Source organism: Saccopteryx leptura, chromosome 2 (genome assembly GCF_036850995.1).
Source record: "Saccopteryx leptura isolate mSacLep1 chromosome 2, mSacLep1_pri_phased_curated, whole genome shotgun sequence".
Taxonomy (NCBI): Eukaryota; Metazoa; Chordata; class Mammalia; order Chiroptera; family Emballonuridae; genus Saccopteryx; species Saccopteryx leptura.
In genome coordinates, this window is record NC_089504.1 from 296456347 (window position 1) to 296731319 (window position 274973).

Below are 274973 nucleotides of genomic sequence, written 5' to 3' on the forward strand. Positions count from 1 at the left end.
TGATAGAGTAGGAAAAGGAAAAAGAAGGTTGAAAATGGGTGTCATGTTAGGCGGCCAACAAAGATTGCCATTGCCACAGATCCATGCTATCCTTATGATTACCCTGCCAAATTGGTATCGTTTATCACCGTTTTACAAATGAGGACCTAAGACATAGAGAAGTTATGGAACTTGGCCAAGTTCAAATAACTAAGGGATGACAAAACCAGGAGTCAACTTAGGTGGTCTGCCTCCAGAGTCCCCTCTTAGCCGCTCCACGACATTATGAAAGTGAAACCTTAGATTTAACCTTGTGTCTTCTTGTGTGAGTGGTCTTTCATAAAACTTCATAACATTCTCATGAATGACAAACTGCTTGTTGTAATAAGCAAAGTATTATCTAAAAATCAAATAAATGTTTGCTGTTGCTGTTATATTTTATTATTTAGCCAATAATAATAAACAATAGTTAAGTCAAATGTGATATAAACCACTCAAGCAATCCTAAGTATTTTTATACCTGTAATTTCTTCATAAATCCTGTGAGAAATAGAGATAGGTATGATGTTTTGCATTTGATAATTGGGATTACTAGGTCAAGATTGTATCAAAGAGATCTGAGACCTAAACTCAGATTTACATAGAGACAGGCCATTTTTACTTCATAGACAACTTGCAAAAGTTGGTAGTTTTTGCTTTTTAAAAAAAATTTTTTTCTTTTTACTTCAGGATAATTTTTAATTAAATTTACAGAAGAATCTAAACAAGTGTTATTGTACAATTTTTCCCACATAGCAAAGGCTTAAAACTTAAAAATTGAGAATTTATCTTAACAAAAATTTTTTTTCTTAATCATGGTCTCTGAGGTACTATATTTATGAAAGCTAGTTCCATTGGTTACTTAAAATTTTGACACATTTTATGGCTCTATTTATTATAATATATTACACAAGTAATTGTAAATTCTGTACAGGAAATGAATTGTATACTATGTTGTCATTGCTTGAAAGAAATTAAAGCCCACTGATACAATTTATGTCAAGTATTTTTTCTGTTGGAATTAACTTTTTATTTTGTTTCCTATAATCAAATTGATCTTCTTCCTTATTAATTTTTTCTAGTCTAATAAAGCAACACTGATTTTTAAAAATTTTACAATGTTTTGTAAATACAAATGGTCCTTGGGTTATATGATACAGTACCCTTCCTACCACAGTGATGTAACCCGAATTTTAATGTAAGTTGAAACACACCCTAGCTTAAGTCATTACCTATCCTAACACAGTTGAAAAATCATAAGCTAGAATATAAAAACACAACTGAGCCACAGAAAAAGGAAAAGGACATAAATGTACTATACTAGTGGTCCCCAACCCCCCAGGCCATGGACTGGTACCGGTCCGTGGGCCATTTGGTACCGGTCCGCAAAGAAAGAATAAATAACTTACATTATTTCCGATTTATTTATATTTAAGTCTGAATGATGTTTTATTTTTTAAAAATGACCAGATTCCCTCTGTTACATCCATCTAAGACTCACTCACGCATAATTTTATTTTGTGCATTTATCCGTCCCACTCTAAAGGCCAGTCCATGAAAGTATTTTCTGACATTAAACCGGTCCGTGGCCCAAAAAAGGTTGGGGACCACTGTACTATACTGTACACTGTACTGCATATTCTTCTGCCGTGCACAACCAAACTAGTTCACTCACATAGGCCATAAGTACAACACTAATGGTATAAACCAAAACACTCACATCTCAATGTTTTTTAAGTTTTTATGGGAGTGAACATCTTAAAACATTGTATGTCGAGATGATCATAACCCAAGGATCCCCTGTAAACAAAACTGAGATGATTATTTCCCTTTAGAAGGCTTCCTGTGAGCACACTACCATGTCAAAAAGTTGCCTTTTCAACATTGCAAGGATATGGGAGATGTTATTTAACTCTAGAGAGTGAATTTATACAGTCATTGCTGCCATAGGATGATCATTAAAGAGTTATTATGAACTTGTAGAATATGATCTATTACATATGTTTTTATTTTTAAAATCTTTATATTTATTTATCTATAATAGTAATTTAAGCTACCTATAACCTGCATGTGTGTATTTGGCTTAAAGCTGTATTTGAAATTATGACATTGAAATAGACCAGTGGTAGGGGTGGAATGTTTTGGCCTCCAAGAAAAATGTCAGAAATGTATCTCTCATAATTTGTTATTTGGAGAGTAAACAGTTCTTCAAATGGGGATTATCTGAATGGTAGTTCTTATGTTTTGGGAGAGAAGCAGCTGTCTCCTTGCTGACCTGGCTTTATGGCCATTGCTTTTCTTATGTTCTTATGGTATGCAGGTTGAACAGACCTATGTGAGTCAGTAATGAGCAGTCAGCTAAAGAACAGACTTTCTGAAGCTTTAGAGGTTTAGGCTGAGTGCTATGAGCAGATAAATTGAAAGCAACAACAGAGCAAAAAAGGCATATTTAAGATGGAGATGAAATTACCATTGAGCACCTACAACATGTGGGGTCTTTTTCATGCTGTTTTATTTAAATTGGAATATCACCCTGAGAATTATGTGTCAGTCCAATTTTGTTTAAGAAAACTCAGGCTCAGAAAATTGACTTACCCTGACCAGAATCACTGAGTGTAAGCTTGGATTCAAGCCCAGTTTTCTTTTGTTACAGCTGTCCAAATATTGCCTGACACCATGATATGTTTTAAGAAACACAAAGAAGGAATATTTACTATTATGTTGTAAATATATTTATTATACTTTAAAATATCGCTGGTTGAAATATAGTCATTTTAGCAAATTCTCTAATTTTAGAAAATGAAGGTGAGCTATTTGCTGCTTGACGTATACAGAAAAGCCCGTATAACTCATTGATGATGAGAGTAGACTCCAAAGTCGGACTGCAGGATTCACTCAGGGGCATGGTGAAGAACGCAGTAGAGGAAAGTGTTGGATCAGGGGAGCATGGGGGTGGTGAGAGAATGGGCAGGTAAAAGGGTAAGGAGAGAAATGCCCTAGGTGTAGGAAAATCCCAAGAATGGCACTAACTTGAGTAAAAGCACCAGGGTATGGGAGGGAGGGTGGTGAGTTTAAGCCAGTTTAATCCAAAACAGAACAAATGGTAAGAAATGATACTTAAGGACTAAATAACGGAATGTGGTTGGTGGTTTCTTCTAACCTGGCAGGTATGTCCCCACAAAAGACAGGGTCAGCATAACCCTGCAATGTCCCCTTCTACTTTTCACTCCTACTGCAAAGGTCACTTCTTGTCACCCTTCTGACCCCATTCCAGACTGCCCTCCCCTTGCTCATTTCTCTCCTTTTTTTCCCCTAAGCACGCCAGATTTTCTGACTATGTCCTTTGCTATAGCTGTTGTTTCTGTCTGAAAAGCTCTCCCCAAGATAACCACTAAATAAATCCTTTCACCTCCTTCATGTGTTTGCTTAAATTTTAACCTCTGTCTAAGGCCTATCATGATTTCCCTGTGTTTTTTAATATTTGGGTATAATTGACATATAACATTGTATTAGTTTTATATGTATAACAATAATTTATATATTAAGAAGTGTTACCACCATAAGTTTAGTTAGAATCCATCACTGCACATAGCTGCAAATTTTTTCTTGTCATAAGAATTTTTAAGCATGACCAGGCAGTGACACAATGGATAGAGTATTGGACTGGGATGTGGAGGACCCAGGTTCCAGGCCCCGAGGTCGCCAGCTTGAGCACAGGCTCATCTGGTTTGAACAAGGCTCACCAGCTTGAGCCCAAGGTCACTGGCTTGATCAAAGGGTCACTCTCTCTGCTGTAGCCCCCCAGTCAAAGCTCATATGAGAAAGCAATCAATGAACAACTAAGGTGCTGCAACAAAAAATTGATGCTTCTCATCTTTCTCCCTTCCTGTCTGTCTGTCCCTATCTGTCCCTCACTGTCTCTCTCTGTCATAAAAAAAAAAAGAATTTTTAAGATTTCCTGTCTTAGCAACTTTCAAATATACAATAAAGTGGTACCTTGACACATGAGTTTAACTTGTTTCATGTCTGAGCTCGTGACTCAATTTGCTTGTGTGTCAAATTGCATTCCTCATTTAAGTTAATGGGAATGCAATTAATCCATTCTGCCCTCCAAAAACCACACGAATTTTTTGTTTTATATGCTTTTAAATAAGAAAATGTACTTTACAAATAACAAATACACACACACACACACACACACACACACATATATACACACACATAATAAGAGAGACTGTAAAGAAATAAACTGGTTTATGAAGTGTATTTACCTTCAAGGTCAGGTGAAGATGCTGGTGTAGGGAGAGGAGACATTAGCATAAAAGTGGCCCTTCCCAAGCAGGAAAGTAATGAGCAATTTCACAAACAGCTGCACAGCACCATTTTTAACAATAAAAGTGAGCAAACTCAGAAAATACAAATTTTACAAACTCATTTGCACAACAATCATCATTTTCTTCACTGACTTTTGGCTTTTTCTGCACACTTTCCTGGCTTTCACTTAGAGACTGTTTTAACAAAACCCTTTCCTTGGAAGTTTGTTTCTTCCCACTTTTAGAACATTTGGCAGGCTATCTAGTGGAAGGTGGCAGAAGTTCGTGATTCAAATATCCCCTCGTGACTTAAAGCAAAAAATTCCACGAGTGACTCAAATTGCTCATCTCTCAAATTGCTCATGATTTAAAGTGCTCATGTGTCAAGGTACCACTGTATAGTACTATTGACTACAGTCATCATGCTGTGTATTACATGACCACCCTATTCCTTTCACCCTCTGACATGCCTTACCCTATACCAGGGGTCCCCAAACTTTTTACACAGGGGGCCAGTTCACTGTCCCTCAGACCGTTGGAGGGCTGGACTATAAAAAAAAAAAGCTATGAAAAAATCCGTGTGCACACCGCACATATCTTATTTTAAAGTAAAAAAACAAAACGGGAACAAAAACAATATTTAAAATAAAGAACAAGTAAATTTAAATCAACAAACTGACCAGTATTTCAATGGGAACTATGGGCCTGCTTTAGGCTAATGAGATGGTCAATGTGCTCCTCTCACTGACCACCAGTGAAAGAGGTGCCCCTTCCGGAAGTGTGGCGGGGGCGGATAAATGGCCTCAGGGGGCTGCATGCGGCCTGCAGGCCGTAGTTTGGAGACCCCTGCCCTACACTATGGTCTTTTTATTTATTCCACAGCAGTTACCACCTTTTAATAAGTGGTAACTTGCTGTTTCTATCTCCTACTGAAGTTTAAGTTCCTATAGCAGCCATCTGTTTTATTTCCTGATTATCTCAGGACCTTAGAATAATGCTCCAGGCAAGCTGACTGAAGTTGATGCCAATTGCCCCTGAACCTGTGCTTGTAAGCTAGTGAATCATTCCCAACATCAGTAAAAAGGAGAGAGCAGTCATCCCTAGGAGTCTATTGCTATTTTTTAGCTGGCTCTTCTCTGCCTGGCCACCACCATAGACCTTCAGTCTCAGGCTGGACGTGACCCTCCCCACCCTTCCCCAGTGTCTCACTTGTCCTCATAAATAAGTTTGGTCAGATATGGCATGGGTTCAACCATTTTCTCTTTGCTTCCCAGTTTAGTTTCCTTTTGCTGGATGTTGCGAGTTCTGCTGGTTATTCTCTACTTTATGGGCAAAGTTGGTCATGAGAATCGCAGCACTCACCACCCTGCTTCAGTATTTTCACTAGTGCTACCACTGAATCTCTGGAGACTTGGTGATTACACAGACATCCATAAAAACAGGCAAGGATACCTTTATTGTACAATGCTCTGCTGAAATGGGACCCCCCAAAACATGTCCTTACTTGTAGAGCTTTGCCAAGCACCATGTCCTAATGAAACAAACCATATTGTTATTTCAAATACTTCTTTCTTCTAGCTACTTAACATTTTTAAAACATTTACTTATTGAGCACTTACCAGTCCAAGTGGTGTATAGCATTTGCTAAATTCTGAGAGCAGTCTTGAGAGATAAGTGTTAGTCTCCCCAATGTTATAGGTAAGGAACCCAAGCATTGTATAGCTAATAGCTAGTGATGGAAGTCAAAGTCCAATCACTCGGACCCTGTAGTAGAAGCGGATGTTGGGGAAAGGAAAAGGATCCACTGGTCATCCCGTCTGGCTGATAAAACCATGGGCTAGCTCAGTGAACTACTGTCTTCTAGGAGATAATGATTCCTCCTACCCCTACTGGTAGATCTTGACAAATGACTGAATTGGAGAGGTTAGAAAAAGTGGGCCACTTGTTCCAAGTTCAGGTTAATTCTGTAGTACAATTTGTTCTTCAGAGCTTTTTCGGGAGCAAAATGAAAATAGTCTCCACTGAGCCAAATTCTTGCTTCCCTGACTTACCCCATTCCCCTCACTTTTGGAAGAACACCCCAATAAAACTCATCTCAGGCTCTTCTAGGGACTCTAACCCGAAGCAGTTCCCTAAAACCCAGCACAATACACTGCCTATTATTATTATTATTGGACCAAGAAAGAGTACTCAGTTCTCTTCCCTTAGTGTAAATTTTCTCCCAGAAGGGTTTTCCCCCACCTATAAATACTTCCTAATACATTTTTTTTCATTGTGCCATTAACCCTTTTATGGGCCAACAAACTATGTGAAAAGTACCAAACTTTTTGTAAAATGTAACATGAGAGTACTTTTGACATAGCTCACTGGTTTACCATATGGACCTGTACATATTGCGCAACTGGCAAGGGTAGAGTCCATGAACCAAGCTGCAATGATTTCAAGCTAAATAAGGCAGAAATATTTGTAGAAACAAAAGAAGGAAGTCTTTCCTATACAATGTATAGTCTTCAGACTAATGCACTCTTTCTATCAAGCCTTCTAAACTATTAAATAAAGTTTTTCAAACAAGCATTTAAACTTCATTATACGAAGAGCAACAAGAATGGTATCCCACAAGACAAAAGGCAGGAAGAGAGTGTGTGTGTGTGTGTGTGTGTGTGTGTGTGTGTGTGTGTATATATATGTGTGTGTGTGTATGCATGTATTTGTATGCATATATGTATGTATATGTGTATGTTAATATATACATATGTGTGTATATATATGTATGAGTTTGTGTGTGTGTATATATACTGAGTTCAGTGGGGAAGCCTGAATGTAGCACAGTTCTTCACAACCAGTGGGGGGATAATTCCACATGGTATCTGACAAGGTTTGTGCTTCATCTCAACTGGTTACTCATAAGCAAGGTGTAAATGTTTGGCCCTGATTGGGCTTCAGAAATGGTACTTTTTTCAGGACGAACATGCCTGTCCAGCTATCAGTCATGTTTGTTTGCACATGTTGCTCCTGTAAATGGAAAAGACAGTAAACTGAATCCCCATGATGAATGCATGTGTGATCAGGCTCAGTTGCTCTTATACTATGTTATTTACACTGAAAGTATTTTAAAGCTGAACATAAAAATGTTTTTGTAATAGGCTATGTGAACTGCTAGCCCAGTGGAAACTTAACAATGTATCCTTTTGGGTAGAATTAAGATGAATATTTTGCATTTCTTTCTGTTAATGAAAATTACATCACTAAATACAAAATTGGAATAGTTTGTGATAACAGAGAACTGTTACCCTGAAATAGTATGTATTTTCTCTATTCCAGAGTATTACTGCGTTTTTACCTCTAGCTTCTCAGGTGCCTGTTAAGAACTGGAAACAACATATAGTTTTTGCAAAGCAAACTGTATGTACATTCAGGATTTTAAAATGTATATGTAGTCATTAGGATCAATGTTCTGACTAGGAACTGAAGCTACTAAAAAAGAGTAAGCAACAAAATAGTTTGGCTAGGTGTTGCTCATGAAGGACTTCATTTTCCCAGGCACACATGAATTAATGTATTACTAAAATGTATATCTTATCATTACAAATAACTGCAGTATAATCGATCCACAGAAAGCATTCCCAGGGAGGTCCTTTTTGATTACAGGTTGCTTGCTTTTACTTCAAGGTTGGGGAAGCTGGTAAAATTTGTAATGAATAATGTAATTGTTGAACATTTAAGCAAACAGTCTATTTGGGGATGAACAGTACAATTTACGTAATGGGAAATCAGATCAGTCCATCAAGGTGAGTTCAATGGAATGATAAATAGCTATTTCAGAAAAAAAAGAAACAAGTATATGTAACTTATTAACATTAGAAAAATACCTTTGATAACATTTTTCTTTCCCAACTGTGCCTCACCATTCCCCAAACATATACCAACACTTCCTTGCCCCCTCCCTACATGAAACTATTTCTTAGCCAGACTATAGAGTTGAAGAAAAAGCTTTGTTTTAGGAACTGACTTGGAAGCCAATAACGAAGGGTAGGGACAGTTACTTATTTAAAAAAAAAGTTTGGTAGTTGGCTCCCTCAGTAAAAAGTGCTGACGTTAATTTAAAATATTTATAAATCAGGCACTTAAATTTCTGAGTTCATAATCATATAAACAGTGCTTTACAGACATGTGCAAAACCCAAGACTCGGTTTTCCATTCTTAGATATTCCCAAGAGAGCTGCAAAATCCTAATGTTCATCCAGAATAGAATGGATAAATTTATCAAAAATATGCATTCAATAGGATACTATATAGCAATAAAAATGAGTGGACTATTTTTACATGTTGCACTATGGATAAATCTCAAACAAAAGTTAAGTGAAAGAAGCTAGATTCTAAAGAGAACATATGGTAGAGCTCCACTTATGTGAAACTCAAAAAACAGGCAAAACAATCAGCGGTGATAGAAGTCAGAATTGTGTCTTTGGGGGGAAGGTAAGGTTAAGAGGTGGCAAAAGGGATGGAGGCTGTTTTGCTGGTATGCCTATTTCTTGAGCTGGTGATAATTTCTCGGTGTACTCACTTTGTAAAAAGTCACCAAGCTGTATACATATTGTACACTTATCTGTATGGGTATTAAATTTAAAAAATGTTAACTTTAAAATATTACCATAAATGGATCTAAAAATTCCAGGTACCTAAAATGCATGGTTGACATATTGTGATTAATAAGCCTGAATTTTCATAATAAGTACAATAAGAAAGGTATTGACACATTGCACATAACAAATTAAGTTTTGTATTGGCAAAGATAAAAAATATTGAGACTGTCATTTCCCAATCCTCTTCTCTTTGAAAAAGAATTTTAGCTCATCCTCTATTGATAGCAGGAGCTGGACAATAGATAAGCTAATCACAAACCCAATTTCGCATTATTCTGGATTTTCATAATAGTATATGTGAAAAGCTCAGCATGGATGTACTACACAGTAAACACTCAATGAAGAGTTTGTTAACTTTTGCTTTCATACTTGCATTACACTATAGACTTATTTTGAGTTTGCTAATAACTAAGTAAAACATTCAAGGCCATTTTACAACAGATACTACTGCGAACCACCTACTTATGCAACTTTTAGACCAACATTGTAATTCCTGTTGTATTTTACCCCGGTGCACTTATTCAGTGTCTGTTGAGATAATCATGGATTGGGGCTCACTACTCTTCATTCTCAGCACTGATGGGCACGTTACTCAGGGAGGACTAGGGACGGAAGCCCTGTGTGCCATCCTCATTAACCTCCACTCTGGCTCACAGTGATCCAGTAATGAGACCCTCTTGGACAAGCTCATTCAATCAATTATGAATATTGCTAATGAAACTGTCATCCAACCCTGTTTAATTTGCCAGTAAAAATGTAAGTCTAGTATCTCTCATTTTTACATTTTCAGATATTTAAATTCCTATTTTAACATGATTATTTACATAAACTATGTTAAAGTGAAGTACTTCCAAGTTTCAAAGGTTATTTTTTTTACTCCAATATTAACTCACATATGAGTGGGGGAATAATATGATGGCAAATTCATGTGGCCTTGTGAAAAATTGTATAACACTATACATTTCTTGTTTAAAAATGTGCTTTCTCAGGATGTTGTGTGTGAAGCTTCCTTACTTCTCATTTTTCTCTTTTCTGCCAACAGAGGGCAGGTGAGAAAAAAGAAGAGGCTGCCTACTCTTGATTGAAACTATTTAAAAACTTCTCTGAAATGTCTACAAGCATATTATTTTGTTTTCTCTTTAATTATTCTACTTTGAAAATAGTTTCTCTAAGTATAAATATTAATTTTTATGAATATATGCTTTAATTAATGAATTTCAAGTGAAAGTACTACTTTGAATTTTTAGTTAGGTTTATAAATCAGTGATACATTAACAATATGAATATAATTTATATTTTGAAGTCATCTGTCTAAAATGTCCCTTCTTATTTTGATTAATGTTGATTAGATAGACTCCTGTTGTGTAGGTTTTTATATTGAATTATAAATATGTTTATGCATATATTTTCCATGTATATCTTAATACAGCTATTTGGTAATTACTTCAATATGCATAGCAGTTAAACACGATTTGCAGTTTTATTAATTAAGTAATAGATCTTTTAAAACATAATTGAAGGAAACTGAAACGCAGTGAAATGGAAAAACAATTTTTTTCTTTTTGCAGTAGTGTACCCCAAAGGAATGTCTAAATGCAGTTTTGGTAGTTGTATTAAGATTTTTTCTCTCCCAACTTTAAATTTGTTTAATAAATAATAAACCATCTTTCAAAACATCAAATGGTATGGTAAACTATGTAATTCAACAGCTCACGACAGCTTGCATGTAACCTTTGCTAAATGAAAAGTCAAGCAGCAGCTTGGATTTCTGCCCTCTCCTCTTGAATAATGCCATTGTCCTGTACGTGCAGAAGCAGGGAGAAACTCAATCAGTTTTATTACTGGGAAGATAACTCTCCACACTGCTTATTCCAAGTGCTGGGAATTCCTTCTTTCCTCTTCTTATTCTGAACTTTATCTAAAGAATTCTTTTCTTTCAAACTGTCAAGCAAAGTTATACATAGGTGCTAAGAACACTACTGGCCCACAGTGAAAGTTTCATAATATAGAGTTAGCGATTATTACGAAGTCATATACTTATCTTAAATTTAATCCATTTAATAAACTAGCCTGGGGAATCATGTACAGTTGAAAAAAAATTGATTCCTTAATAAAAGGAAAAATTAGAAAAATAATCTCATTCCCAGAAGTGCTAATTCTATTCTTCATTTATTCAATGGAAAAAAACCTTGACTTGATTGACTCTTAACACTAACTTTATTGAGCAACTGGGAGCACTAATGTTTGTCATTTAGATGTCTTAGACTAAATGCTTCCTGGTATTGTGGATTGGTGTTGGATTTCCTGGCTATGTGTGTGTGATAGGATAAGATCTCATTCCTTTAAAGGTCCAAGCTAAGCTGGATGAGGAAGGAAAGTTTTACCTTTGATGAGGAATCCCCCTGGTCTTAATAAGGAGTATTTCAAAACACTGAACAAAAGAATTTCTAATCACTCCCTAAGGGAAGGTAAGCTGATAGTTTGGGAAGCAGAGGGAGAGAGAATACAAGGAAGGGGGCTTCAGGAACGAGGAAAAGGGACTCTGGTTAGGCACTTATTTCTTATACCATTTCTTTCTACTTCTCTAGACCACTGTGCATATTTATTCCAGTTTTATCTTCCTAAAATGCACTGTGGTGATGCTACTGCCTTGTTCAAAACCCTATACTCATTTTGTTTTGCCAACAATAGTAGGAGAGGGATTCCTTACTTTGCCGTTTGTGACTCTGAACTACATGACCCCAGTCTGACTTTGCACGTTCACTTCCACTACTTTTCACATGACAACCAAATGGTGCGTTTTCTAAATACCATATATCCTCATGTATAAGATGTACCTTTTCTTGAAATATTTGGGGTCTAGAACTGTGCATCTTATCCAGTTGTTGTAGATTCTTTTACTTGCATTTCCTGCTTTTTCATACTTGCTTTTGTGCTCATTGTTGAAGACAGTGATTGGTCATCAGACACAGATGAGGACAAGCTAATGGTTGGAAGTTTTGACAGTGATGAGGAGTTGTATGAATTTTATGATGAATAAAACTTGAGTTCAATAACTTTATATAATATATTCTTTTGGGCTCCAAAGTTAAGGTGAGTCTTATACATGGAGTGTCTTATATTCTACATGGGGAAATACAGTATGCCTCTCTGTGCTTGTGTCTTTTCCACTCATCTTTGATTGTCAATGGCTCCTTGTCTTTCAAGATATATCTTCAATAACACTTCCTTTTGCAAATATTCTAATTCTTAAATGGAAATGATTTTTGGTGCCATTGAATGTCATGGTTCTTTGCATTTCCAGAATGGCCCTCATCTCATTGTATCATCTATAATAGGTAATTTTTTATTTCTTTCCACTGACAATGAGCTCATTGAGGTAAGGGATGAGTCTTGTTGACCAGAGGGTATGTGGTGCCTTGCACCTGGTAGAGCCTGCCAGGCATTCAGAGGGGCCAAGGTCATTTACATTTTTTGAGGTCCTTAGTATATTAAATACTGAAGAATTGCCAGGGTTACAAAATTGTGATATTTTCTAAATGTTACTTTAGACCAGGGGTCTCAAACTCGCGGCCTGCTGAACAATTTTGTGTGGCCCGCAGACTAATCCACGAAGTTCAAAATATTTTGGATAAAATTAAGTAAGCCTAGGGGCCTACTTGTATTTTTCATTTCTCTAGCATCCTAGCTAGATATTAGCTTAGTTAACAGCAGTTGTGATGCGAACTACAGTTTCTGGTCGTTTTGTGACACTGAGTAAACTGCATGTACGATTGTGCTTGTTGTACTGATTTTTTTTTGTTTTCAACTGCAGTGAGAAAAGTGTTGCGTAACAGTTGCCTTTTGTAGACCTAGTGTGGCCCGCCGAAGGGCTGTGATCTTGCTCTGCGGCCCACATGCTGAGTTGAGTTTGAGACCCCTGCTTTAGACAAATGAATGTGACTAAAATACACACATGTACACAATAATTACTGAAGTAATGGTGGTATTTGAAAGATAATCAAAGGATTTCTATAACATTTAACTCACAGTGTACTTGAGCTGGGGTGGCTAGTAATGGTCCTGGAAATGTTGTCTAGTGGCTATCTTCTTGTAGCTCTGGGCCTGCACATCATCTGAGGCCTGGGCCACAGGACCCTCTGACTTTCTGCGAACGGCCCTGACACATGGAGGACACCTGAGGTATATTTACTGAAGAGAGTTAAATTGAGTTATATGCCAAAAAGTGCTATATATAAACATAATGTGTTAACTCCTTTTGTATTTGGTCAGAATATTATTCAGAAATAAGACTGAAAGTTAATGTTAACTTCTAATTTAATGCCTATAATTTAACTTTTTCTTGTTTTACACTTGTCAGATCAATGACCTAGAAGTGCTCATTCTAACTGACTGATGACCAGTGCCATGTGAACTCTGGGACACACAGAAGAGGATCCTGTTCTCTGTGAATCCTGATTTAGCAATGAGGATGCATGTTTGAGGAGAATTAGCAAGATTTATTTCTTGAAACTAGGCCAGAAACAAAAAACTAATGAAGATTCCAAACTATTTGGAATTCATTGCCATGTGGGTTAAAGTTGAAATCAATACTAAATCATTTTCTGCTATTAGATATTATAACTTAAACTTGCCCAGTTAGAGATATCACCACTCTGAGGGGCATAACAAACTGTTTGTCTACATATGTGATTCTCTTTCTAATATAGCACATAGAAATCAGGCACACTTAGAAGCATGAACTCATTATTAGAATTACCATTGTGTATTTTTTGAAATGTGTGTACTCAGGTATTCTCTTCTGATAAAAATCTCATTCTCTTAGACTAATTAGTAGAATGATGTGTTTCAAGTCTTACTTTGCTAAGTTAATATGATATAAACCAACCTTTTCTATAAAATTATTTTATATTGAAAAGGAGAAGTGAAGAGGCCCCAGTCACTTATGATAATTCAGTAATAAGAAATAAAATTTCATTATTTAAACATTAGATATCAACTTTTTCTCCTAATTCCATACATCTGAAGGATTTGACATAGTCCCATAAATATCAATAGTTCAAGTAGTGGGGGTGGAGATGGATCGAAAACCACAGGAGTGGTGAAATTAGAAGTCATCGATTTATACTAAATGCAGGTGATTCTGAAATGTCTTCCAAAAGAGTCATTCCTAAAAGACAGATAATTAAATATATTAAAACTTAAAAAATAAGATCTTCAAATTTATTTATTTATTTTAAAGTTAATAATTTATTTACACTTATTTAAACTTTATTATGCATTAAAAACATCTAAAAATCTGTAATAGCACTAAAAGGTTTTAAGACTGGAAGTAAATTGTAATATAAGTAACCCATACACATATATCTTATAATTCTCATTTTTTATCAATAAATTTTAAAATTTATCAAAAGTTAAAAGCATTTTGTGAACCTTCAATTTGTTTTTAAGTGAACCACATGAAAGCATTTAAATAAATTCCAATATAACTTAAATTTAGGAAAACTAAGTATTAATATGGAAATATGAATGCAATGCTTCTGGGAAAAAGTGAAGATTGTTTTATAAAACCTAAGGACAAATGTAAAGAAGACAGTAGGCACATACAAAAATATGCAAAAGGATAGTTCTCATGAAGACCTAAAGAACAGCACTTTCCAGTAGAGTAGGCAATATGTATGGTCAACAGGCATCTGAATACATATTTATTTGTGTGCAAAATTCTGTTAACTATGTAGTTGTAAAACATGCACTGTAATCCCAAACGATTCAAAGGTCCCAACAAGAATTAAAATTTGTCTTACTCTTTAAAAACTGTAAGTTTACATATTTCTGTATCATGCTACAAAACAAAACCCAGTATGTGCCTTTATTTACAGATAACTACGTGGAATTCCCTGTTCAGTGCAAGAAATTTTCCATCACTCTCCAAACCCATAATTTTACCTTTGCCCTTTCTGCCAGTAGACATTGGTTTGAACTCTGGCCTGCATTTTTGGATAGGACATGCCCCAACCACTGGGCTTTTTCTGAGTATGGGAAGGGTAAAAAGAGGGTATTTCTCCTGAATTTTCTCTCTTCTCACTCATTGCTCTGTAGCACTGACCTCTGGGGACTCAAAGGAACAACACTGAGTCTCCTTTGATCAATGCCAAAAATCGGTGTGATGTTAAGAAACTAGTTGAATTTTCCATTTCAAATCATTTCACTGTATTAACAGTAAAAGCTCAAATTTCTTTTTCTCAGTTTAAGGTCTCTTGTTAAAAATATAAAGAAAATTAATTCTACAATTTTCTATTCTCAGTGATTATAGTTCACTGAATAACACTTTACCCCACACCACTGTAGTGAAAGGGAGTAGTTTTGGGATCAGTTAGATCTAATCCAGGATCGCCTGTACTAGATGAAAGGCTTTAGGTAAGTATGCTAAAGATTCTTTTGAATCCTATTTTCCTCAAGAGTAAAATGGCATACTAATTATCTCATAAGGATACTGAGAAAATTAAATGAGGGAAAACACATAAAAGGCTCAGCACATTAAGGACTCAGTCCTAATTAATTTCCTGCATTTTATTCATCCTGGATATACAGTGGGTGTGACTCAGACTGAAAAACAAAACAGGAACAATCAAGTGAGGAAATAAAAGCATGTTTTATGCTTTAATACCTTGAAGTATTAGTTGTCCCACAAAAAAAAAAATTTTCTTTTCAAGACATGTCTTAACTATACAATTTCCAACATAGATGTAAAAACCTGTGGCTGGGTAACTTTAAACTATTTCCGAAATACTTTATTTTTTTTTAGTGAAATGTGACAGTTCTTTTTTAGTTCATAGCTATCTTACATAAAATTTGAAGCTGAAAATCAGTGATGTCAAATATAGAAGATTGAGAGAGCAGAGTAAGTAGAAAGGTAAAAAAGAAATCACACAGATAAAACAATTATTTAAGTAAAATATTTTCCTAGAGAAAATAATAGAACTTTAAATTAAATCTGTTCTAATGCAATATTTTTCTAGAATCCAATGTTTTTTACATAATTCAATGGGAATAAAAATATGTCACTACTCTGTGGCCAAATTCATTTTCATTTTTAGGTCATGCAACTCTCATAGTGAGTAGTTAATATTACTTTGAAACTTGGGCATGGTTGCTGAGTTCCTTCTATTAATAACAGCTACAATAATGACTAGCTGCAGCCCAGTTTGATGGTCCTGAGTTGACAAGGGAACATGAGGATTTTATTTTTCTTGTGAGCTTTCTTGGGATCAAGATATTAAGTTATTTTGTTTTTGTTTTAATTTATTTAAAGAAATATTCATTGACCATTGCTTTGTACATGATTTATTTCCCACTGGGGGTAGAAGGATTTTTAAGGTCATAAAGTAATAGAAGTTTAAAGACAGTTTTCCAGACTTCTGTAGTTCATGCCCTAAGTCCTAGATCCTATGCTCACCCTTGCACGAGAAATCATTAATTGAGAAAAATAAATAGTAAGGTGAATAGTTTTCAAAATGCTTGCTAAACGTGAGCTCTGACTGGAAATGAGGTATTATTATTAAATATTAAAGATTATTAAAGTTTCAAATTGTTAGTAATTTGTCATCGCATGAAAAATGTGTCAGGTGAGTAAAAATTTTTTCTTATTTTTAAAATAAAAGTTTTATTTTAAAATAGGTTTAGATTTACAGAAAAATTTAGAAGCTGCTACAGAGATATCCTGCCAGGGGTCCCCAAACTTTTTACACAGGGGGCCAGTTCACTGTCCCACAGACCGTTGGAGGGCCACCACATACAGTGCTCCTCTCACTGACTACCAATGAAAGAGGTGCCCCTTCCAGAAGTGCAGCAGGGGGCCGGATAAATGGCCTCAGGGGGCCGCATGTGGCCCGCGGGCCCGTAGTTTGGGGACACCTGCTACACCATATCCTCAATTTCCCCTATTATTAACAGCCTAAATGTATGGAACATTTGTCACAATTAATGAATCAACAGTGATACATTATTATTAATTAAAGTCAGTACTTTATTCAGATCTAATGATCTTTTTCCATTCCAAGATTTCTTCTAAGATAGCACATTATATACAATATTTAGTCCATCTGCCTAGGCTCCTGTTGGTTGTGATAGGTTGTAAGACTTTCCTTATTTTTGATGACTTTGACAGTTTTGATGAGTATTATTCAGATTTTTTGTAGAATGCCTGTTAACTAAGATTTGTCTGCATTTTGGGGAAAGGGGGAGGTCAAACAGGGGTTATACGTTTTAGGGACAAGGATAGCAGAGACAAAGTGTCATTTTCATCACTTAATATCAAAGGTACATACTCACAAATGACCTATTACTGTTGATTTTGACCCTGATTATCTGGCTGAGATAGTGTCAGGTTTTTCCTCTATGAAGGTACTCTTTTCTCCCCTCAATACTGTACCCTGGAAGAAAGTCATTGTGCACACTCCACACTCAGAAAGCGGAGTTGAGATCTACCTCTTTGATAGTGAAATATTTACATAAATTATTTGTAATTCTTCTGCACAGGAAATTTATCTGTTCTCCCATTAATTTATGTCAGTAATGACTCATATTTATTTTATACTTGGGTTATAATTTAATTGGGTTGTATTATATGCTGAAATTGTTCCAATTTTGGCCATTGGGGGGCTCTTTCACCTTACTTTTGTGTCCCTTTTAAATACCCCCTTATTGTGGTGTGTATGTATGTATGAATGTATGTATGTATATTAGCACTTCTTTACTTTCTGACACTACAAGATACTCCAGGCTCATCTTATATATTTTGTATATTTCCTGCCGCAGTGTTAAAAGGAGCTGTTGCTTGGAGAAAGCTGTTAAAAACTAAGATCTAGGTGCTAGGGTGTGTTGGTTGCTGTTGAGATGTCATTGCTTTTAGGCCCCTTCAGCTGACAGATCAAGAAAATATTATGCATGAATAATAACTTATGTAAACACATGTCTATAAATACTTCTCTATGAAACCATCCGTATCTTTATTAAGCTAAACATGAGTTTATAGGTGTCTCTAATTCTATTGCATGACTACATGGATCATTTAAACCTCTTCTCCTTGCTTATCTGTAACTTCCCAATCCAACAGTGAGAAACCTGACTTCTACCATCCACAATCTATAAGTTTTCATTTCTAGGCATGCCTATATAGTGGTTTCAGAATATTAACTTGTACCCCTTGTCAGCTAGAGGAGTACTTATACCTTTAGTATTATCTTTAGTTTTACAAACTCCACTCATTTCTAAAGGTACTTTGTCCAGAATCTTCCCCCTACCCTCACCCATTTCTTTCAGTGAGGTTGTTTCACACGTCAGAATATAGTTAGATTCTCATGTCACATTCTGGTTTCCATCTTGGAGTCCCCTCTGCCAACCCTGATCTTTTGTAAAAAAAAAAAAAAAATCACATATATTAAGGTTCATTCTTTGTGCTGTAAAATTATATGGGTTTTGACAAATGCATAGTGTTATGTATCATACTGAACAGTTTCATTGACCTAAAAATATTCCTTGTGTTTCACCTATATAACCCTTCTCCTAACAACTAGCAACCATTGACCTGTTTACCATCCCAATATAGTTGCATATAATTAAAATCATAGAGTATGTATATTTTTCATACCGGCATCTTTCACTAACAATATGTATTTAAGATTTATCCATGTCTTTTTTAGCTGGATAGTTCATTCCCTTTTATTACTGAGTAGTATTTCATCATGTAGAGGTACCAAGTTTTCTTACTCATTCACTGACTGAAGTGTATCTTGTTCACTTGCAGGTTTTGGCAATTATGAGTAAAAATACTATAAATCTTTGCATGCATATTTTTGTGTGGACATGTTTTCAAGTCAGTTGGTTAAAACTTGGAAGTATGATTGTTAGATTATATAGTAAGAGTACATTTAGCTTAGTAAGCAACTGCCACTGTATTCCAAAATGGCGGTACCATTTTAATTTCTAACCAGCCATTCTCACCAGTGATTGATTGGTATTGTCAGAGTTTTAGATATTAGCCATTCCAAAGGGTATGTCATTGTTTTCATTTGCAATTCTCTAATGACTAACCATGATGGGCAGCTTTTCATATGCTTATTTGCCATCTGTATATCTTCTGTGGTGCAGTCTCTGTTCACATATTTGGCTTTTTAAAAAATTGGGTTGTTTGCTTTCTTATTGTTGAGTTTCATTTTTCCTCACTTTTAGGAAGTAAACAAAAGTAAAACTGGTTGAGAAGACCTGCACTATATTTTAAAAGTAATGAGATTCTCCCATACATATTTTATTCTTTTTTTTTTTTTTTTTTTTGTATTTTTCTGAAACGGGGAAAGTTGGAAACGGGGAGGCAGTCAGACAGATTCCCGCATGCGCTCCACCAGGATCCACCGGCATGCCCACCAGGGGGCGATGCTCTGCCCATCTGGGGCGTTGCTCTGTTGCAACCAGAGCCACTCTAGCGCCTGAGGCAGAGGCCACAGAGCCATCCTCAGCGCCTGGGCCAACTTTGCTCCAATGGAGCCTTGGCTCCGGGAAGGGAAGAGAGAGATAGAGAGGAAGGAGAGGGGGAGGGGTGGAGAAGCAGATGGGTGCCTCTCCTGTGTGCCCTGGCCGGGAATTGAACCCGGGACTCCTGCACGCCAGGCCGACGCTCTACCACTGAGCCAACCGTCCAGGGCCCATATTTTATTCTTTATTGTAAAGAGCGGCAGAACCAGTTCAGCATTCAGTGAACCACTAACAGGAAGCTGTGAAACGGGAAGCGTGCACACACAGACACACGCACTCCATCTATGGAGCATTTATTCTCTATTAGATAATTTGTTAATTTTTTTACACATATCAACTAATTTAATTCTCACAGTCACCCTTTATAATAAAAAACTCCTCCATTTTACAAAAGAGGAGCTCTCCTCTCCCCCAGCGGATGAGCTCGAACTCTATGCCATGCTGTCCGAGAGACAGTAAATTTTAAAATGAGATGCTGTGAAGTCTGTTTTCTTATACAGCCAAATGAAAGCATATTTTAAATTTAATTATAAGGGAACTTAGAAACAGATTCTAGAATAGAGTCCTTTTTGTTTGTGAAATTATTCAGATTATTTATAAGCCTCACATTTGGATAGGTTAATGTGACAACACATTTGGGTGATTGAATAGGGGTCTCCCCCCCGCCCCCTGACATCGACATTTTAATCTAAATTTATCTTGCACCATAAAAAAATCCTTCATTTTCTTAAAAGCAAGCAAGATATAAGAATCAAATAGGCTGTTTTTTCCTACTCTGTTTTGGACCAAATGATTCTCAGTAGTCATCTGCTTTATTATTTGATTGTTATGAACAAAAAGAATTCCTAAGACAATTAGAATCACAACCAAACTGAGACTTGAAAAACAGCAGCGCAGTCGCAGCTGGTGGCTGGCTCTGAACTTGGCGGATGAGCCTGGAGTATGGGACTGGGTGTTCCACCCGGCCTGGCTCTCCTCCAGGGAACTGTCAGTTGCCGGGTTCCCACCAGTGCCAAGCATCAGGCAGGTGCAGAAAGGCTCAAGGTTTCTGCTGAGGGCATGTAGGTCATCGGACAGGAAACAAGACCAGTACCCGGAGTACCTGGTGGGCCCCGAGGGGCGAGAGGGGCAGAGCTCGTGCTTTGCTTTGGGGAAGGGCCGAGACTGGGGCAGGGGCGATGAGAACCTGCTGCTGCTCCCCACGTAGCCTGGCCTCCAGGATGAACTGGGAGTTGGCAGCATCCTGTGCAGATAAAGAAGACTACACACTTCCATTTGGGCGGCTTCTAGTATTTTGTTTTTAAGAAAAAAACTGCCAAAAAGAATTCTAAAACTTGCATCTTATTTTACATTTTAAGAATTAATGCTACCTGACCTGTGGTGGCGCAGTGGATAAAGCGTCGACCTGGAAATGCTGAGGTCGCCGGTTCGAAACCCTGGGCTTGCCTGGTCAAGGCACATATGGGAGTTGATGCTTCCAGCTCCTCCCTGCCTTCTCTCTCTCTGTCTCTCCTCTCTGTCTCTCCCTCTCCTCTCTAAAATGAATAATAAAAAAAAGAACTAATGCTTATTACACACCCAAAATAAAATGCAGTGTAACTGTGGCACTTACATAAGACACACGGGGTTCATGGGAACAGTAACTTCTAAAGAACTAGTGTAGAGGAGCTGCTTATGGTCAACTGTTTCAAGTTAACTGATGGCGGCATTTTTCTTCTACTCCCAACAGGGCATATTTGTGACTATTTATAATGATCCCCTGAGAAGATTTTGTTTTTGGTCTTAAGCCCAGGATGCAGGTCTGAGGTTGGTTTTAGGAGCAATGTAGATAGAAGAAGCCCCTTAAACTTGTAGCAGAATTCTGCCTTGCTGACTCTTTCTCTTTCCTGGAAACTCTCTCTTTTCCTGTTTAGGCTTCCCCAAAACATTCGTGGAATAGAGTCAAAGTCACTTTACTTCACAAGATGCATTTTTTTTGTTTGTTTTGAAAAAGCATTTAAAAAGCTTAGAAATATATGGCATGATTATGACATAGCATATTTCCCCATGTATAGGATGTACCATTTTTCAAAAAATTGGGGGTCTAAAAACTAGGTGAGTCTTATACAGTGGTTGTAGGTTTTTTACTTGCATTTCCCGCTTTTTTGCGCTTATTTTTGCGCTCGTTGTTGAAGACAGTGATTCGTCATCAGACACAGATGAGGACAAGCTAATGTATGAGAGTTTTGACAGTGATGAAGAGTGTATGAATTTTATGATGAATAAAACTTGAATTCAATAACTTTGTGTAATACATTTTTTTTTCAAATTTCAGGCCCCAAAATTAAGGTGTGTCTTATACATGGGAGCATCTTATACATGAGAAAATACAGCATGTCCTTCCAGGCTTTTTTTCCCCCCCAATGTTTATGCAAACATATATGTGTTTGCAACTTGTATATCTCCTTTAACCTATTTCATAGGATTCATATAAGGTAACATCTTTTTTTAACTGTTAAATGTTGAAGTTAGCAAGAAGCCCAGAAACTCTTTCTTACGTTCATCCTTCACCCTAAACTAGCCAATAACCCCAGGGTTTTCATCATCTCAAGGGATCTTGGACACACCAGAGAGATGGAGTAAATGGAGGATTTGGTCTGTCTGCTTCTCACATGTCTCAGCTAATTTTCTGCTGCAAGAGCCTGTTACCACAACATTGTGTCACTACTGAGAATAGGTCCTCCTGCAGAGTCTAATAATGCATCCTGGTCCACTGCTGTGATTATTGCTTTTGGGGAAAAAATTTTTGTACAGATCATAGTAGTTCCCAGAGGAAGAGAAAACTCATTCCCTCAGTCTTAGACTCAGCCAGTAATAATTATATTTGAGCTTTCAAAGTTTCTCCACTAGTCTCCAAAGCCTGCCCAGCACCCCATGATGGGGAGGTAAAGGCAAGCTTCCAGGTTTTAGCTGCAGGGTGGCCCATCTCCCACCAAGAAGGAAGCACTGGCATTAACTTTTCCTCTTATGTTGTGTCACATTCTGCTGGAACATTTTAGTTTGGGTCACTTTAATTAACATCAGATGGATTCTAACTATGTTGAATCTCAGAAGAAGAAGGAGGAGGAGGAGGCGGAGGAGGAGGAGGAGGGGAAGGAGGAGGAAGAGAAGGTGGAAGAGAAGGAGAAGAAGAAAAGGTCTTGTCCTCCACCTCCCCCACCCAATGGATGGCAATAATGAAGAGTTCATCCAATGCATTCTGAAAACATGAATAAAAAGAAGCGGGAAAATCACTTTTGTGATAAATCTATTTTTACCGAAAGAGAAAAGCAAGTGTACAAATTGTAGAAGCTCAGTTAAATGAACAAAACAGTTCTTTATGGATCAGATATGGTTCGAGGAACACTGTGATTAAGTGCTCAGCTTTGGAGCCAAACCACTGGGTTCATTCAAATTCTGGCTCTATTTCTTGAATTTGGGCATGGCATTTAAACTTCTGCACCTCAGTTTCTTCATTTATAAAATGGAATAATGATGATAATAAAATATACCAACTTGACAAGATTTTTCCAAGATATGTAACATAATTTATGCAGTAAAAACGTGTACCATACTGTACATGTAAGTCACAGGATACAAAAATAAATGTATAAAAATCTAATGCATTCCTATATACTAACAATAAAACTTTAAAAAAAATAAAAAATTTTCATTTGCAATTACAACAAAAGAATAAAATACGTAAAAATAAACTTAACAAAGAATGTGAGGATACTATATACTGAAAATTACAAAGCATTATTAAAAGAGACTGAAAAAGACACAAGAGATGAAAAGATATTCTATGTTCATGGATTAGAAGAATCAACATAGTTAAAATGGCCATATTACCCAAAGTAGTAAAAAAAGAAAAAACAAACAAACAAACAAAAAACAAAGTAGTATGAAGATTTATTGCAACCCCCATCAAAATCTCAGTGATATTTTTTAAATAAATAGAACAAAAAAATCACCAGATTTGTATAGAATCACAAAGGACCCCAAATAGCCAAAGCAACCTTGAGGGAAAAGAACAGAGTCAGAGGTGTCACACTACCTGACTTCAAATTACATTCCTGAGCAGTGATAATCAAAACAGCATGGTATTGGCAGAAAAATAGACACACGCTCTATTGGAAGAGAATTGAGAGCCTAGAAATTAAACCACATATTTATGGGCAACTGATGTTTGACAACAGAACCAAAAACACACAATGAAGAAAAGAAAACCTCTTCAATAAATGGTGCTGGGAAAATTAGAAAACCACATGCAAAAGAATGAAACTAGATTCTGTTTGTCCTCATATACTAAAATTAATTCAAATTAAATTAGAGACCTAAACAGAAGATCTGAAACAATAGATTACAAGGAAGAAAACATAAATATTAAACCTATGGACCTTGGTCTTAGAGAACATTTTATGAATTTGACCCCAAAGGCAAAGGACATAAAGGCAACAATAAATGAACGGGACTATATCAAAATGAAAAGATTCTTCACAGCAGAAGAAACTGCTAACAAAACTAAAAGGCAACCAGCCAAACGGAAGATAATATTCACAAACAACTCCAACAAGGGATTAATATCCAAAATACATAAAGAACTCAGACAACTCAACACCAAACAAAAAACCCAATTAAAAAATAGGCAGAGAACCTGAAAAAACACTTCTCCCAAGAAGACAGACAAATGTCCAACAGATGTATGAAATGACGGTCAACTTTACTTGCTATTATGGAAATGCAAATAAAAATTACAATGAGATACTACCTTATACCTGTTAGGTTAGCTATTATCCACAAGACAGGTAATAAATATTAGGACAGGTTGTGAAGAAAAAGGAACCTTCATTCACTGCTGGTGGGAATGTGAACTGGAATAGCTATTATGGAAAACAGTATGGCAGTTCCTTAAAAAACTAAGAATAGAGTTAACATATGACCCAATAATCCTCTTCTGGGTATCTACCCCAAAAAGTTGAAAACATTTATTTGCAGAGTGTATGCACCCCATGTTCATGGTAGTGTTTTTCATGGTGGCCAAGACATAGAGACAACCAAAGTGTCTTTTGATAGATGACTGAATAAAGATGATGTGGTACATATATACTATGGAATACTACTTAACTATAAGAGAAGATGAAATACCACCATTTGTGACAACATGGATAGACCCTGAGAATGTTATGCTAAGTGAAATAAGTCAGTCAGAAAAACCTAAGAACCCATAATGATTTTACTCATATGTTGGATATAAAACTGAAACTCAGACACAGACAACAGGATGGTGGTACCAGAAGGAAGAAGTTGGGGGTAGTAAAGGGTAAAGGTGACCAAATACATGGTGACAGAAGATGATTTGATTTTGGGTGGTGGGCACACCATGCAGTATACTGATCAGGTATCATAGAAATCTACAGTTGAAACTTATGATCTTATTAACCAGTGTCAACCCAATAAATTTAATTTAAAAATAAATAAATAAACTCATGCTATGGATATAATATTTTTAAAATAGTTGTTTAAAATATTTCCATTTCTTTGTGGTTTTATTATTAGAAAATGTCAATATGTCATCACAATATTTATATCTACATATTTAAACAGAATGTAGCAAACTGTTTACACTTCAAAAACTTAAACTCATTTTTGATAAATTTAAATATACAACACTTTCTACTTATTTTATAAGAATAACTATTCATGTCAATAAAAATAGAAATACACTAGCCAAATTTCAAAAAAATTACTATTATAAAAAATTATAATTTTTAGGTAAAACTTTGTAACAGTCAAGTTTTTAAAAATGAAAACCAGTTCTTGTCAATTTGATTTTCTTTAAATTACATGATATGCTTTCTTACAGAAAAGATTTAGACAATTTTCATACATATCTTTAAACGTAATTTCTGCATTTGTAAATAAAAGTTCCAAAGTGTTTTGCCATTTATTTCATCAAGCTGCCTTTCAACAGTCATTAGAGTAGGTTATTGTCATTCTCTGATACACCAGGATGCAGGCTATGGAGGCCAGTGAGCCACAGTCATTGAACCAGGAATTGGTTGTCCTTTTGACCATATGGATTAGTCACCATAGTTCCACCAATCACAGTGAACTGAAAAATCAATAAATGGCTAGCCTAGTGTCCTCAAACAACAAGACTGATAGACTCTGTCTATACAGGGTAAGTTAAAGCAAATCAGAAAGAAGCCTCTGACCCTGGGAATTCTCAGATTCTAGTTTCCCAGCCTTAATAACCATCCCTGAGCAAACTGATTCTATATTGTGTCTTTGGCTTTAATCATAGGTTAGTATCAGAAATGAGCATAAAATAATGTTTGTGAAAAAATCGTAGCTGAAAATACTGTTCATGATGTCATTCAATGATAATTCTATAAGCTTTTAAATGGCAAACTCTTTCAAAATTGGGATAGAGGAAATATTTTTTTTCCAGGTGAAATTGTACATAGACTTCCATCAGATATCAGACTATAAAAATAATACAACCCATTGGACTTTGATGGCTGAGACATTCAGAATTACTTTATTTCTCAGGTGCAATAACAGTTTCCCATGCAGTCTCTCTTTTATTCTTTGTTTTAAATGTCCTCCTGATTTACATGTGTGTGTTTTACAAATGATCTATTTTGGGGGGAATATTTATAAATAAGGGGATAACCTACTGTTTTGTTTACTGTCCTCTACTGTCTTTCTAAATGTAATTCTTGTTTATAACATATAAGTTAATATAGAATTCATCTGAAGAAAAAATCACCGCTCTTCTTGTTAGAGTTCAAATATATAAAACCACAATTTTAACTTTATAGATAGCATCTGGCTTTCAGCATGATACCATCAATGAAAATTTAATCTGGTGTTATGAATTCTCTTGTTTCTAAAAATGCTTCAGTAGGAAAATGAAAAAAGAACCAATATAAATAATGAAACATTTCATGAACAACAGTTTTAGAAAGTCCCAGATTTATTAGCTTTTATATTCATGATAAAGTTGTTTTCTGAATACTGTTTATAATTTTTCCAGCTTATTAGCAGCATTAATAAGCATCCATTTTGAACAAGTTGAGGATCTTTAATATTTTTTATGAGGAAATACCTTTAAGTAACAGAAGACCCAGTAGGGCGCCAAATTCCATCTGGACACAGCTGTTAAGAATGTATCACTGGGTGACGAGCTGACAATTAAAGGAACTGAAAAACAGAGCTTTCAAATGTCATTTCAACACAAAAGGAGTTAGGATGCTTCCACTATATAAAAATCTAGACCTGCCCTTAAATCAAAATTATCTTATAACTGGAAGGGTACCTGAATTTTCTTCTTTTCATCTTGTCCAAATACAAACTAACTGCAGAGGAAATGAGCCAGTTCAATGTTCCTGAGAATTCTGACAGCCTTTAAGGAGTTCAGTTTTCTACAGCATTCCGTTTTGCTATGTTATATTGATTTATGCTTTATTAGCAGTAATACATTGTAATGCTTTCTAAAATGTATTGTGTACTTATTAAGTGCATAAGCCCTTTATGTCTCACATATGTATCACATTTAATTAATTTCATATAGTGACTCTCACCTGGGGGCAACTTTGCCACACAGAAGGTGTTTGGAAATCTCTGGATTCCCAGTTTTGGTTGCCATGACTGGGGGGGAGGGAGTGTTAGTTTTACTGGCATCCATAGGTAGAAGCTAGAGATGCTGCTAAACATCCTACAATGCACAGGACAGGTCCCCACAAAAAAAATTGTCCAGCTTCAAATGTCAAAACCACGGAGGTAGAAAGAATCTCATTTAATGCATTCAACAACCTTACGAGTTGGGTATTATTATTATTGAAACATATTTTATATATACCTCTGTTAATTTAAGGCATACAACATGTTAACTTGATACATTTTATATTTTAATCTGATTGCCATTATAGTAATAATTAGCATTGCTATCACCTTACATAATCAAACTTTCTTTCCAGGAATTGGAATAATTAGATTCTACTCTCTTGTCAAGTTTGATGATTTTTAATACAATGTTGTTGTCTATATTCACTGTATTGTGCATGAAATGGTTATTATGGACCTTATTTTCAGAAAAGGGGACTGGTACCAGCATTGAAAACCGAGCTTTTTATTGCCTTAAAGCCCAAGTTCTTCCCACTGGGCTCTGGTAGCATCTTTAGAGAATTTTGACAACCTTTGGTAGATTCTGAGTCTTGGAAGGTGGAGATACTTCCTTATTTTGTATACTGGCCATAGCACCGAGTTCTTGCTTGCTGAAAAATTAATGGAACAATTCATCTCTGAACATCTTCAGATTTCCCCTTTAGGGTGACATTTCAACTATTAGTTCAGTGATCTCAAGGGACAACTGTTTGATTGTATATACTGTATTATTAAATAAGGAAAAAGTTAAAAGGAAAACGGAAGACATATTTTCTGTCTCCAAGGGGGTTATGAGGATGAAGGGTTATGTATGTATATAAACAGAGGTATGTGTGCATGTGTGTTTATAAACAGAATTGTTAGCCCAAATATAATGTTGGGAGAAGTAAATGTAAATAGTAATCTGGCCTAGTCATGTATCAGGACACCTCCCTCTGGGTCTGAAACATCTCTGTATGACTATAATGTATATTTGCATTTCTGGCTATCACTGCGTAAGGGCTTTGGCTACTTTTTACCTTCTAGCTTAGGTAAATTTACAAGCAGTGTGAAGCTGACAAAGACTTTGCACTTCTCTTTTCTGATGATCTTTTCTTCCCTAAAAGGTTGACTTTTACTGAACTGTACACCTAAAAATGGTTTAAGGTGGTAAAATTTACGTTATGTATATTTTATCACAATAAAAAGATGCCATATAAGTATCCACCTATTAAGTCTATATTTAAGGAAATTCTATAGGGAAAGTATGTGTAGTCGTTAAATGGTTGGGCTCATGCAATCAATGGCTTAGGTTCAAATCTCAGTTTTCTCTGTTATTATTTACCCTGCAACTTGCTTGAGAAAATTACTAAACTTTTGCACCTTTGTTTTTTTTTTTTTTTACCTGTAATATATGGATAATGAAGAAGATATGTGTCCCATGAAGGTGTTATTAAGACTAAAAAGACAAAGCATGCTGTGTATTTGGCATGGCACCAGGCATAAGTGCTCAACAAATATAAGCTATTAATATTATAATAAAATGTTATGAGCTGATATTTGAGCAGCCAGCAGAGAAGAGCTTCACTGTTTCTATTACTATCTTCTACTCTCACACAGCCCAGGGATCTCTTTCCTGTTCCTGACATCTCAAAGCCACATTTAAGATTTTAGTAATGACCTTCAGCCATATTTGGACACTTTCCTGGTACATAAGTCTACAATTCCCACATCAGGTATTTACTTAGATGCAAATCTTGAATATCATGTCTCAATTAGTTCATTTGTTCATGTCTGCTTACAATGTTAACATTCTGAATAATGGTGAAGTCTTACTGATGAAGAACAAACTTGGGGTGTGATCTTTTATGATGAATATCTAGGGACTGACTTCCTATGTACATGTGTGTATACACACACTTGAAATGAAATATTATAATTAAATGTTCTTTATTAAAAATAATCCCAGTATCTACTTTGTAGGTTTCTGCTTCCTTGTCTCATTTTAGAACAGGTCTAGCAGTTATGATTTCATGAAACTAATGCAAGGAGAAAGGTTGAGTTGGTATATAAATGATAGTATATAAATACACAGGAATGATTTGCTCAAAACCAATATTACACATTGAGAGAAGTGATGGTTTGGAATTAGACCTGAGTTTGAATCTTAGCTGCACCATTACAGGCATTTAGTTAACTTTTCTTATCTGTTTCCTCAACAGAAAATCCTGAACAAAAAATTGGGGAGAAGAATACCTAGTTACATAGCTGTTGTTAGGTCTACATGAGATGATGCTTAGCAAAAAGTAAGGACTCAAGAAATAGTCACCATTTCATTTATTCTTTCCAGAGGAAGGAGTTGATTGACAGATATCAGGGGTCTCTTTGAATCATTATCATTTGGTCAGCTTCTATGATCTTTTGTTTGGAACTAATTCTCAACCCCTTTATTGTTACTTGCTTTGCGGTAACAAGGAACCAATTACCAATTTATTTCAAAATGAATCATATTTAATGGATCGCACTTGCAGTTATAAAGTAGACAATGGAGTAGGGTGGTGAAGTTCAATCACATACCTGGGAAAAGTCAATAATGGAGACAGGGCCCCATTTGTATGTCACACTGGAGAGGAAACAAGGGTGCAGGATTTAAAGGAGGAATCCTGAACTAGAAATGCTTGAGTTCTTTCCTAGTATCTGACTTTATGCAATTTGGTTTATCTCTTTGGTCTTTTGCCTCTACTGTTAAAATTTAAGATAATACAATTTAAATGTTTATAAAACCCCCTTTGAGATAGAAAAAAGGGTGCTACTGACTTGCAAAGTGGAGCTATAAAAACCTGCTGAACGCGTTAATTTAAATACATGTGTTTGTATTTCTATAATTATGAAATACACGTTTTATTTAGACTGTATTTGGGTGACCACAAGTCAACAATAAAGTAATTCACAGGCAAATACTCTTGCCTTAGGTGTAGAGGCAATAAAGTAATCAGTCCAAACTTTTAACTTTCATTTGGGTTTCTCAATTTAAACTCGGTGTGCCCTTGCTTTTACACAATAGGGTTCAGGAATTAAAGGCTTGGCTCTTGTAAAAACCATCAGCCAGACACACAATCTACGCACCAAAGTCTGGAGGAAGCTAAGGCGACCACACGTGGGGGGAGAAAGCATAGATGCCCTCGGAGAGTTGAAGACCGCCTTTCTCTGACTCAGATGCGAGGTAACAAGCTACCTTTGCTTCAAAGCCTGTTTACATTCCTTTCAGCGTATTAGTCAAAATGCTTTGCTGACCGAGACTAGGAAATCTATAGCAGGGCGGGTTAGTTTACATGTCATCGTAGTCGCTAACAACACAATAGCTTTTCTTAAAAACGCAAGCCGGGCTGAAAATCCGAGGACAGACAATGAACAAGTCCTGGGCGAGGAATGGACAAAGGGACAACTCCTCTCAGCTCCTCGCAGGAACTCGCCGCCCCTCCTGAAGGAGTCCCGTCAGGGGTCTCACTGAGCCACACGTTGCGCTTACCTAAGCCTGAAACTAACAAACCTCCAAGCGCTCTGGGAACAACGGCTGCCGCGGGACTTTCCGGCCCAGGCTGCTTTTTTGATATAGAAGAGACATATTTTTGTTCCCCTTCCAAAATGCACCTTGCAAACGTCAGAGGAACCCCGCAAGGGTCCCGGAAAAAAGGGAGAAGGGAGCACGCACGGGGAAGTTGGCGGCGGCGGACAGGGCTCCGGCGGAACCTGGTGAGGAGGAGGGTCCAGGAGGTTGGGGAGGGTGGGGGGGTGGGGGTCGGTTGTGCTCCTGTCCCCGAGCGTCGGTGGCTGGCCCGGCGGAGCGGCTGCGCCGGTCCTCACCTGCGGGCTGCGCGGGGGCTGGACGCGGCCCGGGGAAGAGCGCGCGGGAGCGGTCGGGGTGCGGGCGGGGTGGGGAGGGGGTGGAGAAAGCTGCTGGAGCAAAAGTGCGGCTTTTAACCTGGGCAGTGGAGGCGGGGAAAGGAGCAGAAGGAAATGGGAGGTGTGTGGGGTAGGGTGGTGGGGGGAGTTGGAAGCAAATGACATCACAGCAGGTCAAAGAAAAAGGGGCGAGCGGCAGGCAGCAGGAAGAGTGGGGCCTTTGGCTTGAGGAGCTCATTCCAGCTTGCCCGGGAGGGACCTCGGCGTCCCCAGAGACCATGCAGAGGTCGCCTTTGGAAAAGGCCGGCGTCATCTCCAAACTTTTTTTCAGGTGAGAGGGTATCCAGCCGAGCTTTGGAAAGACACGTGCCCACGAAAGGGGAGAGTCAGTGTACAGGCTGGTTTGGGGGAAAGAGAAATAGTTTTTTTTTTTTTTTTTTTTTTTTTTTAAAGATGCGCTATCATTCATTGTTAGGGAAGAGAACCTGGATTTTGTGGAATAAAATCTATTCAAGAAGAGATGAGAGAGTAAACTGAAGCCAGTTGTTTGGATAGAGAGCCTCAGATTAACTCTGAAGTCTTAACAACTGAAAGTCATGCTCTCAAGACCCTAATGTGCTACTGTGCAATTATTTCTTACATTTTTCTAAGAAGTTTATGAATTATAAACTTGTTAATAAAATTACTTACGTTTAGTCCTTGGTTTTCTCCCCTCATACCTTGGAAGCTTAGATGATATCTTGGTGCACATACTACCAGGGCCATGCCTGCGAGCGGTAGGTGCCCAGAAAACCTTCGCTGACTGTATTTTGCGCTTTTTAGGGGAGAGGGGCGAAGTGGGTAGTAGGTGCTTAAATTGAGTTTTTGTTGTTATGATACTGGGCAAGTCAAACAAGTAGTTGCTGCAAATCCATTATTCTGCAAAGAATGAAAGAAGATCCCTTGAAATACCTATTTTTAAAAAATCCAGTTCCACGAGCTATAAATTTTACATGGGTGGGTCAGAGTTATCATGGAAATGGGAATCCATGGGAATAGATACTGAAGTTATATTCAACTGAAAGTTAATAAAATGTATTTAACCGACTATGCATGTGATGATCCATCAAAGCTTGCATACTCCATCTAATGGGATTAAAAAAGTAGGGTCTAAATTTCAAGACTTAGATAAAGTGTAATTAAATGTAGCATTTCATTTTTGAAGTGTTCTTTGGATATTGTATCTTCTTTTCCTATTATACTTGTATGAATGAATGAGTAGGTACAGCTGGACTCATAATTATCCAATTAATCAGCATATTTATGTATCAGAAAAGTCAAATATATTATAAATATATCCATATGTATATTTGGTGTGAAAGGGACACATCTTTCACATCTTTCTTCTCTGCATGTGCAGTAAGCCTGGAATTTAGGGCTAAGGAGAGTTCATTAGCCATTGAAGGAGAGCTCCTCCCAGTGGATGGGAGAGAAGGACTTTACTCTTTGATATTACCTTTTATGTATTGATGTTTTCAGCAGATTTTCTTACACCATCTATAAAAATTCGATTATCTGTTCTGTTGATCTATTTTCCTGTTACTTACAAAATCAAAATGCTCATTGGCGTGCACTGTAGACTTTTTACTAGAGCGCTTTAAGGAACCTAAATGTCAATCAATTTAAAACTAAAGTTTTCAGAAGAATGAATACCTCTTAGTTACTTCTAAGTACTAAGGGACTTTAAATTAGCTTATTATTGATTTAAATGAGATTATTGTTGATTTATCAAAGTTTTCTTTTCCTTAACAAATTACCTTTCAAATTTTTGTATAGTTTTTAAGTGGTCTCCGGTTGATTTGTGAAAAATATAATATAATGGCTACTAAGTTTGTTAAGCCCATGCTCATTTCTGTTTCTAAACTCTTTCATAATAAATTGTTCAAAGAATAGGTGTATTTTATTTTTACTTTTTTTTGCTTTATTTATATAAGTATACATTGTGAAAAGCATTTCCATCTTCTTAATTAACATATCTATCACTTTTTTTGTGAGAACATTTAAGTTCCCCTCTCTTAGCAAATTTTAATTATACAGTACAGCACTGTCAACTGTAGTTACCACGATTTACATTTGATTTTCAGACCTTATCCACTTTACAGCTGAGTTTGTGCCCTTTACCAACCCATTCCTATTTAACCCACACCCCAGCCCCTGGGAACGACTTTTCTTCTCCCTGTTTCTGTAAGTTGGACTTTTCATTTATTTATTTAGATTCCACATATCAGTGAAACCATGCAGTATTTACCTTTCTCTGTCTGGATTGTTTACTTAGTAAAATGCCTTCAAAGTCCCTCCATGTTCTTGTAACATGGATTTCTTTCTTTTTTATGGCCAAGTAATGTTTCAGTGCGTATATACACACCACGTTTTCTTTATGCACTCCCCGCCAACAGGCCCTGTGGTTGTTTCCACAACTTGGCTTTGTGGATGGTGCTGTAGTGCACCGGGAGTGCAGCAGAGATTCTCAGCACAGACCCCTCTGTGGGACAGCCAGTGCCGACGGACAGTTTTGCACTGAATTCCTTGCATCCTCAACGGCCTGGCCACTGCCCAACACCAGCCTACCCCTTGGCAAGCCCCTGTCTTGCCTCTGGTGTCTCTCTTCAGTGGCTGAGGGCATGGATGGGTTACAAGCTGCAATATGAAAGAAATATCAAGAAATAGATGTATTTTAAAAAGTTAAGTTCCTACTGTTTATAGAAGCTGACAATCAATACCTGTAGTTATAAACTTTCTTCTGGGCGGTAATTCTGAAATGGTAAAAACTTATTTTCTGCAAGGTATTAGACAGTGTTGCTTAGTGGTCAGGGGTGCGACCTGAGGCAAGTCACTTAACATCTCTGTGATTGTGTCATTTGACATTTCAAACTTGGAGACTTGTGGAACTGATGGAATAGGGGTTACTTTGTTGAGAACTGCATGGAAGGGGTTTCACCCATACATGTTGACTGCTTTATTACATCATCATCAATTACCGTATATGTATTTACAGTCTTTACAATACTATAGACCTTATGTAATACACTTAATTTGTCTTTGTTGAATAAAATTTTGTAACTGTCATTCTCTACAAGCAATAAATGGGCCTGGATGAGAATTTAAGTAAGATAAAATCTCCTCTGACATGGCCTTACCAGGTACACAAGAAGAAGTTCATATGCTTTTATCATATGTTGTTAAATGACTTAGAACTTAACTTTCTGAATATGGTTCCTCCTTCAGTTTCAGTGTCATAAAAGTGTAAAGCTATTATGGTCTGGGTTATAGATTATATTAAATATCTCTTTCATTGTTTAGGTTTTGTTATTGGAAAAGCTAATAAAGTTTGGGAAAAATTTAACTACACTGCTCACAAAAGTTAGGGGATCAAGAAATGTGCAGATACTCCAATACTTTCAGCCTTTCAGCCTTTTGTGTAGTGCATTTTCACCAATGCAATAAAGGTTGATTTTGCATCTCATTTGCATAATTGAACAACTTTCTTTGACTTGTCATTTGCTTTTCTGATGTTCTTGTTTAATAAAAAAAAATCAAATGCTTCTCTTTTTATTTATCACTTCATATTTATTTTGTAATATCCCCTAATTTTTGTGAGCAGTATACTTAATTTTGCATGTATTTCATATCAAGTACAAATTTGAAGGACATTGGAAGTGTCATAATGCTAATATATATATGTATACATATATATATAAGCAATCCAAAAGAATTTCATAAAAAAACTCAAATAGTTTATGGAAAACAAGTACATTAACTTAAAGCTTTTATAAAGTAAGAAGATGTTTTTAAAGTAGAGGTGATATATTTGCATGGAATTTATGATTCATAGACCAGTGTAATTGATATACAAATGTTTACCAACAACAGTTTTTCAAATCTACATTTTCTGATAACTTTTAAGGTAAGTTATTCAGCTTGTTCTTTATTTTTTTCTCTCATGCACTGAACTTCTCACATTCTGCTTAGTTGTAAGATTGTACGTCAAACCGTGTATCAGATGACATCTCGAATTTTGGTCATGGTATTCATACTAGAAGTCAAACAGTATACTTGAGGAATTGTTAGAGCCCCACAGAATTCAAGTGTACAATGCCACAGATCTCTTATAAGACTGGATATAGGGAACCCCAATAAACTCCACAGATAAGTCTCAACTAAGACCAAAGAGTTAATAAGTTTGGACCTAAGATGGAAACTCAGCAAAGAAATGCATATTGTAAGTGTCCGGTTAATATAATTTAAGATACTTTTGTAATTATTAAATACATTTTAAGAGATTTTTAAGCAAATATGCTAGAATTTATACACCAGCATGTTTGTGGTGGGTCAGAATAGTTACCAATGGAAACCAAACTCTTATCTAAACATTCTGCCTTTGATTAAAGTGTTTTAGATTCCTGTTATGGAATTACCTTTTATTTATTTATTTATTTATTTTTTTACAGAGACAGAGAGTGAGTCAGAGAGAGGGATACACAGGGACAGACAGACTGGAACGGAGAGAGATGAGAAGCATCAATCATTAGTTTTTCATTGCACGTTGCAACACCTTAGTTGTTCATTGATTGCTCTCTCACATGTGCCTTGACCGCGGGCCTTCAGCAGAGCGAGTAACCCCTTGCTGGAGCCAGCGACCCTGGGTTCAAGCTGGTGGGTTTTTTCCTCAAACCAGATGAGCCCGCACTCAAGCTGGCGACCTCGGGGTTCCGAACCCGGGTCCTCTGCATTGCAGTCTGATGCTCTATCCACTGCGCCACCGCCTGGTCAAGCTGGAATTACCTTTTAAAACAGTATGTACATTTCTTCTCACAATTATATAGTAGTTCATTACTTTTTAGCCATTATTTTATAGTAGCTTGCTTTAGATTAAAAGTCATATTACCTAAAACACTTGGACTTGCTTCTGAAATGACGTCTGAGGCCCTGGATGGTTAGCTCAGTTGGTTAAGAGTGTCGTCCTGAAATGACAAAGTTGTGGGTTTGATCCCCCAGTCAGGGCACACAGCAGAAGCACCCAATGAATGCATCACTAAGTGAAACAACAAATGAATGCTTCTCTTCCCCCCTCCCCTTTCTTTTCCTTCCTCTTGCTGTCTCAATCAATCAATTAAAAAAAAATTAAGTCCTGGCCAGTTGGTTGGAGTGATGTGCCAGAGCATGGAGGTTGCCAGTTTGATTCCCTGGTCAGGGCACATATATGGGCAGCTCCATGTTCCTGCCTCTCTTTCTCTCTCTCTCTCTCTCAAAAAAAAAAAAGTCTTATGACCCTCTCTCAAAATTAAATGCACCATGAAAGTATAAAGGTTTTCGTCATAATTTGCTTTAACAGCCAAGTGCTACTTAAGTTTAGGTATTATCATTCAAAAAAATGCATTGCAAATTTTATTTTATTTAAAAATTTTATTTCTCAATTAGAGTTAACATTCAATATTATTTTTATTGCAGACCTTAAGGACATTTCTTAATGAAGAGAGACATAAGGGCTTTGAGCAACGGAAGCATAATTATATTAAGTGTATAATGGAATACTCAAAAAGATGACAATTTTGAAGAGTACCACACTAATGTAGTCATATAAATTATAATTTAGTTATATAAATTATAGTGTAAAAGAATTTATCACAATGATTTTATATTTACATTTTATTTACATGTTTGCAAAGCATGAGGAAATCTAAATTTATGGCAGTCATAAATATTTTACAGTTTGTTGGGGGTATTCATAGATATGTTGCCAAGGGAACCCAGTTGGTCAATCAAATAAAGGTCTAGTCTTGTCTCAGTCAATACCCAAGTTTGTCTCTTAGACAAGGCTAGACTATCCAAATTAAAAGACAAAGATGCATAAAACAAAAGGTCAACATGAGATAGACAATTCATAGTGAGATGTACAGCTTTAAGGGCACCGAATACCATGAATCCATTGAATCAGTCAATGAGAAAATGCCATGACAACCAGGGTTTTTATGTACTTTCAGTTCAGCCTTGTCCTCTGCAGGAATTGGAAGAGGCCACTTTTGGAACAAGGGTCCCTCTGTCTTGGACAGTGTTGCCTGCACACTGACAACTGTTGCCCCCCCTTCTAGTCCCTAAATATTTCTCTTTATCCATTTCTGCCTTTTGCTGGTCATGATTTGTTATGTATAGTTCATAGTTTTAGTTTTGAATATGTGTCAATGTTGATTGGTTTAACAATCAGAGTTCTGAAAGTATTTCTTTGCATGACATGACTAATATTGTAAAGATATATTTTAAAATATAAAATATATGTACAAATAATTAAGTTTCTTTTACTTTTTTTGCTAGTTTAAAAAATTCCTTTGTTTTGAAGTGTATTCAATAGCTTTTATATACTAGTTCAATTTATTGACTCTCTAGGAGAGAGAGTCAATACGCTTATACAAATAGCATATGGTATATAGTTTTAAAATTCATTCTTTGCTAGGAAAAGAAGTGGAATCTATTTTTCTTAACTGCTTCATCAATATTTTGTGTGATGTGACAATCAAAATATCCCTCTGAGCCAACCAACTAATTACACTAGGGAAATCATGGATTTTCAATTTTCTGTTTATGTTTAAGGAAGGAAATAAGACTTAATGTGGTAATGTTGAATGCATAAATGTTGAAACTTGTTTAAAAGGCCCTTAAATGGCACTGCCCTAAAATGTATTATTATTGTTAGTGTTATTTCACTGGAACCTGTAATTTCAGTGTGATAGAGCTACAGTATAAGTATAGGATTGCAAAACCACTGTGGAAGGGTGTTAACCATTTAACATGCAGCTATATGTTGTTTGTCAAAATTTAAAAACACCTCTGACTCAGCAGCAATTTTGGTAATTCTGATTGCATTGAGTCCCGATGCATTTGTGTGGGTCACTTCCCTAGCACTAATCCTTGCAATGCGATTAGGTCAAAAGGGGAAAAGGCATTATGACTGAGGTCTGATTGTTTTGGGACCCTGACCAATAGTTGAATTTATAAATATAGTAAATCTATTATCACAGAGCAAGACATCATTCTTTCAGATACTTCTCCTCAGCTCCTAAGAATTTACCTGTGGCTGTTTGTGAGTAAAGTTAGCATTACAAAGCGGCCTTCCGGTGAAGCTTTGTGTCAACAAAGAGTTTAGGCTTCTTTTAGCAAGAAACTTGTAGGACCTGGCCAGATGGCTCAGTTGATTAGAGCATCTTCCCAATATGCCAAGGTTATGGATTTGATCCAGTGGTGGGACTTAAATAATTTAACAACCAGTTCTCTGCCCTAAGGACCATTTTAAATATAAAAAAAGGTATACCGAAAGGTCATTTATTATTTCATGCATTTAATACTTAAATAAGAATAACAAAAGAGGTACACAAAACTAGATTGTTATAAGAAAGTTTTAAAATAGTAATGAAAAAAATATTAAATAATATCTGACAAAAACCAATAAAACTGTTAAGATCTTCACTTTGCTTCTTTTTCTTTAATTTTTTTTATTTTTTGACAGAGACAGAGAGTCAGAGAAAGGGATAGACAGGGACAGACAGGAAGAGAGATGAGAAGCATCAATTCTTTGTTGCAGCACCTTAGTTGTTCATTGATTGCTTTCTCATATGTGCCTTGACTGGGGGCTACAGCAGATGGAGTAACCCTTTGCTCAAGCCAGCGACCTTGAGTCCAACTGGTGAGCTTTGTTCAAACCAGATGAGCCCGCCTTCAAGCTGGGGACCTCAGTGTCTTGAACCTGGGTCCTTGGCATCCTAGTCTGACGCTGTATCCACTGTGCCACCGCCTGGTCAAGCCACATTGTTTCTTGATTGGCGTCCTCACTTGCAATTTTTATCACTTATGGACAGAACGAACATGACTATGGGCACTTAGAATATGCTGTTGTGCAGATGAATGTTAAAAAAGAGTAAGGAATGTAAATTTGTGATTTCCACATTGGGCGGCTGCCCAGGTGCCCACCTTAGAAAGAACCCTGATTACAAGTGCCATTTTAACAACTGGTTCACCAAACTCAACAAAACATTAGGTATCAGTTCTGCCGAACCGGTGCGAACCGGCTGAATCCCACCACTAGTTTGATCCCTGGTTAGGGCACGTACAAGAATCAACCAATGAATGCATAAATAAGTGGAACAACAAATTGATGTTTCTCTTTCTCTCTCTCCTTTCCTTTCTCTATGAAAGAGAGAAAGAAACAAAGACACCTGTAAAAATCCAATTAGCTTGCCTGATGCAGAGAGTGAGTATAGTCTTACTCTGAAAGATCTGTTTCCACAATTGTATCCCGGTTGCGAGGCTTGTCAAGTTAGCTATTCTCTGTGCGGCTCTATTAACTTCTCACTGTCTTTTAACATCGGTGACTGTTTCACATTGTAAAGCCCTGGATGTCAGGGCCTTCTGTGACTTGTTTAGTAAAGCATTCAGACCATTTCAAGACTCCTGCATGGTATTGGTTCAATACACATTTCTTTGTCATGATGATGGTTCCATGGTGATCAACCCTAGAGGCTTATAGATATTTTAGATATTTCAACAATCTTGCAGCACAGCATTCTGATGAAAAAGGGTCAAAGCAAGAGGACCCTGGGCAGATTTTATTCCATCAGGCTTTTCTTGGGTTCCTTTATGGCCAGGCCTTAGCTTTAGTGGGAAAGCCTTCCTGCTAATTCCTTGCTCATGAGGTAAAGACAGGGTTTGAAGATTCCTGCTAAGTCCTTATTAGTAGGATTTTCAACCCTGAAACCAGGCCTCCCTCTGACATTATGAGGGACTTCTCTCATAGACTGATTCAAGGAGCTGAGTCAGAGCCGTACTTCCTTTTTGGTCATGATTCAGGGCAGCTTAGAGGATGCCCTAATTTATTTATTCACCACCTTCTATATTCCATGTGAGGCATTAAGAAGGTTAAGGTGCACAAGGAAAAACTGGTGCTGCCTTCTTGGAACACATTCTCTGAATCCCAGAGTCTCAAGGGCTTATAGAAACATTCCACAGGACATCTCATCCAGGCTATGGTGGTTGAGCAAGGCTTGCTGGAAGAGTGACTCTGGAGATGACACGGAAAGCAGATTATCCAGACAAAGAGTGGGGATGGGCAGGAAAGTTTTAAATACAGAAGCAGCAGACTGTGTGTAGGATTGGCAGTAAAGAGATCATGCCACCTTTAAAGATTTCAGAGACGTTCCCTGTGACGGGAGCATAAGAGGTGTGTCTGAGGTTTGGGGAAAATGGTCTGAAACTCTAGCGATGGCACCATCGAAAGGGGCTTTCTGAGCTCTGTTTGGGCTTTATCATTTATTTGGGAAGAGGAAAGACCAGGATTTCCAGCAAGGGCGTGGCCAGTGCAGAGCTGATGCAGTTTTGCAAAAGAAATGAGCTGAATGAGTGGTAGTGGGAGTAGCAAGAGAAAGATGGAGTTGAAAGACATTTAGGAGGTAAATCAACAGGCTGGTAATTGCTTGGGTATGTATGGCAAAAGAGGGAGAAGAATCAAGGACAACGTGCAGATTGGCTGGCTTGGGCAGCAGGGTGGATGGTGGAAAAGCTGCTGAGGGTGGAGATTCAGTTGGAAAAGAAGGCTTGGTGGTGGTGGTGGTGGGGCTAGGCAGACCCTATGCTTCTCTTTAAAATAAAAAAGGAAATGATGCTGATGACTCAAAGGCAGGTAATATGGTTATTTGAAAATATATCAAAGTGATCTAGAACTTAGTCTAGGCAAGAGATGTTACGATATATGAGATGACAGAATACGTCCCTCACACTGTTCAGTAAAGTCAGGTGGCATCTAGGGAAGAATTTAAAGTGCCCACTTGTTTGGCTTTCTTGTGGTACAGAATCATTTGAGAGTGTGTTCTGGAGCAAGCAGCTATATTCTACGAACAGCACTGGTTAAATTCTACTCCCCTCCCCTCCAAACCCACCAACTGCTGTGTGAAATGCCCCACCCCACTATAACGTCACTCCTTTAAACTGATTTCTATGAGCACGGACATTCAAGAACTAGGTCTGAGAGTCTGCTGGGCTTCAGGTTTTGTTGCAGTGACTGAGTAAACAAGAGCACACCTACTACCACAAAGTGTTTGGTGTGTGTTGAAAAGATTCTTAATATGCTAGAGGAGATTAGGTATCATTGTTTTATGTTAAAACTTTGAGTCTGTTCAAACACGCAGAGCTGGCTTTCTTAGCATTGCCCACGGAGTATACCTCCCCCTTCTACCCAACCTCACACCCACCCCCAAATGCCTAGTAAAGTTCTCTCTCTCTCTCTCTCTTTTTTTTTTTTTTTTTTTTTTTTTTTTTTACAGAGACAGAGAGAGAGAGAGGGATAGATAGGGACAGACAGACAGGAATGGAGAAAGATGAGAAGCATCAATCATCAGTTTTTTGTTATGACACCTTAGTTGTTCATTGATTGCTTTCTCATATGTATCTTGACCGGGGGGCTACAGCAGACCAAGTAACCCCTTGCTCAAGCCAGCAACCTTCGGTCCAAGCTGGTGAACTTTGCTCAAACCAGATGAGCCCTCCCTCAAGCTGGCGACCTCCGGTCTCGAACCTGGGTCTTCCGCATCCCAGCCCGACGCTCTATCCACTGCGCCACCTCCTGGTCAGGTGTAAAGTTCTTAATTCAAAAAGGGACCCAAGAATTTCATCTGGTACCAGTACAACCAGTAGGTGAAAATTAAGCTTGCTAGGCAAATTGTAGGGGTGCTGACAGCTGTGTTTAGAGGAGATTGAAGGCCAGACCTTGGAGCCTGGTACCGAGTATGGGAGCAACAAGAACATGCAGCCCTGCTCCCTGGGATTAGCTACTCTGTTCGGGAGGCACCAGCTGATTAGGAAGCTCATTTTGCTGATTTTAAAACCTCTGTGAATTCTGAGAAATGAAGTAACACAATAAAGCTATACTCAACCCAAATTGCTTGTTTTTGATCAGGGATTGGTAAATTTTTTCTATAAAGGGCTAGAAAAAAATCTTTTCCAATGTTACAGAGCATGTGGTCTCTGCCCTTGTGGGAAAGCAGCCATAAACAATATGCAGACAAATGGGCATGGCTCTGTTCCAATAAAACTTTATTTATGGGCACTGAAATATGAATTTCGTGTAATTTTCACGTTACAAAAATGTTCATTTTATATAGTATTGCAATAACTTTAAAATATATACAGCTTTAAAATTACTTAGTTTAAAATATAGAAAAACTTTTCAAGCTTATATATAATTAACTTTATTGTATTCAGTAACAATAATTTTTGAAGGAAGTAAACACTGACATATTTGACAAAAAGTTTTCAGAAGAAAATACTGCTATAGCTTAACAGCTGTTAGATAATTTCTCAGAATTGTTTTTTGTCAGGGACCGAAAAATCAACAAGGTTTTTAGAGTTTGGATTTCTGGGGGACAGAGGTATGAGGAACTGGCTTAAGCTGACAGTCTGCCCAACCCCCCACCTCTGCCTGACTGGATTGTCAAAGGCTAGGCCTTCCACACACCTTCATGTATTTGCTCATTCTAACCCCCATGTTCCCCGGAAAGACTGGCTTCTTTGTGTTTGTTAATGTATGGTGGGGGTTTTCTGCACTTGGTGGAATTCTTAGGTTGCCTTGGAAACTGTAATCAGAAAAGTCATTGATTTGCTAATGTCCCACTTTGCCCTCTAAATAAAGGGAGATGTGGTTTTTGGGAGCGGCCATGTTTTCTGCTAGGGTGGTCTGTTTCTGCCAGCAGTAATTGCAGAGCCCTCCTGACCTCATCTTTTATTCTTTAATTCTTTAAGTGTATTTTTCTTAATTTCACACCGTTCTTGCTTGGGACCTGAAAATACTAGTCGCGCAGGTTCGTGACACTTTTTGACTGATAGGAATCTTTGACCATTTCTTCTTTTTTATATATGTATCTTCTTTATTTTTATATTTTTCCAAAGTTAGAAACAGGGAGGCAGTCAGACAGACTCCCGCATGCGCCCGACAGGGATCCACCCGGCATGCCCACCAGGAGATGATGCTCTGCCCATCTGGGGTGTTGCTCCTTTGCCGCAGGAGAAATTCTAGTGCCTGAGGTGGATGCCATGGAGCCATCCTCAGCACCCTGGCCAGCTTTGCTCCAATGGAGCCTTGGCTACAGGAGGGAAGAGAGAGATAGCAAGGAAGCAGAGGGGAAGGATGGAGAAGCAGATGGGTGCTTCTCCTGTGAGCCCTGGCTGGGAATCGAACCTGGGACTTCCACATGCCGTGCTGATGCTCTACCACTGAGCCAACTGGCCGGGCCCTACATATGCATCTTCTGATGCACCCATTCTTTGAAGCACAGGCTCTGTCTTATCCATCTTTTGGTAACCAGTTTCTGGTAAGTAGTGTGCCTTTAAAATATATTTATTGAATTAAATAAAACTTGACTAATTCAGCTTTTGGCTACACTTCTAAAATTTAGTATTTGAAGGAAATGTGAAAATTTATTTATAAATATTGAAGTCCAAAAATTTTGTTCCTTGGCAGTTTGGCTCAGTCAATAGAACCACCCAGTATGCAGACATCCTGGGTTCGATCCCCAGTCAGGGCACACAGGAGAAGCGACCATCTGCTTCTCTTTCCCTCCCTCTCCCCCTTCTCCCTCTCTTCTCCGGCTGCTGCCGGTAGCTCAATTGACTGAGCACCAGCCCCAGCAGGGGGATCCAGATGGCTCTTGGTAGGATGCATGCAGGAGTCTGTCTCACTAGCTCCCCTCCTCTCACTTAAAACAAACAAACAAACAAATAAGCAAACAAACAAAAAACATTGACATTCTGAAGATAAAATGCCTAATTTTGAATTAAAATGTTACTTGTTTTATCCTGTGTTCTAAAGTATAACATAAAACAGGAAAAACTGTTCCATTTGCTTTCTTGTGTAGTTCACAGAACTTTCTAGGAAAATTCTGGCTTAAGATAGTTCAGAAGATCAATGATAGCTAAATTTGCCATGGATAGGCTTTTCCCTTGCAATAGTTTTCTTTTTAAAATATGTTAATTCAGGTTGCCTAATGAGTTTAATTTTAAGCCAAATTATTGAAGTGATTATTTCCAAAATTTCTTCCTAAATGTATGTGTCATAATTTAGTGTTAAAAAACTGTTTTAAAATTTATTTTAAGCCCTGGCCGGTTGGTTCAGTGGTAGAGCGTCGGCCTGGCGTGTGGAAGTCCTGGGTTCAATTCCCGGCCAGGCCACACAGGAGAAGTGCCCATCTGCTTCTCCACCCCTCCCCCTTTCCTTCCTCTCTCTCTCTCTCTCTCTTTTCCCCTCCTGCAGCGGAGGTTCCATTGGAGCAAAGATAGCCGGGGTGCTGGGGATGGCTCCATGGCCTCTGCCTCAGGCGCTAGAGTGGTTCTGGTCGCAACAGAGCGACGCCCCGGATAGGCAGAGCATCACCCCCTGGTGGGCGTGCCGGGTGGATCCCGGTCGGGCGCATGTGGGAGTCTGTCTGCCTGCCTCCCCGTTTCCAGCTTCAGAAAATACAAAAAAAAAAATTATTTTAGTTTGACGATCCTGAATGCATTCTAAAAAATAAAGCAATAAGTAGGCTGACCAAAATCTTCTTACCAAAAGAACTTCTACTTTCAACTCAAAGATAGGGTTGGCTTCCAAAAACTCACATTAACCTCTTTTCTACCCACTTTCAGCTGGTACCTAATAGGATTAGTCTCTTCTATCTATAAACATCAGTGTATAGCATATATATACTGATGCTATATATATTTGATTATGGAGCTTACTTGGACCAAATCATTAATACAGTTATACAGTAGGTATTGACATAAAACAGTTAATTCAGACAATACAACATCTAACTACAATGAGATCCAAAATTGTATTTACTGGATTAAGAGTTTATAAAAGTGATTAAAGCTAAGAAGTAGCCATCCCAGTAACATCAGAACTAAGTTTTTATGCAATAAAATTTTATTATTTAGAAAGACAACTACTATAAAATGAGCTCATTAATGTAAATGTAATAACTTTGAAACACAAATGTGATTTTTATTCATTTATTTAACATCATTATTGAGTCCCTGATATCTAGTACTGTAGTTATATAGCTTAGAACATATATCAAGACTTAGTATACATTCTAATTATTTTTCTTTACTGGGATTTTCACATTAATATATTTAATGATGCCATTTTTTTCTTTAGAGTGCAAAAGTGCTCTAAAATCTATAGTTTTTTTCCTCTTACTTTATTAATAAAAGAGACCAAATTTTTTATTGATTTTTGTGAGGGTGGAAAAATACTTTTCCTCCCACCATTAGAAATTTTTATTAGTATCTTAATTTAGTAGTAGTTATAATTATATATAGCACATTAATATGCAACTTCCTAGATCCCACTGCATACCTCCTAAACCAGAATCTCTGGGAGAGGGCAACCATTATCTTATCTTTTTGTTTTTTGTTTTTCACACTTCAGATGAGTCCTTTCACCTATTAAAATCTGAGACCCATTAGGTCAGTCTTAAGAAAATAGGTTTAAATGATCCAACTACTGCTTTTCAACCTTAAAAATATGGTATGACAGATTAACAGGAGAAAGAACCCAAATTTGATACATAAGGACATGTGGAGGTTCTATGGGAATGTCAGAGCCTAGGACACGTTGGGCAGGTAAAGCCTATGTGCCATCCTTTTCCTCAGGAAAAGGAGGCAGTGTGGTTTAGGACTGCAAAGGGCTGGAATGCAAGTCACATGGAGGTGGGAAAATGTTTAGTAAACAAATGTTTTCTGGGTCATCTTTCAAAGGGGGACACAGAGCTTTGACCAAATAGGCCCTGCTAGGTTCCTCCCTAGGATAAATAGTATACTATAGTTCTCTGTGATGGTAGCTCCCTTCCTACAGCAGGTCCTCTAATTCTTATAGGCAGGAAGGTGAAGGTCAGAAGTTTTTCTGAGTCTAGTCTTTTAAAATTAACCAGCTTAAAATAATCAATATACCAAAAAGGTATATTTTAGGGTGGAAAATTTTGCTTCTCGATTTACAAAATTGAGTGAATACATCACATCACATAATAAAATCAGCTTTTATAAAGTCAACAATGTAATTGCCTTGATTGCAAACGTTGTTTAGTGTATTTTTTAATTAAAAAATATGTCCCGTGAAGTGTTAACTATTAGATGATTACATTTAGAAATGAAAATTGGATTCAATCCTTGAGCACAGTCTTTGGATCCATTGAGATACCAACTTGGGAACTTGGCAGCCTTTTTGAACTCATACAAGGTTTGCTGATTCAGGCGTTTCTGCTGCTGCCATGGGTAGCGACAAACAGCTCTTGTGTTTCCCGAGTCACACACTTCATCACTCCAACCACCATCAATGCCGAGCAGAGTCAGATTCTGGGATTAGTAGACACCAATAAGTCATTATTCAAAAACAACGAGCCACCAAATCTGCTGTTAGTGAAAATTTGATCAAAGGTTAGGTATTCTGTTGAAAGGGAAATTTAGCTGGAAACAGGATAAAGAAATTTTTTATAAATATGCTTTTAAAATTGGGAGCTCTTCATAATAAACAGTATTCTAAGTTTTAGAGATGTGCATCACAAATTGTGGTCTGCCAACCATCGGCTCCAAAAATATATTAGAATATATGTATCTTAATTATTAAATTAGTATCTTAATTTAGTAGTAGTTATAATTATATATAGCACATTAATATGCAGCTTCCTAGATCCCACTGCATACCTCCTAAACCAGAATCTCTGGGAGAGGGCAACCATTATCTTATCTTTTTGTTTTTTGTTTTTCACACTTCAGATGATTCCTTTCACCTATTAAAATCTGAGACCCATTAGGTCAGTCTTAAGAAAATAGGTTTAAATGATCCAACTACTGCTTTTCAACCTTAATGAAAGACTAGAAATCTACTGATTTGGGGACAAAAACAGGACTGTACCACAAAATCATAAAATGTGGGCAAAGGTTCTTTTATCATCCCTCTTTAAACCTTTGGGTCCAAGGAAGAGAATTTTGAAAATTTATTATTTTTCAGTAAATTAACAACAGAAACAGATATAGTTCAACTTGCCACAAAATTCAAAATTTCTTCTTAAATTGATCTTGAAATCTGCAGCTTTGCCTCCCACTGTCTTATAATTTACTCAGCTCTTTCCATGGACCAGAGGTTATACATATTGTATCAGTGACTTTTCCAAACAATTCTAGATATCATCTAAATATAAAGGTATACAAGATTTAGAAAGATTAAAGGTTTATACAAGGTCACCTAACAAATTACCGTGAAGTCAGGATGTGAACTTAGATTAGTCTAAATTCAGAACTCTATTCTTAAGTAGTACAACACAATATCCAAAAATCTAGAATGGATTTGGTGAATTATAATTCAGTTTATTTTGTACATAAATTTTTAAAATTTTCTTCTCTCCAATATTTATTATTATAAACATCATAAATAATATTATTTAAACAGGCATAAGACTCAGGTTTTGAAAGTGTCAGAAACATGCCGTCCCATTATTGATTTGCTTATGTCCCTGTGACAAGGCTCAGGGTAAGGTAGGAGGAAGCATTGTCTTATGTTAATGAGGTCTTTTAAACTCTAAATGTCTAGCTGAAGAGTGAAAGATGTGGCCAGAGAAAAGCATGCCAGTAGCTAGACATTGTCAATTGCCCAAAACTTGACCCACAGTGCCCTTCTTATCTTGATTGGTTCTATCGGGTATTAGCCATCATTCTTCATTGTTGTCTCAAACTTATGAAGCCAGGCTTCCTGTTGAGTTCTTGCATCTATTTTCTTCTTTTTCCCCTTCTTTTCCAAGTGAGAAGAGGGGAGATAGAGTGACAGACTCCCCGACGGGAATCCACCTGGCAACCCTTGTCTGGAACCAATGCTCTACCCATCTGGGGCCATGCTTGCAACCGAGCTATTTTTAGCACCAGAGGTGGAGGTTCCAAGGAGTCATTTTCAGCACCCAGGCCAATGTGCTCACACCAACCGAGCTATGGTTGCAGAAGAGGAAGAGAGAGAAAGAGAGATAGAAAAAGAGGAAGGGTGGAAAAGCAGATGGTTACTTTTCCTTGTGCCCTGACCAGGAATCAAACCAGGACATCTACATGCTAGGCTGATGCTCTATTATTGAGCCAACCTGCCAGGGCCTGCATCTGTCTTCTTACACCACTAACTTCATGCCTGTTGCTGCACCTCAGGTTCAGTCAGTTGAGTGTTCCTTTCACCACCGCGCATACCCTCCTTGGTGTCTGCCCCTGATCCGCAATCCCTAGCTCATGACTTGTGTCATCTGTTTCTCTGTATTTACTCATATTCTCTTTCTTGGGGCTGAAGGAAGAGGCAGAATCACCTGGCGGATGGTTCTTCTTGTTAGACACTTTCTGTATATAATTCTTGGACATCCCTAATACAGTGGTCTTCATAATTAAAAAGAAACAAACAACTTTTATCAGTGAATCCTAATTTCCAAATGAAATCTTCCATTAAACTGCGATATATACAAGTAAAAGTGACAATCTAAGACAATAGCCCTTCCATAAATACTAAGCTGTAGTAAGCCTTCTGCTCCAAAATATGGGCTTAAATGATTATATAACATGCATGTGCTCTGTTTTCTTGTTCCTACATGCTTGTGTTTTTCAATGTTATGGTTCTATCAAATTAGGATGGCTCTTATAATTGATGTTAAGAGAAACTTGTCAGGGAGCAAGTTTTAGTTGATGAATGAGATGTTGTCCAATTCATGAATTGCTTAATTAAAGCCAATTAGAGTTTCAAACAAAGAAACTTGTCAGCCATCAGACCCAGGAATAAACTATAATATGGAATTTAGCTATACATAGAAGGCCTATATTCCTGTGACCTCAACTGAATTTTTCTTTTTTTTTTTTGTATTTTTCTGAAGCTATTGTAGAAACGGGGAGAGACAGTCAGACAGACTCCCGCATGCGCCTAACCGGGATCCACCCGGCACGCCCACCAGGGGCAATGCTCTGCCCACCAGGGGACGATGCTCTGCCCCTCCGGGGCTCGCTCTGTTGCGACCAGAGCCACTCTAGCGCCTGGGTCAGAGGCCAAGGAGCCATCCCCAGTGCCCGGGCCATCTTTGCTCCAATGCAGCCTCGGCTGCGGGAGGGGTAGAGAGAGACAGAGAGGAAGGAGAGGGGGAGGGGTGGAGAAGCAGATGGGCGCTTCTCCTGTGTGCCCTGGCCGGGAATCGAACCCGGGACTTCTGCACGCCAGGCTGACGCTCTACCACTGAGCCAACCGGCCAGGGCTACTGAATTATTTGCATTGGCTGCACCCCACAAGGTTGACTTTTAACTTTAGTTTCTTGCTTGAAATTTCTTGAGAAAGATTACTCTGTGATCTAGTTTTGAAAGAAATGGTCAGTATTTACTCTGAAGTTTGTCTGACATACCAAGTACTATAATTGAAGTAGAAGTTTCCAACGTCAGCACGTCCCTGTGCTTTGAAATTATATTGCCTGTCTTTGGGTGAAGGTGTTAAGACTGTAGCTCGTCACTGTCACCCTGCTAATAGCAGTGCATAGCCAAAAGTGATTCAAAAGAATATTTTTGACCTGAATGTGAAGAAGGCTTAAAAGAAAACTTTATGATACTGAAGATGAAAGTGGTAGATAATTATATGAAAAGGTATATAATAGTGAATTTTCCTTAGAAAATGTATATTTAATGTAACATTGTTTTTTGGAAAGGCTATTATTAAATAATAGTGAGTCTTGTAATGTGTCACCTTATTGTTGAGCAAGCATGGCAGAGTATTGTAAAACCATGATAATATCACATATGGCTTGTTTTCTGGGGATTGCACAACAGTCTGTTATGCTGGGATGAAACCTTGTATGAGCAGGCATGCCAGAGATGTTAACTGAGCTTGGCCCACGTGTGTCTATAGAGACACGCTTACTTATGCATTGCAGACCTAATAAATTACATTGTAATATGTTTAAATACGTGCAAAGAGAGGTCAAGAAGAACTTTTTTTTAAATAGGAGACACTAAATGGATTAGCCTGGAGGTCCAGGTTAATGTTTGAATGAAGCCATTGTGCTAAAATTTTCATATAACACATTTGAGAATGGATGATGGTTTTCATTCCTAGTTTTTTAAATAGTAAAGCATACTTTAAAAATATTTATATTTCAAATTAATATTTTTAAACTCTTTGAAGAATTTCTGGGGGATACTAGGTTTTGGAGCCCCAGTTTGGAAACCACGGAATTAGTTTCCCCCATATTGGTTGTTCTTGATCTTCCCTTGAGTTCTTCATTTCACCCATTCTATACCCTTAGAAAGTAATCTCATGTTCTACTTTATTTCTATCTTCAATGTGAACTCTTAGGTAGCAACATATAGTACAAGAGACACATATTTTGGGATCAGACAGACCTGGCTAGAACTCTAGGATTTACTAAGAATGTTGTCTTAGGCAATTCACTTAACCTTTTGATATGCTCATCAGTATAATGAGTTATCCTTAACACAGCTCAGCCTTATTATGATATATAACATTCACTGACTGACTATTTTACATGTGTATTTGTCAGGGTTCTGCAGAACAGCAAAACCAAAGGGAGATGTCTATGTCTTTATCTATATCTGTATTTATATTTATCAATCTATAGATATAGATATTGCTATTTACTGTAAGGAATTGTCTCATGTGATTAGGAAGGATAGCAAGTTCACAATCTGTAGGGTGAGCTGAAATGCTGGAGAACTGGCAGAGCTGATGTTCTAGGATGATTCTGAGGGCAGTCTACAAGAGAATTCTCTCTTGCTTGGGGAATTTAGCCTTTTTGTTCACTTCAGGCCTTCAACTGATTGCATGAGGCCCACCCACATTATGGAGGGCAATCTGTTTTACCCATATTTTACTGATTTAAATGTAAATCTCATCCCAAAACACTAAATTGACATATAAAATTAACCATCATACTCTGTAAGCACTTTCTATGCAATAAGTAATGGCTAATAATGCTGAACATAGAGTTGTTCTTTAATAAATGGTAAACACTACTATCAACATAATTATTATAATTAATACCTTTTTATCATTACCTCGGTCTCCAGGAAAGTAATTCTCGTCTCTAAATTTAAGCCTCTTCTTCTGTGAACTGGACCCAGTGCCTTCTCTGAATTATGCCCCTGCCCAATTCCCCATCTGCAGTCTTTGCTTTGTTGGTGGCTTTCATCAAAAAAGCATCACCTTGGTTCATTGACTCCACTGTGTGCATTGTAACAAAGAACAAAAACCTCGGTGACTTAAACAACAGACATTTATTGTTTCACAGTTCTGAAGGCTGGAAGTCTAAGAACACGACCAAGATATCAACATGTTTGGTCTCTTTGGAGGCTGTGAGACAGAATCTGTCCCTGCCTCTTCCTGCCTTCTGGCATTCTTTGGTATTCTTTTTTTTTTGTTTTTTTTACCAAATTTTTTTTAAAATATTTTATTTATTGATTTTTAGAGAGAGGGGAGAGAGAGAGAGAGAGAGAGAGAGAGAGAGAGAGAGAGAGAGAGAAAGGGGAGGAGCAGGAAGCATCAACTCCCATATGTGCCTTGACCAGGCAAGCCCAGGGTTTCGAACCGGCAACCTCAGTGTTCCAGGTCGATGCTTTATCCCACTGCGCCACCACAGGTCAGGCGGTATTCTTTGTTTGAAGAGGCCTATTTTGACCCTTGCCTTATCTTCACATGGCATTATCCCTGTGTGCCTGTCTCTGTGTCCAAATTTTCTTTTATTTTGCTTTAAATAAGGACTCTAGTCATACTGGGTTAGAGTCCACTCTAATGTACTCATTTTAAGTTGATCACCTCTGTAAAGATCCTACTACCAAATAAGGTGACATTCTGAAGTACTGTGAGTTAGGATTCATATGTATCTCTTTTGAGGGGAGCACTGTTGAACCCATAATAATAAAGAGTCTTCAGGAGCAGAATGAGACATGGAAGCAGTCTGAAACTATGAAGTATAAGACATGTAACGGTTACTCTCATTTAGAAAACCTTCTAAAAGCTATGTGTACCTCATCTATGAAGGCCCATAAATAACATGGAGACAAGGCAGAGCATATTAAATGGCACAATAGGGGAACTGTCAGGGAGGATCAAACAGAGGGAGCATTTGCTCTTGAGTAGACTGAAGAGTGAGTTTTCATTTATGAAATGTAGGTAATTTCCACTAGGAATAAATAGAATGAAGGCCAGACTTTAGGAAGAATGTTGGTAGCAAAGAGTGTTAAAAATAAAAATATTTTATTGAGAAGAATGAAACAATCTTGACTGGAAGTTTTAGGTCTATCAGCTTTAAGTTATGATTCAGAAAAGGGACATAAGTGTTATTGAAAAATGGTCCAAGAACAAGAATACATACCTTCATATTTGCCTTGTATTTACTGTAGACTTGAAAAACATTTTGTCTTATTTTGGCCTCTAATACATTTGAGCAGTAGTGGCTGAGCAAAACTTATTTGCAATTATATCAGTGGCCTCCCACGGTCTATAAACATATCACATTTGAGTAGTTAACATATTAATTTGTAACAGATTAATGTGTTCCAGGCACTACACAGGACAAGGGAGATATAAAGATCTATATTATGCTTACACCATCCTCAACAAGTTAGTCTCATGAAGGGAATAAACTAGCAAACAAAGTGTTAATGAGGTAACATTAACAGTTTAAAAAATAATTGAGCAACGATTATGTGTTGTGCTCTGTGGTAGGCACAGGGGTTACAGCAGTAAAATAAACTCTGCAGTGTTTGCCCTTAGGGAACTTCCAGTCCTGTGGGTTTGGAGACAGGAGGGACTGGAAGACAAGTCCTAGTGACAGCTGAGGTGGAAGAATAGGAGAGAATGGGGCTCACAGAGGAAAATTAAACCGAGATTCTAGAGCAGGGGTCCCCAAACTTTTTACACAAGGGGCCAGTTCACTGTCCCTCAGACCATTGGAGGGATGGACTATAAAAAAAAAAACTATGAACAAATACCTATGCACACTGCACATACCTTATTTTAAAGTAAAAAAACAAAATGGGAACAAATACAATATTTAAAATAAAGAACAAGTAAATTTAAATCAACAAACTGACCAGTATTTCAATGGGAACTAAAAATAAGACAGCCCCTGTCTTTTGGGGGTAAAATTAATATAAGACAGGGTCTTATAATAGGGGAAACCTGGTGTGTAGTAATGTGGGGGGAGACTTTTGGGCAAAAGGAGGTTATAGGGGCCATTATGTTGTTGTACACTTGGGGGAGAATGGGGGCCATTGTACTGTGTAGTAATGGTTATAGTGCTTTGCCTTTCTTCCTACTTCTGCTGTTATTTCACACTGCTTCTGGTGATGTGGAGCGCCGCAGCCGCAGACCGGATGTGTGTCATATGATGCACTTCAGGAGCTGTGAGGTGTGCATCCCCCGTCACCGGAAGTAGTACTGTACATGAGCGACACCGCGCTTTGCGCCCGGCCACATACTGTGCTCCTCTCACTGACCACCAATGAAAGAGGTGCCCCTTCTGGAAGTGCGGCGGGGCCGGATAAATGGCCTCAGGGGGCCGTAGTTTGGGGACCCCTGTTCTAGAGACTCACATATGCAATTTATGTGAAACTATATATTATAATCCACCCAGCATTTGAGGTTACTTGGAAATGGAGTTCAGGTTTTATTTCACAGAAGTTACTAATTTTCTTCATTGTGACCTGGCACCTGGTTGGTAATGGTGCAAAACCAAAAAATTCATGACCAAATCATGACGACAGGAGGATTCTTTTAAAAGTGGAGAGCTGCTGGATTATGATGGTTTCATCCAGTGTGAGCTCCTGCAGGGTTCAAATGGGAGAGAATCTGGCTCAGTGTGTCCTTTGTGGTTTATGTTCCTAAAGTGTGTGTGGAAGCAAGAGATCATGACACTTTGAGGTCACAGTAATTCTTACATGCTTATAAAAATGATTTTCACTAAATTATAATGATTTGTATTATAATTTCTGCTTTTAATGACATCATTGCAAAGGTGACCATTTGGAACTCATAAAGTGCTTAGTAGGATCAGGTAAAGACTCAATCATTAATTATTGTGTGTTTTGCTGCAGGGATGAGGTAGGCCTGGGGGGAGTGAGCAATTGGAATATTTTGTGGACCTTTATTTACCTATATCTTGTTTATGTGAAAAACAAAAATATATAGATGAAGTAAAGGGCATTTAAGGTAAGGCTGTTGCAGTAGAGTCTTATTTCCTTGGAAATCCTGGAGCCGGTAGCTGTCTCCATCCGCTGCCCATGTCAGCTCCGTTCTCTTGGGGTTCACAGTGGGGATGAGTGCTGGCTAAGCTGCTGCTCTCCTCCTGTGCCTCTTAGGGGTTTCACTGTCAGTCATGTCAAGGCTCCAAGATAGCGTTAAAGTTTTTTTTTCTTCTTTTTTTCCAAGTGAGAGGAGGGGTGATAGAAAGACAGAGTCCTGCATGTGCCCCTACTGGGATCCACCCAGCAAGCCCCATCTGGGGATGATGCTTTGTCCATCTAGAGCAGCGGTTCTCAACCTGTGGGTCGCGACCCTGGTGGGGGTCGAACGACCAAAACACAGGGGTTGCCTAAAGCCATCGGAAAATACATATTTAAAAAATTTTAAATGTATTGTATAATAAATATGTATTTTCCGATGGCTTTAGGCAACCCCTGTGTTTTGGTCGTTCGACCCCCGCCGGGGTCGCGATCCACAGGTTGAGAACCGCTGATCTAGAGTCATGCTCGCAACCAAGCTATTTTTAGTGCCTGAGGCAAGGCTCCATGGAGCCATCCTCAGCAATGCTCTGGAACCAATGGAGCCATGGCTGTGGGAAGGGAAGAGAAAGGCAGAGAAGTGGGGGGAGGGGTAGAGAAGCAGATAGTCGCTTCTCCTGTGTGCCTGGGATATCCACAAACCAGGCCAATGCTCTACCACAGAGCCAATGGGCCAGGGCCTGGAAACTTAAATCTTGACTTATACAATGTGTCTATATACATACACTTCCCCTCACCAATGGGGGAAGAAATAAAGATGTAAATTTACCGTTTAATGCAATAATTTGTGATTTGTAGAGGCTGAAATAATAACAACAGAAGATAAAAAAGGTTAAAATGTCACCAACTGACCAAATTCCATATAAAGATTGAAGGTGGGAAATTGTTTGCAGGTGGGAGGTCTGAACCTAGTATACTTCTGCTCTCTGACTCCTCTGAGGGATAATCCCGTGAGTCGGTAGTGTGGCAGTATAACAGGGAGCAGAGACAAATTGGACTGAAGAGAAGGCTGAGATAGTGAAAAGGAGTGTGGATCTCACTGACCATTCGGGTAGGCACTTGCAAGCAGAACGCTAGAACCAACATCATCACGACTTACTTTAAAAATCATCAGTCTTGTCTTCCTGACACAGCGTGTCTCAGTGTTACCCTGGGAGTATTTAATTGTCCTCATCTGAAAACATTTCCAATGTTGCTGCCAACTTCCTTTATTCTATCTGTGAATCTGTGATAGCAAAATAAGCAAATGAATAAACATCCTCAAATAAACAATGTTGGACGTGAGATTATACTGCATTTTTTAACTTTGGGGAACATTGCCTCAAGGCAGTGACTGGAAAGCAGGTGTCAGAGAGGACTTTTTTTTTTGGTATTTTTCTGAAGTGAGAAGCAGGGAAGCAGACAGGCAAGACTCCCACATGCGCCTGACTGGGATCCACCCAGCATGCCCACCAGGGAGCGATCCGCGACCCCTCTGGAACGTTGCTCCGCGGCAACCTGAGCCATCCTCAGCCCCTGAGGCAGAGGCCACAGAGCCATCCTCAGTGCAGGGGCCAACTTTGCTCCAATGGAGCCTCGGCTGCGGGAGGGGAAGAGAGAGACAGAGAGGAAGGAGAGGGGGAGGGTGGAGATGCTACTGGGCACTTCTCCTATGTGCCCAGACCGGGAATTAAACCCAGGACTTCCATTCGCCTGGCCAACACTCTACCGCTGAGCTGACCAGCCAGGCTGTCAGAGAGGATTTAATAAGCAGTGAGATTTGTACTCTTAGTGAGGAAAATATAAGCCATTTGGATGTTGAACAAAGGCAGATTAAGGTCGGTTGAGGCCCCAGGCGCAGAAGAAAATATTGGGCCCCTTTAAAAAAAGAGACAGAAAAAGTAAAAATACATGTTAACCATATTTTTAAATAAATAAAAAATATTATGTACAATTAATGTTAAAATTGCACATATGAAACCAAACTTGGTGTCATTAGAAAAAAAAGTATAAAGTTGGGATTTTGTGGGGCCCTTCAGAAGCCGGGGCCCAGGGCACATGTCTGGTGCACCCGCTGTTAAATCCGCTTCTGATGTTGAAGGTCCTAAGAGTCTGGCTTGTGCTTGCCCTATGGTGGCTCATACCAGACAGATCCCTGATTCCGCAAGCAGAGCTTTTCCGAGGATGTCTGTCCCAGTAAGAGCAGTGTCATCCCCACACTGTGAGAAACACTGTTCAGAAAAACCACATAGCTTTGATTCTAGATGTTGAGTTGATTCCAGATGTTGAGTTAATTCCAGAATGAAAACTATGGCTCGGGCCCTGGCCTGGTAGCTCAGTTGGCTAGAGTGTCGCCCTGATGCTCCAAGGTTGCAGGCTCAATCCCCAGTCAGGGCACATATAAGAGTAGACCATTGAATGCATAAATATGTGAAACAAACTGATGTCTCTCTGTCTGACAGTCAATCAATCAAAACAAATTTAAAAGAAAAAGAAAACCATGGCTCAGAAAGGATGTGGCTATTTTGTGGCCAAAGGATGGAGACACCTGTTAGAGCAGGTGTAGTCAGCCTTTTTATACCTACCGCCCGCTTTGTATCTCTGTTAGGAGTAACATTTCCTAACCGCCCACTGGCTCCACAGTAATGGTGATTTATAAAGTAGGGAAGTAACTTTACTTTATAAAATTTACAAAGCAGAGTTACAGCAAGTTAAAGCATATAATAATAATTACTTACCAAGTACTTTATGTCGGATTTTCGCTAAGTTTGGCAGAATAAATCTTAATAACACAACTTACCATAGTTAAATCTATCTTTTTATTTATACTTTGGTTGCTCCGCTACCGCCCACCATGAAAGCTGGAATGCCCACTAGTGGGTGGGAAGGACCAGGTTGATTACCACTGGGTTAGAGAGTGTGTACTTTAAGTCCTATTGGTGGTGTTCGAACAAACCAGGTGAACAAAGAGCTTCAATAAGAGATTCAGAGTTCTGGAAAAAGAAAGGGAGTACCAAATAGATGGGATAATTATAAAACAAATATCAGCAAAGTTAAGTCAAATATGTGGGAGCTATCCTTGTATCACTCATGTTTAGCATGTTTTGTTCCTATCTTACAGAGAAGAGGCAGAACTTGTTTTCCTTCTTTCTCTCTCAGCTACCACAGGGCGTACTTCAGACTGCTTCCCTGCTCTGTTCTAGTGTGTGACTGTCTCCAGTCACAGTAATAGTGGTGAGGTCTAACAGCCACACACGTTTCTTTCTGTAAGACTTTACAAATGCCAGCCAGTGACCCAGTGGCATATCACTGTAAAGTCTTAAGGCCAGTCCATTTCCCCTCTTCCTTATTTTTTTGGTTTCAAATACATTTCTTATTGCCAATGGAAATAAAAATAAGAAATTTAAGAGCAATGGTGTCACTTGTCTTTCAGATTCATAAAGAGTTCCTAAAAGTTAACTAATAGGGATACAACAATTTTATAGGGAAGGTAATCATCCTATCTTTCTAGTCAGGTATTTCAGCTATAATCTATTTTGTGCCTTTTATTAGTGAATTCATGCATAGATAGAATAAAAATCAATTTAATAGCATGAAACTGAACACTGTGAGGCTGCTTTTCTTTTTTTCTTACAGGGACAGAGAGAGAGTCAGAGAGGAGGGATAGATAGGGACAGACAGACAGGAATGGAGAGAGATGAGAAGCATCAATCATTAGTTCCTCGTTACGACACCTTAGTTCATTGATTGCCCTCTCATATGTGCCTTGACTGTGGGCCTTCAGCAGACCGAGTAACTCCTTGCTCGAGCCAGCAACCTTGGGTCCAAGCTGGTGAGCCTTTGGCTCAACCCAGATGAGCTCGCGCTCAAGCTGGCGACCTTAGGATCTCGAACCTGGGTCCTCCACATCCCAGTCTGACGCTCTATCCACTGCACCACCGCCTGGTCAGGCTGTGAGGCTGCTTTTCTAAAGCACATTGGCATGGGCTGTATCACCATGCTTTGTTTCTTCTCTGCTAGCTGTCAGGATGGGTGGGATATTTTGTAGCATTGCTTGTTGTAGCATTGTAGCATCTTTCACTTAGCTGAGTTTCTGAAATACAAGTCATGTGAGTGAATTAGGTATATCTGTTAAGTGGCCTTTCTGTGCCAATGGTACCCATTTTTTAGTTTATTTACAATACTATCACCATTACTACTTTTCCTGTATTCATAGTAGTTCCAGAAATTGGGTTGTTTCTGGGGGATAAGAAAAAGGAATTTATTTATTCGCTTTTTTTGTGGGTGTGCACACACACACACATATAAGAGAGAGTTAGAGAGACAGAGGCAGACAGGGAGGGAGAGAGATGAGAAGCATCAACTCATAGTTGTGGCACCTTAGTTGTTCATTAATTACTTTCTCATATGTGCCTTGACCGGGGCCTCCAGTTGAGCCAATGACCCCTTGCTCAAGTCAGCAATCTTTGGGCTGAAGCCAGTGACCATGGGGTAATGTTCTATCATCTCACGCTAGAGCCAGTGATGACCCCACGCTCAAGTCAGCGACCTAGGGGTTTCAAACCTGGGTCCTCAGCATCACAGGCCAATGCTCTATCTACTGTGCCACCACCTGGTCAAGCAGCAAAATACAATTTACATAACTTCTGCATGTCATCAGTGTGCAGGCTATGCAGCCTTAACCACTTGCAGTAGCCATGCAGGCATTAGCATGTTTGAAAGGGCTTAGAGTGTCAGTCAACCTGATAAGAATTTACATTTCATTATGGTTCTAAGAGTGAAAAATCAACATTTGGGAATACTTTCTTAATTGATGTTGACAGTTAATTTCTCTATATTGTCTTTCTTTTTTCCCCTTCCTTCCTTCCTTCCTTCCTTCCTTCCTTCCTTCCTTCCTTCCTTCCTCCTTTCCTCCCTCCCTCCCTCCCTCCCTCCCTCCCTCCCTCCCTCCCTCCCTCCCTCCTTCTTCCTTCCCTTCCTTCTGTCCTTGTTTCCATCTCTCTCTCTCTCTCTCTCTCTCTCTCTTTCTTTCTTAAAGGGCAACAAGTGTTTGTTTGGGATCAAGGTATAGAATTTGTAGACACAGATTCAGGCAGAAACCCAAAGAGTGTCCCAATTATTAGGTGAAAGCAAGGGGTGTTTATGAGAAAAGGAAATGAATGATTACATAAGGAGAACATATTTCTGTTGGTGCTAACAAGCTGAGCTGCTCTTGGTGCTATAAAGATGAGTTACTGATTCTATCTTCCGATAGAGCCCACAGTCAATCCTTTGGTTAAGATGTCTGTTTTCCTGCTGGATTTACAAACAATTATTTGTAAAACAGTGTAGGTTTTTAGCCCAATCCAAGGGTCTGGCTCAGTCAAAACATTAAGGAACAAGATGTTCAAGGTGTTTATGTCATTTGTCATAAGTATGACTAAAAGGCATTTTTTACAAAACATAGGTACATTTATTTTAACTCACAATTCCGCCCTGCACACTTTCCACATCTTCACTCCCTCTGTTGGTTTTCATGCAGCTTGAATAGGGTCATCTCTGGAATTGGCAAACTAGCTACCTCTGTCCGAGTATGAGCTCCATCTTCTCCTTCTCTAAAATGGTGGCAATAATATTCTCTTCTAGTAGGAGTAGCGTAAAGATTAAAAAGAAGAAAAATCTGACTAAAGCACTGTAGAAACATGGTAGGTTATCTAGATATCCATCAGTGTGCTGTCATTGAAAATGGCAGTAGAACTAGGGAAACTTTTTAAATGTGTGATAACTTATGTGTTTATTGCCATTTTATTATTCATATTTTGATTTTTTTCTTTTTCTTTTAGTTAAAGAAGACCCTTTAACATTTCTTTTAACTTTTTTTTTTTTTTTTTTTGTATTTTTCTGAAGCTGGAAACGGGGAGAGACAGTCAGACAGACTCCCGCATGCGCCCGACCGGGATCCACCCGGCACGCCCACCAGGGGTGATGCTCTGCCCACCAGGGGGCGATGCTCTGCCCCTCTGGGGTGTTGCTCTGCCGAGACCAGAGCCACTCTAGCGCCTGGGGCAGAGGCCAAGGAGCCATCCCCAGCACCCGGGCCATCTTTGCTCCAATGGAGCCTTGGCTGTGGGATGGGAAGAGAGAGACAGAGAGGAAGGAGGGGGGGGGTGGAGAAGCAGATGGGCGCTTCTCCTATGTGCCCTGGCCGGGAATCGAACCCGGGTCCCCCGCACGCCAGGCTGACGCTCTACCGCTGAGCCAACCGGCCAGGGCCTAACACTGGTTTGTTAGTGATGAACTCCTTTAGTTTTTCTCATCTGGGAAGCTGACAATCTTATGGGAGCTTTCTTGTGGTAACTAGCTGATTTTCTCTTTGTCTTTAATCTTTGGCATTTTAATTATGATGTGCCTTGTGTGGGTCTCTTTGGGTTGATCTTGTTTGAAAGTCTCTATGCTCTCTGAACTTATATGTCTATTTCCTTCACTAGGTTAAGGAAGTTGTCATTATTTTTAAAAATAAGTTGTTAGTTCCTTGTTCTTTCTCTTCTCCTTTCAGCATCCCCATGATGCAAATGTTGGTGCGCTTGAAGTTGTCCAAGAGATTCCTTATGTTATCCTCATTTCTTTTGGATTCTTTTTCCTTTTTTTCTGTTCTGATTGGATGTTCTTGCTTCCTTATATTCCAAATCACTGGTTTGATTTTTAGCTTCATCTACTCTACCATTGATTCCCTGTAATATATTCTTCATTTCAGTTAATGTGTTCTTTATTTCTGATTGGTTCTTTTTTATGATGATGAAACTCTCACTAAGTTCAATGAGCACCCTTATAACCGGTGTTTTGAACTCTGCATGTAGTAGATTGCTTGTCTCCATTTTGTTTCGTTCTTTTTTTTCTGGAGTTTTGTTCTGTTCTTTCATTTGGGACCTGTTTCTTTGTCTCCTCGTGTTAACTGCGTCCCTGCATTTGTTTCCGTATATTAGGTAGAGTTGCTGTGTCTCCCAGTCTTGGTAGAGTGACCTTATGTGTAAGTATCCTGAGGAGCCCAGTGACACAGCTTCCTCAGCCATCCAAGCCTGGCACTCCAGGTGCGCCCCCATGGATGGACTGTGTGTACCCTGCTATTGTAGTTGAGCCTTGATTGTTATTGGGACCTCAATGGGGGGATTTACCTCCAGGCCAAGTAGCTGCGAGGACCGGCAGTGACCACGACTGAGAATCTGCTCTGCAGGGCCAGCCCCACAGAGCAGGACTTGTTTCACTGAGGCTCTGATGCCCGCTGAACCCACCCCTTAAATGTGTGAGTTGTGGAGGTGGTTGTGTGGCGTTTGGCATGGTGCGAAGCTGTCCACTCGGTGAGGTAGCTCCAGGGTCTCCCAGGAGATGTAAGCCAAGGTCAGCTGCTGCCTGTCTCCTACTCAGGCTCCACCTGACATGAGCTATAAGGTGATCTGCAGATGGCTGCTACTTGTTCTGAACTTGGAGGTGCCTGGGAGAGGCCAGGCTGTGAACCAGAGCTGGCTCTAATGCTGGACCTGGGGCCACTTAGCAAGGGATATGGGGCATGCTGAGGCCAGATACTGCTTGTTCCAGGTTTTAAAAAAGTAAGCAGCATAAGGCAAGACAGGCCATTTGTATGTAAAATCTGCTGGAGCATGCTGGGTGGGCCTGCATATTGTTTGGGGTGGGGCCTCAGGATCACCAGCACAGGGTGAACAGTGACAGGTTACTGGAGACTCCTTCAGTCTATTTCCTTCACTAGGTTAAGGAAGTTGTCATTATTATATATGGTGCCCACCTATAGGCTCTTTGGAGTGATGTCTCAGCAAAGGAACAAGGGCCCCTGCCAGCACTTTTGTCTAGGAGGAAACTGCCTTTCTAGCCCTTGCTCTGAAGCCCGACAATTCAGTGCCTTCCCATATGGCCCTGGCATCTTTCAAGCTGCTACCCCTGCTCTAAAGCTCAGAGCAGTTGAGTCCAAGTAAGTTCACATGTGTGGGCCCTTTAAGGGGAACTTGTCTCCCTCAGCCTCAATCCCCACTGGCTTTTATGGCCAGAAGTTATAGGGACTTCTCTTCTCAGCACTGGAACCCTAGTCTGGAGGTCCTGGTGTGGAGCTAGGATCTTGCTCTTCAGGGGGACCTCCAAAGCTGAGATATTTCTCCAGACTTCTAACCACCACATGTGGGTGTGGGATCAGCCCATTCTGGATCTCCAATCCTTTTACCAGTCTCAATGCGGCTTAGTCTTTATACCCTTGGTTGTAGGACTTCTATCTGGCTGGATTCTAGGTGGTTCTGAATGATGGTTGTTCTGTAGATTAGTTGTAAGATTGATATGAATGTGGGAGGATGTGAGTACTGCATTACCTATGGCGCCATCTTGGCCAGAAGCCTTTGTGTCGTTTGTCTTAGTAACAGCTTTATTAAGATATAAGTTATATACCAAGCAATTCACCCATTTAAAGTATACAATTGAATGATTTTTAATACATTCACAGAGATGTGTAACTATCACTATAATCAATTTTAGAACACTTTTATCACCCCCCAAAGAAACTCCGTACTTTTAGGCAATTATTCTCTATTCCTACTCCCCTGTACTAGGCAAATACTAATCTACTTTCCATCTCTATAGATTTGACTATTCTGAATATTTTATGTAAATGGAACAATGTGGTTTTTGAGAGACTGGCTTCTTTCATGGAGTGTAGTTTTCATGATTCATCCATGTTATAGCATGGATCTGTACATAATTTCTTTTCATTGTTTGTAGGAATATACATTTATCATTGAGCAGTTGATAGATACTTGAGTTGTCTCCACTTTTTTTCTATTATAAAAACGCTGCTATGAACATTTATGTACAATTTTTTGGTAGACATACATTTTCAATTCTTTTGGGCATATGCCAAGGAGTAGAATTGCAGCATCTTATGCTAACTTTATGTTTAATATTTTGAAGAACTTTCAGACTGTTTTCCGAAGTGGCTGCATCATTTTACATTTCTACCAGCAGGGTATGAGTTTCCAATTGTTCTACATGTTATCATCTGTCTTTTGATTATAGCCATCCTCTTGGTTGTGAAGTGGTATTTCATTGTGGTTTGATTTGCATTTCCTGATAGCTAATGGTGTTGAGTGTCCTTTCATTGTTATTTGTTTATTTTCTTCTTCAGAGAAATGTGTATTCCAATGCTTTACCCAATTTTAAATGGGGTTGTTTTTTTATTACTGAGTTATAAGAGTCCTTCTATATTCTAGATAAAAGTTATCAGATGTATTTTTTTTCCAAAAATTCTCCCATTCTTTGGGTTATTTTTTTTTCTTTTTGTCCTTTGAAGCATAAACATTTTAAATTTTTATGATGGCCAATTTATCTTTTTTTTTTTTTTTATTGTCGCTTGTGCTTTTGGAGTTATATCTCAATGTATACTAGTTTTAAAAAGTTAGTCCTAATATGACAAATATGATACAAAGATAGGCTTTGGCATCACAGTCCTGTTTTCTTTTCTTTTCTTTTCTTTTTTTTTGTATTTTTCTGAAGCTGGAAACGGGGAGAGACAGTCAGACAGACTCCCGCATGCGCCCGACCGGGATCCACCCGTCATGCCCACCAGGGGCGACGCTCTGCCCACCAGGGGGCGATGCTCTGCCCCTCCGGGGCGTCACTCTGTTGCGACCAGAGCCACTCTAGCGCCTGGGGCAGAGGCCAAGGAGCCATCCCCAGCGCCTGGGCCAACTTTGCTCCAATGGAGCCTTGGCTGTGGGAGGGGAAGAGAGAGACAGAGAGGAAGGAGAGGGGGAGGGGTGGAGAAGCAGATGGGCACTTCTCCTGTGTGCCCTGGCCAGGAATCGAACCCTGGACTTCTGCACGCCAGGCCAACGTTCTACCACTGAGCCAACCGGCCAGGGCCCTGTTTTCTTTTTAATACTGACTCTTCCCTGGATACATTATCGAATGTCCTGAGCCTCAGTCACTCATCTGTAAGATAGAGATAATAATAGGACTTAATTCATGAATTTTTGTGGAAATCAGATGAAATAATGTATGTGAAATACTTAAGAAATTTGCAAGGCTGTGGTAATACTCTGTTATTAGCTATTACTGTTGTTATAATCCCAATAATAATAAGCTCTAGTGCTCTGAAAGTTAAACTAAAGCCAAGAAGTTTATAGGAAGATGTTTGTAGTAACATACAGTTATAATGTTTTATAGACAACATTGAATTTGGCCCCCATGAAAACCAGGTACAGTAGTCGTGGTAGTTATTTCCAGGAAGAGCTGCAGCTGAAAGACCTTAGAAGAGTATTTTTCAAGGTCACTTGGCTGGGAAATGATAGAGACAGGGTTAAAAGCTGGGTTTGTCTTTTTTTCTTAAAATTATTAGTTTTTTCATTAACAGATTTGTAGTAAGACTAAGGTGACTGGGACTCTGGTCTCTAAGTTGAAGTATTACCTAGACAACCATATCAAAAGGGGAAGAAGGGGATATTATGGGAAATTATTGTTGATAGTAAACATTATATGAGAATCATGGAGTTAGAATATATTTGACCAGAAAGTTTAGGTTCTTAGATAACCTTAGCAAATAATGAATTTAGTTATATGTAGCTTGTACTTTAAACAAAACAAACTTTTCTATTTCTGAAGTTACACATACTCATTGTTAAATATTGGAAAACATAGATAAGCTTAAAAGAAAATATCTTTCCAGATGTGTGCTTAAAACTTTTCTATTTCTGAAGTTACACATACTCATTGTTAAATATTGGAAAACATAGATAAGCTTAAAAGAAAATATCTTTCCAGATGTGTGCTTACATTCCTAATACAGAAGTGTCTTGTAAAGGGGGCAGGTAGATTTTCTATTTAATGTTTGGATTCATTAAACATGAAGTTAAATTCATTCCCATTAGGATACCTGTGAGGTTCTAAACTCTGGACTTCCAGAAGAGGTTTCAGAATTGGTTTGTGATCTGTTGGTGAGCAGCAAATAATTCTTTCCATATCTTCTGAAATTTATGGACTACATTTACTTTACTGTTTACTAATCTAGAGAAAAAAAGTAAACTATGATTCTTTTGGTATGTTAGAGCCTCAGGAGTAATTAACTCTAAATAGAAACATGGCTGATCTTTTCATTTCTTAAAATAATTTATTGACTTTAGAGGAGAGGGGAAAAAATAAAAAGAGAGAGAGAGAAGCAGGGAGAAAGAGTGAGAGAAAAACATTGATCTGTTTGTCTACCCACTTCTGCCTTCATGGTTTGATTCTTGTATGTGTCCCCAATGGGTATTGAACCTGCTGCACCCTTAGCATATTGAGGATGATCTGATCAACTAAGTTACCGGGCCAGGGTGAAAAAATAGCTGCTCTTTAACAAGCATGTATTTCCTAAAAGTTACTGAAGTGGTTATTGCTTATAAATTTACCATTTTGTGGATAAGCAGCTAACACTTCAAATACCTTGTGGAAACAGAGGACTGGGACTCATCAGCCTGCCCCTGACTCCACTGCTGTGCTTTGGGTGCATTCGTGAAGCCTGCAAGTTTTACCCTGGATGTTTGAGAGCTAGATACCACTCTTAGTTTTATTTTCACTGAACTTCATTAGAAAAAATACATCTGACTATAAGATAACATCGAATCTACCGTATTTTCCCATGTATAAGACACACCTTTTTCCAAATAATTTGGGATCTAAAAACTGGGTGCGTCTTATACAGTGGTTGTCAAGTCATTTAAGAAGTGTGGCATTTCAAATGCCATAGATGGAACTGAGGATGAGGCAATACATGAAGATGTGATTCATCATCAGACACAGATGAGGATAAGCTAATGGATGGGAGTTTTGACAGTGATGAGGAGTTGTATGAATTTTATGGTGAATAAAACTTGAGTTCAATAACTTTATTTAATACATTTTTTTTTTCATATTTTGGGCCCCCAAATTAAGGTGCGTCTTATACATGGGAGCACCTTATACATGGGGAAATACGGTAAGTTGATAAAACAACTGTGATATTTGAAGTATTATTTATGAGGTTTTTAAAAATCCATATTAGAGATGAGATGATTTCTAGTCAAGAAAATTTTTCTCATCATAGCCATTTGTCTAAATAACTAAAACAAAGTGGTAAAGCTATGCTGCAAGAATTTGAGGTTTATTGCCACCTTTTGTTCTAATGAGTCTCCCTCTTTTCTCTGAACAGCAACATTTTCTTTAGTTAGGACTCTCCAGATTATTTTGGCTATTTAAATCTCACAGTAATTATGTTGAATGATGAGAAAACCTCTAGTGTTCTAAATCTGTCTACATAAATTAGAGTAATTTCTACTTAGTTCCTTAAGTATTAATTATTTCACAAAAAAAAGGAAGATGGCTATTAATCTTTGAATGTATGAATTTGTTAATATTTGGGAGAAGGGTCATGCAACCAGGAATTTGAAGTTGCTACTTTATTTCATTTGGCTAGTTAAATAACAAGTAATGTTAACTACGGTGGAAGCCTGATTGTTGTATATACAAAACCATTTTGAACTAACAGATCTGATACCTGACCTTCATCTGAAATTCTAGTAGATGGAAATGTCAGATACCTCTGTTGGATTAATAAAACCCAAATGTCAGATGGAGAAATGATATAAAGCTTTAATTATGTGCTTTTAAGAGGATAGATTCCATGAAAATCAAGGCCTTAATAGTGACTATAATTGAAAAAAATTTTTATTATAAGGAATCACAAGTCACTCTGCACTAAAATTGAAAATTTGTCCTAAGAAATGAAACTAATTAAATACAGTTACATCTTTGTGTGCGTGTGTATTTTAAAAATAAAGTGATAATATTTTTTCCTCAATAAAACCCGAAGCCTCTCATTGTTAAGTGCGCAGAATAGTGTATCCAGGGTATTAAACTTTTGTTTTTCAGAGTCAGCTTAAAACTGATAAATTATAAAACACTGTATACCCTTAGGTATCCCTGTCTTCCCATAATTACTGATTAGCTAGTTTCTGTTAGAAATAACCAGAACTTTGGAAACCAACGGTTTAAAGTAGACCAATATATAAATTTATTATGAATTATAGTGATTGCTTATGCATGAAGGAAAATGACAAGATCAATTAGAAGCAAGAGGAAGAGATGGTAGAAGCAAATTTGAAGAAGAGGAGGAAGAAGCTTTATTGTTTTTGGTTATTCAAGGTGGACCCGCTTTGCTTCATGAAACACCTGGACACGCATTCATTTCTAATGGAAGAAACACTAACATAGAAATCCTGACTGGGCATTCCTAAACTCTATCCAAGTATGCTTAATCTCAGGATTATTCAAATGGAGTGCTAGCTGGAGTTGTACAGTAGCTAATATTTCATTAAGTGTCTAATTGTGGATACCTGGGAATTTTGGTGTCTTGGTTTTGCTTTTGTATTTCTAAGACTAGCTTAAGTTATGCATGGACACTTCTCGATATGGCAGAAATTTCATTCAACTTTACTGCTTTAACCTCACAGAATAAACTCTTTTGCTAAGATAACTCTGATAATTGCCAAAGTTAATTGATTTTAGTTCTCATGATTTACCTTAAATCAAATTTCTATTTCAGAATACAAATCTAAGCTTTGCTGTGGTGAAACTGTCAGGAAATACTAAACTATATTAATAATTGTAAAGGGCTTTTTATGGCCATTATTTAAATGCACCAGAGTTTATTATTCACTCATTTACTGATGGACACTTGGACTACTCTGAAATTTTGCCTATTGTAAACAACGCTACAATGAACATAGGGGTGCATATCTTCTTTCGAATTAGTGTTTAGAAATTCATAGGATATATTACTAGGAGTAGGATCGCTAAGACAAAAGGCTGTTCTATTTTTAATTTTTTGAGGTAACTCATTTTCCTTAGTGGCTGCACCAATCTGCATTTACACCAACAATGCATTAGGGCAGGAGTCCCCAAACTTTTTACACAGGGGGCCAGTTCACTGTCCCTCAGACCGTTGGAGGGCCGGACTATAAAAAAAACTATGAACAAATCTCTATGCACACTGAACATATTTTATTTTAAAGTAAAAAAAAACAAAACGGGAACAAATACAATATTTAAAATAAAGAACAAGTAAATTTAAATCAAGAAACTGACCAGTATTTTAATGGGAACTATGGGCCTGCTTTTGGCTAATGAGATGGTCAATGTGCTCCTCTCACTGACCACCGATGAAAGAGGTGCTCCTTCCGTAAGTGCAGCGGGGGCCAGATAAAAAGCCTCAGGGGGCCACATGCGGCCCGCGGGCCGTAGTTTGGGGACCCCTGCATTAGGGTTTCCTTTTCTCCACATCCTCACCAACAATTGTTTGTTAATTTATTGATGACAGCCATTCTGAAGGTATGAGGTGATATCTCATTGTGGTTTTAATTTGCATTTCTCTGATGATTAATGAAGTTGAACATCTTTTCATATTTCCATTGTCCATCTCTGTATGTTGTCTTTGAGAAGTAAGATATCTATTCAGGTCCTTTGCCCATTTCTTAATTGGATTGTTTGTTCTTTTGGTGTTAAGTTTTATAAGTTCTTTATAAATTTTAGCTATTCATCGCTTATCAGATGTATCATTGGCGAATATATTCTCCCACTCAGTGGTTTGTCTTTCCATTTTGTTAAGGGTTTTCTTTGCTGTGTAAAAGTTTTTAACTTTGATGTAGTCCCATTTGTTTATTCTTTCTTTTGTTCTCCTTGCCTGAGGATATATATCAGAGAAAACATTATTATAAGAAATGGCTAAGATTTTACTGCTTATGTTTCATCATTCTTGACCCATTTTGACAAAACAACAGCCACATGAATTCAAAAGTACTGGTGTTTTATACAGATGTGTCCCCTAAGATTTGAAATTCTGGTATTTATTATAAATAAGTTGACTTATGTTATTCATCTTCATTTCTCCACCCTCTTCCACATGCCAGAAGATTTGAAATAATTACTGATTCCAAATTTCTGTTAAAGACCAAATCATGTAAATATTCCTTTCTGTCCTCTTCACTTTAGCTGGACTACAACAATTTTGAGGAAAGGATACAGACAGCGCTTGGAGTTGTCAGACATATACCAAATCCCTTCAGCTGATTCTGCTGACAATCTCTCCGAATCCTTAGAAAGGTATGTTCACATACACTGTTTATTAGTTGGAGAGTGAAGTTAACATTAATTACTCAGATAACAGGCCTATCAGAGGGCTTAATTTGTAAAACAGCATATTCAAAATAAGAGCATCTTATTTTCTTGCTGAAGTCTTGATCAATTAGGAATTAAAGTGAAAGGATAAAAGTAAAATAACACTTTCTTGAGAATTCACTATTTTTCTGAAAAATACATATTTGAATTCTGAGAAGTTATCTGTCTTTTAAGAACATTATATTGATTTTGTAAAGACTGAAATAACATCTACGTGAAGCATATTATATATATTCACCTCAAAAATCCTAATATTTGACTATAAATGAAACCTTAAGGTAATTAATAGCTATTGGATAGCCAAGAAATGTAAAATTTCATAATTTTGAGTATGTATTGAATGCCAGGTATAGTGTCTCTTCTCAGCCACCATGGAAGAAAAGCATTATTATCTCCATCTTACAGAAGAACACACTGTAGCTCAGGGAGCTGATGTAATTTGCCAGCTAATGAGTGATAGAACCGTGATTCTACCCCTAGGTCTGCATTCCTGGCCTCCCCAGGATCTGTGTCCCCATTGCCAGAGGACCCTTTTCTAAAAAAGTATTGGCTAGAATCCTTTGATTGCCAGAGAAAGAAATCTACTTAGCTAGCTAAGTAAAAAAACAAAACAAAAAGAAGTAATATGTTGGCTCATGTAGTCTAACTGAATGAAGGTCTAGGTAGAGACTAACTTTCTGGACTCAATGGAACCAGAGACTCAAATGCCACCTGGTGGCATATGCCTTGTACTTGCTTTATTTTCTCAGATGAGCCTCCTCCATGCAGTGGGTCCTCAAAACTCCTCCATAATATCCTTACGGACCACAGCGAACAGAGCCCTTTCTCCTAGGGCAGATATGAAAAATTCCAGAGACTCTTGAGTCACATGCTCACTCCTTGGACCAACCACAGTCTATAAATGAGCTAGGTAGGGCCTTATGCCAGTAGCACAGGGTCTGATACTGAACAAAAGGGACACAGGAGAGGGAGTTGCCAAAATAAAAATAAAAAGTAAGTAATGTCACACTGTGATGTTTAATTTTCTAAATTAAAAAAAATTATTGCACCAAAATAAAGTTCAGTAAACTTGAAATTTGTTTATTTTCATTGAAGTCATTTTTTTCTTTGGTATTTTTAAGGTAAAGTAAGATATTCAACTGTTTTTTTTTCTTGATTTTAATAAAGAATTAAGCTAGTAAGAGTAGTAAATTTAGCCCTGGCTGGTAGCTCAGTGGATAGAGTGTCAGCCCAGAGTATGGAAGTCCTGGGTTCGATTTCTGGTCAGGGCACACAGGAGAAGCAACCATCTGCTTCTCTCCTCTCCCTTCTTCCCCTTCTCTCCCTTTTCCTTTCCTGTGACCAGTGGCTTGATTGGTTTGAGCATGGCCCTGGTCTCTGAGGATGGCTCAGTTGGTCCAAGCACATTGGCCTCAAGCACTAAAAATAGCTTGGTAGGCAAACATCAACCCAAGATGGGAGTTACTGGTGGATCCCGTTGGGGCGCACGCAGGAGTCTGTCTCATTATCTTCGCTTCTCCCACTTGAAAAGAAAACAAAAAGAGCAACAAATTCACATTTCCAAGATCATGAACCAATGCTAACTTCTCCTCTTTGACTACAAATTGTTAAGTCCCACCAGTTAAAAAAATTTCCCAACCTTGCCATCCCCTTAGATCATTACCCCATTTTTTTTCCTTTCATAACTAGTATTTCTCTGTTTTCCTGGTCTCTTCACTTCTTTACCTTTTATTTACATCTCAGCTCCCTAAAATATGGTTTCCATGTCTGTCAAGTTCCCAAAACCATACTGATCAGGTCACCAGAGGCCTCTTAATTGTCAAATGTAATGACATCTTCCTACATGATTTCAGTTTTGAATATGTCTTCCCATCTTGCAACCCTTTCTTTGGCTTTTTCATCTGACCCTTCCTTTGAAGGAGAAGCTGGGTCTGCCTCCATATTCACCTTATTAGTTGCTGAGTGATGTGGATGGAAGGCAAGGTCCCCGAGTGTGAGAGAAAGAGTGGGAAGAGGGTAGGGAGGGAAACAGATAGGATTGGGTAATGCGGCATTGTAGATAGTAGACTTCTGGGGGAAGCCATTGTTCATGCACAGATACCACCAAGCTTGACCTCAAATCTCAGTTATGTGCTCTTTCCCTGAAGTAACTTAGAACTACCACCTGTAATAACAATAGATTGATAGTTATGAGAATAGCTCTTAATCAAATGCAAAACCTTTATCTAGTTATTTATCTAATTCTTGTCTTTAGTTCATGAAACTCCTTGTCTCTTTAGAGTTTAAAAATAAAAATGGGCCCGGCCAGTTGGCTCAGTGGTAGAACGTCAGCCTAGCATGTGTATATCGCAGGTTTGATTCCCAGGACAGGAGAAGCAACCATCTGCTTCTACCCCCTTTTCCTCCCACTCTCTCTCTCTTTTTACCTCCCACATCCATGGCTTGATTGATTCGAGTGCATTGGCCTCAGGCACTGAGGATGGCTCTGTCCAGCCTCCACCTCAGTTGCTAAAAATAGCTTGATTGCCAGTGGTCCCAGATGGGCAGAGCATTGGCTCCAGATGGGGGTTGCTGGGTAGATCACGGTGGGAACACATGAGGGAGCCTGTCTCTGTTATCTCCCCAATAGTAACATTTAGAGCTATATTTTATCCTCTTGGGAAAAGAAAGAGAGCTTTAATTAATAGAAAGTAGTGGCAATAACTTAAATGTAGTCAGCTGATAAACCTATAGCATTTAAAAGAAAATAAAACATTTATTTGAATATCAACCATTTTCAGACTATTTAATTTATATTCCTACTAGAAAATATAGAATTTGATTCTGTTCTAATTTTTCAAAGGCTTAATTTGGAATGACTTTAGTAGCTGAATATAAAGTCTGATGATATTTGTCTCATACTCCTACATTTAAAAACAAAGCCTAACAAGTTTTTTTAATGTTAAACCACAGAAAAATCCATCTGACTCTTTATCTGGTTTTTGATTTGATGGTTAAATTATGTAAAATTTACTGTGCTTCTAAACAGGTGAACATCAAGAGGTTAAGAGGGGAAAATTAAATATTTGTTTATTTTTCACCCTGTTCAAAACATAGCAATGTGTATTTATAAGTCACACTTTATATGTCTGAATTTTGTGTTGCTTTTAAGAAACTCAGGACCTTTCTCTAACAAATATTATATGATACTTTTATGAGGTCAATGCTCTGAAATTTGGTGGAGCATTGAATTCTGCCAAATATCTGAGTGAGTGTTAGTGTTGGAAGGTCTCCATAAATTTTCATCTCTTTAAGTAACTTGGTTAATCTGCTTGGATGTACTTGTGTGAGTAAAACTATGTTAAGGGAACAATCAAAAATTTTTCACAGTTACCTTATTAGTCCTATTTTTTATTCCTTTGCAGAGAATGGGACAGAGAGCTGGCATCAAAGAAAAATCCCAAACTCATTAATGCCCTTCGGCGATGCTTTTTCTGGAGATTTATGTTCTATGGAATCTTATTATATTTAGGGGTAAGGATCTCATTTGTAAGTTTATTATGGATTATTGTTTGTAAGTTTATAATTACTAAGTTAAATTCAGCCAATTACATATTTGGGTGTGTGTAATATTTTGAAATCACATCTGCATGCTGAGTTGTTTCAAGGGAAAAGAACAGAATTAAAATATTTGGCAGTGAGGTACTCTCATTTACTTAATCTTGTACACCTTATGATGTAAAGCGAGCACCAAGCCTGAAAATCCAGGCTTCCCAGTGCTTATGTGCCATCCTGGACGCTCCTGAGTAGGTGTCAAATATGACCCTGAGCTATTAATTTTTTACATCACCAGAACCTCGCTTTGGATCCTTGATTGTAACCTATAAAAGGCAATGACAAATTGTAAACTTAATTTGGTCTTCAAGGAAAAGTAGTGCACAAATTTGCTTTGGATTGTGAAGTATCGTCTGGGTGTACTTGTATCTGTATTGATCTTCACGCTCTGCAGAGTTAGTGGTGCCCTAATGTCTACAAAAGGGATGCCATACAAGTTGCATTGTTTTAAGAATCTGTAGTTCAAACACAACAGGAAAAATACATTTAAAATTTTATCTTGACAAAGATGACCGCTTCTATGTCCAGAACGTTTTGTGCTACTCTAAATAATCTCTTGGAAAGGTGCCTCTGGCTTTGAAATTATCTATCTATCTATCTATCTATCTATCTATCTATCTATTTCTATAAAAACTTGTAACAGTTTGGGGGTGAAAATATTTTGTTCATAAATATGAATAAGCTAGCTGAAGACTTAATTATCTTTAAGATATCTTTGAGGCAGTATTTCTCATGAGAATACTCAGATCTTTGGAAAAGAATTTGATACATACCTTCTGGCTCTATTGACTTAATTTTTAAAAATATGTTTTGTTAGTTGTTTAATGACTATATTCTATAGATTTTAATTATTGTATAAGGGTACAATTCACTCTGGTTGTATCATATAAAAATGTAACATTCTCAATAAATCATTGTTGGATTGAAGTAAATGATACTTCAAACAAATGTTTTTACCACTAAGACTGTGGTGAAAATAACTATAGTCCCTAGTCATATTCTCCATCACACGCTGCTCCTGGTGACAACTGAATAGAAGAAGCTGGAAGAGAGGCCTAATTATCAAGCCCCTTTATTCTCTGTTTGGCTTGTGTAATAATTTATCCACCAGCCTAGAAAGATCATGTAAACAACAGCACACACCTAAACATGAATGTTTAGATGATACACAAACATTTGTAGAAGTTTTTTTTTTTTTGCCCTGGTGTACACAGAACCAAAAATAAACATGATATAGTTTAATATTTATTGTACATAATCCATCCCAGGTTCAACATTAAGCCCTTTATGCAGATTATTTTACTTGATTCTCCTAATAAATCCACAGAGCAGACATTACAGAAGAGGACATGGAGAACCAGGGAAAGTATATAACTTTCCCAAAGTCATGCATACTGTAAATTTGAGTGATGGCCAGGTCTCTCGCCCCAAAGTCTATGACCCTTCAACTACACCAGATTATACTTGCTACATAACTATTTTTATAATGGTTGTATTTAGGTTCTCAAAAGAATGCTGACTCTACCAGTCTTAGGTCTGCTGAGTTTCTTTACACCTTCTCAGGAGACACAGGTTAAATAGAAGCTTAAAGGTTGAGAGCTCTTCCTCACCTCAGGGGCAAATCTGAAGAAAATTCACTGCAGAAAGCAAGATAGGGGGAACCAACTGGAATCTTCTCACTTACTTATACTTAGGGAAGGAACTGTGTAAAATCCACCCAAGACCCAGTAGTGTTGAGGGTGAAATGTATAAACAAAATAAACACCTAGGAGAACGGAGCGGGTGTAGAGGACTTCGTTTTAAACTTCTCAAGTTTAAAAATATCTCAGCCAAAGGAATCTTAAGTCCCTTGGTGGGTGGAGTAAGGGGAGAGGAGCTGTTGAGCTAACCTGAGCCCTGGGCTACAGGTGTGCGAGTGGTGTGTTAGAAGGGCAACGTTTGTTTGCACCAGCTCAGCGTCTGCAGATAACCAACAGAATACTGGGGAGGGAAAGAATGGATGGCCTAGCGTCTGAAGTGTAAGGCGAGAAGGCACGGAGAGGAACCCTAACAGGTGCGGTGGGGCAGTGTGGCGAGGCTGCAGGTTTCCCACACTTGTCACAGAGCAGAGACCTCGCCGACCGGGATCCACCCGGCACGCCCACCAGGGGGCGACGCTCTCCCCACCAGGGGGCGACGCTCTGCTCACCAGGGGGCGATGCTCTGCCCCTCCGGGGCGTCCCTCTGCCACGACCACAGCCACTTTAGCGCCTGGGGCAGAGGCCAAGGAGCCATCCCCAGAGCCCGGGCCATCTTTGCTCCAATGGAGCCTCGGCTGCGGGAGGGGAAGAGAGAAACAGAGAGGAAGGAGAGGGGGAGGGGTGGAGAAGCAGATGGGCACTTCTCCTGTGTGCCCTGGCCGGGAATCAAACCCGGGACTTCTGCACACCAGGCCAACGCTCTACCACTGAGCCAGCCGGCCAGGGCCAACACTACTCTTGGTAAAAGATAGACATACTTTCAAAATATCCTGTACATTCTTAGTTCCTCTAAATAGGTTAATTGTGCTATAATGTTTGATTGGTTTCAGGACTGATAGAAACAGCACTATAAAATTTGCTGTTGACCACGGGAGGCTGAGAAAAAAGGAAATGTCAGCATGAAGGAGTTTGTCTTTCTGCAATATTGATGTAATTTTAAATCATATGAGCTACAGCCTCTCATTGCTAACTATGTACTTGTTTTTTCTTCATTTGACTCAGTGGCCAGATTTCAACATTGCCTTTAACATCTAAGACTCCCAGAAGAGAAACTGGCTGTTGAAAAACTGAGTGTGAGAGTCAGTTAAGGATAGGTAGAGAGAAGCCAAGTGGATGGAATTGTGTAAGCAGATTACTGAGAGAAAATGATTATCACAATACATTTATTATGATAAGAAATTCAAAAGTGTTCACTCAGAAATACTCTTAATTCCTAGGCAGCTCTGGGCATATTTCCATCATCAAATTGCAAGACATGTCAGTACAACTCGGGTCAAATTGCTTGTATTCACTAAACCCTAAGAAGTTTAAAGGCATAAAGGAGAAGTCCTAACACTCGTGTTGTTAGAGTGCCCAAGTCCCACAGTCTGTATTGCAAAGGGAAATCTTTGCCCCTTATGATTTGACAAAGACATTGGGTAGGTGTTTGAGTCCCAGCACATTGCTCAAGAAGGAAGAGTGTTTGGGGCATTCTGCACATAAGAAATCCCCGGCTTAGATGCTTGGGCTTATGTATGTCTCTTTTACCTGAATATAGCTAGCTCTGGTAATTCTTCTAGATACCGGTTTTGTAGGATTTATTTTTCAGATTCCTCTCCCATCCCCATAATCCCCAATATCTAGCTCCCTCTTTAACCCCAGCAGTGACTTTTACATGGTCCATTCCCTACATTCACCCCAAGCCCTGAAAATATCCCCTGCCATCACCGCCACCTCTAACACACGGGCTGCCCTTGCTAGTGCTACCCATGGCATTCTATACTTTCCCCCAGTTCCTGTGACAAGAAGAACTGGAAATTCCTGGTTGTCCAGCTTTCTTGGAAACATAAGGAAATTTTACTTCAGTTTGTACAACACCAGTAGCCCCACCCCAGATAATGTGACTCGGTGGGTCTGGGATGGGCCGTGGGATAATAAATAGTATTCTCTGAGCAGGCTCCCAGGTGACTCTGATTCAGGTGGACGAGCATCGTGGTTATCACTGAATGCATTTGACTTTGGCTAGACTCTAAGGTGAGAGGGCATTGGGGGTGGTACATATAGGGAGGGCTTTTTAGCTTGATTTTTTTCTTAATGATGATACTTAACAATATTTAGTAATATCTTAATATTAAAAAATTTAAAACATAGAAATGAATATTAACTATTTTAATGACCAAGGGCCAACTTTTATTTGCATATCAGATCCTCCTCCCCCCATCTAGCAAACTTACAGAACTGATTATGGAGGTGTCAGGTGGGACCCTGAAATCTGCATTTCTCAAAGGGTCCTGTATGAAGATGCTGCTTGTGCTGCCACCACATCATGAGCAGCAAGCCTGACAGGGTCATGGAAGAAGAGAAAGCCTCGTTAGAAGAAATAGTTGTGAAAACAGAAGTAGGCAGATCATGACCAAGGCACCCCGAAGAAAAGTGATAGGAACCCCACTGTGACTACAAGTTGGCTCAGAGCTTGTGGAAAGAGCCAGCGCTAACCTCTGTGTCTTCCTCCAGCGCTAACCTCCGTGCCTTCCTCCAGCGCTAACATCCGTGCCTTCCTCCAGCGCTAACATCCGTGTCTTCCTCCAGCGCTAACATCCGTGCCTTCCTCCAGCGCTAACCTCCGTGCCTTCCTCCAGCGCTAACCTCCGTGCCTTCCTCCAGCGCTAACCTCCGTGTCTTCCTCCAGCGCTAACCTCCGTGCCTTCCTCCAGCGCTAACCTCCGTGTCTTCCTCCAGCGCTAACCTCCGTGCCTTCCTCCAGCGCTAACCTCTGTGTCTTCCTCCAGCGCTAACCTCTGTGTCTTCCTCCAGGGCTCCCTCGCAGCCAGTACAGAGTGATAGTGAATATCACCTGTAATTTTAAAACAAATGAAAAAGGAGGAAATGATTAGGAATAAGATTCAAGTAGTAAAAACAAAACAACAATAACAGATGCATCAATAAAAAAGAAAAAAGAAAAAAGAAAAAAGAAAAGAAAAAGGAAGTAAGAAACTAAAAGGAAAAAAAAAAGCCCTTTGGAGGGAAGCAGATAGATAAGATAGATAGATAGCAGGTGCATGGAAAGGACAAAGATATACTAAGAAGGACTCTTTGTTTTTCAAGACTGCAGCATGTTCATCTCTTCCGGTAGAAATATTTGGTTTCAAAAGTACTTTTTGAACAGAAAGTTGTTCAGAGAGCATTTTGCGTTAAAGATGTTTTTGAAGTCTAATTTAGAGACCCAACACCTCCAAAGGTAGAAAATTATATCTGAGCCAAAATGTGTCTCCTGTTCTTCCATGTGACATTTAGAACACAATAGATTTGTAAATTAGGAAGTGTCTGTGCCCATGTACTTGCAACTTAAACTGGATATGACAGGGCCCAGTTCTCTCATTCCTGGTAGGAACATGGTGCATCTTTAGTTCTTGTAGCTAACCAGTAACCCATCATGACTCATGAACGCGATGTAGTGAAATCAAGTAAAATATGTGTGATGCCCTAAAGCACGTGTTTTTTCTAAAAGTGGAGCATTTTTTTCCTCAGCTTTCCTAGGGTATGATCATGCTTTGATTCCTCAGCCTGTTACAGTATCTTTGGACAAATAGAACTTGTCTGGACCTCAGTTTCCTTAACTGTACAGGTCAAGGGGTGACGGCAAAGAATACAGTCTCTATAATCACTTCCACTTTTTAAATTGTGTCTATGATATGGGGCCTAGAGAAATGGTATCTATCTTAAATTACAGTGATAGTTAACTTATAACTTGACTTGGCGGGTTGATGTTGAGCTAATCACAATGCTTGCATTGATGATCAACAACTGAGAGAGAACCAGGTCACTTTGTAACATTTTCATTTTGATTTATGGTCAGAAATAAGAAAGGGACCATGGAGTCAAGCCATTTGGTTCAAATCCCACTTTTACCACTTATTAGCTGTGTGACACTGGGCAACTTATTTAAATTCTCCTTCTCTGTTTCTTTAATTATACAGTGGAGATAATAGCATATACCGGTATTTCATAGTATTATTGTGAGAATTAAATAAATTAGGCAGGTAGAATGGATCTGGGTACACAGCAAGTGCTACAAAAAGTTAACTCTTACTCGATCTCTAAGTGGAATCTCTCCCTACCTGCACAAATACTAATATTATTTGTATTTACTTTACTTGTATGTCTACATATGCTGTAAAGCAAGGTGTAAAGTACAAATTTGATATTTATAAGAAACAAGAAAATATGTTGCTAATATTTAAAAATAATACCTAGATTCTTAGCGTTACCTCAGAAATTAAAAACAGTATTTTAACATCTCTTCCACACTACTGCTGCTGTATTAGCAAACCTAGGAACATTGCGTTATAAAACATGAAGAATGTAGCTTAGATGTCTAGTGAAGATGTTGCCAGTAATAGTTAGTGAATCAATAAAAATTAAAAGAAAAATACCAAAAGTAATATATTTTACATTAGACCTTGAATCTAAAAACATGCTTCAAAGATGGACAGGTACTGTGATACCATTTTTGAGATTCTGTTCTTGTTGTGGCATGCATTTATACTTGGTTTTTATTTTCACCTTTATTTTTTTTTGAATTTATTGGTTTTTAGAAAGGAAGGGAGAGAGAAAGAGAAACATCAATTTGTCGTTCCACTTATTTATGCATTCATCGGTTGATTCTTGTATGTGCCTGACCGTGCATTGAACTCACAACCTTGGCGTATTAGGAGAGACCTCTAACAAACCGAGCTACCTGGTCAGAGCACATACATACATATTTGTAAAAACTACAAACAATTGTGAGAATGAATAGGGTTTTTTTTTCTATGCTGACTATGCATTTTTATCAAGTAGTATAAAACCAAAAAATTACCATCAGACTCTAGTGTATCAAGGTAAACAAAAATTGACACGTGTTTACATAGTCAAAGCAGACTCTGAAGCCCTTCCTTTAGTGTATAAGCCAGTACTTTTGTATTTTCTGGTAAGTTCTGGGGGTATAATTATGTGTGCTTACTTTCTTCCATTTTTTGGTATGTGTGTTTTCTTTTTATCATTTATGAATGATTGTAAGTTATAAAATTTTCTACTCAAAATTTTTTTTTATTCTTTTAAGTATTTTTATGATTTTGAAAGCAATCTGATGATTCCTGATAAATTTGATGTTAATCTCTCCCCCCATAGGAATATGTACTTAATAGAGGGGCTGGGTCCTTCTGTAGTTCATAAGTTTGATGATTGGGTGTTCACACTCTTGTGTGACATATGTCTCTCTTAAATCTTATTATGACATCAGCACACTGCCTGTCCGATGTGAAAAAAATAAAGGGGGTAGACTATTACTTTATATAAAGTGTTATAAATCTGCTTCTCCTCTAAATGTATGTTTTTAAATTTCTATGAATTTATTTGAGCCAAACTAACCACATATGCTAGGAGCAAGATCTCAAATGTTCCAGAGAATAATATTTTTGCAGCTTCTTTTATGCATGTAAAACTAAGGAGGAAACAAAAAGAAGATTACAAGGAGGTGAAAAAAGCAAGGTGGGGATTGGATTGAAGGATAGTTAACAAGACCATGTACTTTCTTGAGGCTGGCTTATTTCAAGGGTATGTTAACCTAGATGCACAGAAACAATGGACAGGGCTTGCTTAAGGCAAAGATAAGCCTTTTACTAAAAGATTCTATGTCTGGGGTATGACTACCCACCATTACCTTCCTATTTAGGAATTTATGATCAGATCACCCTGTGAAGTTACTTTCCATAGAAACCTTTTCCCTTCTTTTTTCATTCACAGTTTCCCCCTTTTAGTCATAAGTTTATCAGAAGGAGGCACTGATGACTAACCTTTTTGTTCGAATAGTGTGGTCTCACAGTGCTGGAAAAGCTCATTCCTAAGAAGTCTCAATATCAGCATCATCTTGTTGACCTTTAGAATAGGGCAATACAACAACCATAGGATTTGAGGTGAGGCCAGATTTTCTCAAAATAGGAAAGGCAAGAAAGGAAGGTAGTCAGGTCTTATGGCTTTCATTTTTGAACAAACACTTTGGATCATTTCTATCCTTCAACAGTCATGATTATTTTGCCTTCTCCCTCATTTTTCAATGTTTGGCATCTAGTATAACATTTACATAACCCTTATAAAGCATATTAAAAGTTATCTTATACATATTCAGTAATCATAAATGGTTGGACTATAGAGAAAAACCCAAAGAACAATTATAACTATTAGGACTAATATCATTGGCAGACAGGTCAAGACAATCAGACTAAATGGATTCAGAATTTAATATCAATCCATAGGTATACAAGTCTTGTTGACATCTTCGGATAGCTCTCTGCCTCTGGTGTTAATGGCTTCTTCTAGTCAAGGAGTCTTTGACATTCATAGACAAGGGTAGATGTCTGTTCATGGTTAGACTCCTGATAAGGTAAGAGAGTGTCTTTTATTTGATATTCTTTCCAATAAACAAAATCTTCATGTGGCAGTAAGTGATCTTTAAAGTCCTTTTCTCTTGGAGGCCAAATAGCTTGATTGGTTAGAGCATTGTCCTGAAACACAGAGGTTGCAGATTTGATCCCTGGTCAGGGCACGTACAGGAACAGATCAATGTTCTTTACTCTCTCACTTTCTTCCTCTCTCTAAAATAAGTGAAATAAACATTAAAAAAATAAAAATAAAGTCTTTTTCTCTTGGGATCTCACTGTGAAAGAAAGCAGATACCAATTTGGCATTTTCTTGAAATGACTCTATCAAACCTTGGCAATAGTGTAAGATGTTTTCTTTTAATAAGGTTAGCTCAGAAGTTACTTCATCAATGTTCAGCTTAAATGCACTGTGATGCATTAAGGGATACAAAAACTGAAAAACTTCCCAGAGCCTGGGAAAACCTAGTGGCCATTTTGGGTTTCCCATTGCCTTGACTATTTGTTTAATTTACAATCATTGCTCAGCCATACAATGTACCCTAGATAGTTTTAAAATTTTTAAATTTAATTTTATTATTATTATTTATTATTTATTTATTTTTTTTTGAGAGAGAGAGAGTCAGGGAGAGAGAGAGAGAGAGATAGGAATATCGAGCTGCTGCTATATGTGCCCTGACCTGGGAATCAAACTGGCAACAGCAGTTCAGACGATGCTCCAACCAACCAAACTATCTGGCCAGGACTTAATTGTTATTGAATTTTAGAAAGACAGAGAAAGGAAGGAAGAGAGAAGGGTGGGGGAAGGGAAGCATTTGTTGTTCCACTCAGTCATGCAATATTTGGTTGTTTCCCATGTGTGCCCTGACCAGGGATCGAACCCACAACCTAGTTTTGGAACGACACTCAAGCTGCTGAGCTAACTGGCCAGGGCTAATTTTTATTTTTAATTTATTGTGTTGACATAGTTTCAAGTGTCCCATTCTATGTAACACCTCACACTCTGCATTGTACCGCTCCATGCCCCATGCAAAGTCTCTTCATAAATGATTGAAAACTTCTGAATTTATAATGATTCCCATGCAATTTAACATTAAAAAACGAATTATTTTAGATATTCTACAAGGCTTTTCTATATATATTGAGGTTTTAGCTTTAAAAACCTCAATTTTTGATGAACACTAAGAAGCAATTAGTATTCATTAGGTTGGCAGATTTATGAAAAGATTTTATAACTGCTAGAAACATGTTTTATAGGCATTAAAGTCAGTTATTAACATGAACTTATTTTTGTGAAATCCAGGCAAACTGAAGACATGTCTGTTTTACTTAAACCAATAAACTTAAGCTAGCTTTTATTTACTAAGGATTAATCTTAGATCACATAAACTTGAAAAACATTTGAGTTAGTTTCTCTATTTCTGAGAAGTTTAAAATACCCAATCCTTACAAGTAGTTGACTTTAAGTTAATTTTAACAATGTCATCTGGAGGTAGAAAACTATCTGACATTTATAACATACATATACAGATATACACAGACAGATACAAACACATAACAGTTGGATCCAAATTTTGTTTTGGAGAGATTTAAAATTTAAATCTGTCCTTGACAAGTCAAGTTGCAAATAACCTTCCCTTTTTAAAAATAAGGACAGCCATTGTAATACCTCAAAGAATAGGATTGACATCTAAACATCATCAAAGTTGATCTGTTTCTCTAAACCCTCTTTTTGAAGCTTCCAGAGACCAAGTAAACATGTTTTTCATTTATTCTGCATCATTTTATAGTTGGTTTTTTAAGATTGTTCATGAAAAATTAATTTAGAAGTGTCAAATAATACACATCTTGGCCATGCAGGCATTAATGGGAGGCTGACTATGGTGAGCTTGTCATCCTGTGAGGCATGAATTTTTATGTTAATTTTGAGATCTGCAGAGTCTGAACAAAATTCTGTGGAAAACTAGCCCTTATGTGCACATCTCTAGATGAACCAGATGTTGTGAATCTCCGTATAGGACTGCTTTAAGTACTAGAGGTAAATTCTCCTCAGGCAACTCCACAAAGATTCTTAGCCACCTAAGAATCCCCTAGCAAGGCCAACAAGATCTTACCTGGCACTTGGAAGCTTTCCAAGGCATGGGCCCCTCTTGGGGGAACCCATTCCAGGGCACCCTGTCCTTCTCCCTGGGGCTCCCGCTGGCTTCTCCAGGATCAGCAGTGTTACTGCGCTGGACGTTCCTGGTACCCACCTTCACCCCTGCAGAACGGGGGTCTGAGACAACTGCCGAAACCCCATTGGCTTCTCAGGCTGATGAAGCAAGTGTCCTTTCTCTTTCAGAGCTAAAAGGGTTCAGTGTCTCATTTAACCAGCAAAGATTTTGTTCAGGCTCACAGTGAGCAATCCAATTAAAAAGCCAAAATTAAAAGCAACAACCCGTTTCCCCCCTTTTCCTGGGTTATCACTACCCTTATTGACCTTGAAGATTTTCTACGGACAGCTCAAATGAAGTCATGGGCTGCTGCTTAAAGCAAGGAGGCCCGAAATTCTGAGAGAAACTCACCCCAGTTCATCTGAGTGAAGCAGGGAGCTGGTGGGCACGACGGGCAGTTGCTTGTACCTAGCGGCAAGTCTAGGCTTGCTGGGGGTGCTGGTGGGCTCTGCCAAGTAGATGTTGATGTAAGAAATGTCTAACCCTATACAGAATTTTTATAAGAATTTATTTCAGCCAAACTGACATACCTGGGGAGCAAGATCTCAAATGCTCCCTCCACTTAGTGAGAGCCTTTCATGTCATTAGATGTTTTCATATCTAATCATTTTAATATTTAATGAATTATGTGTCTGTATCATAACTGATTTTTATCAATTCTTCATTGTTGACTATTTAGATTGCCTCCAATTTTTCAATATTATAGTATTTTAATTCACATCCATTGAAAGCTAAATTTTAGCAGGGTTTCCAATTGCCTTCCAGAAAAGATGTATAATTAATTTACTCTTTTGATATTCCTGATAAAGAATGAAAATTCAGTCCTCACCAACAAAAGGCATTGTCACTTTAAAAATATTTCCAAATTGCTATGTGAAAAAGAGTGTATTATTTTTACTTTCAGTTCTTAGTGAGTTTAAACAGTTTATATGTGTGTGTATGTGTGTGTATATGTATGTGTGTGTGTGTGTGTGTGTGTGTGTGTGTGTATATATATTATGTATTTGGGTTTTTTTTGTGCCTGTGTGTGAGTTGCCTTTTTCATGTTCTTTGTTTATTTTTATTTTGGTGTGTTTGTCTTTTTCTCATTGATATATAATAGACTATGTTCTCGTTTATTTCTAATGAACTTTTGTTTAATTTTTTTTAACAATCAGTAATTTTGATTTTATAAAAATGTTCTCAAATCTATGTACCTTTTATTGTTTTGTTTTCTACTTTTGGCATCTTACATTTTTTGTTTTATTCTTTTTTTGGCGAGATACATTTTTATTTTATTTTATTTTTTATTTTTTACAGAAACAGAGAGAGAGTCAGAGAGAAGGATAGATAGGGACAGACAGGAATGGAGAGAGATGAGAAGCATCAATCATGAGTTTTTTGTTGTGACACCTTAGTTGTTCATTGATTGCTTTCACATATGTGCCTTGACCATGAGGCTATAGCAGACTGAGTAGCCCCTTGCTCAAGCCAGTGACCTTGGGTCCAAGCTGGTGAGCTTTGCTCAAACTAGACGAGCCGTGCTCAAGCTGGCGCCCTCAGGACCTCGAACCTGAGTCCTCTGCATCCCAGTCCGACGCTCTGTCCACTGCGCCACCGCCTGGTCAGGTGCGAGATACATTTTTAAAAACTTGCCATACCCAAGTATTACATAAGCACGTAACTCAGTTTTTATTCTACTGTAAATATTGTACCCATTTGGAATTTATTTGGTGTATATATGAGATAGAAATCTGATTTAATTTGGCCATGATGGCAGCGTAGGGAAATGTGGTACTTGCATCCTTTCACAACCGCATCAAAATTGCAGGTAAACCACAGCACAACCATCATTTGTCACCACCTGAAACCTAGCTGAACAGAAGTCCTATACCTAAGGACATAGAGAGGAGGCCGTGTTGAGACTGGCAGGAGGGGCAGAGATACAAGATGGGCTGGTCCCACATTCATGTTTGGCTGCTGAGTTCCCCCCAAGAAGCAAGGCCCATACCAGGCTTTCCAGTCCAGGGCTTCAATATTTCTCAAATAATGTCCTAGTATTCCTAATATTAAGACATTTAAAATACATTTAAAATGAGTTGAGATGATGATGATTTTACTGACTACACACAATAGAAAATAATGTAAATTTAGAAGTTCTTCAATTAATCATTCTACTTGTATTAGAAACAAATATGCCTTGGGTTTGGCATTGTAATTTTTAAGGTAATGTTACCTCAGGATTATTTCACTTAATATAATTGCAAACCTGAACTAAGTGTTTGATTCTATCTGAACTTTACTTCAGGGTCCGAATATCCAGTGACTTCCTGATCTCTAGAAACACCTGTCCCTGTCCCAGGTATGAAAGTAGAGCAGAAATAGTTAAAGGATTTGGATTAATCCACAATGACTTTAAACTCTGGTCTGGAGGATGCCATAAGAGACCAGATATACAGTATCTTCCAGGAGTTATTTTCAAGATTCTTTATTTATTTTAAGTGAGAGGAGGAGAGCTAGACAGACTCTCACATGTGTCCTGACTGGGATTCACCTGACAATACACACCTGGGACTGATTATCAGGCCAACCAAGCTATTCTCAGCACCTGAGGCTGACACGCAGACCAATTGAGCCACTGGCTGCAAGAGGGAAAGAGAGAAAGAGAGAAAGAAGGGGGTGATGCAAAGGGGAGAGAAGCAGATGGTCATTTCTCCTGTGTGCCCTGACTGGGGATGGAACCTGGGACGTCCCCATGCCAGGCAATGCTCTATTCACTGAGCAAACTGTCCAAGACCTATTTTCAGGATTCTTAATTTTTCTCTGGGAGGCTCATGAAAACTGAGACTCAGGAGTGTCCCCTACCAAGCATGCAATCACTCTCTCTGTTCTCTAGCATTGGTTTTCTAACTCACATTGTTCAGATCTGCATCCCTCTGGCTAGAACACAATTACAGTGGTGGCAGGACGTAGGCCAGGCCAGCTTCCTGAGGAACCCTCTGCTCTGGGCCTCCCAGGCTCAGAATATCAGCACCGGAGGGAACCTTCAAGATCGGCTTGCGCCACTGCTCAGTTTATCAGTGAGGAAATTGTCCAGAACAGGGAAATGACTGAGGTGACAAACAGAGTAGGTAATATGCTGGGTAGGAATGTGGGTTTCGTGACTGAATTCAGTGTTCATTCACTGTTATGCTGGCTTAAACATTTGGATCTGTCTTCTGTTATCTAAGTGAACCACTAAGTGAATTCCATCTTGATTTGTGTCTGATAAAAAGTAATAAAATATTTTATCAAATTTTCAAATAAATGTATATTCCTTCTCATTGCATTCCAGCCTCAGTCTGCTTGCACTATGTGACATGTTGCGTTAGTGGGAAATTTCTTACATCTCTGAAAGTAACCTGAGCAATGGTGCACACACAGCTCCTCCGTGCCAGGAATGTAGGCCTGTGTTTCTCCTGCTCACCACAGGGATGATTTTGTACAGACTGCACTTCAAAGACTAAGCTGGGTATCAGTTACCGTTGTTTTCCCTTACAAATAAAAAAATCAGGTGATACCTGTTAATGGTTCCATTGTAAATATTAGAGAACACGCCGATTAAAACAGAGCAGGGGAAACCAGAAGGGCGGGGGAGGGTGGAGTGCTGGTTTTGTCCTTGAATATTAAGAGTTCCATGTCATGGTGAGTTTTGTGTTAGTTTGATGTCAGCAGATCGTCGTATTCTTAGAATTTTCTCTACCAAAAATAAATTGCGTTTTTTTTCTATGAACATGAACTCTCCCAGAGTAATACTAACAGTGTTTTTGTGGAGTCGCCATTGTTGTTCAAGGGATGAGAGTGTCCTCCTTTGGTTGAGGCAGGATGACAACTCCCTAATTCAGTAATAACAATATATAGATGTCCAAATCAGATTAATAGACATTTCATTAATTTTGTTATAAATCTCAACAAGTGGGTCTATTATGATAGAGGTGACAGGTTATGGAAGAGATAATGGTGACGCAATGACAAGGAGTTTAAGTATATATAAAGATACTAAAAACAATGTTAAGACTTTCATGTATGGCGTGGCTCTTTGTGTAGTCATTTTAAGTTCTCTAAAGATAAAACTTGCGTTGAAATTGCAGGAGTATTTTATGAGAGGGGAACAAAATTTCATGTCTCTGCTTGTCCTCTTCTGTAGGAAGTCACCAAAGCTGTCCAGCCTCTCTTGCTGGGAAGGATAATAGCTTCCTATGATCCAGATAACAAAGTGGAACGCTCCATCGCGATTTACCTAGGCATAGGACTATGCCTCCTTTTTATCCTGAGGACACTGCTCCTGCACCCAGCCATTTTTGGCCTTCATCACATTGGAATGCAAATAAGGATAGCTATGTTTAGTTTGATTTATAAGAAGGTAATACTTCTTTGCACAGTCTATGCTACATAGAGTGGCATCATGTTTTAAATGTCTTGTGGGTACAAATTAGGGATAAATGCTGAAATCAATTTCAAAAGTCTGTGAAGTAAATGGAAGCAATAATTAATGTTTATTTATTTTCTTCCTTCTTTCTTTCCTTCCTTCCCCTCCCCCTCCCCCTCCCCCTCCCCATCTCCCTCTCTTTCTCTCTCTCTCTTTTTTTCTTTCTTTCTTTCTTTCTTTCTTTCTTTCTTTCTTTCTTTCTTTCTTTCTTTCTTTCTTTCTTTCTTTCTTTCTTCCTCTTTCTTTCTTTCTTCCTCTTTCTTTCTTTCTTTCTTTCTTTCTTTCTTTCTTTCTTCCTCTTTCTTTCTTTCTTCCTCTTTCTTTCTTTCTTTCTTTCTTTCTTTCTTTCTTTCTTTCTTTCTTTCTTTCTTTCTTTCTTTCTTTCTTTCTTTCTTTCTTTTTCTTTTCTTCCTAAGTGACAGGCAGGGAGGCAGACACAGATTCCTACATATACCCCACCCAGGATCCACTGGCAAGCCCCTTATTTAAGTACTTGAGGCAAGACCACAGAGCCATCCTCAGCACCTAGGACCAACTTATTTGAGCCATGGCTGCAGGAGGGGAAGAGAGAAGGGTGCAGAGGGGGTGGAGAAGCAGATGATTGCTTCTCTCTCCTGCATGCCCTAACCAGGAATTGAACCTAGGACTTCCACATGCTGGGCTGACACTCTACTGCTGAGCCAACTGGCCAGGTTCAATAATTGTTTCTAATTTTCTTTGATAATTAAGTTCACTTTAGTATTTGCTGAACACCTTCTATAAACTGCCTGTAATACAGTTTCATTTTTGTTTTTCTCACTAGTCATGTCATCTTTTATTGGAATCTGTGGTTCCCCATTAAAATGATTCTTACCATCTGTGTAATGTCTATGGTAAAATGCCATGTATCCTTATGTTCAACAGTAAGAGTATATATATAATTGTTAGTGATAATCCGATCAATGAGTTTTCACCTTAACTAGTTGTGACACAGTAGTGTATTCAATTATCCGCTGCCTTGCTTTGAGTTAGAAAGTAGAATTTAGTTAAAAAATATTTACAAAAATACTTATTATAATATAAGTAAAAACTAATGGTGTGCCTGAAAAGGTTCTAAGTGATTTAGGTATACTATCTCATTTCAGCCTCTCCCAAAGTCTCTTACGGTCAGAGCTATTATCCCATCCAATAGATAAAAAATTTTAAGAAACTAAGACTTAAAAAGTATAGAAAATCATTCAAAAAATTGTTTAAATTTTCTACAATGGGTAGAGTGAACAGTTTTCCAAGTATTAGGAAAAATTAAATGGCACTGAAATAATGTAGCAAGAAAAACTTGTTATATAGGAAGAGAGAGGCATGAAATGTTTTAAGGAGGAGATTTCAAAGAAGGAGTAAGTTAGTTTGTAAATTAGTTCATATATAACATTTTGGACAAATAGAGCAATAGATTGCTTTCAGATCCAGCACGCATTCATGCCAAGTTAGAAACTGTTGTCTCCATCCTTCTTTCTCATTGTTGAGTATCTGTTCTTACCTAGTTTGCTTTACCTCTCTAGCCACACTTCTTTGCCATCATTGACATCACCAACGAATGCAGCTGCACTCCAAGGGCTGTGGTTTGGTCTCTAAAGTAAACCCAACATAAAATGGTACCTTAGCTGACCAGTTTCATCCATGTGGCAGGCAACCGCTAATTCTTTCTATAATATTCCAAATTTTGTAATCGGGCATCATTTTGCTTTGTTCCCGAATCTGCAACTAGGACACATTTAAATTATATTTTAAATAATGAATCTAAGTACAAACTAAATTTAGTTTTGCCTTTGAATTTCAAGAAGGTAGAGATAACTAAAATGAATAAATATTCACTGAATGTTCACTGTGCTGAGCATGGAGCCCTGTGGAGAACTCAAAGGCCCCGGGGATGGCGTTTGTTTCTAAGCCATGTGTGATCCAGCTCAGCAAAGTTCCTCTCATGTTGCTCTAACAGTGTTTTGGAATTAATTGCCTTGATTCCTTCTCCATCTGTGCTTATACAAACACTATTCATTATTCCGTACCCATCTTAAATTCTACTTCTTCAATAAAATCTTCCAGATTTTGTAACCAGGTATGGGAACTTTCTCTTAACCACCCTGTTATATTCCACTCCTTTTATCTCATTTATCATATATTTAATTATGTCTATACTATGTTGCCTTGAGGCAAGAATTCTGTTTTTTAAAATCTGAGTAAAAATCATTAAAGACTTAAATATAGTGATTTGCATCTGTTATGTGCTCAATACACATGCGAGGGACTCAGTTAAAACAAATATTAGATGGGTACTCTTAGATGAAGCTATCTAATGGTAAAAATTCTTATTAAATTTTACAGGCAAAGTATGACTATAATCTTTTATAATCATCATTTACCTACTACACAATTCTCATTTGTATATATGGATGTATATTTCTTTGAAAATTTTAAGTATTTCATATCAGCAATATAAAATTATTAATGATTCAATCATTTATAATATACTTCAATCGACTTTAATAGTAATTATATTCAATAGAGTTTCTATAGGACTGCATGAAAAACTTAAGGCCAACGTTTTAATTTCAAATTCCACCGCCTTTGGTTCCATGTTTATAAAAACAAAACAAACCCTCTACAGTATATAAATAAATATTTAACTACAATATCATTTCCGTTTTGGAGTAGCAAATGATACTTATTACAATCTAGATACTGGAAAATATAATAAGGAGTGGCATGCCATTGTAATGTTTATTGTGAAGAACAATATTTATGAATCTGGGAAGATACAAAGCCAAATGAACATAAATAATTTTCATTATTATTACTTAAAAATGCATGCATAATAAACTAATTGCTCGGCTGCATTATTATTTTACTTATGGATATATTTGTCTTCTATTTGTCAACATCATCTAATTTCCCCCCCATTTTTTTTTTTTTTTTAGACTTTGAAGCTGTCAAGCCGTGTTCTAGATAAAATCAGTATTGGACAACTTGTCAGTCTTCTTTCTAACAACCTGAACAAATTTGATGAAGTATGTACCTCCTGATTTAATTTTTTATGCATTATTGTTATAGATCATACAACCCTGCAGGATTTCCTGGGTCAAATAACAGTAATAAGTGGTTAAGTGAAACACATCTTTACCCTATTTTTTGAAAACTAAGAAAGGTAAGTTGTATAGTCAAGTTTCATTCTGAGGTCCCATGAAACCACCCAACTCAAAAGATTGCAGCTTGTTGGGTATTTGATGAGGTTTTTCAAAATTCAACTTTTAAATATTTCAAATCACTTATTTACTTTGGTTGAATATGATACTCTGAGCAATTTTTGACCAGTACCATCTTATGTCACAAATAATGGTAAGGTCCTAGGGACAAATAATGTTTTTTATTTACCTTTGCATTTCTAGTATTTACCACAGTATTGAGCCCTAGACAGGGGCTAAGAGAGTCAGAATTGAATTGAGCACGCATTTATTCTGAATACATTGCCAGATAAAGTTGTGCCTTTGTGGAGACTGACAGTCCTTTGTTCTCTCATGGCTCTTGCTTTATCCGAAAGGAAGTAAGTTATTTAAAATAAATTGTTGACGTGACACATAAGAGATCCAATCTCAGTTCCACTGGGGGGGAAAAATACATAAAAATGCAGTAGCTGGAGCTTGATATTTGTTCCTTGGGAAATTCTAATCTATGTGTGGAAGGTTTAAGCACATTGCTCTTTGTTTTCGGTAATGAGTACCAAGACTTTGGTGTGCTCAGAATCATAGAGTGTCTGTCTAAGCTTGCTATGCTCTATCATTCATCTGTGCTTACCATTTTGTTTGTTTTATTGGGGGGGGGGGATAAATTATCCCTAGTTCTCACTGTGACTTTATTTTGCAGGGACTCGCATTGGCGCACTTCGTATGGATCGCTCCTTTACAAGTGGCCCTCTTGATGGGCTTCCTCTGGGAGCTGCTGCAGGCCGCCGCCTTTGGGGGACTTGCTTTCCTTGTCATCCTCGCCCTCGTACAGTCGGGGTTGGGGAGAATGATGATGAAGTACAGGTAGCGCTGTCTTTACAAAGCTCGAGAGGGTTTGAAATGAGGTTTTTAAAAAGCCCGCTCTAACAAAACCAGGACTGCTCGGCGCACTGATCCGCGACCTTCTTCCTGGGTGTCACTAAAAAGGAATTATTTTATTTTTATTTACCATATGATTTCACTTATATGTGGAATCTAATGAAAAAAACAAACAAAATAGGAATAGACTCATAGATACAACGAACAGACTGACATCACTCATAGGGGGTTGGGGGCTGGGTGAAAAAGGTGAGGAATTAAGAAAAAACCCTCACAGATACAGACAACAGTTTTGTGATTAAACAGAGGGAAACGGAGGTGGGGGGAGTAGAAAGGGGTAAAGGGGGTAAATGTTGACAGCAGGAGACTTGACGTTGGTGATGAACACACAATCAAGGAATTATTTTATTTTATTTTATTTTATTTTTTCATTTTTCTGAAGCTAGAAACAGGGAGAGACAGTCAGACAGACTCCCGCATGCGCCCGACCGGGATCCACCCGGCACGCCCACCAGGGGCGACGCTCTGCCCACCAGGGGGCGATGCTCTGCCCATCCTGGGCGTCGCCATATTGCGACCAGAGCCACTCTAGCGCCTGAGGCAGAGGCCACAGAGCCATCCCCAGCGCCCGGGCCATCTTTGCTCCAATGGAGCCTTGGCTGCGGGAGGGGAAGAGAGAGACAGAGAGGAAAGCGCGGCGGAGGGGTGGAGAAGCAAATGGGCGCTTCTCCTGTGTGCCCTGGCCGGGAATCGAACCCGGGTCCTCCGCACGCTAGGCCGACGCTCTACCGCTGAGCCAACCGGCCAGGGCTCAAGGAATTATTTTAATGGTGCAAACAAAACTTCCTATAGCTATGGGATATTTTTTTACTTGTCCATTTGTAGAATTTCTTTATAAATATGTTACCATCCAGTTCATTTTTGTAGATCATAAGATTTAAGTACAATGAATATAGCATTACTGTGGGTGGGAGGAAATGCATAAATTTGGGGTAGAACTTAGAAGCTCTTACTCTGGTTCATGGATCTTCACAACAGAGCTTAGTAACGTTTTTTGTTTTCTTCTGTTTTGTTTTTTAAGTGGGGGTGGGGGAGATAGAGAGACAGACTCCTGCATGCTCACTGACTGGGATCCGCCCCCATCTGGGGCCGATGCTCAAATCAACTGAACTATCTTCAGTGCCTAGGAGTGACAATTGAACCAGTCAAGCCACCACCAGTTGTGAGAGGGGGGAAAAAGAGAGAGAGGGAAGGGAAGAGAAGCAGACAGTCACTTTTCATGTGTGCCCTGACTGGGGACCAAACCTGGGACATCTGCACACTGGGATGATGCTCTATCCACTAAGCCTACTGGCCAGGGCCGTTAGCTACTTTATATTAGAGAATGACTCAATGGTATCAGTCATTGCTTAGATAGAAGACTTCTAGAGTTGGTTAGCTAGAGCATGATAGAAAGTGTACAAGTTTTGGAGTCAGATAGTTCTTGGCTTGAACCCTAGAGGGTATGCTTACTAGTTTTGTGACCTAGGTAAGCCACTTGATCCGAATGCGTCTCTAGTTTTTCATTTTTAAAGTAGAGATAACCACCATTCCTATACTGTTGTGAGGATAAGGGGTAGTGTATGGAATGCATCTAGTACAATGTCTGGCACATAGGAAACATTTACTAAGAGGTAGCTATTATTTTTATTACCATCTATTTGATAATAAAATATTCATCTGTTTAAGAAAAGAAATGTGGCTTCTTAAAAGCTTGAGCAGTTCTCAGTGGATAATTTGTCTTGTTTTTTCTAAGTATTAAATTGATTGTGTGACTGATTGACTGGTTGATTTACAGAGACCAGAGAGCTGGGAAGATCAATGAAAGACTCGTGATCACCTCAGAAATGATTGAAAATATCCAATCTGTTAAGGCATACTGCTGGGAGGAAGCAATGGAAAAAATTATTGCAAGCCTAAGGCAGTAAGTCATTTAGATAGTTTTAGTAGTATTAGTCAGTTAATGTTTAATATTTCAAAAATGAGTCACAGTAGACTTCTAGCTCATATTTGAAGTTTCCGACAATCAAACAATATTATCTCAGTATTCGTACGTTAGTGGCGTAAAGTCATTTCCATGGGCTTTACATAGTTTATCAAGTTCATTAAGTTCATTATTTTCACTAGAAATGTAGTTACACCTTATGAAAGACTCTCCTCTATGTGTTTAAAGCTACTGAATATACTTATTTGACTAAAATGATAATCATGATGCTGGAGGCTGGTTGAAAACTTGAATGGAACTGCTAGAGTAATAACTATGCAATTCTGAACCAAATACATGATTGCTGATTGTTATATTTCCTTAACCTTTGCATTATGGCTCAAGAGAAATAAAAAAAAATCTCTTCATTGTTCTTCCTTAACTTAAGAATAATAACACAGAGTGGTAGCTATAAATTGTGTTTCTGTAAACTTTTCCCTTGGAAAGTCAGTTCAGGTCATGCAGACCACCTCCTGAGGTAGAATCAGGACTCGGCATCTCTCTCTCTCTAGTCTTGTTTCACTTAGATTACCTTTCTTTCACTAATTAGTAAAGATTATATCCAGCAAGAACTACAGCAAAGACTAAGATAAGATTACTGAGATAATTTGGGGCAAAATATAAACTAGGGTAGCCATGAGACCGTTTTTCTTTAGTCAAGTTCCATGTTCTACAAACTGCATTTAAAAAAAAGGCTCTAGGAGACTCAGCAGGGACAGAGATACTGTTAGAGGACAAATAACTTCAGGAGACAACACATGAGAGTTTCACAGAGAAAAATATACAGAAAAGAAGAGCACACACTTTAGGCTGGTGTGGCTGTGTGTTACCAGGAATTCAGGCCGCTGGTTCCAGGAGACAGTGGTGGTAACAGCTGCAGGTGTGTGATTGGAACAACAAAAGAAATGCTGAAATGTTAAGTTCTTTGCCATGTAAATAGAAAGAGTAAAAGGATATTTATTTCCCAAACATTATTGCTCACCTGTTTTTATTATGCCTTTCAAAACGTATCCGGGAAAGGACTTATATTTTATTTTCAGAATATCCTTAAAGATCTTGTGGAATTGTTTTGTTCAAGTTGTGTTTCTCATTAGCAAGTGTTTTCTATCACACTTGTTTCCTTGGTCACTCAAATGCCCATCAGCAGAGGCACAGCAAGAGTGATGAGGAGTTTTCTCAGGCCTTGAGGTGAACTCTTGGTCAGGTCATTGCTCTTGCTGACTTTTCTTGACTTTTTCCCCCTCTCTTCATCAAAAGATGAAATCCATCCTTCCTCTCTGTATTTCTGTTTGACCAATTTTAATAGCGAATGTTGAGTTGTAACTGGCACAATCCAGTTCCGACCAATTCTAATAGTAAATGTTGGGTTGTAACTGGTACAACCCAGTTTCGTGATCTGGTGTAAAATCTTCACCCGAAAAGGCTGGAACGTGCTGACCTAACTGGGAGAGCAAGAACTGCCTCTACTCCAAAGAGCGAGTGCAATGTTCTGGGAGAGGGTGGCGGCGTGCACTTCAAGGGCGGTTACCGCGCTTGGCCACCGCTGTCCTGGGCAAAAGGCTGCACAGCTCCCTGGTAATCTATTCCTTTATTGCTCTTTGGTAATAAAGGCACTTTCAATTTTTATAAGGAACTGAAAAAATATTTTTATGACTCAATAAAATGTTAGTGATTTTATTATGGAGAGTACTGCTTTCTTGGTGATTCTTATAAATATTCTTGAGTCTATTATTCTTTTCCTATAAGACCCCTTCTTTCATTTTCCTCAACTGATTCTAGTATATTTCAACAACCATTCTGACAGACTTATTAACAGTTTGGTAAATAGTGGGGATTTTTTTTTTAGCATTTTATTAATATCAACCTAGCCAATGCTATTCGTTCTCTGATTAAGATTAAGGACATGCCAGGCCCTCTGCCATAATGTTATTTATCTTGGCAACAACCCCACAAGGAAGGCCTTTCCCCTTTATGGATGCAGATTCTATAGGATCACAGGGAAGAACAAGTTACTTAAGAGAGCATAGCTATTACTGCCACAGCCAGGAGTCAAACCCCAGGGACGTTCCAAAATCATAATCTGCCTTCCATGCCAAATCATTGGTATAAGTCAGCAATAGACTATAAATCACAACTGAGGTTGGGCACATTATCAGAGCGCTCAAGGTTACACATTTTTAAACTTAAAGAGAAAGATTTCCTCTGAGTTATCCCACTTAAGAATGAGAACCCTTCTGAGTTGATCAGTAGGCAGGGCGGCACCGGGATGCCCCTCCCACCAGGACCCTCTCCTGATTTGTGTCGTCATGGCTCCTTCCTGTACAAGAGCTGAGCGGGCACGTGATAGTGGTCTTGAAGAATGAGACACATTTGACGGCAGCATTATCCCATCTTCTCACCAGCCTCTGCATCCCTGTCTGCTGCCTGGTGGAGCGCTTAGGCTCTTCTGCGTGGAAAAAATAGAGTTCATATTTGCAGTTTAGACAAGAAGAACAAAAGTATAATATGATTGGCAAATGATTATACTAAAATGAGAGAGACAAGGAGAATGTGGCATCTTACACGCATAAGTTTTTAACAGCCTCCTGCAACAGAATCATTTGGTACTTTTTTTTTTTTTTTTTTGAAGGCAACTGCAAACTCACTGAGTATTTCTGAGAGCTACATTTAAAAAAATTTCTCAGGTTTACTTATGCTGACATTTTAGAACCATTTCTTTGTGTCTTATATGCTATTTTCAGGGTTCCCCTAAGGCAAGCTAGAGTTTCTGAAGTGCTAAGAAGCTATCAGGGAATCACAAAATTGTCTTTTCCTTTGTAAATCTTCACAATGTTGTGTCCTCATTTCCACACTTACCACTTAAGACTCCAACCAATCAATAAAAATGATCAAAGTCTTCCTAATCTTACTAATTAATAATGAGGTGATAAAGATACAAAAAGAATGTAATAATAATTGAGTTTATTAGTTATAGCTTAGAAATAATGTTTACAGGTGTTATGGGCAAGGCACAGGTACATTCATTTCTATTCCTCTTTCAGATAAGGTCACTGGGGCTCAGAGAGGTTCAGTAACGTGTCCAAAGTCAGAGAGCCTGTGTTCAGATTTGACATTCCAAGATGCCTCGTATTTGAAAAGTAAACAAGCATCCCCAGCTGTATTATTTTGTTTTGTAGAACGGAGCTGAAACTGACCCGGAAGGCTGCCTATGTGAGGTACTTCAATAGCTCAGCCTTCTTCTTCTCGGGGTTCTTCGTGGTGTTTTTATCTGTGCTTCCCTATGCATTGATGAAAGGAATCATCCTTCGGAAAATATTCACGACCATCTCGTTCTGCATTGTCCTGCGCATGGCAGTCACTCGGCAGTTCCCCTGGGCTGTACAAACGTGGTATGACTCTCTGGGAGCAATAAACAAAATACAGGTAATGTGCCTTAAGGAAGCATCATGTACAATGGTTTTAGGGCAGTTTTCTTAGTCTTGGGTCTGTTTGCTACTCAGGATTTCCTCTCTTGGCATCTACACATGGTCTGACGAGCTCAAGTAATGAAAGCCTACTGGGGTAAAAGGAAAGCCTATGCTATTCTCTTAAGTCAAAGAAATTGCATGAAATATTGTTTCTGCATTCTGGAGAATTTTATGCAAGTGATCAGTCAAGTTCATTAGAACTGATTCAAGTAGTCAGTTCTAATGTACTTGGCAAATGTGCATATGATGGTGGCAGATTCCGAGTTTTTACCTGGATAGTATGATAGATGAGAATGGCATTTCATGTCATATTAATTACCTTAGAATACCACCCGTGCTGATGTAGCTGGTAGCTCTGAGAAGTGCTCAAGTCCTCAAGTGATGAGACTCAATTTACACAAAGCTAATTGAATCCCTGCAATGCAAGTGTATGTGGTTATAATTTTTATAATTAATATGGAGCTCAAAATGTTTTATTATACTTTAAAAATACTATTTAAATATTTATCCCAGAGAATAAGTTGCTGTGACATAAAATCAAACGGTGAAAGGTGAGTCACTTTTAAGTGGTTCTGCCATTATTTAATCTAGGATTTGCATATGATAGCCCATGGACCTAATTTTGGTTCCTAGACCTGTTTTAGTTGATCATCACATTATAAAAATAAAGAAAAACATTTGAATTAGTTGTCAGCATTTAAAAATTGGGAGATCTCACATATGCAGTCAATTCTATCTTCAGCTTCTTCTGAAGGGTTGTATGGCAAGCAAGGTCATCTACTCCTACAGCTGTGGCAGCTCCCCCACCAGGGAGGACCTGTCCTCTCCACTTCTTCACAGTCTCTAGTCCGCTGCCTTCCTTAATTTTATCAGTTTACAAATATTTGTGTTTGACATCTACAATTAGATAAGATGAGTGTAGCTCAAAACCATAGCAAGTCTTGGACTAATCTTATTTCTTCTCTTAACCCATCACAGGTGTGTGTGTGTGTGTGTGTGTGTGTGTGTGTGTGTGTGTGTGTGTCTGAGAGAGAGAGACAGAGAGAGAGAGAGAGAGAGAGAGAGAGAGAGAGAGAGAGAAGGAGAGAGACAGAGAACAGACATATGGACCAGAAATGAAAAAAACGAGAGTGTCACCTAGACAGAGAAAGCCACTGAGCAGGAACACTGAGATAAAGAAACAGATCTTGAAAACAAATTGGAGAAAAAGAGAGAAACCGAATAGAAGCAGCAAGAGAGAGAAGAGTGAAGAAAGGGGGGAAGTGAGGCAAGGACAAGGGTATCTCATTACCTCCCATGGTGAAGACTGCAGGATGCCTGGGCTTAACTATTCCTGTGCCCCTGCCTCCCCTCTGGGACCTGGAGTTTCTAGTAGGGCCCTTTGAGAATCAAGGTTAAAGCCTAAAATCAGTTGTATCAGATCCTCATACCTTCACTGAACCCAGAGAAGTGATGTTAATGATGCATCTAATAAGGGGGGTTCTATAAAGATAGAGGTATTCGTTTTCTCTCTGTCTTAATTGAGGCAGATTGGTGGTTAATCAAAGGAACTTGACAAATTCTTCACCAAGGTTAACATGTATAGCACAAGGAAGAATCAGTGGTAAGTTAAAATCTAATGTATAAAAACAATTTTTGTTTACTATCACATGTTTAAAGGGTGCATGTCTAATGAAGAATCCTAGTGCTTGGCAAATTAACATTAGAAATTAGTATAAAATTATTTTTATTAAGAAATAATTTCTAACATAATTCATAAAATCTAACTACAAGTTACAGCACTATTAGAGTGTGACAGAAATGTGATAGAGCATTAATGCCATTCTGGTTCTACAACATGTTTTTGCTCTCTTTTGATAAACAGGATTTCTTACAAAAGGAAGAGTATAAGTCATTGGAATATAACCTAACAACTACAGAAGTAGTGATGAAGAATGTAACAGCCTTCTGGGAGGAGGTCAGAATTTTTTTTTAAATTGTTTGTTCTAAATACTTAAGCATTTTCTTTGTGAATCTGGTTTTCATACTAATGGACAATGAGAATGGAGTTAGGACTAGAAGGTGAACCACTCCGCTTTTTTTTATATTAAATACAGTGTAAAGCCTCTTCACTTTTTTCTAAGCCATATAACTTGTTTCCCATAATGTAGCCATACACTATGTAGCACATAATGAAACAATACAAAACTCATTGGTTTTGAATCCTGGTGGAGCTGGGTTGGAATTCTAGTTCTACTGCTTCCTCTCTGTGTAAATCGGATTGAGTGTTTGAACTTTGTTTAGACTCTCATTCTCCATCTGTAAAATGGGAATATTAATGTTTACCTTACAGATTTGTGTAAAGTGTTCAGCAGAGTACCATATGCACATAATAGTTCCTCAATAAAGGCTACCTCATCGGATCTCAAGTTTCAGCCCAAGTGATTTATATACACCAGTCAACATAAAGATGTATGAGAGATCTACCAATGTATGGTTTTCTATGGTTTATAGTTTTTTTTTATAATGAAAATGTCCATGTTTATTTATTTTTTATTTATTTATTTTTTTGTATTTTTCTGAAGCTGGAAACGGGGAGGCAGTCAGATAGACTCCCGCATGCACCCGACCGGGATCCACCCGGCACGCCCACCAGGGGGCGATGCTCTGCCCATCCGGGGCGTCGCTCTGTCGCGACCAGAGCCACTCTAGCACCTGGGGCAGAGGCCATGGAGCCATCCCCAGTGCCCGGGCCATCTTTTTGCTCCAATGGAGCCTGGGCTGTGGGAGGGGAAGAGAGAGACAGAGAGGAAGGAGGGGGGGTGGAGAAGCAGATGGGCGCCTCTCCTGTGTGCCCTGGCCGGGAATTGAACCCGGGACTTCCGCACGCCAGGCCGACACTCTACCACTGAGCCAACCGGCCAGGGCCAAGGTTTATAGTTATTTTTATTCACTATTTAAAAATCCTCATATTTCTCAAACTCAGAAAATATGTTATCAATGATTTTCAGCCTCTAAAGAAGCAATGATTATTGAGAAATCAATCCTTTTGTGCTCCTATTTCCTTATCACTGATATCCGCTGAGTGGAGGTAGGAGTTATGAAACCACTGTCCTATTTCTACATATTATGCAATATCTTAAGTTTGTTTGATTTACATAAGAAACTTGATCTCCAGGGCTTCACTTTACTTAGTGTTTTAAGATAGTAAGGGAATAATTCTTTATCTGACTAGCAAAATTATTTGTGGAAAAGTGTGTGGACCAGGTTGATTGTACTTCTTTGTTTTCAGGAATTTCAAATGCTCTTTTAGGTATGAAGGAAAATTGATCTGACATTTCCACATTAATTTTCAGACAGTTGTTTCCTGACTCTGGTGCAAAACCCTCCATTTCATTCTCCTTCCCTCTAATAAAATAGCAGTGTGCTTGAGTTCTTACATGCCAGGCACTAAAATAACTGCTTTTTATATGTTGTGTAAAGCCAGTAACCGTTGCCCACCATCACAGCCGCCTAGTTTTTGCAGGTTTGCATTTAATTCAGAGAGATGGTAATGAAACAATCAAGCCAAGAACTGGTGGGCCATTACCTTTAATCCTAGCTCACACTTGGCAAGCGAGTAAACACAAACACACTGGGCTCCAAAACCCACTCATTCAGCGCTCACAAAGCTACTGACACATCTGAGTTTTCCTAGAATCAGAGGCCCCCACCAGTCTTTTCCCCTCTGGTTCCCCAACTCCTTTCTCCTCACTGCACAAATTGGCTTCTCCTTCAGCACCCAGCCATCTTGACTGCCTCCTCTCCTCCATGTGGCCTCCTTGCTCTGCTACAACATGGTCTCTCTCCCAAAATGGCCTCCTAGCTCCTCCTTTTAAAACTTTTTGGCGCAAAAGTCCTCCCCAGCACACAGTAGCATAACCAAGCCCCTTCCCAAGCATGAAAGTCAATTAGCTGTATCACGTGAGAGCATCATCACTTGAGCAGTGGCCATCTTTAACAAACTGAGCAAAACCAGAAAATACAGATCACAAACTTATTTGCCCAACATGTTGTCTTATTTAATTCTCATAGCATTCCTATGACTTAAGTAATATTATATTTTCATTTCACTGATAGGAGGCTTAAAAAAGGTTAAGGAACCTGGCTCAGCTCACATAACTTGACATGAGCTGAAGTTAGATTCTGGACCCAAATGTAACAATCTACAACCTTTCCACTGAGCCACTGACTCCTGTCTGTGTCGTCATCCTCTACTTTTTGACTGTCATCTGTCAAACCCCAGACACTCCCAAAGGAAATGGTGCTTATTAAACCTCTGCCATCATATGTGAGCCTTCAACATCCACATGAGCAATCCTTCCAATTCTCCTCTTCGAGCTTATATTTCAGGGTGACTTCTTCAGAAGCTTCCTCTCATAGTCATATCCTGAGCTTTGGGAACACCCAGACATACTATGCTTTGGCAATTGTGAAGTCTCCTTTTCAGTCCAGAATTTCCTAACCCATCTGCTCTGTCTCTTAATCCCATGTTTACTGCCATTCATGTGCATCGAGCTCTCTAGTCTCTAATGCTCCCTTTTGGACCCTCCTGCTTTAACTTCCGCTCATTCCATGACCAGTCATTGCAGTTCTTCACCCAGCAGTACTCTTCAATTCCGTCTTCCTTGGGTTGAATCTTTTTTTTTATTTTAGAAAAACATTCACATTATCAGCGTTGGTGAAGAAGGTTCTATCTGAGAAAATCATATATTTTAGTCAATGTTTTGTTTATAAAATTAATGTCTCAACCTTAGCTGGGCCTGTAAACCTTCTTGGGAAATCTTTTCATTTGTCTGTAGTTAATTTCCTTTATCATTTCCTAAAAGCTGTTCCCAATTTTTACCTCTGTCCGGAACACCCCCACTTCCCAGGATCTGTTCACCCCTGTCGCACAGCCTTGCCTTCTACTACACATGGAGGAAATGGAAGCCATCATGTATGAATGCTTCCAACTTCTCTCTCCACCCTTGGACTCATTCTTTTGTGCTTTCTTCTTGTTTAAGAGAGGGATATATGCTTCCTCCTGCCCTTGATTGAATGATCACTGTCTTCTTTCATCTGCTCAGAACAGGGACCAGCAGCTATTTTTTCTAGAAGCTTCAACATCCCTTTTCAACTGACACCTCCTCACATTTAAATATTTTTAGGTTAAAAAAATTTCTTTCTGACTTTTGTCCACCTAGCCTCGTCCTCTGAGACTTATCACCTTTGTTTCCTGTGCTGTCAACTCGTTTTCACTTTCTCATCTTTCAGTGACGTCTCCCCACAGTGTTCTGGATTTGCCCTCACAGATTACTCTTCTTGAATTTATCACTTAACTTTAGTGAGCCACTCTTTCCACATCATTTCATACTAAGACCATGACTTCTAGTCTTCCCTGCCTGCCATTCAGTAGTGATTAGGCCACTGGGTCCCCACCTAAGTCTCCTTCTATCCTGTCTATCTCTGTGGGTGACCTCACCCACGCTCAATTGATGTCAAGGTGCTAATGACTCTCAAATGCAAATTTATAGCCCCACTTTCCTCCTTAAACTTCATGTATGGATTTCCAAATTTCCTACATGCTCCTCATGCACTTCATAGTCATCATTCCCCGAGCTTCCAGTATATTCTCCGTCTCCTTTGGTGGTGTCACCAACTAATCAGTTAGCCAGGAGGCAAGTCCCTGAAGAGTTATGTATGACTCCTCCCTCACTCCAAACCTGTGAGCAGCTGAGACTTAGAGAGTTTCAGCTGCTAGAAAAAGGTTGCACAACTAGGCAGGGTAGAGCTAAAAGGCCAGCCTAGGTTTCTCTGATTGCAGAACCTTTTCTACTCCCTGTGCTGCCTCTCACTTATTTTAAGAGTGACTTTTGTTTTACTACATACAAAATAAATTTTATATATATTCCACCTCATCTAATACCCTCAACAACTGAGGAGAGTGGAGCTTGGAATGTTATAATGACGTGTCAGCCATGACCGAGCTAGTTGAGAATTTGTGACAAAAACTTAGATACAAAGACTATCCTAAGTATTCCATCCACAGCTATAGCAAAGTCATAAAACACAGGACATGTTCAGACTTACTAGGGAACAAATACTGTAATAAGGCTAAGATCAATAGTGATATTCTATTTTCACTTATAAAACTATAAAGAAAGACAAAACAAAAAAACAACAGTATTGATAAAGGCCCTTGAAAAACTAGCACTGTCATATATTGATGAAGGAAAATTTTGAACTACTTTTCAAAAGACTTGGAATTTTATAACCCTTCCTCTTTGGAAATTGCACATGTCAAAATTTATACTAAAAAAAGTATGTACTTCACATTTATAGCAAAGCACATGTATATACTTTATCCATACTCTTGGATACTATCCTGGAAGTAAAACATATTTAAAAGAATGGCCTGACCTGTGGTGGCACAGTGGATAGAGCATCGACCTGAAATGTTGATATCGCTGGTTTGAAAACCCCGGCTTGCATAGTCAAAGCATGTACAAATGCTTCTTGGTCTTTATCTCTCTCTCCAACCCCTCTATAAAATTATTAAATAAAATCTTGAGAAGAATGTGTAATGGTATATGAAAATATTTATCATTATTGTAAGTCAGAAAAGCAGATCACATACTTTATATATATATATAATTAAAATTTTTTTCATTGACTTGAGGGGGGGGGAGAGAAGAGAGAGAGAGAGAGAGAGAGAGAAAGAAAGTCATCCACTCATTTTACTTACCAGTAGTTGTTCTCTTTAGTTGTGCGTTCATCGATTGCGTCTTGTATGTGGCCTGACGGGAGGTAGAGGTGGAAGGGGTTGAACCCGCAACCTCCGATGCACTGGGTTGTTGCTTTATGTTATGTTATGCTATATATGGTGTGTGTGTGTATATATATATATATATATATATGATTTATTAACATACAAATTATATATAATTTTGCATATTATATATATCTATGTTATATGTAAGAGTGGGGAGATATAAGTTGAAATCTTAAACATGGTTTTTCCCTACTGCTATAGATAATTTCTCTTTTCTTCTTTCTGCTTTTCTATGTTTTCCCAATTTCTTGAAATTAATATCTTATTTTGTAATCAGAAATCAAAGTTATTATTAACAATAATCTGCCACTGGTCCAAGTCTATCTTATTGGGTAAAAGTCCTAAGCGTGGCACACAGTCTCCTTAGCAGCCTGCACTGCTCACCTGACACAGCACAACCTTTGTCATCTTGCCAAATATATCTGCCTCAGTCACTCATCATTCCCAAGGCATAGTTTGTTCTTTTCAGCCTAAATCATTGTGCATGCAGGTCCATCTTCCTAGAATACGTATACTGTTTCTTGATCTTGTGAAGTCTGACTGATATCCTTTCTAGCCGAGTGTGTAGATCATTTACTTGGTCAAGCTCCAAGCTGATGTACTCTAAGTCGCTCTCTCTAATGTACTCGCATGATACTTGGTATAGGTACTACACTATAGTATTAATATAGTACCACTGTAGTATTAATATATATTCATATGTTATTCTCCCATTGGATTTCTTAAAGTGATCTTTAATAAAAAGGTGATGCTCAGTAAGTTTTATCTATTTGATAAATAAATCAATAAGGGAATAACAAATGTCTTTGTCTCATTTTTAAAAACACTTTGAATTGCCTACTTCTTAAAAGCTTTGCTTTTAGCTGTCTGAGCACTGGGGGGGGGGCATTAGCCATCTATAGCATAAGAACTCAAGCAGAGTTCTTCAAATTTAAAAGGTTTTTGAAAAAACTGTGTATCTGCCAGATTTTTAAGTTGACTTATAAATTTTCAACATAAGTTTAAGTGGTATCAAAATACATAATTCTTGTAAAGATGTAAAACTTGAGAGCTACACTTTCAGTGCTTCAGTTTATTGAAGATAATGAATTCGTGAAGTTAGTTTTTATTGTCCAGCCAATCAGCTTGCTTTATCTCAAAAACAGTGTAGCTTTACTTTTAAAAAAGCCCAGGGTTTTGAACCGGTGACCCCAGTGTTCCAGATGGATACTTTATCCACTGCGCTACCACATACTACCAGCATGATAGAGTAGAAGTCAGATTTGAATTGTAATTCCACTCTGGCCTATAAATTATGTGCCTTTGGTCACTTAATCTCTCTGAATCGGCCCTGGCTGGTTCGCTCAGTGATAGAGCATTGCCCGGCATGTGAAAGTCCCAGGTTTGATTCCTGGTTAGGGCACACAGGAGAAGTGAGTGACAGCCTGCTTCTCCACCCCTCCCCCTCTCCCTTCTCTCTATCTCTTTCTTCTCTTCTTGCAGCAATGGCTTAGATGTAGCAAGTTGGCCCTGGGCACTTAGGATGGCTCCATGACCTTGCCTCAGGGTCTAAAAATAGCTTGGTTGCCAAGCAATGTAGCAACAGCCCCAGATGGGCAGAACATCCCCTGGTAGGGGGCTTGCCCAGTGGATCCCAGTAGGGCTGCTTATGGGAGTCTGTCTCTCTGCCTCCCTACTTCTCACTTAAGGGGAAAAAATATCTCTGAATCACTATCTACAGCTTTGAAAGAAAGGAATGATCAAATCTTACATCATATATTATTATTAATCTGAGAATTAAATAATAGGGCTTATGTACCCAGCCTATAGAAGGTATATATAAATACTTATATTTGTATAGGTAAATGTATTTAATTTACCTGTAAGTAAATGTATTTAATTTGATGGCAGCAACAATCAAAGAAATTAAAATTATTTAGCATGGGCTAAAAATTAAAAGCATAGGCTATATAATTATGTGTTATAAAGAATGGATTGTGGGCTGTGAGCTTTTCAAACTCATCATACATAAAATATAAATAGCTATTGAAAATATCTGGAAAGCCTACTTTTAATTGTCTATGGTTTTTTTTTTTTTAAACAGGGATTTGGAGAATTATTTGAGAAGGCAAAACAAAACAATAATAATAGAAACTCTTCCAATGGTGACAACTGTCTCTCCTTCAGTAACTTCTCATTTCTTGGTACTCCTGTCCTGAAAAATATCAATTTCAAGATAGAAAGAGGACAATTGTTGGCAGTTGCTGGGTCGACTGGAGCAGGCAAGGTAGTCTCTTTTATTCCTCATCACTAAGATCTTAATTTGGTATGCATTTCTTCTTTCTTTGACTAGTTTGTCTGTAATGAAAAAGGTACTTTGGAGAAATTCTTACATTGGTATTAAGAGAATGCTTAGATATTGTGTTTCTTATTATGTAAATTATCCCATTGATAACATGCTCTAACCTTTATGTCTTTATATTATTTCCAGTGACGCTTTCTTCTACATCTTTAAATTTTGTACAGCACTCAGCATAGTGTTTTGTACATGGTGAGCATTCAGTAACTTTATTGAACAAATGAGCCATCCATTTTTTATCAGTTTATGGCACATACATTTTTTCAGAACTGGTCAGGAAGATCATGGCTATTACCTTTGTAACCACATAAGAAAAAGGTTTCCATTTTGTTGATATTAAGATTTTGGAGAGCGGACTGAGCTTTGCTTGAGATTTATTATAAGGAAAAATTGAATGGGATAGTTTTTTGAAAGAAATACAGAAGAATGTTAATTTATTCAGTGCTAGTCAACCTCCTTGCCTCCCTACACCCCCACTCCACATTACTTTTATTGTAAGTTAGAAAGCAAAACAGCTAAAGGGTTACACCTCATTGTGATTGATGTTCACAAAAATGAGCTATTGTTCAGATAGTGATAAAACACTTGTTCTCCTTAGGAAATAAGTTTAAAAGGTGTGAAGGAATCAAATCAGAGATGCAAATCAGAGCTACATATGTATCATATTTAATTAAACATCTTTGAGAAAGTACTTGTGCATGAAAAACAAAAAGAAAAAATGTCACACTGAAGTAAATATGTGCAGTTTATATCACACAAAGGGATATTCCCCCTCTAAGTTAAGTAATCCTAAAATCAAAAGGGAACATGCAAACAACCCATTATAAAAATTCACACAGTATGTGAACAGATACTGTACTAAAAATGAAAATAGAAGTGGCCTTTAATATATGAAGAGCTATTGTACTTTACTCATCATAATAAGACAAATGAAAATAGATTTTGACAGGGCCACTTTGAGAATAGATTCTAAAGAAACAAAGGCAGAAGCAAATGGTGAGTTATCGATAAAAGGACATTGTATTAATCCAAACAAGAGGCAATTTGGCTTAATCCTGGTAGTACATCAAAATAGTGTCAAGACATGCTTCCAAGGAAGATAAAACAGAATTAGACTGGCATATGAGAAAAATGGAAGATTCAAGAATGAATCTAAGGTTTTTGGACTGAGTAACTGGAAGGAGGAAAGTTCCAGTTATTGAGAATATTGAGGGAGAGACAGGTTTGGGTGCAGATTGACTTTGGAATGTTAAGTTTAAAATAGCTGTTTGATATTAAAATTGAGATGTTATTTGGACATACCAGTCTTGGTGTCCAGGAAATGGGGGCTGGCAGTTTGAAGACATGGCGCTAGATGAGATTCCGAAGGAAAGAATGTTGATAAGAAGACAAAGGGGCCAAGTTGTGAGCCCAAGGGCATCTTAATTTTTAGAAGCTGGGAAGGTGTTTATTTTTCTAGTGGTTATATTTATCATAATAACTTTATATTACATCTTTAGTGTTATATTTTTTTATTTCACTAACAGTCTACCTAAAACAGGAAGTACTTGATAAAATTTGAATCGAATGAATTAATATAGAATCTTTAAAATCAGAATAGTTACTTCTACTTAGGATGACAGTTGGAGGCAAGAACATCCTGAGAGGGATTTGACCAAATGAGTTAGTAACGATGGTTTTATTTCTAGACCTCACTTCTGATGATGATTATGGGAGAATTGGAGCCTTCTGAGGGTAAAATTAAGCACAGTGGAAGAATTTCGTTCTGCTCTCAGTTTTCGTGGATCATGCCTGGCACCATTAAAGAAAACATTATCTTTGGTGTTTCCTATGATGAGTATAGATACAGGAGTGTCATCAAAGCATGCCAACTAGAAGAGGTAAGTAACTATGTGACAGTTTTCTTATTATGCATATGAGATCTTCAAACTATGTAAATTACATATTTAGCTTCCTATTTAATCAGTCAATCTGTGTATATTAATCAAGTTTTCAATATAGATAAACTACTTTGAGTAAATAAGTTAAGAAAAAGATGAGCCCTGGCTGGTTGGCTCAGCAGTAGAGCGTCGGCCTGGAGTGCGGGGGACCTGGGTTTGATTCCCGGTCAGGGCACATAGGAGAAGCGCCCATATGCTTCTCCACCCCCACCCCCCCTCTTTCCTCTCTGTCTCTCTCTTTCCCTCCCGCAGCCAAGGCTCCATTGGAGCAAAGATGGCCCGGGCGCTGGGGATGGCTCCTTGGCCTCTGCCCCAGGCGCTGGAGTGGCTCTGGTCGCAGCAGAGCGACGCCCCGGAGGGGCAGAGCATCGCCCCCTGGTGGGCAGAGCATCACCCCTGGTGGGCGTGCTGGGTGGATCCCAGTCGGGCGCATGTGGGAGTCTGTCTGACTGTCTCTCCCCGTTTCCAGCTTCAGAAAAATACAAAAAAAAAAAAAAGAAAAAGATGAACCTTGCTTTAAGCAACTTACAAAAACATAAAGACAGCATGATTTATTTTTTAAGTGATAGGCTTGTTTGGTTTAAAAAAAACAACAACTCTATGAGGAAGATCCAAGATGATGGCAGAGGAGGTGGAAGTAATACTCACCTCGTCCAGGACCAAATTGGAATTACAACTAAATTTAAGAACAATCATCCTGAATAATCAACTGAAGAATAGCTGAAGAGAAGTCTTATAATGAAAGATTCACAGAACAATCTACCATATTGAGACTGTTAGAAGGACAGAGATGCAAAAAAAAAAAGGCTGGCTCTACTCAGATACGGGCAGATAAGGTTCTAGAGCAGGGGTCTCAAAGTCAACTCAGCATGTGGGCCGCAGAGCAAGATCACAGCCGTTCGGCAGGCCGCACTAGGTCTACAAAAGGCAACTGTTACGCAACATTTTTCTCACTGCAGTTGAAAACAAAAAAAAATCAGTACAACAAGCACAATTGTACATGCAGTTTACTCAGTGTCACAAAATGACCAGAAACTATAGTTCGCATCACAACTGCTGTTAACTAAGCTAATATCTACCTAGGATGCTAGAGAAATGAAAAATACAAGTAGGCCCCTAGGCTTACTTAATTTTATCCAAAATATTTTGAACTTCGTGGATTAGTCTGCGGGCCACACAAAATTGTTCAGCGGGCCGCATGCGGCCCGAGGGCCGCGAGTTTGAGACCCCTGTTCTAGAGGGATATCATAGCTGTGGGTGGCTTCCCTTGAAAAGTGTGGGGTCTCAACCCCAAGCTGGGTTCCCCAGCTCAAAGCACCAGAGCCAGGAAGAGGCTCCTACATGATAGCTTGCTCCCACATGACATCTGACTGTAAAAAACAGTAAGGTTTCTGTCTGCATGGGAGGGACCAGAGTATGTGAGAGACACTGGCATTCTCTTAAAGGGCCAAACACAAAGTTTTGTATGTAACCACTCCCCCTGGGCTCTGGCAGAAAGAAGACGAAGTAGACTAGTGTCATACAAGAAGAGCATGGAGTTTGTGGCTCTGAGGAGCAAGATGAAGGGACAGCCACTAAGATCCCTGTGCTGAGTCCCTCTCCCATATTGTGGACACCATTTTTCTTGGATGAAGCACTCCTCTCCGTGTGGCATCAGCCTGCGGGAAAGCAAAAACCTCACTCTGGACTCCCTCTTACCTCACTTTGTGGAGCTCACATTCTGTTGAGGAGTCAGCAGCTTTGGCCAGGGTGTAGAGGTCTGAGAAGACTCGGGGAAGCTAGTGACTGAGTTATGTGGTCTCAAGGCTGAGACTCACAGTCAACCAGCCTGAGGGCCAATCCCATACACAAATGGGCCAATAGAAATTAAGACTCAGGGCCCTGGCCGGTTGGCTCAGCGGTAGAGCGTTGGCCTAGCGTGCGGAGGACCCGGGTTTGATTCCCGGCCAGGGCACACAGGAGAAGCGCCCATTTGCTTCTCCACCCCTCCGCTGCGCTTTCCTCTCTGTCTCTCTCTTCCCCTCCCGCAGCCAAGGCTCCATTGGAGCAAAGATGGCCCGGGCGCTGGGGATGGCTCTGTGGCCTCTGCCTCAGGCGCTAGAGTGGCTCTGGTCGCAACATGGCGACACCCAGGATGGGCAGAGCATCGCCCCCTGGTGGGCAGAGCTTCGCCCCTGGTGGGCGTGCCGGGTGGATCCCGGTCGGGCGCATGCGGGAGTCTGTCTGACTGTCTCTCCCTGTTTCCAGCTTCAGAAAAATGAAAAAAAAAAAAAGACTCAGTACAACAGGAGGGTCCACTTAACACACACAAGGGACATTCCTGGGTCACCAAGCTCAGATGATCAAAAAGACTGCACCACTGGACCTCATAGGACGCTCCTACAAAAGGCCACCCCACAAAAACTGGGAGTCATATCAGATATATCTAATACATTGAAACAAACACAAAGAGGCAGCCAACATGGGGGAAAAGAAAAACAGGCCCCAAATGAAAGAAATGGTAGTAATCTCTAGAAAAAGAGCTAAAATGAAATGAAGATAAGCAGTTTATCAGTACAGAGTTCAAAGTGATTGTTGTAAGAATGCTCAACAGCATGAAAAAAAAGATACAGAAACCAGAAAAAAGAGATCAGTCAGAAATGAAGAATATAAGAACTTATTTTGGATGAAGCAGAGAATCAAATCAGTAATTTGCAAAACAATGTAGGAAAAAAGCCGCAACACCCAATCAGAGCAGCAAAAAGAAAAAAGAATTCAAATAAATGAGGGTAGTGTAAGGGACCTATAGGACAATATGAAGGGGTACCAGAAAGAGGAGAGGGAGAGCAAGGATAGGAAACCTATTTAAAGAAATAATGACCAAAAACTTCCCTAACCCTGGTGGAGGAAAAAGACATGCAAGTCCAGGAAGCACAGAGAGTCCCAAACAAGATGATCTCAAAGAGGCCACACCAAGATACATCATAATTAAAATAACAAAGGCTAAAGACAACCAGAGAATTTTAAAAGTTGCAAGGGAAAGACAGTTAGCTATAAGGCAGCTCCCATAAGTACTTGGTTCTTTTGTTAGTCGATGCATAAAATTGTATCATGGGAACTTCAGTAATTACTAAAATAAATAATTAAATCATGAAGTTTTTGGAAGGGTTACCTGAATAGTGATCTTGATTCAAAAATCACTTCTTTGATAGATAGCATTTGACACTCGTGGAGTCTTTATGTCACCTTTAATGAAAAAAATTTCAGTGGGAATAAAATAAAACAAAAAACACTACATAGAAAATAGAACATGGCTAATTGTAGACTAGATGGAAACTGCAACTTTTACAAAAGAGGGCTACATACTTGTACAGTTGACCCTCTATGTATATATTGACCCATTCAATAGTTTTTAAAAGTTCCATTCTCTTATTTTCCCCACACAACCTGAAAGCATGATGGAAATAAGTGCTAACCTGAAAAAGTATAGGGTTTACTCTGAAGAAGATACTCTTCATTCCTCAAAAGCCCTTTTTTCCAGGGATAGGATTTCATAACCAGGAGATAGGAACACTGGGTAGATTTGTTATAAAATATCTGAGTGTTTCTAGAGAACACAGATACTTGCCGAGGAGGGAAGTGGGTGCAGGAGTGGGAGTGCCTTGCAGATAAATAAATCATGGCAGTTAGTTATTTATTAGTGGGAAGATGTTGGCATATTTATGATAGGCCTGTACTTTACTTTGAATATTCCTTTTCTAATAGAAATAACATTATCATGGTAGTTTGATTCCCCAAGTAAACCTACAAAAGTATATATATATATATTTTAGCATTTTTAAAAATGTTTATTAGAAAATTAGATTTAATGGGGTGACATTGGTCAATAAGAAGACATAAGTTTCAGGTAAATATTTCTATAGCATTTGAACTGTTGATTGTGTTGTGTGCCCGTCACCCAAAGTCAAATCACTTTCCGTCACCCTATATTTGTCCCTCTTTGCTTCTCTCCTCCATCCTCCCCCCACAACTTTCTTCCCACAACCCTCTCTCCCTGGTAACCACTTCACTTTTACCTATAAAAATATATTTAACCCAAATACGGCATGGTTATATTACTGGTAGTAAACTCAGAGCCCAAGGCCCCACATTCAGGAAATGAGCATATACTAATTCTGAGTACTATGTTAGGTCTTAGGAGTTGAATAAGGCGTGGGTCATTTTCTAAAGGCTCATGATATAGCGACCTGTGTTTTAATGAATAATTGTATGGGGTGTAAATTATAATGCCATAAAACTGTTAAAATAATGAAAGAAAGACAATAAGAGGTAGAACCTATTACTGATGTTTATTTTCTGATTCCATGTCCAGCCTTAAAATTATTTTTAAAGTGTGTAATTCATTGTTTTTTTAGTATATTCACAGCATTGTAAAACCATCATCACATCTTTAACTCTTTTATTTTTTATTTTTATTTTGTTATTGATTTTAATTTATTGTGTTTACATAGATTCTAGTGTTGCCCCGAATGTATCCCTCCTCCCCCATAGCACCTCCTCAACATCTCCCTTGCTCCCCTCCCCATAGCGCCCTCCCCCATTCCCTTCAGCTTTATCCCATCCTATCATCCCCTTTCCCTCTGTTCTCTTTAAAAAGAAACTGTGCTAGCAGTCAATTTTTATTCCTTCATACCTCCTTCACCCAGCCTTAAGCAAACTTCATTCTCTAAAATTTTCCTAATCTGGACATTATAGAATTGTACGATATATGGTCTTTGGTAACTAAATAACCTTTAAACTAGAAGAAAACAATACCTTTACTTTGAAAGCATTTATTAAGACTTGCTATATTTTATGAAAATATAAGTGGAATAAAATCCATGTACATCAGAGGTTCATAGACCAGTAGAAAGAAGAAACATATCAATAGAAAATGTTATCTAATAGAAAAGGAGGCCATTCTACAGGAGTGAGAGGGGAGAGCCTGGATCTGAGTCAGCCTGATGGAAAAGACAACCCCCAGAGGAAGCACCCCAGGCTCCTGCCCTCCAGGGGACTAATTCACCCGGAATTCCAATAGTGACAAGGGTGAAAATTATGGCTTCTTAGGAAAGTTTTGATTAAAAACATTAGAGTTGCCAATAGAGAGAAGATCAAGTGAATGTGAAAAAGTAAGAGATGGGTGAGTAAATGGTCACTGGATTATTGAGAAAGGGAAATGAAATAAATATAAGGTGCCTAACACAGCCTCTGGTGCAGATTAGCCATTCAGTAGCTACTAGCTTGTTTCTACTACCGTTTTTAAAAACTAGTATTATAATTTAATTTTTACAATTTCAATTATAGTTTACATGCAATATTACTTTATAGTACTTTGAGGTGTACAGCATAGTGATTAGACAATCATACTTTATAGCAGTGGTCCCCAACCCCTGGGCTGCAGACCGGTACCAGTCCGTGGACCATTTGGTACCCGTCCGCAGAGAAAGAATAAATAACTTACATTATTTCCGTTTTATTTATATTTAAGTCTGAACAATGTTTTATTTTTTAAAAAAGACCAAATTCCCTCTGTTACATCTGTCTAAGACTCACTCTTTTTTTTTTTTTTTTTCTGTATTTTTCTGAAGCCGGAAACGGGGAGAGACAGTCAGACAGACTCCCGCATGTGCCTGACCGGGATCCACCCGGCACGCCCACCAGGGGGCGATGCTCTGCCCCTCCGGGGCGTCGCTCTGTTGCAACCAGAGCCACTCTAGCGCCTGGGGCATAGTCCGAGGAGCCATCCCCAGCGCCTGGGCCATCTTTGCTCCAGTGGAGCCTCGGCTGCGGGAGGGGAAGAGAGAGACAGAGAGGAAGGAGGGGGTGGGGGTGGAGAAGCAGATGGGCGCTTCTCCTGTGTGCCCTGGCCGGGAATCGAACCTGGGACTTCTGCACGTCAAGCTGACGCTCTACCACTGAGCCAACCGGCCAGAGCCTAAGACTCACTCTTGGCGCTTGTCTCGGTCACGTGATGCATTTATCCGTCCCACCCTAAAGGCCGGTTGGTGAAAATATTTTCTGACATTAAACCAGTCCGTGGCCCAAAAAATGTTGGGGACTACTGCTTTACAGTGTTCCTCTGATATTTCCAGCACACATCTGGCACCACACAAATATTACGGTATTATTTACTATGTTCCCTATGCTGTACTTTACATCCCCATGACTGTTTTGTAACTACCAATTTGTATTTCTTAATCCCTTCACCTTTTTCACCTACCTCCCCAATTTCTCTACCCTCTGGCAACCATCAATCTGTTGTACTATTTTTTGAGGCGGAGAACCCTGCTAGAGAGCATGACATGGATAAAGGTGTCTGAGAGTTAGTTCTTGTCAGTGAGTGTCTCCTGTGGAAACGAGATGGAGGTCAGTGTAATTAAGAAGAAGAACCATGAAGCCAAGAAGTTGTGAAAAGTCATCCATATGAATTTTGATGTTGACAAAAGCAGTATACGAGAAAGTGACAAAAGTGATCATCCATAAATATCATAGTTTGTCTTTGTGACCTAGCCAATAAAAGTTAGAGTGTTCTCTGGAAGAAAGCAGATGGCGTAAGATCCCAAAGGTTAGAAATGTAAGCACATTGGTTCCATGCTCTAGAAATGGCAATGGGGTTGGAGGTGGTTCCAGCTTCTCTATCCCTTCCAGAACCAAAACAGTGCTTATGTGATGACCTTATGCCAGACACTGTTGGCTGTGGTGGGAACAAAGTGGGTACAAAATGAAAACTTTATTATCCCGTTCCTTAAAAAACTTACAGGCTGGTTTGGGGAAGACATACACAGACCATTTCAATACCATATAGCAAGTGTGGAGATAGAGGTCTTCTCAGGCAGTGTGAGAGCCCAGGTGAGGGCTTTCTAGCCTGCATGGACCGTTCAGGGGAGCTTTCTGTAAAAATGGACACCTGGCAGGAAGAGAAAAAATGAGAGAGATATTCTGGATAGAGGAAAATGTGTGAACAGAAAATGAGACCTAAAACCACTGGTTTAGTGCAGGGAATCATAAGCCTCTTGGTAGAACAGAGTGTAACTGGGGACAGTGAGTAGGGAAGGAGGAAGCTGGGGCTACGTTTTGGGAGCCTTGCATACCAGTCTCAGCAACCTGGCCTTGGAGAGCTTTAATTAGGGGCGTGATGCAATCAGCTTTGCATTTTGGATATATCACTTTCGTCATGATATGAGCAGAATGAAGGTTTACATTATTCAAAGCTTTGTGGGATAGCAGAAAGAACATAGATGTCAGACCCTGGCAGAGCTGGGTTACTAAGGAAAATTACCCTTGCTGCATACTGAGTTTTATCCTTTACAGTATGGAGGTAATATTACAGTGTATGGTTTTCTGCTTCTGGCACATGGAAAGTATTATTATTAGTAGTAGTACTATTTGCTGTTCCGAATAGAAGGATGAGCACTAATAGAAAGCTGTTTCAGTGACCCAAAGAATGGTCCCGATGGGCAAGAAGTGACAAAAATTAAGCAGGGGAATTGTGAGAATATAAGAAAATTCATATTTATGTTGTTAATGTTTACACTTATAGGAAAGGGCATCAGGAAAAATGGCTCTTCAGGGAAAAGTGAGATTTTTTTCCCCTCAAGATATTAGAAAAGGAGAGAAATGGGTTTCAGATTAAGGATTCTTCGCACGGTAGGCATTGGAGGGAGGGCCAGAGGCGCTGTGGGTTTAGAAAGGGAGGAGCAGAGCTGACCACGGAGAGCTGAGATACCCCATCAAGGCGGAGGGGCACAGGTCTCACTGATGAGTGGGCTTTAACAAAAATTATTAATAATGAGATGACCTCTGTGGTTTTTTTTTTTTTTTTTTGCATTTTTCCAAAGCTAGAAACGGAGAGGCAGTCAGACAGACTCCCGCATGCGTCCGACCGGGACCCACCCGGCATGCCCACCAGGGGGCGATGCTCTGCCCCTCTGGGGCATCACTCTATTGCATCCAGAGCCATTCTAGCACCTGGGGCAGAGGCCACAGAGCCATCCCCAGCGCCCGGGCCATCTTTGCTCCCATGGAGCCTCGGCTGCGGGAGGGGAAGAGAGAGACAGAGAGGAAGGAGAGGGGGAGGGGTGGAGAAGCAGATGGGCGCTTCTCCTGTGTGCTCTGGCCGAGAATCGAACCTGGGACTCCTGCACGCCAGGCCGATGCTCTACCACTGAGCCAACCGGCCAGGGCTACCTCTGTGTTTTGTTTTTTTTTTTAATGTCAAATAAAACATTTAGCTTTTCATTTCTAACAATCCCTGTTATCTGTTCTGCTGACTTCTGCAACTGATTTATACCTTTTTAGTCATCTTATGGTAGGCAAACACATTCAGCATTTCCTAAAATTCCTTGTACTTTAAACTGGCAAATTCAGTGACTACAATGGGGACATTAGTATATGCTGTTCTCTTCTCCTTCCTGAACATTTCTGCTATGTTGTTATCTAACAAACCACATGGTAAATTCCTTGAGAACAGAATTCTAAAAACTTATTTTGGTGTACTTCACCCAGCACATTGATATGCAGAAGTATAAATTCTTATTCGATGACTGTTTCAGAGATATTTTGAAGTAGGTATGTCAGTTGCAAGAATTTTGCTCAGGAAATAAGTCTCATAGTCTAAGAGATGGAGGAGACAGTTACCTGACAGCACATTATTGCTGGGAGCGACAAATTTAAGTCTTCAAAAGTGCCTATGTTTACAGTCAAAATCCTGTTTCCTTTCTTTTCAGTAACTTTAGAGTTTCTAATTTTTGTATTTTTGTTGTTATTTTTAAACAAGTGTTCACCTTTGCAAAAGGCCGGTGAGAACCTTCCAATATGAAAGTTTTATTTATTTTTTTTTAAGTGTGGAGGAGTTCTGAGCACAGGAACATGACATACCGACCGCAGTTGCCAGCAAAAGCATCCCTTACATTCTCTGTGCGGCCCCATCTCCAAAAACAAACATTCATGACTCTGTGTTTTCATTTTGACTGCCAGAGTTGATCTCTTTCTTCGTGTGCCCCATCTAGCCTTGGAACTAGAGATGAGCATAGAATATTTTCTTCCTCATTGTTTTGTTTTTGCTCGGCTCTAATACCTACAGAGCACTTGCGTATGTAATGCTGCTTGGTGTCATAGGAGTAGGCAGGTAGGTGTAAATGTGCTTGGCGAGGGAAAAGCACGCACCACATATTTCACATAGTTTTCTGATTTCCGTTTGTTGAAAACCATTTACTCTGTGGGATAGCTCAAAGGCTTATCACAGGGAAGGGCTGGCGAGAGGTCAGTGCTGTCAGGATGACTTATGACTTGCGGACACAAGTGAGCAGGTTGCATTCAGGTGCTTCACCTTCGGCCCTCTCCTGGGTGCATTTCCACGTCTTGCTTATATGTGTCCTACTTTGGATCTCAATTTTAGTAGACTAGATTCATAGGAAAACTGATCATTATGTTCTAAATACCATTTTGTATCCCTGTGCCCATTAACTTACTCTCTCTCTCTCCTTTTCTTTCCACATAACCCAAACTATCTTTAGAGTCCTCCTAAATATTTGTAATTCTTGAGACTAGCATGGAGACTCTGCCGGCTTGACAAGAGGTATCAATATAATTGGGCCCTCGTTAACTTGCCAATCTCTTAGGCTGATTTTAATCATATTTCCTTATTGAAAGAGTGACAGACATCACTGTTCCCTTGCCCTTTTTATTCCCAGAATTCCGCCTCTTCTGCACTTTGCCAATTCCTCATTCTACCTCACAGCCCCACAGCTGATAGCAGGAAAATTCTAGGCAGGCTAGTGTTTGGATAGTGAATAATTGGACTGTCTTTTTTTGTGTGTGTGGTATTTTTCTGAAGTGAGAAGTGGAGAAGCAAAGAGACAGATTCCCGCATGTGCCCAACTGGGATCCACCCAGCATTCCCACCATGGGGCGATGCTCTGCCCATCTGGGCCATTGCTCTGTTGTATCCAGAGCCATTCTAGCACCTGAGACAGAGGCCATGGAGCCATTCTAGTGCCTGAGGTGGAGGCCATGGAGCTGTCCTCAGTGTCTGGGCCAACTTCTTTTTTTTTTTTTTTTTTTTTTTTTCTCTAGTGAAGCCTTGGCTGTGGGAGGGGAAGAGAAAGATACATAGGAAAGAGAGGGGAAAGGGTGGAGAAGCAGATGGGCACTTCTCCTGTGTGCCCTGGCTGGGAATTGAACCTGGGACTTCCACACGCCAGCCGATGCTCTATCATTGAGCCAACTGGCCAGGGCTAGACTGTCTTTATTCAGCGAGTCACTGTTTTGTAAAAGTTACCTGGGTTTGGAGAAATAGTTGGCTTTTGTAACAGTGCATGCTGAGAGGTAGGTTGAGGGCCGTGAAGAGAGGGTGGGGTTTAGGGTATGTAATTCGCTTCCACGATGTTGTTGAGATCCTTTTGTAACTGAAAAATGGTTACATTAAATATTTGTCATGACAGTCATTACACATGCATTGTAATAAAAATATTTACGGTGTAAGTCAAAGAAGTAAAATCTGTTTGTGTTGTCTATTTTACCACTGCTTGGCAGTTTTCATATTTAAGACACTAGAAGAAAAAATTGGGAGGGAAGTTGGCAAGAAGTTACTAAAAGGGAAGAAAAAAACTTGGGAGGGATATTGGCAAGAAGTATGAAAAACTTGCGAGGGAAGTAAGCACAGAAATGAGTTGACGACTGTTCTGGAAAATAAATTCCATCATACCGATACCACAACACTAATTAAATTAAAATTTGACCTCTGGAGTTCCAGATCTGGCCAAACCCAACCTGCACTGAACAGAAGTTGAACCTTTAGATGGTCAAACTACCATTGTAGGAGAGTTCAGAAATATTCAATTGGGAGATCTATAACTATAAAAGTGCATAGGAATTAACATTTGTATTCAACAGTAGCCAAGACATAATGGGCATCTAAGACATATTTGAAACACGTTGAACTATGTCCCTTAAACCAGAATGAACCACACTAAGTAGCTGTACTTTGAACCACTTGTAATATGCTACTGATAGGTAATTATGTAAGTTTGAAATCACTGACATTTATTTACTATAAAATGAAGCAAGTGCATTTATTTTATAAGACTATTGAACTGGAATCAAACAGGAATAGCATGGCGTTTCTTGAATGAACCTTATTTCACTTCATTTGAACCTTGGAACATAAAAATAAATGGTAGCTGGCGGCTATTGAGAGAGCACGTGTCAGCACTGCTGTGTAAGCACTTTGCACTCATAGGGACATTGTTCTCACTTTCTAGTCATCTAGTGACAACTTTGCTTAGAATCTGCAGTCAGAATGGAAATATGCTAAATTTTAAACATATGAACTAGGTTTTAGGAATTAAAATTACAATTCTGTAATGAATTATTAGCTTAACAAATGAGAGTTCTTATATCTCTAAAACCAAAATTGCCCTAAGACTATCTTTTATAGTAAGATTTGAGCAAGTCAACAGATCAGTAGTATAAAAATTTAATTATAACTGGGCCCAGCCATTTCATGAATAGATAATGAACTTACGATATTTGTCTCACCTTTATATCAAAATATAATAATAATAATTGTTTTCCAAAGGTAAAAGTCATGCTGTATCATTACACATATGCCTGATGTTTCCTATCTGGAAAAATGGGGATTCCTGACTCTGCACTCTTGTAGTTTTCTATTTTGTAGTGGTTGCTAACTATACAAGGTCAAAAGAAGATTTTACACTTATATTTTAATAGAAGTTTAGACCTTCAACAGAAATTTAGAACTTAGTAGTGTTCATAAAAACCTTCCCAGGAAGGGAAACTTGTTTTTCTCTAGAAATTCTGAGTATAAGTGTTCTAGACAAAATAGCCCTTGAAATGGCAATTGTATTATCATTAGTATGATGCAAAACCAAGTCTACAATCCCTAATTTTTATTTATAAGGTTTAGTGACCTAATTAAAATTTAATAAATTAAAAAATTGATTTCAACAAATACTTGTTGAGTTCCTGCTATAGACAGAGTGTATGTGAGGCACTATATATCTCCTGTCTGCAAGTATCACAAGGGTCCCTGTCTGCAATGAACTTGTGACTTACAGACATTTTTGGGTAAAGATGTTTAAATATATTTATTTAGTAAATACTTGTGAGTGCCAGCATTGAACAAGGGACTATACCAAGCTCTGGAAATTACTATTAAACAAGAAGATAATCCCTGACTTCAGAGAGTTTCCATTCTAGTGAAGATGAACAAGGAAAAACCAGTACTGTTGGCTAAGTTCTCTGATATCAGTCAATATAGGATCCTTGTATGGGCACAGAGAGGCGGTACCTAATCTGGTTTTAGAGGGCCAGGCAAGGTATTCTTGGCAGAAGTGACATCTAAGGTGAGAGACAATAAATGTGTAAGAGTCATTTGAGTGAAGAACAGGGAAGACATTCCAGAAAGAGGACAGAATGTACAAGGTCTGGAGCCAAGTGAGAACATCATATATTTGACGAGCTCTAATTGGTTCAATGTGGCTGGGATGGAGAAGAAAATGAGCCAAGAGCCAAGAGACAGCATTGCACTTTTTGGGAAGCTTGCGGTGTGCAGCAAAGCTGATGTCTGGAAAGGAAAGGGTGTATAGTGACAGCCAAACCAGGAGAGGACAGTCAGACCATGGTTTCTGTCTCCCTACTTGCCAGCAATGAAAATGTAGCCAAAAGATGCAAAAAGACAAAAGCGCTCCTGTTCACTTGTGTGTTCCATGTAGCTGGTGAAGTACAGCCTCTTGTAGCACTGGGCTGCAGCGGAGGCAGGGGAACAGGTGCTAAGAGGGAGCACAGGAAAGTACCCTGGAAAGAAAGCGGATGGGTCCATGTAGCTCTCTTTACTGGAGAAGAGCCATAAGCCAAGCTGTATCTAAATTCACCTGTAATGTAATACACCAACTGGAGGGGGATAATGAAATTCTTCACATCTTGTAGAATAAGAGGTGAAAGTTTAAGAGATTTTTTAAAGATCACCTGTATTAAATAATAGATGGGATCAGCAATAGAATCCAAATCTTTTGAGCCCTTGTCTTTTTTGCTATAGTATAATATAAGAGGTGCTGCTGCCTATTAGAAAAGAAACTGTCACAGACTCTAATGACTTATCTGTTGAACACTGCTGGCTTTAAGTTAAAACTTCAGGTTAGCTCATCTTACTATTATTGTATCAGTTTTATTAAGCCATCAAGGTTATAAATCTGCTCTTTGTAGCAGAGAAATAACAAGAACCAAGACTTGTGAACTAATGGCATTGAGAGCTCCATGACAAGTTTGAAAAGATTTTCAGGATATTTGTTTTCATGTATATGATACATGAAGCTACTAAAGTCCTAAATAAGTCATCTTAGAGAAGCCATCTACGCTAATACACTTAAAATTTTAAAAAGTCAGGAAATTTCTTCTCAAATCTCCCAAATTATTTTTTACTTTTCTTCTATCCTTGGGGCAGAACTTCTTCTTCATGCTTATGCATAACCTCAAATTTAAAATATGAAGTCTGAGTGGGTGGGCAGTCAGCACAGGGACCAAGCCTGCTCAGGGCAAGTTGAACAGTTGGTGTTGAGAAAATAAGGATCATATAGTAGGATTACTTCAGAGATAATGGGTGAGTGAGTACTGAAGCCTATCTCCTAAGGAACTGAATTACAAGGCAGAAGACTAGTTACTAAGGACCTGAGAGATATGTTAGGAACTCCAGAGCAGGGTGCCAACAGGGTACCGAGAACAGAGTGCTTTATCTGGATTGCATTTCTCCCAACATCTGGGTGGGTAGAGCTAGAAGAGATAGTTGAGGAATTAGTAGCTTCCTCAATGCCAATTCTTTGACCAACTGGCTCAAAATCATCTAACGAGTTTTTAAGACTAGATTCTAAGGATTATTTCAGATAATTTGAAATCTGGAGTCCAGAAATTTGTAGTTGAATGAGTCTAATGTAGAGCCAGAAAAAGATAAATAAGATTCTTGGTTTGTTTCAAGTTTCTTTTTTGACTTTACTTCCCTGGAAACATTTACCCAAAGATACCTTAAATTACTGAATTTTTCAGTTTGTATAAAAATGCCCAAGTTATTAGTTTTCAAATACAAATACAGAGCTATACACATACAGAAACAAACACTAAAGAGGCATAGGGATATTGACAGAACTACACATATTCTCACAAGTTCTTACATAATTCTGTGTGTGTGTGTGTGTGTGTGTATGGATATCTATCTATCTGAATTTTAAATAATAGTTTACTATTGGTACCCAAAACTGTAAAATTCATTAGGACAGTGTTTTTTGTACTTTTGTTGGGTCGAATAAAATTATATTGGAATTAGGTTTTCTGATATAAATTTGGCCAGTATCAAAGTCAATGAAGGAAGAGCTTTTATTTTCCACGTTGACAATAAATTCTTACTGCTTATGCTTTCTAGCAAAGATTAATCTTTAGCCAATATTTCTACATACAGCTATTTGTAATCAAGTTTGAATCAGATCAACAAATTATCTTTCCTAATAAAACAGAACTTCAGTTTTCAAAATATGCATTCAGGCATGTATCTTTCCTGCTTTACAAGTTAACTTCTGTTGGTATATATCACACAGAGGTACACAGAACCTTTAAGATAACAGAGCCACATTTACAATGGCTAGGTGCAAAACTGGTTCATTCCTTCTCTCTCTCTCCAGTTCCCTTCTGGCTTTCTCACATTCTCCCTTTTCCTTCTTGTCCTCTCCTCACCCTTCCTTCTGTTTCCCCTAACACTTTTCTCCTCCTTCTTTCTTGCCCATTTCCTTGTGCATAAAGCACAATGCAAGTGTTCAGTGATTATTAAACATTGATAACAATGCCACTACCTATCCTGTGATTCACTGTGAAAGACAGGCTTTATTGAAAGGCATCACCTCTAAAGTTCACATTGCTTCAACCCAAGCTTTTGATCCTCCTCTCTTACCACAAGCAGCTTCATTGTCAAGGTTGTTCTAAGGTGTGATAAGGAGCCATAAAACAAAGTTTATGATATTTTCCTATCTACAAAGTCACAGGAAGCTCAAATGTACTCAGCAAATATTGCAAGATCACAAAGGACCATTAAATGTAACACTGCACCCTTTCTTTAAAGTTATCTTTTTCTCTCTCTCTCAATGATACCCTATATCATTCTTCTGTTGTATGCTCAAGTCTGAGTTAATGAGCTTTATATTAGCAATTCTTCTTTAACAACTACTGGTTTGTTTGGTTCAGTTGAATAATATTAGGGTGATAAAGTTAGGTGCATTTATAAGTGTAAAGTGCTTAAACATTTGTGTAAAAAGCGCATATATCACTTGGGTATGTTATAACCATAATATACTTCTTACTAATAAAATAAGTTAGTCTTTATTGCATACTGATTATAACATTACTTTTGCCCTCTCTGGTGCTCTTTGCTTTTAAGTATTTTCAAGTAATGTATTGAATTACTTGTATTGAAAAAGCTAATGTATTTCATGCACAGAATTATTTGAAGTTAACATTTGCCTTTATAACCAGCATAATGTAAAGGAAATTAGCCAAAGAACGAGTCTGTATCTGTGTAGACATAATAACCACAGGTGAAAATGTAGATTCCTGGTCTCTGCCCCTAATTCTGAGTAAGAAGAGGTACAGTATTTTTTAAACAATTCTCCAGGTGATTGTAAAATAATTGGTCCAGAAACTACTACTTTGAGAACCAATGAGCCAAATACTTGATTTGTCTGTAAACAGAGTGCTGAGAAAGTTATTAAAAATTGAAATGGCAGTGTTGGATGGTTTCAGAGAAAGTTTTTCAAGGTCTCCTTCAATGAGAAAATTAATTGATCATGATTTTTGTAAGTTTATATTTGATTTATTTTAAGAAATATTATTATTATTATTATTATTGAGCTATGATTGACATAACATTATAATTTCGGGTGCACAACACAATGATTTGATATCTGTATACACTGCAAAATGGCCGCCACAAGAAGACTTAGGTGTTGTTTTTTTAACCTCATTAGTTAATTTTTATATAAGAAATCAATTCACACCCAGAACCTCAGTTCCATGTCACGATTTCCTCCAACGATGTTGATGAATGGTTCCAGGGGGACTCAAGAGAAGTGGCAGTGTGAGGGACAGCGGGGGTTGGTCTCTCTGTGCAGGGCTTCTCCCAGCAGGTGGCTTTTAAAACTCACGATAGCCTCACGTGGTATGATTTTGTTTTAGATTAAATTTTCACAGAAGGGAAAATCTGCTGTGAGAGCTGAAAACCAACACCCTTAAGATAAATATATTACCAGATTTGAGTGCTCTTAGTAATCAGCAAAGATAAATGTTTAACAGTGTATACAAAACAAAGTGTTTTATACTAAGTCAAATAGAAAAAGCCATGCACTAATAAATAAATCTCCACATGTACAATAAACTGGGTGATCAGAACAAGTACTCACATTAGCAACAGGATATTAGTATTACTAATGCATTTGATCTTTAAATAATGGATTTACAGTTCTCTTCAATCTCCCTCCACTATTTTGTTTTGTTTCAATCTCAATAACTTCCTATTAATTATAATCTCTGAAATACTTGTTAAATGATCAAACTTTGCATATTCTTTTTGTAAATGGGTTTAGTCCAGAAAGGAGGCCAAAAAACATTGGCTTAGAACAGGGGTTCCCAAACTTTTTACACAGGGGCCCAGTTCACTGTCCCTCAGACCGTTGGAGGGCCGCCACATACAGTGCTCCTCTCACTGACCACCAATGAAAGAGGTGCCCCTTTCGGAAGTGTGGCGGGGGGCTGGATAAATGGCCTCAGGGGGCTGCACGTGGCCCATGGCCGTAGTTTCGGGATGCCTGGCTTAGAATATAAATCTTTCAGATGCAGGAATCTTTTATTTTCATGCTTTTAAAAGGTAATCTGTCTCACTAGTGTCTATTTTATTTTATTAATTTAATTTATTGGGGGTGACACTGGTTAACATAATTATATAGGCTTCAGGTGACAATTCTATAACACATCTTTGTACACTGTACTGTGTGTTCACCCCCACCCTAAGTTAAGTCTGTCCATCACCATTTAACCCTGAACCCTCCTCCATTTCCACCTTCCAACGATCATCACCCTGTTGTCCATATCCATGAGTTTTAAGTTTTAGGATTGTTTATTTTATCCCTCCACTCCCTTCACCCAAAGCCCTCCTCCTGACAAGTATCAGCCTGCTCTCTGTGTGTGAGTCTGTCTCTATTCTGCCTGTCAGTACATTTTGTTAATTAGATTCAGATATGAATGAAATCATATGGTACTTGACTTTCTTTGACTGGCTTATTTCACTTAGCATAATGCTGTCCAGGTTCATCCATGCTGTTGCAGAAGGTAAGATTTCCTTCTTTTTTATGGTCACTTAGTATTCCATTGCACCACAGCTTTTTAATCCACTCATCTACTGATCGGCACGTGGGCTGTTTCCAGGTTGTGGCTATTACAAATAGTGCTGCAATGAACACAGGGGTGCATATATTCTTTCAAAGTAGTGTTTTGAGATTCTTAGTATATAGCTCTGGAAGTGTCTATTTTAGATAGAAACATTCATATGACAATATCCCTGTTTTTTTAACTGCATTGTTTGGGGCATAGAGAGATCTTTCTCACCGTCATTCTTCCACAAAACCCCAAGTTTCGTGCAATCATTACTATGAGTGCAATATGTACTTTTCCAATCCATTTGAAATAACTTGTACTATACACATACATAGATAAATATTTACCTATAAACAATATTTAATTGTTTTATTGCATGGCTTTAAAATGTCTATAAATGTTATCCTTTATACATCTTATTCTTCAACTTGCTTTCTTTTGTAGTTATATGTAGAAATTTACTTTGTTTTTAAACTGCTGAATTGTACCATGTCACATTTATTTACTCATTCTGTTACTAATAAACATTAAGATTGTCCTAAGATTTTACTCAGTACAGCAATAACAGTCTTTGGCTATTTCTCCTTGCATATATACAAGAGTTTCTCTAGTGTAGGTATTTAGTTGTTGAACTGTGGTATCTTAGAATATATGCATGGCATTATCAGTTTCACTAGATACTGCCAAATTACACCTTAAAGTAGTTACACCAATTTATACTGTCACCAGGCATTTATGACAGTCCCCATTGACTCACATTCTTGCTAACTCTTATTATTGACATAACTTTATTTTTTTCCATTCTAATTTATAAAAAGCCATATCTGTTTTTCTACTTTGCATTTTTCTGAGTGCTGGTGAGAGTAGACATATTTTTGTGTTTATGAGCCATCTGACTTCATATCCCATGCTGATGTGGGGGTAAGGTGTTGTGGGGGCTGTGAGATGTGCCTTGCAGACCACTGCTGTAGGGAGCATCACTGCACAAGGGCCCCAGTTGCTATATGCTGAAATTTTTCACTCTTTTTCTGGAGATTGTTCCTTCCAAAGACTCCTGCTCAGGAATGAATGTGTCAAGGATACAAATTTGTGTTTGAAAGACGTGAGACTTATTTATGAACTAATTTTGCTTCCCAGACTACCAGACAGCTTTCCAAAACTAGCTTAGATTTAGATGCACAGTGGTTTCATGTTGTCCCATATTACTGTCCTTTGTGCCTTCACTCAAGGCTTTGACTTGCATTGAGGTTCGACAACCCTCCCTGCCTCCTTCCCTATTTCCTTTTACACAAGTATTGCCTCTACTAAAACCATTTCACACTTACTACCGTCTTACCATAGGAGGAAAGGTCTTCAAAATTACTTGACAAAGATATAAACTGATAGGAAATTGAAGATGTTTTAAGTGTTAAAAAGGACTTTATCTTTAAGCAGTGCTTTCTTTAATTATATTTTAATGGTGTATAAAATACCATTTTCTTTTGTAGACTTAGTATATCTAACTATAAATGATAACAACTGTTATCAAACTTAAAAACCTGAAACAATATAAACCTAGAGAACTGGATAATTTACTAGCAAAATACAAATGATCAAAAATGAGAAAGGAAACTTGAAAAAGGTTAAATAGACACATTACCATTGTGAAGGTGATTCAACGTCCACTAAAAGGCACTGTCACTAGATGATTTTTTTAGCTGAACCTAACCTGTAAATAACCTTGAAATAAGCTTCACCAATTCATATAATCAGATGAAAAACTATTCAATTCATTTTCTAAAGCCATAGTAGCAGAATTAGTACCAAATTCTGAAAAAAATATTATAAAAAAGAAAACTGTAGTTAATCATACCTATGAAATTGATACTCAAATAAGATGTTATAAATAAAATATTAATAATTAAACTCTAAAATGGTATTAAAGTAATAAAATATGACAAAGGAAGATTTATGATAGGAGAAATATATAAATAAAATATAATTTTTGTATCAACAAAGTAGGAAATCCAAATAAAGGACTAGTATGTGCCAAAAGAGTCTTACATAAAATCTAGCAGTCTTTTCTAATAAAAATTCAAAGTGCAAAGAGACAAAAACTTCATAAATATAGTAATTTTTAAACCAAACACCCAAAGTAAACATTATTGTAAATGGTAAAAAGTTAATACCATTGTCTTAAAATAGGAACAATATTAAAAATTCATGAAAAGATTGTTCACCTAAAAAATCCCCAACAACACCCCTGTGGTTAAAAAAAAAAAAAAATCCCCAGAAGATTCTAGCGAAAAGCAAGCAAACAAAAAGAAAACAGAAGTCTGCTTTAATTAATAAGGGAATGTACGATGGATGGGTAGTAGATAAGCATCAAAATAATTAGCGCTTTTTTGTGTTTGACAGAGACAGACAGAGAGAGGGACAAATAGGGACAGACAGACAGGAAGGGAGAGAGATGAGAAGCATCAATTCTTTGTTGTGGCTTTTTAGTTGTTCATTGATTACTTTCTCATATGTGCCTTGACTGGGGGGCTACAGCAGAGTGAGGGACCTTTGCTCAAGCCAACGACCTTGGGTGCAAGCCAGCGACTTTGGGGTCATGTCTATGAGCCCACACTGAAGCCAACAACCCCATGCTCAAGCTGGTGAGCCCAGGCTCAAGCCAGATGAGCTTGCACTCAAGCCAGCAATCTTGGGGTTTCAAACCTGGGTCCTCTGCATCCCAGTCTGACACTCTGTCTCCACAGTGCCACTGCCTGGTAAGGTTTAAAATAATTACCTTTACTCTATATTAGCAGCAACCATCTCAAAATGGAAACAGAAAGCTATTGAATTCACAATAATAAGAAATCATAAAATACTTAAAGATATTAGTGGGAATGTAAATTGGTGCAGCCACTGTGGCAAATAGGACAGAGGTTCCTCAAAAATTTAAAAATAGCCCAGGTCAGGTAACGGTTGGAGCATCATCCTAATGAGCCAAGTTTGCGGGTTCAATCCCCAGACAAGGCATATACAAGAATCAACCAATGAATGCATAAATAAGGGGAATAACAAATCAATGTCTCTCTCTCTTTGCCTATCTATTTTTCCCTTCCTCTATCTACACTAACTAACTAAATAAATAATTAAATTTAAAAAAACAGAACTACCATATGACCCAGCAATTTCACTTCCGAATAAAATGAAATTACTATCTCAAAAAGATATCTGCATTCCCAAGATCATTGCAGTATTATTTATAATAGCCAAAACATGGAAACAACCTAGTGTCCATCAAAAGATGAATGGATAAAGATAATGTGGTATATATACATATATTCAAATAATATTCAGCCATAAAAAAGAGGGAAATCCTGCTATTTGCAACAACATGGATGGACCTTATAGGCATTACGGTAAGTGAAATAAGTCAAAGATTCATGCTATATGATCTCAATTATGTATGGAATCTAAAAATACCTGAACTCATAGATACAGAGAGAGGATTGATGGTTACAGGAGGAGGGAGTGGGGGTTATCCTACTGCATCTTTTCCAATGTGTCAGTAGTTTTAATGCCAGGTCACCTTTGCAGGAGTATCGACAGTAACAGCTCCCTGAGCTCAGGCCGTGGTTAGAATGGTTTCAACTGACAGGAGCTGTGAAATAATTTTTAATAGATGTGATCAATTGTCAATTTGCCTTCTCTCTGTGTGTTGAGTTTTGTATTTGAAGTTCTACTGAACATTTATGGTAGGTAACAGAAACAAATGAGTTAAAAAAGTAGCCATTTGACAATTGACATAAATAATATTGGCAACTCAAGGAGAGATGATGGATTGCTTTTGGATAGTCAAAGAAAAAGGAGGGATGGTATGGACATGTATTTTTAATAAAGGGAGAGAGAAGAAGGTGGTAACAAAAGAAAAGAACTGATGTTCGGTGCTGGGAAGACAAAAGGGAGAGAACTGTTTTTGAACCAAAGAAAGAGTACTACCTGTCTGATTCTTCTCTTTCTTCCAATCTCAGGCCAAATGCCATCTCTTTCAGAAATTCTGGCATTTTCTATTGTGCAGACACTTCTTTATCTGTACAATTAATTTGTGAGTTAACTGTGTACTATTTTATGATCTATATTAAAATGGTAAATGAAATCTTTTGGATGTTATTTAGTATTCTTCAGGATTATGGCTTATTTTCCAAGTTAGATTTAGAACGATTGGGAGTCAGGATTATGTCTGATGAATTCTAAACTATTTTATGTTATTGTTGCCACAGTTTATTAACTGGAAGAAAGGATGACACAACTCCTGGGGAGGGAGGTGGCAAGAGAGACAGACTAGATAGGGAAAGGACACAGGAATAAGGTGTTGGGTGCAAGGGTGGGTGAGAGGAGTGTGGAAAGGAGGTGCCTGTCCTCATGGCCACCTATAAAAATATGTTTACATACTGCAGTATGGGATGTAACATTCTTTTAGTTTATCTTATTGGGAGGTTTATTCAGTTTTGGAGATTTTCTTTTAAAATTGGATTTAGATAGGAAGGAAGTAGACTTGGACACATTAATAACACTTGCGTTTGAATAATGGCCTACGGATTGATACACATATATTTACATACCCATAAATATACGTAGGCTTTCTTTGTTATGTTTTCCAATTATTGTTTAATGACCCTTATTGGTAATTTAAAACTTAAACAGAAATTTATTTATCTATTTCAGCAATGTTTTAACCAATTGAAGTGGATTTGAATAGTTGAGATAGTGTTCAAAATTCAGCTGTGGTTATACACCAGGGTGTAATGTAGGATTACATTTGAAGGACAAAGTACTTTTCAAATTCAGATCTGACATCCTAACAATTCCTTTCTTACTTTCTAATTTTGGTAATAGGACATCTCCAAGTTTGCAGAGAGAGACAATATAGTCCTTGGAGAAGGTGGAATCACACTGAGTGGAGGACAGCGAGCAAGAATTTCTTTAGCAAGGTGAGGATCTCATTATTGGTTCAGTGAGCATCTGTCAAAAATATAATGCATGTAAAAATTATAGGTATTTCTCTATATTCTGTTTTGTAATTGAAAATTGCTTGGGCCCTTATGACTAGCTGGTTAAGAATCATCTTTAGTGGCCTTGGTCAGTTTGCTCAGTGGTAGAGTGTTGACCCGGCATGTGGATGTCCTGGGTTGGATTCCTTGTCAGGGCCCCCAGGAGAAGTGACCATCTGCTTTCTCATCCCATGCCTTCTCTCTCTCTCTCTCTCTCTCTTCCTCTCTCTCTTTCTCTAACTCAGCCATGGCTTGATTGGTTCAAGTGCATCAGCCCGTGCACTGAGGATGGCTCCAGGGAGCCTCTGCCTTAGGCACTAAAAATACCTCGGTTGCAAGCATGGTCCAAGATGGGCAGAGTACCAGCCCCAGATGGGGGTTGTTGGGTGGATCCTGGTCAGGGTGCATGAGGAAGCCTGTCTCTCTATCTCCCCTCCTCTCACTTGGAAAAAGAAGAAAACAAAAAGAATCATCTTTAGGAACTATATCGATCATGATATAGTATTCATAGCTGATAAAAATGATGGTGTTTTCAGAATGTGTGCCCTTATTTTGGTGTGTGTATATTTGATAACCTTATGGTATGTTTTACTACAAAGGAAAACTCTAGGATTCTGCATAGCACAAAAAAAGATATGTAAATGTTTAAATTCTTTCCTCACCCCCACTTTACAATGAACACACCTGCTGTAGGCTTCTGATTACACTTTTTAGCTTAGATAAATGTATTTTCAAATTTTTCAACATAATTAATAATTCTCATAACAAGAAAAGCAAGGAAAATAATATCACTTGGCTTAAGGTCTGTGATCTTTAGAGACAAATAAATAAGACAAGCACATCAAACACTGTGATGAGTGGTTCCCTTGGTCTAAGCATTTTGAGATGGCAAAGAAAAGTACATATAGTTAATTTCTGTCAAGAGGAATATTTTTTTGGGTTAAACTGTCACATGGCAGTTTTATTTTATTTATTTATTTATTATTATTATTATTATTATTATTATTATTATTATTTTGTATTTTTCTGAAGTTGGAAACTGGGAGGCAGTCAGACAGACTCCTGCATGCGCCCAACTGGGATCCACCTGGCATGCCCACCAGGGGGCGATGCTATGCCCATCTGGGGCGTCGCTCTGTTGCAACCAGAACCATTCTAGCACCTGAGGCAGAAGCCACAGAGCCATCCTCAGCGCCTGGGCCAACTTTGCTCCAATGGAGCCTTGGCTGCAGGAGGGGAAGAGAGAGACAGGGAGGAAGGAGAGGGGGAGGGGTGGATAAGCAGATGGGCGCCTCTCCAGTGCCCTGGCCGGGAATCAAATCCCGGGACTACTGTACGCCAGGCTGACGCTCTACCACTGAGCCAATTGACCAGGGCTGGCAGTTTTAAAAATTGTTGGTGATATAGGGTGTCAATATTCCTCCAGTTATATTTGAACAAAATTCTTCTTACTCTGTTGCCATTGTTGTGAATAAGAAATCCCACTGACTTATATTTTGGCTTCTTTCCCTTACTTTTTACCCCCAGCTTTTAAAAGTTGGGACAGAAAACTAACTCATGAGCACCTGCAGTTGCCCAGTAATATTCTAGGTGGGGTATATGCGTGTGTGCGTGTGTGTGTATGTGTGTGTAATTTGACTTAATCCCCATATCACCCTGAGAAGATGGGATTGTTCTCCCACTTTATGGAAGAATGATAAGATAATTGAAGTTGTTAGATATTAACTTGTTAACAGCCATATTGGGAAATACTAGAGTTAAAATTTGAACAAGATCCTCTCAATTCTACACTAAATTGTGCCTTAATCTTGGGATTCCAATTTGAAGAAATAAATCAATAGATAAGGATAATTCACAGAAAAGTTAATGCTTCTAAATAAATGGAAAGTGACTAATTAACCTGTGAACCAAAGTAAGACTTATTTTAAACATTCCATTTTATACCTAGTTGAGGTAAGCTATATATCTTCTAGGCATTCAACATACAGTTGATTTTGTATTTACTAGTTTAAGATTTGGTTTTATTGTAAGGTACAAACAGTTTGAAGTACAAATATATATATATATATATATATATATTTATTTATTTTTAATCTGATTGAAATGGTCCTGTGTTGGTCCATTTTAGATGAATATATTATTTCTAATCTCTTGAGAAACTGTGGTCATGGATTTGAGGAAGAGAGAGTAGTATGGAGAGGGGAGAGGAAGACCTTCAGGATGTATTTTGATGAAGTACTTTGATCTAGCTCTCGCATGTTGTCTTCAAAAATAGTTTGATTTGCAAAGGTTATTTTAGATTTACTATGACTTTTTGCCATTTCTCTATTTTCTCTTAGAAACCTGTTGATTGAACACATTTTTTTTTTACAGAATGTACCAAGAGTTATATATACATAATCACTGAATTCTATGTAGTCGGGGGAGGGGGAGGGTTATTCACAAACATCTAAAATTTAACTGTTTGAACAAATTAACTCATTACCATTAATATGAAACTATACCTCCAACTCATTACTGTTCTAAGGTCCATTTAAAGAAAATTTACTTGCTCATGAAATTTTATTTTTTAACTTAAAAATTCAAATAATATGGGTTTAGGTTTTTATTGTGAATTACTCATTCTCTTCCTGTTTAGCGTTGTCATGAATATGGTACAGAGACTGAGACTGTGAGGAGCAAAAAGTATATCAATTATGCAGCCACAATAGCACTGCTAGAAATTTGTTGGTATCAGTCAACTGAAAAACATTAAAAAGAAATCATTTCACATCAGCATTGCAATTCAGTTGCTGTTTCTGAAGTTTTACAGGATTGAAACAGCCTATTTTATTCTTTTTTTTCTCACCAAATGCAAAAGCTTCGAGGGCAGGGACTGTGTAATTTTTACCATTGTGTTCCCAGCATATATCACTGTGCTTTTCTCTAATTAGATACTATTGTCAGAAGGTGTTCTTTTGCTTGTTTGCTTGCTTGTTTTCTTTTTCTTTTTCTATTTAAGGTAATGTTTTAAATTGTGCGGTATGGTGTGATTCAGTTTGTAACTTTTGCTAGTTTATGTCACATTTAGCAAATTATGTCTACGAGTGTTGTGAAAAGTTATAAAAACCATATGTAATTTGTTATTCTTCATTTAAAATCATCTACATGAAATGACATGGAAATACTGAGGGAATCTAATTTAGTTTTAATTTTCTTTTTAGAGCAGTATACAAAGATGCTGATTTGTACCTATTAGACTCTCCTTTTGGGTACCTAGATGTTTTAACAGAAAAAGAAATATTTGAAAGGTATGTTCTTTGAATAACATAATATTCATGCTAAAAAACAAAGAAAGAATGACAACATGTCATAGATGCATATTATTCCTTGAGAAATTTGTCCACCATTGTGACTCAGTATTAAAGAATGTTACATAGCACTTACTAAAATCTGATTTTTTCCTTCACAGTCAAGATTCAATATCACTTTCATGAAAACTTTGTACCGCTTCATGCTAAACCAATTTCTTTCATTGCTATTGCTTTAATAATCACTAAGTAGCCTTTACAGTATTATTGCCTTGTGACATAGTATTTTAATTAATTATTATGCTTGAAGTTTTTACTTGCTTTTTTGTGTTAGTGTTTTATCCTATCTTGTCCTTAGGTAGTAAACTTCTTATGTTATTACATAGGCTGAGTGTTCAATGTTGAATGTAAGTGAATGTCTACCTCAATGCCTCCTTTAGAACCTGTTCTCAGTCACACAGAGCTTGGGCTTCACATTTCACTGGAGCTCCCAAATGGGGCTCAAAGTATGTGAAATTTCAAGGAGAAACAGTGATATGACTTGGCTTCAAAGTTGCCAAGTGATTACATAAGACTATAAAGTAGTTTGTTATGAGAATTGTCATGATATTCTTCTAGAAATAAAGATTTTAAACAAAAAAGGATATGGATATATGTGTGTATAAAATGGCAGCATTATTCCTGGAAGGAGCACCTTTCCTAGAATTTGGTTAAATTAATATATAAAATACTATTTTTACAAACAGTGACTGTGATAAGTAATTTTTACCAATACAAACTTTGCTAGCTATGTTAGTATATTAGAGTATGCTCTAGAATTATGCCTCCTTCTATACAATATATAATGTTTTAAATGCCTAAAAGAAATTGGTCTCCCGTAGATGGTTCTATTTGGGATTTAATTCTAGACTGGTGAGAAATTTTATTAGAGGAGGGTCAATTTATTACTTAATTCTTAGGTTTGTTGTTGATTTAACAAATCAGATTAGTCTTAATATAAATGATTGAGAACTAAATTGGTGGTCAATTTAAAATGTAAAAGGAAGTTAATAGAATATTTAAAGAACAAGAATGCTCTGACATTTTAGAAGATATATAGAAATAGAGACCACTCACCCAGGAATTTTAAAGGTCATCTAACAGTTCTCTCACTTTCTAGATGAATGAACCAAGACCTGAGGACAACCAATTTGCTCAAACTCAAACATTTATTTAATATAGATATTTAATTTCATTCTAGGTCTGTTAACACTCAGCTTTCCACTGTCACATACTATAATAATTCAGTAATACAGTATTTCACACTCTAATAACTCAAGAAGCACAAAATTAATTAGTACCGGGTATTTACTTTTAGAATTACTTTAAGTATACTAGCACTGTATTATGGAGATTTTATATGAGTAGATTAATAACATGTTAAAATGAAATTCATATAGTAGAATAATAAAGTGTTTATACAATTGATATCTTACTTGTATCTTTTTATATTCTTAAAGCTGTGTCTGTAAATTGATGGCTAATAAAACTAGGATTTTGGTCACATCTAAAATGGAACATTTAAAGAAAGCTGACAAAATATTAATTTTACACGAAGGCAGCAGCTATTTTTATGGGACATTTTCTGAATTACAAAATCTTCGGCCCGACTTCAACTCAAAGCTCATGGGATATGAATCCTTTGACCAGTTCAGTGCAGAAAGAAGAAATTCAATCCTCACTGAGACTTTACGGCGTTTCTCATTAGAAGGAGATGCTGCCATCCCCCGGAATGAAACAAAAAAACAGTCTTTTAAACAGACTGGGGAATTTGGTGAAAAAAGAAAGAACTCTATCCTCAATCCAATCAACTCTGTAAGGAAATTTTCAATTGTACAAAAGACTCCATTACAAATGAATGGCATCGAAGAAAATTCTACAGAGCCTCCAGAGAGAAGGCTGTCCTTGGTCCCGGACTCTGAGCAGGGTGAGGCTATCCTGCCTCGGAGCAACGTCATTAACACGGGCCCCACGTTTCAGAGGCGAAGGAGGCAGTCCGTGCTGAACCTGATGAGACATTCCTCGGTGAACCAAGGTCAAATCATTCACTGCAAGACAGCAGCATCCACACGAAAAATGTCCCTGGCCCCTCAGGGAGACTTAGCTGAAATGGATATATATTCAAGACGTTTATCACAAGGTAGTGGCTTGGAAATAAGTGAAGAAATTAATGAAGATGATTTAAAGGTATGTATAAATTATTAGTTATTTTATTTAATTTTATTTATTTTTTTATTCCGTGAGAGGAGGGGAGGCAGAGACAGACTCCCACATGTGCCCCTACCAGAATTCACCCATCAAGCCCACTAGGGTGCAATGCTCTCTGCCCATCTGGGGCATTGCTCCATTGCTCAGCAAGTGAGCTCTTCTTAGTGCCTGAGGCGGCAGCCATGGAGCCACCCTCAGTGTCTAGGGCCAACTTGCTCCAATCAAACCAAGGCTGCAGGAGGGGAAGAGAGAGAGAGGGAGAGAGAGAGAGAGAGAGAGAAAGTGAAAAACAAGAGTGGGAGGCATAGAGAAGCAGATGGGCACTTCTCCTGTGTGCCCTGACTGGGAATCAAACCTGGGACTTTCATATGCCAAGCTGATGCTCTAGGACTAAGCCAACCAGCCAGGACCTGTATTTTTTTTTTTTATTGATTTTAGAGAGCGATGAAGGAGGAGAGAAAGAGAGAGAAAGGTAAACATCAATTTGTTGTTTCACTTAGTTATGCATTCATTGGTTGATTCTTGTATGTGCCCTGAAGAAGGATAAAACCCTCAACCTTGGCTAATGGGATGATGCTACAACCAACTGTGCTAACCTGCCAGGGCTAGTGAGTTTTTCTGTTTGTTTTGTTTTTGCTTTTATTTAATTAATTTATTTATTTTGTCACAGTGTACAACTGAGTAAAATGCAATATATAGTATTTTACAAAATACAATATATAGTATGTTACAAAACTTACTCAAGTTATGGGTTTAGCATAAGGTTGATCTAAAGACTTTGAAAGTAACAAAGTTCATAATTACGTAAGCAACTTCAAAATGTAAAGGAATCAATTATTTCCTTTTGCAATGGACTTATCTTTTTATATAAAATGTATGTCAAAGCCATGGCTGGCGTTGGGTTTACTAAGCCAGTAACAATCATTATAAATTAGTAAAATTTAAAAATAATTAAAAATTATTATAAAACTGCTTTATTACCACCTTAAAACCTCTGTGGGAAAAGGTGAAGTATAAATAAATATGTAAACAGACAATAGCCGTTAATTAGAAGTATTTCTGTATGTAAGGTATATATGCATCCAGTCTCTCAGTAGGACTAACATTTTGGTTTTACATTCTGGATTATATATCAATCTTACCTGAATTTAATTAGTGTGAGCTTTTTTATCTTTTAAATTTGCTTCATACTTTGAACTTCTAGACAGGTTCCTCTTAAAGAAGGTGTGTAAAACTCAACATGTATAATTATACTAACACCAATCTTCAGATAGAAAGTTTTTTACATTAAGTTTTTAAAATTTATTTTAATTTATTGTGTTAACATGAATTCAAGCGTCCCACTGAATACAACACCCTCTTCCTCCTCTCTCATGTCCCTATCTATAACTCCTTTTCCCCCCTCCTCGAAACTCCCGCCCCACTTCCTTCTGGGACTTGCCATCCTGCTATCGGTATCTGTGTGTTATGTATATATAATTGCTCTAATCCCTTAACCTTCTCTGATCCCATCTCCTCATCCTCCTTCCCTCTGACAGCTGTCCCTCTGGTCCCTGTGACTCTGCCTCTCCCTCTATTTTGTTCCTCAGTTCATTTTGTTCCCTAAATTCCACATATAAGTGAGATCATATTATATTTGTCTTTCTCTGCCTGGCTTATTTCACTTAGCATAATAATCTCCAGGTCCATCCATGCCATTGCAAAGGGTAAGATTCCCTTCTTATCACAACCGCATTGTATTCCATTGTGTATATGTACCACAGCTTTTTAATCCACTCATCCACTGATGGACACTGGGCTGTTTTCAGATCTTGGCTATTTAAACAATGCTGCAATAAACATGGGGGTGCATATCTTCTTTTGAATCAGTGATTTGGTATTCTTAGGATATATTTCTAATAGTGGGATAGCTGGGTCAAAAGGCAGTTCCATTTTTAATTTTTTGAGGAAAGGCCATACTGTTTTCCACAATGGCTGCACCAGTCTGCATTTCCACCAGCAGTGCAGGAGGGTTCCCTTTTCTCCACATCCTTGCCAGCACTTAACTGTGTTGATTTGTTAATGAGCGCCATTCTGACAGGTGTGAGGTGGTATCTCATTGTGGTTTTAATTAGCATTTCTCTGCTGATTAGTGATGTTGAACATTTTTTCACAAGCCTACTGGCCATCTGTATGTCCTTTTTGGAGAAGTGTCTGTTCAGTTCTTTTGCACATTTTAAAATTGGTTTGTTTATCTTTCTAGTGTTGAGTTTTAGAAGTTCTTTATAAATTTTGGTTATTAACCTCTTATTAGATGTATTGGCAAATATATTCTCCCATTGTATGGGTTGTCTTTTTATTTTGTTAACAGTGTCTTTTGCTGTGCAAAAGCTTTTTAGTTTCATATAGTTTCATTTGTTCATCCTGTCCTTTATTTCACTTGCCCATGGAGATAAATCAGCAAAAAGAATGCTACAAGAGATGTCGGAGAGTTTACTGCCTATGTGTTTTTCCAAGACATTTATGGTTTTATGACTTACATTTAAGTCTTTATCCATTTTGAGTTTATTTTTGTGAATGGTGTAAATTGGTGGTCTAGTTTCATTTTCTTGCATGTAACTATACAATTTTCCCAACACCATTTATTAAAGAGACTGTCTTTACTCCATTGTATGCTCTTGCCTTCTTTGTCAAATATGAATTGACCATAAAGGCGTGGGTTTATTTCTGAGTTCTCTGTTCTGTTCCATTTATCTATATGCCTGTTCTTATGCCAGTGCCAAGCTGTTTTGAATACAGTGGCCTTGTAGTATAACTTGATATCAGGACGTTTGATACGTTCCACTTTATTCTTCATTTTCAAGATTTTTGAGGCTATTTGTGTTCTATATTGATTCCATATAAGTTTTTGGAATATTTGTTCTATGTCTTTGAAGTATGCCATTGGTATTTTAATAGGAATTGTGTTGAATTTATAGATTGCTTTGGGCAATATAGACATTTTAATGATGCTTATTCTTACTATCCATGAACACGGTATATACTTCCATTTGTTTGTATCTTCCTTGATTTCTTTGATCAATGTTTTATAATTTTCCAAGTACAAGTCTTTTACCTCCTTGGTTAAATTTACTCCTAGGTACTTAATTTTTTTCTTGCAATAATGAAGGGGTTATTTCCTTAATTTCTCTTTCAGACAGTTTATTATTGGTGTATAAAAATGCCACTGATTTCTGAATACTAATTTTATATCCTGCCACCTAACCAAATTCATTTATCAGGTCTAGTAGTTTTTTGACTGAGACTTTAGGGTTTTCTAAGCACATTATGACATCAACAAATAATGATAGTTTTACTTCTTCTTATCCAATTTTTATGCCTTTTATTTCTTCTTCTTGTCTGATTGCTATGGCTAGGACTTCCAGAAATATGTTGAATAAGAGTGGTGAAAGGGGGGGAACACCTGAGTTGTTTCCGATCTTAAGGGGATTGCTTTTAATTTTTGCCCATTGATTATAATGTTGGCTGTGGGTTTGTCATAGATGGCCTTTATCATGTTGAGGTATGTTCCCTGTATTCCCACTTGCTGAGAGTTTTAATCATAAATGGGTTCTGGATTTTATCAAATGCTTTTTTCTGCATCTAGTGATATTATCATGTGGTTTTTATCTTTCCTTTTGTTTATATGATGAATCACATTGATTGATTTGTGAAGATTATAACAGCCTTGCATTTCCAGAATAAATGCCACTTGATAATGATGTATGATTTTTTCATGTACTTCTGGATCTGATTTATTAATATTTTGTTGAGAATTTTAGCATCTATGTTCATCAGGGATATTGGCCTATAATTTTTTTCTTTGTAGTATCTTTACCTGGTTTTGAAATGAGGATTATGCTTGCCTCATAAAAGGAGCTTGGAAGTCTTCCTTCCTCTTGAATTTTTTGAAATAGCTTGAGAAGAATAGGAGTTAGTTCTTCTTTGAGTATTTGGTAAAATTCGCCTGTGAAGCCATCCAGTCCAGAACTTTTGTTTGCTGGGTTGTAATTCGTCTGTTTAGGTTTTCTGATTCTTCCAGATTGAGTTTTGGAAGATTATATGTTTCTAGAAATTTATCCATTTCACCTAGATTGTCCAATTTTTTGGCATACAGATCTTCATAATGTTTTCTTAGACTCCTTTGTATTTCTGCAGTGTCAGTTGTTACTTCTCCACTTTCATTTCTAATTTTATTTATTTGAGTCCTCTCTCTTTTTTTCTTGATGTGTCTGGTTAAAGATTCATCAATCTTGTTTACCTTTTTAGAGAACCAGCTCTTGGTTTCACTGATCTTCTGTATTTTTTTTTTTTTTTTTGGCCTCTATGTCATTTAGTTCCACTCTGATTTTTATAATTTCCTTCCTTCTTCTTCCTCTGGGCTTTATTAGTTGTTCTTTTTCTAATTCTTTTAGATGCAGGGTTAAGTTATTTATTTAAGCTTTTTCTAGTTTCTTAAGGTATGCCTATAATGCTATGAACGTCCCTCTCAGGACTGCTTTTTCTATGTCTGATAAATTTTGAGTTCTATGTTCATTTTCATTTGTTTCTAGGAAATTTTTTATTTCTTCCTTGATCTCATTGTTAACCCATTTGTTACTTAACAACATGCTATTTAGCCTCCAAGTGTTTGAATATTTTTTAGTTTTTCTATTGTAGTTGATTTCTAGTTTCATGCCATTGTGATCAGAGAAGATGCTTCATATGATTTCAAACTTCTTAACTTTATTGAGACTCATTTTGTGTCCTAACATGTGGTCTATCCTAGAGAATGTACCATGAGCTCTTGAAAAGAATGTGTATTCTGCTCCTTTGGGGTGAAAGGTTCTGAGTATATCTATTAAATTCAGTTGATTTAGTATGTTATTTAAAGCCACTGTTTCTTTGTTAATTTTCTATCTGAAGGATCTATCCATTGATGTTAGTGGGATATTAAAAATCTCCTACTATTATAGTATTGATGTTAATATCACCCTTTATGTCCATCAAAATCTGCTTTATATATTTAGGTGCTTCTATATTAGATGCATAGATATTTACAATGGTTATATCCTCCTGTTGGATTGCTCCCTTTATCATTATGTAGTGACTTTCTTTATCCCTTACTATTGTCTTTGTTTTAAAGTCTATTTTGTCAGATATAAGTATTGCTACCCCAGCTTTTTTTTTCATTTCCATTTGTGTGAAATACATTTTTCCATCCTTTCATTTCATTCTATGTGTATCTTTTGTTCTGAGGTGGGTAATCTGTAAACAGTATATGTACAGGTCCTATTTTCTTATCCATGCAGCTACCTTATGCCTTTTGATTGGAGCACTTAATCCATTTACATTTAAGGTTATTATTGATATGCAGTTGTTTGCTGCCATTTTATTCTTTAAATGTACAATCCTCTTTTTCTAGAGTTTTTTTTTCTTTGCTCTTTTTACAGCTGGCCCTTTAACATTTCTTGCAGTACTAGTTCAGTTGTAATGAATTCCTTGATGATATATATATATATATTTTTTGGTCTGGGAAGCTTTTTATTTCTTCTTCAAATTTAAATGATAGTCTTGCTGGATAAAGAATCTTGGTTGTAGGTTCTTGCTTTGCATCACTTTGAATATTTCTTGCCAATCCCTTCTGGCCTCAAGTGTTTCTGTTGAGAAGTCAGTTGTCATCCTTATGGGGGCTCCTCTGTAGGTAATTAAATGCTTTTCTCTTGCAGCTTTTAGTATTATTTATTTGTCTCTTAACCTTAGCACTTTAATTATGGTTTGTCTTGGCGTGGGCCTCCTTGAGTTTCTCTTTAATGGGACTCTTTGTGTATCTTGAACTTGTGTGACTTTTCCTTCATCAATTTAGGGAAGTTTTCAGCTATGATTTCTTCAAATAGGTTCTCTATCCCTTGTTCGTTCTCTTCTTCTTCAGGAACCCCTATGCTGCAAAGTTGTTTCTCTTCATGTTGTGACATAGCTCCCTTAGAGTTTCCTTGAGCCTCTTTTCTTTTTGCTGCTCTGCTTCTGTGCTTTCATTTATTATTTTCTCTAAATTGCTAATTCAATCTTCTGCTTCATCCAACCTGCTGTTAATTCCTTCTAGTGCAGTCTTTATTTCTGACATTGTATTTGTCATTTCTGACTGGTTCTTTTTTTATGAATTTCAGTGTCCTTCTTGATGCTTGCTATCTCTTTATTTGGTGCTCATTGTATCCTTTGTTGCTCTAAGATTTTTGAGCATCCTAAAATACATTGTTTTAAACTCTGCATCTGGTAGTTTTGTTACTTACATCTCATTCAGTTCTTTTTCTGGGGATTTCTCTTGTTGATTCATTTGGGTCACATTTCTTTGTCTATCCATTTTGTCCATGTATAGACTCCTCTTTTGAGCATGCTGCTTGTGTAGCTAGCTGAGTCTAGGGTTGGTATTGTCTGCCACCAGCTAGCAGTTTTGTTAGTTCTAGATCTTCTTAGGTTGGTGTCGGCTGTTGTTTGTAACCTGCTGTGGGCTACTTGTCTTTAGCCACTTCTCTTTTTGCTGTTTGTGACTGAGTTTTCTGTGCTTCAGTAGTGTAGGAGGGGCCAACCTGTGTATAAGGATCAGCTTCTTCCTGCTTAGAGCTGACAGCAGCTCTGTAAAAGCTTCAGTCTCCATAAGATTTGCCTCCATTTTCCAGCTGCTCCACCTCCTCATGCAGGTCTTCCCACAGTCTTCTGTAGAAAGACTGCAGTGTGGGCCCAGATTGGCTTCACCCAACCAATACCTCTAAAGGGTGTAAGGTTGTTGGGTTTGAGCAGCTGAGGTTGGTGATACAACATTAGTGTGACCCCCTATTTCAGGAGTCTCTTGGGCAGTAACTCAGTACAGGGATTGTGGATCCCTACTCCAGAGCCTAATCCCTCAGCCACTGCTGGGTACTCAAATTTTATTTCTCCCCAAGGTGAACAGCAGGTTCACATTGAGTGGGGCCAACAGTTCCCTCTTCAGTTCTTTCAGCTGATGAGACCTTGATCTCAGGGAGGAAGACTGAGAGAGTCCACTCCCAGGTCTGACTGTGCCTCCTAGAAAGTGGCTATGCCTTTTGACCAGATCCAACAATAAGTTCACAGGGACCCACACTTTGATGTCCATGCTGCAACCCTCTCTCCTTTTCTCTTTGGAGTCTATTCCAGCAGGTAGAATATCCAGCACCCAGGTCATCTGACTGTGTAGCTCCACCCTATCCAATGCACATGAGCCACTGTGCAGGTGCTGATAACAGAGAGCAAAACACACCTGTGCTGGGCCAGGTGTGATGAGCCCTTCATTAGGATACCATTCTAGCAAGAGTTGTTAGGTCCTGACCTGATGCTCTCTGCAGCTGGCCACTGGATGTGCAAGTCCTGTGCCTCCCTGGTAGAAAACTGGCACAGACCAGTGAGGCACACTACCCATGACTGGCCCTTAGCAACCTTTTTGGAGCTATAAACAATCCAGAGTTTGTGGCTGTCTCTCCTGGACCCAGGTGCTCATGGAAATACCAACTGCACACCTAGGCTGGCTTTTACTCACACTGGGCCTGGGGGAAAGTCTGCTTAAAAAGCCAAGGTCCCCTGAGTCCTTCCTTCTGCAGCCTCTGTCTGCTGGCTGCTTGTTGGTCTCCTCTAGAGTCTAGACCCTGCAGCAATTCAGGGATTAGGGATGGGGGTGGGGGTGTTTCTGCATCTCTGCCCCAAGTTTCAGTCCAGAGTTTTTTCACAGTCCTCAGTAGGGTGTGGCCCAAGAAGTCTGGTGGGTGTGCCCTCTGAGAACCAGATGTATGGTCTTCACACCCACAGCTTCAACTGAGTCTCCTGTGAAGTGTAAGCACCAGTCATAGACTCAGGAGAGCATGTGGATGTTGCTCCAGCCTCAGCACCAGAAAACTGAGTCACTGATGCACCCCTTGCTTCCTGGCCTCTCAGAATGACCCTTTTGCCCTGATTGGAGTAGGAAAGACTCCTGAGGAGGAAGCAGTTGCTTTTCACTAGGCTGATTCCTCTAAGAGATTGCTCTGCCCAAGAAAAGTGGCAACTACAGTACTGGAGAATGACTCAGCATAATAGGTTAGGATAGCTGCCCTCCACCCTGTCTTTCCCATGGCCTCCAACTTTATTGTCTCCTCATGCAACTCCAGTCCTCTCAGCTCTTCCTCCCTGGAGCCCTAAGTAAGTGGCTGTGAATGAGATTTTCTGCACAGGCCCTTTAAGATGGAGTCTGAGTCTCAGAAAGCTGTCTGTTTCTCGCAGACAAAAACCTGGCTCTTTTCACCGCCAAATTCTGTCTGGGCACCTCTTCTAGGCTCTGGGGCTCTAGGCTGGGGCTACAGGCCTGGGCTGAGCACCCACACCTCAATGGGTGACCTTCCTGCAGTGAGAGTTCCTCCGGACCCTATGCCGCCCCTTGCTCCTGGGAGCTGGGAAGCCCTTTCCATGTTTCTGCCCTTCCTACCAGTCTCAGTGGTTCTTTGGTGATCTTTGGTTATAGACTCCTCTTCCTTTAGTCCAAAGTTGGTTTTTCAAAATGATTGTTCTTAAATTAAGTTGTAATCCGTTTTGGTCCTAGGAGGTGGTAGTTGGAACATCCACCCACTCAGTTCCCAGCTTGGAATCCTACATTAAGTTTTAAAGAATAAAATGCTTTTATTTTTAAAATAGCAAGAGAAATAAGTGGAGGGGTCTTGTTTATTTTTTACTAAAAAAATTCTTCAAGTGCCTTGGATGAAACAGGCAGTGTTGTAAAGAATGGGAATGTTTAATAACATGATCAATTAAGAGCAGCATAACCTTTAGCAATCATGTCACTTAACATCTCCGGGCCAAGGTGTCCTTGTTTGTAAAATGAAGGAACAAAATAGGTTATCTCAGAAATACAGACTTTCAGTGTTTCCATAATTTTAAAAAAGATTTCCTAAAGTATAATTTATCTATGTGGTTTTAATATCAGTCTGAATGAATTTCTCTCAACTGCCCCAATTCAAGCAGCATCTAGGAAGTCAATATGTAGCCCAGATTCAAAGCCAGTTTATTTGACTCCAAAAACCTTCATACTTAACCAGTGTCCTGTGTTTTAATCTCATAGGACCCCTTTGAAGTGTTAGCGCTTCTTCTGTGAATTTTTTGACTTCATGAGAAATGAAAGTATCCTTTTTCTTCAGACTATCTAAAATCACTATTTTTCAAATGTTTGAAATGTATCTACATAGGACAAATAAAAATTTCTAGAGAAATCTACTGAAGAGTAGAATTACGCAATTGAAATCATAGCTGGAAAGAGAGATTATCCTAGTTTCCTCAGGAATAGACAAATTATCAGTTGACCTCAGGTCTATTGGGAGATTTCTATAGCTAGCAAAATTTCAAACTGTATTTGTCCAAGGACACCCTTAAGAAATAAGTTAAATCAAGAAGAGCTATGGGAAGCTTTGGTTTGATGGTACTATTCATTTAATTGTGACACTGGTATGCATTAAAATGGTCAAGTTGTCCCAGAATAATAGTTACCTAATCAGTTATATGCTTTCAGAAGTTTAGAGTGTTTCTCATTTTTCAAAAAGCTGTTGCTCCAGTGGACATTACACTGGCTGTGGAGTGACACCACATGTGTCATTCATAATGGTTTATACTGGTTGCAATTTATTTAGTGTCAAATAATAATATTTTTTTATTTTCACATATTCAAAATAAAGCCACAAAGTTCAGTGGTTTTCAGTCTTTTTACACTTGTGGACCAGTAAAAACAGAATTATATTGGGGACCGCTAAGGTAGAAATCGCCATGAGCATAAGCGAATTTGACTAAGATCATTAGGTCTGTGATCTTCATTCAATGTCTGGGTGGTTAATTCTTTCTTAGAGGGGCAAGAAATTTCCATTGGATGGGTCTGTGGTCTAGCAGTTGAAAAACACTGACTCAGGATGTGGAAGTGTCCCACCTCATTGTAATAACCATGATTCTTTCCTTCAGGAGTGCTTTTTTGATGACACAGAGAGTATACCAGCAGTGACCACGTGGAACACATACCTTAGATATGTTACTGTCCACAAGAGCTTAATGTTGGGGCTGATTTGGTGCTTACTGATATTTCTGGCTGAGGTAAGAGTTTTCTGCTATAAATATTAATGGGATTTAAAGTTAAAATAAGAATAATTTAGAAGGATATATGTATATACATGTACACATCTATAAACGTATATACAGAAGTATAAGTACACATGTAACTTCATATTGTATTATATTATATAGTTCTATATAGTTTTTCTACTGATATTGTATTATTTCTTATATACCATATAAAATAGACTTAAACACATATCTTCTATATGAAGACTTTTTAATAGAGAGATTTAAATTTTCAAAGTAGAATACCCTTACATGGATTGAAATTAAACACTGAGAATCATGTTATCTAAATGTTAAATTCATTTAAGTCTAGATAGTGTATTATTAAAAACGCAAGTAATGAATCACCACCTTTAAATGACTTTCTTAAGAAATAAAATAAACATATATTAGTGGCTTAGTAATAATTGTAAACAATCTTTTCAAAGACTTGAATTACCCACTTGCTCACATAATAGTTTTGTGTTCAACTCCACCCTCATGGTGTCTTTGCCCCGCCCCTGCTGTACTTGGCCTCAGCAGATTTTAAAAAGGGGACGGTGCCAGCAGCACTGTGGGCCACCAGATTTGTTACACGTCAGAACCAGAAGTTGCGTGATGGTGGGCGGTGCTTTTCTCTAGATCAGGAGCAGCCCCCTAAGGGTAGAAGGGGTGGGCAGGCGAGTGCCATTACTTTGAGGCTGAATGGAGAGCATTTAGCCTCCAGTCATCTAAAGAGGGCACCTGGACCTCAACCCCAGTCAAGGACTTGCTGAGAAGGAATTTGGGATTGGTTTCACTAAATCTTATTATTTATCAAGATAAAATGGAAACTCGGGTTTTTCTGTATGATTTTCCACATTTTTAAATGTGGGAAGTCAGTTAAATAAACACAAGTAAGCCCTACATGGGCACAACAAAAACACATCTATGCATTGACTCAGCCTGTGAATGACCGCTTAAGACATTTTTCCAGGGGACACTGCTGGGTGTATCCTAACATACAACTGAAGCTAACATGACAGCCACACTGCCTTCGGGGCAGAAGTGGGTCAGGACAGAGCTGCCTTCCTGAGGCTGTGTAAGTGTATACATCTGAAACCAAACCAATGGCTGCTGGTTTGTCCTGTTGTTAGGTGTTTCTAACCTCAATTAAGAAGTCTACATAAAATATCATCACTCTTCTGTGAGCAAGTAAGGCAGTGTTAAATGTCTAAAGGTATGTTCCTCCAAAATGTGCATGCTACTTCACCTCTAAACCATTTGTTTCCATTTGCTCTTCGGGTTCTGATGATATCTCTCTTGCCATACTAATATTTTAAATGAATAAACCAAATGAAGGTTTGATGTGATATACAGTGTAGCATAGTGTCAACTCTGGCATCAGACTGACCTGGCTGTGAATTCTAACTCTGTCTTATTAAAACTATGAAACTCAGCCAATTAACCTCCTTGAGCCTCAGCTTCCTCATTTATAAAATGGAGGTGGTAATAGTACCAGCTTCACCGACCATTTTTTGTGGAGTAAGAGACGTCATGATTGTAAAGCACTTAATGTAGGGCTTGGCACATACTGAGCAATGCTTGTTCTTATTAATATCCTTAAAGTCATATGATTATTACAAAGCTCAAGATCATTTAAGGTGAATAAGTCCATAGCACAGACACAATGAAAGTTTCAATAATTCCTTTTACACTTCAACAAAAATATGGGGTTGGGTCACTTAACAGTCTCACATGAGTAATAAATTGCATTGAAATATATTTTAAATTTACCTCACTAATCTTTGCCAGTCTTCTCAGATGAGCGACATCAATGTGAACGAAACCCAGTTCTGTGCTGCATTTATTCGTAAACCAGCCATTTATCATTATTAATGTTTTGAACCTTTGCATCGAAAGATTCACATTTCATGATTGTTTTTCTATTTACAGTGTTATGTAAGAAAAAATGGTCCTGTCTGAATGAGGTGGTGATTTATGTTAATTTACAGAACCTTTGTGGAATGTAACTCCATAGAGTTGAACTTACACAGGTTTCATAATGGTGTATAATTACTTAATTAATTAATTAGTGATTGAGCATTGAGCTGCTACATGTGCAGCATGTATTATTCAATATTATTAGCTCACTTAATCAATAAGACAGTGGTCTTTAGGCTAGAAACCACATTACAACAGAGTTTGCAAATGCTGATTAACTACCCATTATTAATTGAAGTTTTGAAATAATTGCAAAAATTTTTCTTTTTATTGAACAAAACAATTGATAATGTCATTCTCTAGGCAAGACATGATATAGTAAATGATAAGGATTTTTGACCAATATCTTGGAAGCAATTCCAATTAGCTTGCTCTCAAAAATTTGAATAAAAAAAAACTTGGTGATAATAGACAATAATAACAGTTTTAATTATGTGCACCATTCTACAAATGAACAAATTACTCACTCATGTTCACAACTCTGTTGCCTTCTTTGAATCAAAATTTACAAAGTTTTTACTTTTGATTAAGCTCCTTTCTTGATACCAGAGTCCTCCTTTTTTATTATCATTGAAATATCGTGTCATTGCTTTGCATCATGGTACAGGTGCTAGTCCAGGAAGATTGTTTAATCTTTTTAAAACTTGTTTTGAGCCTCATGCTCATCAGTATCAGAGAACTTAAAGTTTAAAATACATTTATTTCTTGATGAAGGTGATACATCCATTTTTAGATTTCATAGAGGCTGTATTTCAATTTAGATTTTATAATTATATACAGTAGGTTCAATAGGCTTCACTTTTACTGTACTGTTAGTCTTTCTAGGGTTCCTGCATGGCTATGTGTCATTGACTAGGTAGAGGAAAAACACAATAGATTAGGACGCAGTTTCCTGTTCCTTTTACAACAGATAGGGGGTACTATTTTTGACCAGAATAGTTTAAAAATTCTTGTTTAGTGCTTTCGTTCTGTGAATTTTAAGAAATATATCAGAGAATTGCTGTGTCCTATTCTTTTATGATTTCCCTTCTGTCTGTGAATGAGAAATCCTATGGTGGCTTGACATGTAATACGCTTCTCTAATACCACTACTGCTATTGGTCAACACTAGTCCTTTTAAGGCAGTTTTACTTAGCATGGGTCTAAGTTTTAGGTCATCATTTGACTTGCGAAGCATTGAAATCATGGATTAAGTCATGACAGGTGTCACTTTACTATTATTGCCTGTCATTCATTCAGCCATTAGCTCATTCGATACATTTATTTTAGTTCCCTCAATAGGCAGGCACAATTCTGTGTATTGTGTACAGTCAAGCACAAAATAGAATGTGCAGGTAGAGTACATGACAGTACATATGTTTATTATGTTAACAGAATGTGTATCATGCAGTGCGCCTTTGGTAAAACTCAAAATGTGAGTAGTGTTTTAGTTCGCAGTCATTTAACACAGATCTCATTTTGTAACTTGAAAGGGAGGTCGGAATTCTGTACAAGTGCAAAGCTTGTGGAATAAATTGGTTTGGGTTCTTTATGTAACATGTCACCTGCTTTTTTCAATGTGTTTTCTGTACGATCGTTGTATGCTTTCTCTCTGGTGACATTTTAAGTATATTTCAAAGTATTCTCGTATCCATGGCTTTGCTTACAGATTTACTGAGTGCTGACTGTTTGTGCTAGGCACTGAGGATCAGTGTAAAAGAGGACAAATGACTTCTGCCTGCTCTGATAAAACACACTCAGAGGGAGGAGATAGATTGTAAATACATTTTGATGGACATAATTACAGAACATGATAAGCACCAGCAGGAAATCCATCACTTTAATATAAAGGTGGGAATAAGAGTGTGGACAGGGAGGCCTTTCTGTGGGAGTGACATTCACTGACACCCAAATGATAAGAAGACTCAGACTCACAAAGATTGGGGTAAATGCCAAGGTCTCTGAAGAGTTTGGTGAATTATGGGAACTGAGAGGAAGCTAGTGTAATATGTGGGAGGGAGAGAAGCGAGAGGCATGTGGCGATAGAGGAGAGGTAGGTGCGAACTGGACTCCCAGGACCACTGGCTATCCTACAGAACTTGGGTTGTATTTTAAATGCAATAAGAAAACATTAAAGGCTTCAGGCAGGATATGGTATGATCTTTTTTTTATGTCTTACAAGGCTCACTCTGTCTGCTCTGTGACCAATGGATGGGTGTGGGCCTGAGGAGAGACAGGGACATCTGTTATGACCGGGAGGGATTGCTGTTACTTTACTAGACTTCCCATTGGAGCTTTGAAAAGCTTGTGTCTTATGTAAAGGCCCCTGCACATATTCCACAGTGAAATATTTAGGCATGCTTTCTCTGAGCCAATTAAAGTTCTTCATGATGGAATGTTGGACCATTATACCTTGTTTGCTTGTATTCATATTTTTGAGCTTTTCATAAAGCAGGTCTAATCACATTCCCCTTGCATCTGTTTTCTTTAGTTGTGAATATCAGAACTGTCTCTGGCCAGGATTCCTCCCAGGTTCTGGATATATTCCTTCTTGAGCTTTACATTGCATCTTGATCAACTTTCATCTATCCAATCTCCTAAGATGTTTAGTAATTTATTTAGCAAATACGTCTTTTAAATATAGGCACATGACCTCTCTTTCATATGTATATACTATAATATTCTACACTCACATCCAGAAAATTACCTACATAACTTTAATTCTGACCTAGTTTTTAAATATTGGTTTTTATTTTTCTTCTTGGTTCCATTTGCAGAGTTCATGAATCATCATTTTGGCCATTCATGACCTAGCCTTAGAGAACGCCATCATTAGATTCCTAATGTCTAATATATATATATAAATACTTATATATTTATTATAATATATATAATAAATACTCTTTCTATAATGTATTTATTATAATATATATAAAATAAATACTCTTTCTATAATGTATTTATTATAATATATATACAAAATAAATACTCTTTCTACACCCCTATATAACTAATAGTTATTATCATCTATGCATGCACTATTCAGTACAGTAACCACTGGCCATGTATGGCCATATAAATTAAAAGAAATTAATTAAAATGAAATAAAATTTAAAATTTGGTTTCTCATTCACACACACAAGCCACATTTCAAGTAATCAAGTGCCACATGTGATCAGTGGCAGCAATATTGAACAATGCATGTATATAACATTCTTTTGTTGTTTAAATTTCTATCGGACAGTTCTCATCTGCACTCTGCTGTTTTCTTTGTGATAGGAATGCTGTTTAAAACCCTGAAAATACTGAAATCAAGACCTTTTTGCTTTAACCATCCAGGACTGTCACTCTGTCATAAACTATATGAACTTTTATAATCTGAAAACATTTTGGAAAAGAAATGATAGAACTTGCTTACTCAGTTGTTTCTATCTGGTCCAAGTATTTTTGTTAAAGTCATGTTATAGCAAGTGCTTAGAAAGGTTTTACAGGTTCCATGTTTCTGTTCATGAGAACCAGGAAATAACCTTATTTACACTGATTAGACAAGTTCTTCGGAAAACTTCTTTGGCCATTGTTCCAGAATGAATATTATGAAATACTTATTTCTGGGATTTACTCACATCCAGAGAATGTCAGTAACACCAGAGTTATTGGTACCCCTTTAATTGGAACAAAGTGGGACTATAATATCAATAAGATGACGCAGAAATGTCCCCTTTTATAGGTTCTGGAATATCTTGATTTGTCTTAGGAAATAGGAAACCATTTGTACTGAAACAAAGACTTGACATGACTATTGTTGAGGTTCTTGTCATTTTGAATTTACTTGATTTTCTGGGAAACAAAGATAGTTTTTCTTTCTATAAACACAGTGCATAAAACCTAGGTGTACAATGAAGAAAGTGGGAAAGTAAAATTGATGCTTTTTTTTATCCGTATATTCTTATTTGATATATGACTTTAACTAAAACAGATACACCTATTTCGAGCATAAGACTTCATTGTAGAATTTATTTTTTAATGAGATGAATGTATTTAATCTACTATTTTAACCAATTTTTCTATATAATTTTTATATAACATAATTTCTTAATGCTAAATTTTTTTTATAAATTTTATATAGTACTATTAAATACTTAAGATAAATTCAGGTATGAAATAAGACATTTGTTTTTTCCTTATTTATTTTTATGCAGTGTTTATTTTCAAATTATTTTACTCACAATTCCTTGTTTTTTTCTCTTTGAATATTCAATATAGTTATTATTGGGAAAATTGTATCATTTCAGTCATTTCTAGTATTACAATTGAGAGGCCATCAATAGAAGATTGTCTACTAAGTTTAAGAGAATAGAAATTCAAATTGATATAGAACAGAGCACGGATTGTTTAAGTATTAAAAGAAGTAAAAATGCCACAGTTGTTAAATTTTTTGTTTAGTTATGGCATAAAATATTTGTTCCTCAGCCAAAAATTTCTGTCTGAGAAAGCCCAGAGAGTAACAATAGTGTATGTTTTAACCTCAGTACAACTTACCTTTATTCATAAACTGTAAAGTTTTGTACTGTTGAGACTTTTAGCTGATTTTCATCAATACTAATATCATCTCTTCCAGTAATTAATTGTCTCATAGATATTAGTTCCTTATAATCATTGCATGACAAGTGAAATTGTTTATCTGGTTATACATAACCAGACAAATTACCCGCCAGCAGGCTGAGATTAGTCTCTTTATAAGAAATTCAGTTTATTTAAAACATTGAAGTATGATCTCAGCTTTCCTGTGAGACAATCAGTAGTTCCTATTGAATGAAGAAATGAAATGACAAAGTATTTAATTCACTGAAATTTAAATCCCAAGTTAGCATGTTCTCACCACAAATAATGGTTTGTAGAACAATTATGGCAGCTGCTGGACCCAAGAAAGAAAAAGAAAATGAAATTATATGTGTTTTGATGTTGGTCATGATGGAATTAGAGGTGAGTGTGGGAAGAACAGGTAGAGATGGTGGAAAAAATATCAAATATGTATCAATTGTTCCATTCCAGGTGGCTGTTTCTTTGGTTGTATTGTGGCTACTTAAAGGGTGAGTATTCTGTGCTCTATTGGGGATTATATTTTGTTCCTTTTGACTGTTTGGGTCTTATTAAATGCTGTAACACCCACTGTGCTTTATTTTCCCACAATATCATAGAAGTGAAAAATCAAATTCTTTTGCTTAAAATTTGAGCATGCATAGATCCGGCAGTTCTTTGCCAATTTCTAAAGAATTCAGTTACGTTTAGTTTCCATAAAATGTAACAAAAATATCTAAAACAGCATTATATATTAGAATTTTCTCTGAGTACTTAATAAAAACCAATTTTATCTAGTTCAATGATGAAAAGGTTTAGTCTACTTTCTTGCAATAGCAAATCCTTGAAATTAAAGGCAAAGCTCTGCTAATGAAATACGTTGTGCTTCTTTGGACTCAACTTCCATTTTTTTTACTTGCATTGGAAATTCAATGGGAAGATGTGGCTGCTGAGTAACAGTGTCCCTGTGCTTTGCAGAACAGCTCCTCAGGACAAAGGGAACAGCACGGGGAACCCCAATAACAGCTACGCAGTGATCGTCACCAACACCAGCTACTTTTACGTGTTTTATATTTATGTGGGAGTAGCCGACACTCTGCTTGCTCTGGGAATCTTCCGAGGTTTACCACTGGTGCATTCTCTAATCACGGTGTCGAAAATTTTACACCACAAAATGTTACACTCTGTTCTTCACGCGCCCATGTCAACCCTCAACACGCTGAAAGCAGGTACTTGTCTAGGTGCACACAATGCAGCCGCTGATCCACCATCGAAGGGGGCCTGTGATTTGGTCCGTTTTCTAGTAGTAGTGTTGGCTTTGCAGGGAGGCATCTGCATCTTTGCTGAGCTTACTGATGACAGGCGTGGTCATTTTTCAGATACGATAGATTGCAGATGTTGTTGCTCCTCGTAATTCTGTATCAGCTAATTTGCGTGGTTCAGTTTGTTAGGAAGAGATGCTGAGGGCATTGCGCTAACAGTAGCAGGCTTTCCTGCTTAGTTCCATTCAGAGATTCGGTCTAACCCCTTCAAGGCTTCTTGTTACCAATGTTCAATTTGTTTAAAAGAGGAGATGAAGCAACAAGGAAGATATAAAATTCTTTTACTGATAATGTCTTTTGATGGGATAATCTGGTTTCTTGTAACTGTTCAAGGGTGATCATCTAAATTTATTTCAGGTTTTTTCTTTTTTTGGGGGGGGAGGGTAGTGGTGGTGGTTGAAATCCCAGCTGTATTTTTAAAGTATTTTTGATACCATCATAGAGGTTGGCTAAAGGGTGGAAGCTTTCAGTTATAAGATGAATAAGGCCTGAGAGTTTAATGCATAACATATGACTATAATTGATAGCACTTTATTGTATAATTAAACCTTGAAGAGAGTGTAAAACTTAAATGTTTTCACCAAAAATAAAAAAAGGGTAAATACGAGAGGCGTGGGATGTGTTACCTCGATGGGAGGCATCCTTTCACAACGTGTAAGTATATTCAATCATCACTTTGTACACTTTAAATACCTTACAATTGTATTTGTCAGTTATACCTCAATAAAAATAAAGTCACAGAAAGTAAGAGTAGTGAAATAAAGGGACCAAAGATTTAAACAAGTAAGAACTGTAAGGTACATTGAAAGTAATCAATTCTATTTTTCCCTTTAGACAAATGTACATTTGGAGTTTGGTAAGGAACTCCCAGGTTTCGGTCCCTCAGCACCAGCTGTGCATTTCCTGTGTGTGGCACTAAGCCAGGGGCCAGCAGGAAAGGATGATGGGGCTCAGGTCTTGCCCTGTGTGCACTCACAGATAAGGGAGTGGAGGTAGATGCACAAGTGTGAGCAAAGGATAAGCTCCAAGACTGAGGATTTTCGAGTGATTTGAATGGATAACTATGAAGAGAAGAAATGTCCATCGAATTTTTTCTGGCTAACACAATTTCAGAGTGAGTTTGCAGGAAGATCTTTATGTTTGTTCTGAAGCCCTTGTGGGTCACTAAACCTTGCCTCATTTAGATATACTTATCACCAACATCTGTTTGAGAGCTAAGAAATTTTAGACCTAGAAGGGAATGTCAGATTACCTTGAGCCAATGATTTTATTTCTTTATGGAAAAACTGAGATGCAGTGAAGACAGAGGATGTGTCCAGGCTTCAGCAGTCTGCAATGGGTACTGAGGCATAATGGAAAGAGCAGGGCAACGGTTTGAGTCCCGGCTTGTTCCCACACAAGCGATGAGCGTGGGCAAGTTACTCTTCTGAGCCTGAGCCCTGCCTTTGCAGCCGTGAAATGGGGACCTCAGAGGAACATTGTGAGAATGAAACAATGATCTTGCATGTTACACAGCCAACATGAGATGAATGTCAGGTCCCCGATGGTTCCTTGTGTGGGGACCATCCCCACAGGGGTGCACTCGCCAGTCCCTGTCTGTGGTTCAGAGCTCCTCATTCCCTCAAACCCTGCACAGACTCATTCGGAACCCTCTCTCTTTCATATGTAAGTGGTTACCATTCATTTCATTTTCTGATTCATCTTACTTTCCACACTTTAATCCACTTTGGAGGATGATTTTTGAAACAACTCTGTTTTTGCGTTTTTCCTTAATTATGCTCTTGAGAACTGAAGTAGTAAGATGACCTTATAAACATCTAAATGACCTTGTCCCACCCCCTACCCACAACCCCAATTTCTGTATTTAAAGAGATGCTTTATTTACAAAAACACTGTTGTTACTGATTTATGGTCCATTTCTTCTCATTATGTTGCCTTCATATTCTCTGCTATAATCAGTAGCAACTAATGCTTCCTTGCCTTGTGTACCTCAGTTTCTCTCAGGTGTGCCCTTTTACAACTGTATATTGAACTTGATTTTCTTTGACTCCGTGTCTGATTTTCCTCTAAGTCATACAGGCACATAGTAGGTGCTCAGTAAAGTATGTTGCGTGAGTGGAAGTGTGAATGCATATTTTGAGAGGACACTACCATTTGAACTATAATAAGCACTACCAGAATGATTTTCTTTACCAAGATGGACTTTCATTTTCTGAACAGTAAACTAATATTTTTCAATTTGGGGCAATTTCTGGAAAGTTATAAAAATATGTTTAAATATGCTGATGGAATTGTTAAAAGCTAAGTGACAGTGATGTAAATAAATAAGTGTGCATTAAATAATTCCTCTATAGAAGGCCCTTTGCTGAGGGTGATGAGTGAGAGAAAATAAATGTGGCACAGTCCCACTGACCTCTAGCATTTAACAGTCTAGAAACAGAGATAAGACATGTATAAAAGCGACAATGATATTGCAGTCATTATAGCACAGAAGTGCTGACAAGATATAGTAAAAGTATTGAGTGTGCCCAGAGGAAAATGGGATTCATTAGAGCTGACACAAACATGGATGCTTCCTTGTGGGAGAGGCATTTGAGTTGTGCCAAGAAGAAGACATAGATTTTGACAAATAAAGATGAAGAGAAAGGGTTATCATGCAGAGGGAACTATAATACATAGAAAAGGCAGTGAGTTTGGAAAGTATACAATGTGTTTAAAGACTATATCAAAAAGGGGAATTAGTTAAAAAATTCATTCATGGGAAAATAAAGTACAGTATAGGAAATATAGTCAATAATATTGTAATAATATGTAGGGCAGTGGTTCTCAAAGTGTGTGCTAGTCCCACTGACCTCTAGCACTTAACAGTCTAGAAACAGAGATAAGATGTATAAAAGCGATGATGATACTGCAGTCATTATAGCACAGAAGTGCTGACAAGATATAGTAAAGGTGCGCCCTAGAAGATTTCCAGGTGTGCCCTATGGTATTCCAGAGAAATATGTGCCTGTTGGGGACCAAAAAACCAACAGGGTTTTTGGAGTTTAGATTTTTGGGGGACAGAGATGTGGGGAATTGGCTGTAAGCTGATAGTCTGCCCAACCCCCCACCTCACTTGCCTGATTAGGTTGCAAAAGGCTGTTAGGCTGTGGTGCTGGATTGTTTACACTACCCCTCATGTTCCCTGAAAGACTAGAGGCAAGTTTCTTCTAGCCTTTGTTTGGTGTAAAGTTAAGATGATATGTATGGTGGGGGTGTTCTGCACTCAACACAATTAAGAGTAAAAAGAAGAATTTTTCAATGTATTGACTAGGAAATGAGAGTTTGCCTTCAAATATATGCCCAAACACTGAAGAAATCACTAGGACACATCAGGCTCATGTTTCTCATAAACACAAGAATGAAAAAACTTAACACATTCCACCAGGACCTGCTGTATTTACTAAATCTTACTAAGAATGTATCTCTATATATAAAAAGATAACTTTTTTGTCCTTTTTAAAAAATTTTAACCCCTCTTTTTTACAAATTCTAAAAAGCATAACTCAAAAAATGTAACATAAAAATGTTTTTTAATGTCAAAATAAATTTAAATTTGTCATTTATTTTGTTTAATTACCATAAAAGCACGCTTGAACTTTATATATATTTTTTAATATTTGACTTAATTATTATAACATATTTCTCAGAAATTTGTATATAATGCACCTACAATTATTTGTAGGATTTTAAATGCACCTTGACTTCAAAAAGTTTGAGAACCACTGATGTAGGGTATGAAGTAGATACTAGACTTATTGGGATGATCACTTTATAAGATAAAAAAAAATACCTAATCACTATGTTGTATACCTGAAACTAATATATTAAATTAACTATAATTAAAAAAATAAAATTTAAGAAAGAATAAAACGATTTGACAGAAACAATGTTTGAGTAGAGGACGCTTTTATTAACTAGGTGATTTAAGGCCAAATCATGAAAGGCATTAAATATTAAACACAGAATTTTGGACTTTATCCTGCACTTTATGGGAGAGTGAATGATAAGATTCGGTATCACTTTGTTTGCACAGTATTATGTTGTATTTTATCTGATCATATGTTTCACTCCCCCTAGGACCTAGACAATGAATTCCTCAAGGGCAGGGTCATGGCTTCCTTGCCTTCGTTCCCTCAGTGCCTTGCATTGTGTCTGGTGCCTAGTAGACACTTCCTCTGTAACTCTTTTTTTATTGAAAGAAAATATCAGACTTATAAATTTGAGTCTGGACATTAAAAAACTAACTGAAGCTTAGGTTGCCAGTGAAGAGGGTAGAAGGAGAGAACGTGGCAAAGGACATCCACGGAGCAGGCAGACAGGACTTGAGAGCAGCCAGGTGTTCTGCAGAGGTGTGTCAGAAGGGTGAGGAAGCCAGAGGAGAGCTACACAGCACGACTGCAGGTGTAGAGGGAGGATGAGAGCATCTCCGGGCTTGAAGTGTGAGGTTGTCGTAAGGTGAGTACCCATTCCTGACCATCTGAGATAAGGGCTCTGCTTAAGACGTTAGCTTTGGCCCTAATCTTAATGCCATCTATATTTATAAAGGTTTAAAAGTGGGAGACAGTAACTTGAACACAGTTACTTAGAATCTTTGTACTATATTGTTCTAAGTCTTTATTTATCTGATTCCATTCTACTACTTCTTTCAGTTTCAAATGCTACTGCTCTGATCCAAATTGATCAATTATTAATATCTTTTTATGATTACTCCAATCTGAGTAACTTATCTTCTTTTATATTATAGGTGGGATTCTTAATAGGTTTTCCAAAGATATAGCAATTTTGGATGATCTTCTGCCTCTTACCATATTTGACTTCATCCAGGTTTGTAAAGCTAAGTATTAAGTGTCTTTGCATTTGTCATACTTTTAAAAAATAATTAGAAAATGAAGTAAATGAGTTTTTACTTATTTTTCATTTGCTTGAATGTTGAAGTCCTAACTATTGTATGAAGTTTGTCAATGTCAAAAATCTTCAAAGTCAGCATAATTTTAGTAAATTCATTGACAAATTAGAAGTCTTTACCTAACCTAAACCCCAGGCAGTTAGCATTTAGATGTAATAACCATCTATTTGGGAATGATTTGAGAGGTGTCAGAGACCATGAAGGATCCCATTTTTGACACTGGAATCCCTACTTGATGGAAGTCACCTACCTGCAAAGAGCCACATTAAAATAAAGCTCAATTCCCTGATGGGCTACAGTTGCGGCCAGTTTCATCCATGAACACCTTGGCACAGATTAGCTAGCCAGCAAACTCACAATAAGAACCATAATGCAGGGACAGAAGGATAAATGAATGTTCAAGAAGGTGAGAGGGGAAAGGAAAATTGGGGGCTAGTGAGGGCTATCCTGGGGTGATGGATCTGAAGGGGTCTCCAGTGTAGCCCGGCTCTGAGCACATGCCCCTGGGCGTGGTGCCTGACTGGTGGTGAGAGAGAAGAAGGAGGGGATGGCAATAAAGGTAAGCTACGTACACGGCATTAAGATTCCATAAGTAACAGGACTTAAGGTCTGTTGTGAATTAATAATCTTGACTCTTGGACCAGGTTAAAAACAGTTTCCTGTCTGGCTTCAGTTGAGCCCCAGAGATCTCAATGTCCCACCGTTTAATAATAATATTTGAGAGAACCTATACAACAAGATAAGGGCCACCACATTTGTGTGTATACAAAACCAGCTCTGGCAGGTGCAGAAAAACCAGAGTGTCTGTTGGCCTCATCTGCAATGACTGGCAGAAGGAAATGCATTGACTGTTCTAAGTGAACTTTGGTTGCTCTGTTAGCCTCAGCTGCAGCTGCTGGAATTAGCTGATGCTTTGAGTTCATGCATTTGAAGGAGTGTTTCCTGTGTCTTTCTTTAATGCTGGACATTTGCTCCTCGTTTCAGGAACGTAAACAAACTGGTCCCAAATATAATATTATTCAGTCAGGTGCAAACTGGATCATGGACATCTTGACATGATTGAAACAGGATTCATGATATATTTTTTTCTACTTTTATAGTCTACTGAGTACAGTATTTTCTAAATCACTATGAGGCTCACTCTAAAAAGCCTTTGAGAGAGTTAATTTTTAAATTTTTATTTTATAAATTAACACTTTTTTACAAATGTGAAGACTCTCCAATGCTTTCTCTATGACAATTTGAATGCCTTCTGCTTAATCTCTAATGTTGTTGGGATTTAGTTGCTGCACAAGGGATCGGGCAGGGATCTTAATTTTCCTATTTAATTTCTAGGAGGATCTCACAATAAGGAAGCATAATATGTGATAACCAAATACAGTAAAAATCTGATTAATTTCTATATTACTAAAAATTTATCACAGAACTCTTTTAAATTGTGAGTTCTTCTGGTTATATTTAATTATGTATTGATTAATGAAATGTCATTCTAGTCACATTTCAGGAACAGATTTTTGTATATAATAAAGCATGCCTATAAATTTCCTTTTAAAAATTAATTTCTTCTTACTCTATTTTTTGACATTTGCTAATGTTTTGGCAAATGTGTTTTCTGGATTAGAACATCGTAAATAAAAATGGAAGGTCCAGATTCTATCCTGAAAATACCAGTTTATTTCCCCTTCACAAGACACCTAATCTCTGAGGGTCTCAGCTTTCTAACCTGTGGAAGGAGAAAGATAAATCTGATGATAGTCACTTTCAGTGCTAAGGTTGTAGACTTCAGACTGGTCTAATGGAAGTGAACCATGCATGACAAATTTGAACTTGAAGCCAAATACAGAAAAACTGTATTCTGGCTCCTCCTTATCTCTCTGTTTGGGTGAATGATTTTTTTTTTTTTTAATGAAACAGAAACCTACACATTTTAAAATACTAAAATCTCTTCTCAGCTTTAAACCTTTAGGTTGTTTTTTATTTCTTCTTTTACCCTAATATACAATTACACACTGAGCCTTGCTACTTTTACCTCTACCGTCTTTCACACTTTTCCCTTCCTCATTCTATTAATTCTATTAATCCCTTGCTTAAAAATTCTCACTGTCATTTTTGTATTCCAAATCTGGTGTTCATTGCATGGTTTTAAGTAGGTATTAATTTATTTACCTATTAATTAATTAATTACTGATTTCAAAGCGATCTTTTGTTCTGATTGTCAGCCTGGTTTTTCACAGTCAGTGCTGTGTGGCGTCAGTGTCAGGGGTGCTCCTGAGCTGCTGGTGGGTGAAAATGTGCTGCCCACTCCCTAGGAGTGTGAATAAATGGGGCATGGCAGGTTTAATAGTCTGCTGACTCTTTTGTTGTTGTTCTAAAAATGTTAGGAGCTGGGTAAGGATGAACGAGAATTAGAAATCTGTGCTCATATTTTCATCTTGTTCTGAAGTTCCTCTGTTTATTTATTATTTTGTCCTCTCACTAACATTTCCAGTCTGAAATGATTTGTTTTTTATCCATTGTGAATTAAACTAGGACAGAACTTAAAGTTTTTTTGTGTGTGTAATTTGAATATCAGATAGAGTAAACTAGTGCCTCTCGTTTTACACACAACGCTAAGTGATTGATTAGTTTCTGACTTCAGTGCCTAAGGATGGCCTTGTGTGGAGCCAATGGGTCTTTCCCTCAATACTTGGCTTGTTTTTTACATCTTTCTCTGTTTGGGCCATAATCTGGCTGATTATAATTGCCGGAAACCCATCTTGTGAATGTTTCATTGCTTCTAGTTATACTTACCTTCTCTGTTCTTGTCTAACCCAGTACGAAACCTTGGTTAGTTGACTACTCAGCTATGTGGTAAATAGAGGAAATAGGAGACCCTGATCCTCATGGAACAGCTGAATGTTCCATGCTGCAATGCAGTAACGCTTGTCTCTCAAACATACTAGTGTTTAATATGACAGTATGTTTACATTGTCATAGTCCTAGTTAATCATGCTTAGAATGGAACTTCTCTCTTTTTTCCCCAAAGGATCCTATTTCTGAGAAAAACATTCTTGATTAAAAAAATTATGGTTTCCCATTGATTAAAGTCCTGTCATGTTAACAGCTAAGGGATTTGGGCTTTCTTACTGTTCTGGGGGCACTTGTTGGGAAATGGCACAGAATGGGATAGGGAAGACTTTCCTTAGATTATTGAGTCATCACGTGCATTTAGTTCACTGTCTGGCAGTAAAGATTTGTGTGAACATTTGTTGAATGAGCGAGGGTCTGGCATTGCAGAATTTGATGACTGAAAATGTACAGGCATTTTCCCTAGAAAAGTTTCATCAAGATGTGATAATCTGAAGTTTTAGATAAAAATAACCTACTCAAAGAAGATTTATGCAGTGTTGGGCAGATAAGTTTGTAAACTGTAATTTTATGTTCACTTTTATTGTTAAAGATGGCATTGCCCACGTGGATGGCCGTCGCCTAGGTGATAATACTAATTACCTTCCTGCTTGGGAAGGGGCTGGTTATGCTAATGTGTGCTGGAGGTGGGGGTTGTCCCACCAAAAAGTTTTAAAAGGAGGAGCTAGGAGGCCATTTTTGGAAAGAGAGACCACGCTGTTGTAGAGAGGAGGAGTTGTAGCAGGGCATGTGTAGCAGGGCAGGGAGGCCACGTGGAAGAACCAGCCAAAATAGAAGCATGCAGAGGGGACTGAGTGAGACCTTTGATTCTAGCAAAAACCAGAGAAAGTCAGTGGCTTTGGGAGCCCTGAATGGAAAGGGAAGTGTTTTCCTACTATGTGTAATTTCTCGCCACCAGGTTATGAGCAGGAATAAAGGAAAATGGCCCACTAGTTCTTGGTTCTGTTGTTTCTTTACAATCAATCTGAATTAAATGCAAACCTAAACTTGCACGGGCCAGGTAGCTGTGATGGTGGCTGTGGCTACTGGCCATACATGCAGATTTCAGCTCACCCACATCCTGATCCCATCACCCAAAATGTTCAGTATTCCACTTCATTACCAGGAAATGCACGTGTCACCCGTGGAAATTCATGGAGAACTGGTTCATTGATTGTCCTATGGATATTATAATATGTTTATTTATTTATTTTTTGTGACAGAGACAGACAGAGTCAGAGAGAGGGACAGATAGGGACAGACAGACAGGAAGGGAGAGAGATGAGAAGCATCAATTCTTTGTTGCGGCACCTTAGTTGTTCACTGGTTGCTTTCTCACATATGCCTTGACCGAGGGGTCTACAGCAGACCTAGTGACCCCTCGTTCAAGCCAGCAACCTTGGGCTCAAGCTGATGAGCCTTGCTCAAACCAGATGAGCCTGCACTCAAGCTGGCGACCTCGGGGTCTCGAACCTGGGTCCTCTGCAACCCAGTCCGACACGCTATCCACTGAACCACTGCCTGGTCAGTCTAGGTTATCTCTATTTTAAAGAATAGAAACAAGATTTGGGGAGAAGGCAATAACATTTATTTATTAAGGATAATTTTTTTTCAGTTTTAAACATAATACTAGATTTAGAGAAGTAAAGTAGCCTGCCTAAATGACTGAGCCTATGTTTAAACCTGGTCTTCCGGGCTCAAAAACCTGCAAGATGAATGCCCAATTTTCAGAAATTGTCTAAGCAAAATAAATACTAAAATTTCACATTCATACAAAATTATCTAAAAGTAAAAAGTTTATTTTAAAGAGGGCCAGACTAGAAAAAAAATCACCCCTTTCTATTTATTTATTATACACTTAAAGTGTACGGGAAATGAGAATATTAATAGCTCCAAGATCACCATGTTTTCAAAATCTCAAAATGTTATTATGAGGGACCTAAAAGATTTTATGGCTATTCAGAGAACTTGTAAAAAGTGCTTTGAGATGACAGCCTTCCTAGTAGAAAAATGCTGCCCCTACCGAGGAGGGAACAGGATGTACAGAGCTTATATAGAAACATACTGCTCACAAAAATTAGGGGATCAGGGAATGTGCAGATACTCAAGTACTTTCAGCCTTTTGTGTAGTGCATTTTCACCAATGAAATAAAAGTGAGTTTTGCATCTCATTTGCATAATTAAACAACTTTCTTTGACTGGTCATTTGCTTTCCTGATGTTCTTGTTTAATGATAAAAAAAATCAAATGCTTCTTTTTATCATTTCATGTTTATTTTGAAATACCCCCTAATTTTTATGAGCAGCATATATCCATGGCATACCTTGTCCACTTTGCAGCATGACAATGTTTACTCACCAACGTGCTTTCTTTGATCCTACAGCTGGTGTTAATTGTGGTTGGAGCTGTAGCAGTGGTCTCAGTTTTAAAGCCCTACATCTTCCTAGCAACAGTGCCAGTGATTGCTGTTTTTATTATGTTGAGAGCCTACTTCCTCCGCACCTCCCAGCAGCTCAAACAACTGGAATCTGAAGGTATGAGGGGGACTGTGCGGCGTCACCCAGGAAAATATTCCTGAGAGCAACCTGCGATTGAGTCTCTATTATGGATTTACTTTTCCTAAAAGCTTTTTTTCCTGCTTTTAAACTGTTGCATTATATAATGACTTTTTGAAAAGTATATGAATATAAAACGAAACAGTAAGTCACAAAGTACACACAGATTGATTTTGTGAATGAAGACTAAGTATTGAATAAATTCATTTTGGTTTTTAAACAACTGTATAGAGTTTTACCAGGTTTGGCGATAGGATATTCGTTCACAATTTATTAGTATAAATTAAATTTAGAAATGGTAGTGCCACTATTACTATAGGTTTGTCTGGGTTCCCAAACAATACTAGACAAATGCTTCCTTCTGGCTTGTTCTCAGATACCCTTCCTTTCTCTCGGCGGGTCTGCCTTCTTGTGCCCAAACGCTGCTTCGGCTGTTTGGACAGTTCAGTTTTCAGTAATAGCCTTGGTACGGGTGCATTTTCAGGGGCTACTTCCAGTGCATTTCTTGATTGAGGTTTATTTGCTAAGTTAAGTCATATAACTTTCTTAATCAAAGCCTGGAATAAATTGTCTTAAGAGAAAACCATTTTCTCTGAGCAGTGGTTAATTTAAGATTAGCCAGAAAAGCAATGCCCAGTAGAAGCCAAGAAATATGAATGTCTGATGGCAGTGATTTTATGGTAAGTTCCCATCCATAGTAGCCAAGTGGATAAGGAGGGCAACGCTGAAAAATAACAGATTTCATCTATTCCCAATATGGCGCTAGGATGAAAACGTTAACCAATGACATTTGCTGTCTTTTTAAGATAATGTTTACCCGGTATATGATTATAAGAATTTGCATTATGTATTTTTGTGATTTGCTTTGTTTTCTATGGGACTATTTCACAGGCAGGAGTCCAATTTTCACCCATCTGGTTACAAGCTTAAGAGGACTGTGGACACTTCGTGCCTTTGGACGTCAGCCTTACTTTGAAACTTTGTTCCACAAAGCTCTGAATTTACATACTGCCAACTGGTTTCTGTACCTGGCAACACTGCGCTGGTTCCAAATGAGAATAGAAATGATTTTTGTTGTCTTCTTCATTGCTGTTACCTTCATTTCCATTTTAACAACAGGTACTATGAAGTTGTTAACTAACTAGTTAGCTAAAGGGGGGGGGGGATGGGAATGGAAAGAGAGTTTGCATGGGGCATGGGGGGCACGATGCGGTGGGTAAAGGGTGTTACATTGAGTGGGACACTTGAAGCCATGTCAACACAGTATCAATCAAATCAGGTGCCTAGCCAGAGTGAGTGTCCACCTCACGGCTAATCATTCTGGCCTCTGATGGTCCTCAGCAGTGTTAAACTTCTACGCATTAACTAACTTCTCAAAGGCCTTCATTTTCCTCATGTGTAAGTACACAAGGCATTAGTCCCTATTGCATAGGTTTGTTGTGAGTATTAAATTGATGATTTGTGCAAAAACAGTACAGTGCCTGCCCCATAAAAAGTACCCGTAAATCTTACATTGCATCTTATTGTTATTGCTGTTAAGTTTTCTTAGTCTCATCTTAATCTTTAGAATGGTAATATTTTGGCATTCTAAAAATCTTACCTATTTAGAATAAATGATTTAGCACTAAAAGCACATACCTGCTGTCTATGTTTTCTCTGTTAGAGGAATTGTAGGAGCAAAAATTTCAATTAATAATGACAGGATGAATTATTTTTTCTATTTTTAGAAACCCATGACAATTTTATCAATGCATAGAGATACAAGGGCTGACTTTCAATTGAGATTTGATAATCTTAAGTTATAATAATTTAAGAACATTTGTATTAGAATTTTTTATGGCCATAAATACGGACTATTTATGAATTTTAAATAGTGATCCTCTCCAATGCTGACAATCTATTTATTCTAATTAAACACTTAAGTTTTGTTTTTCCTGGGTGAAGTAGATATTTTTTTTAATGGCAGTCTTCTGTTTCCAAATGGCATGTCAACCTAGGAATTCTGACTTCCCCATGAAACTTTTAGGTCCACTTTCTTCTCAACAGCATCTGACTTCTATGTAGAGCAGCGGTTCTGAAACTGTGGGTCGCGACCCCAGCGGGGTCGAACGACCAAAACACAGGGGTCGCCTAAAGCCATTGGAAATACATATTTTATTTAAAAATGTATTGTATAATAAATATGTATTTCCGATGGCTTTAGGCGACCCCTGTGTTTTGGTTGTTTGACCCCCGCCAGGGTCGCGACCCACAGGTTGAGAACCACTGATGTAGAGGATCTCATCAGGACACAGGGCTTTCTTTCATTGTCCATCATAGTCTTTGAAGGTATTATTACTTACAGAGTAATAATAGAGGAGGTAAGCATGGTATCTACCCAAAACCAATAGACCCTTCAATATCTGAAGTATTTTTAAAAAGGGCAACTCTTTTCTAATCTTCAATCACTCTTTCATTTAAAGCATTGAATATTTACTATATGCAAGGCATTATTGCTAGTGGTAGAGACTGTGGTGAGCTGAGATGAAAGATGGTTAAAACTGGCACAAAATTGAAATGTAACTCTAAATGACATATGCCCTAGAAGAAGTATAAATAAAGGGGTTTGAGAGAGAAATAACATCAAGTTTGTTTCTATCTTTTTTCCACTTATAGGTAAATCAGAAGGAGAAGTAGGAATCGTTCTAACATTAGCCATGAATATCATGAGTACATTGCAATGGGCTATAAACTCCAGCATAGATGTGGACAGTTTGGTAAGTAATTATTTTCAAAAATTCTGTTATGAAAAAATTAAGACAAACCAAAAAATGTAGGTAATAACAGAAGGGACAACTAGGTTCCCAACCCCTCAGCTTAAGATAAAACCTTACTGTTAAATTGAAGGGTACTATGTTATATATTATTAAACTCATGTCTCTTCTTTTCTCCACATAGATAACCACAATCAAAGTCTAGTGATTCAGTGAACATTCTTGCCCAGGGTATTTCTAGGACAGATACCTCGGAGTGATATTGCTGGTCATAGAATTAACCCACATTCAGCTTTACTAGTTGATGCATAGATCAGTTGTACCAATTTATATTCCCATCGGTAGAGTATATCAATGATTCTCATAGGTCAATACCTATGTATGATATGCAACACTTGATATTGTCAGGTTTTTTAATTTTGGCAATCTGATGGATGTGAAGTGATTACTAAGGAGATAGGGCAGCATTTCCTCTTGTTAATTGCTTGTTTATATTAATTGACTATTTTTCAGATAAACTGTTTTTTTTCTTAATTGATTTATAGGAGTTTATAAATTCTGGATTGTCAGCCCTATACATTTCAAACATGGTCCTCAGTCAGTGGCTTGGCTGTGTCTTTTGATGAAAAGAAACTTCTAAGTTAAATTTATTAGTCTTTTCTTTTATGTTTTGTGCATTTGGTACTCTGTTTAATAAATTCTTATTTGAGGCTTTCACATTTATTGCATTATGTTTTTATAACATTCTTTTCTTATTAAAATTTCTGTAGTCTTTAGTCATAGCTCTTGTCTCATTCTTAAAGTGTTTATTGTTGTTTTCTCTCTTTTTGCTTGATTAATACTGCCACATATTTGTATCTTTGGTTGATATATACAAAGACCATATTTTGGTTTTTGATAGGTTTTTGATGTTTCTCTTGTCTTGTTTCCCTGGAATACAGTAAGGTTTATGAACTAATATTGCGTCGAGGACACAAATCTTGTGGCAGCAAGGATGAGAGATAAAGGAAGTGAAGCAAATGTCATATTTTTATTTAAAAAAATGAATACATAATTTTCCATTAGATTGTATAGTTTGGATAGATTTATTATCAACTTGTATTGGTCTATCTGGAGCACTGTACTTAAAATCAGTTATTCATTACTACTTTGGTGGAAGGTCTAGAAACCCATGCTGAGAATGTCTTTTAAGGCCATCCAAATTACTTTTCCTATTCTCTGAGACAGTTCACTTGTTTTCAAACCATATACATTCATTTGACTGTGCCATTTGTATGATCAACACCTGTCAGAACAAATATCATTATAAAAATATTTCTAAGGAAAAAAGAGAAACCTTTTAATGTCCTCTTTATGCCCATGTGTATTAATATTTTATTTAACTAAAGCATTTTAATAATTCATTGAAATGTGATTTAATCTTAACATGATTTATAGCTGAATTTATCTCTTTTCTTTGACATTATTTTTTTGAGTTTGACCAGCTTTTGGTAGCTGCTCATTCATCTCCTCACCTAGCTCTTACGCTTTTGGGGTTAGGTCTCATAAATGTACTTTAAAATGTTTCTGTTGGAAAACAGCAGAATAAATATTGTGCTTGCATTTACTTAATTCTTGTTTCAACTTTATACAGTTTTGACTCTACAGTTAAAAGCTTTGTTATGTCACGTGTTTCTTTAGAAAATCTCTTCATCTTGCATATTCTCAAGTCCTTTCTCTGGGACATCTTAGTTGTCCTGGTTTATGGAATAGCTTCTACATATTGATGGCAAAACGTTTGTTGTTGCAGCTCTATTCTGCATGTCCAATCCTCATTACAATTTCCTTACGGTATTTTTCCTTCTAGTTTTCACATGGGAATCCTGGACTATGCTTTGACATTGTGTCTTTCATCTCCTGGTAGAAAGGGATCTTTACAAAGAACTATTATGTTATAATACAGTCTATAAATAATGTCAGTATTTGCATTTGATCTCAATTTAAAAAGTCATGTCTTTTTGTTTAAATATCAAAGTGATCATGTTAGTTTTCATTTCCCTGCCAAACAAGTGGTCTTTCCTGGGCCTTTGTGAGCACTTATTTAGGTATTAATTTCTCTCATACTGCTTTTACCCATGCAATTGCTAAAGTTATAAGGCTATTTTTAAGTTCTCACCTGGCATATGTTGAGAATAGAAGGGGAGATAGCCCTTGTTTCATATTTGAATGATCTTAACAATAAAGGTCCTTGTGATTTCTGAAGTAAAAACTGAGTATGTTCTCATTTTATTTTACTGATTAGTTGACCGAATTTAGATCTGAGTTTAAGATGCAATAAACATGGTGTTTTCTTTGAGACATGCTTTTAGTTTTTCAGTACTGGCTACTGAGAAAAAATTTTAGATTTGGAAAAAATATTTCATTTTCCCATTTGACAAGGATAGAGTCAATGTCAACAGAACTATGAAACTACAAAAATGGCAATATAACTTTTCTTTTACAGCTCATCCATTGCTTCTACCCAGGTGCCTACCTTTTATTAGCTTTCGGTAAAGGATGGTGATACTTCCCTATGGCCACTTCTAGTCACTTTCTATTTATAACTGACTACACATCTCAAATATTAGCACTCAAAACTGGCCAACAACCCTTTAATTACATTGTGTTAATTAATCCTTTGTTTTATTTCTTAAGATAGTTATTTCCCACCTTCTTGCCTCTTCTCAGGTGTTCTAATAATTCCACTTCCTACACTCTCAGCCAATGACCTTGCTACAAACTTCATAGAAAGCAGAAGGTGCATCCAGAAAGAATTCTCTCATTTCTCTTCACTGGTTACACAACCCTGCTGCACCTCTACTCATGTGCTCTGCCTTCCTCCTGTGTCTTTGCTCTTAGTTGAAGGCCAGTAATATGCAATTAGTCCCTCCCTGTGGTCTCTTTCTCCCTAGCTTGAAGCTACCATCCCTCGATCTCCAGCTTGCACCCATTTCATTGACCTATTTACAGTCAAACTTCTTGAAATAGTGTTGTCTCCCTTTCCTCCTCCCCATTCTGTCTACAACCTACTGTATTTCCCCATGGATAAGACGCACCCCTTTTTGAAAAATTTGAGGTCTAAAAACTGGGTACATCTTATACAGTGGTTGTAGAGTTATTTTTAACTTGTATTTCCCGCTTTTTCACTCTTGCTTTTGAGCTCATTGTTGAAGACAGTGATTTGTCATCAGACACAGATGAGGACAAGCTAATGGATGGGAGTTTTGACAGCAGTGAGGAGTTGTATGAATTTTATGATGAATAAAATTTGAGTTTTATAACTTTATGTAACTTTTTTTCAAGTTTTAGGCCCTAAAATTAAGGTGTGTCTTATGCATGTGTTTGTTTTATACATGGGGAAATACAGTATGTCATTTCATTTCTATCACCCACATGACTCATAACGAAAATCTTGCCAGAGCCAGCGCCCTTGTCTTCCTCAACCTGTCAGCAGGGTGTACCCATGGGAAAAATCTGTGACACTTTCTTCTCTCATTTTTATGATGCTACTTCCACCTCATTTTCCTGCTACCTCTCTGATTCTACCTTACTCCTCTTTGCTGGCGCCCGTACTTTTTGCAGATTTCTAAACCTCAGCTATATTCCAGCCTTTTTTATCTACACTTTCTTGCTGTTGTTATCTGAGTCCATACTTCAGAAACATCTCTTAATGAATCACACATTCATATATGTAGTTTAGACCACTCTCCTGCTCTATAAACATACATTCAACTATCAACTTGACACTTCCATGTGTTCATAAAACACAGTGATGGAATATCTCCCAGAGGGCGCGACCTTTTAGGCTGTAAGTTCTTGTCCAGCATCTTCTCAAAATACACATGGGATATCAAGAGACCATAAAAAAAGAACAAAGTTTCTATTCTACTTACCAACTTTTCTAGCTTTATTTAGCAAGTTGGAAAAATTCATCTGGATATTTTCAGCTGTTGAACAATATATGGAAGGTTCTCCAATAATATTATTTCATTCAATGTTATTTTGTTATAATAACAATGAGATGCTCTAGAAACTTAATTCTTGTTTATAGCAATTAACTTATGGTAAAATTGGTCTCTTTATATGTCATTTTGCTTAAAGTCACTATTGACAATGTTGAAGACTTACTGGGTTGTGAATCACTCCAGAAATTTAAAAACAAAGTAAAATTTATCAGTCTAACTTAATAATTCCCACTATAAACCTCCATGTTAGGGGATTTTCAGTTATTTGATAACACAGTGTTTTAAAAAATATTTCTAATTTGCTCTTCATTTTAACACGAATTGTGTATGTTTCTTTATTCATTTCAATTTTATACCTTATACCATTCTGTAGGTAAGAAGGAAAGAGAAGTGTTAATTCATGTTAACTCATACATCAAATATTGTATAGGTTATAGTTGTTATTGCTAAAGCTCTTATCTTAAATTTGTTGCATTCTTATTGAACAAACCTGTGTACTGATTCATTTCCCATAGATTTACAAGATGGATGCCATTTTTTGTACCACAAAACCCTCTTTTTCCTATTCTTAACTATATAAGCATTATGTCTCTTAAATAGGCAATGGATGCCTAGATTTCTGTCTCCATGAATGAATGAATGGGGAAAAAAAAGAACTAAAGGTGCAGAGGTTATGTTTCAGACTTAATGATATCAAGCCATCAGGTGACTGACAACTTGCCCACACACATAGTCTCTTTGTTTGAATGAGACTTGACAATTTATGTCTTTTCAGGGCTGCCTGTTATATAGTCAGCACAACTAAAAGATCAGAGCATTTGACTTTTATCCTGTTTCCTTAATTCTCCAATGACATTAGCAGATAAACCATCCCTGTTATATTGTGTGTTCCTTGTAACACAAGAGGAAGGAAGCCACCAGATGAGCAAAATAGATTGTGCATCTGTTGAGCTCACATTTGGATTCCAGTTAATGGGGCTCCAGAAAGTTCTTGCAAGATTGATGCAATCTGAGAAGAGTTTTCTGTCAATAGAAACTCCCTCTGTTTCTCCTTTGTCCTGTTTTTGCCTGTGTTTATTTTGGGTTCCAGTGAAGATCAAATGACTAGTGGTACAATGACTAAGAAGAAACCTGCTGGGAAGAGAAATGGAAACCTGACTTTTCTTCATTGCTCCTGATGCCTCATTCCCTGTATTGGAAGTAGTTTCTTCTATAAGAAAGAATCCGAGGGGAGGGTTCATTTCTCCTGTTATTTTTTCCCCCTTTTATTTGTCTCTTAATCGTATCTTTCTTTGTTTTTAGGTCCTCATGAGCCTTAGTGGTATATATATATTTTTTCATGACCTCTGTCCCAAGATTCTTTTCCATCTATCCATTCTCTTTCCATCATGCAGAGTGGTTTTCTACCCTGCATTTCACTCTGGCCTTACCACCAAGAAGTTGTATGGTCTTAGACAAGTCAAAAAACCCTTGAGAGATTCACTTTTCTTGTTTGTAAGATAAAATAGTTTGTTTTGGAATTTTCTAAGGTTCCTGTCAGCTCTGATATTTTCTCTCTTTTGAACTCTTTTCATATGTAAGAGTTCGATTCTTGATTGGCATGCATCAGACATTATTCCGGATGCTCACAGTAATCACACATAACTGCCACTCTCCCTGAGTGCTGAAGTTTAATGATTAACTTATTCATCACTCTCATTGTCAGCTGCTTTACTCTGACCTGAATTAGTTCTTGGGTCCTGAATTAGTAGAGTGGCTTATGAGAACCCTGAGGGATTGCGGGAGTGCAAAGGTTTGGAAATTTGTTAGCTTTATGTCTGTCACTTTAACTTCCTGGGCTTAGATTTTTCTCATTTGTACCAAGAAAGAATGGATTAGACCAGAGGTTCTCAACTTGGCAGCACATGAGGAATCATACAATTATAGATTACTCAGGATTCTGTAAAACCAATTAAATCAGTTTTTTTTTGTTGGGGGCAGGGTGTCTGGACATGATGTCTATATTATTTTAAAAATGTTTCAGGTGAGTCTAATGTGTATCTAGATTTGTGAATCACTGAATTAGATCTCTAAGATTCTTTCTTTCTTTTGTATTTTTCTGAAGTTGGAAACAGGGAGGCAGTCAGACAGACTCCCGAATGCGCCCAACCGGGATCCACCCGGCATGCCCACCAGGGGGCGATGCTCTGCCTATCTGGGGCATTGCTCTGTTGCAACCAGAGCCATTCTAGCGCCTGAGGCAGAGGCCATAGAGCCACCCCCAGCGCCCGGGCCAACTTTGCTCCAATGGAGCCTTGGCTGTGGGAGGGGAAGAGAGAGACAGAGAGGAAGGAGAGGAGGAGGGGTGGAGAAGCAGATGGGCGCTTCTCCTATGTGCCCTGGCCGGGAATCAAACCCGGGACTCCTGCACGCCAGGCCAATGCTCTACCACTGAGCCAACTGGCCAGGGCTAAGATTCATTTTAACTCTGATTTTCTGTGGGTCATCGCAGGGGATCAGCAGGCATTGTCTTATAAAGGGTCAGTTGGTAACTATTTTTAGCTCTGTGGACTGTATGGCGTCTGTGTCAGCTACTCAACTCTGCCTTTGTAGAGCAAAGCAAATGTAAAGAAATGGGCGTGTTTGGGTTTGGCCATTGAGCCACAGAGTAACTAAACTCTGTACTATGGGGTAGAATTTACTTTGGAATTGATGGATCATCAGCAAATCATTTTTGTCCTGTATATCAACCAATTATACACACACACACACACACACACACACACACGCCAAACACATATCTATCTATCTATCTATCTATCTATCTATCTATCTATCTATCTATCTATCTATCTATCTCTATATCTATCATCTATCCGAAAGACATATAAGGGATGGTGCTTAATAACAGAGTATGGGGAAGCCACAATATTTCAAAATTAAGGAGCTTAGAGAAGCCTATTATATTACTTATTAAAATAGTAAAAACCTTGGCAAAATATTTTTTTTTTTTTGTATTTTTCTGAAGCTGGAAACAGGGAGAGACAGTCAGACAGACTTCCACATGCGCCCGACCGGGATCCACCCGGCATGCCCACCAGGGGCAATGCTCTGCCCACCAGGGGGCGATGCTCTGCCCCTCCGGGGCGTCGCTCTGCCACTACCAGAGCCACTCTAGCGCCTGGGGCAGAGGCCAAGGAGCCATCCCCAGCGCCCGGGCCATCTTTGCTCCAATGGAGCCTTGGCTGCGGGAGGGGAAGAGAGAGACAGAGAGGAAGGAGGGGGGAGGGGTGGAGAAGCAAATGGGCGCTTCTTCTATGTGCCCTGGCCGGGAATTGAACCCTGGTCCCCCGCACGCCAGGCCAACGCTCTACTGCTGAACCAACTGGCCAGGGCGACAAAATATTTTAATATGTCATTTTGGACTCCTCTTCTTGAGCTTCTCTTTGAAATGTTTTTGAAAGGTACCACACACACTCAGGTGCATTCACCAAGCGCTTCCTGATGGCCTGTCACATGCTTTGAAAAACACACACAAGACAGAGTGTAAGTAAGCTCCAATCTGAATATAGATTCAATGAGTGATGTCATATTAAAGGGTAAATTTGATTCTTCCTTTACTTGTTGGCACACTTAGTACCATGATTACTAAAGTTCTTAATTATTGAAAATAGGCATCAACATATTTGACATCTTCATGTTTACTTAGAACAGGGGTAGTCAACCTTTTTATACCTACTGCCCACTTTTTATCTCTGTTAGTAGTAAAATTTCCTAAGCGCCCACCGGTTCCACAGTAACGGTGATTTATAAAGTAGGGAAGTAACTTCACTTTATAAAATTTATAAAGCAGAGTTACAGCAAGGTAAAGCATATAATAATAATTACTTACCAAGTACTTTATGTCCGATATCCGCTAAGTTTGGCAGAATAAATCTTTATAAAACAACTTACTATAGTTAAATCTATCTTTTTATTTATACTTCGGTTGCTCAGCTACTGCCCACCATGAAAGCTGAAACGCCCACTAGTGGGCAGTAGGGACCAGGTTGACTACCACTGACTTAGAACAAGTCTTTTGTCCTCAGTTATAATGGATTTTCTTTCTCTTCTGTCAAGAACATTATCTGTATAACTTCTTGCAGTCAGAAAAAGTGACACGGATGCACCATGTGATTTGCCACAGGTCACAGTATGAAATCATTTGTATAGATAGCAAGTGCTAATAATTCACTAAGGGTTACTGTTTGTAGTATACTATAAGTAACTCATTTGTGCTGTTAATGTTAACAATTTATAACAGTATGGTACCTGGCTTTTTATGTGCTCTAGAAACACAAATGATAGACACAGATAGGTAGACCAGAGTCTCAAGAATATGTTTTGAGCAGAGTCTGTTTTCATGATAACTATTATCTCTTAAGTCTGAGCATATTGCTTAAAGATTATGCCAATGACTCTAACAGGGCCTTGAGTTTCATGTGTGTGTTAGTAAGTACTGAAAAGCAGTTAGTTTAGGCCTACCCGGAAGGAGCTATGATTTAAAATATTTTAATACCTCCTTTTATGTACTTCACATTTTGAAACCTTCTTTTGTAAAATGTGTGACATTTTTCACAATGTGTAAATTTTCCAGACACTTCTCTTTACATTTACTTCTTCCAACTTCTTATAACAACCAGTTATGAAATCTCTTTCCAGAATTGCCAGCCATATCTCAGCATTGTAAAATAAATTTTCTATTTTCATGGGTTTTGGGATGCCTGGGTTTCTAAAAAAACCAAAAGAATAAAAGGAACTAGAATAGTTTTGTGAGAGAGAGAAATGTGGCTTCAGGACTTATTCAAAAAAAGGTCTTTAAACTTTCTCTTCTCCCTCTTAGTCAACAAAAAGTGAAAAAGAAAACCAGGAATTTTTTTTTTTCTTTTTCTTTTTTTACAGAGACAGAGAGAGTCAGAGAGAGGGATAGACAGGGACAGACAGACAGGAACAGAGAGAGATGAGAAGCATCAATCATTAGTTTTTCATTGCTCATTGCAACACCTTAGTTGTTCATTGATTGCTTTCTCATATGTGCCTTGACCGTGGGCCTTCAGCAGAGTGAGTGACCCCTTGCTCGAGCCAGATGAGCCCGTGCTCAAGCTGGCGACCTCGGGGTCTCGAACCTGGGTTCTCTGCATCCCAGTCCGATGCTCTGTTCACTGCGCCACCGCCTGGTCAGGCTTTTTCTTTTTCACTTAAACTTATTCCTTATAAAGTAAAGTTGAGATGAGACCATGATGCTCTTTTTGTTAAAACCATCACACTCCCAAAAGGCTTTGTTCTTCTGTGCTTAGATTAGTAGCTATAGATATTATTGTAAAGACACTGAGACTCAGTTTTAAAGATTGAGCAGGAGAATTTTTGGAGCATGTTAATTTAAATAATGACACCAAAAATTTTAAGCAGATGATTCTCAAGCATAAATCGCACCTTGTTTTGGCTAACCTCCAATTTTATAGAAATTTATACAGATTATGTCAGGTTTTCCTTTTCAAAAAAAAAATTTTTTTTTTTAATTTATTGACCTGAGAGAGAGAGGAAGGAGTGGGAGAGAGAGACAGAAATATATAGATCTGTTCTTGTATGTGCCCTGACCAGTGAATCAAACCTGCAACCTCTATGTTTTGGGATGATACTCTAACCCAGGAGTAGTCAACCTTTTTATACCTACCGCCCACTTTTGTATCTCTGTTAATAGTAAAATTTTCTAACCGCCCACTGGTTCCACAGTAATGGTGATTTATAAAGTAGGGAGGTAACTTTACTTTATAAAATTTATAAAGCAGAGTTACAGCAAGTTAAAGCATATAATAATAATTACTTACCAAGTACTTTATGTTGGATTTTCGCTAAGTTTGGCAGAATAAATCTTTATAAAACAACTTACTATAGTTAAATCTATCTTTTTGTTTATACTTTGGTTGCTCCGCTACTGCCCACCATTAAAGCTGGAACCAGGTTGACTACCCCTGCTCCAACCAATTGAGCTACCTGGCCAGGGCAAGTTTTCCTTTCCACGTGAAGAACAGGTTCAGTGTTTTAGTACCCGAGTCTCATTCTGGCTTCATCACTGACTTCTCATAATTGAAGATGGGTGTTCCTCTCTGAACTGAATGGCTGCACTAAGAACGCTGTCAGCAGCCGAACAGAGCTTCCCCTCCATCCTCCTCCTGCAACCCTTTTCTACACGGGAAACAGCATCTTAAGGTTAGCAGTTTGCCATTTCAAAGTCACTCTGATAATTGCCAGATCTAAATTTCCATCTAGCTCAATCTTGACAACTGGATAATGGTGCAGCCGTTTCTACATGTCACCTGAAAATGTTTAGTGACATTCTAAAGTAGAGAAAGAATTCAGTTGGGTTCAAAAGCTCAATGAAAACAAATAGCTGAGTCTAAAAATAGTTGGATGTGTTGCAACTTCTTTCTAATCCAACGGCAATGTGTATTTCAGACTGAGAAACTCAGGGGTACGGTTGCAACCTGGATTACCTGCTAAACTACTCACCTCACTGCGTTCCCCCTACACCGGCACTGCTTTCTGCATGTAGCTGGAACAATTTATGATGAACAAAGATGTTTAAGCTAAGCATTAGATGGGGAGGATACAAGAAATACTTTGAACAATGTTAGTCATGCGCACAGTGGCTTTAATGTGAAGCCCCTGAAACGTGAGCTACAGGTCCTCTGACTTTCAAGGCACTACACTTAATTGTGCATAATTTCAGGCATCCCCAAACTACGGCCTGCAGGCCACATGCAGCCCCCTAAGGTCATTTATCCGCCCCGCCACACTTTCGGAAGGGGCACCTCTTTCATTGGTGGTCAGTGAGAGAATGAGAGGAGCATAGTTCCCATTGAAATACTGGTCAGTTTGTTGATTTAAATTTACTTGTTCTTTATTTTAAATATTGTATTTGTTCCTGTTTCCTGTTTTGATTTTTTACTTTAAAATAAGATATGTGCAGTGTGCATAGGGATTTGTTCATAGTTTTTTTATAGTCCGGCCCTCCAACCATCTGAGGGACAGTGAACTGGCCCCCTGTGTAAAAAGTTTGGGACCCTTGATTTAGATCCTTTTTAAAAGAACAGCCTCTTAAATTACTCAAATTTCAGGTTTCACAAAACCCAGATTTATTTCTGATCACAGCTCTGAATTTTTGGCTATGAAATCAAGTGTTCAAAAAATATGTCTTTGCTTTTGCTATAGTTGAATTTATTTTCCATTTGAGCAGTTTTCTACTGTGTGAGGGAAACAGTCTCAAAGGTTTTGCCAGAAATATATCTAAATTCTGAGTGGATTTTTCAGAAAGCCAGGATCCCAGTGGGGAGGGGCACATGACCCTAGGTTGTCCTTTGTCATGCTCACTGTCTCTGAGGCATTGAGGTTCCTATCTGACCTGGGGGTGGACAGTCCAGTTGGACTGAATCTTTGTCCTTGTCCTGATGGTGAGCTCTCCTTTGATGAGCTCTCTACCATAGATCAAAGGATTGGGATTCTGTGGTTTGAACACCACTCTGGAAATACAGGAAAATCTGAAGCTCTGTCATCTGTGTCTAGACACGCCAAGTCATCATGTCTACTCTCCTGCTCCCATGCCGTGCCAGGCACTGGAAACTTCTCTAAGGCATGCCTGTTTCCTGGGTTCCACCTTGGAACTGAGGCACAGACCTCTGATGTTCTAAACACCCAAATCTACTTGAGATGTAACCGGAATTCTGTTCAAGGCAGGACTTCTTTTTAGGGGAATTGGTGTCTCAGCCCTCTGTTAGCCTATTCATGAGTCAGGTTGTAGAGTGAGGGGGAAGCTCTTTCTCATCTATTGTTTTTACAAGAACCCTGTGCTTTGAGTTCAGACGTTGGCTTTGGAAGTTCAAAAGGCAATATTCATGTGGCTCTAAATTTTCAAACTATTAATCTCTGACTCCAAAAGCCAATTTGTGAAACTTGAAAGACCAGGATTGTTTTCCTGTCATCTGGTTCTGCTGTGGCTTCTCCTTTAAGAGGCTCTGGCAGTAGAATGTGCAAAGCAGAAAGCCTGTGAGGTACAAGGCATTAGTTAGTAATTAATAATATTATATGGACATATATTACCTATTCAGTAATGGCATTCCAGTGGCTGCACAGCTGACCATAATGCAGGTGTCTGCCCTTCCCACCTTTTCTTCCCATCAGAGAGTGTTCTAACCCATTGAATTGAATGAATGTCTACTCAGGTGCTATGGATGAGTGCTCATTGTTAAGATGAACTTGCTCTTGATCAGGTCGGGGTAACCAGGTCATGTTGTGCATGATGGTAATAGTCTGTCCTGGGGTTTCTTTAAGCAACTAGATTGTATAAAAGATGACAATTTGAAATTTTCATTTTCTAAATTTGACAGATATGGTCCATTTGCTACATTAGAAGTTCCAAATTTACCCTCACAGGTGAGCCTCATTCCTGAGAATGTAATTGGATGTACCCAATCACAAATCCTTACACAAAAAAATTAATACCTTTCAGTGCTACCAAAATAGTGGTTTTGGATGTCACTTTCTAATAACACTGCATATGATTTTGAGTAGTTTAGATAGCAATACTTAAATGTTTTATTGATTGAAATTATTAAAAATGAAGAGGTTGTTACATAGTGTTTTTCTTGACATTCTAAAACACTTAACAAAGACAGGTTTGGAATTCTTCATAGCATTGACATGCAGAAATGTCAACAACTCAACTATATTATTGAGCTACATTTCTGCATTTCTCGCAATTTCGCATTTCTAGAGAGTGATGTTCTGATGCAGGACAAATGCAGGAAGATATTTGAAATGCATCTGAGCTAGATTTCTGGCAGTTTCATTTCAGTGGTAGTTACAATTCTAATTTGTCTTCCAGACCTTAAATAAACTTGCAGCTTTCTATGAAAACTAATGACAGTAAAATGCAAGAGTATACTTTAATTCAAAGTTAATGAAAAAATTAACTGAATAAGGATTTAACAATCCCTGAAAGTCACCCATAATTTGAGACTTTAAAATACTGCATGTGGGGTCAATAGTTGTTATATGTCTTTCTATCCCCTACAATTTGTTTTGATGGATGTGGGCTTTGAGTACTTTTCACTTCCATTAACAGTGGGTTTGTATTAAAAGGATTGAGTTCTTGAATCTTAAACAACTGTTGAAGTTAATTCCAAGATGAAGGCAACTGAAGCACAGAATCACTAGATAAAAGAAAGAACTGCATGAACAGCAGGCTTGATCAACGGCGTGTGGAAACAGACAGGACGATTAGATGTACTAAGCTGGAGCTTCTTATATTCCATTAAGGATCAGTAACTGAATTCCTCAGCTTTATCTACCAATTATTCCATACTAGAGATTAAGAATTTCTCTCAATTTATTTTGACAATGGAAAATAGAAATAATAAAAGCAAAGGCTGCAAATGCATTTTTTCCCCACCTCTTTTTGGGCTAAAATATCATTTCTAATAATCTAGGCCTTAACTATAATAAAATGACCTATTAACATGGTAAAGAAGAAGGACAAATTCTTAACTGACTAAAGTCAGAATCAACAATTACTATTAAGGAAAGAAAAAGCTGTAAGTTTTTGTCCAGTAAGCTATTAACACCTGGAAAGGATTAAGTCACAGGACCCAGGATGGTATCTTTCAAAAACTAAAATTGAGTAAATTTAAATTCTTTAATTCTTCTTATTCATTTATTTACTTGTATATATATTTAATCATTTGCATATTTATCCCTTAATTAATTTATTAATTAATTTTTCAAAAAGATTTATTGGGTGCCTTTTATATGTCATACTGTTTTAAAAATTATATCCCAAATTCCAATAAATCATGATTATTTATAGTTGAACTGTTTTATTTCTATGTACATTAAAGATATATATTATTAAATATCACATGAATAAGTTTATAAGGAAGACGCATATTTAATTTCAAATACAACCCTATACATAATCACATTGTGCTCAACAATGGAAATTGATCTTTAAAATAATTAAAATGTAATTATTTAACTACAGATGTATGCCAATGACTTTAATTTGCTTGAAGAAAATTGTGAAGTTATTCAATATTTACTGAGCCTCAAGAGTTCATTTACTGCCCAACTGACATATAGAATTATAGCGAGTTATTAAGGCAATTCTAGAGAAAGACAAGAATCTTCTATGGTAGTTTGGAGGTGTGGAATGCTTTATTTTAATGTACCAGTCATACAATATTAGGCAGCACTCCCCCTAGTAGAAAAAAGTTTTCACCTTGACAACATCTATGCCTGTGGTAGTCAATCTGGTCCCTACCACCCACTAGTGGGCATTCTGGCTTTCATGGTGGGTGGTAGTGGAACAACCAAAGTATAAATAAAAAGATAGATTTAACTATAGTAAGTTGTTTTATAAAGATTTATTCTGCCAAACTTAGCGAAAATCCGACATAAAGTACTTGGTAAGTAATTATTATTATATGTTTTAACTTGCTATAACTCTGCTTTATAAATGTTATAAAGTAAAGTTACTTCCCTACTTTATAAACCACCATTACTGTGAAACCGGTGGGCAGTTAGAAAATTTTACTACTAACAGAGATACAGAAGTGGCAGTAGGTATAAAAAGGTTGACTACCCCAGAGATTCTATGCCCTTGATTATAGTTTGGTTATTTACATGTGGCTTGTACAACTGAGAATTAAGTGATCACAAAAATAAACAGGTCTCTCCAAAGCCCATTTATGTAAGTCCTAGTTAATTCTCTTTGGTTAAGCTTTTAATTGTATCCAATTATTTTCTAAGAGTTCATTGAAAACCCTTCTAACAAATAACCAAGTGATGACTAGCTAGTGTTACATCCTATAGGTTTTCAGGAAACATCAAACTAAATATGACATTGCCTGTGGCACTAAAACAAACAAAAACAATATTCTTGCCTGACCTGTGATGGCGCAGTGGATGAAGCATCAACTTGGAATGCTGAGGTCACTGGTTTGAAAACCTGGGCTTGCTGGTCAAGGCACATATAGCAGTTGATGCTTCTTGTTCCTCCCCCATCTCTCTCTTTTTCTCTCTCTCTCTCTCTCCTCTATAAAATGAATAAATTTAAAAAAAAGAAAAATAAAATATTGTTATTTCATTTCAGATGCGATCTGTGAGCCGAGTCTTTAAGTTTATAGACATGCCAACGGAAGAAAGTAAATCTATGAAGTCAATCAAGCCATCCAAGAATGGCCAACTCTCAAAAGTTATGATCATTGAGAATCAGCATGTGAAGAAAGATAACATCTGGCCTTCAGGGGGCCAAATGACCGTCAACGACCTCACAGCAAAATACACAGACAGTGGAAATGCCATATTAGAAAACATTTCCTTCTCAATAAGTCCTGGCCAAAGGGTGAGATTTCAGTATTGCTGCTTTGTTAGATCTGGGGTTAGTAAGTAAATCTCAGTAGCCTAGACAAAGTCTTCATAGGATCCATCTGTAACACCAGTATTGAAAACAAGGATTCATATTGAAAATATATACTTCATGTTATTACTATATAGAGTCATTTCTTCCACATGAAATTTACTTTGCAGAATTCCAGAATTCTGAAATCTATATACTAGGTTAATTTAAATATGATTCTACTTGCAGAATATCTAATTGATTGCTAAGTTAATATCTCAAAAGAAGCCATTAAATAAACCAAAATTCTAACACGTTCTAGTTTTTGCATCTTGAAACTATTTTTCATTTCTGGTAAGAGAAATATTTTGTTGTTGACTCCATCTAATGTCTTCTTAAATTTTTACCTCATTTACCCTCTGTCAAAAACGTGGTACTTATTGTCTTCACTTTTTTCAGTTTGTTTGTTTGGTTGAAATATTCAAGGTATGGATTAATATTTTCTCAATGATATACCAAGAAAATTTTATTATTTAATAATCAGAAATAACTGTGCATTAATTGGAAGCGTTCCTTATGGATCCCAGCACTGGGCTGAACACATACAAGGTACTCACATATTCTGGTTCTGGAACTGATTCTTGGAGAAGGAGACGGTCATTTCATTTTATCTATTTTTCATGCTCTATAAATATGGTTTAATAATGCCTTTAAACTTCATGTTCTGAGGCTCTCCATAAATATACACAGAAGTATTTTATGTTTTATTATCTTTTTTTATAAAAAAAAATGAGTATAAGAAAATCATTTCTATGGAAGCAGAATTTTAAAACTTTATGCTTTTATGACTTAATTTCAAATAAAGATTTAAAAAATGATTGAGATAATGGCCATAAAAGTTTATTAGGCCACCACCACTATCACTACATTGGAAGAAATATCACTTGCTTTTTGTTCATAAGGTTAGAAATGTTTGATGCACTAGATAAAGTTCAGTTTAGAAAGGATCAGCAGAAAGTTCATGCATACCACACTGAATGGCTTAAAACAACACATGGAACTTTTGACTCACCTTTTTTTTTTTTAATTAAGTGAGAGGCGGTGAGACAGGGAGGCAGACTCCCACATGTGCCCAGATTGGAATCCACCTGGCAAACCCCCTACTGAGGGCTGCTCTATCCATCTGAGGCCACTGCTCCATTGCTTGGCAACAGAGCTATTTCAGTGCCTCAGTTGAGGCCATGGAGCCATCCTCAGTGCCAGGGGCCAACTTGCTTAAACCATTCAAGCCATGGCAGCTCGAGGGGAAAAGAGAGAGAGAAAGAGAAGGGGGAGGGGGAGGGGTGGAGAAGCAGATGGTCACTTCTCCTGTGTGGGGAATCGAACCTGGGACTTCCACACACTGACTCACCTTTTTAAATCTTATAGTTATGATAAATAAATTTACATACTACTAAAATTAGCTTTCTATAGTACTTCTTTATACTATAAGCAATGAGTTTTTTTATTCTTTTTTGATAGAAAACAACTTTAAATGGGCTTAAACAGAAAGATGAGATTATTAGGTTGAATTTATTCCTGGATTAGGATGAGATGGTTTGTGGGTGTTTGTTTTACCGTATTTCCCCATATATCAGACACACCCTTTTTCGAAATTTTTGGTGTATAAAACTGGGTGCGTCTTATACAGTGGTTGTGGCATTTCAAATGCCATAGATGAAACTGAGCACAAGGCAATATATAAAGACAGAGATTTGTCAGCAGACACAGATGAGGACAAGCTAATGGATAGGAGTTTTGACAGTGATGAGGAGTTGTATGAATTTTATGATGAATAAAACCTGAGTTTAATAACTTTATGTAATACATTTTTTTCCCAAATTTCGGGCCCCAAAATTAAGGTGTGTCTTATACATGGGGAAGTATGGTATATCACAGCCCTCATGAAATCTCTGAGGTTATTTGACATTTTTGCCTCACTATTGAACTCAGAGAAATGTTCAAGTTCTGCTTTGGAACTATATAAATTTACTGATGTGCCTTTGCTCCTCCCTTGCATTGAGAAAAGCATAATTAATTAGTCTCTTTTGCTTTATACATCAGTGAATGCCACCGACAGCTCTGTCCCTGGAGTCACCAGGACCAGGACGGATGCCTAAAGTGCTGTCATGAAGTTATAAACAATAGCAACAAATAGTTTGAGTAAACCGGGTGAGAAGCTGGAGTAAATGCTTTGCTTTCCTTCCTCCTGACATCCCCCCACCCCTTAGCTTTACCAATGCTCACCTTCCCCCTCAAGCAAATGCAACCAAGTCCTAGTACAGTGACAGAATTCACAGAGTCCTCATTTCTGTAGTTTCCCTGCCGTGAGGATAATAATCAGAGATGCAGTAATAATCAGAGATGCAGTAATAATCAGAGATGTAGTAAATTATGCTCAGCATTTTGTTTCGCTGAACCTGTGTATAGAACACGGGCCTGTGGGCTCAGGAACTCTTCTCTGCAAGGTATTGTCCGAAACCTATGGAGAATTAAAAAGTACTCACACAGGGCTATGAATCTTGTCATCCAAAGAGAAATCCAGTGTTCACTGGAGCTTACAGTGTCTTAATCACCATTTGAAGACTTTCATTTGCTATCACATTTGATCTTATTATAACTCAGAAAATTGATATTACCCTTTTTGTGCACAATGGAAGAAACAGAAATTCAATTAAGTAATTAAGGGAGCAGATATCTTAAACCCAGGTCTATCTGACTTGAAAGTTTTATTTTTTTTTCCACAAGTTGCCATTTCTTCTCTTAAAAGAAGAAAAAGAAGGAGTAGAATAAGGGGGGAGAGGGAGACAGTTGGTGAAGGAGGAGGAGAGAGAGAGAATATGACTTCATCCCAGATGATGACAATCTAAAAGAAGTACAAGATTCAGTAAAGGCGGAAGCAGATTTATTGTGAAGCTAACAAAGCAACAAGGCTTAAATTTTAAGTTTCAGAAAACTTCATTTGCCTGAGCCCCTTCCAAGACTCTGTGCCTAATTTTGTATTTATAATTTTAAGCTTTGTTCTTTAAGAAAGTTTCCCCTCCAGATTATATGAGCTTTAGGCTCTCTTATATAGTCAGACTCATATTCTTGAAAGAAAATTTTTTTAAAGGACTGACATGGACATTTCTTTTCTTGTGTAATTTTAATGGATTTCGGTATTCTTGATTGTATGGTGTATTGGGGCCCATTCAGACTGCTATCACAAGAATCATAGGCTAGGTGGCTTATGAATGACAGAAATTTATTTCTCACAGTTGGGAGGCGGGAAGTCTAAGGTCATGGTGCTGGCAAATTTGGTGTCCAGTGAGAGCCCACTTCCTCTTAGAGGTCTGTCTTCTCACTGTAATCTCATATGGTGGGAGGGGCAAGGGACTTCTCTGGGCCTCTTAATAAGGGAACTATTCCTTTTTATATGGGCCCCACTCTCATAACCTAAACACCTTCCAAAGCCCCCTAATACCTCCCAATACCATCACATTGTGGGTTAGGATTTCAACATGTGAGTTTGGGGGAGACTCAGATATTCAGCATGCTAAAAAGATGAATAGAATCAATGTTTTATACAGAAAAATTATTCAATCTTTGTATTAAAACATTATTTCTATAGCACTTACTTTAAAGAAAGTATGTCCTTTTTACTTTCTTTGCTCTTAAGTTAGGCATTTAGTTCACAGAAACTGCACTTTAAAATTTATTTTCTGCTAGGGCAACAGTGTAGATGCAAGAAAAAGGGTCCTTGCACTTTCTGTCTGTCTGACTGTGGCAGCCAAAATTGAATGGGGGAATACAATAAAAAAAATTATTTTCAGTGCATAAGAAATGTAGCAAATATTTTATAACTTGCACTTTTAAAAAACTCCATTTTGCTTTTCAATCCCAAATAGTGTGTGTGTGTATATATATATATTATTTTTTTGGCTAAATTTTAATATTCAGACTACCTTTTCCCAACTGGAGCACTTCTTCCATTTTCCACCTTCTTTCCCCTCTCAAAATGCAGGCTGAGATTTTAATTTGAAGCCAGGCTTTTCATGATAAACATGGACTTATCAAAATGCATCAGATAATATATTGTATATATTACAGTACTGTATAGTCTTCTGATTACATAAATATTTAATAGTTCTTCAAGATCTATTCTTTTGGCTGAGCTTACCTGCCTCCTCCATTTGTATTCTTTTCAAATTACTGAGATGACAGAAACAATTGAAACGTATCAAGGGTTCTGATCATAGCAGCACAAGCACCTAACATGCATATTTAGTTTGTAAAATACATACGGCATTCTGTCTTGATAAAAACTGGTGTGAGACAGTAGCCAAGCCCTTCAGTAACTTACAGGATTCACAAGAACTTATATTAAGAATTGTGTTTTCATAAATAGCTATGTCAACATATACAAGGTACAGTTACTATCATTTTGAGGACTTGAATTTCATTTGGTTTAGCATCTTGATTCCTGAAGACCACCAAGAGGTGAAAAATAATTACAACAGGTTTCAGTCTGTTAGCAGTATTAGAATGGTGGCACAGTTTACTCTTAAAAGATGGGACTGAGACAGCTGTATTCATGGTACAATGCAGTTACAACTAGCACCAAATCTAGCGCTGTTTAACTTTCCACATAATAGTTTGATTTATCTTGATCCAAAATTCTTAGAGAGGAGGCACAGAGAACTTACTAGAAAACACTGACTTGAAATTAGGCTAGATCTTAAAAGCTTATTTGCGGGAAGTATTCAACAGGTCACTGAGAAGCCTGGCAAAACAAATCCCGGAAAAGAATTAGTAAGTGCCAGTTATAGAAATAACAAGAAGACTTTGTTAGGTATGAACCAGTAAGATTCCTTGGTGTTGAATGAAAAAAGTCTCAAACATACCAGCAGTTCAATAATATAAGGAAACTGAAGAAATAGCTAATAATTTTAAAGCTAAAGAAAAGATTGACAAACTGCCTCTGAATCTAGTCTCATTTCAATGTAAAAACTGAGTTCTATAAAAATCGGCCTTTGCTTTTTAAGGAAAGGGAACATTTTCTTTATCCTCGTCATTAAAACGTTGACCAGTGGTATAAATGTCTGAATCTCAAGGCACTTTCTATTAAAAATTCTTGATATGACTGAAGAGAAAATCACTTCCTCCTATTGAATTTTACTTCTTTTCCCTCCGTTCCTCACCTATACAAGACATATTCAATTACTTATATGAAGCTTTACATTGCATTCGAATAATGATGATATATGGTGAATATGTTTGTACCACATAGGCTGGTTCAGAAATGGAAGCGTACATTTGAAATTTCACAAGATTTTTAAATTAAGAATTGATATAAAAATTGACCAAATTAAATTCATTTGTTAACTCAATTAAATAAGTTTGTTCATTCATCTGCCTTTCCCTTCCTTCCTCCCTCCCTCTCTTCCTTCTTTCTTTCTATTATCCATCTATTCATCCATTAATTCATCCTTCTGTCTAACTGCCCCTTAGTCAATCCAGACAAATATTAATTGAGCACTTTATGTAGGCCAACCATTGTGCCGGGGGCTGAGAATTCAAGAGAAAACAAGACAGACTGCTGTGCCCTTGAAGAATTTATATTCTTGAAATTAACACAAGCAATTAAGAATATAATAAAAGAATAAATATCAGTTGTGATTAATAGTATGAAGACCCTCAATACCCTCAATAGGGTGTTATATATAACATTCAGGTTATTTGATTTTCTCAGTTGTCTCGGAGAACATATATTTTTATTTTTATTTCTTTTTACTTTAATTTTATTTTTTGACTACAATTGACATGCAATATTGTATTAGCTTCAGTTGTACAATTCAGTGATTAGACAATATGTAATTTACTAAGTGATCACCCTGATAAATCTAGTACCTACCTGACACCATACATAGTTATTAAGATATGATTGCCGTATTTCTCCATGTATAAGATGAACCTTAATTTTGGGGCCCGAAATTTGAAAAAAAATGTATTACATAAAGTTATTAAACTCAAGTTTTATTCATCATAAAATTTATACAACTCCTCATCGCTGTCAAAACTCCCATCCATTAGCTTGTCCTCATCTGCGTCTGATGACAAATCACTGTCTTCATATATTGCCTTGTCCTCAGTTCCATCTATGGCATTTGAAATGCCACACTTCTTAAATGACTTGACAAGCACTGTATAAGACACACCCAGTTTTTAGACCCCAGATTTTTCGAAAAAAAGTAAGTTTTATATATGGGGAAATATGGTATGCTGGACTTTACATCCCATGACTATTCTGTAACCACCAATTTGTACTTCTTAATTCCTTCACCATTTTCTCCTTTCCTCCCAACCCCGCCTCCCATTTGACAACCATCAAAATGGAGAACATACATTTTTAAAAGTCTCATTATAGAATTCTTACAAAAAAAAGACAATTGTGTCATTGCTGTTTACCAGTTAGCTACAAGGCCTAGTTTTATTCCAGCTTCATAGTGAGTGATCAAAAAGCTGTTATTACTATAAAAGATTGTTGTACGCTCAAAAGCATTTACTGTGTCTATGAACTGATTCTGGTTTACAAACTGTTACTGGTGAGTGATAATATAGAAGTTGAAAATAAGCATTTAGAAATTCAGTTTTATGATCTGTTTTTTAAAGTACTGATTTGCAGTCAATTATAAGTTAAAAGGTGAAACAACACATAACCGTGCTTTCTCACAGATAGTGTGAAAAGCACTATGCTAAAAGACCGGTTGCTCAGCTCTACTGTAAAAATGGTAAAATGATTTAAAAAAAAGGAATAATGTAAAGGGAGGGAAATGAACATTTATTCAGTGCCACTATATGTTGGGCAGTGTATTCATTAAGCAGCTGCAGGACTGCTCGATCCCTCTCAGAGCGCTGCGCTCCAAGTGCTGGGTCTGGTGGCCTCCAGGACACAGGGCTGGGCTCTCTGGGGTCTCCCCTTGCTATGGCGTTCTCGCTTCCATACTATGCTCTTATGGTCTTTAGGTAACAGTACTAGTTTTTTCTTTTCTTTAATATGTTTTTTGCTTCCCAAAATTCTCTTCCTTTCAATCGGATGGATGTAAGAGTTTGATTTGACAGCTGCCCAGTGCTGATCCATGAGGAGTAGCAAGGCCCCGTCTGCCTTCTCCGGGAATGTGTAGCTCACTGAACTTGGTCTTGTTTATTTTCAGGCCTGAAGTTGACACTTGCTTATTTCTAAAGGACAGTATCTAAGTACTGGGATTGCTTCAGATTAATGAATTTTCAAGCTCGTGTTTAGGTTTGTAACTAGACCAAGCTATAGGTCTCTGCTTCTGGCTTGAGCCTACCCTTAGAAGTACTGGGTGTTAAGACCCTGTATCTTTGCTTTTCTTTGATGCATTTTCAACCTTTTTGCCATTACTAACAGTCAGTGATAAATAGAACCAGCAACAGGGGTCTAGTTCCCTCTGGCCAGCTTCTATATTCTGTTCCAGATCAGTATTGGTCAGAATAGGGAATACACACAAAAAAATTTGAATAAATAAGTGAAACTGTTCCCCTGGTGATGATTAGAAATGAACAGTTCAGTGCTTTTTTATTTTTTTAATTTTAACTAAATACCAGATCACATTCATGGCAGGTGTCTGTATGTCACAGGTGTAATACCACCACTCTTGTATTCCAGGTGGGCCTCTTGGGAAGGACTGGATCAGGGAAGAGTACTTTGTTATCCGCTTTTTTGAGACTGCTGAACACTGAAGGCGAAATCCAAATAGATGGTGTGTCTTGGGATTCAATAACTTTGCAGCAGTGGAGAAAAGCCTTTGGAGTTATCCCACAGGTAAACTGGAAAGACTTAACTAGCAGAAAAGTAGCTAAATTCAATTTTGTCATTATTTGATGTTTGCATTTAAGAAATTCACATTTCCCTGCAATATTTATTTGTTACATATTTTTGTTTATTTTGTGCAATGCAATATTTTCATTAGTGGGAAAAGTATCTCTAAAAGTTTAGATTCTCTGACATCTAGTTGTTGAAATATTAAGGCCTTGGTGAGTTGGCTTAGTGGTAGAGCGTTGGCCCCATGTGTGGATGTCCTGGGTTTGATTCCTGGTCAGGGCACAAAGGATAAGCAAACATCTGCTCTTCACCCCTCTTCCTCCCCCTTCTCTGTCTCTATCACTCTCTTTCTCTCTTCCCCATAGCTTGATTAATTCAAGTGTATTGGCCTTGGGCACTGAGGATGGCTCCCTGCAGCCTCTGCCTCAGGCCCTAAAAATAGCTTGGTTGTAAGCATGGCCCTAGATGGGCAGATTATCGGTCCCAGAAGAGGGTTGCTGGGTAGATCCTGGTTGGTTGCATGTAGGAATCTGTCTCTATACCTTCCCTACTCTCATTTGGAAAAAGAAGAAAAAAAAAGAAATATTAATAATTTTGATAGCTTGTCCCAGAAAACAATGTGTAAGGAAGAGCACAGGGCTTTTGCTTTTATTGGCTTTTTTCCCTCCTTCGGTGATCTGAGTTCCTTGGTAGTGATCACAGAAGGTTGAGAAAAGCTTACTTAGCAAGACATAAAAGATAATCCTGAAGTAACACGCATTTGGAAGCATGAGGTAGTGAAATTGAAAATAAAATGCGTAATCATTGCTTTTTTTGTTCTTCGGATAAGAATGAACCACATCAGATTTATCTGTAGCTATTTTTTTTTAATGTCACTCTTTGATTTGGGTCAGAAAGGATCTCTAGCTTCACCAGCTTAATGTCATTCTGTGATAATGTGCAAGAGGTTTTCTTATTTCTAAGAAAAATAGCAATAGCTTCATTTTTAAATGATTCAAATGAAAACCAATGAATATCTTTAATGTGAGCAAATCTGAACGGTGTGTGCTGTACCTGTGCTGGGATTTGCTCTCATCTCTATGGGCACAGTCACTGTTTTAACAATCACTTTGCCCTCTGTGTACTAATGCACACTGATTCCATTCCACTACCATGGTACCAACATTTAACTTCTTTTAACGCAAAAATGAAATGTTAGGAGCATCTCCCTGTAGATCGACTATAAATCTAGCCTAAACATAAAGCTTGTATTTTTTGATAGATAACCTTTGTGGAACATTTGCTCCTTTCAACTAATGAGGCAGTAAATATTGTAACTGCTAGACTGATGCTTTTAATTCATTTGTCTAGACTTTGCCCTGTTGCCAGACACTTAATCCTGGTTGAACTTTGAAAAACAATATTGCTTCTTCAGAAAGAAAAAAAAGATTATCAGATGGTCTAAAGATAAACAACAGAGATACAAGTATCCCAAGGTGATGGCATTAGGCAAAAATCAAAATGTTGGAGAACACAGACTACAATCTGGTTGTCCGAGAAGAGCTGCTGCTATTCAGTAGACTCGAAGTTTTCTGATCCCATTTTTAACTCAGTAATGAAGGTTTTGTTTCTGGTTGTTCTTATTCACAAAAACCTGCCCGTTATATAAATAATAAGGAAGGTTCTAAAAAAATAATTTCAATTTCACTGGGAATCCTTTAGTTTATCTGCATGGGACAGGCAGGTTTTTGTTTTATTGTGTATTCTATTTAGGAACCTAAATATGCAAGAGGAAAACCAAGTGGGCCAGAGTTATAAAAAGTCTTCATCTTGTCTTTCTGCCAAAGTGAATCTTCCAAACTTGCCTTTGTTTTATTTTTTCTCTTCTATGCTTTCAAGCTTTTTATAAACTAAATAAGAAATAATTTGGGATCTGCCTTTAAAAACGTGTGATCATACCAGTGAAAAGGCTCCTCATTGTCCATGTTTATGACCCTGGTTTCTGGGACTGTCCCTAAGTGTCACAAGAATGTCAGTGGACAATATATACTCTGTCTTCCACAGTGACATCTTGAGGTCATTAAGTGGATACCCAAGAAAGAGAGAAAGGGCAAACTCTTCATACCCTTTTCACATTTAAACCAAGAGATGCTATTTTCTTACCTGTTATTCGAAAGTTCAAATTACGTAATTTTTTTTCTTTTCCTGGAGTTTGACCTTAAAAACAAAAACAACAAAAAAAGAAGGAAAAGGAATTTAAAATCCTATAAGAACTTTTTTTTTAAATTTTTTCTATCTTTTTCTTCCTTTCATCTTCTTGATTTTGCAAGGCATAGCTCTCCCCAAGATCTCTGACATGGAGATATCAGAGATTTTGGGGTCAATTAGTCACTTGTTTTCAGTGACGTAAAACAGGAAGTTTAACAAGAAACTTTTCCTCTCCTTCAGTGATCCTAAGACACCTGTGAAATTACAAAATGTCATTAGTTTTGTCAAATTCCTGCTCCCCCCCCACCCCATTCTTCCCTCCTGTAGCTAGAAAGTGGTCTTGGAGAATGTGCTGTCCAGGAAACAGTACTGTGTACATTTCAAGGTGGAGCTTTCTTTGATTCATTCTGCTTTACCTGTGAGCTCTGAGGATGTGGAGAGGAGACAGGAAGGCCTACTGTCAGAGTCTCATTGGCTTAGGCAATCTGAACATTCAGGCTTAAAATCGTTCATTAGCTTTAAATCTTGTTAAGCATTTAATTCATGAAAAACACAAAAATTATTTTCAAAGCTTTGATTACAAGTTTGGAAGGCTGCAAAGCTATTATAAAGAAATGACTAGGACTGTTCTTGCAATGAGACTTCTGGTTCGAAACTAACTCATGCCCACGTATAACTACCTCCACAAAGCTGGAACGCCATTTGATGTGAGGGCTATTCGATAGGGCCAAAACACATATCCTTAGATCAGAACAAGGAAGCTGGGAGTGCAGCAGTTCTCATTTGGTTTAACAATAATTCACAATATAATAATTAGTTGCTTAATTCCTTCTATATGCTTAAATTATAATAAGTACCATAGATTTAGTAGTTATGTTAGTAGTATTGTGCTCCCATCCCAAACTATAAGTTTCCAATAAGAGGCTCAAAATTACACTCATTGTCATAAATCAGGGATCAAAGGAAGAAAGAAAAATGATAAACTAAACAGAGGTAATTAAGTGTGGTCACGGGTCAAAGCACGGGCTAGTCAGGAGTGCTGCAGGCACTTCTGAGAGAACCCAGCGCCACCACATCACTGTATCCTTCCTTCTTTTCTACCCCCTGCTGCGTTCTCTTCTCACATCTCTCCAGTAGATGTTGACACAAATTAAGCTTTTAAAAGCAACACTCGTTTTGTGATTTGCTTTTAAAGCACTCCTTCCTCCCTTCCTGCACTGAACAGGACCAGATCCTTCCCTTTGTGTAGGTCCCTGACGGTCGGATCCCAGCCCCATCTTCCCAGACAGATCCACCACTCTTCACACCTGGACACTTGTGTATGTCTGTCCAGGCTCACCTACTGTTCCAAGACAGACGTCTCGCTTTTCTCTCTCGTTTTCTCTGTCCATGCACTTCTTCTGTCTGAGCGAGTCTTCCTGTGCCACAGTCACTTGGCCATCACAATGTTTAACTCCAACAGGTGGTCCTTTCTGACTCACTTCCCCCTCCATTAACCTCTATTGAACCCCAGCTCACCAGCTCACCACGCCCACATCCCAGCCCAGATGGGACCTGGAACTGTGTTTATGAATCTCTCCTGACACTTCTCTATACCTTTATTAGAATTATCTGTGTATTTGTTTAATTTTCACTCAGTATTGTAAACACTTAGAAGACATTATAGTTAATAAGGCAGGATTTAAACACAAAATCATGACCAATCAGAGAAGACAGGCAGAAATTATAAATAAAACTTAGACTGTTTACCTTACTGGCTTTTCTATCTCTTACTATAGCACATAACACTGTAGACTGCATGGTAGGAATTCAATATATATTGTTTTGTGCTAAATCACTAAATGTTTGGTCTCTTTTACAAGAGACTGTGGTTCTACTAGTGTCTGGATTTTACTCATTGTGTAATCTTAGGTAAGTTATTTAATGTCTGAGCCTCAGTTTCCCTGTCTATGAGATGAGTATATGAGTAGTAACTCCTTTGTTGGTTTTTTGTGAGGATCAAATAAGTAAAGTAATAAGTAAAATACTTAGTCTACTCCCCAGCATATAGTAAGTACAATACACTAGGTTGTGGTGGTTGTTAATACTTATAGTTCCTTAAGGACAAGAGTCGTGTCCCCCTCATCACTGTGTTGAACTGAAGGTGTATGCTGAAGGGGACGGACAAAGAGGTATGGATAGTTTCACAAAGCAGGTAGTAATTAAGGAGAGCTATAAAGATTATAGGTTGTAGAAAGGTTTGGGGCAGGGAGTTGCGGAGAGGATACTCCAGGATCCCGGGCATGGGTATTATGAACAAGTGCAAAGATGGGAATCAGAAGGTTGGAAGCAAAGGACAGAGGAGGCCATGGTTTAGAGGGTATTTGGAGAAAGACTGACAGGCTTGACAAGTGAGGAATGGGTTGAGTCTTGAGCTAGGAAGAAGCAGTGAAAGGGGAGAAGGGCACGCTCTGGCAGTGTGGACCACAGATTTCTGGTGGCCGGAATAGGAGGCCACCCTCCAGCTGTGCTGTGAGCAGAACAATGAGGACAGTGGGAGGGGAGTCTCAAGTTCAAGGGAGAAGAGAAAAAATAACTAGCATCGTCATTAGTGCAGTATTGTCAATAGTAATCTTACTATTTCTGAGCTTAAAAATTTGACATTTTTGTTAATTCAGTCAGGCCTAGAAAACATTTTTTTATGATATCTCTGCAAAAATTGTATACTAAAATCTTGCTTTCTAAAAGGTTTAATAGTATTCAGTGACTTTACCGGAAACAATAACTTGAACATCCGGCCCTGGCCGGTTGGCTCAGCGGTAGAGCATCGGCCTGGCGTGCGGGGGACCCGGGTTCGATTCCCGGCCAGGGCACACAGGAGAAGCGCGCATTTGCTTCTCCACCCCCCCCCTCCTCTCTGTGTCTCTCTTCCCCTCCCACAGCCAAGGCTCCATTGGAGCAAAGATGGCCTGGGCGCTGGGGATGGCTCCTTGGCCTCTGCCCCAGGCGCTAGAGTGGCTCTGGTCGTGGCAGAGTGACGCCCCAGAGGGGCAGAGCATCGCCCCCTGGTGGGCAGAGCGTTGCCCCTGGTGGGCATGCCGGGTAGATCCCGGTCGGGCGCATGCGGGAGTCTGTCTGACTGTCTCTCCCCATTTCCAGCTTCAGAAAAATACAAAAAACAAAACAAAACAAAACAAAAAAAAACTTGAACATCCTACCTGGAATCATTTACATACAAATAAATGTATGTACATTAACCTTAAAAAATTATTGTCTATTTTTTATAAACCTTAAACATTTTTGACTACCAAATAATTGAATAACCTTGCTCTTATTAATAGATGTTCTTTAAAAAAAAAAGCAGCACTTATTTTTAAACATTCTATAATTTAATCTTATATTATTGATTTGTTCAAATTGGGTGTATTTCTATTTTATAGATTTAACTTATAATAAAATTTTACATACATTGTAAAAAGACAAGACCATAGTCAGTGTGATGCTTGTAAGCATTTAGACAACATGTTAATAGAACTAAACATGAAATATATAGATACATATGTGTGTGTGTATATATATTATATATACATGTTACCATGTATGATACATATAGATATATATGTGTATGTGTTTTTACAGTTGTTTGTATGGAAAACAATGCAATAATTAATAAATAATAATACAAAAATAGACTTTGTGTTTTGTATACTCACAACTGTAAACTTTCTTTTGTCCCACCCTGTAGGTATTCTGAGCCAAAACAACAACAAAAAAGAACAATATATCCTTTAGGATAGGAGCCATTTCTCTGACTCATTTTGTTATTCTACATTCAGTTATCACAGAATCCAAACTGCGTTTTTGCTTTTGACGCAATGCCAAGGCTAGAGCTCGCTGCAGAGATCTGTGCGCAGCACTGAGCGCCCCATGCAGGCTGGCTGCCTCCACTGCGCGGAGGAGTCAGTGTCAGGACGAAGATTAGTCAGACAGTGAACAATGGTGCTCTCTTTATTTTTCCTTGAGTCCCAAGAATTGCTCTTTATACTGTACATACATGATATTAAAAAAATATATCAAATAATTGCATGTGCTAATTTTCCTATTGGTGAAGAGTTTCTTAAAAGAGAAATAGAGGGTTATTTTGATTTATAGTTTTAGGTATATTTTTTGCAGTGCAATCAGTCTGACTGTGTCACCTTGGCCAAGCCATGTAACTTCTCAGGGCCTTTCCCTTTCATTTGTACTCCCGGGAAAACGATGTAGGTGACCTCCAAGGACCTCTCACCTTTAGAGATGAGTTTGTGGAAACTTCACACAATTTAGAAAACAGAACTAATACATGTACTGGGCACGCCAGGAAGCTAGAGAGTGCCGAATACTACTTGTCAGACAGGAATGGGATGGTTTAATTAATTGTATGAAATTGAATTTTAACTGAACCAGTTCATTAAGTGAATCCTTCTTTAAAATTAAAATTAAAACATCACTTTAATTCTAGATAATAAACTATATAAAGAAAGACCTGCAGAATTTCTGAATGGTATTAAATACACTACATCTAAAGCTCTTGGAATCTAATTTCAACAAACAGCTTTCTTCCATCATAATTTTGAATAGATATCTGTTTGAAATAAAATTAAAAATAGAATATATTACTATACATTTGATAAATATTACATATAAAGTATTAAGCCATTAGAAAACATTAGGCATACTATTTCCCAAACAATTATATAGAGATCAAAGTTTTAATGAGTTATTATTAGTATTTCTTTAAAGAATATGAGTTGGAGTAGTTATTCTTACCAAAGGAATCAAAATAATATATACTAAACTAACTTTATAATTTTATATTTTTACCTTTTACCTTCACATCAGCATATTTATTCATTCAGAAAACATTTATTGAGCATATACTATGTACCAAACCTGTGAGTCAATGACAGGGTATATGGCAACATCATGGTATAGAAGGGATGAACATTACAAAAATGCTCACAAAAGCATATAAAATTTTAATGTTTACCATAAGCTGTTGAAGTAAAGTGCACTTATTATGAAACCATATATTGAGAGACCTTATTTGATTTTGAGGATTTGAAAGACTCCATCTAGAGGAAATGAATCTGGTTTGAAACTTGATGCATGTAGTTGACTGTGGGAGATGAGATCAGGTTGCGAGAATAGAATGGGTGAGAAACCTTGGAATAAAAGAAAGCCATGTGGTCAGAGTGAAAAAGGGAGGGGCATGGAGAAGGTCCCTAAATGAGCCAGAAGGGGAAAAGGGAGCTCAATCATGTAAGATGTCAACTATCTTCAGGATTTGACATTTTCACTGAGTGCAGTGGAAAGCCACTGAACATTTTTCAAAAGGCTAATGAAATGATTCAGTTTATACTTGTGGTGGCGACTTTGGTTGCTCAGTGAAGGGGCACTGGAAGGGAAGTCGATTAGGAGGTTCTCGCAGTGTTCCAGAGAGAGGTATTGGTGGCTTCAATGATGGAGATCAAATAAAAGTAGTGGAGATGGAAAATAAATGAATTGGAGATATATTTTGGGAAAACATTTCACAAGACTAATGATTGATTCCATCTGGGAGGATTAGGGAGAAAGATAAGTCATGGACCACTCCCAAGTTTCTGGACTGAGGAAGCTAAGGTGCCATATACTGAAATGGAAAGCCTACAAGTCGAGTAGATTTGAGAAGAAAGGTGGCACTTCCCCTTTTACAATGAGAACACAGACTCAGAGAGCACAGGTTCTTATTCAGATATATCTCCCAGGCCAGAACTGTGTTATACTATACCATCCTTGCAAACCACATTACCTTTAAAAGCTCCTGTGCATGCTTTGATGTTATACTTTTGGCCTCCACCCATGGTCGTCCTGAATAATGATACTATTCCACTTGTCTGCAGTAAAATTTCTATTATGCTATTCCATTGCATATGTAAGTCTCACTGAAACTTACAAAGACACTGTATCCCACATGGTGCCCTCCAACTCAGGTCCTGCATAAGAAGAGGAAGCTCATCTCTGCACTGACAGTGCAGGACCTGAGCTGGGGCCAAGGATGGACAGCACTGCTTTAGTCAAGACTGGGCTACTCAGCGCTGTTGGGATCTTTATGACCCATAGGGCTGATCCTGCCTGACCTTTCATCTTTCCTGAGCTCCAGATCAGAGGGGAAAACTGGTCCACATAGGACTTGAGGCATTCTGCTATGGTGGTAGGGAGCACAAGTTTGAAGGCAAACAGCCCTGGGTTCTGCTAGCTCAGTGACCTTGGGAAAATGACTTACATTTTCCCTGCTGTGATTTATTCATGTTCAATAATAAGATTTATTTTATTAAACTCACATGAAGATGAAGAGATGCCATAGGTAAAAAGCCTTACCTAGCACGTCTAAGCCTACCATCAGCCAGAACTCTGTGCTCTAGCCACTTAGTTACCAGGGGAGATAATTTTTCTGAAGCATGCAATATGTATCTGAGCTTGGTAAACCCTCACAGTTGTTATTTCCCACTCCTCTCAATCATGCTACACACCTTTGATATAAAGAACCACAATATAAAAGTGTAAAAATGGTAAATAGCAAAATTCCATCAAGTCTTTGAACTTTAAATACTAAATAAAACCAATTTCTTTTCTTTCTTTTTTTTTTTGTGATAGAGACAGAGAGACAGAGGAACAGGTAGGGACAGACAGGAAGGGAGAGAGATGAGAAGCATCAGTTCTTCATTGCAGTTCCTTAGTTGTTTATTGATTGTTTTCTCTTATGTGCCTTGACCAGGGGGCTACAGCAGACCGAGTGACCCCTTGCTCAAGCCAGTGACCTTGGCCTCAAGCTGGTGAGCTTTGTTCAAACCAGATGAGCCTGTGCTCAAACTGGCGAACTCAGGGTTTCGAATCAGGGTCCTCTGAGTTCCAGTCTGACACCCCATCCACTGCGCCACCGCCTGGCCAGGCTAAAACCAATTTCTTAAACAATGAATTGACTCATGTTCACAGAGCCACTTCCTCTTTAATTCTTTTTTGTTTGTCAGAATTCCCTGTTAATCCCTTTTGCCTGTTCTCTAGCTTATTTGAATATTGCTTTCATTTACCTGGAAGCTTGGAGGAGGACACACAGATATGTATAGGCAAGAATGAATGGAAAGGTATATCAATTGTTCTCACAGTGTTTCAGAGAGAGGTATTGATGGCAAAACAATTCACAGGACTGATGATTGATTCTATTTGGGAGAGTTTGGGAGAAAGATAATCCATGTATCAGACACACACACACACACACACGCGTGCGGGCGCACATTCAGATGTGATAAGGCATCTAGTCAACTCTTTTTTTTTTTTTTTTGTATTTTTCTGAAGCTGGAAATGGGGAGAGACAGTCAGACTCCTGCATGCGCCCGACCGGGATCCACCCGGCACGCCCACCAGGGGGCGACGCTCTGCCCACCAGGGGGCGATGCTCTGCCCCTCCCGGGCGTCGCTCTGTTGCGACCAGAGCCACTCTAGAGCCTGGGGCAGAAGCCAAGGAGCCATCCCCAGCGCCCGGGCCATCCTTGCTCCAATGGAGCCTTGGCTGCGGGAGGGGAAGAGAGAGACAGAGAGGAAGGAGAGGGGGAAGGGTGGAGAAGCAGATGGGTGCTTCTCCTGTGTGCCCTGGCAGGGAATCGAACTCGGGACTTCTGCACGCCAGGCCGACGCTCTATCACTAAGCCAACCGGCCAGGGTAGTCAACTCTTATATCCACTTCTGTAAAGCAATGTGCATATCCCTTAGGAAGATCATTTCAATGCAGGTTAAGTAATAACAGATAAGGCTTCCTGTTGGGGCTCTGCAGGGTTTCTGAGATACTTGGCAACATCTTTGTTCTTTAAGCTATAAATTATGCCCAGGGAATGAGATCTTCAATGCATCCCTCCCTGAATTTGGCTGCCTTGGTGAGGATCCCTCATTCCACCTCAGAGGCACAGACACCATTCACCTGGAGGGGTCTTGTCTTGCTCAGTTCTTACAGATCAGATTGGCATTGAGCAGTCTCTCTCAGTCTAAAGCAATCTGTGAAAACTAAGCCTTCAGGAAATTCAGTTCTTAATTCTCCTTTCTGGATATTACTAACCAAAGGCAAAAGAAAAAAGGCAAAGTAAGAAATTATGAATTTCAGTTCACCCATAGGCACAAAGCGAGAACTAAATATTGTTGTTGTATCAGCATTTCCCAGTGACATTGAAAATTTTTTTAAAAAATATTTTTAATTATACAGGTTGACCTAAGTAAGCAGTGATGAGGCAAGTAGAGTGCCCCAGGGTGATTGCTGGGTAGCGCCCTTGTAGGGCATTAGATTGTCACTGGGGCATCTCTGCAGAATCAGTCTCATTGCCTCCCTTCCCTCTGTAACACGCATGGTTAAACAAATATCTGACTTCTGCCCTTCGCTGATTTCCAAGTTAATTCTCCTGTGCCCGTCTAGGTTTGGAGGAAGAGGTGTGCCTTGGGTGTCAGACCAGATAAACATGTGTGTTTAAATAAGTGTCTATAATTCAAACAATTTCAAAATCTCTGAGGAAGCTAGGTTTATAAAAGGAACTCAAGGAAAATGCATTAACAAAATAGACATTTGTTCAAACCTTTATGGCTCATAGTCTTATGATTTTGAACTAATTTAATATTATGCTTACTTATTATAAGGAATATTGCTAATAGTAAAAAATTTAATTTCCCCCAGTTTACTGTGATCTTAGTTTCTTTATCCTAAGGCTATTGGTATTAGAAACACATTAATAAAGGATCTCAAATATAGTTGTATTTTATTTCTTAAAAAAGATGTAAAGCCAATATAAAATTTAAAAAATTTTAAGAAAAATAGATGGTAAGTATATGGATGGGTGTTACATTATTTAAAAAATTTTTTTCTGCTTAAAATACTTCACAATAAAATGTGGGGAAAATGAAAAGATATTTAAGTTATTCATGCTTTCCTGTTTTTTTCTTATTGCTGTAGAAAGTATTTATCTTCTCTGGAACATTTAGAAAAAACTTGGATCCCTATGAACAGTGGAGTGATCAAGAAATATGGAAAGTTGCAGAAGAGGTAAGGCTGCTAACCAAGGTATTTTGAAAAAGGGTAGCTCATACACACACAAGAGTAGTTGTCAGAGCTGAGATAATTTTATGCAGCTCTGTGTGTACACGTGCACGCATGTGAGTACAACTTCAAACTGAAGAACTCTAACACTCTGGAGCGCCCAGCACTTTGGAGTAGACCTCCCGCTCCTGGGTCTTTAGTCTCTACCAATCAGGCCCCAGAGATAGCATTTCGTTGGCCTTTTCCCCTCCCAATGTGCATCAATGAATTTCTGCTCCTTCATTGATTTCTGAGTTCATTCTCCTGTGCCTGTCTGTTTTTGGACCTAGAGGTGTGCCTTATTGTTTAGACCAGATAAATGTGTGTTTAAATAAATATCTGTAATTCAAACAATGAGATATGAACTGGGAGAGACCAAGACACCTACAACACATCAGGATCACTCCTGATACAAAGAATCAGCTCTCCACACCTCCCTGTCTACTCCCTGTCTGGGTTTTGAAGCTTCTTCAGCATAGGAGAAAGCTTCGCTTTGTATTTCTCTGGGAAGCATGGTTTTAACACAGAAGGAAGATGATCATTCCAGAGCACCTGCAGATGACTACAGGCTTCTCTGGAAGCCACCAGGAGTCAGCTGCCTTCAGGGAATGTGTTGGCTATCAGTGCTTCTAGGCACAATGCCACATGACCCAGGATCGGCATACTCAATTTCTTGAGGTCATTAAGGCAGCATTTGGACATATATGGGTTAAAATGGAATCAACGTTCCTAAATAACACCCTGTATTTACCCAATAGGTGGCTTATTACAATGGAAGGCATGCCATACAGGAATCGAGGGTGAGGGGAGAGAGATGAAGCGCATTGCTTGGCTCCTTTAACAGATCACCCTGACTGTATACTGGCCATTCTTGAATTATAGGCATTATGTTAAGGCAAGGGGGAGTATAAATTGCTCTATTTTGTTAAACCTAAGGTTTAAGTTCAAAACTCTGATGGTAATAGACTACAATTATGAGACCTAAGAACATTGACATTCACAGGTCTTCTTAGAATCTCTATGGAAACGATAGTTTTCCACTATTTCCTGCATTTTTGGTCCTTGTTGTAGTGCAATTCTGTTTATCACACGTGCTCTTTCCTCTTCTGCCTTCGTTCAGAGTGGGTCTTGCCAGGAGGTTTGAAATGTCTGTGAGTGATAAACACTCACCCACTGAGTGCCCAACCTTAACATACCCCTAATAAAATGCACTTAAGAATAACCGTTTTCAGTATCAAAGTTTCCTTATTACCCAAGAAACAGGGGTTTTTAAAAGAAAACATTAACCAAATTGCAAGTGACACAAGTTAAGATCTTTGATGTGGCTTCCAAGAAAGAACTATCGGCACACAATGTGGTGGAAGAGAATCAGGAAGCAAGACATTAGACTATAAAATCTGCAAATATTGCCAAGTCATAATAAAACTTATAGGAAATCAGAATCATAAAAATATCTAAAATCTTTAGAAGAAATAGTTGAAGTATTAAATATCAATAAAATATAAAAATTTTACCTGTTTTGGTTTTTATTCGATCAGATTGTACTGAGGCATCTATTTTTACTGATCCTCTTCTTAATGTAATAGTTTGCTGTTCTTATATGGAGATGCTGATGCTGTCCTTACATTAATGTCATGTGCTTTGAGCAGTGGTATTGAGTTTTTGTTTTGGAAACATGAAAATAGCATACAATCAAATAAGTAACAGCCCAGAGAAGTGGAAAAAGGATTAGTTTAAAAGTTACAGGGCCTGGGCTTTAGTCCTAAATGGTTGATCATATAGCAGGAATATTTAGGGAAGGGGGCGTGTCAATTTCTAAACTGGACAGGATACTGGGTCAAAGGTGGAAACCAGGATGATCAGGGACAAACCAGGATGTATGTCATCTCATTGAGCACTCTCTGTAACCTTGCTATGACTTGTGTCTCTAGAGGGAAATGTACTGAGTAGTGGCAGATAGTCAAACTCCTGAATCTTATCCCAACAACCCTCCTTCATAATTCCCCCTATCCCCAAATGAAAACCACAGCATTCGATGATACACTTTATTCCTAGCTCAGGTCTGGAGTCAGACTCCAGTGTGAAACCTTATCCTTGACAATCTAGACTAGATCGAGTGAAGCCATGAGGACCATGCCTAGTTAGTAACTCTGAGGTTTGGAAGCAAGGCTGGCCCAAACAGCTCTCTGCCCCTTCATGCCCTAGGCCCACACCTTCATCTTGGCACTCTGTGAACTGAGATGGCCTAATTTCAACATCCCAAAACAAACAGGGGCAGATAGCTTCTCCCCAGGATCACTGACTTTACCAAAGAGAATCTCAAAAGAGATTGAATTCAAAGGGGGGGACCCCTAGCTTTGAGGTATTGTTACAACTTTTACAATAATTTTTAATTATTCAATTACAGTTGACAAATAGTGTTATATTAGTGTCAGATGTATAAGCTGGTGATTAGACTCATATATATCTTATGAAACAATCACTCCAATGAACCTAATACCCATCTGAAAACATACAAAGTTATTAGAACAATATAGACTATATTCCCTAGGCTATACATCCACATGGCTATTTTGTAACTACCGATTTGTACTTCTTAATCCCTTCCCCCTTTTCATCCACCTTCCCTAATCCTCTCCCATTTTGCAACCATCAAAATATTCTCTGTATCTCTGAGTTTTTTTGTTTTATTTTTTAGATTTTACATATAAGTGAAATCATATGGCATTTGTCTTTCTCTTTCTGACTTATTTCACTCAGCACAATACCCTCTAAGTCCATCCATGTTGTTGTAGATGGCAAAATTACATTCTTTTCTTTTTCAGGCTGAGTCATATCTCATTGTATATATGCACCACTTCTTTATCTATTCAAGTTTTCTTTTTGTTTCCATTTGTATGAAATATCTTTTCCATTCATTTGCTTTCAGTCTTTGTATGTCTTTTAATCTGAAATGAGACTCCTGTGAACAGTGTGCATAAGAGCCTTTTTATCTTATCCATTCAGCCACCCCATGTCTTTTGATTAGAGCATTTAATCCATTTACATTTAAAGTAATTGTTGGTAGATATGTAGTTATTGCTACTTTATTATTCATATTTTTTTAATCTTTTTTCCTATTTCTTCTTAATGTCCATTTAACATTTCTTGTAATATTGGTTTGGTGGTGATGAACTCCTTTAACTTTTTTTGTCTGAGAAGTTCTTTACCTGTCCTTCAATTTTAAATGATAGTCTTGCTGAGTAGACTAATCTTGGCTTTTTATCACTTTAACTATTTTGTGCTAATCCCTTCTGGCCTGCAAAGTTTTGTTGAGAAATCAGCTGACAGCCTTGTGGGATCTAGCTTGTAGGTAAATAATTGCTTTTCTCTTACTGCTTTTAAGATTCTTTCCTTATCTTTAACCTTTGCCATTTTAGTCATGATGTATGTTAGTGTGGGCCTCTAGGTTCATCTTGTTTGGGACTCTGTGTTCCTGGGCTTGTATGTCTATTTCCTTGACAAGGTTAGGGAAGTTTTCCATCATTATTTCTTCAAAAGTTTTCAATTTCTTACTCTCTCTCTTCTTCTGATACCCGTAGGATACAAATTCTGGTACACTTGATGTTGCCCCAGAGGCTCCTGAAACTATTCTCACTTTCTTGGATTTTCATGCTGTCTGACTAGGTATTTTGTTCTACCTTTTCTACAGACTTGCTGATTCAGTCCTCTGCTTCATCTATTCTACTGCTGATTTTATCTAACATAGTCTTCACTTCAGTTATTTTATTCTTCATTCTGACTAATTTTTTAATGTTTTCTGACTCTGCTTTTATGTTTTCTTTTTGTTAAAGTTCTCACTAAGTTTATTTACTCTTCCCCTAAGTTCATTGGGCTTCCTTATAACCAGAGTTTTGAATTCTGCATCTGTCGATTGCTTGTCTCCATTTTGTTTAGTTCTTTTTATGGAGTTTTGTTCTGTTCTTTCATTTGGTACATGTTTCTTTTTCTCCTCATTCTGGCTGCCTCCCTGTGTTTGTTTCTGTGTACTAGATAGAGCTGCTATGTCTCTCAGTCTTGGTAGAGTGGCCTTATGGAGTAGCTGTCCTAGGTAGCCCAGTGATGCAGTTTCCCTGGTCACCTGGGCTGGGTGCTCCAGGTATGTCTCTCGTGTGTGTTGTGTGTGCCTTCCTACTGTAGTTGAGCTTTGAGTGCAGAACCTATGGAGCAGGATTTGCTTTAGTGGGCCTGTGTGCCTAACAAGTCTGTCATTTGCATGTGTCATTTTTAGAGGTGGTTGGATGGTGCTCTGGTGTGGTCTGAAGCTGGTCACTGGCTGTGTTAGTTCTGGAACCTCTTGGGTGGGTCTTTGAGGCAGGTCAAGGTCAGCCACTGCTTGTATCCTTCCCCAGGACCACTTGGATTGAGCTACCAGGCGATCTGAAGATGGTTGCCACTTGTTCAGTGCTTAGAGGTGCCTTGGAGAGGCTAAGCTGTGAACTTAGCCTCTACCACTAGTAGAGGCCAGCTACTGCTAGTGCTGTGTTTGGGGTTGCTTAGTGAGAGTTATGGGGCATATTGAGGCCAGATATTACTTGTTTGGGATTTGTGAACCTGTAAGAGATTTTAGGAAAGACAAGAGTATGGCCAATATAGACCATTTATACAGAAAAGCCACTGGAAATGGCTTGGGTGGGTCCACAAGTTGGGTGGAGTGGGGTCTCGGGGAATCACCAAGGAAGGCGAACAGTTTGAGCCATGTTGATGGAGACTCATTTGGCATCCGCCTTTATGTGTAGGGTGAGGGCTCGGCACAGGAACAATGGCATCTACCAGCACTTCTATCTGGGAGAAAGCTACCCCTCCAGCCCTCATACTAAAGTGAGACACTTCAGTTCCTCCCTTTATATTTCTGGTGCTTTTCAAGCTGTTGACCCAGTGCTGGAGCTCAGAGCAAGTGAGTCCATCAGCAAGTAAGTCCACACATGGCCCTTTAAGAGGGACACCTGAGACTCCATCAGCCTTCCATCTCACTCAGCCTAAATTACTGCTGATTTTCACTGCCAGAGTTATAGGGACTTCTTTTCCTAGCACTAGAACCTTGGGCTGAGGAACCTGGTGTGGAGCTAAAATCAGTTGTTCTACAGCTGGGACCTCTGCAGCTGAGATATCCCTCCCAATTTTTAACCACCAAATGTGGGTGTTAGACCAGCCTGTTCTTTGTCTCCACTCTTCCTACCAGTCTTGATGTAGCTTCTTCTTTATATACTTAGTTATAGGAAATCTGTTCTTTAGTTAGTTCTCAGTGATGGTTGTTCTGTAATTTAGCTGTAATTTTGATGTGGTTGTGGGAGGAGGTAAGTAGAGCATTTATCTACTCATCCATCTTGATCAGCTGTTGTAATATTTTACATTTATACATTTAATGAGCTCGTCCCAGTGCCTGGCCCTAAGTAAATATTAGGTATTTTATCATGTTTTCATCTTGTCTTCACCTGGCCATATTTTAAATGTTGTAGTTTGACATAGTCCTAATATTAATCTTACTGTATTTATTCTCTCTGGCAAATGTTATGTATCTTCTTGGTTCTAACACCTCTGTACTCATGTCTCCCAAATCTGCCTGTTCCCCAAGCTCCTTATCTCACATCTCAGCATGGACAAGCATTTTGTGTCCATATAAGTGAGTTTCTTATGATCACAACCCACACAATTGTCCTGTGTTCCTAATCCCAGTGAATGGCTTCATCATCCTTCAGTTGCTCAGAAGCAAGACCTGGGACTCCTTCTTGTCTGTTGATTTCTCCAAATGTCAAGTCTTGTCAAGGCTGTCTCCTGCAAATATCTGGAATGTACTCACTTTTATTCATCCCCACCTGACACCACTGTCACTATCACGTGGATTTTTGAAAGGGGCTTCTGGCTGGTTTCCCTTTCCTGCAGTTCATTTGGTTCTTTGAAGCTCTGGGGATCTTTCTGATCCATGCATCTGATCTCTTGAGTCTCCCCTTTCTGTGGTTCCTTATTACTCTTTGGACAAAGCCCACACTACTAAAGGTGGTTTACAAGGTCCTTTGTGATTTGATCTCTGCCTGCTTCTCTAAATCACTCTCCAACCTCCCCCACTTACCGTGATCCAGCTATACTGAATGTTTTTGGTTTCTCTAAAACACCATGTGCTCTCTGTTCTCCAGAAACATCTTCACATGCTGTTCTCTATACCTGGAAAACCCTGCCTGCCCTTCACTGCCTGCTCCTACTCCTCATTCAGGACTCTCCTTACACATTGCTTCTTTCCATAAACCTGCCCTGCTGTTCCAGGTCTGAGGTAGGAGCCCCTTCTAGTGGACCCTATCCCTCTACTGCTTTCATCGCATTCTTCACACAGGCAAGAGAGTTACCTCACAACTTGTCTACAGACCCCACGGGATTGTGGGCTCCTGAAGGACAAGGATGTTGTCTACTCACTGCAGTCTTTCCAGTGCATGGAGTAGTGTTGGCCACGTGCATTGTGTTAAGTAAATATCCATAGACTGAGTGAATGAATGAATGAATGAATGATTTAATTCATTTATTTAAATGAATAAATAAATGATTCCTGTGTAATATATTATGAAAATGGCCTTGTGATGACTACACAACAGGTGTTGCCATTAGCAATGAAGATACTGAGCGTTGGGAAGGCTGAGGGGCTGGACTGAGGTCCTGGTGGACGCAGGGACACAGGGACAGCAGTATCCTTGACTTCTGGTTCACAGGATCTCATACAGTGACCAGTCTTATTCACAATATAAACAGCAAGTCTGTTGATTTTAGAATAAAGGCTTTTTGGTAATTGTTTGCTTATTAGATTACTTATAAAAAAGTTTCCTTCGTTTCACATTGATAGCCAAGTAAATTACTTTAGAGAGCAAGCTAAATAGCAGAAATAGTGGCTTTTTAAGTTAAAATTTTGTCCCGGAAAACCTGAAGAGTAGCTGAAGAGTTTCTAAAGGAGCTGAGAGTGTCTATTTTTATAATTGCCTACTAATGGATTGTTCAGTCCAACCACAATTCCCTTTTTCTGATTTTTTTTCATGCTTCCTTGTCACAAGAGCAAACTGTTGCTCCACAAAAACATTCCAGAGTACTCCAATAGCAAAAGTCAATATTTTGAAAAAAAAAATGCCTGGCCCTTTACAGACTATGAAATGTTTTTTAGTTTGCTATGCAGTGAGACAAAATTTATTCTTTCTAAGTAAGAGTTTGGAAAGTACATATAAATGATTACTCAATAACATAAAGCTGGCAGGTTCTGTTGTCCTAAAGCTCTTTTACCCACAAATTGTTGATGCTTTTGTGCATTTTTAATATAAAGTTAGAATGAATATTATTAGAAATGTTTAAATTCCAGTATTTTTAATTCACCTTTATTTGAACAGAGGTAAGCTAAAATTTGCATATATTTATTCATGTTTATTTACTTTTTAAAAAGAAACTGTTGATTTTTCATCAACCTTATTTTTATTCTGTTTAAAAGTTTGTGAAAGAACAGCTGAAGACCACTCAGTGGTTGTCCCTGTCCACTCAGTGGCCTGACCAGTGGGGGCTGCAGACCAGTCTTCCATGGTGGGCTGTATTTATTTTTAATCTATTGAAGAATGAATTATGATAATCTTACAAATAATATTATATTAGGAATATGTGTATGTGTATATATATTTTTATTTAAAAGATTGAATTGCTAAAGATCATTAAATTAGATGATCTTTATAGCAATTTCCTTTTCAGTCTTTCTTTTCCCCACAGCACTTATCTCTTTGAACAGTAACCTCTCACTTATAATTTTGCCCCCTGTCTGGACTGAGGTCCTTCAAGGAAGGGCCTAGTGTTAGTCATCTTTAAATCCCTACATCTGCCATTTTACAAATTCTCGTTGAATTGAATTGAATGAATTTTCGGGTCTAGTAAGGAATAGATGACTAAGCAATCGTTTCCATCCAAGCACTCAGTCGGCTAACTTAAGACATTTTTACCACCACATAGAGTTAACAATGACTTTGTATCTTTTTAAAAACAATCACTACTCTTATCTTGCTTCCTATTTTCTCTCTAAAGCCTATCATAATATCTGACATAAAATAGATAATTAATAAATTTCCTAAGTGTTCGCTGACTTCAAAAGTTAAAGCTTTACTAACTTATGTTGACCTTTCACTATGAATGTGATTTTAAAAGGGTTTTTTTTTTTTAAACATATTTTATTGTGAGTAAAACAGTGAGATAGAAATGTTGCAGAATATACCCTGATTGGTCTCTCACTGTCAGTCATTTTTAAAAATTTTGTTCTCTAGCCCTGGCCGGTTGGCTCAGTGGTAGAGCGTCAGCCTGGCGTGCAGAAGTCCCAGGTTCGATTCCCGACCAGGGCACACAGGAGAAACGCCCATCTGCTTCTCCACCCCTCCCCCTCTCCTTCCTCTCTGTCTCTCTCTTCCCCTCCCGCAGCCGAGGCTCCATTGGAACAAAGATGGCCCGGGCGCTGGGGATGGCTCCTTGGCCTCTGCCCCAGGCGCTAGAGTGGCTCTGGTCGCAACAGAGCGATGCCCCGGAGGGGCAGAGCTTCGCCCCCGGGTGGGCAGAGCGTCGCCCCTGGTGGGCGTGCGGGGTGGATCCCGGTCGAGCGCATGCGGGAATCTGTCTGACTGTCTCTCCCCGTTTCCAGCTTCAGAAAAATACAAAAAAAAATAAATTTTGTTCTCTAAACTTTGACACTGATATATATTAAGTATGTACTTATTTACTTGCAGTGAAGAAATAGATTCCTTTGGGAAAAACATATACTTGGCTCATCTCTTTATCACAGGGGCTTTTCTACCAGGAGCCTGGGAACCAGTCTTTTATTGAATTGAGTCTAAAGGGAGAATACATGCTATGACATTCATACCTTGTTACTAGAAGTATGATGTAAATTAATAGAAATGCAGTATTTCCTGCTAACTCACTTCTCGAGGCAACTTGCGAAGGGTAGTGTTTCAGTGACCAGGCCCATGTCCTTCAGATTTCCTAGGCTTCAAAAATGTGAATGGTTTAGGTGCTTACCATGTGCCATACTCTGTGCCAACCTCTTTTCACAGATTATTTCATTTAATTCTCATTACAAGCCTTTGAAGTCTACATACACCTTTTCTCACTTTTTTCAAGTGAAGTAAATGAGACTTACAGTAATACATTTTACATCAGCAACTAGTGAGTGGTGGAGTGCAAGTCCAAAGCCAGTTCTGTATGACTTCAGAGATCTAGTCTCTAATCAGTACAATATTTTGCTTTTTTACTGAAGTGTAATTGACATATATACTGACCAATTATAACAGTTTCAGGTCTACAGCGTAAAATTTGAATAATTGTATATGTTGCAAAATCACTACCACAAAAACATCTAGTTAATATCCATCTAGTCTGTAATTTTCTTGATGGTTAGTTTGACTTAAAAAATATCCTTAAATACTGCTGATTGATCTGAAATAAAATACTGACATATCCATTGGTGCTAAGGAACTTCTAATTTTATAACTTGATCTTCAAAGAATTTTATAGTCTTAAAGTTGAGAAAAAAGACAGGCAAAGTGACTTGTCTTAAATCACACTCTGTATTGGCAGAGCTAAAACCAGCACTCATTCGTTTATCATTGCCATTCTTCCTTAAGTTGGGGTGTATTTATCCTTCATCTAGACCAGGGGTAGTCAACCTTTTTATACCTACCGCCCACTTTTGTATCTCTGTTAGTAGTAAAATTTTCTAACCACCCATGGGTTCCACAGTAATGGTGATTTATAAAGTAGGGAAGTAACTTTACTTTATAAAATTTATAAAGTAGAGTTACAGCAAGTTAAAGCATATAATAATAATTACTTACCAAGTACTTTATGCTGGATTTTTGCTAAGTTTGGCAGAATAAATCTTTATAACACAGCTTACTATAGTTAAACCTATCTTTTTATTTATACTTTGGTTGCTCCGCTACCACCCACCATGAAAGCTGGAATGCCCACTTGAGGGCGGTAGGGACCAGGTTGACTACCACTGATCTAAATCATGCTTGTTTTGTCTGGTCAGCATTCCAGAAGCTCAGTACGTTTTGACGTTCTGTTGAACCAATAAATGAATGAGTTGAGGCTGATAGTGTTGGCACTGGGAACACAGAGATAAAAAGCACATGTCTTCACCCTCAAGAAGCTCACAGTCTGACAGGGGAACTTGCACAAGTAGGATACAGTTAGGTGCCTAGTGCCCTGAAAGGTGATCAGAGGTACTCGAAAGGGTATGTCAAGGTGTATGGGGACCTACAAGCTGTTCAGTGCTGCTGGAAGTAAGAGTGAAGGGGACTCAATTCTGGATACCTTAAAGGCCACCTGAGGGAGCTCAGTTTTATTCTGTCAAGAAGATATTTAGAACCCATTCAGTAGTGAGTTTTTCATGCTCGCTGACCCCCAGGAGTGACTTTTATTTACAAAAAAAAAAAAATGAAATTAGTTCCAGTTACAGTTTTATTAACTTAAAATAATGTTTGATAACCAATTTATGGAATCAAGAGCATACATTTGACTTTTTTTTAATGTTGCCTTACATATGTACAATCGTACTCTGGATGGTCAGAAGGCACGAGTACATACATGAACATTCATACTACTCAAAGGGTTAAAACAGAGAAATAAGATTGTCAAACCTGTATTTTTAGAAGGATTCCTAGAATGTGGTAAAATGGCAAATTGACAACTTGGGAATTACAATATGATGCTTAAGAGATCAAGATGGCATCTGCCTTCGAATCCCCATAATAGGATTAGTGAGGAGGAGATTAAAAGCTTGCATGGTATTCTTTCTTTAAACTATTTAAAAATGTATGTATTTGAACCTTGTATATCTTTTCATACCTTTTTTGCTTCTTTACAAAAAGAAGATCTTACTATAAGTGCTGTTTTGTAAACTATATTTTCACTTAATAATGTATCTTAAAGATCTTAATAAATATGCATTTTAATATTATTTTGAAATAAAAAGGTCCTGTCCAGTGGCTCAGTGGGTAGAGCACTGGCCTGATGTATGGACATCTTGGGTTTGATTCCTGGTCAGGGCACACAGGAGAAACAACCAAATGCTTCCCTTCCTCCCTTTCCCCTTCTCTCCCTCTTCCCCTCCTGCAGCCAGTCACTCAGTTGGTTCAAGCGTGGCCCTGGGCACTGAAGATAGCTAGGTTGGGTTAAACATGTCAGCCTCAGGTGCTAAAAATAACTTGGAACTCGAACATTGACCCCAGATGGGATTGCCCAATGAATCTGGATCCGGGCACATGTGGGAGTCTGCCTCACTATCTCCCCTCCTCTCACCAAAAGCAAAAATAAGAAGAGGAGGAGGAGGAGAAGAAGAAGAGGAATTTAGAAGATGTCTAGAGAGAGAGTTAAGGATTTGAAAAATCATTAGCTTAGCTGTGGTTATCGATGCTCTAAGAATGAATGAGACCTCAAGAAAGTTTGGAGAGCTGGGGTTTAGGAAGACGACTGTTCAGGGGACAGGAAGAGGGGGAGTTGCCCACAATAATATATATAAATGGCCACAGATTGTGTGTTTTATCATAAGCCAAGTAATAGATGTTTGAAGAAGAGAAGCCTATTCTGTGGTGTAAGGCAGTGGAGACAATGGATGCCCGATAATTTTTTGAGATTTCTAGATAACAAAGGGGGTAGATGTTGAATAACAGCTAAAGGAGAGCAAGGAGGCAAGTGAAATGTTTTGCTTCTGTTTTAAGATGGGAGAGACTGTAGCAGGTTCGCAGACTGAAGACAGAAAGAACACAGGCCCTCTAACTCCCCAACCAATGTCCTTTATTCACATTATCAGCTAGTTGGGTCCAAAAGTAGTTTTGTTTGCATCTTAGGGGATACATCAGGGTAGTCTTCTAATCTATTCATGCTTACATTCCCGGACATCTCAGAACCTCTTTCCAGAAATCAGTAAACTTCTCATGGTGAGGTTGCTCTAATGAGAACCCGTCCAGGAAAGGAGTTGCAGGTGCGTTCCATATTGTGGGCACACAGTTGATATTTGCTGAACAAACATGGTGAGGCAGCCATCTCTGAATTCATCAATGGGATCCCAAGTTTCTTAAAGCCATTATCACATTCTGTCTGTATTATAGAGAGTATTGCATCTTACGTCCTCTACTAAATCTCAGACTTCCCGAGGCAGGAGGCAATTATCTGTATATCTCCAGCTCTCAAAGACTCCATAATATTTGGTAAAAATACACATTAATGCACATTTAGCTGAATAAGTGATAAGAGCCAGGACTCTGGTCATTTTTGTCTTATTTTGAAAGAATGGGTTTCTATAGCTTGTTGACATTTTTAACCTATTTTTTTCTATCTACTTTATAAAAATAAGTTATTGACCCTAACACAATGCTCATCTTCCACCTCAATATCTAAGCACCTTTAAATCTCCTAGTAATATGCACCATCTTAACTTCATGTTTTTTATTTCATACTTTAACCAATTTCTTAAAATCAGTTTTTATGCGTTGAAGAGATGAGTAGCAAGTTGCCATATGTTGTTTTACAAAGTTGCCTCTTTCCTGCCACTTTCCCCACTCTATTATGACAGAGAATGGAAGGTAGTGTAAAAGAACTGGTTGTGTTAGAGGACACAGCTCTGTTCTCTATGTGTTATTTGTTCTTGCATGTAGTCAGCTGTGTTGTAATTATTTGTGTAACTCTTCATAAACCCTGATCCTTCCAGGGGCCATGTGCTATTGTCCATTTCTTCAAACCCGGTTGGAACACCTGGCATATAACTGGCACTCACTGAAAATTTTCTGAATGAAACAAGTCATAGATTGATCTTTTAGAGACGTCAAGACTATGCAGATTAGATGTTTGTTCAATCCCACTTGAATAGTGGGAGTGGTGGGCGATCGACGAAATGTAAACTTTTAGAACTCGTAGGAGTGTGTTTAACCTGGTGGTTTCTGAACGGCCCTTTGGAAGCACAGTGTTCTCCCTCTATTTTGCTGCAGGTTGGACTCAGATCTGTGATTGAGCAGTTTCCTGGGAAGCTCGATTTTGTCCTCTTGGATGGGGGTTTTGTCCTGAGCCACGGCCACAAGCAGTTGGTGTGCTTGGCCAGATCTGTACTCAGCAAGGCAAAGATCTTGCTGCTTGATGAACCCAGTGCTCATTTGGATCCAATGTGAGTTTTTGAATCCCTGCTATTGAGTAACAAGTGGGAGCCGAATCATTGAGCCCTACTTCACATTGACACAAATTTCCATTAAGCTGTCACGTCTGCAAGTGGAGGAGCCTCCTTTAGATAGGAAATAGTTGCCCTGTGGAAAAGTCACCATTTGACGTGAGCACAAGTGCTTGTTTCCTAGTGTAAGAGCCTTGTGGTCTCTTCTGAGTCTAATTTTGGAATTTCTTACAGACTTTCCCCTTTGTCAACACATGATGAAATATTCAGTTACATTGGCCTAATTCTTATGATTTGCCTTTCTGTTCCATTTATACATTTTGAAGTGTTTATCGTATAAAAGAACTAGTGATTCTACATAATGAAAACAATCTACCTCTGTGAAATTTTCTTCAAAATATTTGTCTTTTTTATTGGTGGACATTTAGAATCTACTCCATGATTGGAAAGCTGATTGTGGCTTACTTTACATTACAGTTATGTGAAAAGTACTTACAGAAAGATAAGTAATTTAAAGGACTAAATTGATAGGAAGTAGGGGTGGTATCAAGAATAAATGCAGATTATTGGTGTCCTGTGACATTATATGAAGCATTTTCTTTCTTTTCTAGAACGTATCAAATCATTCGAAGAACCCTAAAACAAGCGTTTGCTGATTGCACAGTGATCCTCTCTGAACACAGGATAGAAGCAATGTTGGAATGTCAGCGATTTTTGGTGAGTGGTTATAATTGACTTAAGACCTTATTTCTCCTTTAATTCTTGATAACAACCTTGTCTGTGATTGTTTCTTCAAATCACAGGATTGTACAAGTACTTCCTTAAAACGTCTGGTGTAGCCATTAGTTTGATCTGAGCTATGAAGTGAGGTTGGAATTCAGTCAGTCTGAAAGAACAACATATTACTAAGTCACATTCATAAATGGAAACATCTATACTTTTTGAATCCTTTATTTGGGGATCAAGTCAGAAGAATGACTTAAGTCCTGATGCTTTTAATAACTAAAGCTCCCTTGGACGGGGTCCAGGACAGGCCTGGGCTGTCTTGCATCTCGTGTCTAGTTAATGTGATAGTTGAAAGACTTGTTTCATTTTCCTCATCATAACTTGAAGCTCAGGTGAGTACCCCTCCCGATCACTTCTTCACTGTGCTTTCAAAACTGTCACAGTCTTTCAGGCGGTGTTTACAGATTCTCTCAGGTTTAGTCACAAGGAAGTTCTCGGGATGATATATCACGTCATTTCCCTTAAGACTTTTGAGTTTCCTGGAGGTGAATGTTTTTTGTTTTTTTTTTATGAAAGGATCATTATTACCATTATTACTAAGCTTCAGGTGAAAAATTAGGGGGCTAATTCACAAGCTGTTACCCTCATGGTCAGATTCATGAGCTTGGATAAAGCCTTTCTATGCTCTGGCCTTGGGTTTGCTCAACTTGAACATATAAAGGAGGCGTAGTAAACTCCAGTATACCCAGATCAATTCAGACTTGTTAACCCTCAAATCCTCTGTTGAAGAGGCTCAACTATCGTGCTGTGGACTTCCACTCATTTTTAAGGTAATACAGAAGAATTCTAACACAGATCATTCTGGTTTACAAAGCACCCTTAATTCCTCGAACGTTCTCTGAAGAAGTACATTGCTCAGTACAATCCTAATGTAAGAAAATAACCTTCCAGCTGCTAAGTAGAAAGTTACAGTTAATTTCAAAGATAATAGACGCTCAGTAAAGCAAGAAGAGGAGAAGGGTTCAACAGCGGAGGGAGGTCTTCCTGGCTTTTAAGACCTCAAGATTCTGGACACTGTTTTCCTTTGGTTTTTATTTTCTCTGAGCATGTTCTAGTTTCTGTCCTTGCTTGGGTCCACCCTGCCTTCTGTCCCCAGTCTCACTGACGGCCACTTCCCTAGGTCATAGAGGAGAACAGAGTGCGGCAGTATGATTCCATCCAGAAACTGCTGAACGAGAAGAGCCTTTTCCAGCAAGCCATGAGCCCCTGGGACCGACTGAAGCTCCTGCCCCACCGGGACTCCAGCAAGCACAAGTCTCGCTCCCAAATCACTGCTCTGAAGGAGGAGACGGAAGAGGAGGTGCAAGAGACCAGGCTTTAGAAAGCAATACCGTCGTCCGCATGGACCTTACTGGTGGAGCCATAGGAGACAACGGTGTATGCCTCAGAAAACAAGCATGAATTATTTTTAAAAAAGAAATATTTCAGTAAGGGAAATTAAGGACGTTCATATAGGTCTGGATAACTGACTTTCTGGCAATGGTCAAATTGAGTGAAAGGTACTTCAAATCCTTGAAGATTTACCACTTGCTTTTGCAAACCAGATTTTCCTGAAAACTTTCCCCCTTTCGTAGTCATTGGAAAGATGGCTGTAATTGTCAGCCGGCTTGATTGTTCAACTTATTATTTAGTGAAATGTATTGATTTGTATTATCGGAGAGCTGTAATCATATTATTTAGAAACTTTAGTGGTTTCAATTCCTTTTTCTCTACTCTTTCCAAGATATTTAAAAATACAACTGTATAGTCTGATAAGTATTCAGACTGTCCCACTTCCAAGCTAGTAATAGAATACTGTGAGAGCAACAAAACAGCCCATCAAAATATGTACCGTGCAACATCTAAGTATCAGGAGAGAGAACTTCCTGAATCCCGCAAATCAGGGTTATTACCACTTTGTTCTACCAAAAATCCAAATAATTCAGATAATCTGAATACATCCCTTACCTGGAAAAAGGGCTGTTACAGTCCCATGTAGGGGACAGGAGAGGTCCCTTCATGTGGAAGTTGACATGCCTTTCCCCAGCTTCCAGAAGGCAAGAGACTCATAGACCTCTGACCTGAAGGTAAACTGAGAAAGTGCTTTAATGCAAATCGGTGCAGGAAAACCCTTCTTCTCACAGAAGCTCCGAGTAGCGAACACACAGGCAGCTAAAGCATGAGGGCTGCGAGTATACGTACCTGAAATCTGAAAATCTAGGTATACGCGGGTGATGTCGTGTGTTTTCAGACTCACTCTGTGCACTTCATACTTAGATGCTGAGTGGGAGAGATAATGGGAGACACGCTGAAGAAGAATCAATCGTGAATTCGTTTTATATGCTTCCGTTTTATAACTCTGTGATGCAAATGAAATTTTCTGTAGGAAATAGTATTTATTTTTAAATGTTTCAAACTTGGATATAAGTGGCTGTATTTTAAGAATAACAATATTATGAATTGTATTTGTATAAAAATTTTTATATTTGAAAATTTGACTTTTAGTGGCACTATTTTTATGATACTATTATGTTAAAACAAGGGGTATATTAGGGTGATGTTGACCAGGGGTTATGAATTACCTTGAAGGCGTGGAGAGAAGCATTAGGGCACACAGAGCTGTTGCACACATCTGGATAAGTGTGTCCAGCACACAGGTGCCCTCTTAGTTGCGGCTCTAGAGAAAGTTGTGCTGCAATATCTGACTACTCCTATCAAGGACACACTGCCTTTCAACTCCAGACTAACCCTAAAGATTGTATTGTATTTATTACTGTGAGAAAATATCACTTGTCAATAAAATCCACGTATATGTGTGGAACCTAGCTGTTTTCAGATGTGTCATTGATCATGTGTCATAGATCTCTTCAGTCTCTAAGGATCACAGAACACAAACCATGAAACTTCCTTTAGATATAGCTTCCTAAGAATCCCACATGAATTAAGACACTCTTTAAAACAACTGTTTCTTTTTAAAATTGTGGTAAAATATGCATAACCTAGAATTTACCATGTTACCCTTTTTAGGTGTACGGTTCAGTGGCCTTAAGTGTTCATATTATTGTAGGACCATCATTACCATCCATTCAGAGATCTTTTTTTTATCTTGCAAAACTGAAATTCTGTAAGCATTACACAAAACCTTCCCACTTCCCCCTTCCCCCAGTCTCTATCAATGACGATTCTACCTATCTCTGTGATTTTGACTATCTTAAGAACCTCAGATGAGTGGATTCTTAGAGTTTCTATCCTATGACTAGTTTATTTCACTTAGCACAATGTCTTTAAGATTCACCCGTGTTGTAACATGTGCCAGAATTTCCTTCCTTTTTAAGATGGGAATAATATGCCACTGTGTGCATCTCCCTCATTTTGTTTGTCCATTCACTTGCCGATGCCCACTTAGGTTGCTTTCACCCTTTAATTATGTTGAATAATGCTTTTATAAACATAGGTATACATGTAACATTTTGTGTCCCTGCTGTCATGAGTTAGGACACTTTTCAAATTAATTTTGTTTTAAAATAGAGGCTTATAGGACAACAGAAAACGTTCTACAAGGGTTCTTTATTTGTTTGAAAGCTTATTCAAATAGTGACAGTCATCTGATAACTCTTGGTAAGTGAGCAAAGCTCACCAAGGGAAATAGCATATCTGGAAAAAACTTGGGTGGCTTTTCTTTGCCCCAAATCTGTTTTTAGTTTGTGCAGCTTCTTTGGTCCCATTTTTTCCTTGCAGTTTCTCTTTTTCTCTGTAGTCGCTGATGCCTTTATGGCTTTAGGGAGGGGGTGTTTGGGAGCTGTCAGTGGGGTGGGCGCACATCATCATCGGTCACCAGCTCCTGGTGGCAGAGGGCATTGGCCCTGTGGATGACAGTCCCGTAATATTCTTGAGGGTCCTGTGCTGCTCAGGGTGGCTCAGGAGCCCTTGATGGTGGCCTGCATGTAGGAGGTAGCCAGTTTTCTCTGGCCAGACTTCTACTTCTGGATGGTCACCACACCTTTGCCAGGGGGCCGCGGGCCCCACGCCCACTGTCCTGTGGTGAACCAGCCCCTTGTAGCTGAAGGAGTTGTGGGCCTTCAAGAGGATGGAGTCAGCGCTGTATGTCTGTTTGTTCCTCTTGATCGGGAAGCTGGAGCAGCTCCCCATCACCATCGCAGGTGGGCTGAATGTGGACAGTGGGCCCAACAGTATCAAGCCCTCACACCTGTCTACTTATTTGGAGAGATCTGCTTTCACGTGTGACCCCAAGAGGGCAATCAGAGCATACTCTAATCAAATTCTAATTTCTTGTTAAAAAATTAATGAACTTTTGGAGGGCATTTTTAAGGTCACAGCAAAACTGGGCAGAAAATACAATGTCCCCATAAAGCCCCCCCCCCCATGCACAGCCTCTGCCACTGCCAACATCCCGTTCCAGAGTGGCACATGTGTTCCAATCAACGTGTCATTGTCACCAAAGGCCATGGTTCATATTAAGTTCCATCAGTTTTTCCTCATGTGTTTTTGTGTGTACCTTCACCCCTGCTGTCAAGTGCATACACATTAAGGAATGTTGTGCCTTCTTGGAGTATATTGACCACTTTATAATTACATAACAGCCTTCTTTTTCTCTAATAACTCTCCTTACTCTGAAATCATCTCATCTGAAATTAACATAGGCATTCCCTTTTTCTTTAAATTAATGTTAACATGGCATAACCTTCTCCATACTTTTACTTTTAACTCTGTGTGTCTTTATATCTAAAGTAGTTTCTTAAAAGCAACCTATAGTTGGGTCTTGGTTTTTTTATCCACTCTGACAATCTCTGTCTTTTAATTGGTGTTTAGATAATCTAGAATGATTTTTTATATAGTTCTATTATATCTGTTCCTGTTTTCTATTTGTTGCCCTTGTTCTTTATTTCTCTTTTGACTGCTACATTTTTGTGTGGCTTTAATTGGATTTTTTTATGATCTTATTTTCTCTTCTTTCTTAGCATATCAATTATATATTTTTCTTTTTTTAACTTTCTAATATTTTTTAATGGTTGCTCTAGAGTTTGCAATATACATTTACAACTAATCCAACTCCCTTTAAATAACACTATAATACTGTGTGGGCATACCTTATAACAACAACCTTGTAAATACCTTATAATAAAAAAAAGTGTTCCTTATTCTTCCCTCCTGTCTTTTATATCATTGATGTCATTTATTTCAAGTAGACATAAACATATGTAAGGATATTTTTATATATGATATACAGAATAAAATACATTGTTGCTATTACTTATTGAACAAGCTATAATCTATTCAATTAGTTAAGAATAAGATAAATAACCCTGGCTGGATAGCTCAGTTGGTTAGAGCATCATCTCAAAGTGCTGAGGTTGCTGGTTCAATCCCTGGTCAGGGCACATACAGGGACACACAGATGATCCTGTTTATTTCTCTCCTCCTCTCTCTCTCCCTACCTCTCTTCCTAAAAATCAATGAATAAAAAAATTGTAATTATAAAAAGAATAAGCCCTGGCCAGTTGGCTCAGTGGTAGAGTGTTGGCCTGGTGTGCAGGAGTCCCGGGTTCGATTCCTGGCCAGGGCACACAGGAGAAGCGCCCATCTGCTTCTCCACCCCTTCCCCTCTCCTTCCTCTCTGTCTCTCTCTTCCCCTCCCGCAGCCAAGGGTCCATTGGAGCAAAGTTGGCCCCGAGCACTGAGGATGGCTCTGTGGCCTCTGCCTCAGGTGGTAGAATAGCTCTGATTGCAACATAGCAACCCCCCAGATGGGCAGAGCATCGCCCCCTGGTGGGTGTGCTGGGTGGATCCCGGTCGGGCACATGCGGGAGTCTGACTGCCTCCCCGTTTCCAACTTCAGAAAAATACAAAAAAAAAAAAAAAAGAATAAGAAAAATAAAAGTTTTAATTTTACTTTCATATGTTAATTCTCAGGTGCTTTCTCTTTATATAGATCTGTGTTTCCAACTTAAATAAATTTCCTTCTCTCTGAAGACCTTCTGTTAACATTTCTTGCTAAGTAGGTCTTCTCGCAACAAATTTCCTCCATTTTTGTTTGCCTGAGACTGTGTTTACTTCTCTTTCTCTTTTGTGGGTTGATTTCACTTTTGTAAGGTACTGAGTCCTAAGTTGGTGAGGTTTATTTCCCTTTTAACATTTTAAATATTTCACTCTTTTTGCCTCCATGGTTTCTGAAGATTAATAGGATATAATTCTTATTATTTTTTTCTCCTCAGTAAGTAGGTGGATTCCCCATCAGGGGCTTATTTTTTCTTCATTTTTTTTCCATTTCATTTGATTTTCTGTTGTTGGAATATGATATGCCTAGGCATAGTATTTTATTGTTATTTGTTTGTTTTGCATTTGTCTTGCTTAGTGTTCTCTGAGCTTCCTGAATATCTGGGTTTGGTGTCTGACATTAATTTGGGAAAATTCTTAGTCATTTTGCTTCAAATATTTCTTTCTTTCTTTTTTATTTCTCTTTCTTCTCCTGGTATTCCCATTTTAGATCTATTATACCCTTTGTGGTTGTCCCACAGTTCTTGTATATTCAGAGGTATTTTTTTGTGTGTCTTTTTTTCTCTTTGTTTTTCGGTTAGAGGTGTCTATTATCGTATACTCAGGTGCAGGAATTCTGTCCTTAGCTGTGTTCAGTCTAGTAATAATGAGCTCATCCCAAGCATTCTTCATTTCTCTTAGAATGTTTTTTATCTCTAGCATGTGTGTTTTTGATTCTTTATTAAAATTTCCATCTCTCGGCTTACATTATCCATCTGTTTTTGTATTGTGTCTACTTTTTTTCCAATATAACCATTAGCATATTGTTCATAGTTTTTATGCATTCCTGGTCCAATAATTCCAACATCCCTGGCATATCTGAGTCTGTTTCTGATGCTTGTTTAGTCTATTCAAACAGTATATTTTGCCTTTTTAAATGCTTCATAGTTTTCTGTTAAAAGGTGGGCATAATGTATTGGGAAAAGGGACCTGTGGTAATTATGCCTTTTGTTACATAGCAGTACTGTTCGTGTATATGCGTGTATGGGAAGCACGCATTCTGTAGTCCTCTGTCAGGTCCCAGTCTCCTGGAGAGCCTGTGCCCTTGGACCAGCGCTTCTCAGCTTCTCTCCCCCCTCTTAGATGCAACAGCACGGCTAGAGGTGGCTGGCATTGGCTATTCCCCTTTACCCAGGTACACTAGACTATGGTCAAATAGTGTCTCCTGAGTGTAAGACTTGCTGCCCTAGGTATATTTCAAAATGATCCTTTTTCTCCTCCTCCTGCTGAAATTCTGAAGGAATTTTCACTGATCTTTGCTATGAGTACCCATTATAGCTCCTGAAGGTAACACTTGTGAAAGTATAGGTCCCCCTGCCCTGGTGCCTGGGTGCCTGGGAGGGGTCCTGTCTTGGGCTTATCCACACCGCGCCTCTAGCACCTCCTCGGCTGCTGTTCGGGCTGTCCGACCCACGCCGCGCCTCCAGCACCTCCTCGGCTGCTGTTCGGGCTGTCCGACCCACACCGCGCCTCCAGCACCTCCTCGGCTGCTGTTCGGGCTGTCCTACCCACACCGCGCCTCTAGCTCCTCCTCGGCTGCTGTCTGGGCTGTCCTACCCACACCGTGCCTCTAGCACCTCCTCGGCCGCTGTTCGGGCTGTCCTATCCACACCGTGCCTCTAGCACCTCCTCGGCTGCTGTTCGGGCTGTCCGACCCCAGCACTGGATCCCAAGGACATGTCTGCTAGGTGGTTCCTACTCAGGTCCCTTGTGACTCTCTGTATCTGCCTGTCACTCCAGTTTGGTGGGGGAGGGCACCAGTCTGCCTTGTGACTTTACTTCCCTGACACATCTCTGAAGTGTTGATTTTTCAGTTTGCTCAACTTTTTTACTTATTGTTCGGTTGGAGTGGAGACTTCTCAACTTCTTGCATGCCAGATCAGAAACCGGCAGTCTTTCATCTGGAGTTAAAAAAACAAAAAAGGAAGAAGAAGAACTTTGCAAAGGTGGAAGGAGTCAACTGCCAACTAAATGTGACAAAAGAAGCCCTGGTTCTGGACGGCCCCTAAGAGGGAGATGCTGAGACAGAAGGGGAAGTCATGTTGGGCACCAAGCTCCCTTGCTCATGTTAACACTTTGTTTTTCTTCATATCAATTTTTCCCTCTTCTTTTCTAATTAAAAAAGTAAACTATTTTGCCTACAGACTTCATATTTTTGTCTGTCTGTTTCTTGAGATCTGAGTGTTCCTTGTCTCAGGCAGGCGCAGCCCCTCCCAACACAGTTTCTTCACTGATTTCTCAGACCTTCACTTTGTTCTTCCTCATTGTGAGGAGAAAAAGCTCAAGCTTGAAAACAGTACATTTCCTTCCAGTAATCAGGGACCTTCCAGGATTGGGAAATTGCTACGTATTAGAGTGAAAAGCTAATAAAACCCCCAATGTAAATATTTTAGCAGTTTGCTAAAGAAAGAACCTCAAATACTATGTGGAAGACATTTAGAAGGAGGTTTAAAGTGTTCAGTATAGAAACCTGTTTGACTTGTTAAAACAGGTATGGAGAATCACGATTCCATATTAAAAGATACAATGAGAAAACAACTATAAATTCAAGACAAAACCTCAGGGCATGAGAACTCCAAATCAATGGATTGGGCATTATAAACTGCTCGCAGTATGCAGAGCCAGAGACCTAGTGACTATTTGTCAGCTGACAGGGAGCTGGGGAATCAGGATCTATGTACTATACTTTCTCAGAGAGGGGAGAATTCTTGGAAGAAGTTTAGTGTTATTGCTTAATTTGTTAGACTAGAAATACTTTCTTTTTAATAATTTATTTTCTCTAGTTGTAAAATGATATACTGCATTTGTTTGAGTGAATGCGATAATGTTGGTCTTTGATTTCATGTAGTAAAATGAATTAATGTAACAACAATGCTAAAAAAAAAAAGAAGAAGATAAAGAAGGAGAAGGAGAAGAAAGCCTGACTAGGCAGTGGCACAGCGGATAAAGTGTCAGACTGAAACACAGAGGACTCAGGTTTGAATCCCCGAGGTCTCCAGCTTGAGTGTGGGCTCATCCGACATGAGTGCGGGTTCACCAGCTTGAGCGCGGGGGTGGGGAGAGTTGCTGGCTTGAGCCTGGGATCATAGACATGACCCTATGGTTGCTGGCTTGAGCTCAGGATCACTGGCTTGAACAAAGAGTCACTGGTTTGGCTGGAGCCCCCATAGGTCAAGGCACATATGAGAAAGTAATCAATGAACACCTAAGGTGCTGCAACAAAAAATTAATGCCTCTCTCACTCTCTTTCGCTAAAAAAACTACAAAAACAATGCTAAATTGTTATTTGTATAAAAAGTTAAGGCCATTTATTGTACATCATCCATTCATCAAAGTACAAAATATGTACAGAAAATACAGATTGACCTTCCAGAACTGCCCCCTTGTGGAGATATTGTTTTATTGTTAAGATAACTGACTTCCAGAAAAAACATATGCCAACCACGGAAAAGAGTACAGAGACTCACACACCAACTTAAATGAATTTCCAACACATGTTCTCCTCAGCCATTGTGAATATTGGAAAATAATCGTGAGTAGTTTGGGGGGTAAAAACCCCTTATTAGCTTTATTATCTATCCTCTTTCCCATTCAGCTTTTACACTGACAATAATAGAAGGAATGATCTTTTATTGTCAGGAATGACAGGTGTGCTGAGAAATGGAACTAAAATTGAATTGTACTTTGACCAAAATTGGCACAAAGACTTAAAAAATACAAAAAGCTACATTGCAGTGAACACCTATGAAATTAATGTTGTAATTTACCAAAAATTGTAACACAAAGAAGTAAGCTTTCTTTCTGTTTCATTAAAAAAGAAAAAGGGCAATACAGAGAATAGAATGGTGGTTACTAGGGCCTTGGGACTGGGGGAAACAGGGAGATGTCAAAGGTCACAAACTTCCAGTTTTAAGGTGAATAAGTTTTGGGCATCTAATGTACAGTGTAGTGATTATAGTTAATGCTGTGTTATGTACTTGAAAATCATTAAGAGAGTGAATATTATGTTCTCACCATTAAAAAAGGCAATGGTAATTCTATGGTATGATGGAGGTGTTAGCTACTGCTACAGTGGGAATCATTTGTAATATATAAGTAAATGAAATGAACATGCTGTACAGCTTAACTTATACAGTGTGCTTTGTCAATTATATCTCAATAAAGCTGAAACATTAAACAAATGGTTTACATAAAACCAAGATACTTAGACACAATTGATTGCTTGGCCATAATTGTTTGCCAAAGTCCTTTAATAAAAAGCAGCCTATTTGCCAATCAACCATTTCTCTTCCCCTCTGACCCTTCTCTAGTAGCAGATCCAAGGGGCTAATAATATCCTAAAGGAAAAGTTGTGTGAAACAAATTTGTGATCATCGGCAATTTTATTGTTAGGAAGGAATTCTTATTTTTATTTCCTCTTATGTTCCATTTAGGTTGGATACTCCAGGGTCCTTGAGGAGGCAAAGCAGGAACCAGAGTGTCCTTACACAGTCATAGCTGCCTTCTTACTTGGGAACCCACCCCAGGCATTTGCACTTGAACCTGGCAATATTGCCTGGCTAGTCTGGGGCCAGGGAACCACAGATGTAAAATTAAACATTTGCCAAAAAACATTGGATGACTATTACGTTATTTTATATTTCCTAGTCAATTTAAGCATTTGAATTTTTTTTTTTTTGCAAATTTCAAATATATACAAAAGTAAACATATATAGAATAAACTTCACATCCCTATCACTGAACTTCAGAAGTTATCAGCTAAAGGCCAATTTACTTTATCTATGCTTCCTTGCACTTCCCTAGTACATTATTTTGAGCAAATCCCAGACATATAAGAGTAGCTGTATGTATCTCTAAAAGACAAAGACTTTCTCCTTCTTCTTTTTCTTAAATTATGTATTATTTCAATTTATTGTGTTTACATAGATTCAAGTGTCCCACCAAATGCATTTCCCCCACCTCCATGTTCCCCTTAACCTCCCCCTCACGCCTTCCCCCTTCCCTCCAGGATTTGCTTTCCTACACTCTATAACTCAGTGTTACGTATATATAATTTCAACAATCTCTTTCCCTTCCCTGATCCCATCCTCTCATCCCTTTTCCCTCTGTCCCCTTTCCCTCTGGTCCCTTTGATCCTGCCTCTGTCTCTATTCTGCTCCTCAGTATACATTGTTCATTGGATTCCTCAAATGAGTGAGGTCATATGATATTTTTCTTTTTCTGCCTGGCTTATCTCACTTAGCATAATAGTTTCCAGGTCCATCTATATTGTCGCAAAAGGTAAGATTTCCTTCTTTTTCACGGCTGCATAGTATTCCATTGTGTATATGTACCACAGCTTTTCTCCTTCTTCTTTTTAAAAAACATATCCACATTGCCATTGCCACAAGTAAAAAAGAAAAAATCTTTAATATCCTCAAATATTTTTATTTAGAAAATTAAATTGAATGGGGTGACATTGATAAATGAAAGTATATAGGTTTCAAGTAAATATTTCTATAGGGTTTGAACTGTTGATTATGTTGTGTGCCCATCACCCAAGACAAATTATTTTCTGATACCAAATGTGTGTGTGTGTGTGTGTGTGTGTGTGTGTGTGTGTATAAATTTAAGTAGTCCTTACTTTGCACAGCAGTTTGGGACTGTAAAAATGACCAAGCAAAAATAATTAAAATAGTTAATTAAAAAAACTGTGATTATTCCATGGCCTTAAAAAAAATAAACAATTAAACATTAAAAACCCTGTTGGTTATAAATATATAAGAAAACGAAAAGGCTAGTAAAACTATTTAATACACTGACTTAAAGCATAAGGAACATTGAGAAAGTGTTTTATTTTTCTGTAAAATATGATACTTATCAAGAATAGTTTGAACAATGCTTATGCAACTTTCGATCTGAAGAGAACATCTCTTCTATGTCTTGTCAAGCTGCCATACCTCTTTAGTTTGGATCAGATTCCAGTATTTTATCCTTTGTGGCTCCAATGTGGTGAAAACTCTTGGAGAACAGTTTTAATGGAAAGGTTTTGCTGATGTCACTTCCGCTGGGACATCTTTGTCTTTCTGTCACAACCATGTTTTTTGTTTATGTCTCTAAGTTTGTCTTCACCAATGGCCTTCAGTGTCAATGTTTGTTCACTGCCAATTCTCTCTTCTATAACTCCTTTTCTATTCAATTTGGGAGCTTGTTTGAAGCTTCCAGCAGGGGAGCACAACTACTGGTATACCTTTAACTAAAGAACTCCTCTGCTCTAGTGGGAAAAGTCCTCTTCCATCATTAGGAGGGATGCACATGGAGCGGTGAGGGAGGAAGATCAGCTGAATCAACTGGGGCAATCAGTGGGGTGACAGGTGTCTCAATCAGATCGCCCTCACATCCTCAATTTGAATTTCACTTCCAACATCATCACTTCGTGTTTTGGGGGGGATTTTTCATCTTTGTTGGCCAATTCCTTCTTTTGATTCTGTTTTTGTAAAATGCCATGCTTATCACTGAGATAAGGAGGCAACACAACTACACACTCCTAATACTTTGCTACTTATGAGTGTACTGGATAACAGCTGCACAGTGACCGCTCACCAACACACTTTGAAAGAAGTGGCATGATTTGTCACTGAGCATGATGCAAATCTATTCTCTCTGGAGTGATTAGTGGACAGAAGAGCTGGGAGCAACATTTGTACTTCATGCCATTATTCACAGTTAAAATACTGCGGTAACTGAAACTTGAACTATGTTGCTGAGGGACTGGTATTGTTTAGCTAACCCATGGTAACACATTTGTTAATATTGGAAAAGTACAAAACAAGGCCTGCCTGTAGTTTGCTTGAATCAAAATTCAAATAAGGTTCATATATTGCTATGGGTTCATATATGTATATATATCTTAAGTTCCTTTACAGACTCCCTCCATTATTTTAAATGTAATTTAATGATGAGAGAAACTGGGTTGTTGATCCTTTGCAGTTTCCCAGTCTGGATTTTTATTTTCATTTCCATGGTGTTTTAAGTAGTTTCTGTCCTCCATATTTCCTATAACCTGGCAGGTGAATACAAAGTCTTCCTCTAGTTGGCTTCTGAGCCGTTTTAAAGCACCTTAAAGGTTTGGATGGTTTCTTCGCATTTTGTTATAACAAGATACTTTGAGATCACTTGCTTACACGCTAAGTTAACTTACAGACATGGAATTGACCACTTCTTCAAGGAGCCTTTGTTACTTTTAGTTAAAAATGGTATTTGAAGACCAAATTTTGGTCACTAACGTTGCTCATTGATGCTGAATTGGTCATTGGATTGGTTTTTCCAGTGGATTAAGCAAAGAAATAGATAAACATATAATGAATTTGGACTGAGAAAAGAAATACATCTCTATTTCTCTATTTCTATGTCTATATTTATATTTATAGTTCTATCTATTCCTACATCTACTGGAGTGGAAATATGTCAGAAGTTCATAGTAAACTTACAATTCAAACTCAGGACTACAGGGCTTTTACTTACCCTATTTTATCTTATATCTGTGCTTTTTCTCATGACAGGAATCCAACTTCTCAACAACACAAACAATGATAATAATTAGAATACCTCATAATTATTCATTTGTTCTATCCTATTCCAGTTTCAAAATAACACTACAACACTATACCAACTGAAAAGCAGAAACTGTGGGACAAACGGAAAACATGAGGCTTGTGTATTCCAAAAGGAATGTTTATTTTAAAAGCTCCTGGATCCTGGATACAAGTGGGCTGAGACCAGCAAAGGGTGTCAGCCCCAAGCTGAGGGAGAGCATTAGATATAGGGGTTCAGGCATTCCTTGGCCTGGAGTTGCCTGTACCTGGACATGCTCATATTAGCATATTGAGGTTTGTTGCATTGGTTACAGACTGTCTCCCTTTTCCAACCCTCAGATCCCTAATGATGACCTTGTCTCAAAGACACTTCTCAGAACCTTCCCAAGGTGGGGGACTTGCTTAAGGGGAGGAGGAGATTGGGTGAGGGAGTTGCTTACCGAAGAAGTTGTGTGAGGGGAATTTGAGTTTTACAGGAGTCAATTTAACCCTAACACCAGTATGACAATTACTAAAGATGTATCATTTAATTTTATTTTCCTTCACAGTTATTTTCATCTTCAGGGTCTGTACCAACAGAGATGTGCAGCAGGCAAACTACTGTGTTTCAAAGTCATTTTGAATAATTCCTATGTGATTATACTTCCAACTAGAGACATAGTTAGATTTGTTTTTGTTTTACTCTTATCTGTCTTTTCTCCTGGTTCTCTCTGGTAAAATAGTCAGATGTAATGCTGGTTACATACCAGTCTCAACTGAATCCTGCTCACAGTTATGGGCAAGCAATCTGCCCTGAGGGAAAGTACCCATAGCCTTATGTAGGCTACACACACGTGGCTCTGCCAGTGCTCATGCACTAATCATGCAAAGTGCAAACGAGCGAGCCTAACACGGCTATTTTCCCTACACCAGCCTACTGGTTTAGCTTGTGTTTCCTAAGGACCTACCTACCTACTCTTGCATCCACCAGGTACAAGAACAAACATCGGAGACTTTCAGGAGATTAGATTGTACTTTATTGGCCAAGTTTAACCTGCGCAGGGGCGAACTCCCAAGATGTCCAGAGACACCGTACTCACAAGGAGCTGCAAACGGGAGTCACGCCTGGTGCTTACAACTAGGTCCTTATATATCCTAAGTGAGCAAGCATTATACAGCAGCAGATGTGGCAGTTAGCTATTCGCTAGGGAGGTTGCACGTAGCATAGCAACAGGGGCTGGGTTTAGCTTAGTGGCGAATTTCAAACATAAACTTCTGATAAGGGTTTCTGACCAATAGAATGCAGGATGTTTGTCCTCCTTTGTGCTGATTTTCTTAGTTCTCAGCCTCACAGGGGCCCTATCAGCACCTCCCTGTTCCTGCTCCTTCAATAGTTACACTCTGGCAGCCACAGCACACCTCCCCAAATCTAACACCTACCAGCATACTCCCAATTGCTTACCATCTAAATCTCATTGTTTCTGAGAATGCCTTCAGGCTTGACCTTTCCCATATTCTGTTCCAAATAGAGTCAGTTCCTTTGGGGAGTGCGCTCTGTTCTTACAGTACCTCTCTCCCTGGGCAAGATCTCTGAGCCACCTCTCTTAGAGAAGCACCCCAGCTTATAGCAAGGTGTTGAGAAGGGGTGGTAGACTCTGCTCTTACAAATTTGTCTTTCCTGGCACAGAATTTTCACTCTATGAATAAGTGGGGAGATAAGAAAATTGGGACCCTGATAGTCTGGGTCTGCTACACTTGGGATGAACCTCCGCTCTACAATGGGGGCTGCATGGAGGAAGGGAACCTCTTATCTCTCTGCTGAATTCATCTAGAATTTAGCCTCCGCAATGCGGGCTGAGAGATGGAGAGGTGCTATTGGTCTGGGCCCCCAGGGAGATATTGTAGTCTTCGTCTGTGAACTGGGAAAAGAGGGAAGCCCACATTCTTGGCCCCCACCTCCTTAGAGCTGCTGTTACACCAGCTAGGGGAGAGAAAAGGGATCATACTGTGGCTAAGTCACTTTAGAGCCCCTTTAAAAGCTAAAGGATTTGCTGTTCTTACTAAGATTTACTCTATTTTCTTGAATGAATGCTTCTTCATTGCTGTATGCCACTAGGACCATTTCCGGATCATTTAAATGGCTGATAACTGACCAGTTATGGTTGTTTCACTTTGCTGTTCTGGAAGTAGTCCTCAGCATAACACTACTTCCTGTGGTTTTCAGGTTTTCTGTGCTTTCACCTCCTGGGTGACTCCCCTCCTGGATCACTCTTTAAATCATCTTTCTTCACTGACTGTGGGCCAGCTGTTTTATGTATATATATACATGTTGTGGATCATAAATGGCAAAAAGCCATTGTAGATTCCAGGCTTAGCAAAGGCTGAGTTCTCCCCCCTTCACCTCCATATTGGCTATGATGCTGAGTATTTGCACCCACTTCACTTGTTCCTTAAGTTGCTGGAAGCAATTTACATTCCCTTCCTCTTACTCTTTGTTTGTTCAGATGTTGGTTAATTTCACTTATGCATGGTAGGGGGATTCCTGTTTATGCCTTGGGAGAGTTCCTGTTTTAGCCTCGGATGTGTAACTTTGTATCAAGGACTTCCTTGGTTTGCATATGGCTATATAATAAAGCAAACTGGGGCTATGGGGCACTTGGATATTGCCATCAGCATTTGAAGAATCCTCCTGGTCCCATCCTTTTTTCTTAATAAGTCTGTTTCCTTAATTCCGCAGCTTATATGCGCTGGTCCACGGCATATACATAAAAACAATTCTCATTTTGTTCTTCATACAAGAGCTGGAAGAAATTCTAAGAATTAAGAACCTCAGAGAGCTGACAGGTCTTTCCAGAAATCACATCTTACTCCTGGGTTGGGAGCCATTGGAAAGTTTACACTTATTTCTAATCAGAGGGAAGTCACTTTAGACAGTTTACCTCAGAGAATCAGAGAACCCCTTCTGAGTTATGCTTTTCTCTTTAAAGAGTCTACCAGCCCTTCCCTCCCCTCCCAGAGTCTCAGCCTACAGAAAATCTCCTGAGAAAAACAGAATGTTCATCATAGTATAGACCTACCTGATGCACTCACTACCCAGGTTATGTGACTCTGTCATTGATTTCTAATAACCTTTGCCAGAAGTCTGAAAAAATGTAATGACAAAAGGCTTGGGTTGACCTACATCATTAGTTTCTCAATCTGTTTAGTGGGATGCATAGACTGCTTACAGGACTTCTCAGAGCCTTTGATGTGCAGAGGTGCATTTTTGACTCTCGAAGATATCACACGCAATGTTTCTCAGTTTATTTAGCTGTACAATCTTACATTTTCTTGTGTCACTTACATTCAAGGAAGGTTGGCTTAAAACATTCATTTCACAAGGAGAGGGCACAGGAAATCCTTACCACTGGCTGGGAAACATTTGGATAGCAACACTGTTGCCACCTGCCATCCTCAGAGCATGCTTATGGAAGAAGACACTACATTTTGTCTCTTAATGGTAGAGCTCAAGGACAAACTGTTCAGTAATTGTAAGGTCCTCGAGGGCTATCCGGCTTCCAATTGAGTTCTAATCAGCATACGTATCTGGAGAACTCTGTAATAATTCCACAGACTGGTTGTTGATCCATGGGGAAAATTTTTCAGAAAAACACTTTGGTGTAGGTGGTTAACTATATTGTGACAATCACAACATTCTCTAGTGCCAGGGTGGTACTTTAAACATAATGGGAATTTAGTAACTACTTGAATAGATATTTTAAATAAATACTAAATCAGTGCACAATTCTGTGAAGCACAGAGCACATTCCTAGCAGCTGTGGCTGATGCAATGCTGTGAGAATACTCCAGCTCCCAGAAGCCTCCTGGGCATACCCAGGAAGGGAGCTCACCTGCTATAAGGAAGTGACTTAGCGCCAACCACGCAGCTCCCTGATCTTTTCAGCCATTGGCTTTGAGGCACACGCTATAACATCCTATTGGCTGAACCTGTGTATATAAGCTAGCTTACTTCCTGAATAAAGTGGATCTGCGTCACTGAACCTGGTCCCCGGAGTTGGGTTTTTGCGCCTCCATCGTTCTCACCCCTGGCAGGACTTGTCCACACAATTTAGAGTCAAGCCTTCTAAGGAAGGAAGCCCTCACTGTTGCGGAGGGGACGTATTCTGGGAGGAGAGTGAGGGAAACCACCTCTGCTAATGGGTCCGCAGGTGTAGGTGCTTGGAGGGTGTCGCCAGACCGCAGGAAGTGTAGTTTCTCAGAACTCCTAAGGAGTCTTTGGAAAGTACTAAAAGCTTCCTCTCCAGAGATATCAATCCGCCCAAAAGAACTGCGCGCTGGGGCCTGCAGCACTATACATTTCCTGTTAGCTTGTTAGAAATACAAACTCATATTCCCTTCCCCTCAACCTACTGAATTAGAATTATGGGGGAGTTGTCCAGGAAACCATTTTAACAAAGCCTCCAGCTGATTCTTATTCACATTAAAGTTTAAAAAACTCACCGACATAGACCTATCCATCCTTTTGAGGTAAAAGTGATTGCTATAGATTGAAAATGTGTGTCTTCCCCCAGTTTTTTTTTAGTTGTTTTTAGAGAAGAGAGAGAGAGAGAAAGAAAGAGAGAGAAGGGGGAGGAACAGAAAGCATCAACTCCTATTTGTGCCTTGATGTGTCACTAGCCCAGGGTTTCAAAATTTGGCCACCTCAGTGTTCCAAATTTGTGTTAAAACCCTAATCCTAATATGATAGTATTAGGAGATGGAGCCTTTGGGAGGTGATTAGGTCATGAGGGTGGAGCTCTCATAAATGCAATTAGTGCCCTCATAAAACAGATCTCATAATGTTCCCGGGCCAAGTTTGTGAGTAGCACTGAGAAGACTGCTAAAAACCAGGAAGCCAGCTCTTTCCTGATCCCAGATCTGCTGGCACCTGATCTTAGGCTTCCAAGGCTTGGAAATGTGAGAAGCGAATGTCTGTTGTTTAAACCACCTCCTTGGCTGAATTTTGTTTTAGCAGCAGAGCAGTGATAATTGTTGTTAGAACAGAGGTTGTGAAGCCTGGGCGAACATGAAGACAACCTAGAGAAATGGAGAAACACAGAGAGCCTGCACCATCGCAAAGCAGTCAAAGAAGAATCTTGGGAGAACAAGATTGGATGATTGACTGCTTAAAATGTGATTCTAATGTGCAGCCAGCTGAGAGCCATTGGCCTTAGATTGGGCTTTCAAGTGTGCTGGAAGAGCTACGGAACCAAGACAGTGCAGCCCAGGGAAACGGAAGCTTATCAACTGAGGGAGGACCAGCAGAGTGGTGCCTGGCACGTGAGGCTGCATTAGTGGCCTTATTTTAAAAATGGGGTCTGCGGGGCAGATGTGGTACCAGCCCAAATGCAGCCGCCTTGGCTCTACCAGCCCAGAACACCCCGCCAGGGACCCAGAGGGACTGCCCTGCCACCGCTGCTGCTCCCACCGAAAAGGAACCCCTAGGACAATATCCCCGCAAAGCTCGGAGCCAGAGAGGGCTCAGATCCCAGGTAATTGTTGCACCCATATCATTGTTCTGGCTGTCTGTGAACACCCCTAACATTTCCCCTTCAGGTTATTCTAATTATACAGAATCCTATTAGAATGGCTGTGAGGATTATCGCATTCTGTCAGAATATGTTTAGGATTTTTAAAATCATCTTACAAGCAGCCTGGTGGTTTTGAAACTGAACTTGAACAGTTTGCAGAGACCTTGTTTTGGCAGCAATAAAATAGATTTTGAAATAAATGAAATGTTGAGAAAAAAAAGATAATATTAACATTAAGTGAGAATCCTTAGCCAACTGTCTCTTGCATTGGTGAGTGCATCTATGCGCTCTAGGTGCTGGGGAGACAGCCAGGAACGACAGAGGCAACACCCTCAGTTTCCTGGGGCTCACCATATACTGGTGAGGATAAACAGATAAGTGGTTAAACTAGGTAATATGACAGATGGTAAATAAGAAAAATGAAGTAGAAATTTGAAAGGATTATTTTATATAGTTTAGTCAGAAAAGTCCTGCAGGGAAAACAGCTGTGTTAGGCTTGCTCGCTTGCCCTTTGCATGATCAGTGCATGAGCACGTGGCAGAGTCATGTATATGTAGCCTACAGAAGGCTTTCCCTTGGTGCTGATCGCTTGTCTGCCACCATGAGGGGCTGTTTTCCTGTGTGCTCGCTGGCCTTTGGAAGAATTGAATAAACAAAAATGGCCCAGTGCTTTCTGGCTCTCCAGTTCCTCTACCATCTGCACAAATCCAATATGAACCTGCCTGACCTCGACCACCGGCATTATACCTGGCACTGTGAGCGGGATTCAGTTCAGACCCGTATGGAACCGGCATTATGGAGTCAGGTGCCAGTTGAGCGGAACTGAATGAAGTGAGGAGGAATCCATGTGGGTATTGTGAAGAGTGTTTGAAAGCAAATGCAAGAGCAAAAGCAAAGGCAGACAGACTCGTGCTCTGTACTTTGGAGGAACAGCGAGGAGTTGCTGATCTGGATTAGAGAGGGAGATAGAATCATAGGATGATGGGGTTGGGGGCTGGGCAGAGGACGTGGGCTGCTGTAGGAACACTGGCTTTTCTCTAAATCAGGAAGCTATTGGAGAGTTTTGATTAAGAATTGAAGTAATTGCCTGACCTCTGGTGGCGTAGTGGATAAAGCGTCAACCTGGGAACACTGAGGTTGCCGGTTCAAAACCCTGCACTTATCCGGTCAAGGCATATATGGGAGTTGATGCTTCCTGCTCCTCCCCCCTTTCTCTCTTTCTCTCTCCCTTTCTCCCTCCCTCCCTCCCTCCTCTCTAAAAAATGAATAAATAAAATTCAAAAAAAAAAGAATTGAAGTAATTGGTGTTATATTCTATCAGGTAATTCTGCTGCTGAGAAGGGTATAAAAGCAGGGAGTCCAGTTAGGAGCCTATTGCAATAGTCCTAGAGAGAGATGATGACAGTTTGACCAAGGTAGCCAAAATAGTGTAGTAGAGATGTGGGTGGACTGTGCATGAATCTTGAAGATAGGAGCAACCAAATTTGATGATGAATGGGATATAGTGTGGGAAGAAGAAGAAGACTCAAGGATGATGCTCAAGTTGTTGGTCTGAGAAGTTTGAAAGATAAAGTTGTTATTTACTGAGATTGGAAAGACTGAAGGAGAATTTCCTTGGGGTGGGGAAGCAAGATTGAGGAAAGGTTCAGGATTCAGGACATTTGGACATATTGAGTTAGAGACATCCAAGTGGAATGTCAAGCGAACTGTTTGTCTATATGGGACAGAAGTTCAGGAGAGAACTTCAGAGTGGAGACACAAATACAATATAAAAGTCATCAACATGAATGAGAGTGAACTGGACTTGCCTACTTGCAGCACTTAACATCATCTGAGAGCATTTAGAAATACAGAATTGCAGGCCCTACACCAGAACTGTTGAATCAGTATTGGCATTTTCTCATGATCTGCAGGTGATCAGTTGGCACTTTATATCTTAAGGATACTTTCAGATAGGAGGATCTAGGGTCTGAATGAATATGGAAAAGAGGGTCTGAGGGCCTGAGGCTGTCTAACTTTGGAGGCCATGAAAAAGAGATGGAGACTGAGATGGTATGGTATGGAGTGGAGGGGAATTCAGAGAGAATGCTTTGCAAATCAAGTTCAGAATGGGTTTCAAGAGGAAACACATTTCAACTTAGTCAAATATTGTAGGTCAGTTAAAATGAGGAGTGAAAATTGGCCACTTAGCATTACAAATACCATTGATGACTTCTGTACTGGCATTTTATGGAGACTAAAGAAATTAGGAAGAGAGAAATTATAGACAATGAGTACAGACTTTTATAAATTTTGCTTGAAGTAAAGGAAATGATAAATGGTAGTAAGTACATGGGAAAGTGAAGTTGCTTTTTGTTTATTTTTGAGATGGGAGGAATAACACCCTGTTGGTGCATTGGATGTGAGGATAATTAATTAATTAAAGAGGGGGAAGGTTGTCTCAAATACATTGAGCAAGTGAGAGGGAAGGATCTATCGAGGGCACAAGAGAAGGAATCACTTACTGAGAAGGATGAACATTATTCATTGAATAGGAGAAAAAAGAGATTGATAAATATGGGGTGGAAAATTATGAAAATTTGTTTGATTGACTCAACTTTTAGCAAGTAGGAAGATAGTCATACATTGAGCATGAGAATAACAAAGGAAATTTGGAGGATTTAGGGAGAAGGAAGTGTGGATTATCTTCTAAGATAGTTTCCCTTAGTTTTTTAGAAATCATGGCATACATTAAAAAAGAATATTTGGGTAACCAAGAAGACATTTGAAGCCTTGAACAAAGCTATTGGGGCAGAAGGCAACTGGCCAAGGGTGCCGGTTGCCATGGGTGCTACCTAGGTGCCCAGACAGTTAAAGAAAGTGATACCCTCCAACATTCTGGTTCTGTTTGGCACATATGAGAATGAACAGACACAGAAAAATTTAAAAATATATTCAGATATCAGGAAAGGATCTATGTACACTGGTGTTCATGAATTTAAAGACAGACTAGTCAGGATGTTGTGTACTTTTTAGCCATCTTCCACTACACAGGTATAGTCATATAGGTGACTGCAATAAATAGGTGGAGAACTGGATTTAACTAGGCTTGGGGTTATGCCAAGAAAGTGCAACAGAGGAGAGAGGGGACTTGGGAGTTGAGGGGAGGTACAAAGGAATAACTGTAATTATTCATCAGGTAATATAAATAAGGTGATGAGAGAAATTAGGACACAGGCTGGGTGAGGAATATTGAAAAGGTAGGTGGTTTGGTGGACTGAATTTTGTGGGGTCTCATCATTTTTGGAGTTGGAAGGAGATGATCAGATAAGAAAATGTTTGAAATTGGGATCATGATGGGATGCAGTATCGGTAATGACAAAACCAAGGAACTGCATGGGAGAGGGTAGCTGAGGTAAGGTGGAGGAAAAGAGGTTGGTGAATTCAGGGGTCAGGGTATTGGAGGTATTATTTACATTGATATTAGAATCACCAAAAATGATACCAGATAAGGGTAACAGTGAATCTGAAGATAAAATCTTCAATAAATGAGGGAGAATAACCCCAAAGGACAGTGGTGGGATTCAGCCAGTTCTCAATGGTTCAGCAGAACCGATATCTAATTTTTTGTTGAGTTTGGCGAACTGGTTGTTAAAATGGCACTTGAATTCAGGGTTCTCTCTAAGGTGGGTGCCTGGGCAGCTGCCCAATGTGGAAATCACATATTTACATTCTAAAGGAATTGGATTCTACTCCTACAGTAAAAACACGGTTAAGGATAAATCACACAGACAATGATGCTCAGAAAAATGTGAAGAAAATTGCAAGTGAGGAAGCCAATCAAGAAGCAATATGGAAATACCTTAAATAACAGTTTTATTGTTTTTTGTCAGGTGTTAATATTTTTCATTAATATTTTAAAGCTTTTATAATCTAGTCTTGTCTACCTCTTTTATTGTTCTTATTTAAGTATTAAATGCATGAAATAATAAACTATCTTTCAGTATATTGTTTTTTTTAAACTTAAAATGGTCATTAGGGCAGAGAACTGGTTGTTAAATTATTTGAATCCTATCACTGCCAAAGAATATACATGAATAGAAGGGCTAGTGTAGTCTGGTGGCAGAGTCTAATATCAGAACTTCAAGGAAGGGCATTTGTGAATGAGAGGGATGCAACGTGTGGATGAGACATTGAGAGTCATGGAGAACATCTTCCTCCGCCTCCATGTCTGTTGGTACATGACATGTTGGGAAAGAAAACAGACTACTTGACACGGTCCTAGGATAACATTGAGCTCAGAAGGGAGCCATGTGGCAAAGAAAACAATTGGTCAGGTGTTTGAAGATGCAGGCGATTCTGCTGAGAGGGCCATAATTCCAGAGGACATAATGGGTGGATTTGATGGAATTGGGGAGATATGAGAGAAGGCACCACACTGGGGGATTTGTAGAATCACAGAGGATGAAAGTTCAGGTGATGGCCTAGCTTTAAGCTGTGAGTTTCTTACTACTGTTATGGCTGCTTTCATGGTTACTGCTGAGCAAACAACTCCAGGTAGTTCAGAGTTTTGTGCTTAAGCAACTACATGCTATCTAACATTACTTTTCAGAGAACATTATTATCATTATTATTATTGTTTTTGAAAACAAAATATTTTCTTCATATTGTATCTGAGAAAACTGCTTGGCCTTCTCTTAACCCTTTCTTAAGAATTTCCTCAAAACTATGAATTCTACAAATGAGAAATTAGAGACTCTTGTCTAACCCCATTGCCTTAAGAAATTCAACGTAGAAAAATGATTATCTATTTTCTTTAAGACTCTCTCCTTAAATCCTTTTATTAAATCTCCTTTCTGATCTGAGCATTGATCTAAATCATAAGCAGGCCTCATTTTATCTCTGTCTTACATGTCAGGGGATGAGCCTCTGCTGTGTCTGCCTGTGGACATGAGTACCAGCGTGTGTGCTGGGCAGTGTGAGTGCTGCTGACCTTAAGGCTCTGTAGACCTGATCTTTACAGATCTCATGGTATTTCTATTTCCTATGTCCTATGTGACTTTGGTTGTGACTCATCTTGACTAATATTCTTTCAAAAAAACAAAAGAATGCACTGAAGGACAGCTAGAACATTTAGGAGTATGTCCAAGGTCTGACTGAGATGCAACTCCCTACCCTCACAGCCTTTTATTCAGCAACCTTCTTTTACACTTGTTTTCCAAGTTTCCAGATTACTCATTTGAGAGTTCAGCTAGCCAGAAACTTACTTCCATATCAACAATAAGAGGCAAACAAGAGGAGTCTTCAACAGAGACAATCAGTATCTAGAATGAGGGCTGGCATGCGGGTGATGCCATCCTTGTTGTGAAGCTCCAGGGGAGAAAGATGCCAGCCTTCCATCAGACAGTTGAGTAACCCTAGTGGGTCATCCTGCTGAGCTCACATCTTGGCAGTTATGTTGGTTGAGCTTTTCAAAGACACAGGAAGAAGTTCTAGACATATCACATTCAGTGATAAAATTTTATTGTCAGAATATGTGAGAACTTGGGATAGGTTGGAGAATTTCCTCATCAGCTGCATAATTCTTCCTGTTCTCAGGGCTTCAGAGCTGAGATGATCGATGTCAATCTTCTTAACTAACAAAGCACAGAGAAGTAGCGTTTGTTCCCTTTGTTCCCCTAACACAATGGGAATTGTATGATTGAGTCAGATTTTGGCTTCTCATTGTGGGGCTTTCCACTTAGAAATGGTTCCCAGAAATTTACCTCTTGATGGTCAGCTATTCTAACACCAGGGATTTTTGACCTGAGGCTTTGGGGATGCATGAACCCCATAGGAAATCTTTGCTTGAATGAGGGAATGTCCGTATGTGCATTTTCTGACCCATGTCTCTGTGCAGAAGGAAATTTTTAACTATCCCCAAAAGGGTTTTCAGTGTTGACACAAACCCAATCAATAGCAGTATGAAAGCAGATGAACAGCAAATCTAAGAAGAAAGTCCAAATGCTGTTATTCAGTCACAAAGATGAAATTGGCGTCATGAATTTGTGTTGCTTTTTTAGTCAGTTATTCTAAGTCAAATCCACTTACCTCTGAAGGTGATCATGCACTTTCCTAGCCAGGGGTCTGCTTGGTTGGTGAGTTAGAGAGAGTAGAAGGGAGATCTGGGTGTTGTTGGCTTTGGAGCGATGCGATATGTGCTCACGTGTTCAGTCTGATGTGGAATTATCAGTAGCACCTACCAAAGGGAACCGAAGCCAGGAAACAGTCTTTTACCAGTCATTCAGTTCAGTGACAGTGAAGGCTTTAGAGACTTGATAGATAATATGAATATGTCATACGGGCCTTACAATTTTTTAGGACGAATCTGCTGGGAACAAGGATGGTCACTGTTCTATTCAACCCCATCAGTATCAAGGATCATATCTAACCTTTGTCAACCTTTCCAGTGAAGATTTATGTAATTTTTAAGAAACACTCTTAATTTTCATTCTTTGAGAAAACTGAACTCTTTTTTTTTAAGAGAATTAAAATTCATTCAACTCAAAAGTACATGTAGGGCATTCATTTGTATTTTCTGCATTTGTTTTGAAGGATTTTTTTAATGTTTATCAATATCGTTCTTTTATTACAATATTCTATCCTTCAAAGCCAATATATCAATATCATGTTCGGTATAAGCCTGAAATAAAGTTCCCATATAAATAAGTAGAAGGTTCTAGGTAAGGCATACAAAGCATGATGACTACATGTTACTTTGCTCTTTGGAGTTGGAGGGGTGGAAACAATGCTGATGTTGGAACAAGAAAACCCCTGTGAAGAAAGATAAGTCAGCATAGCTCGCTGACATGATGTTTATCTTCCCAGCATTTAAATGACAACAACAAACTTCTTTGACTCTGTTTCTGACCTCACCTTTTCTGTTGCCATTCATTTGGTTTTCAGAGAGCTTGTCTTTTTTATTGGCACACACATCCTCTTTGTCGGGAGAACTTTCATTAAGTTCTCTTGTCAGTTCCCACCACAGTTTCTTCCCACACCTCTTGCTGTCTAGGTTATAAGAATCCACAGCAAACCTGGAGGTCCCAAAGAATGTGTGCTGGACCTTCTAGAAACATGTTTTCCCTGGATCTTGTGAGAGCTCTGCCTCTGGGAAAGCAACAGGGAGGTAGGTAGGTCTGCACAGTCTCACATGGACAGGTTTGTCTTTGGAGCAGCCATGTAAGGTAGTGGTGCATTGGGAACCGATCAAGCAGAGGGGCCAGTGGATTGATGTTAATGAATGTGAAATACCCATCTCTCCTCAGGTGCTTCTTGGAAATGGATCCCTATGATTTCCCCCTGGTGCTGTTGAGAACATTCTCAGAGCCTGGAAAATTGCTTTCTTTCCAACGTTTTGTTATGAAGACTAAAAATAGTGATGCCACATATGTTATTGCAGTGACCGGTTTTATTTCCTCTAATGGATAGTAACAGCCCGTGGCTAACAGCGTGTGTGAGACCATTGGCCCTCCTGAGGAGGCTGGCCATCTTTGTATGCATTCCCCGGTGGATGGAGATCCTCCTCAGACTTGCTTTTGTTGGAGAAGAGCTTGCAGAGAACATAGAATCCATTTTCTTGTGTTTTTAAAACTGTGAAAGGGTTGTCTTAATTAAAATACTACGGTAAACTGAGAATTTATATTTAAAATAAAGGGTTACACAGTTAGAGAAAAATATAATGAAATGCCAGCTTTTGGTTCTGACTGTCACATTCTCATTCCCCAAGTTAAGGATTATTGAGCTCTGCCGCCATGGCATGGCAAGGTAAAAGAACAAACCCAGCCTCCGCACCAGGGAAACTGTTTAACAGTGGTGTGCATGCTGGGAGAATGCTCACTTTGGACCCAATGTGAAAGTTACTCCTTCCTTCCACCAAAGGGAGCAGAAAAGGAAGCTACCTCCCTAAAAACGGATAGGCAGAAGGCACTAAGTTGAACCATGTAAAGTTGCTGATATTGACCATTTTTGCCTGCAAAAAGAATAATCTCATAATAGTCAGTAGAATCAACTCCTCCTATAAGGGAGGCTGTGGCCTCCCATTCTTTCTTTTCTCCCATGCCTAAGCAGAAATTTCCAGTAGGGAGTAAAACTAGCTCTGTCTGCAGGATAGACAGGAAGTGCTTTCTCTTCTCCCGTCCTTCTGCAGTATCACAGAATGTTTGGGAGTGTCTCATGACACCTCAGCAGTCTGCCTGCTGTCTTCGGGGGTCCAGCCTTCTCCATCCCAATGGGCATCAACTTTCTTTCCTGTTTATTGGGGCAAAGGAGAGTGGGGGAAATGACAGAGTGTTTTTCTCTACATATATAAAATTATTTTTCTATGGGGTAGGTTTAGTTATTCTCAATTCTTATTTTCTAATGTCTTACATTTAAGAAACTCCTTGACCTATTATTGTTAGTGATATATACCTATACCCTTGGCAGACCAGGATTGTGTTACCCTGTGAGCGCAGGCCAAATAAGCATCATTCTTACATCACACTGCAGTTCAATGAGCATTAGACCTGTCTAGGTGAGGGATGTGTTGCATTTACATACATTTTGGGTTTCCTAAAGGCTGTCTCATGTATTTATATGACTCACTGCTTTTATGTTCATGGCCTTCCATAAGTAAAGGTGATAGCAATGCGTGATTACTCACTGTTCCTGCTATGAAATCGAGCACTTATTCCCTGGCATGGGGAAGTAACTTCTAAATTCTTCAGGCAAATGTCCAACAAGACCAGGCCAGTTCACAGTTAGTTCCTCACTAGGAATAATATTGTCTTTTGTCTAACATTCAAAGCGAAGGCACTTCCAGATTACTATGGAACTCCTTTCAACATCTTTTTTTTCCCTTCTTTGTTAAAATATAACACATCATCTGTCTATTGTATTGTGTGTTCACCACCCAAAGTTAAGTCTCCTCCCAACACCATTTACACCCCTTTACTTCTCCCTCTCCCAGCCTCCTTTCTTTCTGTGGTCTGTTTCTATGAGTTCTCTGTGGGGGGCGGGTGCTCAGGCTTGATCCTGTCACCGTTTTACCCAGCCCCCAGCCCCCTCCCCTCTGACAGCTGTCAGTCTGTTCTCCATATCTGTGAGTCTATTTCAATTTTGTTTGTTCACTTATTTTGTTCCTTAGATTCCACATATAAGTGAAATCATACGATATTTATTTTTCTCCGGCTGATTTCACTGAGTATAATACCTTTTGGGTCCATCCCTGCTGTCACACATGGTTGTCACTGGAGAAGACCTGAGTCTGAGGGCTTCACCTTCTCAGTCTTGTCACGTCCGCAGGAAAAAATTCAGGCGAGAGACAAAATGCAACATTCAAGCAAAGCAAGCAATTTATTAGAAGAATACACTTGGCATAAAGCACACGTGGGTGCCTTAGCTAACCTGAGTGTCCCACCTGATGGCGATGTTAGGGGTTACACACTGCTAGCTGCAAGCTTCAAGACTTCCCTTCCCTTCCCTTCCCTGATATTGAGACTAGCAGATGGGAGTCCAAGGCTGTCCTCTCCAGATATTGGAATTAGCATACAGAGTCTCAAGGCTTCCCCTTTGTGTCATTGTAGTTATTTTTGTAACTGTTGGGACATCCGGTTATCGTGTTTTGACTGGTCTCAGGACTGCTGACTTTCTAATTTGGTTGTGAGATAAATGCCCCTCATTTCCCCTTCCCCTTCTCCTGCCCTAGTCACTGTCTCTCCTGCCTAACGGGATGAGAGGTCATGCTTTTTTATTGCCAAATAATATTTCATTGTATATATGTATCACAGCTTTTCTATCCACTCATCTAAAGAGGGGCACTTGGGTTGCTTCCATAGCTTGGCTATTGTCAATAATGCTGCAATAAACATAGAGGTGCATATATTCTTTCAAATTAATGTTTTGGGTTTCTTTGGATATACCCCTAGAAGTGAAATTCCGGGGTCATAATAGCCACTGTGATTAATGATTTTCCCTATATTACCCATTCTTTGGGATCCATCAGGGAGCCAGTACTCTGAGAACTTGCTTACCTATGACTCTGGGCTTGGCATCATTTTCTCAACTTTCCCAACAGCAAACTCCTGCTCGCCATTGATTGGGCTTTGAGACACTCAGGCAGACAGACCCCTTCTGTCCCGCAACACTGGAACCTAGAGGATTTCAGCCCCGAAGCCAGAGAGGCCCAGCAGAGAGTGAGGGGAAGAGGCTGCAGGGCAGCACCAGAGCCCCCCGGAGGCCCTGCCTCAGTTCTCTGCAATTCCTCCTGGCACAGAAGGAACAGTGTCTCGGTGGCTGCCTACAAGGACTGGGAAATGCCACCTGTGCCCCTGGAGTACCCGTTGCGTCAGATGGGCTCCCTTTGCCTTGTAAGGTAGAATGTTCAGAGACGTAAAAGGAGAGAGGGACCACTTTCTGAGGTACATTTATTTTGTTCAAAAACAAAACTTGAAAATCTATGTAAAAACAAAAGACTTTCATGGCCAAAAACTCTTCCGAATGAAAGGGTTTGTTAAGGGAGGCTAAGGCTAGCTGGAAGGGGACCGGGTGCTGGGCGTGCGTGCGTTGGAACCAGCAGCAGCGCCAGGTGGAAGGGACAGACATAAACCTGCCCGTCATCCTGGAATTCATGGCCTTATTATTTTTTTAGATTTTGTTTATTGATTTTAGAGAGGAGGAGGAGGAAGAGAGAGAGAGAGAGAGAGAAACTCCATAGTTGCTTCACTTTAGTTGTTCATTGATTTTTTTTTTATATGGGCCTTGACTGGACAAGCTCTGAGTTTCAAACTTGACACCTCAGCATTCCAGGTTGTCACTCCACCACTGCACCACCACAGGTCAGGCGATGGCCTTATTTTTATACTTCAAATAGGGGGGAAAAGATACAGTGTTGTAAGATACCAAAAAGCTAAAAAATTAATATTGATATTATAGGAGGAAAGGTTAGGCTTCCCTGTCCCATCCTTCCTGTGGGGAGGGGAGGGGAGGGAGAAGAATGTAGAAGTTTCTGGCTTGCAAAAACAATGGGTCATTTAGTTTTAAATCTAAAATAAAGGTTAACCGAGAAACTTCTCTTTCAATGGGAGACAGTATTTACATACCACCCTCCATTGACTGAAGTTCTTCCCCCTTCCTGGAATCTTGAGAGTAAAATACCTCTAGGCTAGTGAGGGAAGATGAATCCTAAAAGATTTGTAAACATCTTTGAATGTGTTACCTTGAAAGTCTTAATATTTCTGTATATATGGCCTGACCTGTGGTGGCGCAGTGGATAAAGCATCGACCTGGAAATGCTGAAGTCACCGGTTCGAAACCCTGGGCTTGCCTGGTCAAGGCACATATGGGAGTTGATGCTTCCAGCTCCTCCCCCCTTCTCTCTCTCTGTCTCTCTGTCCTCTCTCTCCCTCTCTGTCTCTGTCTCTCTCTCTCTCTCTCTTCTCTCTAAAAATGAATAAATAAAATTTAAAATATATATATATTTCTGTATATCCCCTAAACAAATGTTGTCAGCTTATGCCATGATGTCATGCTCTCCCCCGCCCATGTGTGATCAAGGTATTGTTGGGCAGATAAAATATATTATGCTCACTTTGTTAAAGATGGTGCTGCCCACATGGAAGCTGTTGCCCAGGTGATATTAATGTGTGTTGGGGGTGGGCTGTGGGCAGGCAGGATCCTTGTAGCCTGGGGCTTGGTTTTAGGACTAAGCCTTTCCTTCCCTTTTTGATGTGGGGTGGTGCAATCCCATCATGCCTCAGATAAATGACTTTGTATTACAGACTTCCCTATTTTGTATATTGGATTAAAGGTTTTGATTTTTACACTTTAAAATGGGGGCATAACAGGAGCTTGCTCTCTTGGTTCCTGAGATTAGCATTAGAGGAGACAGCAGAGAGCTGAGAGAGGCCACATGGAGGAGGCCAGGAGAAGCAGCCAAGATGGTGGAGTGTTGAGTGAGAAGCCAGTTAGTGCAGAGTTTGTGCAGGGAGAAGGAAGGAGATGGGAAACAGAGGTGAATAAGTCTGGTGAGCTAGAAACCTTTGATTCTAGGAAACTCGGTTAAGTCAGTAGCTTTGTGAGCACTGAATGTGAGTGGGTTTTGGAGCCCAGTGTGTGTTTTACTTGCCCGCCGGGTGCAAGCTAGGATTAAAGATAATGGCTGTTGGGCAGATAAAATATATTATGCTCACTTTGTTAAAGATGGTGCTGCCCACGTGGAAGCCATCACCCAGGTGATGTTAATGTGTGTTGAGGGCGGACTGTGGGCAGGCAGAATCCTTGTAGCCTGGGGCTTGGTTTTGGGATTAAGTTTTTCCCACCCTTTTTGATGTGGGGTGGTACAATCCTATCACGCCTCAGAAAGTGACTTTGTATTAGAGACTTCCCTATTTTGTATATTGGATTAAAGGTTATGAATCTACACTATAAAGGGGCAGAACAGGAGCTTGCTCTCTTGGTTCCTGAGATTAGCACTAGAGAGCAGAGAGCAGAGAAAGGCCATGTGGAGGAGGCCAGGAGAAACAGCCAAGATGGTGGAGTGTTGAGTGAGAGGCCAGTTTGTGCAGAGTTTGCGCAGGGAGAAGGAAGGAGATGGGGAACAGAGGTGAATAAGTCGGGTGAGCCAGAAACCTTTGATTCTAGGAAACTCGGATAAGTCAGTAGCTTTGTGAGCACTGAATGTGAGTGGGTTTTGGAGCCCAGTGTGTGTTTTTACTTGCCTGCCATGTGCAAGCTAGGATTAAAGATGATGGCCCACCAGTTCTTGGCTCCATTGTTTCTTTACTGACTGTCCGAATCTAATGCAAACCTGCATGGGCCAGGCGGCTGTGATGGTGGCCATGGCTACTGGCTTTACAGGTATATAAATAGCCCCTGAAATATTTTTGGCTCACCCATGATTTGAGTCTGCTGTCCTGTGTAAGGTATATGCGGCCAGCATATTTAATAAATCTCCTTCTTTAATAAAACTCTTCAAAATTCATCTGGACTTGGTGTCTCTACATAAACCCGCAGAATTGAGGCATGGGTATTTTACAACAATAGATTGTTTTGAAAGACTGTGCATTGGCTACAGATAAAAGAGGTGGGCGGAGGTGAATTGGGAACAATTCTGGGACCACCTCCGAGTCTGTAAGGAAAAGCGTTTGCTCCTTTGGGTTGATTGTGAGTAACAGTCTGAAAATTCATGTGTGAGCAGGAAGCAGAGGAGCCGGATACCTGGTGGCACCCAGCGCTCTCTCTACAAAACCATGAACTAGCCACCTGGAAGTTAACTCAAGGTTTCGACATAGACTCAGGAATGTAAGCAATTTGTTTTTACCCTGTAGTCTTTAATTAACCTCTGTTTCTTCCTTCCACCCACTGTCCTGCTATAATTTAATTTAGTTCATCTCATAATTTTTTTTTCCTTTTCCATCTAACTGGTTTTATTAAGTAATTCCTGAATGGGGAAGCAAACAGGGATTCCGTGTGAGGGTGGGTGTGATATGCGAAATGGAAGATTTTGACAGACAAAGGTGGGACAAGGAAACTATTAACAAAAGAAAGGGAAGGATTATTTTCAACCAGTCATCTCATTTTGGGGGAAGGGACCAACAAGGTATTTACCTTCTTAGTCTGGGTAAGGGCAAGGGCCCATGAAACAGATACCTCATCTCTGCTGACTAGAAAATTTCATACTGGTCAATGAATTTCTGGGAGGGGTTAAAAATGCAGCTAGGTTAGATATTAAATCTGGGTTTGGTATCATGGGCTTTAGCATAAGTGATGCCATTTGGGGTTTGTGGTTTTTCTCTTGAATAAGTTACAAGACATCCTTTTTTAAGTATTACACCTCATAATTTAAAAGTGCCTATGCCTTTTCACACATAAAAAACATTTCTAGAAATCTATCCTGCAGAAACAAAATAACCAATACTTAAATTTAGAATATAAAGTTTTAACTGTGGCATTGATTTTAATACCAAAACAACATTAAAAAATGAAAATAGCCTGACCCGGCGGTGGTGCAGTGGATAGAGCATCACCTTGGGACACTGTTGGGAAGATAAAATATATTATGCTCACTTTGTTAAAGATGGCACTGTCCACCTGGAAGCCCGTTGCCCAGGTGATGGTATTAGTTGCCCTTCTTGCTTGGGATGGGCGTGATTATGTTAATGTTGTTGGGGGAGGACTTTCGCACCAAAAGGTTTTAAAATGAGAGATCACGTTGTTCCAGGGGAAGAGTGATTACATTCTAGGAGAGTAGAGAGAGGCCATATGGAGGAGAGGAGAGGCAGCCAAGATGGTGAAGTACTGAAGGAGAAGCCAGTTTATGCAGAGTTTGTACAGAAAGAAGGAGATGAAGAACAGAGGTGAATAAGACTAGTGAGCTAGAAACCTTTGATTCTAGGAAACTTGGATAAATCAGTGGCTTTGGGAGCCCTGAATGGAAAGGGATGTGTTTTCCCACTGTGTGTATTTCTTGCCTGCTGGCTGCAAACTAGGATTAAGGCTAATGGCCCACCAGTTATTGGCTCTGTTGTTTCATTACCATCTGTACGAATCTAATGCGAACCTGTATGGGCCAGGTGGCTGTGATGGTGGCCCTGGCTACTGGCTTTACAGACACTGAGGACCCATGTTCAAAACCCTGAGGTCGCTGGCTTAAGCTTGGCTCATCAGGCTTAAGCACAGGTTCACCAGCTTGGAATGCAGGGTCACCAGCTTGAGCAGGAGGTTATATACATGACCCCATGGTCACTGGCTTGAACCCAGAGGTCTCTGGCTTGAGCAAAAAGTCACTGGCTCAGCTGGAGACCCCCCAGTCAAGGCACATATGAGAAAGCAATCAATGAACAGCTAAAGTGGTTCAACTACGAGTTGATGCTTCTTATCTCTTTTCCTTCCTATCTGCCTGTCCCTGTCTGTCTGACTCTCTCACTGAAAAAAAGAAAAAGAAAAAAAAAAAAAAAAAGAAAAAGAAAACAGTCTGAATAAAGCCCATCAATAGGGAAATGGATGAATAAGTCCAGTACATATATAAAGTGGATTAAAAAGAATATGTTGGATATGTACCTGTTGGCAGTTTAGGGCAGCCAGAACTTGCTCCACTAGGATTTCCTTGCAGTCAGTGAGACAGCTCTGGAGAAATGACATCCACAGATGTTTGTGGGTTTTAAGAGAATGACTCACCCAACGGTTCTCCGACTTGGTGGCAGTGAAGTGGATCACTGTCCAGGAAAACAACACTGATATCTTTCAGGGAACAACAAGGGAGATTAAGTTGCCCTTTAACTGTGTATACTGAGGAAGGAGACACCCCCCCCCCCCTTCAAATAAGAAGTTTCAAGGATATTTTATAATTAGGCCAAGCATTCAGAGAGATTTTGTAGGTATGATTTTATACTTGTGTAATTTACAACAGCTCAAGATGGCTGATCCTAGGGCTGTTATATTATAAATGAAGAGATTTTCATACTTAGAAGGTTTTGAATAGAAGGAGAAAAGGGGCTTGGACCCCCTCCCTTCTCCACACCTGGTTGAAAGAAGGTAAAACAGCCAGGAATGTAGGAGGGGGAAGGAGATTTGAGTAGCCCTTTCCTCTCCCCTTTCTTTCTCCTTAATGTGTGATTTACAAATGATGATCCTCTGGCATCCTGTAAGGCCTCTCCCATCCTGAAATCATGTAATTAACGACAAAGCAATCATGTGACCCATGAATGTAAACTTATGTTCGGTAAAGGGTATATAAGATGTAAGAAATCTAATTTCGGGGAGCACGTGTCTTTAGAGCTATAGCCCCACGAGCTTCGCTGGCTTAATAAATTCTCTTTTTCCTCTTATAAATCTGAGTGTCAATCCTCCAAGGTTTTGCTCTTCTGCAATAACACAGGTGTTGTACAGGCTGTCTCCTGGTGTTTGAGTCTCTGAGCCCAACGCTCTGAGAGGAGTGGAGTGAGTACAGGGAGCGTTGTTGGGTAAATGAGTTTGTAAAATATGATTTTTGAGTTTGCTCACTTTTATTGTTAAAAATGGCGCTGCCCACATGAATGGCACTGCCCAGGTGAAACTGCTAATTACATTTCTGCTTGGGAAGGGCCATTTTCATGCCAAAAAGTTTTAAGAAGAAAGAAGAAAGAAGGAAGCCATTTTTGCAGAGTAGGAGGCCAAGATGGCAGGGTACTGAAGGAGAAGCCAGTTTGTGCAGAGAGTAAGAAGCCATGTTGGCAGATGGGAACCAGAGGGGTGAGGGGCTTTGCGAGTTCAACTAAGACTGGTGGGGGCCTTTGATTCTAGGAAAAACTGGATGAGCCAGTGGCTTTGGGAGCCCTGAATGGAAAGGATAATGTTTTCCCACTGTGTGTTTACTTGCTGGCCGGTTGTGAGGCTAGAATAAAGGAATGGCTCACCAGTTTTTGGCTCCACTGCTTCTTTACCATCTGCCCCAATCTAATGAGAATCTGCACCTGCATGGCCGTGATGGCTGTGGCTACTGGCCATACAAGCGTTCTCTGAGTTGTCTCTGTGTCCCATTACTGTGGGACAGCCTCTGCTGCCAGACCTGACCTCCCTTACATTTATCTCTACCACCCCTCAGCCACCATCTGGTAGTCCCAGGTACACTAAGAAAACTGCATCCTGGGTCTTAGTTCTCCTTTAACCACAGAGGTGCTGGGTAGCCTCGAGTCTACCCACTCTGGGTCTAAGCTCTTTGTCTGTAAATTAAGGATAAGGGTAATATTTCCATATCTGTCCAAAGGCAGAGGAGTGAACAGGTAGTTTTCCGCTTTTAAGTTTTATTCTGCCCAACTTTATTTTTCTGCTTTTCTCTTATTGTCTTTTTTCTGGTTTTTCTATCTTTTATACACAGGGCATTCTAAATATCCCATTATTACCTGAAATTTAGGAGTACAAGACTGAACTCAGTATTCATGCTAGACACTATTCTCTACGCGGTTTCCACCCGGAGAGAAGAAATCAGGGTGTCTTGCATGTTTTATGTCTCTATGTTCCTGAAAACTAAGATAAGAAACCAAAGATAAGAGCTTATTAAGGTGAAGGAGAAGGAACAGGTTCAGGTGCGGACACGTCAGCTTTCCGGCCATTGTCTGACACCTATGTCATAGTCACTGCGATCTAAGTATTTACAACCTGCCATATAGGTATGTGTTTGGAACAAACAGGATCACAGAGATTAATAAAACCATGGGAGTGGATGAGAGACTTCAGGAAATGTGTAGTGAGTGGAAAAGCGAGTGCAAAGGTGGACTGTACTTGGACCTGGGAAGTGAGCAGACACAGAAGGCCCGGCGAAGAAGTCAGGGAAGCAGCCACCAGGGTGGAGAGAGAGGACAAAGAGCTCGGGGTCCTGGAGGCCAACACAGGAGAAGGCCCGTGTGGCGGCAGTGGGTGGGACACAGGAGGCGTGACCAACAGTGTCAAATACCGCCTGGAAGCACAGCAATTTAAGGCTTAAAACCCGTCCATTGGTTGTGGGAAGTAAAAGGTCACTAGTGTTTTTAGGAACAGCAGTTTCACTATAGAGTAAGTACAGAGCAGCTTTTAGTTGGTTCAAAACTAAAGGAGGGGAGAAAAGGCTAGGTGGGGAGACAGGAAAAGAGATGTCAGTTGGTAGACAGGTGTTGTATTCTTAATGGGTTTTTTTTTTTTAACTTATATGCTGGATTAAGGGAAGGAACTACAATGAAGGGAGGGAAAGTGGATCAGGTAGGTTACTGAAGGAGTGAGGTCCTGGGGTTGCTATCTGGGTGAAAGGGAAAATGTTATCTCTTCTAATAAAAAAGTTTCAGTTTGGATTCATTAAGAAGCACCCCCAAGGTGTGGTGAGATGTGTCCGTAGTAGCACAGCCCCAAGGGAGTTTTGGCCACGCCTATGGAGGGCCATGGTCTGTAGTTCAAGGAGTCCCATGTCTCACAGAAACGGGCCTGCTAATGTCCTCTCGATGCTCAGTCACTGGTGGAGGCAGGCATATGGGAAGCCTGGCCCCCAAGCAAATGCAAGCCTGGACCTCTGGGGGAAGCAGCTGTGGTCACCAGTGATTCTGCTTGCTGCTTTTTCATGGAAACCGCTGACCCACGGCGGTTGTGTCTGGGCGCTGAGAAATGAGTAGAGCCGGAAGCTAAGGGAGTTTCTAGCTGGTGGCTTCTCTTGTCTTTTAAGCAAGAAGCGCCATGGCTTAGTCTGACTAGAATGAGAGCAGGGAGCAGGGAATCGGAGGAGGAACGCGTGTGATGAAGGCTGGGAAGAGCGGCAGGTGAAAGAAGAGAAAGGACTTTGTGCCACAGAGGGTCCCAGGGAGGATAGAACAGCAGTGGATTGTGTGTGCAGTGGCCCCAACGAGGTGCGGATGTCATTTTCTCCATTGGGATGCCGTGAGAACAGAGAAAGCTTTTAGGACTGATCTCTGTCCTATTAATGCCACCACCCCTGCTTTCCAGGCATCTTAAGTTATTAGTAAGTTATCCTTCATTTAATTAAATGCAAAATAGAGATTTATTGAGTATTTGCTATATATTAGTACAGAGATGGATGTAAACAGGGTTCTGCCCTCTGAGATATGAACTTAACAAAAGCAACGCTTAAGATGCAAGGGAGCCTGTGAAAGGGGGTATAAGAGAGCACAAATAGTCTGTGGGTCTTCAGAGGAGGTGTAGCGCCACCTGAGCAGGAGGTGGGAGATGCAGGGATGTACATCAGGTAAGCCCCTGTGACCTGACCTGTGGTGGTGCAGTGGATGAAGCGTCAACCTGGAAATACTGAGGCTCCAGATTCGAAACCCTGGGCTTGCCTGGTCAATGCACATATGGGAGTTGATGCTTCCTGCTCCTCCCCCCTTCTCTCTCTCTCTCCTGTCTCTAAAATGAATAAATAAAGTGTTAAAAAAAAAAAAAAAAGAAAGCCCTTGTGGAGGTGGTTTTGGGTTGGGACTGTTGAGTGGGTACAGTTATGACAGGTTTATCTTCAATGTTTAATATGTATCAGGCACCAATTCTTCTTCTGTCTTTCAATCTTCCCATTCAGGACCTTGATCTGGGCTGGATGGTGACTGCCTCATGCCTAGATTGCTGAGAAACTGCCCAGTCACTCTTTAAATCTATTGTCTCACATGCTTAACTCAAACACAGTTGGGTAAACGGTGTTGTTTATATGTTCCAGGAATTTTGAGACCTCTTCCCTGTTTCCCAAGCATAGCCGCCGCCGCTACCTCTTGTGTTTTCTGCACATTTGCACAATGCCTTGTCACTCTAAAGCATTCTTCCCCACTAGACGGTGATAACTTATAGGCAGGAAGCTTGGTCCATAGCAGTGTTGGTGCGGACCATAGTTACTCACTTCCTTTTCTTATCTGCCAATAAGTCTTTAAATCACAGGCAAGGCCTGAGTTTGGAGAGGGAGGGAGATAGCCCTGCTATGTTATCTAATCTACCCGAACCAGTAAACAAGCTAATCCTAAACACTGATTTATGTCTTAGTCTGTTCAGGATGCCATAACAAAAATAACACACACCTGGTGGTTTTTAAACAACAGAAATTTATTTCTTACTCTTCTGAAGGCTGGAAAGAGCAAGATCAAGCCCAGGCAGGTCAGTCTCAGGTGAGGGCCTGCTTCCTGGTTCTTGGACGGCTCTATTTCTCATGTCCTCATGTGGCAGAATGACCCTGGGTCTCATCTATGAGGGCACTAATCTCGTTCAGGAGGGTTCCATCCACCCTCTGACCTATTTCCTTCCCAAAGCCTCACCTCCACATGCCATCACATTGCAGATTAGGTTTAATGTCTGAATTGTGAGGGGACACAAGTATTCCTTCTATAGCATTTCTTCACTTGGATCCTTATGTTGATTTCAAAAGGGTTGAGACTACACCTGTTTATAATATGTGGAATTATTTGACTGTAGTTACTCTTCTGCCATTCAAGTAACCTAGCATACAAACTTATGGAAGATACAAAAGAAGTTTGACAACATATAGTCATGTCTTCCATCTTACAAAATAAAAATGATTTGCCTTTTTTTTTCTAGAAAATGTACTTCTTGCACAGTGTGGAGGTTATTTAATACTATTGCTAAGTTCTGCAGAAGGAGTAAAATATTATATAATCTTGTTGTCTGATTGCTCTGGCTAGGACTTCAATTACTGTGTTGAGTAAGAGTGGAGGATGCAGACATCCCTGTCTTATTCCTGATTTTAAGGAAAACGCTTTTAGTTTTTGCCTACTGAGTTTTAATCTTGGCTGTGGGTTAGTCATATATGGCCTTTATTATGTTGAGGTATGTTCCTTCTATTCACACTTTGCAGAGAATTTTTATCATAGATTGGTATAGCTACTGTGAAAAACAGTGTAGAATTTATTCAAGAAATTAAAAACGGAATTGCTTTATGACCCAGAGATTTCACTTCTGAGATTTTTTACAAAGAAAACCAAAACACTAATTTAAAAGGACATATGCACCTCAGTGTTCATTTACAGTGTTATTTACAACAGCCAAGATTTGGAAGCAGCCCAAGTGCCCACCACTTGTTGATAAAAAGCTGTGGTATATTTTCACAGTGGAATACTACTGGGCCATAAAAAGTACGAAAAGAGAAGAAAAGAACTTTTATCTTTTGCAATACCATGTATAAACCTGGAAAGTATCATGCTAAGTGAAATAAGCTAGTTAGAGAAAGACAGAAACCATATAATTTTACTTACATATGAAATCCGATGAACAACATAAGCTAACAGACAAAACTGAAACAGACTCAGATACAGAGAATAGACAAACAGCTGTCAGATGGGAGGGGTTTGGGAAAGTAGGTGCAAAAGGTGAAGGGATTAAGCAAAACACACACACACACACACACACAAACACAACTCATAGACACAGACAACAGTGTGGTGATGTCCCGAGGGAAAGGCGGGTAGGGGGTGGTGGAAAAGGGTGAAGGGGGAGTAAATGGTGACAGAAAGAAACTTTGGATGGTGAACTCACAATACAGTATACAGATGATCTATTACAGAAATTGTACACCTGAAACCTACATAATTTTATTAACCAAATTCACCTCAATAAATTCAATAACATTTTTTTAAAAAGAAAATAAATGGGTAGGAAAAACAAAACAAAACAAAAAAAATCTTTTTATACTAACGGTATTTACATTTGGCCCTGGATAGGTAGCTCAGGTTGTTGGATCATTGTCTCAATACATCAAGGGTGTAGGTTTGATTCCCGGTCAGGGCACATACAAGAATCAACCAATGAATGCATAAAGTGGAACAGTAAATCAATCTCTCTGTCTCTCAAATCAATCAACAAAATTAATAGTATTTACCTTTAAGATTATTAAGATATACTTTTCCTTCCAAGCAATAAGCTGGGTTGTTGTCACTGGAAAAAGAAGTGGAGTGTGTTAGTGCTGGAGGAGAGCTGGAAACTTAGTGTCATAAAATGGACAGACCTAGAGCAGCTCACGAGAGGGCTCTGAGCAAGGTTTGCTCTTCCCTCAGCTGTGGTAGAACGGGCCCATGACAGTCTTCTCTAACCCATATAAACACTCTCTGTTCATTTTTCACAGCTTGAACTCTAAGCTTTTTCTTTGCACTTTATTCTTTGAAGGCTGGAAAGGTGAGCTTCCCCTCCTCTCATTTAAAATTCTTGCTTTTTTAGCGTACAAATTGCAGAGTGTCTAACTGTCTGGGTCTACACAGCGAGGCCATTCAGAGCTCCACTACCAAAAGCAATCACACCTTTGATCCAGTAATCCTCTAGAACCAGGACTTGTGATCCTTACCAAAATCTCTTACAAACAGGGCTCACAACCATCTTTTTCATTGGGGAAGTTGTGGGTTGATAAACATGCTAAACACTTTTCATTCTGCCTTGGTAAGAAAGCACACAAGACACGAATAATTGACTGATCTATGGTTGTAGAACTTCACATTATATTCAACCACCTCTCAAGATTGCTTATGACTGCTAGGTTGCTTGTGACACTGGGCTGACATTGTGCCTTAGGCTTCCTTGTTCTCACCTATAAAACGTAATAAAAGGATTACTTGATTGTTATTTCAGATGACCAATTTATAGGCCACTGAAGCACCTAGGTTGATCACATTCAAGTTCAGCCCTGAACCACTTCATAGCACAAGCCATGATAGCATAATCCTCTTTCTCTCCCCCTCCCTTCTTACTCCCTCTGTGAGTCTTTCGTAATCAATTTAGATAAGTGACCAATGCTCATGTCTAGGATTAGGAATCTGTCAAAGGAATTTACTAAGACGCTAAAAAAGCTGAAGTTCATTGATAGTCACTTGTACTGACCTATTCCAAACCTTCAAACATTCTCCTCAGCATTTGTAGCAGAATAGAGCAGCCATACATGTGTGCGGGACATAGGGCACTTCCCCAGTAGCATTAATAGTCCCAGGCCAGCCCTAGCCTACACCTCTAAAACTTGAATCATGACTTTGTTCTCTGGTCCAGACCACCATGACTTAACCCACAAGGCCACCTAGCCCACTCTGCCCCCAGCCAGAAGCACCATGCTAGCAAGAAATAATGGCATTAGAAATAAAGCTAAATTTTTTTTTGTCTACATTATTGAAAATCAAAATAAATTCTGAACAACTCTGCTAGAGTCAGGACTGAATTATCTTTCTATTTTTTCTATTAAAATATTTTACAATACCGTTGACATGGAAAGGAAAACAAATTTATGTATGGTCCATAAAAGAATGCAATCCTTAGATTGTGACTTTTTGTTGTTATTGCTATTGTTTTTAACAACTTTACTGAAATATAATTCACCTATTGACAGGACTTCATACCATTCTCCCATTTAAAACAATTATAATTCAATAGTATTTAGTATATTAACAATTGTACAATTACCATAATTAATTTGAGACATTTTTAGCACTTCAAAATAAAGCCCCCACAGCCGTTAGCTATCCCCTCCTTCGACCCCTCCAATTCCCCAGTCCAACCGGCCACTAATCTGCTGTCTGTCTCTGCATAGTTGCTGGTTTTAAAAACAAATTTTGAGTGTTGTATGGGAGGATTTTTAAAGATGTTTTCTTTTTTTTTTTTTTTTTTGTATTTTTCTGAAGCTGGAAACGGGGAGAGACAGTCAGACAGACTCCCACATGCGCCTGACCGGGATCCACCCGGCACGCCCACCAGGGGCGACGCTCTGCCCACCAGGGGGCGATACTCTGCCCCTCTGGGGCATCGCTCTGCCGCGACCAGAGCCACTCTAGCGCCTGGGTCAGAGGCCCAGGAGCCATCCCCAGCACCCGGGCCATCCTTGCTCCAATGGAGCCTTGGCTGGGGGAGGGGAAGAGAGAGACAGAGAGGAAAGAGGGGGTGGTGGTGGAGAAGCAAATGGGCACTTCTCCTATGTGCCCTGGCTGGGAATCAAACCCGGGTCCCTCGCACTCCAGGCTGACGCTCTACCGCTGAGCCAACCGGCCAGGGCAAAGATGTTTTCTTAATATAATCTCTGGCTTGGGTTTTCCTGTTTCAATTACTTGGTGTGGGTAAACAAACCCTGTGTTCTGTTCTCTGCACTCCAGTTGGCCTAGTGCCCTTAATTAACATGTTACTTACCATATTTTTTGCTCCATAAGACGCATTCTCCCTCCCCCCCCCAAGCTGGAGGGGAAAATGGTTGTGCATCTTATAGAGCAAATGTTCATTTTTTTTTTTTTAGCTGTTGCAGGTTCATGGACAGCTAGAGGAGTATTTGAATATTGAAGTCTCTTCTCATTTGTTAATAACAGTGTTAATGGTTGTTAATACTGCTGTTGAGTTTGCATTGTTGAAATATTATTGTGGTATATTTTATTAAATATTTTAACACACCATTTTTTTCAGAATATTTTTTTCTTATTTTCATCCTTAAAACCCTAGGTGCGTCTTATGGTCAGGTGCATCTTATGAAGTGAAAAATATGGTACTTCAAAATTAAGGCAGAACAAAGACTTTTCTAGGACTTTATATCATTATACAAAAGCATAGTATTAAAAGGGAAATGATATCAGCATTATGATTAGGGAACATCTTTGGTTTTAGAGGGGCTCTCTTTCCTTTTCAGAAAACTTGATTACGCATGGTATCCTATAATAGAAAGTTAAATTACTCAGGACTTCCAATCACAGGAGACGGCAGTCTGATTCATACTGACTTAAGCAAAAAAGTGAACTTTATTGGCTCATGTTCCTTAGATACTGCCAAACCTCATGTTTCAGTCTTGTTCTGTCTGCTTTTGTTTGTATTGATGCCATTCTAAGACACGTTGGCTCCTCAAGGTGGCAAAGTGGCTGCCAGCCGCTCCAGACAAACAGCCTGGTTGGGAGGGAGACTGCCTCTGCTTGAACCTGAAACAGAGTCCTAGAATCAAGTGTCTGGCTCTGATTGGTCTGGATTGTGTCACATGCTAACTCTTGAAGCTTGTGAGGGGGTCAGCTCCACCTGCTCCACCTGACAGAGAAGGAAGGGAATTGTTTTCAAGGAAATTGTTTCCAGGTGTGGTCAAGGGAATGGTTTGGGGAAACATAAAAATAAAGGATCATAATTAAGCAGTGTAGCAGCATGAGTCTTAAAATCTTGGCTTTAGTCTAATTTGCACTAAATAGTTTTGTTACCTGAAGTAAGTCACTTAATCTCTGTAGGCCTAGGGTCTCAGTTCTACAAAATCACAGACCTGCATTAAAGTCCTCAAAGGTCTCTGTTAGTTTAAAATTCCTCATTGAATTGTGAGAAATAGACTAGATATTTTGGCATCAAGAAGGCAAGAATAAACTGATTTTCTTTGATAAATTCAATACAATAATGAAATAGCAATATATCCTACAGCAAATATGGTTCTGTCTGGAGTCATGAAGCTATGTGCTGTCCTTGATACCATGTTGAATAGAATAGTAAAAAGTTTCAAATTTATTGCTTAACTCTCCAGTCTGCTCAGAGAAGTTTAAACCCTTATTTTTTTAGAGGAAGCCACACTGGACGTAAGGTTTCTTCTAGTATATTCTTTATGCTTTTATCTACCATTGTGTTGTTACTTAGAGCAGTGTTTTTCAACCATTGGTCTGCAGACCAGTCTATCAGAAATTTTATGCTGGTTCATGAAAGAATTAACCACCCTGATGTATGAAGATTATAGACCAATGATCTTGGTCAAATTCGCTTATGCTCAGGGTGATTTCTGCCCTAGTGGTCCCCAAAATAATTCTCTGGTTTTCACTAGTCCCCAAGAGTAAAAAAGGATTGAAAACCACTGATTTAGAGAATCAATGAATTCCTGGAAAATAGCAAGGATCAATTAGGAAAAATGAGATAGAATCGGGTTGCTAACATAATTGGCCTTTCTGATATGCTACAAAGAGAAGAAAGAAAGAGAGAGAAAGAGAGAGAGAGAGAGGAAGGAAGGAAGGAAGGAAGGAAGGAAGGAAGGAAGGAAGGAAGGAAGGAAGGAAGGAAAGGAAGGAAGGAAAGGAAGGAAAGAAAGGAAAGAAGGAAGGAGGGAGGGAAGGAAAAAAGTAAGGGAGGGAGAGAGGAGGGAGGGAAAAGGGAAAGAAGGGAGGAAAAAGAATAAAGGAAGGAAAGAAGGAAAGGAAGGAAGGAAGGAAAGAAAGGAAGGAGAGGAAAGAAAATAAAAGAAAAGAAAAGAAAAGAAGAGAAAAAAGAAAAGAGCTATCATTACAAGTTAGGGACTATACAATGAGCTGGAGTAGAGAGTGAGCCCCCAACCTTTGATTAGTCCCCTGACTTGTAGTCAGCATGCACAGGTGGGCCAGCTCCTGGCGTGATGGCGAGGAGTCAGGAAAGACCTTGGAAAGGAGGGGGGGAATGTTTGGGTAAGTCTCTTGAATTTTTTCAACTAGAGATTCTTGCTTTGGGTTTTAAAAGTGTTTTATTTTTATAAGTTTTCAATCAAAATGCAAATGCTTGAGTGTCCCACAGATAACTGAGACTTAAATATCATTTAAAAATCAAGAATTGTAAAAAAAAATCAAGAATTGTAAAAAAAAATCAAGAATTGTAACTGTTTGAGGAATTCTATTAAACTTCTATGGTTTATCTGTTTATGGTATTGGCAATGTATATCTTGGCTGCTGACTGGTGTAGATGAGGCAGTCCTCTGGGGCATCTACTGCAAGTACTCTAGGCAGTTGGACATTTTCACAATGCATGGGAAGCATCATTTACATGAAATTCAATATAAATGTGTCCCCTGAAACATAAATCTGTAGATGTCTTTTTAAATACACTACACTGACTGGACTCTATAATACACAGATTGGCTATTTCCAAGAGGAAATGGGGATTGATTTGGAATTAAAAAGTAGTCATTCAATCTCAAGTCTACCCCCAAATTACTGCATGCTACCATGAATCTGGGTCTTATTTTTTCTATGTCAAAAGTGGTTATGAAGTACATCACTCAGAGAGGCATGAGAAAGAACAAAATAATGATTCATCTTGGCAATGCAAATGTTCCAATGAATGGGGATGATGTGAGCTTCACAGGGCATAGGCTTACTCTGAAATAAACATGTAAATAAACATGTACATAAATACCACAAGACGTCCATGACTGACTTGCCTGCCCAATTGTGAACATTGTATAAAGGATTAGTTGATACAGCAATGTTCTCCAAGTACATTGGGTAAATATTAGATTTAAAGGTAAAGGTACTTAATGTATAAATATTTATAAGATTACATGAGGTATAAATTAATATTTAGCATCTGAAAGGAAGGAAAAGAAGATGGTGTCATGGTCACCCCATGGTGACCCTCACTTTTTGCATTGCCAGTTCTTTTTTTCTTTTTTTTTTTTTTTTAAGGCAGACTCCCACATGCACCTCAATCAGTATCCACCTGGCAAACCTGGGGCCAATGCTTGAATCAAATAAGCTATCCTCAGTGCCCCAGGCCAAAGCTAGAACCAATTGAGCCACTAGCTGTGGGAGGGAAAAAGGGAGAGAAAGGAGGAGAGAATCAGATGGTTGCTTCTCTTGTGTGCCCTGACCAGGGATGGAACCCTGGATGTCTAGATGCCAGGCTGGTGCTATCCACTGAGCCAACTGACCAGGACCACAATGCCATTTTTTTCTTTGTTTTATTCCCCCCCCCCTTCTATTATCAATCCATGCAGTGACTCCAGTAGTTCTAACATTTTAAATGAAAGACATGTGATACCTATTTTGGTGGTGGTGTTGGTGGTGAAGGTGGGAAGCTCTTCAAGTTTTTCTTGAAAGGAACTTGGACTGAACTGGGGTTCCTGGTATGGCTAAAAACATCATCATATTTTTATCTGTTCTTGTCAAACATTCATATAGCTATTAGAATACTACATATAGTAGCCTTCAGTAGTGGAGGTAAAAAGAAGTTAGTAAGGCACGAATGGTCTTTGGCTTCAAGTAGCTAATAGAGTGCCTTCTGTTTGGTTGATATTAAATATTTGGCACAACATTTTTTCTTTTTCTCTCAAACTTTTTGGACTCAGCTAGGATTAGCTGGATGAAATGTCTCTTCACCAAACTCCAAACTTCACCCTGTTTTTAGTCTTATCCTGGTCTGTCCTCCCCTTGTTTTTGTTGCTCCCCACTCACTTCCTGTTTCAGGATGTTCTTTCACTGCCTCCTTTGCCCTCCTAACCTACCCTCACCATCCCACCCCCCTTATTCCAAAACACCATGCACCTGGGGCATCTTTTGATGTTAAAGGCACTGTTTCCCTTATAGTAGCTGATGACATCCTTCTAACTAAATGTGGGGATTCTGATTCCATCCTTCCATGGTCAGTTGAGAGGAGGAAAATGGCTAATCTGAAACTCTTTTTTTTTTTTTTTTTTGAAACTCTTGACAAACGATTAGAAGATATGTTTGTTCCAAATCAAACCTATACCCAAGAAAGGGGAGTGTCACAATGTCAATGGTGCAGATCATTCAAGGGCAGAACAGGAAATTTCATTACTTTGGTCCTGTGCTTTCTTTACCATAGCCCAAAATGCCACAATATATCACATTTTAAGAAGACAGTTCAGAAACAAGGAAGAAAGGGGCAGGAACATCTCGTCTTACCTCTTAAATTTTACCACATTGATGCTGCATATTTTCATAGTTTCCATTTCATTGCTCACCAGGGCAGTTTTGACAATTCCCGGGTAAAGAGAATTAATTGCCAGAAAGGTCTGACCAACAAATGACTCATGCTGCTTTTGCTTTTAAAAAATATGTTAGTTAAAATATTATTATATTTGGATTTCAATTCTACTTGATAAATTTGTCAGGAAGAAATAGAACATTGATTGTTTAAGCCCCTTCACTCAGAGGCTCACAAACCAAAATAATTGGATCAGTCTTTTTTTTTTTTTCTAAAGAGAAGTAAATACCTCACATCAATGGGTGGTCATTATAGAAGGAATTCAGCTGTAAGCCAGAATGACTTGAATATCTGTTTGCTGTTCTGAGTTTTGAGAGCCAAGCAGATATACCAGAAATTTTGGATTAAAAGAGAAGTTGTGAATTTAAAGCAGCTTGTTGATTTCTAAAAAGAAATCTGTTATCATTTTTGTTAGGATTGCTTGATTTAGGGAACACTGACTTAATGTTAAATCTTCCTAACCCCTAACATCCATTATCTCAACATTTATATAATTCTTATTTAATTTGTCAGGAATATTTTGTATTATTTAGTGTATAGGTTTTATACTTGTTTTGTTATATATATTCCTAAATATTTAATATATTTTATGCTATTATAACTGGCATTGTTTTCTGATTGTTTATATATAAAAACACTATTTATTATACTAACTGTATATCCTGGACTTGACTAAATTCACTTATCAGTTGTTTTGTAGATTCCATAGGATATTCTGTGTATATGATCACATCATCTGCCAATGAGAACAGTTTAATTGTTGCCATCCCAATATATAGATCTTTATTTATTTTATTTTTTTCTGAATTCAGGCAATGTTGTGTTTTTTTCATTTTATTTAGAAAATTAAATTTAACAGGGTGACATTGATCAATAAGAGTATATATGTTTCAGGCAAACATTTCTATAGTATTTGAACTATTGATTTTATTGTATACCATCACCCAAAATCAAATCATTTTCCATCCTCTTATATTTGTTTCTTTTTACACACTTTTCCTCACCCTCTTCTCTACATCCCCTTCCCCCTGGTAACCACTGCACTTTTATCTATGTCCGTGTGTCTCAGTTTTATATCCTACCTATGTATGAAATCATACAATTCTTAGCTTTTTTTGATTTACTTTTTTCACTCAGTATAATGTTCTCAAGATCCATCCATGTTGTCATAAATGGCAATATGTTATCATTTCTTATAGCTGAGTAGTATTCCATTGTGTATACACACACACACACACACACACACACACACACACACACACACACACACACACACATCTTCTTTATCCAATCCTCCATTGAAGAACATTTTGGTTGTTTCAATGTCTTGGCCGTTGTGAGTAATGCTGCAATACATATGGGGGTGCATATATCTTTACGTACCAATGTTTTTAAGTTTTTAGGGTAGATACCCAGTAGAGAGATTGCTGGGTCATATTGTACTTCCATTCTTAATTTTAACTATGTTGATTTTTCCAATCCATGAACATGGAATATTTTTACATTTCTTTGTATCTTTTTAAATTTCGTTCAATAATATTTTTTAATTTTCAGTATATAGTTCCTTCACATCCTTTGTTGTTTATTTCTAGGTATTTTGTTGTTGTTGTTGTTGTTGTTGCAATTGTCAAAGTAATTGTTTCTTTGAGTTCATTTTCCAAAGTTTTCTCATTGGCATATAGGAAAGCAATAGACTTTTGTATATTGGTTTTGTATCCTGTGACTTTACTGTGTTGATTTATTGTTTTTAATAGTTTTTTGGTGGAGTCTCTGGAGTTATTTATACACAAGATCATGTCATCTGCAAAAAGTGATATTTTCACTTCTTCTTTCCTGATATGACTGTCATTTATTTCTTTCTCTTGCCTGATTGCTCTGGCTAAAACTTCCAGAATTACATTGAATAAGAGTGGAGAGAGTGAGCAGCCTTGTCTTGTTCCTGATTTTAGAGGAAAAGCCTTCATGTTTTTCACCGTTTAGTATGATATTGGCTGATGGTTTGTCATATATGGCCTTTATTATATTAAGGTACTTTTTTTTTTTTTTTTTTTGTATTTTTCTGAAGCTGGAAACGGGGAGAGACAGTCAGACAGACTCCCGCATGCGCCCGACCGGGATCCACCCAGCAGGGGCGACACTCTGCCCACCAGGGGGTGATGCTCTGCCCCTCCGGGGCATCGCTCTGCCGCGACCAGAGCCACTCTAGCGCCTGGGGCAGAGGCCAAGGAGCCATCCCCAGCGCCTGGGCCATCTTTGCTCCAATGGAGCCTTGGCTGCGGGAGGGGAAGAGAGAGACAGAGAGGAAGGGGGGGGTGGAGAAGCAAATGGGCGCTTCTCCTATGTGCCCTGGCCAGGAATCGAATCCGGGTCCCCCACACGCCAGGCCGACGCTCTACCGCTGAGCCAGCTGGCCAGGGCCGAGGTACTTTCTTTCTATTCTGATTTCATTGAGTGTTTTAAACATAAAGGGGTGTTGTATCTCATCAAATGCCTTTTCTATATCTATTGATTGGATCATATGATTTTTGTTCTTTATTTTGTTGATGTGGTGTATTACATTGATTGATTTACGTATGTTGAGTCATCCTTGTGCTCCTGGAATGAATTCCACTTGATCATGATGTATTACTTGTTAATGTGTTGTTGCATTTGATTTACTAGTATTTTGTTTAGAATTTTTTCATCTGTATTCATTAGAGATATTGGTCTGTAGTTTTATTTTTTTGCCTTGTCCTTGCAAGGTTTTGGTATCAGGGTTATGTTGGCCTCATAAAATGTGATAGGGAGTATTGCTTCTTCTATATTTTGGAAGACTTTGAGAAGTATGGGACCAAATCTTCTTTGAATGTTTGGTAAAATTTAATGTAGCCATCTGGTCCTGGACTTTTATTTTTTGTGAGTTTTTTCATAGTTGTTTCTGCTTCCTCCCTGCTTATAGGTCTATTTAGGTTTTCTACTTCTTCATGATTCATTCTAGGAAGATTATATAGTTTTAAGAATTTATCCATTTCCTCTAGGTTGTTGAATTTGGTGACATATAATCTTTCACAGAATTCTACTATGATCCTTTGTATATCTATGGTGTCTGTAGTAATTTCTCCTCTTTCATTTTGGATTCTGTCTATATGAGTCCTTCCTCTTTTTTCCTTAGTGAGTCTAGTGAGTTCTTTGTCGATTTTATTGATCTTTTCAAAGAAAAAGATCTTTGTTGTATTGATTTTTTCTATAGTTTTTTTTTTTTTTTTGTTCTCCATTTCATTTAGTTCTGCTCTAATTTTTACTATTTCCTTTCTTCTGCTGACTTTGGGTTGCTTTTGTTCTTTTTCTAGTTCCTTAAGATGTAATGTTAGGTAATTTACTTGGAATCTCTCTCTTTTCTTGATATAAGCCTGTAATGATATAAACCTTCCTCTTTTTACTGCTTTCGCTGCATCACAGAAATTTTAATATGTCGTGTTATCATTTTCATTTGTCTGTATACAGCTTTTGATCTCTGCTTTTATTTCTTCTTTGACTTAGTCATTTTTTAGAAGTATGTTGTTTAATTTCTACATTTTTGTAGGTTTCTTTACTTTAGTTTTTGCAGTTGAATTCTAATTTCAAAGCCTTATGGTTAGAAAATATGCTTGGTATAATTTCAATCTTCCTGAATTTATTGATGTTAGTTTTGTGACCCAATATATAGTCTATCCTTGAGAATGTTTCATGCACACTGGAGAAAAGTGTATAATCTGATGTTTGGGGATAAAATATCCTGTAACTGTCTATTATGTCCATTTGGTCCAGTGTGTCATATAAGGCTGATACTTCTTTATTGATTTTCTGTTTGGATGATTTCTCTAAAACTGTCAATGATGTGTGGAGATCTTCAAGTATGATTGTGTTTTTGTCTGCTTCTATTTTTAGATCAGGTAATAGATGCTTATACCTGTATATTTTGATGCTCCCTGGTTTGTTGCATATATTTTAAGTGTTATGTCTTCTTGATACAATGTCCCCTTTATCATTATGAAATGTCCATCTTTGTCTCTGGTTACCTTTGTTGTCTTGAAGTCAGCATTGTCAGATATGAGTATGACTACACCTGATTTTCTTTGAATATTATTTGCTTGGAGAATCATTTTCCAACCTTTCACTTTGAGTTTACTTTTGTCCTTGCAGCTTAGATGTGTCTGTTGAAGGCAACATATGGTTGGGTTTTGCTTTTTGATTCAATCTGCTACTCTGTGCCTCTTTTTTGGTGAGTTCAGTCTATTAACATTTAGGGTAATTATTGACACATGAGGATTTCCTATACCCATTTTATGTTTTGTTTTCTGGTAGCTCTGTGTATTGTTTGGATTTTCTCTTTTGTCTTTCTGTCAGTTGTTTGTGTTTAGTGGTATTCCAAATTTCTTTCCCCTGTTTCTTCTTTTCTTAAGCTGTTTGTTTCAGTGGTGACTTTTTTGTGGGTTGTTACCATTAGGTTACTAAGAGAAAAATATTCATATGTACAAGAGTAACCTAATGGTACTTTGTCTTATGAGTGCTTTTGTACTCCATCCTCATTTGCTACTACAGATCTTTATCCTTTCCCCTTTTATGTTATTGTTGTCATAGATTATCTTTGTTTTTATTGTGACCTTGTTGGAGCTTTTACTTGTTGTTTTGCTTTGTTTTATTCTTTGTATCTGGTTGAATAACCCCCTTTAGTATTTCCTGCAGTGGAGGTTTTCTGGTGATAAATTCCTTCAGCTTCTATATGTCTGCAAATGTTTTTATTTCTCCTTCATGTTTGAAGGACAACCTTGATGGATATAGTTTACTTGGCTGGTAATTCCTCTCTTTCAGTACTTTGAATGTTTGGGTATTCTATCTTCTGGCTTGTAGAGTTTCTGCTGAGAAGTCTGATGATAACCTAATGAGCTTTCCTTTATAGGATATGTTGTTCTTTTCCCTAGCTGCCTTGAAGATTCTTTCTTTGTCATTGATTTTTGACAGTTTTATTACAATGTACCTTGGTGTAGGTCTGTTTGGATTGAGGTAGTTCAGCATTCTATTTGCTTTGAGGCTGTAACTCTTTCCATAGGCTTGGGAAATCCTCATTCATTATTCATTTGAATCAGCCCTCCATTCCCTTCTCCCTCTCTTCTTCTTCAGATATACCCATTATTCTTATATTGCTCCTTCTGATGGAATCAGACAATTCTTGTACAGCTCTCTCAGTTTTTTAATTTGTGACTCTCTCTCTTCTTCTCCCTGTAACATATCTAGTCTCCTGTCTTTGATATCACTTATTCTTTCCTCTATCTGGCTTGTTCTATTAGCTAAACTTGCTACCTCATTTTCCAGTTCATGTATTGAGTTCTTCATCTCTGTTTTTAAAGTTTCAATCTCCATGATGAGCTCATTACATTGCCTATTGGTATTTTCTTGCATCTCATTGAGTATTTTAAGAACTTCAATTTTGAATTCTATCATTTAACTCCAAGGTTTCCAAGTGATTGAAATTTTTTTCTGAAGATTTTTTTTTTCTGAACTATGTTTCTGTCTTGTATAGCCATGGTATTTCAGTTCTTCTGTGATGCCATTTAAGAGTGGTATTGTTAAAAATTTTAACAAAAAAACTCTAAAAAATGAAAAATTAAAGATAAAAAATACAATAAAAATTAAAAAAATGGACAAGTAAAAAATCTCACAGAAAACAAATTGAAAACCAAAAATAAAAAACAAAGAAAACACCCACAAAAATAGGAATATAAATTATAAAAATTAAAGGAAATTAAATTCAAAAGAGAAAAAAAAGAAAAAAAAGAAAAGAAATGACAAAAAAAAGGAAAAATAAATTTTGGTTTTGAGTGGTTTCCTCCACTAGTTGTCATTGTATTATAAGGTTTAGTTCTGTGAAATTCCATGGTTGTCCACTGAGATGTTGCAGTTGCAATGAGGTAGGCAGGGCCATAGTCATGTTTGTCGGTGCAGCATGTTGTGAGGGCTTTCTGGCTTTTGTCTTTATGGCTTGGCTTTATGGCTTTATGGTTCTAGCAATGGTGATCTCAGGCTTCTGAGAGCTCCTTCCCACATCTCAACAGACCCAGGGACCAGAGGTGGAGCACTTCTGTTCTTCAGGGGAGAGATCAGCTCTGGGGAGCTAGTTGTGTGGTTTGTCTCTGCTAATCTCCACAATGTGAGGTGAAGGAGGCAGGATGCAGGAGGCTGGGGACTACACTTTAGCTTTCTCTGTCTCTGCTGAGTGTGGGCTATAAGCAGACCATGGGAACATTGGCGGTGACCCTGCACTCTGGCTGCTATGGTTTATCTCCACTTCTGCCCTTCTGTCTCACCACTCCTCCCAGTAGAAGATGACCCAGTCACTCCAGGTTTCTCTCTCTGTACCCCTCAGACAAAATCCAAACAGCTTGAGCTTTCTTCCTCCCGATATTCCAGCAGAGAAAAAAAAAGTCACTGTGGGTTTGTCTTCTCTCCAGAACCCACTGTGAATGTATTTTATCTTCTGCCCATCTTTTCACCCCGTCCAACTTTAATCCATTCAGTGCACAGATCTTTTAGGCATGCCTGTGAGCCTAGCTGTGGTTCCTTCACTGCATTATAGTTGTTCAATTTGTTGACATTTCAAGGGGAGAGATCAGGAATATCTCTCACACTGCCATTACTCTGATGTCCAATGCTGTAATTCATTTCTAGTTTTATATTATTGTCATCACAAAAGATACTTAATGATTTCAATCTTCTTAGTTATTAAGGCTATTTTTGTGGCCTAACATGTAATCTCTGTGGAAAATGTTTTATGTGCACTTGAGAAGAATGTGTATTATATTACTTTTGGATGGAATGTTCTATAAATTTGTTCTGAGCATTGGGTCTAGCATGTCATTTAACATCAATGTTTTCTTCTTGTTTTTCTGTCTGGGTGATCTACCCATTGATATAAGTAGAATATAAAGTCCCCTGCTATTAGTGTGTTGATGTCTATTTCTGCCTTTAGATCTGTTAATATTTCCTTTATATACACTGATCACAAACATTAAGGGATATTTTATCACTTCATATTCATTTTGAAATATCCTCTAATTTTTGTGAGCAGTATGTTTTGGTGCTTCTGTGTTTGGTGTGTAAATATTTAAGAATGTTCTAGTCTCTTGTTGGATAGCTCCATTTATCAATATGTAGTACACTTCTTTGCTTCCTATTACAATGTTTTTTTTTTTTTTTTTTTCATTTTTCTGAAGCTGGAAATGGGGAGAGACAGTCAGACAGACTCCCGCATGCGCCCGACCGGGATCCACCCGGCACGCCCACCATGGGGCGACGCTCTGCCCACCAGGGGGGCGATGCTCTGCCCATCCTGGGCGTCGCCATGTTGCAACCAGAGCCAATCTAGCGCCTGAGGCAGAGGCCACAGAGCCATCCCCAGCGCCCGGGCCATCTTTGCTCCAATGGAGCCTTGGCTGCGGGAGGGGAAGAGAGAGACAGAGAGGAAAGTGCGGCGGAGGGGTGGAGAAGCAAATGGGCGCTTCTCCTGTGTGCCCTGGCTGGGAATCGAACCCGGGTCCTCCGCACGCTAGGCCGACGCTCTACCGCTGAGCCAACCGGCCAGGGCCTACAATGTTTGTTTTAACGTCTACTTTGTTTGATATAAGTATCTCTACACCCAACTTTCTCTAGGTTCCATCCCTTTACTTTCAGTATATGTGTGTCCTTATATCTGAAGTGAGTATTGTAGTCAGTATATAGATGGATCCTGTATTTTTTATACATTCCGCCACTCTATCTTTTGATTGGAGAATTTAGTACATTTACATTAAAATAATTTTTGACTCTATATACCACATCTTCTTTATCCATTCATCTATTATTGGACATCTAGGTTGAATTTATATCTTGGCTCTTAGAAATAATGATGCAGTAAACATGAGAGTACATATATCCTTTCAAATTAGTTTTGTTTTCTTTAAATAAATACCCAAAAGTGGAATTACTGATTTTAATTCTATTGTGGAATCTCCATGCTGTTTTCTACAGTGGCTGCACCAATTTTCAGTCCCACTAACAGTGCACAAGTGTTCTCTTTTCACACCCTTGTCAACACATTACTTGTTGACTGTTTGATAATAGCCATTCTGGCTACTGTGAGATATCTCATTGATGTTTTGGTTTGCATTTCCCCGATGACCATTGATATTGAGTGTTCTTTCATATGTTTATTGGCCATCTGCACCAATTCTTTGGGGAAATGTTTTTTCGTGCCCTCTGCCCATTTTCTTTTTATCAAATTGTTTATTGTTTTGCTATTGAGTTGTGAGTTCCTTATATATTTTGAATATCAACCCCTTATCAGACAGAATGTTATTTGTGAATATATGCTCTCATTTGGTAGGTTGTCTTTCGTTTTGTTGATTATTTCTGAATGTATAAAGATGATATGTATATAAATATTGCACAACAAGAAAAATAATGAAATCTTGCCATTTGCAACAGAACGGATGGACCTAGAGGATATCGTGCTAAGTAAAATAAGACAAAGATAATACTGTCTGGTTTTACTTATACTGTATGTGCAATCTAAACAAAACAACAAAAACAGAATCATAGAAACAGAGACCAAAGGGATGATTACCAGAGGAGATAGGATAGATGGAGGGGGAAAAATTGAAGTAAAATATAGTCATTAATGTTATGATAAGTTCGCATGGTGACAGGTAATTATTAGAATTAGTGGGGTAATCACATTGTAATATATAAAAAATGCTGAATCACCATGCTGTATTATAAAATTAAAAATAATATAGTATTATATGCCAACTATAAATGTAAAACTAATTAAAAATAATTATTGATAGGTGTATACTTATTGCCATCTTGTTAACTGTTTTCTGGGTATTTTGTAATTCCTCTATTCCTTTCTTCTCCTACTTTTTCTTCATGGCTTAATGAATTTCTTTAGTGGTATGGTCAGATTATTTCCTCATTGCCTTTTATGTATCTACTATATATTTTGGTGATTAGTATGAGACTTACTGTAACAACTTATTTTTATATTAGTCTATTTTAAGTTGATAACTTATATTTGAATGCATTCTAAAAGTCTATATATTTATTCTTCTCCTAGTCATGTTTTATGTTGTTGATGTCACATTTAAAATTTTTATATTGTTTATCCCTTAATGTTATTTTTTTACCATTTTTTATTTTAACCTTTATATTAGCTTTATAAATGATTAATCCATCACTTCTACTCTATATTGCATTTTACCAGTGACATTTATACTCTCATAGGTTTTCTTGTTACTAATTAGCTCCCTTTTCTCAGCTAAAGAAAAACATTTCTTATGAGGTTGGTTTAGTGGTAATGAACTTCTTTATCTTTTGTTAATCTGGGAAACTAACTCTTCTTCAATTCTGAATTGTAACCCTGCTGGGTAGACATCCTCATTTGCAACTTTCCCCAGCACTTTGACTATATTGTGGCTTTCTCTTCTTGACTGCAACGTGTCAGGTGAAAATGTGTTGATGGTCTTACGGGGGCAGCAGCCACACAATCAGGGCCCTGGCAAAGGGTGTAAGCTACTTTCCATAAGACACCAGTGGACTGGAGCAGGCAGGGGAAGAGCAGCACAGTGACTCCTCTCCAGCCTGTTTAATGAGAGCCCTTTGTATGTCTGTACAGGTGTGACAAACCTGTGGTCTGCTCCTCAGGCCAAAGCCCCTGGACAAGCCAACAGGCCTCTTTCTCAGAAGATGTGGTGTGCTTCAGTCTGCTGTCTGTGAAGGGCCCTGGCAGCTGTCCTTTGCCAGAACTGTTTCTCCCACAATTACAGTCTGAGGGGTCCCAAGAACACAGGCCCCTTGACCTCCACAGCTAGCCACTCAAGGTGTGTCTGCTGAGCAGCAGCCACAAAAGCCAGGTCACCAGCTGTGTATAGAAGCAGCTTCCCTCTGGGAGATGCTGGTGCTCCGGAGGGTGGCAGAGGGAGGGCACAATGATGCCACCCACTGGATGGAACGGGGCACATGGGAGTGCGAAGATGGCACTCATTGTGAGAAAGGAAAACAGAAAGAGACAAAAGAGAAGTAGAGAAAGGGAAATCAAAAGAAAATAAAATAGTACCTGCTGACTTTGCCACAGCAGAGGGAGATCACGGCAGATGGTGCCCACCTAGAGCATCCAGATGGCACCATGGGAGAGGGAAGTGGTACCCGCAGGCCTTAGCAGCAGGGGAGGGAGGAAGATGGCGCCCACCAGCTCCCGCCACAGAGTCACAGCAGGCCCTGCCCCTCAGACCAACACTTTTAATTAGAAAGGAAGTCCCTTTCACATCAAGTCTGGGTACTTTTGAAAGGGCTGCTTCTGTGCTGGGCCCTGGGGTGAACCTGAGCCCAGGCTCTTTGAGAGCTGTTCCTCAGTTTGCCCCAGCATGGTGGGGCTCGTGCATGTGAGCTCCCTGTCACAAAGCCAGGTATTTTGGGGGCTCTTCTCTCTGGTTTTGGTCTTACAGGATGAGGGCCCAGATGTGGGGTACAAACCCTTTGCTCCTCAAGGAGTTCTGAATTTTAAGTTCCCTCCTGATATATGGGTCACCATGCCAGGGGTACGGTCTATCATGAGAGTTGTGTCTGTGCCTCTCCCACTAGCAATATGTATGTGGCTTTCCTCTGTTTGCTGGACATGAGGGGATCACTTTGCCATTGTTCAAGTTTTTTTTTTCCCTCCAGAGAAATTTGTTTCATATCTAGTTGTAAATTTGGTATGTCCACTGGAGGAGGTGACTGTGGCATCTTCTTACTTTGCCACTTTGAATTGAATTTCCATACTGTTTTGATTACTTTAGCTTTCTAATACAGTTTGAAATTAGAAAGTCTTTCTCTTTCTCAGGATTGTTTTGGTTATTCAGGGTCTTTTGTGGTTCCATAGAGAAAAGATGCTAATATAAAACACAATGCCTCATCACTAGAAAATCCAAACAGATATAATCTAAGCAGGTGTATGTCAGCAGGAGGAAACACACATTACTGGTATATTAGTCTATGATTTTGAGAGCAGTTTTGTTCCGATCAGTGACTTTCTGTGAAAACACTTGAGAGTATCAAATACCATCAGGTCATTTAGAATTTGAATCTAGATCAAAGGAGTCATTGTGTTCAAGCCTATTACCTCCAGCCTTTTCCACACCTGCCCTGCCCTACTCACTGCACACTGCCCTGTACATGCAGTCTGAGCTGTACACCCACAGGACTCTCCTTGCAGAGGTCAAGTCCAGGCAGATTGCGGACACAGGTTAGAATCAAGTCCTTCCCTGATAGACCTTCTTCTAC

General features: G+C 38.7%; 1 protein-coding gene and 1 non-coding gene across 3 annotated transcripts; both read left to right on the forward strand.

Moving 5' to 3' along the window:
• The first annotated feature begins 30276 nt into the window (after positions 1–30276).
• On the forward strand, positions 30277–219164 carry CFTR (CF transmembrane conductance regulator). Of its 2 annotated transcripts, none has more exons than XM_066362550.1 (27): positions 30277–30395; positions 69431–69541; positions 73021–73129; positions 87723–87938; positions 90956–91045; positions 91899–92062; positions 93915–94040; positions 97277–97523; positions 99432–99524; positions 106483–106665; positions 108426–108617; positions 130992–131086; positions 134350–134436; positions 135936–136662; positions 146665–146793; positions 153814–153851; positions 154318–154568; positions 159448–159527; positions 164879–165029; positions 165942–166169; positions 167706–167806; positions 182951–183202; positions 190905–191060; positions 202234–202323; positions 215385–215557; positions 216169–216274; positions 217464–219164. In XM_066362550.1, the coding sequence occupies exons 3-27, from the start codon at positions 73100–73102 to the stop codon at positions 217662–217664; spliced, it is 4206 nt and encodes a 1401-aa protein (XP_066218647.1). In that variant the 5' UTR covers positions 30277–30395; positions 69431–69541; positions 73021–73099; the 3' UTR covers positions 217665–219164. The 2 variants fall into 2 exon arrangements, with proteins under 2 accessions (XP_066218647.1, XP_066218646.1); XM_066362549.1 differs by lacking the exon at positions 30277–30395 and adding an exon at positions 31226–31406.
• LOC136396199 (small nucleolar RNA U13) lies at positions 80124–80227 on the forward strand. The gene has a single exon (XR_010749597.1). It is a non-coding gene; the product is annotated as a small nucleolar RNA U13 (small nucleolar RNA).
• Positions 219165–274973: the final 55809 nt, after the last annotated feature.

Coding starts and splice junctions, on each gene's coding strand:
- CFTR (XM_066362549.1), top strand. CDS start 31,234: ATGACATCACAGCAGGTCAAAGAAAAAGGGGCGAGCGGCAGGCAGCAG. Junction 69,542..73,020: donor CTCTCCGAATCCTTAGAAAG/GTATGTTCACAT, acceptor ATTCCTTTGCAG/AGAATGGGACAGAGAGCTGG. Junction 136,663..146,664: donor TTAATGAAGATGATTTAAAG/GTATGTATAAAT, acceptor TCTTTCCTTCAG/GAGTGCTTTTTTGATGACAC.